Here is a 288358-nt window from a genome sequence, read left to right as displayed (position 1 = left end):
CTGAGTCTCCTTTATGAGAAGCTGAGTACTGATAAAACTGAAATAGAAAGTGCTACTGATGTTAGAAATCTTTTAGATGTATGTTCTGGTTCTACACAGTTTAAAGAAAATATCCAGCAAGATGCTCAGGAATTCTTAATATTTATTTTGAGTGTACTAGAAGATGAAGGAGTAGAAGTAGAAAACTTATTTGGTGTCTCTTACAAGTGGGAACATTGCTGTGAAAACTGTATGAACACATGTAGTAGTAATGTTGATTCCGAAAGGTTCATATTTTTACCATTACCACAAAGTAAATCAGTGACTTTTAGTAAATTAGTTAAAGATGCCAATCACAACATGGAATGTTCTGAATGTAAATCTGACATGTTTTCTACATTATTTTTACAGAAATATGGTCAGTATGTAATTTTAATGATGCAACGTTGTAGAAGTGATGGTTCAAAATTGGACACTTTAATAAAGAAGTTTACAGGACAGCAATTATCAATTTCTGGAAAAACTTTTGTTACAGTTGCAATAATTTTTCATGAAGGACCTACTGTAACTTCTGGACATTACACAGTTTATCTTAAATGTGAAAAAGGCTGGACACTGTGTAATGATTCCCAATTGATTTTCAAGCAACGTTTGCCTTATGATTTACCCAATTCTTACTTAATTTTTCTGAAACCTAAATTTTGAAAACTAAAAACTGCATCTGAAGAAAGCATTTTTTGTCATTTTAAAGGTTTATAATTGAAGATATCACTTAAAAAGGATTTTGAAATTACTATTTGGCCTAAAGGAAAAGTAATAAAAACAATTGTGGACTCCTTTGACAGAAATTATTTTGGCATGTGTGCTTTTGCAAGAAGGTTTAAAGACGGTTTGTCTAGAAAATTTTTATTCTTCTAGAAAAGTACTTGTATTATATATTTAATTTTTCTAACAAGGTATATTTTAGTGAGGATAGTTTTGGGGCTTTTTTTAAGCAATCTTTTAGATTGTTTTTTTTTTGCCCGCTGTTAAATGATGAATACAATTGTTTTCACTATTTTAAGTGAAAAATAAAAAAATTCTGAAAACAGCAAAAAAAGGGCAAAAAATTGCTTTGTAAAATATGTAAAAACATGTAATGCTTTTTGTAATGTATGATTGAATATTAATACTTTTTTTCTTTTTTTGCAGAACTGGAAACAAAAAATAAAAAAAAAATTCTGTTCCCTTGCAAAATACTTTTTATACTTTTTTTTAGAATTTTTTTTTTTTTTTTTTAAATAAGTGAAAAATATTAGTATTATTCAATCCTCCCTTTTCATGCTTCCATTTCTTCGCCTCTTTTTGTATATTAATTTAAAAAAAAAAAATACATTGGGTGCGCGCAGGGTGCGCGCACCTCAAAAAAATTTCCCCCAAAAATATCTCAAAAAAAAATTTGGGGGGTTTAGTTTATAAGTGGCTCTTAAAAGAGCCCTTGAGTTAATGGAGGGACACAGGAAGAGAAAAACGAAAAAAAAGAAAAAACATCTATGGCCTAGTGCACGGATGCGCATCAAATTTTCTCTGAAGGAGATCAAGACTGGTCTCCCCCACAGAAATAAGAGAACCGCAATCAGTGCACCGTGTAGACAACCTCGCCAAACAAGGTGGACCAACAAGAGGTGTAGAAACAGGTGAAGGCACCATCGCAGCTGAAGTGCTCGCCTGAGCTGCCGAAGATGTGCTCGGCTGAGCTGCTGCAGATGTCGTCGGCTGAGCAGGTGGAGGGTTTGCTCCAGAAGCTCGACGAAAAGTTACTGGATGCATTTTGTTAACATGTCTCAACATAGTGTGAATGCTAAAAGAATATTTCTTGTTAGGATTCCCACGAGATAAGACTTTATCACAAAGTACACATGTAACTTTCGGTGCATTTACCTTTTTCAGACCTTCTGGAAAAGTGAAAAACTGCCATATAAAGCTGTCTTTCTGCTTCCTGTTCCTCTGCCTCTCAAGAGTGTCCTGGTCACTGTCTGAAGTTGGTTGCTGTTCAGCCATTGTCTCTCAACAACAGAATAGCTCCTTCTCCAAAGGAATCAGAACTAATAATGAGGGGAGTAGGTGTGGTTTGGGAAGAATCTGGAACTGAAAGTACTTCAAACCAATCAAAAGTGATGATTCTTGATCACATGACTTGCCATGAGGGGATTGGGTGTGGTATTGAAACAATTAGAAACTGAAAGTAATGATAACCAATAAGAAATATTGTTTTATTATGCATAAACCCGAGGTGCGCGCACTGCGCAAGCTCCAAGCGCGCACCTCGTGATTACGTATGCGCGAACGCGTAAGAGCGCATGTGCATACGTCATATGCGCGTACCTAGCGCGCATACGTTGAACACGCGTATACGCGACCGTTATTGCGCGTAATTTTAGCGTATGCGGAAGTAAACCGCGTAGAGCGCGTAGGACGCATGCACGCATGCGTACGTACGTACGCACACATACGTACTGGGTGCGCGCTCCCAGCGCGCACTATGACGTATATTTGTGTACGTAAATAACGTACGACGGAATTCATAAAAAACTTACGAAATAGTACTAGGAGCGCGCTCAGAGCGCGCACCCCAAGAATTTATATTAAAAAAAAAAGTGGACAAAAAATAATAAAAAAAATTAATAAAAAAAAAAACTTTATCCTAATTGAAATTTTTTTATAACTAAAAAAAAAAAAGATACAGATAATATATAAATGAATATATAGGAATTTAATTTTTAATAAAAAAAAATATCTTTAATTAAATAATACAAAAATTAGCATTTAAAAAAACCGTACAAATTCACTGAAAAAACCAAAGGTTTCAAAAACGTTATAGTTAGGAATTAGCATTTAAAAAACCTTGCAAATTCACTGAAAAAACCAAAGGTTTCAAAAACGTTATAGTTAGGAATTAGCATTTAAAAAACCTTGCAAATTCACTGAAAAAACCATAGGTTTCACACATGTTATAGTTAGCTGGACATTTCACTCGTGAAAAACCAATGAAATTCCCCCGTTATAGTTAGTTCAGCTAACTATAACTCGCGCACCCGCAATCCACTGCTGATGACGTCACATATTACATCACTCATGACATGGTCAGTGACATCACTCATGACATCACTGATGACATCTCAAATGACATCACTGATGACATCATCCTTGTGATTGAGTAGCAGACCTCCTCTCACCCTAATATAACCTTTGATACACACATTCAAAAATAGAAACTACAATGTTCAAAATAATGGACATACCAATACCAGTTACAACAACCAATTCAATAATTCAAAGATCCACATACAAATCCACTCATTCACCAACAGTCCTATACAGTCACTCATACATGTACTCACTCATCATATGTACTCATACACCTATACATCCTGTTACATAATGTCACTCATCCATAGAGTTAATCACACACATAGTCACTCATGCTAATAAAGATTAAAACATACAATTATATGCATATACAGTTATACACACACCACCACACTTACTTATACGGAAACTTACACATACTTAGTCTTTTAAACAGTCACTTATAGAAAAACATACTTATTCATACAGGAACTCTTTCAATCTCTTACTCTTACATATACTCAATTAAAAACACCAATAGTCACATATACTAGTATAAAACATATGAAGTTACTCATAGAGACACTATTGACACAGTCATTCACTCACTAACACACCCATACACACACTCATCCACCCATACAGTCCTGCACACATGCTGTCTTCAACACATACAAACAGTGAGTCACATATTCATTCACCTATGCACTACGTAATACCCCCCACCGAACCATGCAGACACTCAGACTGATACTCAAAAAACCAACTAATAACCTATATAGACACCCATGTAGCTACTCACCAACTCATGCAGCCACCTATACACAAAGTGAGAGACTGATATAGATATTTACATACTTAAACATTACTCACAAAGCCATGTATTCACTATGATACACTGAATCAGTCACATATTCAATTTTTCATAAAAAAATCATCCATTTAGACATTTATATACCCATTTATTCTTCCATCGACCTTGAGATATACATATATAAAACATATTTAATTTGAAGAAAAACACACATTCACTGGATGATGTCATCAGTGATGTCATCAGTGATGTCATTTGAGATGTCATCAGTGATGTCATGAGTGATGTCACTGACCATGTCATGAGTGATGTAATATGTGACGTCATCAGCAGTGGATTGCGGGTGCGCGAGTTATAGTTAGCTGAACTAACTATAACGGGGGAATTTCATTGGTTTTTCACGAGGGAAATGTCCAGCTAACTATAACATGTGTGAAACCTATTGTTTTTTCAGTGAATATATATATATATATATATATATATATATATATATATATATATATATATATTACTGCTCCCTTCGCACCTCGTTTTCCGAGTCACTCACGGTCGGGTGCTGTAAATGCGGCGGTGCCAGCCGCATAACATTGTCGCTTCAAAATTCTCTAGTCGTAAAGAATTAAGCACTCACGGGTAGCGTGTCAACGAGATTTATTCCCAGAACAGACGCGTTTCGGCGATCTGCCTTCCTCGGTGTTCACAGCACACCGTAAAGCGCCATTATTTAAATCTTTCAATGCATCATGGATTTTGACATAGAAAGAGGACAGCGTAAAGTGCACAGATAATACAGCGCCATTTTGAAATGTGTTCAAAATCAAGTATATGAATAAATAAACATATACACATGCATACTGGGTACATGCAAATTAATCCAAATTGCAGAATCGTCAAAATTATCAAACATAATAAGGGCATATTGTCTCAAATACCAGCACATCAATATTTTGAACATATTAATTCATAAAGCCGTGTATCGGCTTACGCTTTCTGGCATCTGCTCTACTGCACAAAATCAAGCCGTGTATCGGCATTGCCATCGATCAAACCGGGAATCGGCTTTACTGCCCAACTAATTTTCTACAAAAGCAGAAAAAATAACTAAAAAAGGCAACGTCAATAGCTCACCATAGTGGTCATTGCCCCACCATATCCCACACACTTACGATGATGTTACTGTTACCATAATCAACCCTTTACTAGGATCCCAGGTGTACCGATAGTTCCTCATTACTGTTCAAGCCACGAGGGAATTTGGTTTGTAAGTCTATAATATAGCGTGATTCTAACCTGCATAGCTTTTTAAGACGATCCCCTCCTCTGATGTTATCTGGAATATAGTCAAGGCCAAAAAACTGTAAAAAGTTTCTACTGTTGGGGTGTTTGTCATCATAATGCCTTGCTACTGGATATGAGGCGTCACTCTTCAATATTGCTCTCCTGTGCTCTAAAATACGAATCTTTAATGCATGAATGGTACTGCCTATGTACAGCAGTCCACACGGACAGACAAGGCAATAAACTGCATAGGATGTGCTACAGGTTAGAAACTTGAGGATAGGTTTTTTAAGATTCACATCAGGCACTGTGTATGTCAAAACCCTCTTGCTATTTGAGCAGGCCTTGCACTTACCGCAGGGAAAGAAACCCTGCATGTCTTTCAGAGTGCCCTGTATAGTAGGTTGTTTCACTAGATGACTACTGACTAGCCTATCCTTAAGTGATCTCGCCTTTTTGAAAGTTATCATAGGGTAATCTGGAATATCTTCCCCCATGATATTGTCACTTTTGAGAATATGCCAATTTTTCTTTAACATTCGTTTCAAAAAATTGGCTTCTGCAGAGTATGTGGTGATAATTCTGAACTTGGTTTCTGGGGAGTCAACTGACCTTACTTTTTTGCTGGTTCCACTCTTTTCCTCCAGTAACTGCTGTCTAGGGATCCCCCTGACCTTGGCTAATGTCTTTTCCAAATGTGTCTTATCATAGCCCCTTATACAAAATCTGGATATACAGTCTTTTGCAGCAGCCTCGAAATCACAGGGTCTGGAGCTATTCCGTTTTAATCTCAAGAGCTCTCCATATGGTATGCTCTGGATTAATTTCGACGGATGATTACTGGTTGCGAAAAGAATGGAATTGCCCGCTGTACTTTTGCGGTAAAGAGCAGTTTCCAGCTTGCCTGAGGAAACAAACACTTTCAGGTCCAGATAGTCCACTGCCACTGGACTCACTGTACCCGAAAAATGTAAGTTGAGATCATTGTTGTTCAAAATTTCTATATAATCTCTAGCCGATTTTACTGTGCCATCCCAGACAATAAACAGGTCATCGATATAACGATACCATGCTTTGACCTCACCCTTGATGTTTCCTCTCTCATAGGTTCTCGGCACCTGCTCCTCCCACCAGCCTACAAACAAGTTGGCATAGCTGGGGGCGAAACAGGTGCCCATCGCCGTACCTGAGACCTGTTTGAAAAATTGATCCCCAAAAACAAAAATATTGTTCGAGAGGCAGAAGTTTGTAAATTCTATCAGCATGGAATTATGTGATGCGAATCTCAATGATCTTTTGTTAAGAAAGAATTGGACAGCTTTTATACCATCTTCATGTTGTATACATGTGTATAAACTGGTAATGTCCAATACCATGAGTTTATAATTAGCATCCCAGATTAAGGTGTTAAGCTTACTCAGGAAGTCTTTAGTGTCTTTCACATAAGAATCAAGATGAGACACAAATGAGAACAGAAAATAGTCAATGAACATGGACATGTGCTCTGTGAGACTTCCTTGGGAAGACACGATAGGTCTACCTGGTGGTTTCACATTGTCTTTGTGAATTTTTGGTATGTGATAAAAGGTTGCCACCACAGGAGTAGTGTTTCTTAAAAATAGATATTCATCGGTCTCCAACATCTGTCCATCATACCATTTTCTGATCAAGGTCTCATAACTCTTCACACTTTCTTGATAGATTTCCCGAGTAGATTTTACATAGTTTTTGATGTCTGACAGCTGTCTCAAGGCTTCACTGCAGTAGTAGTCTTTGGTTTGCAACACTATGTTTCCGCCTTTATCGGAAGGCTTTATAATGATAGATGTGTCTATTTGCCTGGTGCTTTGCATTATGCTGGTGCGCCACGCTGGCTTGGTGCTCCAACCCTCATGAGTCCATAGTCTCCTGCAGGAGCTAATGATTTTCCTTCTCATGATCTTAAGCAGACAGTGCATATGCATTGCTTGCCTATATGCTCGCACCATACCTGACTCCAAGAGCAAGATGTGAAAGGCAGTGCAACGGGGCACACAAGACAGCACGCTACATCATTGAAAGGACTTTTGGGATACTAAAGTCCAGGTTTTGCTGCCTCCACAAGACCAGTGGAGCATTGCTGTTCAGACTTGAGACAGTGTGCTGTAAGATCACAACCATATGTCCCATAATACACAATATCTCCATGAGGAAGGGTCTGTATGACATTACCATTAAGGACGAATCTGACTCAGAGGATGAATTGCCACCACTACAGGTGCACCAGGACGGGACACAAAAAGCAAAGGGTTGTGCATGATGCACATAGATCAACAACAACTATTTTGAGGTAAGAGTGATTACAACATCTAAGAAATGGACATCCCACATGATGGTAATACATGGTGCCTAACAGAAAGATCATCTGTTATTCAGGTTGTGCCAATCATGAATCTCTCCGAAATCAACAGTATCCATTGTAGATGTAACATTGTGTCAACTAGGCAACAATGTATATAATTGCAAACAAAAAAACAATAAACTCATGACTCAGAGTCCAGGATTCTCAAAAAAAATCAAGGAACGCAGAGCAGCAGCCAAAAATGCTACATTGCGTTCCGTGACAGGGAGGGAGCAGGAGAGCACCATATCTGCAAAGATATGGCTCTCTCTTCCTCTTTTCCTAGAACCAGCACTAATTTCAGCTGCTTTGTGCAAGGCATACACCTTAGCTCCATAGTGCTAGGGTGCATGCCTGAGTTTACCATACATTTTGTACAGGAAGGACTACATTCCTCTACAAAATACTATTGTTAAACAAGTTTAAAACCTTTTCCTACTTTGTAGTGTGCTGTACAGTGTGTCACACATGCAAAGGCGGAAAGCAAGGAGAAATGAAAACATTTCTCCTTTTAATGACTGGTTTTTAGCAGCATTAATTTTTGGTGCTCAGCCATGTCCAATAATGGTAGTAGATAGGATTTAGCATCAAAAAGTATGGGTGGTTGCATGGGAACACCCTTGTACCACCCATTTAATGCCCCTTGATGCAGAGTAATGCAAAGCAGTGTTTCACATTGCGTTGCCCTACTTTTCCATACAAACCAACGGAAAAAACAATCTGCGTCAGTTTGTTGATACCCAAAAAGGTTTAGCGTCAGTTTAGCATTAAAAATGTAACACTAACCAGCTGGAAAACGTTTGTGAATCTTCGTCTGAGTGTTCAATGGATTCACTTCTTCCGGCCGCTGGGGTTGGGTGCCTTGTCAGCAATACATGTCATGTCAGACTCAAAACTGTTTCAGTGTGGACACCAGGTACTGCATGCCTCCGGCATATATGTGGCACTGAGGCTAGGGCCCTCTCAAGTGGGGTCAGAATGCTGGGGACACAGAGGTTGTGTGTACTTTGAAGTACTGTGGTCACTTGAACTAGCCCACGTGAAACATCCTGACAGCAGTACCCAATCTCGTCTGCATTTTTACATTTCTCGTCACTAAAGTTGTTGTGGCTACTGCAAATCAGTTTATGGAATGGGTAAAGGCATCAAAGTGTTCCTGCTACTGCTTGTTCCTCAGCCTCTTTGCATGGTGCTCCTTCTCCATGTCAGCAATCCACTGTTGTGTAATTCCTAGGATTCCCCATGACATGTGCATTTTGGATGACCTAAACTGAGGACTTTGTGTCCAAATGGATTCTGGACGTCCCCACAGGATACGTCAGTCGTTAGACCAGCTAGCTCTACATTGTCTCTACCACCCTCCCTGTGTCTTACAGTGGTGTAGGTAGTTTCTGGCAACCACTGACTATGGCAACCCCGATTCCTCAGGGATCGTGGAAAACAGTACAGTACTTTTCACTCAGTCACTCATGCTTGCATATTCTCAGAAAATACACAGGATGGCGGTTAGGATGTTTCAATAAGTAGTTATTGGTCCAGCGTCAGTCTTGTGTAAAAAATATTTGCTGTGACAATCAGGAGACAGAAGCATATGGAATATATCACAAGTACCAATATAATAAACAGTAGATACATTTCTACCATAGTGCTAAGAAGATAAACATATGCAGTTCTGATAAGAAAGAATCACTTGAATACTCCTATAATGTGCTCCCTACCTAATTTCCCTAAATGTACCCAGCCTAGATATGTAGGTGTGGCATGTATATGTGTATAGATATATATAGCCAAGAATCCCCTAGGGAGGAACCAGCCCCCTCACCTGATGGTAGAGAATGAAGGACCCCGTCTCTGCTCCGAGAATGACACCCGGAAGGGTTGTCAGGCTGCTGTGTGTCAAAGATTCAGCATTGCATTACCCTGTACCAGCGTGGAAGGAATTCTCCTCCATTTTGTTGGAGGGAATAAGGGTCTTATATACTAGAGTGGTCACTCCAGGGTTTCTTCTAGAATCAATATGTTTTGAGAACAATTATAAATGTTTTGAAAACAATCATAAATGCTTTTCTAAACAATACGATCATCCACAGTGGGCCCGGTGGCCAAGGATGAAAGAAGTGGTGACCTTTATACAGTATAATTATGCAGTGCCTGCTGACATGTTTATGTACGTCAGGTAAAGGGATTATGATAAAATACTAAGAGCCTGGTGTCCAAGAGACAGGAGCAAACTATTAGGTAAAAGGCCACCTATTCAGCACGGCTATTGTTGTGTGGAGAGGACAATGTATGCCAAAAGGGGGCAAACATAACAGGACCAGCCTAAAGGACATGACACCCCCTCCTCATCAAAAGGTCAACAGGGTCAGCTCGGTAATAATAAAGCTAAGGCCATACAAAGCATAAAAATCATTTATAATTAAAATACCAAAAGCACTTTAAAGGTCTGTAAAAAAAGGCCATAAAAAGCAATTTTCAAAAAAAGCATTCAAAATGTGCTCTAAACTTGTATATGCGGTTATTATTACACTGAGCATCTTGAAAGCCATTATGCTCATTAGGAGCAGAGAAGGAGAAAAATAAAACAAAGTCAGTTTCGACCTTCAATTTGGTAAATGTTTAAAATATTGCTAAATAGTTCCCAGCACAAGGAAGGCCAGATTGTTTATGAATCCTGTGTTGAAAACTCACCATCACTGAACATTGCATCCACAGGTGGCAATCCCTCCAGCATTTCCGATACCATGTCGAGTGAGCAAAGACGGTCATTCCTGGAACCTACAGAAGCCACCTGGGAAGAATTAGATGCCTGGACGCCTGGAACTGATGCCAGTACCTCTGGAGCAGAGCCGGTTTCCCTTCCAACAGAATCGGAAGCATCCCTTAGAGGCTCTAAAATGCCGTCATCATCATGGGAATACACTGTAGACAACTGTACATGTGGGCCTGCAAGGGCTCCAGGAGCACATCTATGTCCGGTGGCGCAACCGATGGAAGTGTCAGACACAGGTCCAACACCCATCCAAATCTGCAAAAGAGGCAGCGGAACACCGGCAGGACACTGTCTAGTCAGACGGGTCTAAAAGACAGGAACCAATGCTCACTCAGCTCTTGAAGCCAAGGCGTACCCAGGTGGAACACCATACGCTCACGACAACGTTGTTCCAGCAGTGTTCTCTCCATGTCTTGAGGGGTTGCGAATCTAAAGGAGTAAAATCAAGATACCCGCCACTGATAGCAGGACCAAAGAAAGCCCTCCAAAAATGCTTCAAAGTATGGCTTGTATGAAGGCTGGAATTACTCCAAAGATGGTCTGAAATGTAGTTAATAGACCTGATCCAATACGCTTAAATAAGTATAAGATCCCTTTCTTATGAGACACGTTAAAGACACGATGAACCATTTCTCTGATATGGATATGGAAGTTCGCATGGACCAGGGCCTGTATCTCTACCGAACACCTTGGAATCTGGAGATCAAAATTCTCTCGGGCTGAAGTTAAGGCCACATTTCTTTGAAATAACATGTCTACTCATTGAATCAAACCTTCTACTGTAAACATTCAATGAAGGCCACAGTGGTGCCTCCCTAACTACGCAAGCTGGGGGAAACAATACTTGTTTACAACAAATAACACTGGAGTTTGCTGTGACAAGATATGCAATGCCTGGCACCATCCCGCAACAGCCTTGATCATTCAGCATTAAATAACTCCCATTCGAGAAGTTTTCAAATACCAAGATAAGTTTGCTATTGAAGCATTACACACTCCATGAAGAGAGACCTCCTTACACACTAAACACTTATTTAAAGCCTTCTCACAATCTGTACCACTCAAGAAAACGTCAGTGTCCTTATCTCTACACCTATACCTGTACAGTAACTCTCAGGTTTCCTGTATGTACCCTTCACCCATCGCTTCCTATCTGCCGACCTGGTGGTATCTAAGGCAGTATTGGAACTGGGATGTCGTGATTGGCAGCATGATATAGCCATGAATTAACAATTCCGTAGATGGTGATTCTGCTACTGTAAAAGATAAATTCTCTAATTGTTCAATGAACCGCATGGTGTACTTTGCATCTCTGATTGCTATGGTCATGCATAAGCCGAAAACAGACTTGTGCTGTTAATGTATTGCCATGGCACGTGGTCAGAACGCAATGATTGTAGCATCCAGCTACTGTTGCAGGGATTCTGCTTATGCGCAGAACTATGCGCAAGAACCCAGGCCCTCAGTAAATTGCGGTGTACCAAAAACTCACCTCAGAACCCAGAACCCCCTATCCGGCCAGCATCAGTGTCCCATTCGTTATCCGAGGTTTAGCTCGGCGGTCCCAATGTATAGACAACCCAGAACAAGCGACTTAGTATATTTCTCAGGAATGGTGGGAATCAGATACACCTTTTCGTAATTATTCTCGTACCAGTCCACAACAGAATAAACAGAGACACAGGAAAAGTTTATAGAGTTTATTTTATAAACCTTGTGTCCTAATATGCAGCAGTTTGGCTAACATTAGCAGACAAACAATTAAAATCAAAACCATCAGCATAGTTACAATACCATAGAAAATGAAAGGAGCAATCATACTAAAATGACAGTGGCTCTAGGCCACCTTCCTTTCTCTAGCACACTAATAGTATTATTAGACTAATAAAAGGTCTCTAGGCTTGAATGGGGAACCCCATACCGTATAGATCAGCTCAGAGAGTTCACATCACAGGATCAGCTCTGCTCTGCTCCTAGGAACGCTCTTCTTCTGAATGTGTTGAAAACATGCAGCACTGCAATATTAAAAGCATTTGACTTTCAGGTATTTGCAGCTGCATGCGTGTTATGGCTAAACTAGTGGGCCGATCAACCTGAACTCAACAACATGCACCGTCTAGCGATCCAGACTGTTTCTGTTACACTGTGTACAGACCAAGGTCGCTATTCATTGTTCGAAATGTTTACAACAGACAGTTCTCATGTGAAGCAAAGTCGAGTAAGCATTTCTCAATTCTAATAACATGTGACTACAGTGTCGTTTGTAAAAGCATCAAAAGCGGCAAGATGGCTTTCTAACATTAAACGCGGTTATGCTAACTTAGCGTTGTACATAGGTAGACAACAATCATCACTACACTACAAAGCATAATGGAGCACAATTGAGAGTGTCCATGTTGTAGAATAAACAAATCATGTTCCATTATGTCAATTGCTGAGGACATATGTTGCCCAGTAAATAAATAACGTGAAGAAAGTGTGGTCATTCCATTGTCTACCACAGCTATGTCCTTTCTAGGTTAAATCTATCAATCTCACGTAATCTCTCAGCAGCTTCCTGTTGGGAGACTTTCCACAGTTCTTTGTAATTGGCATATAAGAAGCGTTTTTTTATGCAGTTTCTTGGGACCTAGCGAGAAATTCCTTAGATCCATGTTATCAGACAGAAGGGACAAGCGTTGTTTCAACTGTAATAGTGATGAGGTTTTTAGCCAGTCTAGGCATAACTTCCCAACACTATAAGAAGTCACTACCCCTGGGTTGTCTGTGTGTACATAGCATGCGTCAGTTCTATGGATACTAAACCCTCTGGTGGTACCCTAGAATATTGATTGACACCTATTTGAGTAGAAAGGCCAAACCAACCATCCCTTCCCATTAGTAGCTGAGGAATTGTATGTACCATTCTGTATCATTGTACCCAGTACCTCCTCAATTGTCCGTATATCATTAATATACCTTCAGTAGGTGTGGGAAAGGGGATAGGTGGTGTTTTCAGGTCTTTTATTTTTGCAAACCCGTAGCAGGCAGTCTGTTGCACTGTTGTTTTCAGGAAGATTATCTGTAATGTATGGGGCAATCTCCAAATAAAGCCTCTCTTCCCTGAACCTGCCAATCTTTCGTCCTCCAGATAGATTTTGTGTCTATTGTGTCCCTCCAATAGTAGAAACATTGTATAGACAGTTGGGAGATAAAAGGTGCTGAATATATAAGCTTGGTGTTTGTCAGCATCATTTTCTTCACAGTTGCATTAGTTTGCACAAGCTTATAATAGTATAAAGCTGGATCTGATGTATTGAACCCTGAAAAGTATACAGATTTCTGTGCAAATATGGCAGAACTACTTTTCGGTGGTGTCAGGCAATTTTCTCATTGATGGTAAGTGTTAACAGTGCGTGGGACACTAGCTTTGTGCAAAAAGTGATGACCAGAATGCTGGTAACAATACATGATATCAAAACCTGTAAGAAAATGCAGCAGATTGTTCTCAATCTGAAAGCAAATAATTTACAGTTTCAATGTCCCAATAATCAGAGAGTGTACTCGGGGTAATTAAATAATTCAATGAAATTTTAAACACATGAGGAATTTTCAAATGTTCAGTAGTATCAAATATATCATATGAAACCCTATCCCAAATTATACCAACAGGTACTGGAACTGCTGTAATGTTCACTAGGGACCGGTCTCTGTTCATGGTGTGATGACTTATATGGTTTCAGGACCAAGTTCACAGATTGTACTGCAGAGCGTTGTGGGAGGTAATGTCCATTCAGGAGTAGGAAAAAGACAATCACTATACCAATCCAAATGATCAGGAACACAATCCTTAATTTAAACCAAAGACGCAACCAAGGGTACACACAGTAGGTATTTTTCCGCCAGTAATAGAATTGTCAAAATTTATCTTTTTTGGAAATGGGTGGAATTTACTCAGGTTCACTTGGATCTGAAGAAAAGTCATCGAAGTGGATGAAGTAGCCAGATGCAGTTCGATTTATCTTTGGTAGCTCTGCAGGGTTTGTAGAAATGGCAGGTTCTCTTGTGAAGGCACATTGATGTAAATGTAATTATTGGGCCGAATTGCAATTTGCCTTTCACTTGTATTTGGATTTTGGTCATTTTCAACTTTTGAAATTCGTACTCCGTTATTTGATATTCCTGCATTTTGCGCAGGGGATTCTTGAAACATTATAAGTCTTTCCATCAGAACTCCCTTTATAGTAGCAGGAGAAGTTCTTCAGCTACTCAGGATTCTACGCGACCTACTGTTGAGAATTGGTCACATAGTGTGGTTTGATCAGATCAATGGAGACTAATCTTCTTATTTGCTGGCAAGAGGCCGAAGAAGTACTGTTCTTGTTCCTTCAACTGCCAGGACGAGTACCGGTGCTCTGTAGGATGGCCCAAACTCCATCTTGTCCACAAGCTTTTCTCTGACCAGGTCCCCAATCTTCGGGAACCAGGCAGGTCTTGCTGGAACCGGTTTCACTTCCTCAGTGGTGGTGTGTTTCACTTGGACGTTGCTTTGTAATGCCTGGAATTCATTGAGTTCCTGTAAAAAAGCCAAACAATCATTCAAATCAAATGGTTTTACATCTGCCACCGTGCTGGCAAAATCAGGGTCATGTACCCACATTCTTGTCCCAAACAGGATCTCATAGGGGTTCGTCCTCCGAAGGATTTTCTTGGCATGTTGTTAAGTGCCCTCTGGACCCCATACAGGCGATTGGCCCAACTAACACCCGCATCTAATACTATTGCTGTTAAGGATTTTTTAAGGTCCTGTTTTTTCCTCTCCACAACCGAATTTCCCTGGGGATGGTAGGAAGAGGAGTACCACATGGCCACGCCCATACTTCCCTTGGCTTCCTTGTAAGCCCATGAGCTAAACGCAGGGTCACAGTCGGAGTGTAACTTGCCAGTTGTGTACTTGAAGACTTGCAAATCTTTTATAACAATTTGGGCGTCAGCCAAGCGCTAAGGCAAAACCCATAGGAATCTAGAACATGAATCCACTGCTGCCAAAATGTACTTGTAGGCCCCATCTGAATTTAGGGAACCACAGTGGTCAAAAAAGACACATGCGAGAGGTTTGTCTGAAATGAGTACTGGTGTTTGCGCTGGTCATGTGACGGGGGAACCTTTCATCTGCTGACAGATGTCACACTTTAGGACATAACCTTTGGTTTGCTTAGACAATTCTGACCACCAGTATCGCTACTTCAACAACTAAATTGTAGTAGTGACTCCTGCACATGCTGAGCCCAGACCCTCATGTGCAGCTAGAATCAAACCTAATCTGAAATCCATGTTTGGTATACCTCTATCCCCCACTTCTGGAATTTGAGCATACAGTGTATTTTGCAGTTCTAATTTATAGGAGTACTTGAGTAGAAAGCCCTTTGGCATGGCAGAAAAGTTTTTCGAGGTGTTGGCAGCTTTCAGTATGTCTCCATCTATCCTCATGCTAGAATGAGTGATTGCAGCAACGGCAGCCTCAGGGGCTTCATCAGCCAGTGAATTCCCTTCAACATGTCTGCCAACATGCTGATGACTCAAGGTGTGCAATCTCCTAGAGAATGTGTAGTTGCATTGCTGGGATGATACTTACTCACCCGCATATGTCCTTTCACTATAACACATGCTGCACTATACTGATGTTTACATCCAATGGCAGGCTGAGCAGAACCATCAGTGTAAATGATGTCTTCATATTTTTTTGGAGGCAAGATTACATTTAGGAATTTAGAAATCCTAAAATGGATTAACCCCTTCAGAGTCTTCGGAGGTTGGAGCAGTGCGCTCTTTTCCAAAAAGCTGGCTGCCAAGCTCCTGCCTTAACATGATATCTCATATCCCAAAAATAGGACATTGAGATGGGTATTTTTTGATTTCTTGAAATTAAATTTGATGCTTAAGGTGGCGAACCCCACAATTATGTTGGTTACCTTGCACAAGTGTACAAGTAATTCATCGTCCGTCAGATTGAGGTCATCTACATAGGACACTGCATCCTCGTTTGTAATAATTCTGAAACTCTTGCCGAGAATAGCCCCGGGCTGTTCTTATACCCCTGGGGCAAATGACAGAAGTGACACTGAGTCCAGAGGGCCGAAAATACTATAAATATCTGCTTTCTGGAGCCATATTTTGGCAGAAGAATCCATTCGAGATATCTAAAGGTGAATTGTATTTCTTCTGCATATTGTTATCATTAATGCTGAACTTTGAGCATTTTTAACTGCATATGTTCATGTGCAGTTGTTTAAATGATTGTGATCCAAAACTAGACGATATGAGTTGTCATGTTTTATTACGGGAAACAAAGGATTGTTCATTGGGAAGGTGCCATTCTCAATCACAGCTTGGTATTCAAGTTGGTCTAAGATTTCTTTGACCTCTGTTTTTCCATAGTTTTTAATAGGGTACTGTCTCTGTGGATTTGGAGTAGATTTTAATGGGATTTCATTGTGAGTAGACTCCACGTCCCACCCTACATGGTTGTGCTATAATTAGGCCTGGGCGGTGAACTCCACTCCATTCGCAGAGTTTGCGGAGTTTTTTGCATGCCGCACTCCATGGAGCTCACGGAGTTCAGAAAACTCTGCTTCGCTTAATGCAGCGGAGTTTTTTCTCCGCTCGCACTCGCGAATGGTAAGTTCGCAAGCGCGAGCTGCCTCTCGGGTTGAATTTCTACCCAAGCGACAGAAAGACCAGCCCAAACAGCTATTCGTACTACACTCCGCCACTTGTGGAACTTCACTGAGTTTTTTTTAATGTCTCCACGAACTACGCCCAGGCTTAGCTGTAATTCTGAAGCTAGCACTAGCGCCCACTCCTGCGCGTATGAATGTTTTAAAGATTTTGGAACGAGGTCGGAGAAAGCAGGCAAAATAATGCTTTCCCCTTTTCAGCAATCCATCACAAATTCTGGTGGCCAATCTTTTTCTGCTAACCGGATGTCATATCAAAATGTTAAGTTCTACAAAAAGAGACCTTTAACGTTTCTTGAGATGTCCCCCTCTATTTGGAGTGTAACCCATTCCCGTTCAGAAGCTGAGTCCTCAGTAACCTGGGCATATCTAATTTTCAAGCCAGCTACTTTCTTCTTTTTTAATTGAGGCTTTACTTTAAGCTGTTCTTCCTGCTTGATAATGTAATCTTAATTACAATGTGTTTCCCTTTTTGTCTTTGGTCTGTCTCCTGTCTTTTGTTTTGATCGGCCATCCCTCTCCAAGTTTTTTGATGAGCCCTGAAAGGAACAAAAGGAACGTGTATCAGTGTACTGATACCTGTCGGGTTTCCTAAAGTTATCCAAAGGTTATACCTCTTTTCAGAGGATTCCTTTTGGGGAGAACCACCCCTTGATCATGAACTCTTTTCTGTATTGTTATTTTTAAATTGTTTGTTATTCCATTTCTTTTTAGAAGAAGAGGGTGCTTGCTTCGAGTTATCCTTGTCGGGAGTACCCTCCATTTGTGGTTTCCTTGGTTTGGCTCCCAAACTATCTCTACCTAATGCAGCATAGCTTCTTCGAAAATGTTTGGCAGCTTTCGCTCCTTATTTATAGGAGCTTTTTACCTTAGGCGTCGGTGTATAGCCACTACTGCTGCCTCCCCTATTATGCTGATCAGCATGATTACAGAGACTTGGGCAAAATCACCCATCAGTTTCATCCCCAAGTTCAGTGCAGGTCCTGCTCTGTACTAATTCTGTATCTGTTTCAATACCTCTGGAATGACTGCTATGAATGGGGTACTGTGTATTCTGATGTAAATGGCAGCAAAGATTGTTCCCCAAGTGGTACAATCCTTAATCAAGGGAACCATCTCCATTGGCAAGCAAATGGTTAGCAGTCTATGTATTTCCTTCAAACACGTAGGGGGAAATACTGCTTTCAGCTGTGTAATTTTTTGTGATGTCCAGAACGGAATTTGCTCCCATTTGGAGAGGATTGACCCCATTACTGATTTTAGTGCCTGTGGACTAATTGTAGGTGTGGTCTGATGTGGACCAACTGGAGCATTTCTCGCCGGTTGGACTGTTAATGTTCGCATGACTGAACAATGTGTCTGTATAGCATGACTATGTCTTTGTATATTGTATGGACTTGATCACTGGTAGTGTATCTATCTCAGGATGTGGATGTCTGTCGCTAAAACCGGCCAGGTCATTCCTTCTATGTTGAGTGAACCGAGTCTTATGACAGATGGTGTGTGTGGGAGGGTGCCTTTAAACCAGTTTCTGTGTTGCTGGTAAGTTAACAGGACTTCAATGTCTTTGAATGGAATGTATTCTTCTGGTGTTTCAACTACAATGTATGTGTGAAACAATTTAGTCTGTGGATCTCCAGGTGGGAACTGAACCCAGAATAGAATACCTCTGAAGGCATCATAGCCACCTGTTGCGGGTAGGCCATGTTCTAAAAATTTTATAGTTACTTCATGTCTGCAGTTTTCTGTAATGATGAGAGCGTTTGCAAATTTATCTTTCCCAAACCTGAACCATCACTGGCATTATCAGGGATTCTCAAAAGGAGAAGAATAAAAGTGTTAGTAATTAGGGGCTTTGCACAATGTGGGAACATATTATCCTTACAAGCTTGTGTAAACCTTCAGCCAATACACAGGGTATATCTGCCCTCCTAGCAGTTGGAGTTGAAGTGATGGGCATTGGAGTTGGTAATGTTCTGTCTCCCATTTCCACATGTGCGTCAGTAGCTACTTCTTCCTCAATTGTTTCTTTCATGTCCAGGGTTTGATCTGTGGAAATGCATGTATATAGTTAGTGCAAAATAAATGGTTAATGTCTGTTCACTACATTGATGAAACTGTGCATTGTATGTTTGTGACATGTTCTTGATGTACAGATATGTGTGTTGTAGTCATCAACAAACAGTACACCATACAACTTCGGTCTACTACAACTCTCATAATGCATTGCCAAAATAGGGCACGCATCTCAATTAAGTTATTTATACTGTGATGATTTATTTGAGGAATTGCTTACATTATGTTAAGTTAAGTAAGTAAAGGGGAGTGACTTCCCTGACTGATGTCTGCAGGATTGGAGGTGTCAATGTCTGAAACTTCAACCATACTTCCTGGTTCTAGTGTGCCCTCGATGAGTGTCTCCATTGGAAAGCGAGGGGTGGTTTGAGGTCCCCCACCTCTGCCACGGCCCTGAGACATATAGCTGGCCAACTTTTCTTTGTGCTAGATCTCCGATCATACCAGTGTTCGCGTATCTCTGGCATGGGCTTCTGTGTGACACCTAGGGAGTTCACCTTTTCCAAGATGCTGTTCCATATATAGTTTTTGTATCTTTCTGGAACAGTGAAAGAAGCCTTCCCAAATAACAGGCCTATATGTGCCACACATTGTACTATCAGGAGCTCCAGATCCTTTTAAAACAACTTGACCTTCCTCTTCCTCTTCCTGCTCCCAGAATCCTTGTCCCTATCTTCCTTGGACATGGTGTTGAACAGGAATTATCAGAAAACACTCCAGCATGTTGCTAGGCTTCAGGGTTCTGGCAACACTCTGTTTTTGAAAACTTCCTGGTCAAACATCTTCATTCTGCATCCGAATTGTGCTTTTCCTAAGTTGCTATTTCTTATTAGCAAATCTCACTTTTGCGATTTCCTAAATAGCGATTTCCTATCTGCCAATACAAATCTCTAGAAATCGCTATTTGAGGAATGCACTGTTAAATAGATCTCATTTTGCAATTTCCTAATGGTCCTTTCTACAGCTTTGCTGTTTGGAAATATCAAAATATATTTTTGTACATATGGAATTGCGAGTGGGTGTGTGAGTGCTTTTGTGAGTCTGTGAGTGGGTGTGTGAGTGGCTGTATGGGTGTGTGAGTGGGTGTGTGAGATGTTGTATGGGTGTGTGTGTAAGTGGTTATGTGGGTATATAAGTAGGTGTATGAGTGGGTTTGTCAGTGGGTATGTGAGTGGATATGTGAGGGGCTGTGACGGTCTGTGAGTAGGTACATGAATGGTTTTGTGGGTGTGTAAGCGGATGTGTGAGTGTGTGAATGGGTATGTGAGTGGCTACTGGGTCTTTGAGTAGGTGTGTGAGTAGCTGCATGAGTGCGTGAGTGGGTGTGTGAGTGGTTGTGTAGGTGTTTAAGTAGCTATGTGAGTGGGTGTTTGAGTATGTGTGAGAGTGGCCGTGTGGGTCTGAGCATGGGTGGGTGGGTGGCTTTGTAGGTCTGTGAGTATGTGTGTGAGTGCATGTATGGATGACTGGATGTGAGTGGTTGTGTGTAAGTGTATAAGTGTGTATGTGAGTGGCTGTGCAAGTCTGTGAGTGAGGGTGTGAGTGGTTTTGTGGGTCTTTTAGTGGGTGTGTGAGTGGCTGTATAGGTGTGTGATTGGGTATGTGGGTAGAAGTTTGAGTGGTTGTGTGAGTGGGTGTATGAGTGGCTTTATGGGTTTGTGAGTGGGTTTGTGAATGTTTGTGTGGGTGTGTAAGTGGGTGTGTTAGTGAGTATATGAGTAGGTGTGTGGGTCTGTGAGTGGGTTAATGTGTTTTAATTGTGGTCTGGGTCCACAGATACACTGCAGAGCCCACAGTGGGTCACGCTGAGCATAGTGGTGGATCAGTGAACTCTTGCTCGCTAAAGAAAAACATTTTTGTATAATTTCATGCCTATGGGGGGGTCCCTCACAGACACTTGCATCAATCCCATTTGGTCAGGGTACCTCTACCCTGACCCCTTCTCTTACTTTTAAATTGTATTTATACCCTGGAATCCGATTCCCGATGGCAACCGTCACTTTCCTCTCAGACTGCGGTCTTCCTATAGAAACTAGGTCCTAACTACAACTGCCTACAGGCAACTGGCAGTAGGTAATATATATATAGTCCAGTTCACAATTTCTTTCAGCCTCTGTCTACGACTGACCATGGTACAGGTGTGATCCCGACATGTCAAACCAGTACAAAGTGCTTTTGGCAAAAAGCAAACATTCCACAGTCCTTCAAAGTCAGTGATGATTCTTTTAATGGCAACAGCAATAACGCCTGACACATTTCAGAGACAAAGTTTTCCTTGGTCACGGGTCGAGGAGCAATGTGGTGCAAGAGCCACGCAAGCCTTACATGTGATTTATGAAGCCACGCAAGGCCACTTTGCCTGCCCTGAGTGGCTTCATAAATCCGGATTAAGGCAATGCAGTGCATGTTCCATGAGTGCTGAGCTACCACGCAGCTGCCATGGCTTTTGATGCATTTCCAGATTTCCTTATTACTTCTTCTTTCAATGCAATTTGCCTGTCAGGATTGTTTTGTACAGGAAGGTATTCCTTCCTGCACAAAAACAATTCTGCATGCAATGCAGCCACGCTAGCACCATGGTGCAAGGATGTCTGCATTGGTGCTAGGCTGCCAAAAGGGGAAAAGGCAGGAATGTATTGTCTTAAATATAGTACATTCCTGACCTTTCCCTGGCAGATAGTGCTGCACTGGGTGACATTCTCATAAATGCACCCTTAAGTCAGCTAACATAGGAAAAACATGAAGTTGGAACAAATCCCAAACCTCAAGCCTGCTGAAATTATGCAACCCCAGTAGGCTAGTTTTTTGTAGTAAATAATAGAAGTGTACAATGCAACATACTTTAACCAAAGGTCCTCTGTTTAGATCTCTAACTGGCCTCTTGGCGGGCTTGTGTAATATATCCCGTTGACAAGCATGGGCTATTATGGTCCTATCAATATATGCTAAAAGAAAGAATATTCTGTCATATCTGACTTCGAGACACTTGGATGTGATGTTATTACAAGAGGCACATTTTTCATACTCAGATTGGAGGCGCTAGGTGGTGCATGACCTAGATGGCCGCACGCCCGTGAGTCTCTGGACACTTGGCTACTTGATTTGCCTTTTATTCTGATCGAATGACCGCAGCTTTCTACCGCGGAATGGGAATAGCCTGCTGATGTCGCCAGCTACCTGTTGCTCTAAACTCAACTCCTGAGAGCGTTCACCGGCACTGATATCGACTAGGGCAGCCTGCCCGGGATGGTGGTGAGCCCCCTGCAGCGATCCACAGACGGTTGTGCCAGCTACGAGAGGGTCAGGGCTTCACACGTGGTGACTTAGCCGCACAGCCTGAGATATTGCCTCCCCCTTCGCTGCAGACGATCGCCAGAGCTGCTGGCAACCCCACCTGACATAACAATCTTTGTGGCTGTGACATCCAGCTTCTTGGTACCAGGACGAGAAATCACACATGGGGAGGTGGCTTGGGCTCGCAGACTCTCCCTGGTGCGATGCCCCCTTTTCCAGCTGACTTGGAGCTCACCTCGGCTGCTCTCTGACTCCTCAGCTTCCCCATTGTGCTCCTGACATCTGGCTCCCTCCCCGCTCTGTGCGGTTGCTGTGTCGCCCCCGCTGGAGTCGTCCCGGACGATTGAAGTGAGCACGGGACACCTCCACCCACAATACGGGGCGGCGCGTCTGCCGTTGTTAACTTCGGCTGCTCCGGCCGGCGCCATTGTCTGTGATTGGCGCCGGGCACTTCCATTCTGGCGGGCACACAGATCTCGCACATTAACGCCTTTGCTGGGAGCTTGCAGGGACCATTTGATGCCAGCGGGCTGCGCCACCACAATGGCGCAGACCCTACGGATACTCCTGCCTGAGCCTCAGCTTTTTGCCAACCTGTGCCCTATACCTTGGTGAGAGGAACCTGAGCTGGCTTTGCGCATGGGTCTGTACGAGGGTGGAATGCGCCACTCCCCCCCTATCCTTCTTCTGCGGAGTGCTGCCTGCCTGATCCACTGAGGTTGCTATCTGGGCACTGCCCTAGATACACTACACTTTGAAACTGCTCCAGAGACTGGTCGGTTGGCACTTCACGGTTGAGCTCCCTTGCTCCTTCCAACCTGCGGACTCCATTATAATGGAACCTTCCGCCTCTGCCACCTTGTGCCGTGCTGCTGACCCTTTGCTTCTCTCTGCCTGGATTTGGCTTGACTTCGCTCACCTTTATCACCACACCGCCCTCCACCCTGCACCAGGTCACTCTATCCGATGCGCAGTCAGCATGGGGAAACCTGAGGGCCGACAGACCAAACTCCCCTTCGATACCAACAGATCTGTCTTGTGCTGAGGATGCAGACCAGTTGGCTAACACGTCTGCCTCTGTCTCTCCACCGGCTCCGGAAGACGAGGTCAAATTCCTAATATTGGTCATGTGACGCAGCCTGACCGACCTCTCCATCAAAATGGAATTAATGAACACGTGCATAGACTACATAGTCCAAAAGGTGGAGAAGCATGATGAATGGATCAAAGAGGCAGAGAAGCGCATTACAGATACTTCGCAGATGACCCACCAAATGGCTCAGATGGATAAGCTCTTAAAAGTGATCACTGCCAAGAACGAGGAGTTGGATGCTAGGAGCCAGCGCAACAACATCCGCGTTACCGGAATTCCTGAGAGCACGCATACTGGCAGGACTTCCTCGAATGACTTCTGAGCACCACCTTCGGAGCAGACGCCTTCTCCTCTCAGTTCATAGTGGAGCGGGAGCATTGATCCCTTGGCCTGCGCCCGGCTCCGGGAGCCACCCCGAGGCCGATAATTGCCTCCTACATTACAGAGATCAGGATGCTGCACTGAGGCTGGCAAGAGACCACCAGAACTTACAATTTGAGGGCACCAGCTTCTCAATATACCCTGATTTCACAAAGGCGGTGCAGGAGGCCCGCCGTAAATTTCTCCCGGCTAAGCAAAAACTCCGCAAACTCCAGATTGAGTATGCTCTACTATATCCAGCTTGTTTGAGAGTCACCTACAGGGACAAACACCACTTCTTTACAACTGAACAGCAGGTGGATATCTTCTTCGTACCGTCAAAAACAGCACCCAGACAAGAGAGTCTCCGGATCGCCTGTCCCAATCGCCATCATTGAGTGCTGACTGAACTTCACCGTTTTGTCTTTCTGGCCGTACATTGACTCCCTTTTCCTCTCCCACGAAGAGCCTTGTAACCCAGTTGCAGTCTGTCCTCATACTTCTGAGACATACCCGATCTGTCGCCATCCCGGTCCTGCTGCTGGGAGCTCTGGAGGCGATGTGAGGCTGTATGCACTCTCACAATACACTGCTGGTTTTGGACTAAACCGCCCTACGCTCTTCTCTCAAGCCACATATAAGTGCTGATGCTGAATACGTAATGACTGTATCATCTCACTGTTGCATGTTATCACCTTTATAATGCTTATGTTGGCACAAACTGCTTCCCAACTGCTGATCCCCCTTTTTTTTGTTATGTGGTTGTGGCTATCGGTTGTTTGATCATCCCACCATGCTCGCCAAGTACCCCCCCTTGACCAACAACATTGGGGGAGGCACTCGTTGCTCACTGGCGTACCCCCACATGGGAGATCCCCTTAGATCACTCTTTTTGCATGATGACTCTTCCCTTATTGCACTGTTGCAATGTGTTAGATGTGTTGGGTGCTGGTAATACTGCTGGTACATTTGGGGTGCCGCTGTGGGTGGGGGGAGGGAGAGGGGATTTTGCTCATTGTTTGCATTGTTTTTTACACCAATCGACAGGCACAGACTCTGTATGACAATACGCATGGTATTATACTTCCCGCAGGTCACTTCTAAACCTTAATAATGTAGTCCTTCCTGTTACAACTCGCTGAGCCCTTACGTCTTAATCTATTCTCCTGGAATGTTAGGGGGATTCGGGATCCTTAGAAATGCAGGCAGATCCTCTCCTACCTGGACAGACATCATGTACACATAGGGGTCCTGCAGAAAACCCACCTCGACCCCTCCCGCTCTCCAACGTTTGCTTGTAAGTGGGCCATGATGCAGGTTTTTTCCTCTTACTCCACATACTCCAGGGTGGTGGCAACCCTGGTTAAGCGCAACTCAGCCTTCATCCTGGAGGGCACACAGCAAGACCACATGGGGCACAGTTGTATACTCTGGGGCACGCTCGGGACTCAATCAGTCACGATAGTGTGTAGCTATGTCCCATACACAGATGACCCGGATTTTTATACCACATTATGGGGTTGAATTCTGCAAGTTGGCTCTACTCAAATTATTTGGGGGGTAGATTTGAACACTGCTTTTAATCCGGAAATGGACAGATCTAATCCCCTCCCCATTCATTACACCAAAACACAGGCAACTATACAGGGAATTCTCTCTGTCCATGAGCTCACTGATGCTTGGCGCCACCTCCATCCCAGAGATAGGGAGGGTACCCATTACACCACTCTCCATGCCTTATGGGCCAGACTGGACTACTGGGTTGTTTCCCGAGGCACTGTTTCCTGAACTGAACGTGCCACCCACCTTGCCAGGACATATTCAGATCACGCGCCAGTACTCATAACTATTGCCCCACCTGATATACGATCCACATCCCCGACTGTGGCGGCTTGCTCCGGAGGCCCTGCTTGACACAGTGTTCAGAGCAGAGATTGGAGAGGAAATCACCTCCTTCTTCCAGACCAATATTGACTCTGTCTCTTTGGTGGGGGTAGTGTGGCAAGCTTTTAAGGTCACAATACGCGGGGCTTGTATGGCCAAAAGCTTTGGGGTTTTGCGTGATTTGCACCATACCCTTCATAACCTAGAGAACAAACTCAAACAGCTAGAGGCTGAACTCTGGGGACCTAACTCGGGCCAGAACCTTTCCATATTTAGAGATAAACTCACGGAATATAACGAAACGGCTGCATCTGAGGCATGCTTTTGTGGGAAACACTGTGTGCAGATACGGTGAGAGTGAACTCCCCAGCAGGCAGTTAGCACAATTGATACGGTGCCCTAGATTTGCCAATTATGTCCTTGAGATAAAAGACTCGGAGGGAATACAGCACAGAGACAGCCAGGACATTCTGCGCACCTTTACTGACTTTTATGCCACATTATACAGCACCTGCAGAACCGAACCCCCTAACTTTACCCCCTTCCTGCAAGATATCACCCTGGGCTGGTTGGGCGATACACAGCGGGAGTTCCTTGTAGCTCCCTTTGAAAATGATGAAATACACAAGGCAATAATGCAAATGAAGTCTGGAAAGGCCCCAGACTCTGATGGCCTTTCTGTTGATTTTTAGAAAGCTTATATAGCCCAGTTGCTTCCCATTCTTAGAATTGTCTTTAATGAAGCACTGGAAATTGGCTGCCTGCCCCCCTCCATGAGGTTAGCATTGATTTCGTCCCTTCTCAAGCCTGGCAAAGTGGCAGACTGCTGCGACTCTTATAGACCCTTATCCGTACTCAATACGGACATCAAAATCCTTGCACAACTTCTAGCTAATCACCTCAGCCTACTAATGGACAAGCTGGCTTCGTCCCTGGCCGGGTGACCTCACATAATCTCTGCATGCTCTTCTCCACTCTTCATACGATAGACCCAAAGATACCCCTAGCTGCTGTATTCCTCGACGCCACAAAAGCGTTTGACTCGGTGGAATGAGACTACCTCTTTGTGATTTTACAAAACATGGGTTTCCCGTGGGGGTTTATATCCTACGTTCGCCTCCTCTACACCAAGCCCGTAGCCAGGGTCCTTATCAATGGCCATTCCTCATTTTCCATCCCAATATCTCATGGGACCTGGCAGGGGTTCCCGCTTTCGCCACTCCTGTTTGCCTTGGTCGATCGAACCCCTTGCAGCTAAAGTCAGACAATACCATCAAGATAAGGCCATCCGCTGCCCACTCCGACATATCCTGATCTCTCTTTATGCGGATGATATCACGTCATACATCAGAGAACCCCAGGCGAACCTCAATCGAATGCTCTGAGAATTCGTGAGATTTGGGGGTCTATCTGAGATCCATATAAACTGGTCCAAATCTCAACTCTTTCCCCCTCACCTCACCTTCTCAGTCAAGGAATTTGCCCCGGACTTCCCAATTGAGTGGTGCCCTGACGAGGTTAAATACCTCGGTATCTGGATATCCGCTAATATCGACGAATTGATGCTCCTTAACTACAGCCGTACCCTAGATGGGATAAGGGACAATGTTACGCATTGGATCACTCTCCCACTATCCATTGCAGGCCGCATATCCTCAATTAAAATGGTTAACCTTCCTAAACTCCTTTATCTATTCACAAACGTACCTTATAACACAGATAGAGTTTTTTTCTCGATGCTCCGGACGGTGCCTAAGGGCCTCACTTGGGGTGGTAGGCAGCCCAGAGTACAGTGGGCCATCCTCACCCACCCCTACACACAAGGGGGGTTCGATATTCCCAATTTCGATCTCTATTATATCTGCGCGCAGGCCCATTATACACATTTCTGGTTTCACCCCCCCCAGATACATGCCTCAAGTTGCGGCCGAACAATGGCTATCAGATCCTATTCCGTTAGACGGCACTATCTGGTCTGCCCGTGCGGATGCTCAGACCCCGATCACTACCACTGTTAAGGCGTGGCAACATATTGTCAAAAGAACACGGCCCCCTATGCTGTACTCGCCCCTGCTTCCCTTGTCATACCACCCGAAGATGCCAGTCCTACAGGAGGGAGTATTTCAGAAAACCCTCGCTAAATATGGGATTAAAACTTGGTGGAACCTCTACTTCCAGGGCAAATTCCAAACCTCGCAACAGCTCTTCGCCGCGCTATCCCCCTCCCCCAAGGACCTTTTTTATATATCCGTTTGCAGCAGGGACTCAAGGAACATACTCCTTCTTTCCCCCGTGAGCCACCAGAAGTCGCCAGGCTTTGCCTTATACTGGCTGGGGATGCAGCACCTCATCTAGTTTCATCCCTCTATCACTCTCTGTACACCACTCAGTGCACTTCACAAAACACCTCCAAGGATAAATGGTCTGTAGAATTGGAGCAGGCTATAACTGAGGAGCAGTGGACCTATTGCTGCGGGCAAACGGAGCACAGCATATCCAGTAGCCACCTCCGGATCCTCCACTATAAATACCTACACCGTACATATTATACACCAGCTAAACTCTATAGCTTTCAGCTGGGTGATGATGATAAGTGCGATCGATGTGGGGCTGCAAGGGCGGACTTCCTTCACCTGGCATGGGACTGCGCTGCTGTACAGGGGTATTGGCTCCAGCTCTTGGAAGCCCTGGAACAGATGACATTGCTACACCTCCCACCTACTCCCCTTTTCACTCTCCTTGGTTACACCGCCACCATGACAGTGACATACAGAAAATTTGTTTCATTTAGCCTCCTCCTCGCCAAATGGCGTATTGCATGCCGATGGGGTCGGGCACCTAAATTTAAGGAATATGAGATATGGTGTTCTGGCAGGACCGAATGTGCACGTTTGCTGAACAACTCCCACTGTCCTCCCGCCCCCGAGACAATTGGGGACCCTTCGCAACATATCTGCTCACACATCCTGTTGCGGATTTTGATGACACACAGCCTCACACTGTGGCAACCACATGAGTCCCCCAGATCCTTGACAGGTTGATACGCGATCCCCAATCCCCCCACCCCTCCTCTCCTGAACTCGTCCTATGACTGAATGCTGCTATTATGTGTATTATTTGGTTTCTCTCATTATGTTGCCTCTAATGCCATACTGTATAGATCATTCATTCACCGTATTTCCCTGGCCCTCAGCTCAACTTTGCTGGATTATTGTACCTGTTTCATCTGTACACCTGCAATGATACCCTGTCTGTACTTTTGTCTGCCTGCTTTGTATTTTTTTGAGAAAGTGTAAACAAAATTTAAAAAAAAAGAAATCTTTCATACTCAGATTCAGAAGAAAATGAAAAGGGATTGCTTAGTGAAGATGATGTCCTCTGATTCAGTGATGCATCCAAAAGAACCAACAGCCAACTCTTCAGTATATAAAATGGAAAATGGCTATTTTACTTCAAAAATAGAAGACATGGATCAATGTGAATGCCACATGTGTGTTCTCAAAATTCAGACTGAAACATGCTAAGCTGGTTATTGCCTTTACTCCCAACTGTTGTCTAAAAAGAATTCTTCACTACGCTTCAGTGACTTTTTGTATTTTGATCAATGAAAGTAATTGTCAGGGCTGAATGTAATTTAGTTCCAGACACATTTCTTTCCTATACAAGCCTTTTCTATGAGAACAAATCAGGTAACCGGGACTTACTTCTGGATTTGATGTCAGACCACGCATTAGTAGACCCCTGGAGACTACTACATTCAACCAGCAAGTAATGTACGTTCATGTCTGTTGTACACAGAAATACATCTAGAATACTACTTTCTGTTCATCTTATCCCTGATGCTGCAGGTATCTATGTGTAAAATATTGAATCAAGACTTTTGACCACGGACCAAACAAAATTTAACTTGATTGAGCATTTGTGGCCCTACACTGTGGCTTAAACAGTTAGCGGAAACCCCAATACTGGCATTGCATCAACTTTCAACTTACCTCAAATCTCAGAGTAATTTACTTATTTTTTTCTAGAAATTTATATTCTGCCAATGGTGTCTTTTCCTGGGATTGAGAAGCTCATTTCTTAGGCATGCTCAAACTGCCCTCACTCACTGAGGAGCAGCGAGATATGTTGGAAGAAGACATAATGTCTGAAATTATTCTGGAAGCCATTAAATCAATACGCACTGGGTAGTCCTTAAAAAGTATAGACTGATGATTGATTTCTTTATGGTATTGGCATATATTGGTTCCTCACTAATGTGTGAGGTGGTCAAGCAGACTTTGGAAGGAGACGGGCTTGTTGCAGAGTTTAACAAGGCCAATATATGGCTTATTCCTAAACCGGACAATAGTTCTTTGAACTGCACAGAATGTAGTTAACTCTTACATTAAAATATTAGCACAAGTCTTGGTAAGATGTTTACAGAAGGGTATCCCCACACTGCAGCAAAGAAATCAAGTAATTCTTGTTTCTAAAAGGAGCCTTAGACACCATTTGAGAATGTTGCTACATTTAAAGTGTCATGACAGGAAAGATCAAGGTGAGAAATTGCCATTCTCTGTAAATCAGAGTGCTGGACAGGGCAAGATTGAACCTGAACTTTATTCAAAAAATTAAATTACTCTACTATCTACACCTTCTATACTGTAATGGCATGACATCGGCCCTATTTTGGTTTAGCAGATCCTCGGACACTGGATGCATTCTCTCCCACTGCTGTTTCTGCCATCATGGGCACAATAGAAATATGGGGCAAAGTCACACATATTGATAAAAATAGGCTGATGCTCAATTCAGATGGTATTCTGCTCACATTGTCTGATCCTTTGAAATTGATTCCTGTGCTTTTAGGTCTTATATACAAATTCCCAGTTTTTCAGAATAGAGGCATAGAGCCTGAAAACTGGCTCTATGTCCCTAGTGGCCCTTATCATAGAATGTAATCTTGGTGTGTCTCAGTTCATGTGGCTTCCTATAAGGATGAAACACCAGTGCATTTTCTTGTGTCAGTTTTTGTCAGACATGATACATGACATTGTTAGCATCCTACTGGAGCAGCGTATTAGAAACTTTGCCAAATGGGGGAACCAGCAAATTATGTGACAGGATTTAAATGATCAAGATGGTGGTGGCACCTCAACTCAATTATGTGTTGAGTATGCTACCTACCTGTGTGCCATGGGTGTTGCTGCTGAAAACTGATTCAGAAGGGAAAAAATAAGCTTGGGGCACAAAATGACCAAGACTGAAGATGGCCACATTTTAAACTGCTACAACATTGCACTGCCTCTGGGCCCGCATATTACTTTTTATTATACTCACATCAACCACCTCCGCTGGTTTCCCATTTCTCAATAAGACATCTGATTGGATGTCCAGGGAAAAGTGCCTAATGGACAAACACAGTTTTGTGGCAGTCCTGTAAGGAGAAAGGAGCCTGTCCAATGATTCAGGCAACCCTACTATCGGTGAAACTATGAGGAAATAGGATTGTGTTGTGTGGTGTCAGCATGCCCAGAGCCATGGACTTTCAGTGTCTGATCCTATATCCTCCACAGGGTCCACAGAGGTTGTCAAAGCCCACTTTCAGGGGTCTAGGGTTGGGGTGGCACCGCTTTGTGGGGTAGACTCACAGATGACGAATCCATGTGCTGAGTTCATGGTTCTTGGAGCCTTCTGTCTTTGAGGCTCAAGTCAGGAAGCTAGCCAACTAGCCCTGTGAGTCACTCTGTGGTCCTACATTCAACAGATGCAGGTCCCTTCCTTCTCATGGAGGCAAGGGGGCAACAGGGCAGCAGTCATGCAGCGAAGCAGCCCTTTCAGCAGCACAGCAGTCCCTCTTCCTGGCAGAGTATCCACAGGTCTAGAAGTGTAATGAAGAGTTGGTGTCTGAGGTCCAATATTTATACCCTGCACCATTCCTCTAGAAGATGTGAGAAGCTTCTAGAAATTCCATTTGAAGTCCCCAGGCATCCTTTCCTGTCCTAACTTCAGACTAGCTACAGTGGGTATGCAGCACTTTGTGTGGTGGCAGGAGAAAGCCTGTTCAAGTGTAAGTAGGACTGTGTATAGCTCCGTCCTCCCATCCTGCAGTGATGGCCCATCAAGGCACACCTAAGCTCTCTATTGCATGTGGCTGTATAGGAGGAATACACAAAGCCCGACTGGCAAATACACCTAGTCATCTCACCCAGAGAAAGGCTACGGGCAATAAATGGCCAAGGCAGGAAAATGGCAACTTTCTAAAAGTGCCATTTTCAAAATTGTAATTTAAAACCCGACTTCACTAGGAGAGAGGATTTTTCATTACGATTCCAAACATAAACTGGCTTCCTATTCCCATTTAGAAATTACAGCTTATTAAATGTAATAAGGTAACACCAATGTTATCCTATGGGAGAGGTAGGACTTGCAGTAGGGAAAAAATAACTTTAGATTTTTTCACTACCAGGGCATGTGAAGCTTCATATTACATGCCCTGCTTTTAAAAAACATTGCACTTTAACATTGCACCTGTGGGCTGTTTAAGGCCCAACCTGGGAGTGAGTTACATAAATTAAAAAGGAAGGTTTGGGTCTGGCAAAAGGTTTATTTTGCTATATCAAAATGGTAGTTTAAAACTGCAGACACAGGATGCAACAGAAGGCCTGATACATGTTTAAAGAGATAGTTAAGTTGGTTGTACAATAACTGCTGCAAGACCACGAGTACCATTTAATTTTCAAGCCCTGAGCATGATCCAGCGGTGTACCAACAATGGATACTCTGCTACCATATACTCACCTGGGCCCATAAACACACACACAATTTGAGTAAACCGCTGGACTGGTTTGTAATGTTTAGGATTAGTCTAAAATACCTCTATTCACCTTTAACTAACCCTTCACAGATCAAAAAGTTGTTTCCTCTGGTCGATAGACCATGAATTGAACTAGTTGATGGTGATAATTAACTCTAACTCTAACTTATTCATTTAAAGTAAATAACCACAGACTCAGGAAAGTTTTAAACCTTTATCTAAATTAAATGTATGTGAACCACTAAAAATACAGTATTGTCACCATCATTCATAGGAGAGAAAACTCAATTGATTAAACATTGAACATGTACTTCGGACTCATACAATGATCAATACTCAGAAAGGGAGATGACAGAGAGAAAAGAACATCTGCAAATAACGTGACATTAAATTAAGATAGAAGGTTCTGCTTCAGGTTCTGCATTCGGCTCTTCATCAGCATCTTACAGCGTCTCTCCCAGCACCAGCATCTCCCTCTTCATCTATGCCATGCACAGCATCTCCATCTCCAACAGCATTCAGCAAATGTTCACCTGACTAACAAACTAAAGCTATCTTAATTTTACCTTTTGTTTTGCATGTTCCACCCACTTAAGCTTCAATATCGTAAAAATACGAACTATGATTGGTCAGGCAAGGGGGGAAGCTCCATCACACCATGCTTACATGTGAACAAATTCTATTTAACTATTGTTCACAAACCCACCCCTAAATTTGTATTCATAATTTTTGTTCCCATATGCATTCATGTTTCTCTTGTAACACTTTAGTAACATTCTGTATGGAAGTCCTCATTGTAGAACTCTTCAATGTCCGTTCCCACGGAGTAACACTTTTACTTCTGGCTTGCATTCAAAGTTGCAGTCATCGTCCCAGGCTCCCTTTCAGTGGACATGCGCAGTCTTTTCCCTACTCAGCTTCATTCAGTTATACATGGGAGGCCCAAATGCGCACTAGTGATAAAGTCAGAAAGACAAATATTACTTTCACAAATAAAGTGGTCGCACTGTATACCACCCACCTCTACTCTATTCCCGTTTACTTATTAATACTTTCCTAGCATTCAAGTTAGTAAAATAGCTTGTTTTTGTTTCAGCTAAGCAGATGCCATGCGTTAAGACTCCATTGGTGCCTTCTGCTCATGCACAAGAATTTCCCTCCAAGCGACAGCTCGTCATACTACGTAGTTGTAGTTGCCGATGCGCAGTAAAGATTTGCCGTTTTAAGCGGTTTTAGTCCTTTGTTCATGTTATTCATGTTAGTAAACACATAAGCAAGCTTCACTAACCCACGTGTTCATGTGGTGCGCATTAGTTTTACACAAACCCTTTTTAGTAACTTGTTAGTGAGTTAAAGGAGCGGACTACTTCGGAGCAAGTCTCTTTTCTATGAGTCCTTGCTCCATCAATCCCCTCTCTGATGACATTTTGAGCCATGACAAAATTACCCATCCCTTCTCACATGCCAACTTGCAGCATTTCTCATTCTCATTCTCTTTCTTTCTCATTTTCATCTTAGTTTTCTAAATCTTTCATCTTTTTGTATATCCTCCCTTTCATTTCCTTCATTTCTATCTCCTCGTATTCCCTCTTGCTTTTCTTTCCTTTCGCATTCACTTTATATTTTCTCCCCTTTCCTTTGTTTCCGCAACATTTACACCAAATCATTACAGTTAGAACTATTATTGTTATACCATCTACTGGAAGAATTATTTTCCCTAAATCAGAAAACCAAGTCCCTAATGAAGAAATACTTTTTGTTAGTCTTTCCCATACACTGTCAACCTCCAGTGGTTTCAAATCTTCATGAAGTTTTGTAATATTCTCAATATACCCTCTGATTTCCTTACTTTTTCAGGTATTTAAGTGCAACACAGTTGAACTTTCAACATTCTCCAGACTCCGCCCTCTTTTGCTAATAAAATATCAAGCGCAAGTCGATTTTGTAAAACCATAGACCTAATTGCAACTATTTCTGTATTTATCACCAAGAAACCCCCAGCAGTATCAGTCGAGAGACAATCAACTACTGTCGACAATTTACAAATTCTGTGTGAATTCAGAATGACTCCCACTGAAGGTATTAATGCACCAAATATATCACCTACTATTTCTGAAAAACTAGCTCTCTTTTTTCGTGTTAGTCCGTTCGTTTTTTCATTGCTTCCATTGATTCCTTTTACATGATACATTTTCAGAAATACTATCCCAAAGTAGCAGCTTCTGAACCACGGTGCAGGCAACTTATAATGAGCATTATTCCCACACACGTAGTAAACCCCAGGAAATACCGGATCAGTTCCCTCTTTTAGTCCCCAACCTACCAAAATTAGGAAGTTATGTCCACATTCACTGGAACCAATAAATATGTTATTATAATCTGTCTTTAACCTATGGAGGCAGGTTTTCCCTTTCTTCAGAAAGTCCAGGGACATTGCAGCATGAAGCTTGCCAGTTGTATAAATTCTCTCTTTCCCAGCCCATGGTGGTACATGAGTTTTCTGTTCAGCAGCTTTCTTTTTGTAATCCTGTCTCCTTTCCTTAACTAAATAAAAAAAAACACTTTCTCTTCATCATGTAATATACATGTTAAATTATTCTTGTGTGCCTTTACTATATCTATTGATTTCATTGTTAAGAAGAATTCACCAATGAATTGTGCATCTTGGCTAGTAGGTACTGGATTAATATTCTTTCGAATAGGAAGTTCTGGAAATACTACATCTAAGTTTGAATAGTAATACTGAAGTTTTCTGGTTCTAATAAACAGACTTGCTAGAAAACTACAGAATCTGGTAACCACCACGAGATTCAAGAAGACTAGGACGGGTGGCAGAGCATTTGGTGTAGCAGCCTCATGACTCTGGAATGATCTCCCCTTAAATATCAGACAAATCCAACCTCTGCTCCCATTCAGGAAGAGTTTAAAGACATGGCTTTTCCCGAGAGAAGAGTAATACGAGCTACTCAATACTTGTGGGCAGGTCATCTATATGTACACTGACAACAGGGTAAGTCTCAGCACCAGGATACCCGTGGGGTGACAGTTTGCTCTATATAAGTTCAAGTTACATTACATTACACCTTGATATATCATATGTTAAAGGTAAATGGTGGTATGTAACTCCCTCTGATACTGATGTTGGTAATTTCATACAGACATAACAATCACTAATCTCCATTGTATCTAAATATTGAAATAACAATTTTGTAAAAATATTTGAAGACGTATCATTATCTAAGACTGTTTGATGAAAATCTGTCTCATTCGTTGCTTCTAATTCTACCCTATCTCCCTTTATAGTAGCTGCCTTTTCATTAGTAACTGTATCATTCTTTTTAATTGTTATCATAATATAAGGTACCTCCAGTGTTAAAAATAACCATACTCACTAATACAATACTACATATGCAAGCTCTACAACATATCTGTTTTAAACTTCGTCTCGGTTGCTCAGTGACTTTATTTTTCACCAGTTTATTCTTAAGAAGATATTTCTTCTTTTTCTTTCTTCACTTGGAAATTCAAACTTTTGTTTTAAGGTGGCCTCAATTTTTTTCATCAATATGTGCAGCATCTACTTCTTCTGATTCCTTATTCAAGTCTAAATTCTCACATTCTTCTAATATTACATAGGTCCACTCAGGGGCCTTGTATTTGTTGTTCAAAATTCTCAGTCTTGGGCTTCTTCGTGTGTTTCTCACAATTGACTGTTAAGACTGAGTTTGACTAGTAATCTCATTCACTTGTTCTGGTCTTTCTCTTTTTTTTCTCAGATAGTATCTCAATATTGTCACTCCACCTGGCCAGTTATCACTCTTTCTGACCCTTTTAACCTGAACTGCACTTTCACCCTCTCCATCTTTTTCTAAAGTTATTTTATTTTCAGGGTGTCTAGGCACAATCTGTTCCTCTTCTGAATCACTCTCTACCGGTTCCTGTTCAGGTTTTCATTCATCGGACTGAATCTGTTGTTCTTCCTCTATCTGGTCCTGTTCGGGTCTTATTTCATATTAATCTTCTTCTTCTGCCCAAACTTGTTCTTCTTCTCCTAACTAGTCCTGTTCAGGTCTTACTACAATTTGTTCTTCTGCTGCCTGAACGTGTTCTTCTTTTCCTGTCTGTCCCAGCTCAGGTCTTTGAATAGTTCTGTTCTCCTTTGCCTGAGTATATTCTGGTCCTGCTCAGAGTTTCGAGTAACTTTATTCACTTCTTCCTGAGCATGTTCTTCTACATCTAGCTGATCCTTACTACTTTCCTGTCTCTCTAATCTTGGTTTTCTTCTTGTTTGAATAACAACTTCAGGTACGTCAATCACTGGTATCCATTCCTCCCGACTAGTGCTCGGTTGTTCCTCGTCTATTACTTCAGAATCTATCACTCTAGATTCTCCAACTTCACAACCTTCAGCTTTCTCAACTGGTTCAATCAGTTGCTGTTCTTCTTCAGTGGGGCCTGGTACTCTCTTGGCATGAACCCAATTGGGTAAACCTGCACACTTCACTGCTGGGGTAGTGACCAGTATGACTTGACGTGGTTTATTGCACCTGGGTGCTAGGCGCGACTTTCTGTCGTGTTTCTTCAATATCACCCAGTGTCCAGGATTCAAATCATGCGCCTGCGTTGGCTGCCTGGCAACTGCGTCTTCTCCAACCTGGTGAGAGACAGAAAGCACTAGGTCAGCCAATACTTGGCAATAGTCCATTACCAGATCATCATTTATATTCATCAATTTATGTCCAGAAATAAATGCTTGTCTCATTGCCCTTCCCATGAGTATCTCATGTGGACCCAATCCTGTTTTCCTATCAGGAATACTACGGAGTCCCATCAACACAAGAGGCAATGCATCTGGCCATTTCAGTGATGTGGATGCACACACATTTCCTAACCTTGACTTGATTGTGCCATTTAGTTGCTCAACCACTCCAGACGCCTCTGGATGGTATGCATAGTGCAGTTTTTGTTCAATTTTGAATGCTTCACAGATTAATCGAATTATTGCATTTTCAAAATGAGGTCCTCTATCTGATTCCAAAGGGACTGGAAAGCCAAAATGAGTTATCATCTCCCTCAACAGTAATTTAGAAACTGTGAGACTGTCTTTTCTTCTTGTGGTGTATACCTCTACCCATCTCGAGAACAGGCAACTATGACAAGTACATATTTCAATCCCTTGCACGGAGGCAACTCAATGAAATATAACTTCAATCTTGTGAATGGTCCTACTGCCTTTCCAAGTTTCCCCCAACCACTGTCATTCTGCCTGGATTTAACTGCTGATAAATTAAGCATATTTGGCATAGGCTCTCTGCGACCACCCTAAACTTTGGATTATACCAACTCTGTCTGAATAATCTGATCATTGAATCTCTGCCAATATGTGTTGTCCCATGGTATACCCTTGCCATTTGAGAGAGTAGGCAGTCTGGCATGACTGGTCTGCCATCGGTGTATACCCATACATCATCTTGTGACCTTCTTTCACAGCCTTACTTTATCCAGATTTCTTTTTCTTTCGCCTCAACTTCATCATGCAACTGTCTCACCTCATCCCATGTTTCTAGAGCAGAGAAAAACATACGTTGGCAGCTGATTTTACTTGTTTCAATCTTTTTATGTTATTTCTTTTCAAGTTATTTCTTGCACTATTTTGAGCAATTTGGTCTGCATATCTGTTACCTGCCGCCACTTTTTACCATTTCTTATAGGAGATCCTGAAGAAGTCAGAAATCCCCTCTGCATCCAGAGCTGGTCGAAGTCATGCACAACCCCGAAAGCATATTGTCTATCCGTAAATGTGGTTATTCTCCAATGTTTCCCAATTTTGCATGCCTTTGTTAAGGCCACCAATTCAGCTACTTGTGCAGACTCGGTCCCGGTAAACAGAATGCACTTCTTTTATGTCGGAACGGGGCTTGGTACACATTTCAGTCACATCCAGACCATCATGATCCACTTCATCTTTCACTTCTTCACAACATGGGTCTGGCAATAATGTGGCAAGATTCATTATTGTACATCTTATTACTGTCACATTTTCCGCTCCCAAAATCACTCTTTCGTACTTAGTCATCCGACCAGGGGTAAGGTGCTGTGTTCAAGTTCTTGTCAAAAGAATCTCAACTGAATGTGCAACATAGACTTTAACTGGATGTCCCATCACAATTGACTCACTTTGCTCTAGACTCACATATGTAGCAGCTACTGCTTTTAAGCAGCCGGGTAAAGCTTAAGCCACAGGATCCAGAGTAGCAGAAAAATATGCTACTGGACATTGACTTAATCCATGCCTTTGAGTCAAGACTGAAAGTGCACAACTTTCTCTCTCACAATAGAACAGTGCAAATTCTTTCGTATAATCAGGCATGCCTAAGGCAGGGACCTCACACAGACAATTTCACAAATCCTTCTACGCACTCATCATTCTAGACAATCGGATCTTTTGCTCTTTTCTGAGTCAACTGAATCAATGGTTTTGCCAGTAGGGAATACCCTATAATCCACTGCCTACAGTACCCAACTACTCCGAGAAACATTCTCATCTCCTTTTGTGTATGAAGTAACTGCATTTGCTTGATTATATTTATTCTCTCTGGGGTCACTTTTCTAACTCCTCTTTCTATTTTGTGGACTGAATATTTAACTTCTTGCTGACAAAACTGCAATTTCTCTGGAGACACCTTGTGTCCTCCTTCGTCCAAATTGTTCAGTAATGCAATTGTGTCAGTTTCAGTGATGCAATCTTTTCGGGTCTTTTATGCCACCGGTAGGTCATCAATGTACTGAAGCAAAACTATATTTCTGGGCATGACCAATGTTTCTAGACACTTTTTCAGGGTTTGATTAAAAATTGAGGGACTCTCTGTATACTCTTGAGGAACTCGGCACCTTGCCAAGACACGGTCTTCGAACTTAAAGGCGAATAAATATTGGCTGTCTGGGTGCAAAGGAATAGAAAAGAAGGCTTGGCATAAATCAATTACTGTAAACCAGCCTGCATTCCAGGGTATCTGATAAAGGATCACTGCTGTATTTGGCACTTCTGGGCAACAAGGTACTACAATTTTGTTGATCTTTCTCAAATCCTGCACTATCCTGTATTTTCCGCTAGCCTTTTTAAGTCCTATTATTGGCGAATTACAAAGACTACTCTTTATTTCTTTTAAAATACCTTGCTTAATCATTCGCTCAATTTCTGGAGCAACTCCTGCTTTCACTTCTGGACTCATTTTGTGTTGTCGTGTGTTTGGATAAACTGCACCTTCTTTCACTGTTACTTTCACTGGATCTACATTTGACATCAGCCCAATAGCTTTTCCTGTAAAATCCCACACTTCTGGATTTACTGTGATTCTCAACTTTTCTGGCAATTCACTTTCAGTTATCAATGAAAACTTCTCATCTACCTCAGTACATTGCTTAGCTAACATCATTTTGTATGCAACGTCTTCATCAGGGGTTTGGAAAGCAACACCATCTGGTGTAAAGTAGATTCTGCAGTTCATTTTGCACAATAGATCTCTTTCCAACAGACTTACTGGACTGGAATCGCAAACTACAAACCAATGCATGTCTTTAATTTTTCCAAAATGTACTTCCATTGATTGTGTGATTGGGGTTCTAATCTGTTGATTCGACACTCCTACAACTTGGATACATTCTCCTGAGAGGGGTGGGTTTGGTATGTCTGCTGTTCTCACAGTAGACCAGGTAGCACCTTTATCCAATAGAAAAGTGATACCACTACCTTCCACTTTCCCATCAATTAATGGACCTGACTGATCTACTGGCAAAGATGCGCCAAGCATGCACTCCTCTTCCTCCTCCCTCAGGCACCGTCATTGCACATAGTCCGCTTCGTCATTATCATTCTGTAAAAATTATTGTGTAACCACAGAATTTTACCACTTCCTCCATGAAATCCGGCGTCCGCACTGTATTTTTGAGTGTTCACAAGGTTTGGCATAGGATCTGGTGGCACCTGATACTGTGCAGTAATTACCTGCTGTGGCTGATTCATAATCACTTCATTCGGCGTCTGTGGATTTAAATTTTGGTTTGGCCCATTATTATTCTGAATATTCTTACACTCGTTCTTCCAATGTCCAAGCTTTCCGCACGCAGGACAAGGAAACTTCTTCTTTGCTTCGTCTCTATCCATTCGTCCTCTTACTTTACCACCATTCGCCTCTTGATCATTCTGATTCTGCCCTTTCACCTGATCATCAGTCTGGGTATTTAATTTATTTCCCTGCTGTTCTGTCAATTTTACTTGTGCCCACATCATTTTCTCTTTTAGCTTTCTACGCCTTGCCTCAATGTCATCTCCACAATACTTGGCATACTTTAAATTCTCGTCGATCGTCTTGCTCTGCCAACACAACATGTGCTGCTGAATCATCTGACTAATCTCCGGTTTCAAACCATACACAAACCGATACACAAAATGTCCCATATCCTTCTCACCAATGTTCTCAAAGCCACCATACTGCTTAAACACTTGCAGTAACCGCTCATAATATGCATGTACAGACTCATTTGGCTCTTGAGTTGTTCTATCTATCTTAACCCAATCTGTTTATTTAGGAGGGATTTTCCCTTTCAGAAAAGTAATTACTTGGTGATATTTCTTCATCACCTCCTCTGAGGGTGCTCCTGTTTTCGCATCTCTAGCATACTCCTCACTTGGCCAATCAACTGTGATCTTACACTCTGTGGACAAGTAAGCATGTAGCACAATATCAAACAGACCATCAAGATCCTTCAACAGAACCTTTGAAACTTTCACAAATATTTCAACCTGTTTGTACCATTCCATGGGCTTCTCTCTTAACTTAGGGAAATTGTTTGTAAATGACAAAATATCCTGTCTGCTCCACGGAACATGAACATATCCACCACCAGGAACCTCTCTCATGGGACACAATCTCTCTGCTTTTTCTGACTCTTTTAGTAAGAATGCAATGATGCTTATTTTGCTTTTGCTTCCTCTTTCTTTCTTGTCCAGCTAGTCCTCCACTTCTGCAAAATGCTCATTAACTCTTTTATCTGTAGTCTTTTACCAGACACATTCATATTCTCCAAATCCTTATCAATAAAATCTACTCTATTTGGTTTCTGTAATAATTTTGATCTCCCTATGTCTACTCCAATCTCTGAAGCAACCTCTGTCAATTTTGAATTTCTGGTTATACTCCTACATATAAACAACAACTCCTCAACATTATAAAAGTTCAACCTTTCTATTCCCACATTTCCAGTTATCATCTCTTCCAACTCCACTTTCAATCTGCAAATATCCAAGGGGCATATTTACAAGCTGGCAATAAAAAATCATCGCCGCTATTGCGGCCGTTTTCCGACGAAACGCGTGAAACCTTGCTTTAGCGTGGGGATTCCTAACGCCCAACTTTGCATCTCTAATGAGATGCAAAGTGGGCATTCCTCACCTAATATGACAGGAGAAATGTCGCTAAGCGACATTTCTCCTATCATCAAGCTCCACGCTATGAAGCATAGTGTCAGGAAAAGTAGCAATAACCCATGTTATCGCTACTTTCCTTATGCCTGCTTCAGGACTAACTTAGCCATGATATCCTATGGAAGGTGGATATCATGGCTAAGTTTGTGAGTCCCTATCAACTAGCTAACGCCACATTGCGTGAGATTATCGCTGAGTTTCCAGCAATAATCTCACGTTAGGCAGTTAGCGTGAGGATTTTTATCGCTGAGGAGATAAGCATTGCTAATAGCATGCTATCTCAGCAATAAAAATCCATGTTACCCGGCGATATTTATCCTCACGCTAAGAGCGCTGAGCGATAATTATCGCCGGGTGTTGCTGATATGCTCCCAAGATCTTCAATGTTGAGCTTTTTTTTCTATTCCCTGTGCCCATCTGTCCAAATTTTCTGGAGTGACCGCCATCGAGCCTCTAGTTCCTAAAGGTACCATAGACCCTCTTTCTTTCAAATTTCCGGATGTGACTCTTTTTTCGGTTCCCTTATTGGAAGGTCCTTTGATGAAATTACTGAATCGCACTCACTAGTCTAATCATCAGATATTACTACCTCTTTTCTGGGATTACTCAAAGGAATTGTTACAGCTTGAGGTTTTGGGCAACTCATTTTATCTCCATTAGGCCTGGGAGGTAAATTCCGTTCCAATCGCGGAATTTTCGGAATTTGGGTAATTTCGCGTTCCGCGGAGAATGTGGAATTGCCAAAAATTCTGTGATCTGCGGCTTCGTGGAATTTTTTGATTGTTCACACTTTCAAAATGCCAACTTATGGTGAACAAAGCGGTACAAAAGGGGGTGGTGGTTGGCAGGGTATGCTCAGACGTGAGTCCCTTGCTCACTTTGCCACTGGATTCAAGCAAGCCTGGCTGAAGACGGCTGAAATGCCAGAAACCGGTCCTAGGAAGCTTGTTTCCGCTCCAGGGCAGGCATGGCTTGGCAGTTCAGGCTGGACTGTTCCCATGAGGCACAGGGTCAGACTGTTTTGCATATGGCCATGTCTGAACTGGGGTGGCAGAGTGGGCTAAAGAACGGTGATGGATCAAACCCAGATCTGTTGACTGGGTGTGAGTGTTTGATTGGTTCTGATGCTCCGTCCATCACCACCCCCTTTTTTACCGATATACTCTGTAGATATGGCCTAAACTGCTAGTAAATGTGAAGAAATGTTTTTAACCATCTGAGGTTTTGTACAGATCCTGAGCTGATTTATTTGTTTGTGCTGTCAAATCGCTTGGTTAAAAAAAATGATACATAGTGAAGTAAAGTGATTGTCCTTGGCTCACACAATTTTGTCAAGTGGGGAGGATTGACTGGTGTCCTGAGTGCACTTTTTGCAAATCAGCCACTGTAAGGTCACAGAATTCTATAATCTCTTTAGTAACAAAGGTCAATGCAGTGCGCTTAATTATTTCACAAATCCGTGTTAATACATGGAGTCCAATAAATACAGTTATCAGAATAAATGCACTTATCATATCTTGAATCAAAACTGCCACTATACTCATAGATATGTGTGTACATAATTTAAAGGAGTTCTTTTCTGCAAACTAGAGCTCAGACACTCTCAAATGTCTGAATCCATGCTGGACATGAATGCATCGTCTTCAAGATCTGGAACTCGAGGAGCAAACTCTGTGGGGGTCCAACATCTCTTTATTTTGTTAATTATCTCATTACACTTATTAATGTGTCGAGGTGTTGTGGGTCTTCTAAAAACACTGGCAGGCAAGCCAGCAGACATTAACATAGAAATATAATCTCCTGCCTTTCATTTATTTGTATTTAATCTTTCTATGACATTATCATTAATGCTGAGCCTATACAGTTGGTGCAACCTGTTTGACCCTGTAAATTCTATGTAAATGAGTAGTAGCAAATATGGAAATGCAGCATTCCTCTAGTTCTGGAGTCTTTGGTCTGTACTTCTGAGAATGTTTTACATTTTTTCCAGTCTCTTTCAAGTAGAAAATTGAGCATATACAATGAAGAGGCAGAATTGAAGAGTGAAGTATAGAATGATGCCATACACATTTTGTAAAATGATGGTCTATTTAACATTGCACAAACAGATTTCCACATACACATAGTTCCTTAAAACTGTTTTAGAGAAACTGATTTCTAATATTTATTCAAGGTTTTATTGGTTGAGCCCAAACACCGCTGTTGATTTATGGGGCATGCTCTGCACACCTGTGATTGTATTACACATTGTGCCCCGGAGGTGCAGCGTGCATGTGCACCTACTTTGTGTGCCCCTGGGGCACAATGGTATTATAGAATCAGCCACAGATGCTTTTTACATTCCTCCTGTAAAACCAATAGCTGGCAGACATGTAGCACCAGCACTATCTTCAAAGTTAATTTCGTCATTTGCATTGGGGGTCACTCAGTGCACCTGCCTGCATGGTGAGCTCTACCCCCTCTCCAAATTGCAGACAGGTGGCGCCTTAACAGTCAAACAGAGAGCTGTTCCATATTTCACTGAATTTGCTGCCCTCAGGACAGCCCTGATTTCACGGTTGCCCTCAGGACATCGCATTCATTGTAGTGGGACACGCTGTTCATGTTTGCTCCTGGCACACCAGTTTAAAGGTGCACCATGGCCCATACATAAACAGTGTGCCAAATCCGTAATACAACCCCAGAAGTATTATAATAGTACAATGAGAAACTCTAGATTGTTTTGCTAATTTATATGACAAATGTTGGGCCCGGTGCCACTGCAACTGCTGCACCATTTAGTTTATGACCCTGTAGTCTGCAAGGTAACTGCAATTGTGACTGCCTGTTTAGTAGCAACATATAGCAATATTAGGTGTTTAGTGGGGGGCCTAGAGCTTTTGGTCCTAGTGCTACTGCACCTGCTGCAACATTCAAATCATGACCCTATTACCTGCTAGATAAATGCACTTGTGACTGTCCTGTTAAGTAGTGCACTTTTGCAATAATCAGCTGCACCATTCAAATTAAGTCCCTTTTATCTGCAAGGTACCTGCAATTGTGACTGTCTGTTTAGTAGTAAAATATAGCAATATTAGGTGTTTAGAGGGACGCCTAGAGCTTTTGCTGCTGGTGATACTGAACCTGCTGCACCATTTAAATCACACACCTTTTGCCTGCTAGATAAATGCACTTGTGACTGTCTTGTTGAGTAGTCAAATTTAGCTACAATCTGGGTTTAGTGGGGTTCCTAGAGCTTTTGGCACCAGTGCCATTACACCTGCTGCACCATTCAAATGAAGTCCCTTTTAACTACAAGGTAAGTGCAATTGTGACTGCCTGATTAGTAGTCAAATATAGCAATGTTATGTGTTTAAAGAAGTTCGGGCCCGGTGCTTCTGCACTTGCTGCACCATTCAAATCATGACACTGTTGCTGCAAGGTAACTGCACTTGTGGGTGCCTGTTTAGGATTAAATATAGCAATATCAGGTGTTTAGTTTTAGTGGGGTGCCTGGAGCTTTTGGTCCCAGTACCACTGCATCTTCTGCACTATTTAAATCATGACCATAGTGCTTGCTAGATATCTGTGCCTATGACTGCCTGTTTAGTTGTAAAATATAGCACTATTAAGTGTTTAGAAGAGTTCTGACAATGTTTCGGCCTGGGGCCACTGCACCTGCCGCACTATTCAAATAATGACCCTGTTGCCTGCAAGGTAACTGCAAGTGTGACTGCCTGTTTAGTAGTACAATATACCAATATTAGATATTTAGTGGGATCTCTAAAGCTTTTGGTCCTGGTGCTACTGCACCTGCTGCACCATTCAAATCATGACCCTATTGCTGCTAGATAAATGAATGTGTGACTGTCTTGTTAAATAGGACAATTTTGCAATAATCTGGTTTAGTGGAGTCCCTAGATCTTTTGGCCCCAGTGCTACTGCACTTTCTGGAATATTGAAATCATAACCATAGTGCGAGCTAGATAACTGCACTTATGACTGCCTGTTCGGAGGTGAAATATAGCAATATTATGTGTTTAGAGAAGTTCTGACAGCTTTTGGGCCCGGTCCCACTCCACCTGCTGCACCATTCACATAAGGACCGTGTTGCCTGCAAGATAACTGCACTTGTGACTGACTGTATGTTTAGTACTAAAAAATAGCAACATTTGCTGTTTAGTGGAGTTATGACAGCGTTTTTTGCCCCAGTTTCACTGCACGTGCTGCACTATTTCATTCAAACCACTTTGAACTGCAAGGTAACTGCCATTGTGACTGCCTGTTTAGTAGTAAAAATATAGCAGTATTAGGTGTTTAGAAGAGTTCTAACAGCTTTTTGGCCCGGTGCCACTGCAGCTGCTGCACCATTCAAATCATGATCCTAGTGCCTGAAAGATAACTGCACTTGTGAATACTTGTTTAGTTGTAAAATAAAGCAATAATCAGTGTTTACCGGAGTGCCTGTAGCTTCAGGTCCCGGCGCCCCTGCACCTGCTGCACCATTAAAATAATGACCCTGTTGCCTGCAAAATAACTGCACTTGTGACTACCTGTTTAGCAGTAAAATATTGCAATATTTGTTGTTTAGTGGAGTTATGACAACTTTTGGCACCAGTGCCACTGCACCTGCTCACCATTAAAATCAAGTCCCTTTCAACTGCAAGGTAAATGCAATCGTGACTGTGTGTATAGTAATAAAATATAGCAATATTAGGTGTTTAGTGGAGTTCTGACACCGGTGCGGCCCGGTGCCACTGCACCTGCTGCACCATTGAAATTATGACCCTGTTGCCTGAAAGGTAAATGCAATTGTGACTGTGTGTATAGTAATAAAATATAGCAATATTAGCTGTTTAGTGGAGTTCTGACACTGGTGTGACCCGGTGCCACTGCACCTGCTGCACTATTGAAATTATGACCCTGTTGTCTGAAAGGGAACTACACTTCCCACTGCCTGTTTAGTAGTAAAAAGTTGCAATTTAAGGTGTTTAGTGGGGTTCCTAGAGCTGCTGGTCCTGGTGTCACTGCACCTGCTTAACCAATGAAATCATGACCCTGTTGCCAGCGAAATAACTGCACTTGTGACTACCTGTTTAGCAGTAAAATATTGCAATATTTGTTGTTTAGTGGAGTTATGACAACTTTTGGCACCAGTGCCAATGCACCTGCTCACCATTAAAATCAAGTCCCTTTCAACTGCAAGGTAAATGCAATCGTGACTGTATGTATAGTAATAAAATATAGCAATATTAGGTGTTTAGTGGAGTTCTGACACCGGTGCGGCCCGGTGCCACTGCACCTGCTGCACCATTGAAATTATGACCCTGTTGCCTGAAAGGTAAATGCAATTGTGACTGTGTGTAGAGTAATAAAATATAGCAATATTAGCTGTTTAGTGGAGTTCTGACACTGGTGTGACCCGGTGCCACTGCACCTGCTGCACTATTGAAATTTTGACCCTGTTATCTGAAAGGGAACTACACTTCCCACTGCCTGTTTAGTAGTAAAAAGTAGCAATTTAAGGTGTTTAGTGGGGTTCCTAGAGCTGCTGGTCCTGGTGTCACTGCACCTGCTTAACCAATGAAATCATGACCCTGTTGCCTGCAAAATAACTGCACTTGTGACTACCTGTTTAGCAGTAAAATATTGCAATATTTGTTGTTTAGTGGAGTTATGACAACTTTTGGCACCAGTGCCAATGCACCTGCTCACCATTAAAATCAAGTCCCTTTCAACTGCAAGGTAAATGCAATCGTGACTGTATGTGTAGTAATAAAATATAGCAATATTAGGTGTTTAGTGGAGTTCTGACACCGGTGCGGCCCAGTGCCACTGCACCTGCTGCACCATTGAAATTATGACCCTGTTGCCTGAAAGGTAAATGCAATTGTGACTGTGTGTATAGTAATAAAATATAGCAATATAAGCTGTTTAGTGGAGTTCTGACACTGGTGTGACCCGGTGCCACTGCACCTGCTGCACTATTGAAATTTTGACCCTGTTGTCTGAAAGGGAACTACACTTCCCACTGCCTGTTTAGTAGTAAAAAGTAGCAATTTAAGATGTTTAGTGGGGTTCCTAGAGCTGCTGGTCCTGGTGTCACTGCACCTGCTTAAACAATGAAATCATGACCCTGTTGTCTGCAAGGTAACTGCACTTGTGACTGTTTTTTTAGTTTAAACTTTAGCAATAATCTGGGTTTAGTGGCGTCCCAAGAGATTTTGGCCACAGTGCCATTGTGCCTGCTGCACCATTCAAATTAAGTCCCTTTTAACTGCAACGTAACTGCAATTGTGACTGCCTGTTTAGTAGTCAAATTTAGCAATATGAAGTGTTTAGAGGAGTTCTGACAACTTTTTGGTCCGATGCTACTGCACCTGCTGCACCATTTGAATCATGACCCAGTTGTCTGCAAGGTAACTGCACTTGTGTCTGCCTGTTTAGTAGCAAAATATAGCATAGCTCTTGTATATTAACTTTATTTTGAATGTGCAATGTTTATTATAACATTTAGAATTTAATCATAGTGACCAAATAGATTTAGTTGAAAAATCAATTGGATAATGCCTACAAAGTGCAAAGAAAAGTTGAGCCATGAATAGGAAATGCCACAAACGTTCAAAGGCTAAAGCATCGGCTTTACACAACTAAGTAATAAAAAGCAAGCATTTCAGCATACTGTTAGAAACTGTCTACCTTTTCTGTGGGAAGAGAGCTTACCTTGGCATTGAATGGGGCTTAAATAGTGTGAACAGCTTTAGTAGAAGTATCGTAATTGCGTGCAGCCTGGGGAAGTGAAGAAAAGAAAGAACTCCACACAGAAGAAAATGAACACAGTAATTTGGAAATGGGAACTGATGGGAGACCCGTTGTAAGATATATAAAATACAAGAGATTGCATGCGAAACCTAAAAATGCACACAAAGGCAGAATGGAATAGAAAATTAATGACTTTCATTTAACAGAAACTATTTGACTTAGCATACCACACTGATAAACTGGAGCTTATCCAAAGTGATGTCAAATGCTGAAAAAATGTTTAACATATAATTGAACAGCCCATCGCACCAACCCTCTTTTTCCCCATTCGGGGATGTGGCCTAACGACCTGAGCTGCTACTATTAAAATGGGGGGGAAAAGATTTGAGTCTCAGACATCGGCTCGACTGGTGTTTCTGGGCAAATCACTTAATCTCCCCGTGCCTACAAAAAACAGAACGTGTCCTTGTGTAATGTAACTGGTGCTCCCGAAAAGCATTCCAGTGCATGCAATTCAGATACGCGCTATATAAAACTGCAACAAAAAGAAATGCATTTTGGACGGAGGCTGTGGGTATATTACTCAAAGACCCTTATTACAATGTCGGGGAAAGGAACTGCCCGACCATAGTTCGGCGGTCTCGACCCTCTAATGCATTTTCCAATGGGAGCTTGTGATACGGGCTGGAAACCTGCACCTCATGGTGCCTGCCACACGGTGCAGGGATGTTGAGGAGGGCACCATGGCTGCCCTCCAGACCCATATGCCAGGGGGCGAGGGGGCCCTGTTAGGGGCCCCCAAAGTCAGTTTTTGACAGCTAATTCATGTCGAAAAGATTGACATGGATTGGCTGTTGTAAACAGACATCGTAATCCCGATGGCAGAGCTGAGCCTGGCTCCATCGTCATTGAATGGATAACTATTCGTTGTGGTTTTCCCTCTCACCACCGTAATCAAGATAAGGCAGTCGTAGGGAAACGTCAGCATGTGGCACCCTAAGTGTACATGAACACTTCAAATACTAGCTACAATGATTCGCAGATGCTGTGGGCGTAAACTTTCTGTAATAGGTATTTGCGCACCTCAGAACGGGGGTAACACTTGAAGTCAATGGGGTATCAACCAAGTTGGGGCTCAAAATTCACTACGTTAATGGAAAGCTGGTATGGGAATTAGCAAGAAGAGCGACTATTTGCGACCGTATTTGCACGTGGCTCAGTCCCATTGCGGTCTGCATGCCTTTTTCCACCAATGTCCAGCCTCAAAACTGTTTGAAGAAACAGCTCAAATGGAGTACAAAAAAAAAGCAATACTGCAGCGTGGCAGATGGAGTCCACACTTAAGAAAAGTACTTAGTGGGAAATGCCAAACAGCATAAAAGGTGACTAATGTTTGTACATCGTGCGAATGAGGAGCACTCGAGACGAGCATAGATGGTTCGTGTCTTGCGTCTGTGAGAAGCACCTTGACATTTTAATAGTTGAGTCATCAAGGCGCTATGAAACCACAAATCAGATTGTGAACTGGTTTAAAAACACAAAAGATCACTATTTGCGCAGTTAATAGAGTCCATCTTCATGATGCATGTGGTTACGGTTTTGTATGTTTATATTAATTCTGCATGGGTGCTGGAGTTTTTTTCTAGTTGTGACTGAACAATCCGAGTGAGTCATGTCCCTTGAAGCTCTATGAAAGGAAATGGAGTTGTCGTTGCATGCAATACACCTGTATGCCAAGGATGCAGAAATGATTATAACCGTATGTTCCCAATTCTATATAATTTGCAACCTAATGTGGAAACTTCAAAGTAAGGCCTCGGTGTGCTGAATGGGAAATGCCAGCTGCGTCGAGAGCTTTATGACACGTCAGCCGTATAAAGCAGTCTGCAATATTTTACCAGCGTTCTTGGCATTTAGGAGCCTTACCTAAGAAAAATGGGTGGCGATATTGCATTAACATTTGAAAGTAAGCTTTGGGATTTTTTTTTTCTTTTGCCTAAAGTTGTGGGAAAGCGATCTTTAACTTTCACTCCATCTGCGCTGCACAAATATAACCACAGTCTCAGTTTTAATTAGAGGCATAAAGCATTACAACAGAAATGCATTTGCAAAGCCGATATTCTAACACATGCCTCTGCTGTTCTTGTTGAACAGGGCTTCAATAGGTCAAGCAAATGTTAGCTGTCCAGCAGCACACATTTATACATTTCACACTATGTGCTCATTTGTTTTAAGTATGTTAGGTACTAGGGCTTCTGTTAGCGCAGAGAAAGGTCAGTAATTAGCACAGTGCTCTCTCAGCCCTTAATATTTCCTTACACAGCTCGGAAACAGAATTCGGTTCTCGTATAAGACTCAAAATGATACCAGAACACTGTAATTTCCACTCTCTCTCTTCTCAAGTAGCTGGTGGGCTTGACTTGTTATTTTCCACAGCAGAGTTCCTGGCTTCACACTGCTCTTAGTCGGAGTGTAAAAGCTGGGGTGCTCGCCAGAATCGGTCATTAAAGTTGCAAGGACAAGTTGACTTAAAAAAAAAAAGTTGAAACCAACCTGAGGCAAATGAACAGTCTATTCTGCATTCTGCATTGGGCTGCAAGTGTAGCTTTCAGAAAAGTTCCTTGACTGGTCTCAAATTTGGAAGGTCCGAGCTGTCCAAGTTTATTTTTTAAGGGGTGGTACCTTCTTTTGCCACTGGTGTTTCAGCCCTCAGGAACACTAATCGTATTGGACAACTACATTATATAATATTGATTTCAGTGAATGAATGGCTGACAATTACTTATAGATCATCCTGTTCAGTGGTGGCCAGCATGGATCTGGGGTGGTGTGGCAGGGAGTGAGGGCGTGTAAAAAAAGAAAAAGAGACCTACCTCCTTGCTACTCTGTTCCACTTTGCTCTCCTCCGCCGAACAGGAAGCAGCCAGGCTCGCTTGAGCAACCCACAACGCTGTATGCATTTTGGTGCTCAGATGAGGTCATGCCAGGGCATATTCTCCACCCAGTCTGTAATGCAGCCTGGGTGGAGAACATGCTAAGTGAGCATTACTGTTCGGACGGCCCAAGACGGCCAGCCAAAGCGTCATACGCACTCCAGTGTGCCCATCGCTCCTCCCCTGACGTGCTCTGTGAGCAGAGCAGCCCCGCCCCCATGCTGCCACTGCAGGAAACAATAAAATGACAATAACACCAAGATATTATCATTTTATTTTTCCTTCATTTCACTGCTGCAAAGCAGTGAGTTGGGTGATGCTCCTCCCCCTTAGCGGAGGAGCCACCACGGATCCTGGGGCAGATTTATGTTTCCTGGTGCATCCCTGCAAATCAGCAGGGATGCGCCAGGAAAGATGCGTCACGCAAGTTTACCCTTGCGCCACCACAGATGCGCCGCATTTACAATGCAGCGCATCGTGGCGCAAGGATAAACAGATGCGTGACGCATCTGATGGCGTAAGGGCGGCGCATTGCTGGAGTCGTGTCGCAAGCACGACGCAACTCCAGCAATGTTTAGGGGCTGCTCATACCTTACATGCTGCATCATGCCTTACGCCTGCTTCAAGCAGGCGCAAGGTTTTGACGCAGCAGCGTCGGAAAAGTGACTGGGTGAAATCTTGTAGATTTCACTGCGTCACTTTTCCAAGGCTTTTTCAGCTGGAACGCCCACCCTGCATACATTAAACCTGACGCAGGTTTAATGTGGCGCAGGGCTTTACACCGTGACGCATTTCCTTTAGGTTTAACGTGTATCTGTATGTTGATGTCCCTCAACCGCTTTTCAGGCTCACAAACTCATCCAATTACAGTTCTCCTGTTAGTGATTGACATAAAGCTGTGTATATGTGGTTGGGCAGCATTTGTTTTTAAACTTAATATTGATAAACTAGAAGGTTTGCTTGAATTTTTGGAATGGTGCACCATGAAGCTTCTTATCCAGAGTCAATAAGGAAATGTGTATGGACAGGTATTCCTTTTAATCATCTCTTTTATTAAATCAATTCAAGTTCTTTGCATCAACGCACAACATCCAGCCAACGAGTTTCGTTCAGTTTGCACTTGAACTTCGTCAGGGCTCTTACAATATAAATTTGATTGAATGTTCAATTTAATCCCAGGCCTCTTCATGTGAAGAGTATGACATGTGTATTGTCGCAATATGTTTCTCCGTCATGCAGAGAACTTGCAGATTTTAAAATAGGACGGCCTCATATCAAGGCCACAGGTTTGCTAGCCCGTAAAATATGCCGTACAGAAGCGGCAACCCGTCACATCTCCAACTGGGTCAGATTGACTCTAATTGACTCTGGATAAGAAGCTCTATGGTGCACCATTCCGAAAATTCAAAATTTCTGTTCTGCATTTGCATTTGCACCAAACAACAGCAAGTGCAGGAATTGTTGGGCACATTTATATAAAATACAGATAAAATTAAACAGAACAGTGAAGTGCGGCTGTGAGAATCCCCCGTTGTTGTGCTTGAAGTCGTTGTGACACTGTTGCACCGCCGTCGTGTCACTTTTTGTGATGCAGCGGCAGTGTAATAATGAGCCACGTTGCGCCATATTTACAAAGTGATGCATCAAGGCAGATGCTTCACTTTGTAAACTCCTGGGCCACATTATATCGGCATCAAGTATAATGTATGGAGTGTGGGCGTCCCCCTGCAGAAAGCCTCATACAAGTGTTGCAGTGAAATCAATGAGATTTCACTGCGACACTTCTAGGACGCCAATACGCCAAAACCTTACACTTGCCTCATGGAAGGCATAAGGGTGATGCAGTGCCATAGGTACAGGCCTCCCCCATGCATTGCTGGAGTTGCATCATGCTTGCGATACAACTCCAGCAATCCATGACTTTTGCGCCGACAGATACGTCAGGATTCCTGATGTATCTGTCTTTCCTTGTGACATGGGGCACTGTCATTAAATATGGCTCATCCATCGTGTCTCTAGGAGGGCACAGTGAAAACAGTCACATCGCTGCTTTGTTGCATTGATGCAACAGTTTTCATGAATGAGGCCCGAAGGTCTTATAACTAGACTCAATCCCAATCTCTGGTACTCCTCTTTCTGGTTTAATAATTCAGGCCTCATCTACAGCCTGCCAAACATATCATATGGTGTCTTCCCCATGACTTCACCTGCTGCCATTTGAGAGCAGACTGATCAGTGTGGCGACCATGATTAGATCTAAAATCGTCCACTGTATTAGCCTTTACATTGGCTTCAAATGGTCACTTTTAGTTTGACTTCTAACAGTTTAAATCCAGGCCGCTCACCTAGTTATTGGTTCCCCAGGCTAAAGCTCCTGTAAATCTTCCTCGAAGGCCTTCTATTGCTACTTATTTGTCAATGCAATATTTTTAATAAATTCCACACTGTCCATCTATCACGTCATTTATGCAAATTCCTAAATATATTGCCATATAATTCTTAAAGTATAGTTAGATAAATTACTCGTTTCCCCCACTTCTCTGTGCATACATACCCCCCCACTTTTATGAAGACAGCTAGCTGACTTTCCGACTAAGAACACTTCGCCAAAGCACCTGCAAGGTTTGTGTTAGGTCTTATGACTCTAATTTAGCAAATCTTCTTAGAATTATTGGATATAGAATTAAGAAAGTAGACCATGTGCAGCACTGGTAGAACAGAGAATATAGAATGCAGTGTGGGGCCAATGGAGCATTCGTTTTTGATCTCAGCCGCAGTCCATGCAGGTAACAGCGATGGGGCGGTGGGCCGTGTAAGAGGGGGTTCCGAAGGACGATGAAGAGGGGAAATTAAATAAATAATACATTTTCCCTCAGCAGTGTCCCTTGGAATCTCCTCTTACACTGCCCCACCGCCCCACTTTTGTTTGATCTGTGATTCACTGGCGTCTTCCTCCTGAGCCTCATCCTGTTCCTGCATTTGGAAATAAAGACTGTCAATCATACAGAGTACCTGAATCATTTTTCAATATGCTAAATCATTTCACAATAGGAAGGCTCTTAAATCATAGCTATCCTTAATAAGATGCTTCTCAGCTTGCATTCTCAAATGCTCTAGCAGGAAGAGACTTACCGGTGACAGTGCACTTAATAGAGCAAACTACAAACATGTAGATTCCGGGAACTTGGCGATGAGTCCTCACCTTCGGTCATTTGTTGCTTTTTAGCGCTCAGAATACTCTCTTTCACAAAGTCTAATAATAAGCAAAGCGTGAAGAATACTGTCATGCTGTACTTGTCTGGTGTAACAGATGAAATCTGGGGAAGAATAATAATGCTACTAGACTCGTTCTCTTTGTTCCTTGACAAAATTGTTAGTAAATATATTAGTAGGACAATTATCAAATGCAAATGTAGGTGGGTGGTTATGTTTGTATTCTTCTTTATATATTTTTTTTATTTTATGCAATATGCTTTTTTCTAATGCTTTCACCAGGACCTTAGTTATACAAATGGAATCTTTGAAACTGATGCGCATGGCCATGTACAGAAACATAGACAAGCTAGAAGAGAAACAAAAGAAACAACACATTCATGCCTAGAAGTGGCCCCACGGAGCAATGTCCCATCAGAGGAAACCCCAAAGCTTTGGCAACAAACTGATGCAATGGGTAGCAAAATTGGAAATCTGTTTTCTGAGTACCAAAAAGAATGATGGTGCTGTGATAAGCAACTCAAAGTCATTGGACGATATTTGTGAGGCCCTGCGTATCTTCTTCGACAATCTTGGTGCATCATTGTGCATATCCATGGTCATCTATGGAACTCCTTTATCTCCCTTCGCCCCCTCTCCATTGGATCCAGGACGCTTTGGGTATGGCACCCTCAGTTGGAATCAAGGGCTTCCTGCCCAGTGACACGCTACTCCCACTGCTTTGGAGGGGGCTGATCTGATGAGCAGACATTGGACGCGTTTCAAAGCATATGGGAAAAGGAAGAGGCAGAATGTCCTGCTTACAATGAGAGTCAGGTGTGTGGCTGGGACTTGTCGTACTGTGAGTAATGAATTGAAATGGCTTCTTGTGCGGGTGAATTTCCCTAATGACTTAGGGCCAAATTTGTTCATGGACTATGGAGCTCTATAGGTTATCTCTACACCCCAAGTGCACAGAAAACCTAGCTTCCAGCACCTGAGTGTCCTCTCATTTTGGAACTAAAAAAGTGGGCCTCCATTTTGTGGGGTTGGTGAGACTTGCATTGCTGTACCTGGGTGTCGGTTTTATACACCAGTTGGGGGCTGCCCTGCTACCTTGTCAGACTGTCTTTTCTGGTAGTAATATAATATGTGAGCCTATATTTCCTGCCATGGTTTGATGTCCTCTCCTACTACGCCATCTAATTCCGTCTGTATCTCAGCAGGCAGTCCATTTTGAGGATGTTGTAGAAGAATGCAATCTGGGGACCCATGTCAGTACAGGACTATCCTGTCTCTTGTCCTCAACATTCCCTCATTCTATCTAGTAAGTCAGTCATGGTCTCTCCAGGCTTCTTACTTTCTGCCATCAACCCACCTACCTCAGGAGTCGAGGAATATCTCCCTCTGGGACGTCCATATCTGGTGTCTAAATTAGTTGAATGTGGCATGTCATGCTTGGTGCTGATCAGTGTGACTGTGGGGATGTGGGTTTGGGAAAACACCAAGACACTGTAAATATGGATATATCTGGTCTATATTCCCCTGCTTTCCTGCCTGCGTATTTTCCTCCCAGGGGCCCTCTCTCTTTTGTGGAAAAACACTGTGTCAGTCTGCTTCCTGATGAGACCGCTGAACAGACTTTTAATGTCACATGTAGCTAAGTTGATTCCTGCAGTCTTTTCTCAAAACAAGAGATTCACTCTCCTACACCGTTGATCAATGGGGGCAGTTTGTTTGCGAGCCCTTCTTTGTCCATCTATTCCCATGGCAAATAGATGGTCCCTGACACATAGTTTTGTGGTAGGAGACATATTTTGCATTCCTGAATATAGGGGTAGAGTCATGAAGTAACTCCCCCTCAATGCCGGATGCAGGCATGTCCTCTGGTTCGAAGGATCCCTCCTCTGGCCAAGGTCTGTCATACTTGGACTTTCTTTCAGTCCAGTGAGCCAGCAGATGGCAAAATGGTAGCACAAAGGCCTCCCCTTCTCTGTACACTATCTCTCTAGGGTTCTGCTTGCCTGATTGACACCTTCGGGGGGAGAGGCGGACGTCCTTGTTGTCGCTCTCCTCATGCGTTCATAAGAGTGCCATTCTGTCACTCCTATGTTGTCATTGTATTTCAGTGAGCCTCTCCTGATTGATTATATCTGAGTCAGCCCCTCTCCTATGCAGGTGGCTGGCAGGAGTGTGGGTTTCTGCAAGGGGTCTCTTTTCTGACTCTTCCCCAGGCTCATCCTCAATGGGAGCCCAGGGCCTATCTCTGGCGTCCTCCACGTTGAGGGTGTATTGTTCTCCCTTCCTGTTGGGCTTCCCAGGTGAAATCTCCTTCTCTTTCTTACCTCTGCTCACACCTTTCTCTAACTCCCACATGTGCTGCCATTTTCTGTCAGTGCTCCGTGTTGTTCTTCTGGATAGTGTTTTGGCCTCAAGCTTACTCCCAAAGTATTCCTCTGCAACCTGAGCATACCCTGGGGTTGCGCACCCTATGGCTCCCACCTCAGCGATGGACATTGAAGGGCTGGGGCCCCTATCTTTCCCTCCACTGGTGGTATCCCTGTCCAGAACTGCTATGAACCTCCCTCTGACTCTGGGGCATTCGGAGGTGCCATTAGGAGCATGTGCTTCTTGTCCTACTGGGGCTTGATGAGCCACGGCAGACGGGTGGGGTTTTAACTTCAAAGGAGCCTGGCACCATGTAGTGTAGTTCCTATTTCCCTTATAGGCTCTGCGCATTGCAATAATATACACTACAGTTTTTGCATAGGACTAAGGTCAGTATGCTCCTATCGAGTACATTAAACTTAATTACTTATGTGTGCCAGCTAACTCAGCGGTCACTAGAAACTTCTCGAATGAACAAGAAGAAGTTTCTGACAACCGCATAAACATGACAACTTTGTTTCCCTGAGAATCGGAACGCGTCTCAGAATCGTGGAAACAATAGATAACAGTTTCACTCAGTCAATCGTGCATGCCTAGTTTCTCCAGAGTTACACAGAAATAGATAGACTGGCTTTTCAATAAAAGGTTTTACTGAACTGTCTTGTTTCTCGTGTAAGAGATATGAGCTGTTACAATTGCGATTCTCCTATTAACATGACTAGAGAATCTGGATTTCATTAAAGACACAGAGGCTATCATTATGCATTAATCCTTTAATGCAGTCACAAGCAGCCGCACTACATCATAAAGAAAGAAACAGTTCTAGAATGTAGTGAGCAGGGTACAAATGGCATGAGGCACAAACAGACTGCCTCTTTTAAATGCAATGAAGTAGATAAAGTTCAGAGGGGAGGTCCAACTTGATCCTGAAACTGAAGGTAGTGAGAAGTCCGAAGAGAGGTAAGCTGAAAGTAGGTGATTATGCAGAATTATCTGAAAGAAAGAGGAGAATGATAATATGATAATAGAAAAGATAATAGGATAATAAAGTCATGAGTTGATATATAATGCAAAATACAAACCATAAAAATACATAGTTCAAGAATTAAACCAACCAAGGGAGTGGAAAAAAGGGTGGTATAATGATAGCCTCCGTGTCTTTAATGAAATCCAGATTCTCTAGTCATGTTAATAGGGGAATCGCAATTTCATTACAAGACCGGAGGCTACATTATGCATGTTGGTAGCCATGAAGTACAATATCAGACATATGTTCAATAGGTTTACAGTAATGGTGAGCAAAGGTTGAAGCATTAGACCAATCGGCCGCTTTAAGAATATCATCCAACTTACCTCCACACCAAAAGGATTTGCTTGCCATAGCACCTCTGAGAGAATGAGCTTGGAATTTAGAAAGATAAATTCCAGCTAGATTCATTACTGACTTGACCCATCTAGCGATGGAGGAGGAAGCAACTGGTTTAAAGGGTTTAACAAATGAGATAAGGAGTTGTTTGGCATCTAAAGGACGAAGGTCTTTCATTCTCAAGTCATATTCTCTCATGCAGTCTATGACACACAATTTCTTGCAAAGATCAAAATGAGGATAAAAAATAGAGTCCAACATGGTTTTAGTCCTTCTGAATATATCAAATTTAACTCCAAACATATCATATGATCTTTAAGAAATATCCAGACATTTCACATCTGAAACTCTACGACTAGAGATTAGACGCAAAAGAGTAGCAAGTTTAAGCAAGAGGTATTTTCTGTTAAGGTAAGCATTGTCTGGCCAAGAAGAGAAAAGGTCTAAGATAGCTTTAACATCCCACATGGATTGGTACTTGGGTCTGGGAGGTCTTTTTAGTCTGATACTTTTCATAACTCTACAAATAATATTGTTCTTACCTACCGTCTTACCATTGACGAGGGAGTGTCCAGCAGAGATTGCTGATCTATAGCAATTAATAGATCCATAAGATAATCCCCTGTCAAATTGTTCGACAAGGAAATTAACTATATTGATGATAGGAGCTTCCAAGGGATCCAAGTCCCTCTCCATGCACCAACAAACCCATTTTTTCCAAATGTTATTGTATCTATAGTGTGTTCCGGGTGCCCATGATTCTCCGAGGAGAGAGAGAGCTGATGACGAAAGACCACAGTTCGTCGGATTGCCTGACACTCTCCAAGCAAGAAGGTTAAAATTCCCTGTGATTAGGTGGTGATCTTCTCTGTCTGCGTTGGTGACCAGACCCTTGCTCGCTGGAATGAGGAAAGGAATGTCGCAGGGAAGTTCGAGAGTGGTCAGGAACCATGCCTGAGAGGGCCAGAATGGGGTTATCAGAACCAAGGAGCATTGGTCTATTCTGACCTTCTGTATGACCCTTTCTATCATAGCAAAGGGAGGGAAGGCGTAACCCTGCAGGTTTGACCAGCATTGTAGAAAGGCATTCACCGCTAGAGCTCCCTGGTCTGGCATCCAGCTGAAATATTTTGGGAGTTGGAATGACAGTCTGCTGGCGAACAAATCCACATCCAAAAAAGAGAGAGAGTATTGAAAATGTTCACATTGAGTTTCCAATCGGTACGGTCTGAGAGGAATCATGAGTTCCAATCTGCAGAGAGGTTTGACTTCCCGGGAAGGTATTCCGCCTTCAGAGAAATATTTTGTTCCAGACAGAACATCCAGAGTTTCTTCTCTAGAGCAGATAAGTTTGCTGATTTGGTACTGCCAAGGCGGTTGATATATGATACTGCAGAGATGGTGTCCATCTTGAGAAGAACAGAGATCCCTTGAAGAGAGTGTTTGAACCTCATTAGGGCATATAAACCGGCTGTAAGTTCTAAGAAATTTATGTGGTGGGAAGATTCCGCAAGTGACCATGCGCCACCAGTGTTTTGATCGAGGAAGCGAGCGCCCCAACCGTGGAGGCTGGCGTCTGATTCAAGAACGAATTCCGGGACAGAGCCAAAAATTGCTTTGCCATTCCAGGCATCCAGGTTCTCCAGCCACCAGGAAAGTTCCAATTTGCCCTCCTGATCTAGAGTCACAGAGTCTTCGTACCAGAGACCAGACTTGAGAACTTTCCCTTTTACTCTCTGAAGGGCACGGTAATTCAGTGGGCCCGGGAAGATAGCTTGGATGCTGGAGGAAAGGAGACCTATAAGTCGTGCTAATTCTCGTAGGGTTATGGAATCTTGTTTTAGAACGTACCTGATCTCTTTCCGAATTTTTGCGATTTTCTTGGTAGGGAGAAGGAGGAGACAGCTCGAGGTATCTACAGTGAATCCTAGAATTTCTAGAGATTTGAAGAGTGTAAGGATAGATTTCTCTCTGTTTATAATGAAGCCAAGACTTTCGATAAGGTGGATGGTGGTATTGAGGTCTTTCTGAATTTGGGAGTAGAGTTGAGACATGATGAGAATGTCGTCCAGGTAAATAATGAGGCGAATACCCCTCTCTCTCAGGATAGAGACAATAGTTCTCATCATCTTGGTAAAGCACCAGGGGGCGGAGGAAAGGCCGAAGGGAAGAGCTTGAAATTGGTACAGAAGTTTTTTCCATGTGAATTGGAGAAAACGCTGGTGTTCTTGTGCCATAGGAATGGTAAAGTAGGCGTCCTTTAGGTCTAATTTTACTAACCAGTCTCCTTTCAAAAGAAAGTCCCTCAGAATGTGAATACCTTCCATTTTGAAATGTCTGTAAACTAAGTATTTGTTGATTTCTCGAAGGTTTATCACTGGTCTCCATCCTTTGTCCTTTTATTGAACTAAGAAAAGAGTGCTGATAAAAGTTTTTAAGGACCAGGGTACTTGTATGATAGCTCCCTTTTTGAGCATTGAAGAGATTTCCTCTTCGACGATCTTCTGATGTTCGGCTGAAAGAGTTAAAGGATTTGGGGGGTGAGATTGAAAGGGAATCTCTATAAAGTCTATTTTGAAACCCTGGACGGTCTCTAGAACCCAGGGGTCTTGAGTTAGTGACTCCCATATATGGTAGAAGAGTTTTAGTCTGCCCCCTACTTGGGAAGAAGAGGAAAGAGGAGGAAGACTTACTTGGAAGGTTGGAGATGTTTGGATTTCCGCGGGATCTGTAGCCTCTGTTGCGTGGTCCTCTGGCTCGATGAGGGTAGAATTGTTGATTTGAAGGGTAGAAACCTCTACCAGAACCTCTGAAGGACGAGAAGGGCCGTTGGGTACTGCGGCCGGAAGAACAGCCCCTTCTTCCAGCCTGTCCAAAAAGGTTGGAGTTGAAGACATGCTTCATATTGGTTTGAGCCCTATCAAGGGTGGTAAAGGTGGCTATGTATTTGCCGATTGATTTGATCATGTCTTCTCCGAAGAGAAGACCCTTAGGGTTGTCAGATGGTTCTTTTTCTGCTAGGTCACTGAGTTTGGGGTTGATCCTAGTAAGGATAGTTCTCCTTCTTTCGATGTTTAGACTCGAATTCGCATTTCCAAGGAGGACAATAGCTCTTTGGCTCCATCCGCGAATAAGGTTGGTATCGAGAGGTGTATTTGAGATATGTGATTCCTCAGCTATGTCTAGGATCCTGGTGAGGGGGTCCAAGGACGTCAAGAAGGCGGCCCTGGCAGCCCTTGAGTGCTCTCTCCAGACCTCTTCTAGGGTCTTTCCCTAGTTTGAATAAGAATTTTATTAGGTCGGGGTCGAGGTTAGGGGTTTGAGACACCTTATCGTGAATGGTGGGTCTAGGGCACTCTGATTTTATAGTATTCCTTGTTTCTCTTTCGAGAGAGTTTCTTAGCCATCTCCTAATGAATTTAGAAACGTGTTCCTGAGGGAACCATTTTGAACTTATGGGATGGAAGATACGTAGGGGGGAGAACATTTCTTCCCCTAAGGGATTGAGTATAATATTATCAGAAGAGGAGGGGGATTCTCCTTCGCCAGGATTATTAAGGTCTAGGTCTTGGTTTGGGTCGTAAAGGTCCAGGACAAATTCGTCATAAGAGTTGTGAAAATGTTCTTCCTCTGAATCAGAGTCTGCGTCATCCTTGGCACCATAACGGGTTGTACCACGAGGGGCACTGGTCATATTTGTGCCGCTAGGGACACCCATCAAATTTATGTCGCGAGGGGCAACGTTCTCATTTGAGGCGCGAGGGCCTCCCAACATAGATGAGGTGCTAGGACCTCCAAGATCAACTGAGGTGCTACGACCTCCCATAATGTAATCAAAAGTATGTTCAATCAATCAAAAATAATCTTTATTTCGGTCATAGACCATAAAAGATAAGCAATCCACAAAGACATACAATCATAAAAAAACAAAAAAATTGTTACAGTACATAGAGAGTAAGTACAATAAAGATTAGATTGGTTGCCAATTAATTCATTAAAACAGTAGGTAAAAGTTTAAAAGATTAAAATGTCATAAAAACAGTACATTATACCGACAAGTTCGAGGCTAAAAGGGAACTTCTCCTTCGCCACACAGCATACCAGAAGCGTGATAGCGAAAAGACTATAGGTAATGCTGTGTCTGTCTTCAAGATTCTGTAGGCAACTTTACAATGTATGGTCCCCAAATTCCTACAGAGATGACAAAGCCAACGTTTTCTGATGGATTTGTATGTTGGGCAAAAAAAGAGAACGTGTAGTTCAGTTTCGCTAGGGGCTCCGCAGGTTGGACAGTCAGGGAGATTATTTATCGACCACTTCCCTGTGAAGGCTCTCAGAGGCAATGTTCCATACCTGAATTGCATATATAGTTTTCTGGAGGCATTAGGCTCCATCAGGTCAAGAACTGGCTCTATTTTGAAATCTTCTTTAATATTAAAGAAGTCCGTGGTCAAAGAGCCTAATTTATTATTGGTTAGCATCATATTTTTTTTATTTAACCAAAATGCATTTACCAATTCAGCTCTAGAGAGTGTAGGAGCGTGGGTTTCAGGATGGTGCCATAGTGCGGGAAAGCCTAATCTAATAAGCTCCCTTTTGATGTAAAGAAGCCACGGTATATTATCTATACCACGGGGGGTCATTAACGATTTTAAATCGTTTTGATAATCCACTAGCTCTGGAGTTGCCCACAGCCTGCGCCAATACAGTAGTGGCCTTAAAGCAATTTCATCTTGGATAGACCTTACTCCCAGGTCCATTCTAAGTGGAATAAGGGGGGTGCTGGGTGGTAAGGACAGTAACGACCTTAAAAACGAGTTCTCTGATCTCCCAATGTCTCCAGTTATGCAGTGCCCCCATAGTTCAACCCCATAGAGAGATGCAGCCCGTGCTTGTACTTTGTATATCTCAATGGTGGGTGCTATCGGTTTTAAGATGGAAGCTCTATATATTTTAAGGATCCCACCGCAAGTCTGCGTGGGTCGTAATTTAGCTTTTGCTAGCTGGGGACCCCATTCCATGCTATCCGAAAGTATGACACCAAGATATTCAAAGACTGAGACCCTATCCAGTGTAACACCATTGAGAGAAGGGTTTGGACCATTGTTTTTGGGCGGGTTGCATAGCATAAATTTTGTTTTTTAGGAATTAACCTCAAGGCCTCTCTGGGAACAAAAATCAGAGAAACTATCAAGGGCACGTTGAATCCCCATAGGGGATTTAGACACCAGGAGGGTATCATCAGCAAACATTAGTGCGACCACCTGCTTGTTGTTAAGTTTGGGGGCATCGATGTCCTTAACTCCCCTCAGGTGGGGCACTAATGCATTAGTATAGAGAGAAAATAGGGTTGGGGCCAGGACGCATCCCTGTCTTACTCCACGATTAACTGGAAACTTTGGGGTCAAATTACCCCCCTTACCACACCTGACTTGGGTGAAATTGTCATTATGGAGCCGTTTTATAATCCCCAAAAGGCATGCAGGCATCCCCATCTCAGCCAGGACCGCCCATAAAGTTTGCCGAGGGACTAGGTCAAAAGCTGCTTTGAGATCGACGAAGATAAGGTAAAGGCTGCCACCCTCTACCCTCACGGTTTTCCAATAAAGAAGTTGTAGTCGTAAAAGTTGGTCCACCGTGGATGTCTTCTCTCTAAAGCCAGCCTGGTAAGGGGTTAGTATTCGTTTTTCGTCCATCCAGGCTTGCACTCGATCTAGAATAATACGTGCAAAGAGCTTCTGGCTGACGTCAATTAGGCTGATCGGGCGGTAATTGAGGGGGGAGCCCTTCTTGAAAACCGGGACTATCTCTGCGCCTGCCCAGGTATTCGGAATGGGAGCACCGTGAAGAATGGCGTTATAAAGTAAGCAAAGGTATGGTATCCACACCTCGGGTTTATGCTTGTAAAGGTCCCCAGGAATCTTGTCAAGGCCTGGAGCCTTTCCTACTGAAAGTCTGTTTACGGCCTTTTCTACCTCCCTGGGAGTTATACTATCAAAGACTTCGTTAATCGCATCAGGGGGGGATGGAGCCTCAGTAGTGGGGGCCAACGGAGCATACAAACTCTGAAAGTGATCAACCCATTGACTCAATGCAATATTGGGATCATCGGCTATACAGCCTTCCTTTGATTCTGATCTCACAATTGCCCAGAATTCTCTCATGTCTTTTTTAATAAGAGCTCTTTTAATGTCCTCCCATTTATCGTATTCCCAATTCTGCTTTGCCACTTTTATGGTTTGCTTATATTCAATTCTACTCATAGCGACCGCTTTCCTATCGCCAGATTTTAATGTGGCCAATAGGGCTAATTTTGCCTTTCTGCATTCATGGTTAAACCAGGAGAGTGCCATTGCGGTTCTCTTTTTCCTGGAAATCAAGGGATTTAAGTAATTTCCCAACATGTTAACTAGCCCAGTATGGATTTCGGACACATGATTTTTCCTGGTATCACTGTCCTGGTCTAAGGTTTGGCACATTTGTGCAAGGGCATTACATGTGGCCGAGTAGATAAGGCTGATTTTATCAGGGGATTTAAGAATCAGCGTCCACTTAAGGCGTCTTCTGTCGCCAGAAAGAAGTAAGGGTCGGGGCGTACCGCTATTTTGCGTGGGACTATTTTCCCTCACTACAGTCAGATCAAGGGTCAGCGCATTGTGGTCACTGTCATGGCGAGGGTGGATCATAAAATCCATAACCCTCGTCCACATTTTGGCCTCAACCATAATATAATCAATACGCGAAGTATGGCCTGGACGATTAAAAGTATGTTTACCCTCAAGATCCGACAAAGAGCGCCCATTGCAGGCTCTAAGTGAGTTAGATAATGTTAGGGAGTTAATTTGCAGGGCTAGTGATGTCCAAGCCTTGACAGGTGGGATTTGGAGGGCTGGTATGGACCATTGTTCATCTTCCTCCCTAGTAATTGGGTCAATGAGCCCCGGTAGGGGCTCAAATTGGCAATTGAAATCGCCCGCAACAATCAAAGTGCCCTTATCTTTTACTGATTGGATAAATTTGTCCAATAAATCTAATGTAGGCGATTCACTGCCAGACTTAGTAGGACGGGAATAAACATTAACCAAGATAATGACCGACCCTGAGGGAAACGTAAGCTGGAGACATTGGAGATCAAGTGATTGCGTGGCAATTTCAAAGGTTACACAACCCAAATGCGACCCTATAAGAATGGACAACCCACCAGATGGTCTTCCTCTCGGACCCGAAAGTGCTAGAATATTAGTTGTAAAAAAGCCCTTTATTCTAAGTTCTTCTTTTGCCCAGGTCTCCTGCAGCAGACAAACGTCATGCTGGTTAATGAAAGAATTCCAGTCGGGGCAGAGAAGTTTATTTACAGTGCCCGCGACGTTCCAAGATAGTACTTTTAATTGGTTATTTAAATGGGAATTATTTCTTTCAGGTCGTGAGACAATAGGCGAGGAAAGAGAGGAGTGGGTTGTCTCTTCACTTAATGTGGGTCTAGAGGGGATATATTCAATAGAAGCAATACTATTTAGAAGGGTGGGATGAGCGTTAATGTCACTTATAGAAGGGCTGGAGGAACCCCTGTTAATTATATCAGTATCGGTTGAATCTTCCAGTCAATCGACGTCCTCTAACGGAGCAAATCGATTGTATACAGGGACTCCAAATTGTTGATTATTCAGGTTACTGCTATATGGTACATTTTGGCGAAACCCAATATCTGGAAAAGTAGAGTCAATTCGATAGGAGGCTAGATTCCTGGGAGCCTGAGGATAGAAAGATTCGAGGGGGGATGCATTAATTGAAGTGTGGTGTCCAAATGATAGTGTTGGGTGGTCAAGGATCTTTTGATTGGTCTGCGGGCATCTAAAATTAATGACAACGCAATCCCCCCTAAGATTTTTTTCCGTTGGTCCTATCCATGCAACCCTTCTCACCATCAGTATCTCATTAGCCATTTTGTAAGGAAACTGTTTGTATCTTGCCAGCCAGAAAAGGACTTTATTACGCAAATCAAGATGGTTTTCTTTGGTACCTTCTCTTAATTCGGGGACACCAGTCAATACGGTCACATAAGGGGATGCGGCTGGAGGAAGATTGATCGTTAGGGGGTTAATAGCAATAGTTCCAGTCTTGTTTACCTCGAGTTTTTTGCGAATTATAGTAGGAGTGGCTAAAGGCTCATTGATATTAGTAGTCTGAATTAAAAGATTTTGGTTATTGGAAAGGGAAGGAGATTTTCTAGTACCAGTAAATGTGGGGGGTCCTTCTGTTGATGAGCGGAGTTGGGTTACCGTTAATTGCCCAATCTTGCGTTGATCGGCCACTGGGACTAGTGATAGAGGCTGGGGTGTTAGTAGACCAGTGTTTTGTACAGTGGATGTACTTGGCTTGGGATTACAGAGAGGTTCGATATGTACTTTCGAAAGACTTTGTACTAGTTTTAAGATAGGGGTCATCTCTTCCTTTATAATAGTCCTACATTGATCAATAATGTTAGTCACCACTAGATGCACCCAAGCAGGGTATAATATATCCTGGGAGAGTGGTGATGCAGTGGTAGTGGCAGGAATTTGGGTGGTGGAACATGTTGTTTCCTTACAGGAGCTTCCCTTGGTCTTCCTAGGCTTTTTTCCAGTATTAATAGCTTTCCTTTTTCCTTTGGTCTTCGGAGGTATAGATATAGAGCCCTCATTAACCATAGGTGAAATTATTTGGTCTTGTACAGTTACAATCAATGGGGAACAAGCCTGGGCAATATATGTATCAGTCAAATCTTGAGCAGTATGGTGAACAGGCGACCCCAGAACTGAAAGGTCAGGTGTTAGTGAAAGGCGACGCTCAGTTAATTCAATTTCCGAGGTAACAACGCCAATTGCTTTCTGGAGCATTAAGTCAATTGCAGTTGGAAGTTTAGCCCCATAGTCTCTTGGAGTGACTTGTTGTTTAGGAGCACATGCACGTGCCCCTTGAACACGCTTTTGTAGTGTAGGTTTAGGTGGCATTATGTATCGTATAGCACCCAAGCCCCCCAATCACTTGGACAACACAATAATAATTCCCCACAGTACCTTGTAACCTTCGTATGGGACGGTTAAAAGCTGGATGTAAGAAGTATGGCCCGACCCGGCCTCCTCTGGCCCCGGACGGCCACAGATGGCCCGCCCTCTGCCCGGGCTCAGCCCGGCGACGGTCCGATTCTGTTCAAATAGCGCCTCCGGGCGCGGTGTCCGCCGGAAGTGGGCGGTTCGCTGGGTGTATGCTGGGGGCTGTAGTCCCCCCCAAACTGCGGCCTCGGTGTAACAGGAGGCGGCAGGGGAGAACAACAGCAAGGAGGCAGAGGGATCCGAGAGAGTCTGCCCAGCCCTGCAGTCCCGAAATCAGGTAGGTGGTTGTGCGTGGCGCTACGAGCTTTGGCGCTCAGGAGTAAAATGCGGTCCCCCCGCTCCCCCGGTGGAGCCTCTGTTCAAATAGCGCCTCCGGGCGCGGTGTCCGCCGGAAGTGGGCGGTTCGCTGGGTGTATGCTGGGGGCTGTAGTCCCCCCCCAACTGCGGCCTCGGTGTAACAGGAGGCGGCAGGGGAGAACAACAGCAAGGAGGCAGAGGGATCCGAGAGAGTCTGCCCAGCCCTGCAGTCCCGAAATCAGGTAGGTGGTTGTGCGTGGCGCTACGAGCTTTGGCGCTCAGGAGTAAAATGCGGTCCCCCCGCTCCCCCGGTGGAGCCTCTGTTCAAATAGCGCCTCCGGGCACGGTGTCCGCCGGAAGTGGGCGGTTCGCAGGTTGTATGCTGGGGGCTGTAGTCCCCCCCCAACTGCGGCCTCGGTGTAACAGGAGGCGGCAGGGGAGAACAACAGCAAGGAGGCAGAGGGATCCGAGAGAGTCTGCCCAGCCCTGCAGTCCCGAAATCAGGTAGGTGGTTGTGCGTGGCGCTACGAGCTTTGGCGCTCAGGAGTAAAATGCGGTCCCCCCGCTCCCCCGGTGGAGCCTCTGTTCAAATAGCGCCTCCGGGCGCGGTGTCCGCCGGAAGTGGACGGTTCGCTGGGTGTATGCTGGGGGCTGTAGTCCCCCCCCAACTGCGGCCTCAGTGTAACAGGAGGCGGCAGGGGAGAACAACAGCAAGGAGGCAGAGGGATCCGAGAGAGTCTGCCCAGCCCTGCAGTCCCGAAATCAGGTAGGTGGTTGTGCGTGGCGCTACGAGCTTTGGCGCTCAGGAGTAAAATGCAGTTTTTTGATTTTTTTATTCTTTTTGCCAGGAATTGTGATGTCATATATAGGGTCAACTTGATCATGGGGAAGAGATCTTTTAGTAGACATTACTTCTTTTAGTTTAGATAACATGCAGAATCGCATTTTTTTCTGCAAGAATTGTTTAAAGGAGTCATTGTTGTGAAGGGGAGAACTAGCAGTGGCATCATCAGAGTCAAGGTCTGACATTTTGGCGGTACGTGGAAACAGAATAAGCTCTGAAGATTATTTATATTAATTATGGTAATTAAAATGTTTTTTTTATGCAATATTAAAATGTCCCCCTTTTTCTTTTTTTTTATACTAAGAAGGTGACAAATGTAATATAAATAAATCAAGTAACTTAGAAAATACTAGGTAGCAATGAGATGGCAAGAGGCTGATTAATAAACTATTTAGAGCGTATATTGGGAGGACTAGGGTGTTTCAGGCTCTAGGATCCTGTTTTGTAGTATTAAACTATCTTTCTCCGTTGAAATCCGTTCAAATCCGGCAGCAGCTGATCGGAGCGGAGTAACTGAAGCTCTCGCTCGAGCTCAGCTGCTGTCGGAGAAGTCGTCTGTGTTAGAGGAAAGTTCCTTGCGGGTAGGCCTACGAGCGTGCACCGTTGCTAGGGTGCATTTCTTTAATGCTTGTTGTGACGCGTTCGCCCGGTCTACGCGAGCGCGTCGAAGAGGTCCGATAGGAATGCCAAAATGGGGCGAGGAATAAGCTCTCTAGTATGAGAGAGGGGAGAAGGTAACTGAATTATAAATAATATGTGGGAAATTTGGTAATTTATTTTTAGGAAAAGAAAGATTTTATACGCGAGCACTGTAAAAGGATCACTTCAAAAGGATCGACAACCTTAATAGGAAGTCGATGGGAAGGGGGTTAGGGGGTGGGGGGTAATAGCCCATAGTCACCCACACGATGGCAGAGAGCTGTAGATTAAAACGCGTTAGAGAAGAAATAATATCGGCATAACATTTAAGCATCATAAAAATCGTTATAGATAGCAAAGATGATAACAGTAGATCGTTTTTTTTTTTTTTTTTAAAAATTAAGTAAGCAAAGTTCTTAAAAGACAATTTCTAATGAGAGAAGAGAATTGTTACTTATCTGCCTGTGAGCCGCATTTAAAAGAGGCAGTCGGTTTGTGCCTCATGCCATTTATGATGTAGTGCGGCTGCTTGTGACTGCATTAAAGGATTAATGCATAATGTAGCCTCCGGTCTTGTAATGAAATCATTAGACAGTAAGCAAGATATAATACGCACAGCGTAAGCAGTAAGACGAAATAATACTGCAATAGCATTGTCTTTTAGCTATGACATATATTCATATATACATACATAAATAACACAGGCTAAAAAGTGACTACTCGTCTCATGCTTCTAAATAGTCCTACCCTCTTGTACCTAACCCAAGTGTAGTGTGAGGTAAGAATTATTTATTTATTTATTTATTTTTCAGATTTATAGGGCGCATAGCTGCCCCAGCAATGGGGCGTCCCAGCGCGATCAGAGAAACGAGAGAGTGACGGGACAAGAAGGAGATTATACAACGGCAGGGAAGAGCCAGGTCTTGATCGCCTTGCGGAAGGAGATATGAGTCTGTATCTGTCTGATGGAAAGAGGGAGTCGATTCCACAGTAACACTGCAAGACAGCGGAAAGACCGCCCCCCAGCTTTTGCTCTCACCGTCCGGGGTACGATAGCCAGCAGCTGGTTGGATGATCTAAGAGATCGTTGAGGTGTATACGGTTGATGTAGCTTAGATAGACCCAATGGAGCCTGTTGAGAGAGAATTCTATGAGCAACACATAAGGTTTTAAATTGAATTCTTTTCTCCACAGGCAACCAATGCAGCTTGGGAAGGATAAGTGCAACCGATGCAGATCTCGGGAGTGCCACTAGCATACGTGCTGCGGCATTCTGAGCTCTCTGTAAACGCATGATACAGGATTTATTCGCCCCAAGATACAATCCATTCCCATAGTCCAGTCTCAATAGTATAGTCGCCTGGATGATGGTCTGATGATCTCTAGGGGGAAAAAAGCCCAGTACTGGCTTCAAACCACATAGTAGGCCAAAACACGACCCAGCCACGGCCTTGGCTTGTAAGTCAAAAGTCAGACCGCTATCGATCCAGAAACCCAAGTTTTTGACCGCTTCTTTGGGCACCGGGGCTGGCTTAAGGTTGTCAGGCCAGCAATGATCAGACCATAGGTCCCGATCTTTTCCAAATACTAACACCTCAGATTTACTGGGGTTAAGTTGGAGATAATTGCTGGCCATCCAGTCTGCCACCTCAGCAAGATCTTCCCTAAATCTACTTAGATTTGCGGTGTTCTTTTTGGAGTAGGTAATCACTAGTTGGGTGTCGTCAGCGTATGACACTATTGACAGACCCCTCTTCCGAGCCACCTGGGCCAGCGGTTGCATGTAGATATTAAACAAGAGGGGGCTCAGGATAGACCCCTGAGGCACTCCTCGTTGTAAGGCATACCTCCGGGATTGAAATGGTGGCATCCATATCTGAAAAGATCTTCCAGTTAGAAAGGCTCGGCACCAGTCGAGAGCCAGATCCCTCACTCCAATATCAGATAGCCGCCTTAGTAGGATTTCATGGGAGACAGTGTCAAAAGCGGCACTTAGGTCGAGAAGAACTAAGGCCGCCGAGTCCCCTACATCCAGTATCCCTCGGATTTCCTCCGTCACTGTCAACAAGGCAGACTCAGTGCCATGCCGGGCTCTAAAACAGTTCTGCGACGGGTCAAGGATAGCATTTAGTTCAATGAACTCCGTCAAAATAGTCTGGACATGTAGTTCTACCATTTTCGCTAAAAAAGGAAGTTGCGAAATTGGACGATAGTTACCCGGGTCGACTGGGTCCAGCGACGGTTTTTTCAGCAGAGGGATAACTTTTGCGTGTTTCCATGTTGCAGGTACTATAGCTGACTCTAGAGAGAGATTCATCAATTCAAGATACACTGGTAGAATGGATGGCATGACTTGGGAAAGATTTTTTGGGGCCAGGGGATCAATAGGTAAACCTGATTTAATTTTTTTGAACAGGGCCTCCACACTTGTTAGAGATAGCGCTGGAAATGATAGCAAGCTATTTAGGCCCGGGGAGGTCGGGACAATGGGCCCAATCTTCGTAACCGGATCAGTGGCTACCGGTAGGTTTTGATATATTTTATCCACTTTGTTAATAAAGTAGTTGGCCAACTCATCACATTGGTTATTTGAAGAAATTGGAGAACTTTTAGCCATATCACCGGTCTTCATAATCTTAAGCAGGGAGAAAATTGTTTTAGATGGATTCGAGCTAGTTAGGATAGTATTTCCTATATACTCAGCCCTGGCTCTCCGAATTTGCTTATGATAAATATTGTTGGCTTTCCGATAGTTGGATTTCCCCACTGCATCGTAAGAACGTCTCCATGTACGTTCCAACTGTTTACAATGCTTCTTTGCCTTAGCTAGCGACTCGTTGAACCAAGGTTTAGTTTGGTCCCGTTTTACCCTCGTCAGCTTAGCTGGGATGCAATTGTCCAGACCAGCTGTTACCTAGTCATGGACTAACAAATCCGCTACCTCCAGATCTTGTGGTAGTTGAGGCCTATGGCTCGACCAGTACGCCGACAGCTTACTGCTGTCTAGCTTATGCCATGGTCGTTTAAAGGTGGAGGTTGGGCAATGTTCTCTCAGCTGGCCCTGCCATCTTAGTGTAAAGGTCACCAAAAAATGATCTGTCCAGCACGGCAGGAGGATCCGTCAATAGCCAGGTAAGATTCGAGAATAGAGGATCCAGTAGGTGTCCAGCATCATGTGTGTGCTCTTGAACCCACTGAACCAATTGGAGTGCTTCTAGATCGGCCAAAAAGCTTGAAATTTTGGTCTTTTCAACAGCATCACACTGGAGATTCAAGTCTCCAATAATGCTGAAATTTGCCGCTTGGCAGGCATACAGCGCGGTCTTATTTACCAAATCCTCCCGGAAAGCCCCCGAAGGTCCGGGCGGGCGGTAAATAAGAAAGCCGGAAATGGTGAGGTTGGGGTTCATCCTGATTTTAAACAGAGCGCTTTCGCAATCCACCACATTCTCTCTATTGAGAGCACAGGAATAGATATTCTTAGTCATGATTGCAATACCGCCTCCTCGTTTCCCCAATCTGTTTAGGTTCTGCATGTTAAAACCTGGGGGGAGAGCCAACCAGGATTCCGTAGTGGAGTCTTGGGTGAGCCAGGTTTCGGTTAGGAAGAGGACGTCGGGGGATTCATCTTCCAGGAGATCAAAAAGTTCAGCATGATGTTTTGATAATGACCTACAGTTTATACTCATGAACTTAAAATCCGTGTAACCAAGGGGGTCAGGGTCTTGAGGCACCCCCGGCAGTAGGTAAGCACAACCACTACATTTGAGAGGACAAGGGGATTATATGTGTAAGAAGAACATTTAAGCTGTAAACTCAACAGCTCATTGAGTGAGTAACTACGGGGTATAACAGGGGACCGGACAAGGGGCCTGGCATCTGGCGGCGATCTGGCGCGGACGGGCGCAGACGGGCTTGCCTTTGGTGCACCTTGGGCGCGCCGCTGGCGCGCCCGCTGCGCAGGGCGCGTCAGTGCCCCCTGAAATAGCATTCCCTCCCGGGCCACTAGAGCGTTGCCTGCTGTTTCCCCCAAGATGGCGGATGCAATTCCACCTCCCTGTTCCTCCGGGCAGCTTCTATCCTGCCAGCACCCCAGCGCCAGCGGAAGCAGCCCCTCGGCACCTCAGGACAGATCACGGGGAGATTTACCGGTAAAAAGAATGCAACATTTAAAATGCTTTTGGAATTATTCCTCTGATGTGACACGAGTAATAAAACTTTCAGCAGTAGTTTACGGCGCAATTTAAAAATACAGCTCGAAATACACAAGTCTTTCAGTGTAAGACGTTCCAGGCAGACACACTACCTGACTCCCGGCTCACACCTCAGGAGTCTCTAACTGCGCGGTCACGTCAGTGCCCCCTGAAATAGCATTCCCTCCCGGGCCACTAGAGCGTTGCCTGCTGTTTCCCCCAAGATGGCGGATGCAATTCCACCTCCCGGTTCCTCAGGGCAGCTTCTATCCTGCCAGCACCCCAGCGCCAGCGGAAGCAGCCCCTCGGCACCTCAGAACAGATCACGGGGAGATTTACCGGTAAAAAGAATGCAACATTTAAAATGCTTTTGGAATTATTCCTTAGATGTGACACAAGTAATAAAACTTTCAGCAGTAGTTTACGGCGCAATTTTAAAATACAGCTCGAAATACACAAGTCTTTCAGTGTAACACGTTCCAGGCAGACACACTACCTGACTCCCGGCTCACACCTCAGGAGAAGTAGGTGCTGTTTTCTATAGTATGGTAAATACTAAGTTTAGTATGCCAAGAGTCCCTCTAGGTTCTAGTCGGCTCCATACCTTTAGAATGAGTGAGCTAGGAATCATTATCCGGGTCTCAAACTCAAACACCCTGCGAAGGGAGTCAGAACACTGGAAGCTGGATTCTCTGCGAGCAGGGATGACAGCGTCTGGTCAGAGCGTCAGGCCGGGATATGGTCTCTTCCGAACTTGCCGTGGTGAACCGTGCAGTCAAGTCGTGCTGAGTCATGCCGTGGTTTGCCATGGTAAGGGAAGGCATATTTATAGTTGGAAGGTGCTTAGGAATGCTAGTATTGACGTAAAGTCGGGCAGAGGAAGACATCATGGATGAACCCAGAAGTAATAGTAGTTGATGCATAATAGATGAGTTTTTGGAGAAATCAATAATCCTAGCTAGGGAAAGTCCTGTTCGGCTTAAGGATCTGGTTTCTAAGATCTCGTTGTGATGTGGGATGGACGGATGTAGGTGACCATGCCTGTATTTGGTTAGCATGGCTAATTCCTAAATAAGGGCTGGGATTCTATGCCTAAATAAGGGCAAAGCGAGTTGTGCCTATATAAGGACAGGATTCAGAGAAACCTATATAAGGGTATCTAAATCGAAACACAACACCCACTCCAATGACTACTGATCGATATTACTAAATTGTAAACATGCTAAACACAAAAAAAATTGAGTATCACATGTTCACTAAAAACATTTGTAAAAGCATACTAAAAAGTCTTTGTTAAAAGTTCGCTACACATGAAATGCAGGTGCTGTACATATTAAAGCAATGTTGCATTCTAAGCATATATTTACAGTGAATGCTAAGAGAATGAACAGAAATATATACACATATGTAATGAAATGGTCCATTTGTACAGAAAGGAAAAAGGTTCAGAGCCATTTCATGTCAGGATTACATAAATGTGAAAAAAAGGCGACAATGTGTCCCTGGAAGTGTTTCAAAGAAGTCTGTTCTCTATGAATATTTCTACTGTAAGCAAAGCCTTTAACCATTAAAAAAAGTCAATATGGAAAAAATCCGATCTTAGGAAAGTTACAAATTTTGTCTTTTTGTTTAGAAAAATGAAGGCCGAATTCATAGATTACATGGTACACTGTGAGCTAAATCAAAAGTTATTTGAAGATGCTGGGGAAAACATGAAATCCTCTAATCCTGTAGACAAAAAGTCGTCTATTGTTTTCGGTGATAGGTCGATGACCTCGTTTAGAAGACTAACTGCACATAGATGTGATGCATCGTCAGTAGCAGTGTTTGATGATACCTGTGTGCCTGTTGATCGATCTCGTACCTCAGCAGTAGCATGTTGCGTCTATGAGATCTCAATGAATGCTGTCATCAGGATCAGTAGCCGCTGGGGACAACACAGAGCATGGGCCGTTATCGTGTGCAGCAGAGTATCGATATCCATTGGCATGACTGATGGGAGTGTGAGACAGATGTCTAGCACACATTCTTCACCGCAAAGCAGGCAGCGTAGAACAGGTAAGATGCAACTTGCCAGATTGGTCTGAACGACAGAAACCATGTGGTATTTAGTTCTTATAGACGAGGTAAACCCAATAGTTGCACTATGCAGTCACGACACTTCCTTTCTAGGAGAGCAAGCTCCAAGGTACTGGGAGTGATGCTGGTGGATTGGCTTGCCATAGCGCAGCAGTAGGAATATAAATAGGATTCCTGCGACAATTGCTAGAATTAGTGGCAGATCACCAAACACCAAGTGCATGAAGTTTGGAATGATTCCGAGGACTGCTTGAAAAGGTGTTAACAGTCCCGAACATATGGTCTTGAATACATGCACAATACCACTCGTATCAGACATGTTTAAGATACGTCCCAACATTTCTGTGAAATGTGTAGGGCAATTTGTCCTTAACAGAGCCTGTATCTCAGCCGAAGTCCTTGCGACTTGTAGATCATAGGTTTCTTTGGCCGAGGTCAAAGGCACGGTTTGTTGTAAAAGAATGGCTTTCATTCTGCTTAATGTATCACTTCCTATACAAGAGATGTTCAGTGAGGGCCATAAAGGCGACTCCCTGACTGTGTCTATTTGGGGGAACAAGACTTGCATACAGCAAGTGACCCTGGAAGTAACCGTTACTAGATATGGGATACCTGGCAACATACCACAACAGCTCTGATCATTCAACATGAGGTAACTCCCATTTGAAAGTTGTCCAAACGTTGGATTAATCACAGCGGCTGATGAACCTTGCAGGTGGCAGGATAAATTTGCAGTGGAACTGCTACAGGCCCCGTGTAAACTAATATCCCAACATATGAGTGAACCGCCCAGTGCATTTTCACAGTGTGTACCGCTAATAAACACTTCACGCCCCCCACTCCAACATCTGTGTGTGTAAGGTAAATCACAGAATGTCCTGATGTATTTCTTTACCCAACCTTTCATATTTGCCTACTGGCCTGTGTTTAAGGCATTACTGAAAAAGGAAAGTCGTAACAGGCAGAGTTATTTTGCCATGTATGATTCATTCACTAGCTGGTTTTTCTGCTACTGTAAATGTCAATTTTTCCTGTCTTTCAATGCTCAGCACTGTATACTTCGCTCCCCTTTGTGCCAGTTCGATCTGTTTATCCGTGAGATTATAATCAGAAAACAGAGAAGACGAGTTGATGAAACGCCAAATCACATAGCCTGCACGCAGGTTTTATAGTGTCCAGCCTAATGACAGAATAGAATGTAATTGAGACTGGCCTTGATGCAGCAGGACCAAATCTTGTTACACAATGTTTATAGCAGAGGCTACAATGTTGCCCAATGAATATATCCTGGATGACAGAGTCGTTAACCCATTGTCGACCACAGCGAGCGATTTCTCTAAATTAATACGATCAATTTCTCGTATTCTTTCTGCGGCGTCTGCTTGTGTCACCTTCCATATTTCATTATAAGCCACATAGATGCCGGCATATATGAAACGTTTTTGACGCGGTTTTCTTGGACCTAGCAAGAATTCCCTAAGGTTTGCGTCTTCTTTAAGTAAAGATAAGTGATGTTACACATCCTCTAGTGTAGATGTCTGTAGCCAATCAAGGCATAGTTTTCCTACACTGTATGTTGTTACTACCCCGGGGTGCTGTCTTTGAACATAGCGTGGGTCTGGCCTATTGATCGTTAGACCTTGTGTCTTGTTCAGGAATCTTTCTTGACAGATGTTTGTGCCTGTGTGCCAGAGCAACCATTCTTTCCATTTGGATTCTGACCTGTTGTTTTGTAAAATAGTATGTACGTCGACCACCTCATGTGTAGTGCTATTACTTGCAGGTGTAGGTATGGACAGTGTGTTCATGTCTTTGATCTTGGCTAACCCAAGGCAAGACGTCTGTTGGACAGTGTCATTCAAAAACATTATCTGCTGTGGGATGATGCAGGCTCTAAACATTGCTTCTATGCCCTGCACTTGCCAATCTTTTGAACCCCAGACAGATTTTGTGTCAATTGTGTCTTTCCAAAAGTCAAAACCCTGTCTAGACAGTAGGGCATTAAAGGCTGCAGAATAAATCTGTTTTGTATTCATTAACATATTTTTCTTTCCTGTTTTTTTCACATTCTTAAAGTAAAACGCTTCTGGCTTGAATATATTGTACCCTGAAAAATATGGAAACTTAATTGCAAATGTTTTTGAGCTACCCCTTGGTGGAGTAGAACAATGTTCTCATTGGCTATACATAAATAAAGTTCTAGGTGTTGCAGTTTTATGCAAGAGATGATGACCATAGTAGTTGTAACAAAAAAGCTGTTCATAGTCTGTTGAACCCTCTAAGTATTTATGTTTAGAGAATGCAGCAGATCTTTCTAGATCAGACATCATATTATTAACAGTCTCATAGTCCCAATCAGCAGAATAGGTACTAGAGGGAATAAAGTCACTTAATGAAATTTTAAATAAGTGTGGAATCTTCAGAAGTTCAGACGGACCGAATATATAATAATTCGTTTTGTCTAAGCCTGGGCAAAGCACTATGCTACGCTCACGTAGTTTGCGAAGTTTGCGCTACTTCGCACTACGCGAATTGCACGTAGCACAGTGCAAACATGCGTATCGTAGAATTGCATAGTGCAGCTGTCATTTTTTGCTTGCTCGCGGTCCTCAACATCAAGTTGGCGACCGCGAGCAAGCAAAATGACATCCCAGCGAGACTTTTTCCTTGTTCGCGATCAGCAACATCAAGTTGCCGATCGCGAGCATGGAAAATGAACATACCGGTGAGATTCTCAACGTGAGGAGGTCAGGTTTCTCATTGCGAGTGGTCACATACACTCGCGACCGCTCGCGATGAGAAACTACCAGTCCGCATTGAGAAATCTGCCGCTCGAGTAAAAATCTACTCGAGCAGCAGAAAACTACAGCTCGCACTGTGCAAGATGCCGTTTTCAATGATTGCACAGTGCCGGATGCTTGTCCGCACTGTGCAATCATTGAAAACAACATCTTGCACAGTGCGAACAGGGTACTACGCAGTTCGCGAAGTGCTACGCGTAGCTCGCGTAGTGCAAAGTGCACTTTGAGTAGCTTCGCGTAGTGCAACTTCACGAACTACGCCCAGGGTTAGTTTTCACCCAAACTATACCATCTTGTATAGGAACGGCTGTGATGTTCACTGCTGACAAGTCTCTTGCTTCACGATGGGATGATTTTTGTGGTTTCAAAAGTAAGTTCACATTTTTACTTCCTGTGTCCAAATGAATATATCTTCCATCTATCAACATGCTCAGAGTTGTTATTGAAGCTATCCAAAGCAGAAAGAAACAAAATTCCAGAAATAATCCATAGTTCAATCCATGGTGAAACCAGATTAGTCTTTTTCACGTGTTGGAAAAATTATTGTGCTTGTTCTTTGAAAGTTCTTTTGGCTGGCGTCGTTTTAGGCTCGCTGGGATCCTCAGAAAACTTATCAAAGTTAATGAAATAGCCAGAAGCAGTTTTGTCAATGGTCGAAATTGCATCAGCATTTGTTGAAATTGCTGGAACCAGTGGATCACTTGCTATGTTGATGTAGACCGGTGTATCAGAACAAACTGTTATCTGGGTTTCAAGAGGAATGAGTTCCATAGCATTGTTGCTTAGTCCTTCATTTCTTACTGATGGATTCTCAATGGTGATGAGTCTTTCAGTTTGAACCTCTTGGATAGTAGCTAGAGGAGTGCGTCTGCTACTTGGTCGGAGTTCACATGGCCTACTGTTTAGTATGGGCCACATAGTGTGGTTTGATGAGGTCGATGGACACAAATATTTTCTCCTTTTTACCAGCAAGGGGCGGCTGAAGTACTGTTCTTGATCCGTGGATTGCTAGGACAGGTACCGGTTGTCTGTAAGAAGGCCCAAATTCCTTCTTGTCCACGATCTTTTCTCTGACTAGATCCCCAAGCTTAGGGATCCAGACAGGCCTTGCTGGGACGGCTGCATTATCTCCAGTGGTGGTTGGCTTCAGGAACACGTTGCAACAGCCAAACGATCTTTGATATCAAATGGTTTATTTTCCACCACTGTGCCTTTACATTCGAGATCAGGAACCCACATTCCTGTCCCAAATAGGACCTCATATGGATTGATCCCCCCAGAGAACTTCTTGGTAAATTGTTTAATGAGCGTTGGACCCCATAAAAATGTTTGACCCACCCATCACCCGAACCTAATACCCTAGCAGTTATAGACCGCTTTATGTCCCTGTTTTTCCTTTCCACAACCGAATTTCCCTCAGGATGGAATGGAGAGGAGTACCGCAATGCAACGCACAAACTGGCCATAGCTTCATTGTAAGTCCGAGAGTTAAATGCAGGGCCCTGGTCAGAATGTAGTGTGCCAATTGCGTATGTGCCGATAAAGACTCGCAAATCTTTTATAACAGTTCGAGCGTCAGCCAAACGCTGAGGCGATATCCATAGTAACCTTGAACACGAATCCACTGTGACCATGATATATTTATAGTTACCATCCCTCTGCAAGGGACCGCAATGATCCAGGTAAACACACGCTAATGGTTTATTTGAGATTAACAGGGGTGTCTGCGCAGGACGTTTCACTGTCAAGACTTTCATCTTCTGGCATATTTCACATTCCAAAACATAGTTTTTGGTCTGTTTCCTAATGCCAGGCCACCAATATCTCTGTTTTAATAATGATACTGTGGCGGAAACACCTGCATTGGCAGAGGCTATCCCCTCATGTACTGCTAGGATTAGTCCTAACCTAAGTTCCATTGTTTGGAATTACCGTATCCCCTCCTCTAGGGATTCGAGCAAACGGAACGTTGTTCGCATCAATTATATACTAGAATTGGAGTGGAAACTTTTCAGGTAATGCTGCACCACTGCCTTTGATTGAAGCATTGACAGCCAACAATATCTCACTGTCTATTCTCGTTTTTGAACGAGTGATCACAGCTACAGAATTCGTTGGCACAGCCCTCTTTGCGGCTTCCTCAGCGAATGAATTCCCTGCAACGTGAATACCATCACGTTGATGACTCAGCGTGTGTATCACGTGAGTGTTTTGTAGTCCGTTTCGCAACTGAACTGCTTGTTCCCAAAGCGTTTTATGCTTGATTGTGCCACCTTTTGCATCTTTGAAACCATTTTGAAGCCAATTCTGTAAATATTCATTATATGATTGAACACAGTAAAAAGAATCACACACTATAAATGTGGGGAATTTGCGATCCGTATTTTAAAGTGCCAATTTGAGATTGAGTTTTAGTGACCATCGGTCGGAATTTACCATTGTGCATACGACCGTTAATGATCGCACAGGCTGCACTGTAAGCTTGCTTACTCTCTGCACTGTAAGCTTGCTTACTCTCCGTAGCGGGTTGTGCTGATCCATCAGTATAAATTATGAATTCATACTGGTCAAGAGGGAGAATCTCAATAGGCAGAGGACATTCATGTTCGTATTGCAGGAATGCTTGTGTTTTTAAATAAGGATCAAAAACATATACAACATCTGTTACAGCAAGAGAATTAACCCATTGGATTCATCTTGGATGTAAAGCTTTTGAATTCGGAATTCTCGCTTTTGTAACTGCCTCTAAGGCCGGTACAGGAGTCACGACAATAATGTGTTTCCCCTGAGCTAGAGCTTTCTTTTGCTACAGCGGTTTGAACTGCTGTCAGAATTGTTTCTGTCGAAGTGAATTGCATTTCCGCTTGTATTTACAAATGTGATTTGTATGCAATTGGTACTTTTTCACCTTCATTAAAAGTTAAGAAGGTGAATCCGCATTGACACGAAATTATTCGGATCATTAAATTGCGTGTATTTACGCATGTTTGTAAGTGATTTGTTGCTAACAAGTCAGTTTGTAGTGAATGCAGGATTTCTGTGTGTTCCTGTGTCAAATTTTTGATTTTGAATCAGGTTTGATTAGTTCGTAGAGAGGTTTAACCCTTTCTGCATAATTTAGAATGTAAGTTCTTCCAAAAATCAGGAAACCTAGAATCGACTGTAAATTTTTCAGCGTTTTTGGATGTTGGACATTTTTCTAAAACATTTGCTGCCAGGCTTTTGCCTTCACTTGAAAGTTCATATCCTAGGAAAAGGACATTGAGATGGGCAATTCTTGAAATTAAATTTGTAGCCTTCAGAGGCGAAGCCCAGTAAAATGGTGTTCACCCTGTTCAAGTGCCTTTCCAGGTCATCGCCTGTCAGATAGATATCATCAACATATGACAATGCCTCATCATCATACATTTGTAGTAACTCTGTTACTCTTGCTGAGAATAACCCCGGGCTGTTCTTGAACCCTTGTGGGAGTCGACACAAATGATGCTGAGTCCCTATTATTGAGAAAGCTGTCAAGTACCTACTTTCAGGTGCTATGTATTGACAAAAGAAACCATTTGAAATATCCAGTGTGGTTTTATATTTTTTACGCTCAATGTTATTCATTAATGCTGGGCTGTGTGCATTTTGCACTGCAAATGTCTTAGAACAAGTGTTCAGGTGTTGGTAATCCAAAACTAGATAATATGTGTTGTCAGGTTTGGAAACAGGAGACAAAGGATTGTTCATTGATGAGGTGCATGTTTCAATCACCCCTTGGTATTCAAGTTGATCTAAGATCTCCCTGACCTGTTTTTTAGCTTCTTGCTTAATTGGGTAATGCCTTTGTGCAGTAGGTTGATTTTTTAACTGTGTCTTGTGGTGAGGTGAGTCATCATCCCATCCTACATGATTTTTGTATAATGCAGGGGCCTGGGATACTGCCCATTTCCTGGCATATGTATATTTTAGGTGTATTGGAACATGGTTGGAGGAGGCTGGCATAATTATGTCTTTACCATGTGGGCACTCCCTGACAAATTTTGGTGGCCAGTCTTTTTCTGCTAGAAGTATGTCATAACTCCTTGAAAGTCTTTCCCAAAAGAGGGCTTTCACTTTTCTTGGTATGTCTCTCTCCATCTGGAGTGCTATTTCATATAACTTTTGTGGAGAACTAACCCTGGTGTCTACAGCCTCAACTGTGATACACTCATTCAAGTCCACTGTCTCCAGAAGTTTCTTCAGGTTCTGGCGAGCTATTGTTACTTCTGCTGCACTGTCCAGCATTGTCTGAGCCCATTCTCCATTCTTGAGTTGTATCCTCAGGATTTTCGGCATGTCTGATCTTCAGACCTGCTACCTTTTTCTTGGTGAATTGAGGTTTTGGTTTGTTTTTCTGAACTTGTTGATCGTCTCTAGACTTCACGCGTTCTTCTTTGTCATCTGACCGTCCTCTTCTTTCGGATGTCTGTGAAGATGTCTGAAAGGTACGAGAGGAACATGTATCAGTATCTTGATACCTGTCAGGTTTTTTCAAATTATCCCTATTCCTGAGGTTATACCTCGTTTCAGAGGGTTCCTTTTGAGGAGACTTACCTCGGGATTGAGAACGTTTCTCTTGTGAATGTTGTTTGTTGTTTTTCCACTTCTTTTTAGAAGATGTAGGGTTGTGTTTAATTGAGATCTTTTCAGGACCTTAAGTAGTTCCTTATCTGACATTGCCTCAATGTCAGGATGAGGTATGTAGCCGGCTAAAATCGGCCATGTTACTCCTGGCCTACCTAGTGGACCGAGCCTGGTTATATGATTGTAATGTTTTACGGCACCTTTAAACCAGAGTTGATGCTCCTGGTATGTGAGTGGAATTTCAATATCCTCATAGGGAATGTATTCTTCAGGTGGTTCATCTTCTTTGAAGAAGTGAAACACGTTTTACTGGATTTGATTCTGGGAATGTAATCCATGAATAGAATACCTCTGTCTAAAAAGATTCATGTGCTTCTATCACAAAAACTGCTCTACCACCTGTTGGTGTTAGGCCATGTTTTATATGTTTTAGCGTGATGGCTCTCCTTAAATTTGGATGGATGTTTATAACACCCTCATCGGTTTCATTTAAACCTGTAGTATTAAAGGCTGCTACGACTTCGTCAGCCGCAGCCTCTGTATTATACCTGTTTTGGGACATTGTTTTAAAAAAAAATACAGAACAAGGTTCAAGGAAACAAAGATAAGGTGCACAATATTTTGGAACACGGTATCCTTCAACGTTGAACAAACCAAACAGCTAATACATAGGATTCTCGTCCTACTCAGTTATGGCGAATATTATCCCTACCAACTCCAGACGTCTTATGGAGTATTATGAGTAGGGGTCTCTCAGAAAAGCACAACTGAGTTACTTCAGTACCTAGCATTAAATTAGTGCCTTACCAAACGTTGGATGCCATGTAGTGTGGTTCCTATTTCCCTTATAGGCTCTGCGCATTGGAATAATATACACAATAATTTTTGCATAGGACTAGGGTCAGTATGCTCCTATCGAGTACATTAAACTTAATTACTTGTGGGTGCCAGCTAACTCAGAGGTCAGTAGAAACTTCTCGAATGAACAAGAAGGGATTCGTTTCTGACAACCGCATAAACATGACAACTTTGTTTCCCTTAGAATCGTAACACGTCTCAGAATCGTGGAAACAATAGATAACAGTTTCACTCAGTCAATAGTGCATGCTTAGTTTCTCCAGAGTTACACAGAAATAGATAGACGGGTGTTTTAATAAAAGGTTTTATTGAACAGTCTTGTTTTTTGCGTAAGAGATATGAGCTGTTATAATCATTAGACAGTAAGCAAGATATAATACGCACATCGTAAGCAGTAAGAAGAAATAATACTGCAATAGCATTGTCTTTTAGCTATGACATATATTCATATATACATACATAAATAACACAGGCTAAAAAGTGAATACTCGTCTGATGCTTCTAAATAGTCCAACCTTTGTGTACCTAACCCAAGTGAAGTGTGGGGTAAGAAGTAGGTGCTATTCTCTATACTATGGTATATACTACTAAGTTTAGTATGCCAAGAGTCCCTCTAGGTTCTAGTCGGCACCATACCTTTAGAATGAGCGAGGTAGGAATCTCTATCAGGGTCTCAAACTCTAACACCCCGCGAAGGGAGTCAGAACACTGAAAGCTGGATTCTCTGCGAGTAGGGATTACAGCGTCTGGTCAGTGCGTCAGGCCGGTATATGGACTCTTCCGAACTTGCTGTGGTGTACCGTGCAGTCAAGTCGTGCTGAGTCGTGCCGTGGTTTGCCATGGAATGGGAAGGCATATTTATATTTGGAAGGTGCTTAGGAATGCTAGCATTGATGTAAAGTCAGGCAGAGGAAGACGTCATCGATGAACCTCTAAGGAATAGTAGTTCATGGAGAAATCAATAATTCTAGCTAGGGAAAGTATCGTTCGGCTTAAGGATCTGGTTTCTAAGAACTCGTTGTGACGTGGGATGGATGGATGTAGGTGACCATGCCTGTCTTTGGTCAGCATGGGTAATGCCTAAATTAGGGCTGGTATTCTATGCCTAAATAAGGGCAAAGCGAGTCGTGCCTATATAAGGACATGATTCAGGGAAACCTATATATGGGTATCTAAATCGAAACACAACAACCGGACAGGAGGGGGGATAAATTCACCAGGGCTGGTTGGTCTGGTGGACTTCCTACACTGGGGCTGGTGGTTTGCTGCTCTGTGGGGGTCCCACTGGCCCCCTCAACCAATGGATTGGTGTAACCCAGTGCAAGGGCATGTGGAATGACAGGTAGGAAAGAATGCACTTCCCCGCCAGTGTATGGTGGGAGAGGAGCAGCTGTCTCATGTTCTTGTTCCAGGATAGTCTAGCAGGAAAGAGCACTTTGAAGATGGCCGATAATTCTAGTAGGACCTCTCGTTTAGCCTGCTTCTGACCTGCACACCTGGTCTATGTGTGTGTCCTTGTGTGTTCTATGATGTTGGCACCAAACGTTCCTCAGGCTAAGGAAATGATTTGCCTTGGTTTGGGCATGCTACTCACTGCAATGTTTCTCTAGTTTCCGAGCCTGTGGGGAGAACCTAGTTGCATGTGCTCTAGTGGTGTCTCCATGATGTATTAGGAAACTTGTTAGGGAGTTTGTAAACTTTTGACTGTTTCAAGGTTTTAAATAATTACAAATTCTACTCTGATCTTGGTGAAATTGTGTACACAGGGCTGTCCCAGCAACAATCTACAGGTTACGAGCTCCATAAAGATGATGCATCACAAAAAGTACTTGAAAAAAGACAAAGACAAATGCAATGAAATAGTAGCAACCTATAACAAAGTACAGTGGTTAGTTCAGAACATTACAAGCTGATTTTTTAGCAGCGAAATAGAAACTGTAGAAGTCTGACTTGTGGGAAACAATAGCTATTATTTCATAAAAGCATAAACGTACTAACATGTCATAACATTTAAACATAAAGCACAATTGCAAAATGTATAAATGGAAAACCTAAAAAAAACTAGAAATTAAAAGATCAACAGACAAAAAAATTATCACTTTGTTCCAAAATATTATCGTAGCTCCCTCTTAGGGCCTACAACTTAAGGAGAGGGGATACTCTGTGTGGTACAAGGAGCTAATGAGCCCGATAGTCTGTCAGGATCGGCTCAGGGACCTAAATAGCAATGATTTGTGCAGAGAAAAAGGAACAACCTGACAACTATCAGCCCTCTGTTGCAAGATACAAGCTACTCTTTATTCACCAAGGTCCGAATTTTTCCCTAACTTCGGTATTGCATCCTATATCACACCCAGGGGTTGTGCGTACCTTCTGTTGTAAGGCCCAGTGGTACAAGTGAAAAAATCCACCTGTTGACTTCTTTCAGACACAGTCAGTGTTAAGAAACTGACAGTCCCTAAGAAAACGCCTTTAACTAAAAAATAAGATCAAGGTGGTGGCCCTATTTGACACGCCAAGGGACTAGATATACCAGTTGTGTAGCGCTCAATGATTCAAGCAAAATAGATAAGACAGTCTGTGTAACGCTCAGTGGCCCAAGCCAGAATAAATAAGTGGTTTTATATAACACACTAAGGGTCCAAGTCTTGCCTGTGTAACACTCAGCGGTTCCAGAAAATAACCTGCAAACTAACTTCACCTTCTCTAGTGTACTGACTAGGGAAAAAGTGATCTATGCGCTAGTTTGCCACATGCCACATGCTGGGATTAAGGGTCAGATGTAGGGCCCGATTTTCTAAAAAGGCATGCGGCACAGTGCAGCCCCAAAGAGCAGTGCTGCCTTGTGTGACAGGGAGGAAGCAGAAGAGCGCCATATCTACAGAGATATGTCTCTCTACTTTCCTTTCCCTAGCCAAGCGCTGATTTCATCTGCCGTGCACCAGGCACGCACCTTAGCACAATAGTGCTAGGGTACGTGCATGAGACTAGCATAGAAAATGTTATACCTAGGAAAGTTGAAAAACCTTTTCCACTTTGTATGTGTACTGCACAGTGCAGTGCAAATGCAAAGTCAGAAGAGAAAGGAGAAATCAAAACACTTCTCCTGTTAATACCGCCTTTGAAGTGGTGTTAACTTTTGACGCTAAGCCCTGTCTACAATTGTTTGTGGATAGTGTTTTGCATGAAAAGGCATGGGTGGTAGCATGAGAACTACCATGTCCCACCCATGTAGTGCCCCCTTAGCGCAAGTAATGCAAAGCGTTACTTTCAGGCTACTTTCCAGTGTAAAACAAGTTTTGCACTGGAAAGTTAATTAGGAAAAAAGCATTTTGTGCTGGTTAACCCAGCGCAAAACATTTGTAAATCAACTTGTTAATCTCTTACCTTTGTGACGGCGGCTTCCGGTCAGACCTCTGCCCCTTGGATTCAGAGGAAATATACTTTCCTGCTAAAAATCTCCCCCCTGAGAAAGGCCGGCAAGCTTCAGACCCCTTTAACATCCCCTCCTTACCATTTGCTTGATGTTGCAAAAGCATGTCACGCTCCTGCTACCACATCCATTAAGTACAATGGTCTTCATGTCTGACTCCTGTTGAGCCCTGAGCCACCTTGCGACACCACTGCTTGCTTCCCAGTGTCACAGCCATCAAAACTGAAGCCCTCCAAAGTGCTCTGCGCACCTTCTCCTCTAGGTCCCCGCCATCGAAAGGTGGAGTTCAAGCACTGCCGGTAATTCTTCTACAAGCTGAACCAGCAGCTCACACCGCCGCCCGCCATGACACCTTCACCTACCCCGGAAGCAATCCTTGTCAGCGGAGCATAACTGCAGCTCCTCGAGGCCAAGCTACCTAATAAACATTTTTAAAAAGCTATCTTTCTGCCTAAATTCTCAAAAATCTGATTTCACTGTTGAATCAGATTTTAAAAACGAATCAGGAAATAGAAATGTTCCTAAATGGAGTTAGGGAATTTATATTTTAATCCCTTCTAAGATTGCTTGGGAAATGTCTCTAAAGCTTACAAATTCAAATAGCTTTTGGCTTTTATTTCACCGTAGGAGCCCATTTAACCTATAGCTATTTTTAGGTCTCGCCATGCTATCGCGTAAGCGATTGCATGGCGAGACTATAGCATACGGGTTTCAAAAGTGCTCCCAAAAAGCGGATTGCATGGCTAGCACGCGCACAATCACGCGCATCGTGCCGCCATGCAATCCGCCTTTTGGGAGCACTTCAAAGGGTCCACTCCCCCGCCCCCAAGCGCGCGCGCCACGCTCCGCCGGGCTTTTTAAACTTCAAGCGTGAGGCGCGCGTGCGGCCAATCTTTTCACACCTGCTCCACTCGGGCCGAGCAATACACACCTTACGAAAACTCCCCTAATGCGGAACTCACTTCCTTGTAGCATTTACCTTTTCACGCCGGTAGAGCAAGTTTTGTTTGCACGAGCCCTCAGGCCCTCAGGCATCAGGTGCCCATGCTTAACATTTAAGACCTGTATCCGAATTGCCACAGACATGGCTTTGCTTCACTTTCTTGTTTTTGTGGAACCGAATCCAGCTCACCGGTTGGTTGAGTCCTTCTCCGCGGTTTGCGACAAGTGGGGAAACACATCGCCTCAGGCTGCGGCTCGACCCGGATTTGCAGGGGCCAGGGCAGGCACTGCTCACAACCGGTTCCATAGCGCCTTCTAGCTGCTCTTCGAAGTAGGTAACGGTAAAGCCGTAGAGCCCGTTCCACCAGTTGCAGTATATTCCACGTTCCAGGGCCTGGTGGTAAAAGCCACATCTTTCTCCCCGCCCTCTGCCTACTGCTGCCTATAATGCTTTTTATCTCTTGTTTCTTTTTTGAACTTGTTTTGTATTGTTTCCGTGTTGCTACTTCAACCCTCCTACCCATCCCTTCACTGCTGCCCCTGTACTCCCTGCTGTCTCTACACCACATCCCACATCCTCCCCGCACTTCCTTGTTATTACCATGTCGCCCGCTTCACGGGCCACAATGCGTGCAATGTTTGAGTATGGGAGCCATGCTTTCTTTCACTTTGAGCAGTTACGTACACCCGAAACCTCAGGCACAGTTCTCACACGATTGATGATCTTTTCGGCACAATCACGTTCCCACACCAAACCAGAACAAACTCTGAAGCTTGTTTTTACACAACCAAATGTGACTTATGTGCCTCGGGACTTTGTCTGCAATGTCACCTCAGGCGGGTGCCATGCTATACGTTTCAAAAATCCACGCATACCGATCTTTTATGTCCTCCCAAAGGTGCATAAAAATCAGAGTAGCCCCCCGGGACGCCCAATCGTCTCGGGTTGCGAGTCATTGAACGAATCAATATCCAAATTCGTTGATTTCTTCCTAAAACCATTCATGCCAGCGGTGAAATCATATATACAAGATACTACGGATTTTTTAAATAAACTCAACACAATGGAATTTGAAGAAGATACACATTTTCTTGTAACATTGGACGTCACTTCCCTCTATACAGAGATCCCACAGGATGAAGGGTTGGCGGTGTTGGAGTCTTTTTTGAACAGTAGACCCAAACCAGAAAAGGTTCCCACGGATTTTATCCTGGAACTAGCGACATTTGCCTTGAAAAATAATTACTTTTGCTTTAAAGACGACTTTTTTCTGCAAATAAAAGGCGTCGCGATGGGGTGTCCATTCGCCCCAGAGTTGGCAGTGCTATTCATGTCCAAATATGAGGACCGCTTTGTATATAACAACAACCCCTTTGCAGTTTACATCACTAATTGGGTTCGATACATCGATGATGTCTTCCTGACTTGGACCGGTGAAGAAAATCAACTACAGGAGTTCGTTCAGTGGCTTAATAATAGAACGCCAGACATAAAATTCAGTCTGAACTCTTCGAAGTACAAAATGCCATTTTTAGATGTCGAGATCTATCCCAGCAATGGCGGTTTAGTCACCACTCTATACAAGAAAAAGACGGACAGAAACAAAGCACTCCTTTACTCAAGTAATCATCCGCGCAGCTTAAGAGACAACTTGCCTTACGGCCAATTCTTGCGAATTCGCCGTAATTGCACATTCAAAGATGAATATCTGTGCCATGCTGAAAAATTGAAAAACAACTTACAATCCAGGGGTTACCCCAAGAAACTATTGAAGAAAGCGATGAAACGGGCATGGTGGACCCCTCGCGAAGTACTTCTGGAGAGAAAAGAGAAACCCCAAACCTCGAGGATTGTGTGTGTTTCTACTTTCAGTCCTACATCGAATTGGCTGAAAAAGACCATCTCTCAAAATTGGCATCTGATTAAAAACCTTGATGCCTCTTTTGAAGAACCACCGCTCTTTGCTTTTAGAAAAGACAAAAGCATAGCCAATCAGCTAGTAAGAGCTGCACTCCCTAAAACCAAAAGCCCTGATATTAGGAGCCTTCTCAATCTGTCTCCTATACAAGGACACCGAAAATGTGGCACTTGTGTGTGTTGCGAATCTACAATGGAAGGCAACCATTTCTCTCACAAGGAAATTCACTGGAAACATAACCTTTTCTCCAATTGTAAAACAAAATACGTTGTATATGGGATTTTATGCCCATGCAACAAGCTTTACATCGGGAAAACAAATCAGGAGATCAGGCTAAGAATTCAACAGCACAAATCAAGGATACGCAGGAATGTGCCTAATGCCCCGCTGGTCCATCACTGGCATCTCAACAATCACACAGAAAAGGATATGAGATGGACTGTGATTTCCAAAATCACGCAAGACAACAGAGGAGGAGACCTGGACGCCAAATTGGTCAAAAGAGAGGCGATGCTCATTATCAAATTTAATACATCAGTTGACGGTCTAAACGAGCTATCTGAGATTTATAATTTGTAAAAACTTGTTTTGCTCTCTCAATTAATTGAGACCTGCTGGCACGGACATCATACTTAGATGACCTACATTGACTACCACATTCCAACTCTGTAATATCTATTGGTCCAGACAACTTGTCGATACGCAATCCTGCTCGCACATAGGAGACGACAAGCAGCCTTTCACCATCATGAATGACGCCCAGTTACATCGTGTCTCCAGTGAGAACACATTATAGGTGTCTTCACACACACACTGTTCAATAAAGTTTTTTCTGTCAATAACAAAAATAATTTTAGTTCAATTCCACATGAACCCGGCTTTTTCTTTTAAATTATGGTTCTTTCACGGACATACGATTGAGCCAGAAGGGCCCTCACGCATCAAATATCTTGCACAGCTGGCTGTGGAGCTACGACTTTTCTCTTCAAAACACCTAAAAATCGGACTTTAACTACATCTCCCAGAATGCCTGAGAAGCACCGCCCCATGCAGGCAAGCCGATACGTACTTAACAAGTATCCACCCCCTTCCTGCAGAATCAGTCGTTCGTTTGGTGAGCACAGCGCGATGGTGACAGCAGCTTTTGAAATTACTGGACAATAGGTAATCAGGAGCTTTACTTTTAAACGCTACAATGCGAAACTAATTAAAAGACCTGTGGCCTGAAAATCCTGCTTCGCTTTTTACCCCTAGACCCTAGCTGGCGACAAAAAATCTTCCAACTGATAGCGGACAAACATCCACTTAACAGCCATCGCTCCCATTCAGACTTAGTCTCCGGTGCGGCGAGCACGGCGCGCAATGGCGGCATTGGACTAACGGAATAAAGGTAAACAGAATACTAAAAACGTGATGTGGTTATAAATGATGATCGACCAGGATGGGATTGAAAAAATGTAAACAGGATATGAAGAGCGGTTAAATAACCATAACGTGATTTTTTAAAAAAACCGCTTATCGACCAGTATTCTTTACTTGCCTCACCATTCGCTTCTTTAAAACGTGATGTTGATGATACTGGTTACCGACCAGCACTCTCAAAACTTGTTTCATTACTTGCCTCCAGGCCTCAGCTGGTGATTCAATTTCCAACACGCCTTTATGCACGATAATACAATCACGCCTATGAGTTACCATTCACCTGAACAAGTAAGATTCTTCATTTATACCTTGACATTTTTGGGGCCACTAGTTGCCCGCTCCTACGCCTAAAGACCTCCCCTGCTCTTGTCCTTGATTATCTTCTGATAAACTTCACCCTACTATTCACAGATTGTGGATGTCGGACTGTTATGTCGTTTCATTTCTATACCCTGAGTAACACACTTTGAAGCTTTAGATAAGTCTATTGGCTACGTGTGTTTGGCTAATAATTGTTTTGAGAAGTAAGGGAACACTGGTCTAACTAAGTGTTGTGTTCGTTTTTGTTCCTAGAAAATATTGGTCCTGAAGAGAGTCCCCGGTGAAGGGATTCGAAACGCGTAGACCCCCCTTTCTTGACTTGTCTTCGCCCTTGGCCAATCATCTGTCTGAACAATTAAAAATATATGTTTAGAAATACTGTAAATGTTAGTTGTTGATGGCCTTATACATTTTGTACATACAACTGTATATTGTGAGCTTTATAATGTTTATTGAACACTTTCTTGTACATATTTGTGGTGTTTTGAGTGTTGTTGTTCGTCGAGTGATTGTGGTACGCTAGAGGTGACGTCATTTATATGTGTTAATGTAATGTAATGTATATATTTGTAAAAATCTGTGGTTTTTTGAATTTTTTGATTATCGAATTGCTTTAATCACTTCTCTACTTTACCGTGCAAAATAATAAGAAAATTTGCAAAAAAATATATTTTTGATTAAAATCAACCTAATCAATGGGAGCAATGGACGTGTTTAATTCAGTTCTTGCTTAAAGTTTTTCTTGTAGTTTCAATGCAGCATTGGCACTCCTTTTGTTCTTTCCAGTTTATATGACTTGGCCTTGCTGCCATCGAGTCAAAACCCAAGTGTGTTTTGCTAGCTATGCTATACGTTTCAGCACAGCGCCCGTAAAGGGTCTTATTTATTTTATTTATTTAATGCGTTTTTATATAGCGCGGACTTTACCCGAAGGTGTCAGAGCGCTTCACAATAGGAGCAGTAATGATACATAAGGAGAAAAATTACAAGTGAGCATGTTACAAAATCAAACGTTACGTTACATAAGGCAATAGGGTCCTCATTTCTAAATGCTGTGGCGATGGGTGGGTGTATTATTACCACTAAGAATATGTCGTAACAACCAGAGTTACCGACTTTGGCACTGGAGTACTAGGTTTGAGTCTGGGCGTCGGCTCCACATAATGTTATTTTAAAAAAAAAAAAATGTTATTTACTCGTGCCTACAAAAACATGAATGTTTCCATTGTGTACTAAAGCTGGTACTCACCTAAAGCGCTCCGATATCTTTAGGTCTAATTCGCACTATATAAAACTGCAAAATGTATGGCGTCATTAACAAGCTGCCTGACTTCAATGGGGGAGGTGGGCTGTTTTGCCTTGCATATGCGCAGTCTAAACTTCACCTTTGACGTCGCCTAGTGTTTCCTGTGTGTTACAGCTGGAGGCGGGGTCGGAAATGTTGCTAGGGCTGGCATGTTCTATGCTTTTGTAGTCATTGGTACACAAGGATCTCCTGATTGAAAAATAAGTGACAGGCTGGGCTGGCAGTAGGAGTACAGTGGGGAGGCAAGATCGGAACAAAAGGCAAAGCTCAATATTAACACTAATATCAAAGAACATAAGCAATGCCCTGCATCATCTGATATACCAAACTAAACAGTAAAAGCATCGCACTCAGCGTTTTTTTTTATTTTGATAAAAACCATGTTATGTGCCTTAAATGTTGTGCATTGAATCAACAATATCAAAAACACACAATGCACAAATGTAGTCTTAACCCCAGTGTACACAATCTAAATCCCGTTACAAAACTGGAGGATCGCTTTGAGCCACAATTGTTTTTTTAATTGGTCAGTGAATATTTAGCTCAAGGGTCTGTCAGTTCGCAATGACGATCACCTCACACTCAATGCTGGTCCACTAGCGGTATCTGTGAAATGCACTGAACTGCATAAAACATTTTGAATTGTGACACGAAGAAAGTAGTTGAAGAATAATCCGCAAGCCTTCAAAATAAATGTCAACTGAGAACTATGTTGTCAGTAAGATAATCTGGAAAATACAAGTTTAAAAAAAAGGAAAAAAAACACGTTTCTTTACCCTTCAGCAGTAAAAGTTGACAACACATTAAGGGATCTTGACAATGTTGCATGTGTTTTATTTTGAACTGTTTTGGGTGATTAGTCTGCATATTACAAAGAAGCTAGCGAAGGCAACTATAATGCCTCCAACAGCTGCAGAGCTGCAATTTTGTTTATCTTCCTTCTGTAACCCCCCCTCCCCTAACCTACCAGAGCAATATCAAAAACAGGAGGAAGTAGCCATAAACTTTATAAAATGTTTATTTATAATGCATCTGACTTTGAAACCAGTTCCAAATTCAGGCCTGTAGTAGTGGGTTACAAATGCAGTGAGCCCCAGATCAGGGTTTGCTCTTCACCCACTGGTACCTTTATTCCCAGCCCTTTGCAAGCCAATGTCTCCCATCACCCTGACTGTGTTCTTGGAGTGAGGCAGCAAGAAGCAAGGACATCCAGTAAACAAAAATACTTATTAAAAGGCATTTGCAATGCAATAGGTCTCGCATTTGCGAGAGTTTGGGCTATTGGCATTGTAAATGACAATTCCTTTTATTTATGTGTTGGTTTTTTAAAAGAGATAAATAAAAGGCATTGTTTTTTGCAATGCTAATTGCTTAAACTCTCGCAAATGCAAGACCTATTGCATTGCAAGCATTGGCATAGCCAATAGGTCTCGCCTTTGGGACCTTATAAGTGTTTAGCCATGCAACAGTTGATGTTGTTGCATCAAGGATATTGTGCTGCATAACTAAATACTTATAAGGTCCCAAAAGCGATACCTATTGGCTATGCCAATGCTTGTTTAGATATATATATTAGCACTAGTATCTTTGGGTTTACAAGCCACGCTTTGGGGGACACATAGCAATGTAACAAAATAGGCTTTTTCTGCAAAGCAGAAGCATTTTTCCCTGCCATATGTCGCTACAGTGCATCTAAATTGCAACTCAGCATAGTGGTGCTGCCGGTAGACATACATGTCATATGTGCGTTGCATAAATACTTATTGCAACCCAACTATGACATTAAACTTCCTGTGCTATAGGTGCACTTTAGCAACCCTTTATAATAGACGTATGGGAAAGTTAAATATGCCAAAATGGAAGTTCCAATGCATACCACATAGTTTAGAAGGAAAGCACATTCACTTTACCACTGATTAGCAGCTGTAAAGTGAACAGAGTCCTAAAGTCAGTAACAATGGAGTCCTGAAAAATCCCCAAAATCTGATGTGACCATAAAAAAAAGGGGGATTTGCTACACATATACGTGAAACCTTTTCATAAATAAATAACGTACCATACTAGCTAGATATTGCCTTTGTAATGTTGTGGGCTGTTGTATAACTGGCAATGTTTGATCTTCATGGAGTTTGCTCTGGGTGTTGGTCACTAAGCGGGTGGTAGCATCTTTTTAGGTGCAGTAGGAAACTCACACTGATCTGTCCTAGCTTTAAATGTAAGATATGGGAAGCTTAACGAACCCTTCTTCAAAATCAATGATGAAAAACACTTCACCAAAAATGTTATCAATCTTAGACATCTCTCTCCAGTGCGACTATTGTAATTAAACATCATTTGGAGGTTCAACCTGAAATACACTATTTTGTGACATCCTCCTCCCAAATTCTCGAGGATACAATAAGACCACAATCAAAAAATATTCAAAATAAAAGGACTTGCGGACTTTGAAGTCTCACTGATATTGCAGCAAAAAACGTTTTTTCAAAGAAGCTTATGATGAGCTAGAACTCAGTGCACTGTTCGGGCCATAAATGAGGCCCACGCTGCCCAAAGTAAATACCCTTACGGGCCTGACCCCATCCATTTGGTGGCTGACTCCTAAAGGCTAAATGATCCCCTTAAATGTCTTCTTATAGATCCTCTTAAACATCCCTATGTCTTCAGTGCTAGTTTAGTTTTAAAGGAGTCTGCAATCAACAAGTCAATTTTCACGTTTAAATGCAGCACTCAGATGCACTGTCTAGCAACAATTTGGCTTTTTGTTCTGATCAATGCATGCGACGTTCTAGATTCTTTCGAAGTTAGCAAAAGCGATTATAAAGAATGCTAATTCCATCAGAACATGTGTTTTTTTAAACTGTTTACAGTGACCATTTAGGTCTGCATTTGTAGAGCATTTTTTGATTTCAAAACGGATTTTAATTTACCAAATACATATGCGAGTTTGTTTTGGTGGGCATATGCTGTAAACAGATACTTGCTATTAGAAATTATTAAGAAAGCTATGCTTTAAAATAAACAGGTGCCAACATTATTGAAAACTCAGATACCAACTTTGAGAGCTACAGAAGAGACGGTGCAAAAAAAGGATGCAGGCAGGCACTGGCTGGTGTTGACTCTCCTCTTCAAACAATGAGCTGCAGTTTCTTACTCACAGATTTGATGCACTTCATCAAAGGCCGAATAAATATGAACTCTATCTATATACCGAGGAGAACAGCAAACAAATTGGACAATGGATTTATGGAAGCTCTAAAGAAGCAGAAAGCTACAGCACTACAGAGAAAAATGGAGTGTTGAGATGAATTAAGAGTGAAATGATGGTCAGTCCTTGAACATCATTCTTCGTGTGTGTGAGTCACTGATAGGCCCCGCATGGAGTACTGTACTCTGCTTACATGTTGCTTTCGCTTTTGACAATAGAAACGAGTTGCAAATGTCACTGAAAAAGTAAAGTTATGGATAATAAAAAGTTTATGTTTGTAACTTGTAAAGTAGCATCTGGGAGAATTGATTGCCTGTGCTAAACAGGTCCCATCCGGAGCTCTGGTGCAAATTCCTTATACAATATTTCAAAAGAGATGAACACATTGATAATTAGAGGGTGCTATGCAGATATATGTACGGAGAACGTGGGCGCTTAGTAAAGACGAAACATGATTTAATTACTCAGAGTCTTGGAGTAGTGATATATGTACACCTCTTAAAGAGACACTGCCCAGACTACAACCACTCGCACTCTCTGTACCTTGCCTTGCACCTTCCTTGAGTCCGCATAGCTGACTAAGCGGTTATTGAAACTGGGGAATTGTTGGGGGAACGATTGATAGAATTGCTTTTTATTCTTTTAATTACACTCACAATTCTGCCAAACTGCACCCTCTACTTCCTGAAAAGAAAAGAAATTTGTATTAGCTTTCCCATACGTTGTTCTTTTCGTGTGGCTGTTCATACTTCCTGACTCTCGAGGTCTCTCACGCTGATTGGTAGGCTCTTAGCCAATCAGCTCACAGCACAGGCGGAGCCTGTTGAGCTCCCGAGACTTTAAATGCATGCTGCCGCAAGGACGCGTGCAGTGGGCGCACCGCTGGCTCACCGAAGGCGCACCTAAGGCAAGCCCGTCTGTGCCCGTCCGCGCCGGATCGTCGCCAGGGTCTCTGCCCCACCCAAAACCCAAAGACTCAGTTACTCTGGCGAAGAATTACGGGCCCTATACAGTGAAGAAACCTGCGGGACTCATAGCTGAGCCCCAGATGAGTGCCCTTCCATTTGTGAGCACTGCACTTTTAGTTTGTCTCCCTTGAAGCACTCTACATCATGTGGCCCTAGGACGTCGACATACACTCTTCTGAGCATTAACTGCCGCCCTTTGCCTAAACACCATGCTGAAGTGCTAGATCTCCTCCAGGAACATTGACCCGAGATTCTTTTTTTAACGGAAACGTGGCTTTGCGCGTCTTCTGTGGCCATACCAGCTCTTGCTCTTCCGACAGGATATGCTATACGTAGTCTAGGCAGAACTGGAGGGAGAGGGGGTGGTATCGCGATTATTTACAAATCAGTCCACTCCCGTAGTCTGTGCCCCCTAGATCTCCGCGATTGTGAGAGTGCACTCTTTCAAATCACATTGAGTGCAAACTTCACCTTTTCTGGCCTCATCATCTATCGACCCCCCGGCCCATCAAAACGCTTTAGAGAAGCCCTGACAACAGTCCCGGCTTTAGGGCAGTGCGGCTGGTGCGGCCGCACTGGGCGCTGAACTGTGGAGGGGGGCGCTGTGACCTCAGGGGGGTGCTGTGTTTAGCAATATCTTATAATAGGAGAGATGATGGGCACTTTTGCAGGTGGTAGGGAGAGAATCCGAGGTGCCGGTCATGGGACGTGGGGACGCCAAAAGAGAATGTCGCACTGGGCGCCACCAGCGCTAAAGCCAGCCCTGCTGACAAACATGGTTACAGCTCTAGCTCTGCAGACCGCCAACTTTAACATTATAGGCGATCTGAACCTCCACCTAGAACTGCATGAATCCCCGGAGATTCTCAATTTTTTAGGGGACCTGGCAGCTTGTCAGTTGTCTCAATTGGCCCCTAGTGCTATGCACAGAGCGGGACATCTTCTTGACCCTATATTTTCTAACCTAGAGTCACTGGAAGTTCTATCACCGCTTCCTATGATTTGGACAGATCATTTCCTCATTCCTATGCCGTTAATGACAGCTGGCTCTAAGCCCCTGTCTAACCAGCAGCCCTCACTAAAACAGCCCTGTCATAAATTGAATTAAGCAGACCTTCTTGCAGCATTGCACGCAAAGCCTCTGTTAAAATACAACAACATGGAAGAGGCTGATGCGCTCTTTCAAAGGTGGATAACTCTAGCCCTAGACATTTGCATTTCCCTCAAACTCACTCACTCCAAAAGTACCCGGGTTAACGCCTGGTTTAATGAAGATCTAACCCTTGCCAGGAAAAATTGTAAAATTTGGGAAAGATCCTGGAGAAAATCATATGACCCCCAGGCCAAAGTACTATATAGAGTGGCTATTAAATCCTACCAAAAGCTGGTGCGTAAAACTAGAGCAGCTCATTACTCTAGCTTGATCACCACTAGCACCAACCGTAGTAAAACTATATTCTCGCTACTAAAGGATTTGATCACCCCCCCCAGCGGAATTAGGCAATACTATTTCCTCTAACCAACACTGTGAGGAGCTGGCGACCTTCTTTCTGAAGAAGGTCGAAGATATCAATCTAAAGTTCGGTCATGGTACATCCCCCAGTGGCTGTGGGAAGAATGCCCATATTGGCCCTGAGACTGCCCCTCTCGCATCACTCCCCTCTATCTCCCTAAATGAACTAGAGAGACTAGTGGTCAAAATCAAATCTGGATCTCCAGCTGACCCCCTTAAACCAGATGCTTTCAAGAAAATTCAACATGGTCTTCTACCTGTATGTCTGGAGCTACTTAATCTACCCCTTTCCACAGCGGTAGTGCCTAAGTCATGGAAGCATGCTAAAGTGGTACCCTTACTCAAAAAACCAACACTTGACAGTTCTAAATCGGAAAACTACCGCCCGATCACACTGCTCCCTTTCCTCTCTAAGATCCTGGAAGCACAAGTGAACTCTACGTTAACGCACTTCCTAGAAACCAATCATATACTTGACAGTTCACAAAACGGTTTCCGCCCACGGTATAGTACCGAGTCGGCTCTATTAACTGTGGTAAAACAACTCAAGTCCGCGCTGGATGCCGGCAGTACATCAGCCATGGTGCTGCTGGATGTAAGCGCGGCATTTGACACAGTCTCCCACAAAATCCTGATTTTGGAGGAGATAGGAATTAGAAATAAAGCGTTATCGTGGTTCCCCTCTTTCTTGGCCGACCGGACTTTCCAAGTGACATCTCCCCCTTTCTCCTCTCATGTCCACCCTCTTCGTTGTGGGGTTCCCCAGGGCTCTTCATTGAGCCCTACACTCTCCAATATATATATGAGCCCTTTGGGACGGATGGCCAAAGCACGAGGAATTTCCCTAGTGTCATATGCCGACGACACCCAAATGGTGATCGCCTTATCCAAAAATCCCAACCATGACAAAATAAAATTTAAAGAAGATATCTCTGCCATTGCAGAATGGATGACAGCTAATTGTCTGCAACTGGATTCCACCAAATCAGAAATTCTTCTGGTTGGCAGAGATTCCCATCTTTGGACGAACGAATGATGGCCTCTGGCACAAGGTGACCCCCTCTGACCCTAAAACTGCGGTAAAAAATTTGAGTTTCATACTGGATAAAGATCTTAATCTTGAAACACATGCCAAATCAGTGGCCGTGAAATCTTTTGGTTTACTGCGCGACCTCAGACCGATTCTGGGTCTTTTTGATGCCCAAACACGCCAGTTGGTTATTCAAGCCTCTATCCTGGCCCGCCTGAACTACTGCAATGTGCTTCTTCTCGGATCTAATAAATCCATGCTTAATAGATTGCAGCGGGTCCAGAACGCGGCAGCACACTCCATCTTAGCCCTCCCTAAATTCAGCCATGCATCCAACCTCCTCTATCGACTTCACTGGCTGCCCATCAAACAGCGTGTTTGCTTTAAGACGCTCTGCATCACGCACAAGATACTGATAGGAATCACCCCAGACATTCTAGAAGATCTGTGCACTCTGTAGACCCCATCGCGTGCACTGCGATCGGCGAACCAGTGTCTTGCACGCATTCCTCGTATACGTAGAACCAGATCTGGCGGCCGCTTTTTTAGACGCCTGGCACCCGCTCTTTGGAACTCTCTTCCCCTACACATCCACACAAACCCTGATCATCTGGCCTTCAGACGTCTCGTGAAAACCTGGCTCTTCTCCTAGGTTTAACCCCTGGTTGTGTCACCGCCTAGTCTTGCTCCAGCGCTGGGACGCCTTTTTGCCGAGGCAGCCATGCGCTCTACAAGTATTTTAATCTAATCTAATCTCTCCCTCCCATGGCGTCCATACCCATCTCTCATAATAGAATGCAGAAGTGACAGTAAGACACCTATAACACAGAGTCTCAAGGCTGGGCACCCTGGCTCCATTGGGGACACTTCTATTAAGGTTCCGCAGCAGATGGACAGTTAGAAGGAAGAGATGTTACAGACACTCATTTAACCTTTGTGTTAGGGGTAAAGTCATCATTTGCCACAGCTGAGCATCTTCAGATGTTCTTCAAACTAAGACTAGAAACACCTAAAGAGTAGCACAATGAATAGACCAGGTTTATCAGAGTCTTCTTACTCTATGCTTACCAAGGCCCAATGGAGGAGAGACCAAGACAAAACTGCCACAATGAGGCCGGTACCTTGGAGCTGTCCCAGTCACCATCTTCACGCCACTACTACCCATCCACTAACAAGCGAGGCTGCATTATGAGGAGGGAGACTCAAGTTTGCTGCAGTTCCTGGCTTATTGAGCTTTGACATTGTAGACTCAAATTTCGTTTAACTCTGTTGGTCTATTGTGAATGTAGGTGCTGAAAGAAGCCGCATGAACTTACAGAGTCAAGATTGTAATTCTGTTTGTTCGGTACCTCAAAAGCCCTCATTCAGATTGTGGCAATAACCACTATTCATGTACGTCATATAGGGGTCACCAGGAAGCACAGTTTCAACCGATTCCTACTGCCCCTTGCATCCGAGGTGGAATAATCAATGCCAGGAACACAGGGAAAGCTCACCCTTATGGGTTGTTGGGCCCATTGTTTATTATACTAATAATGAATTGTCTATTATTCACTGTTAGTAGGGAAAGACTCAGAGCTGTGGAGAGAGCGCTGGTGGCTGGCGTCCCTGGGAAGTTCCCAGGCCCCCAAACAGGTGGTTGAAAATCTGGGTGTATGGGTAGACTCGGCCCTCAGTTTCCAGGTCCAAACCAAAAACGTTGCGGGGGCCTGCTTTGTACTCTTGCGTGGACTCAAACCTTTGCTAGGTTTCTTCGATCCCCCCACTCATCAAGTCATCATCCAGGCCACCATCATGTCTAGGTTGGACTATGCCAGCTCTCTTTACCTGGGGGTTAAGACGGCTGAAATTCTACAACTGCAGAGGGTGTAAAATGCGGCTGCTAGAACTCTCCTTGGCCTTCCTAGGACTTTTCCTATGACCAACACCATCCGCCGACTCCATTGGTTGCCGGTGGCTAGGCACGTTGAGTTCAAGTCCCTCTGCATTGCCTTCAAAATTATGAATCTCTCCTCCCCTAGCATTCTGGCAAACTTGCTCCTACCGTATACACCCACTGCCCACTTCGATCTATGGGCCAGCATCTGGTGGTTGTCCCTCGAGTGAGGAAGGTGCGTGCAGGAGGATGTTCCTTCTGCACTTTGGAGACTAAACTCTGGAACTCTCTTTCGGTCCACATCCGCAGCATGGACAACGGCCTGCCTCACCTTTTCCCTCTGACTTAGGATCTGCCCTCTTTCTACAGCCTCCCAATTTCTCTGCTGGTCAGCGCTGGGACTCCCCTTTGCTGGGGCAGCTATGCCTTATATAAAACCCCGTAACATAACATAACATAACATAAAAAATGGAGCACCAGGAGCTGGAATGGGACCTTTGCTGGCAGCTGAGGTAATGCTTTTGAAATGTATGTGTGCATGCCTGCCGGTGAGAGTAAGCATGTATGCATGTGAGTGTCTGGATTTGTAAGCATTTGTGTGTGTGAATAGAACTGAGTGAATGATGGTGAGTGAGTGAGAATAAGGGAAAATGGGTGAGGCTGTTTGGCAGTAACCGAGCAAGAGTGGGTGAGAATGAGTGGGAGCAAGAGTAATACTCACTGCAAATGAGTTAGAATGAATAAGTGTGAGGGAGTGTTACAGAGTGTAATGAATAGTGAGGGAGAATGAATGTGAGCAAGAATGAGTGAGTTGGAGTAAATCAGAATGAATTATTCTTAGTGAGTTTTACTAAGTAATACTAAGTAATATGCACTTCTCCCCCTGCTGCTGCTGCCTCAGCCATCTAGTTCTATGAGACCGTACTTTGTTCACAGCCCTCGAAGCCCTCCTGTTGCATCCTGTTATCGGGTGACTGCTTGCCTGATATGCTTCTACATTGCATGCTGCTACTTGTATTGGACATGATTAACTGTTAATTTTAATTTGGAGTCTATTTTAGCTTCTTTTGTATTATTTGATGTCTTTTGTTTTAATTGGTATTTACTGCTGTTAGCCGGTATCCCTGATTTGGCTGCTAACCCTCTCTGACCCTCGCCCACTATTACCCCGCTCCCTTGGGTTCTTGCACCCTGCCCCTCTCTCCCAGCCCTCACACCTCACAGGACAACTTTTTGAGGCAAGTGAGTGGCCACTCAGGAGGTGGGCACAGCCAAAGGCACACCAAAAGCAAGCCCGTTTGTGCCTGGACTGAGCCCAGTGCCAGGAACCTGGTTTTCCTGACATTCACCACTACTCCAGAACAGAGCTCACCGCTCTCAACGTCAGAACCTGCAACAAGAACTGATGGAGCACCTCTCCTTGCCCCACAGCAGGTCACTTCACCTGCCGCCACTGCCACTTTAACTGCAACAACACACCAACACACCCAACCTCCGCCACACCTCTAGCAATGACTACTCCCCACCAACTTGACTGCATCCTCCTCAATGTCTGCTGCCTCTGCAAGCACGCAATCGATATATGGGACACCATCACCATCTTCGCCCCCGACATCATCTTCCTCACAGAGACCTAGCTCAATGCAGCCTCGACACCCGACATCGCTGCAGCCATGCCCAGCGGATACAAGATAATCCACTGCAACCCCATTACCAAAGTCAGAGATGGAATTGGCATAATACACACGGAATCCATCCACTGCACCACCACGACAGACGACTACACATTGATCATGGAACATCTCAACTTCCAGCTCAGTGAAGCCCACCATTAAAGGCACCCTCGCATACAGACCCCCAGGAGAACCCCCCCAATGTCTGGGATGCTATCCATGAATTCATCACCCCCAAGCCATCGACACCAAGCAATACATCTTCCTTAGGGAACTCAATTTCAACCTCAACAATGCAAACACCACCAACCTTCTAGACAGCATGAACATCATTGGCCTAACTCAGATAGTCACTGACCTAACGCACATCGCAAGACACATGCTACAGCATACATGCTTCACAGCCAGCAACAGAGTCAAATACCGCCAAACAACCGAGCTCAACTTTCAGATCGCTGCATCATCCACTTCATCTACACTATGGCACCAAGCCATGCCACCAGACTGCTAAGCACCTCTCATTACAGCTGGAGCAATATATCCAAGAGCTAGTGGACAGACGCACTCAGCTTCCCCATTGACCAAGCCGGCAAAAACGTCACTACCTGGATCTCCGACAGGGTTAACAAAGCCGCCCCCAGCAAAACCTCCAAACCCAACAGACCCTCCTAACAAGCCAACTGGCACACCCTGACACTTAGAACCATGAAACACAACTGCAAACAACTGGAAAAGACATGACATACCACCAAGGATCACACTGACTGAACCCCCTTCAAGAACCCACTCAGCGAGTACCCCAAATGCCTGAAAGACACCAGAAGGCACGCCTTAGCCACCCACACCCAAGACAGCTCTAACCACAGCAAAGAACACTTCAGCATCATTAAGGAGTACTCCAACCCATCAGCAGCTGAAAACAGCACCTCCCCCTCCTAAGACCTGTGCGACTCCCTTGCCGACTAATTCCACAAAAACAATCCACCATCTACAGAAACTTGGTGCCCCAACCCACCACCGCCAACAAAGTCCCTAGAAGGAACCAGCTCACCACTCAAAATATCACTGACATCATGGGCTCCATCCACTCAGGATCACCCACAGCCCCTTGTCCACACCACATGTTCAACCTCTGCAGAAGCACCATCAGCAGCACATTTACTGACATCCACAACATTTCCATCACCTCAGTAACCTACCAGGACAATTTGGAACAGACCACAATCAAACCTGTCCTCAGGAAAACCTGCACCAATGCCAACAGACTTAAAAATCACTGTCCGAACTCCCTGCTTCCCTTCCCAGCCAAAGTACTTGAGAAAGCCATTAACCAACAACTCACAGCATACCTAGAGGACAACTGTCTTATGGACACAACCTAATCTGGATTCTGCTCCAACCACAGCTCCAAAACCGCCTTTATCACTGCCACAGATGACATCAGAAGCCTCCTGGACCAGGGAGACTTGGCTGCCCTGATCATCCTCGATCTTTCAGCAGCTTTTGGCACCATCTTCCACCACATTCTTCTATAGAGGCCATGCCAGATTGGCATCTGGAACAACTCCCTGAAATGGATCGCATCCTTCCTCTCCAGCAGAACTCAGAAAGTCCTCCTCCCTCCTTTCACCTTGAAGCCCAAATACATCATCTGCAGCATCCCCTAAGGATCACCCCTCAGCCCCACCCTCTTCTACACCTTTATGACCCCCCTTGGCTAACATCGTCAGAAACCATTGACGTGACATCATCTCCTTTCCAGACGACATCCAGCTCATCCTCTCGTTATCAAAAGACCCTGTCACCATGAATGCGAACTTCCACCTCTGCAGGACCATCATCACCGACTGTATGAAGGACAACTGCCTCAGACTCAACACAGACAAAACAGAGGTTCTGATTGTTAGGAATACTGCCTTCCAGTGGGATGACTCATGGTGACCCGCAGACCTGGGACCCCCGACCCTCATGGACCAAACCCAAAACCTCAGTATCATCCTTGACAACAAACTCAATGTGAAGAACCAGACCAACGCAGTCTCCTCTACTTGCTTCATCACCCTCTGCAAGCTCCATAAGATTTTCAAGTGGCTTCCAATCTCCACTAGACGAACCATCAAGCAAGCCCTGGTCACCAGCAGCCTTGACTATGGCAATGCTCTATACGCTGGACTTACAGCACACATCACACAAAACTTCCAATCATACAGATCTCAGCAGCCAGACTCATCCTGATTTTCCCAAGATGGTCCCACATCACCCTCCACCTAGGAACCTCCACTAGCTCACTGTTCTCAAACAATGCCAATTCAAGCTATTGATGCACACCTATAAAGCTCTTCAGAACCAAGGACCTGCATACCTCAACCACCGCCTGAGCTTCCACTGCCTTGCCAGACCCCTATGCTCTACCTCTCTCTCCCTCACTCAAGCCCCCTGCATCCACCACAGCAATGGTGGAGGCCAGTTCTTCTCCTACCTTACCAAAAAATCCTTGATCGGCCTCCCCATTCACCTCACGATATCCCCCATCCACAAATTCAGAAGGCGACCTGGCTCTTTGACTGAAGCCATGCAGCTGATCCCAGCACAGATACCCTCCCTGATGATAAGTGCACTCTACAAATCCTGATTGATTGATTGAATGCAGAATGCTCAATGGATGCCCACAATTAGCCTCAAACTCAATGCCAGTAAGACAGAAGTGTTGTTGTTTGAGGCTCAGACTTCTTTTTTGTCTCCCCTTTGGTGGCCGGCAGAACTTGGTTCACTCCTTTCCGCAGTCAAGTTGAGAAAGAATTTGGGAGCAATTCTAAACGATAAGTTATCATATGTCAACCAGGTTAATGCAGTCACTTCTTCCACATTTGTTGCCTTGAATATGATCAGGAGAGAGTTGCCGTTTCTACCTAGTCATCTGCAGAAGACCGTGATCTGTCCAAGATTGATTATTGTAATGGTTTATATTTGCATGCACATAAGCATGTTCTGAATAAACTTCAGACCTTGCTGAATGCAGCAACTCATGCTCTTTGTAGAATCCCCAAGTAACAGGCCAGTTTTGAAGGTAATCAGAAAGTTACATTGGCTGCCACAGGATTAATTTTGAAGCACTCTGTACAGTGCATAAGGACGAGCAAGGACCTATCTTTCTGAGAAACAGTTTTGCCTGGTATACACCAGGCATGTCTCTATTCTCTGCCTCTGCCAAGTGGGTAGCAGACCCCAAATGTAAGCACGCAAACTGGGGCGGCAGAGGTTTTGTGCTCGGAGCCTCAAAGGTCTGACATTCTCTGCCCTTGCATCTCAGAGCCATGTCTAATCTTACAGCCTTTAGGAAATCTTTAAAGACATGGATTTTTCAGCTGGTTAAAGATATTGTCTGGGTTTGGTACTGTTCAATGAGCTCAGCTAGTGCCAATATGTATCTTTTGGTATTCAAGCACTTCAAAAGCATATACAACATAAAATAATAATGTATAACTGAAAGCAAGAGTACAAGTGAGTGTGAGTGAGGGAGTGTGAGTGAGAGTGAGTGAGTGAATGTAAATGAGCATAAGTGAGAATGTGGTGCTATATTTGTGAGTCTGCAATTGGCCTTTAAATACTGAAGTAAAGTCTTGGATTATAAAGGCACACAGGGCAAAATGCTGGCATTTTGTACAAAAGTCTTAGCATTATAGGTATACTAGAGGTCAAAATTTGAATATGGCAATCCCATGGAACAATGCTGGTGCTGGCATACTGGGGGAATTCTTGGCATGGTGTACCATAAACACATGGGGGTGGGTCAACAATGAAAAAATGCTGGCCCTGACATACCAGTGCTAATTTCTGAAATATGGTCATCCATGGTACATATATATTTTGGAACTGGCATACTGTATAAAATGTGTGTCTTAAATGGGGACCATTTCAATGTAAGCGGCAGTAATGGCAAACTACTGGCTCTGACAAAATTGGAGGTCTTGTTTTAAATATGGTAGCATACTTTGCAAATTTTTGCAAAAAATAGAGTCAACTCCTGGAGAGCATCAGGTTTCATTGACTTGGCACACCATGAAAAGATTTGAATATTTAATGAGTGCCTATTAAAACCTAATTGCTCGCAAATGCATGTGAAAATGGTGCTCTAAAATGCAGTATTTAACTTTCTTAAAAAATATTCTCTGGGGGAAACTTTACAAACTACAAAGTTGGGCTCTTGCTTCTACTTATAAAAAAAAACGTTTTACTCACGTTATATGTTGTCTGTGTCCACTTCAGGATATTAGTGATGAAGATGGGACTAAAATCATCATTAATTATTCACTTATACTGTTCTTTATCAGTAATCATATTAATTGTGTTGCCTGTGCTAGCCTTACAATTTCATCCAAAATTCCCTTTTTGCCTATAACCTTTATCCATCCTATCCACTACCAGGCATCCTTAAAACTTTCCATGATGGTAATGTAGGTTACAATAAAATCATGTTTTTTCTCACTCCATAGACTCTCAATCTGTTTTTTTGTCTTTGCTGTAAACATAACCAAAAAATACATTGACTACAAATAAAATATCCGTTCTCTTACTTGCTTTTACATTTAGGCCATTTTTCCCACTGATTTAATAAACGAATATCACTGATTGCTCAATACTTTTAGCTATATTAACAGCAGTACTTATTGTCATCTCAATGCTTACCTACTGTCTTTCCTGAACTTCTCTTCTTTTGGTCCTCATCATCACTTGATCTCTGAATACCTAGTCAAAACTTATTGCTTCAAATTCACTAGTGAGCGGATGCCTGATCGATATTCTTCCATAGATTTGGCTACTTAATGTGGACTAAAATAAAATGTATACCTTTCCATTACCACGTTCACCTTATAATTATGTTATGTGCTTTTTGAAAGCACACTATCACCTGTGAGGGTATCCTGGTGCTGAGTAGGGGTTTGCCTAGCCGTACCTATAGCACATCTTCTTGCTGAATCTTTAGGACACTTGTTTTGGTGCATACTCAAATAAATCGATATTACCAGGTTGTTCAAGGAGTAGGAGAATAATACATTCTTTTGACAAATACTTCCAAGGCAATTTTTCAATAGGATTTATTTCAATTGTGGTGTACACTCATCCTCCTGAAGCACTTCCACACAGAAACTGGAAAGTAGAGGCGCAATTCCAAGTCGATTGGTGGATCTCCAGCCATTTGAAGGAAGAAAAGAGGTGTTGGTTTGCTAGCCATATTTAATGGATATAAGTAAAATAATAAAATTGGAAGATACCATCCAACCTCTTTGTAAAGAAAACAGTGAAAAAGACACTTTGGACCCGGTTCACAAAGGTAAAGTTAGACCAAAACATAGAACAGAAGTCTAACTGCACTACTTTTCAGTATTCACAAAGGCAAGATACTATTAGTAATTTTTCTAGTAGCAATTTTACTAGTAGCAACTTTACTACTAGTAAGTTTACTAGAAGTAAAGTTACTGATAGTAACTTACATTTGTGAATACCGAAAAGTAGTAAAGTTAGACTTTTGGTCTAAGTTAGACTACTGGGCTAACTTTACTTTTGTGAATCGGGCCATTAGACTTTAGGTCTAAACTTAGATCTCTGTTGTAAAGTTAGACTTCAGTTGTAAAGTTAAACTTTAGGTCTAAACTTAGGGCCCGATTCACAAAGGTAAACTTACATGATTGGTCTGAACTTAGATTTAACGTCTACATTTCCAATTTTGGGACATCACAAAGGGCATTTACGAGTAATATCTTTAAGCCCCTACAAAGGCCAGGTCTCTGCCCGGAGTTCAGACATGAAGATAGTACTGGTAAATGCCCTTTGGGAATTCCCAATGTCGTAAACTTAGACATGTGGTCTAAGTTTAGATCAAACGTCTAGGTTTCTGTTGTGAATCAGGCCCCTCATCTTCCACTTAAATGTAAGTGTACCTTTGACTGAAGAAATATGATGCTCTCTTTCGCAACTTTAATGAAAAGGGAGCATGATTATAAGGAATATTCAACTCCCTAGGGAACAGCACCTGAAGAATAAACACAGTGTTGCTGTTGCACGTGGATTCCTCCATGTAGTTTTCCCAGAGTATTTTAGCTTTTTTGATCACCTGGTTTTTGCATTTTTTACTGTGGGTGAGTCTCACTACTTGTGACTCACCCACAGTAATCACATGGTAAATTGACTGCTGGTGTTTACCAGCAGTGTCTGCCTTTTAAGATGAGGCTTCTGCAACACAGCTAGGGTAAGTGGTACTTGGCTGGTTACATGTGAACAATTGTGCATGCTGCATGTGTGAGACTACTGTAATGCGCAGCCCACTAACTGCACATAAGTTGCCTGGGCAGAGGGGAACCTGACAGGTTAGATGTTGACCTTGGATTAGGCCTGGACAAAGTGACCAAAAAACTCTGCCGCGCTACGCAGAGTTCCACAAGCGATGGAGTGTGTTAGGTTGCGCCATTCGCAGTTTGCCCCGTGCTGGAAAATCAGCGTGAATGGAACTATGCGCAGCACTAGAGGGCACTGCTTATTTCTCCCACTCAAGCAGATTTTCTACTTAAGCAGCAGTTTCCCGAACGTGAACGGATAGTTTCTCTACGTGATCGGTCATGACCATCCACAAACACCGGCTTGGAAAAATCTCACTGGGAGGTGGTCCAGCATTGGATTTCCTCACTTGGGCTCACCAACTTAACGTAGGCAAGCAAGGAAAAAACTCTGTTCCCCTGCATAGAATGGATTTTTTTTTTAACTCCATGCGCTCCACGGTGGGCAGAATGTGCAGACAGAGTGGAATTCACTGTCCAGGCCTACCTAGGATAGGCCATATAATATTAGTGGGCACTTACTGGTAAATGCAGTATGGTTTGCTGTTTTATATGCAGTGTTAATGTGTTATACACAAAGGTGTTAATCTGCCTTAGTTTGCAGCTTCACTCCCCTTAGACCTACAGAGTCCAGCAAGGTGTCAAATTGAGGTGAAGCATGTATGCCAAGTTTGAAAACGTAAGTCCCAAAAGTCTACATGTAACCCTTATAGGTCATCCAGAATTTTCATATTTCCCTGTCTCATCAAATGATCAGAGTCCAGGCCTTTATCCATTCTGCTGGACCTAGATAGTTACGTTGCTCCCCGGTAGAGGGTACAAAAGCCTCCCCACACAAAAGGACTTCACTCAGCTGCTGAGGAGGAAGCGGTGGGGAAGACAATCTGCATCTGTTAATTTGCTGTCTTACTAAACCAGGGTTGGGACAGCCTAGACCCACTAAACAAAAGAGGAAGCCCAGACCTCTGGAGTCAACAAAGAATGGGGACCCCCTTTAAAGATTTGGTGGGAAAGTCCCTAGCAGTGATGTCAGCTGGGGGCAGAGCTGAGGCCCCCAGAGGAGATGTGAACCGGGAAGAATTGTCTGGCTTCTAGAACTTTCCACCCCTAATTTAAAACTCTTGCCCTTGGGACCCTAGAATTGGAAGATCGCAACACAATGGAAAGCGAAAAATACAAGCCCACTTTTGCCCTAATCGAATAAGTACTCTGCCCACAGATGACTCCAGGACTAGTAAGGCTGGTTCTTTTACACCAGCCTAGGAACCAACTGGGGGAAGACGTGGCCACCACTGACCCCTAGGTGCTCTGCAAGGTGGCCAGGAGGCTGTGGGGTCTGTAGAGGACCCAGCAGAGGAGAAGTTGTGTGCGGACAACTAGCGCCCCACAGAGTACACCAGGAGGCTTCCTGAAACTGCTCTTGGTGGCTAGAGCTTATCACCAGGGTCACCAAGATTACAATGACCCCATGATTGTCTCAATAAAAACAATTGGACCCAACATATGCCAAAAATGTCACCTTTGACCGCCTCGTTGAAAACATGGCATGTCAGACTCTGCTGCAATTCTGAATCTTATCTTTGGGGTGGGCAAGTGCCGGTGCTGGAATCACTGTTAATCTTCTAGGGGGGAGCAGGCATACGTGTGGCCCCCTCCCTTGCTCAGATTTCCCCCAGAGGCCCATCTCCCCGGGGGAACAATGCATTACTGGGGGTCCCAGGATGGCATGCCCCGTGCCCTGAGTCACAAGTGTCAGGCCATGTGGACACAACTCAGCAAATGCTTAAATGCAGCCCAGGACCATATCTCTGGACCCCCACACTCAGGAGTGAAAATGGGGGAGTGCTACTACACCTCCCCAACAAAGCCAGTGGGTGAATCCACCCCCGTGCCCATGTCTGGTGAGGGAGCAGATGGCTGCAACAACTGACCTTTGGGAGATTTTTGTTTACATTTCAAAACATTCCTCAAGCTGGAACTTTTGTTGCAGAGCCTGGAAATACAGCAATCTTTAGAGGTTGGTTCTATGGCTGCAGTTTGTGTGGCCCAAAGGTGTGTAAGAAAGACACAAACATATTTTAGGTTCATTTGTAATGCTTTATGAACAATATTAATTTCTATGATTTCTGTTATTAATATTGAAATGCATGATTGGTAATAATGAGTGGCTTTAAACATTGTAATTGATTATCGTGACATTATGATGGATTTTAACATGTGGGTTATTTGTCTTTTAATGTGGTGAATCTTTGCAGCAGCCAAAAAGCTGGCTTAATATATTAATATGCTGACACTTTGACAAACCTTATAGGACCGCCATAATTAAAGTGACATCCACCTATATGGTTATGATCTATCTGGTATAGACAAGGAGTACTTAGTTGGGGTTTCTGATCCATTAGGGTTCGAATATGATGTCATCACATGTATTTCTATCTGCCACTTGTAAATATTTGTAAATTATTTTGTATTATTTACTAGTGTGTGTGTGTAGTAAATGTACTTTTCCATTTTTAAAGAAAAGGCACTGATTGAATAATCATTTATTGAGTGTTAGCATTGCGTGACAGAGAACGATGATTACTAGCCCACAACACCTCCCCTGAGTAGGCCTTGGACTGCTCTGCTTCTCTACCCTGAGAGAGTCAAGTGCTACAATCATGGGATGCTTGGTTTCCAATAATGGTAAATTGTGGACCTATTTCTTGTGGCTCCTCACAACCTGCACAATAACCCAATTTCTTACAGTTGCTAAGGAAGCAACAGTCCCCTTTCAATGGTAAGGCTTCATGGTCATGTGATGATGGAGACTAATATGCAGCCTGTACTTCAAGAGCTCTTAGATATCACTCGGCTCATCCAATCCACAAGCAAATGCTCATGTGCATTCTGACTTGCACTGCCTGAAAACATCAAGTACAGCTACACTACCCCCCTGTACCTGAGGACGGGACCAAAGCAACTCCTGTAGAGTTTCCTAGTATTTTTCTCCCTAGTAATACCTGCAACCTTATGTGTCATTGTGGAAGGTCAGCTGCATTCCTTTCCCAGTAAATGGGATAACCAGCTCCTACTCCTCCCGCTCATCCAAAATACGCTGAAATGGATGTGGGCAACTGTTAACGTGATGTTTGAAAGTGGTTTGTTAGTAGAGAGAAGTAGGGACCTACCACTAGCAATAAGGCCACAATCACAATAAAATGTCCAGTCCAGGTCTTAATAAATTATTCACTTGTTAAACCCTTGGTAGCTGACAATGAGCAGGCAGGCTTAACTTAGGAGACAGGTGTGTAAAGCATTAAAAAACACCAATACATAATTAAGACACAATACACAATAAAAAGCCAGCACCACTTTATTCAAATAGGGTATGTTGTTATCAACAAATAGACATCAAACTGACAACAATCCAATGTAGGGAACCAAAGATATGAATTTTTAAAGAATAAACACTTTCTAGTACTTAAAAGACCAAAGCGCCACTTTGGGACATCTGATCGACCACAATGGAGCACTGGTCAAATACACTAAGCAGGAGGCCTCAATAAAAATGATACCTTTGCACTTAAAAACATTACTGTAGCTTTTTCTGTCGACGTCAAGCGAGGCTCCTCATCAGGCGGGGTTTCAAGTCGATGATGGCAGGTTGGGTCAGCGCGAAGACCTGGCTGAAATCCTGGAAGTCTTGAGCTCCGGAGCTTTCAGCTAGATAAACCTGAAATCCAGGCCAAGATGCAGTAGGACGACAGCGGCGTGACTCTCATCGACTGGTCGATCCCCTTTGCAGCTTTTTACCAAAAAATTATCCAATCTTCTCCAAACTCCTGGATCTTTTTCCAGAAGGTCTCCTTGAGGGTTCAAAGTGTCCACAATGTCAACCCAGGGGTCTAGAGTCTTTCAGCTGGTCCTTGGGACGTTGGGACTAAAATTCCCACAATGCACTTTGCCAACTCCTTAAAAGTCCACTGGACGCACTCCAGGCTGGGGACTTCTTGGTGGAGATGGTGCAGGTGAGCTCTTTTAACCTGTTACTTTCAGGGAGTTCACTCCTTCTACTTTCTAAAGCAAGGCAAAGTCCTTAGGGCTGTAGTTCCAACTGTGCAGTAGGTGCAGTCCTCATGAGTGAAACTATTTTGGTGGAGGCCAGAGTTCTAACTGGGCAGTCCTTCTTCTCTTTGTAGTTTGAAGCAGGGGTCTAAGTTGCTAGGCAGCTCCTCCATTTTTATCCAGTATTCCTGGGCAACAAGCAAGTGGGCACCCTTGACTAATGGGGTGCAAGGTGCCACCCTCAGGTATGACAACTTCCTTCAAAGTGTGGCATATTCTTGTCCCAAAAAGCACTGTTCTTACAAAATGGAGAAACATTCCTGGAGGTTAAGATCTGGCTAAGACATTCCACTGGCATAGCTAAGCTTCCCTAACACACCCTATTCCAACCTGTGCTGCCCTAAACTGTCTTCCCTATTTGAGGACCAGTTTGGCCACTCCACCACGTCCTGATTTTTTCTCTGCAGCTTGCACAAATCATTTTTCTCTGTTCAGGACACTTCACAACTCATTGAGAAAGCTTGGCTCAGACTGGCAGAGGCTGACTAATCAGAACCAGACTGTTGGAAGGCTGGATTGTGTCTCACATAAAAGAAAGTTCTATATCTTCTTTTCTGTGATAGGTATACCAAATCTAACAACGGCAAGTTTTTGGATTCATTTTAACTATCATTGTAATACTTTGATTATAGTTTGAGCTCCTTTCAATAGTTATACTTTAAGAAAGTATTCCCATGTTAGCCTATTGAGCCATTGAGCTATCATGGGGAAAACAGAATTGGCAGTTTTTATCTCACCAGGGCCAATAAAACATATTTTACAATGTCCCGGTTTATTGTTATAAGGCTTCTTTCACCTGTGGAATCTATGGGAGACCACAGGGGTGACATGTGTAAGAATAAGGTAGTTTGATATGTTGGAATTACCTTTAATTCCAAAGTCGAATTTGCATATATTTTAAGTGCAAAAGTAGACTGCAAGTCTGGATTGGCTTTTAAATTGACAGCAGGCACGACAGTAGTACACAATTAAGTATATTACATCTACTCGCCCTTCTGACCTACATGCCCTACCATATAATATGGACTTACAAATAGGTTATCAATACCAATTGTATTCATCCCTAAATACCACAGACTTTTCATCAGAGCAGAGGCCCAGGGTCTGGTTAGCAGAGACCAGGGCCCAATCAGAGTAAGATAACCACAATCTATTTGTCAATATGGGGCATAAGGTGGGGGGACATTGCAAACAGGTACTGGTTTCTCACACATCCCACCTCCCCCTACCAGTCAGAAGCCCAGGAGGCACAGCCTAACCCGAAGTGAGTATCCCTGCTCTGTCAGGTGAAGAAGAAATTAAAGAAACCAGGCTGTAAAATTACTGGGTTTACTCTGCCTTACATCCTCCTGCAAAGGTCACTTCCTCTGGGAAACTGACCCATTTCTACAGTAACAGGACCCATTTTAAACTGAAACTTCATCACAGCTGTTTTATTTTCTTCATCCCTTTTTAGTTTGAGAAGTGAGGTGCCTACCTCCTATACCCCTAACTTTGCTAGGGCAACACCTAGGTAACCCACAGTGGTTACCCAATACTTGAGCAACCCCACCATGACCAGCAGGGTCAGGGGGCCTAAATAATTTGTGTCCCTGGGTCTAATAACAAGTGTAATTCATGCCAAGTTCAGTGATGCCATGAAGGTCTGCAACCAGCAGAAGCTGACAGCTGTCAGAATCCAGAACCACCGCCTAAACTCTCAACTAACAGGTGGCAGAGCTGCTTTAGGAGCAACTTTGGTTTTCTGGAACCTCTCTTGCTGTTTCAAGTGGGGGGCTGCCACATCCGGTGGTAGATACCCTTCTTAGATTCTCCCCTCTGTCCATGCAGGGACAATATCTGGCTGCTTGACAGCTGCCTGACTGCTGAAGACTTCCTTGTGGTCAGGTTAAGCATCACCAGTGCCAACTTGGGGTTTCTCCCTTATTTGGACAGAAGACCCTTGACTCACTGGAAGTCTCTTTAAGAGTGGCTTTCCTTTTCTCTTCTTTTTCACTTTCCTTTGTGTCTTTGGTTTCCTAACTGTAGGGACTGACTCCCCAGGATCTTTGGGTTGGGGGCACCCTGGGCAACTGCCCTATTTGGGATCAGACCATCCTCTGGGAGATCATTGACAAGGAAAAACTCTAAAGGGAGATCTGCACTGACTACCACCTAATACCACCTAACAGTACCCTCCCGTTCTAGTGGCACTATGGCTAGAGGTTTGGTGGTGACCTCACCTGGGGCTACCGTTACACTTCTATTGTTCTTACGTCTGGCACACAACCTGTCACTTACTATAGTGTAACAGGCACATGTGTCTTGCAGGCCAATTCACCTCAATGGTGCTCAAGTGTCTACTCCCATCCTCAGGGATCACCAACTTACCATCTGCATCTGTCTCCCAACAAAATGCTAAAAAGACCTCCTCATCTGAGGAGACCTCCTCTATAGCTGCGCAGGATACCCTAGTGCTAACCACCTCCTTGAAACAGGTGTGGTCACCCCTGAAGTGCTGATAGTCAAAGCACACCCTGTTCTCCAAGTACTTTTTCAGCCCTGGGTCCCCCTGCAACGGCTTATCAGAGTGGGGCTGCGATCTACTCTCCTCCTTTCTTGTGTTCTGGGCCACTGAGGAAGTCTCTGTGGTGGGCTTAACACCTCCCTCCTTTGACTTTTGTTGGCCTAATGCCCCTTCCTGGAGTCTCCCCCAGGGCTGATTGAAAACCCGGGTTATGTCAAGGTTGCCACTTCCTCTGGGTCTGTACGAAGCTCTATAGGCCCACCCCCAGGCACTTCTAATTCACAATGCTATAATAGCGCTGAGGGTTAAAGTGGCCATGTAGGGGGAAGGGTTTGGGAAGAGAACAGCGGAGAAGGAGACCTGTAAAACAAAAGATTTCACACATACAATAATATAGCAGCAATAAGGCAGACTTTTTCAAAACTCAGTTGAACCAAGCCATTAACCGCCCCAAGAAACTATTTGAAATAGTCAAACAACAAGCGCGCAATATGCCTAAATCTGTGGAACTAAACAATCCAGCTACTCCTAACTGCGATCAGCTTACCAATTTCTTCCTTGAAATAACAAAATCCATTGAACTCGACATCCAATCCAAGAAGGTCCTTCCACAAGCTATTGCTCAGGCCTCTAAATTTTACACTCAAATTGTGGTTCATTCTAGTACTCTGACGGAAACCCCCAAAAACAATGCCTCTTGGCGCACCTTCTTGCCCATCCCTGAACAAGAAATCTACAACACTCTTCTAGAGATTAACCCCTCCAATCACTTCTCTAACCCCCTAACTCCTTCCCTATTTAATAATGATCAAAACCTCTATCATAACCCTATGGTCGAAGATTGTAAACTCCTCTCTGAGACAAGGCTCCATACCGGACTGTCTTAAAGTAGGGTAGGTCGCACATATGCTAAAGAAATCTGCCCCCCTCCCCTCAGATCTAAACAACTACCGCCCGATAACCAACATCCTCACTCTAGCGAAATTGCTGGAAAAATGTGTACAACTACAACTCTGTAATCATATAGAGAATTTCAACCTCCTATACAAACACCAATCCGGCTTCCGGCAAGGTCATAGCACGGAATCCTCTCTCACCCATATATTGGATGACATACTAAAAATGCTAGACCACAACGAATCATGCCTATTGATACTTCTTGACTTATCCTCCGCTTTCGATACGGTTAAGCATGACAACCTACTGTCCCTACTGGAATGAAGGATGGGCATTCCTCAACCAGTGTTACAATGGTTCACCTCCTTCTTTAATAACAGAACACAAAGAATCAAGATGAAGCATTCACTTTCTCAACCCTCCTTGGTCATCATAGGGGTCCCACAGGGCTCAGCACTCTCTCCCATTCTCTTTAATCTATTTAAGGAGCCCCTGGCAAACGCATTGAACTCTGCGGACATCCAATATCACCTGTACTCTGATGACACCCAACTGTATATGAAAATCTCCTCATCAGAAGACTTCATCTCTCTCAACACTATTCTACAGAACACTCAAAGTTGTCTCACTGGCAACCACCTTATGCTTAACACCAAAAAAACTGAATTCCTTCTCATCTCCCCACCCAAACACACACCCAAGATAGACCTTTGCTTGAGACATCTAACCTTCTTTGACTATGCTCCCCACATCATTGATTCTGCGAAATCCTTGGAATTCACCATAGACAAACACCTGAACATGCAAGCGCAAATCAGTAATACCACCAAGGGAGCCAATCACCAGTTGAGTATACTAAGGAAACTTAAACCCTTCCTCCCACAGACTGACTTAAAAATGGCGGTACAAGCCCTGGTGTTACCAAGATTGGATTACGGAAGCACCACTCTATGCTGCCTCCCCAAATACAAGCTGGCCCCGCTAAGGGCTTCGCTCAAGGCTGCTGCCAGACTGGTCTCAGAGATTAAAAGAGATAACCACATCTCTCCAACCTTGAAAGCTCTGAACTGGTTGCCCTACGAGGCAAGAATACACCGAAAGGTTACCTGCATGACCCACAAAGCCCTGCATAACAAAACCCCCACTTACTTAGCACTAAAGTTAGAGCGATCAGGAGGATGCAGACAATTACGAAGTGCAAGGTCACTACTACTGAAACCACAATCCTTCCATAAAAAAAGAAGCTTGTTGCAGAGCTTTTTCAGGGATCGCACTGAAGAATTGGAACTCCCTGCCTCCACTGGTACGTGGAATATCATCCTTTATCTCCTTCAAAAAAGAAGTAAAAATGCTTCTAATTAACAAATTTACATCCTAAGGTTTTAATTCGAGGTTGATTAATAGTTACCTGTGATATCCAGATATTTCTGTCTACCTCTTTTGGATTGTATGGAAACTACTGAATGTATCTATTCTACCTCAACCTCCTAATGTCTAATAACTGTGTACTGTGAAGTACTCTGATGCCCTCGTGGATCATTCTTTGTTGTCTACTAGTCACCTATGCTATCCACATAATACTATATACCTCTTGCAAATGCCATATATTTGTATACTACATCAACCATCTATTGTTTAATAATTGTATATTGTAAAGTGCTCTGATACCCTTGTGGGTCACGGTCGCGCTATATAAAACTTTATAAATAAATAAATAGCAAGCTTGCAATTATATAGCTCTTACACGTCAGAGTTGTGATGAGAGATGTTCTCAATGTGTTTCTATCTCTGTAAACACTGTTAAACAGCACTGTAAATCATTGGATCATATAGCACATACAAGCTGTGCCCTAAATAGTTAAATCACTATAGCGTACTAAAGATACATTATCTATTTAATCACAATCCTGTGATGATAAACTGAACACTTCTGAAAGGAAACACCAAAGAAATGCTTAATCACCATCCGATGATTTTTCTCAAAATGCTAATAACAACGACGTTTAACTACAGTCCTGTGAATACATGTCACTCTTTCATGGCAAAATCCAAGAAAATGCTCAGCACTGGTCTTTAACAGTGTAACTGATAAGGAAATAACACTTCACTATATAATATGCAGTAAATCGACAATCACTTTCTAACTGAAATTAGAAACAGTCCTACTCTAAATATGTGCAAGTGAAGACTCACCACACTATCCACGAGTCAAGAATGGAATGCAGGAGCAGGAATGCTAAATGTTTGATCGAAGAACAGTGGCTGTAAAAGCATGCCTCGTAACCAGGAAATGGATCATCGCCACAGGGGATACCCACGTTTCTCAGCAATGCGGTGGCTGGCAGATTCTTACCTGACAAGCGCTGCCACCTCCAATAGTGAGAATCAAGCTCACACGATGGGCTGGAGAAAAGGAGCTTCTGCCCCTAACAAGAATCCTGAATAGTGAGCAATGCAGATAGGGCAGGGGCCCTTCTTATGGACTAAGCCAAACCCAAGATGGCCACCCTCCAAGGCCTCTGAGAATTGTACTCCTCAATGGAGATACACTGCTAAGAATAAAAAATTGTAGGACAGTGTAACCACCATAGAGCAGCACTAGAAAAATGCTTTTTGCCACATTGCTCTTTCTCAATACAACAATACATAGGACTTCCCACTGAGGCTAATACGAGCACCTGGGTGTGATTTGGGAGGGCCCTAGAATGCATGCCACTGCAACTCTGACAGGTTCTCACCCACTCATCAGTTGCCTCCCCCAGTTCTCTGGGACCAGTAAGCTTAGAGTCAACTAGACACCGGCGTAACTCCTCTACACAGTGAGTCAGGATGTGCTCCTTAAGAATTAAGTTCTACAGCCCTTCATACATACTCACCTGGTACCCTTGAATCATGCTCTTTAGTGCTGTCAATGAGATGTTCACAAAGGCCACCCAGGGCTCTGTGTGTGCCTGTTAAGTGTCTTTGAACTTCACCCTGTACTACTCTGGGGTCAGACCAAATTTCCTGACTAGGCATTTCTTCATGTGTGGATAGGATTCAACCTCATCCCCTTCTAGGGTCCAGAGCCTATCCCTCACAGCTAACGGGATCAACTCCCACAGGAGTAAATCCCAATGTTTAGAGTTTAGCCACCTTATCTTGAGGACCCTTCTAAATGCAGCCAGCCATTTATAAATGTCATCTCCCTATACATACATGGGAACTATTCCCTAGGAAAGTCTGGAAGCAAACCCACCACCGATGGACATCTCAACATCTTCATTTTCGCTGCCACCATTTCTTCTTGCTTACTCTATTTCCAACTTCATCTTCTCTAGTACCAGTTTTTCCATCTCTAAAACTATGAGCGCTAACTGAGCATCATCTTTTCTCTCTGCAAGTGACAGCTCTGGTTTCTGTGCGTGGGATACCCCTCCCTCCACCAGCTGATGTATGAACCAGCAGTATGTACATGAAATCCAGGCCAGGTCGCGGTTCAACAACGGCGGCTTGACTCTCATCGACGGGTCAGTCACCTTATGGAGCTTTTTACCAAAATTGTCCAATTTACTCCAAACCTTTGGATCTTCTTCCAGAAGGTCTCCTTGAGGGTTCAAAGTGTTCACAAAACCAACCCTGGGGTCTAGAATCTCTGAGATGGTCCTTAAGATGTTGGTACCAAAATTCCCACAAAGCACATGGCCAACTCCTTAACCCCTTCGCTGCCAGGCCTTTTCCCCCACCTGTGCCAAGCCTTTTTTTTGGCTATTTGGGGTAGTGCGCGCTTAGGCCCCTGTAACTTTTTCACCACATTAGGTATCCACGCCAAATTTGCGTCCTTTTCTTCCAACATCATGGGGATTCTAAAGGTACTCAGGGTTTGTGGATTCTCCTGGAGGGGTCACAGAAATGAGCCAAAATACAGCAAAATGTTGTTTTTTTTGGGAAAAATTGGAAAAACGGGCTGCAAATGAAAGCATCTGGGTTTTTCCCTGCAAATGTTATCAAAAAAGGGTTTGTGGGGTTGAAATCACAATTTTCCCAACTTTTCGGGGATACCAAACTTTTGTCAGAAACCCAACATTTTTTACACAGTTTTGGCCTTTTTCTGGGACATAGCCTATTTTTGCTATTTTTTGTGCTTTTGACCTCCTTGCAGTTAATGGCAGAAATGGGTACAAAAGCAATAATGGATCCTGGAAAGCTATACATTTTCGAGAAGAAGATAAAATTCTGAATACAGCAAGGGGTCATTTGTGTAGATCCATCAAGGTTTTTTTATAGAAACAAACAGTTAAATATAGGATAAATTGAAAATTAGTTGAAAAAAACAGCCTTTTGTGTCAATGTTTTCACCTGTAACTTCTTCTAATTATGACAGATCGTTGAAAGCAATATACCGTTGCATCCGCTGGACATTACTGGTTGTGGGGATATATAGGACTTGTAGGTTTACCAAGAACCCGATGAGCCCAGAGCCAAAAACTGAGCAGCAACTTGCAATGGTTTTTTATTATGTACCGGGTATATAGCAATTATTCTGTAAAAATGTGTACATTGAAAAATCGGTATGAAAGACACCTATGTATTTCTGAAATGGGAACAAAATATAGAGTTTAGAAACAGTAGATATTTGCACATTTCTGAAATTGGGAATACTCATACTAGCATGAGAATTATCAGTCATTTTTTAGAATGACTTATTTTTTACACAATGTCTTTCATTTGGAAGGCAGAAATGCATCAAAAGTCAATAGATAATAACAGTTCCTTTACAAATCTGAATTACGCTAGGTCTCCCGATAAAAATGGTGCCTCACTTGTGTGGGTAGGCATAGTGCCCGCGACAGGAAACGGCGCAAAACGCAACGTGATCACAACTCAATATCGCAGTGAAAATGTACCCTTTTTTGGCAAAGTGCCTAGCTCTAGTTTTTTAACCCTAGCTCTGCGGGCACCTTGGGAAACCTAGCAAACCTATACATTTTTGAAAACTAGACACGCAGGGGAATCCAGGATGGGGTGACTTGACTGCCTCCCACCAGGGTCTGTTACCCAGAATCCCTTGCAAACCTAAAAAATTGTCAAAAAAAACACATTTTCCCCACATTTCTGTCGTGGAAAGTTCCGGAATCTGCATGGATCCACAAATTTCCACCCACCCCGCGTCCCCCAAAGTCTTACGAGAAAAACGGTACCTCACTTGTGTGGGTCGGCCTAGTGCCCGCGACAGGAAACGGCGCAAAACGCAACGTGGTCACATCTCAATTTCGCAGTGAAAAATGACCATTTTTGGCAAAATGACTAGCTGTAGTTTTTGAACCCTAGCTCTGCGGGCACCTCGGGAAAGCTAGCAAACCTATACATTTTTTAAAACTAGACACCCAGGGGAATCCAGGATGGGGTGACTTGACTGCCTCCCACCAGGGTCTGTTACCCAGAATCCCTTGCAAACCTAAAAAATTGTCAAAAAAAACACATTTTCCCCACATTTCTGTAGTGGAAAGTTCCGGAATCTGCGTGGATCCACAAATTTCCATCCACCCCGCGTTCCCCAAAGTCTTACGAGAAAAACAGTACCTCACTTGTGTGGGTCGGCCTAGTGCCCGCGACAGGAAACGGCGCAAAACGCATCTTGGTCACACCTCAATTTCGCAGTGAAAAATGACCCTTTTTTGGCAAAATGACTAGCTGTAGTTTTTGAACCCTAGCTCTGCGGGCACCTTGGGAAACCTAGCAAACCTATACATTTTTTAAAACTAGACACCCAGGGGAATCCAGGATGGGGTGACTTGACTGCCTCCCACCAGGGTCTGTTACCCAGAATCCCTTGCAAACCTAAAAAATTGTCCAAAAAAACACATTTTCCCCACATTTCTGTGGTGGAAAGTTCCGGAATCTGCGTGGATCCACAAATTTCCACCCACCCCGCATTCCCCAAAGTCTTACGAGAAAAACAGTACCTCACTTGTGTGGGTAGGCCTAGTGGCCGCATCAGAAAACGTCGCAAAACGCAACGTGGTCACATCTCAATTTCGCAGTGAAAAATGACCCTTTTTTGGCAAAATGACTAGCTGTAGTTTTTGAACCCTAGCTCTGCGGGCACCTTGGGAAAGCTAGCAAACCTATACATTTTTTTAAACTAGACACCCAGGGGAATCCAGGATGGGGTGACTTGACTGCCTCCCAACAGGGTCTGTTACCCAGAATCCCTTGCAAACCTAAAAAATTGTCAAAAAAAACACATTTTACCCACATTTCTGTAGTGGAAAGTTCCGGAATCTGCGTGGATCCACAAATTTCCATCCACCCCGCGTTCCCCAAAGTCTTAAGAGAAAAACAGTACCTCACTTGTGTGGGTCGGCCTAGTGCCCGGGACAGGAATCGGCGCAAAACGCAACGTGGTCACACCTCAATTTCGCAGTGAAAAATGACCCTTTTTTGGCAAAATGACTAGCTGTAGTTTTTGAACCCTAGCTCTGCGGGCACTGTGGGAAACCTAGCAAACCTATACATTTTTTAAAACTAGACACCCAGGGGAATCCAGGATGGGGTGACTTGACTGCCTCCCACCCGGGTCTGTTACCCAGAATCCCTTGCAAACCTAAAAAATTGTCAAAAAAACCACATTTTCCCCACATTTCTGTGGTGGAAAGTTCCGGAATCTGCGTGGATCCACAAATTTCCACCCACCCCGCGTTCCCCAAAGTCTTACGAGAAAAACAGTACCTCACTTGTGTGGGTAGGCCTAGTGGCCGCGACAGAAAACGTCGCAAAACGCAACGTGGTCACATCTCAATTTCGCAGTGAAAAATGACCCTTTTTTGGCAAAATGACTAGATGTAGTTTTTGAACCCTATTTCTGCGGGCACCTTGGGAAAGCTAGCAAACCTATACATTTTTTAAAACTAGACACACAGGGGAATCCAGGATGCGGTGACTTGACTGCATCCCACCAGGGTCTGTTACCCAGAATCCCTTGCAAACCTAAAAAATTGTCCAAAAAAACACATTTTTCCCACATTTCTGTAGTGGAAAGTTCCGGAATCTGCGTGGATCCACAAATTTCCATCCACCCCGCGTTCCCCAAAGTCTTACAAGAAAAACAGTACCTCACTTGTGTGGGTCGGCCTAGTGCCCGCGACAGGAAACGGCGCAAAACGCAACGTGGTCACACCTCAATTTCGCAGTGAAAAATGACCCTTTTTTGCAAAATGACTAGCTGCAGTTTTTGAACCCTAGCTCTGCGGGCACCTTGGGAAGCCTAGCAGACCTATACATTTTTGAAAACTAGACACCCAGGGGAATCCAGGATGGGGTGACTTGACTGCCTCCCACCAGGGTCTGTTACCCAGAATCCCTTGCAAACCTAAAACATTGTAAAAAAAAACACATTTTCCCCACATTTCTGTGGTGGAAAGTTCCGGAATCTGTGTGGATCCACAAATTTCCACCCACCCCATGTCCCCCAATGTCTTACGAGAAAAACGGTATCTCACTTGTGTGGTTCGGCCTAGTGCCCTCGACAGGAAACGTCGCAAAACGCATTGTGGTCACACCTCAATTTCGCAGTGAAAAATGACCCTTTTTTGGCAAAATGACTAGCTGTAGTTTTTGAACCCTAGCTCTTCGGGCACCTTGGGAAACCTAGCACACCTATACATTTTTGAAAACTAGACACCAAGGGGAATCCAGGATTGGGGGACTTGACTGCCTCCCACCAGGGTCTGTTACCCAGAATCCCTTGCAAACCTAAAAAATTGTCCAAAAAACCACATTTTCCCCACATTTCTGTGGTGGAAAGTTCCGGAATCTGCGTGGATCCACAAATTTCCACCCACCCCACGTCCCTCAAAGTCTTACGAGAAAAACGGTATCTCACTTGTGTGGTTCGGCCTAGTGCCCGCGACAGGAAACGTTGCAAAACGCATCGTGGTCACACCACAATTTCGCAGTGAAAAATTACCCTTTTTTGGCAAAATGACTAGCTGTAGTTTTTGAACCCTAGCTCTGCGGGCACCTTGGGAAACCTACCAAACCTATACATTTTTGAAAACTAGACACCCATGGGAATCCAGGATGGGGTGACTTGACTGCCTCCCACGAGGGTCTGTTACCCAGAATCCCTTGCAAACCTAAAGAATTGTCAAAAAAAACACATTTTCCCCACATTTCTGTGGTGAAAAGTTCCGGAATCTGCGTGGATCCACAAATTTCCACCCACCCCGCGTTCCCCAAAGTCTTACGAGAAAAACTGTACCTCACTTGTGTCCGTCGGCCTAGTGCCCGCGACAGGAAACGGCGCAAAACGTAGTGAGGTGACATCAAAATTGCCTATCACAAAACCACCTGGTTTTGCAAGGGGGGTCACTTGGGTTTTTGGCCCGGTGCTCGGCGGCCATCTAGGGAAACCTACCAAACCCATACATTTCTGAAAACTGGACACCCGGGGGCTTCCAGGGAGGTATGGCTTGCATGGATCCCCCAACGTTTCCTTACCCAGAATCCCCTGCAAACCTCAATTTTAGCTGAAAAATCACTTTTTTCACACATTTTTGTGTGGGAAAGTTGTGGCATCACCGGGCTCACTCAAATTTCCCACCTCCCAGCGTTCCCCTGGGTCTCTCGGTAAAAATGGTGCCTCAAATGAGATTCAGAAATTAATCTCTCAAGTCACCTCAGAAGCCTTAGAAATAGGCTTTCTATCAAAAAAGGAACACAAATTCCTCAACACAAAGTCCCCACGCATACCAGTGATCTATTGTCTTCCTAAGATTCATAAGAATGCAGAGTCTCCACCCGGCCGTCCCATCGTCTCGGGCTGTGGTTCCATTTTGGAACCCCTTGGACATTATAGAGATTACTTCATAAAACAGTTTGTCCCGGGTATTATCTGTTACATAAAAGACAGTATGGACATGATTAATCTCATTGAGGAGCTACCATTTGACCCCACATCCAGCACCATGTGTACGCTGGATGTGGAATCACTGTATACTAATATTCCCCAGTATGAGTCCCTTCATGTCATCGAAAAAGTGCTAGAAACACGTCCACGCCCACACAATGTTCCTACCGTGTTTATTCTTCAGCTGCTCGAGATTTGCTTAACCAAAAACTTTTTTGTCTTTGAAGGACAGTTCTACGGCCAAGTACATGGCACATCTATGGGAGCAATTTTCGCCCCCAACCTGGCCATACTCTATATGGACCACCTTGAGACATCAGGTATCCTAGACACGTCTAACCCCTTCCACACAGGAATCACATTGTGGAAACGGTACATAGACGACATTTTTTTACTGTGGAGTGACTCCCTAGAGAGCCTTACACAATTCCATCATTGGCTAAATAAAGACAGCGGAGGCCTGAACTACACACTCAGTACTAGTAAAGAATCACTTCCCTTCTTGGACTTAGTGATAAAACACACAGAGGGCCGCTTGACCACGAGTCTCCATCGCAAACCCACTGAGCGGAACACCTTATTGAACTACAACAGCCGCACTCAAAGATTCACTCCGTTTCTCCCAGTTCCAGCGTTTAAGGCGGAATTGCTATTTTAAGGAAGACTATTTCAGTGAGGCCAATACACTAAGCCATAAGCTTAGAGCCAGAGGTTATCCACGTACATTAGTGCGCCATTCCCTCAAACGCGTCTGGTATTGCCCTAGGGAAACCCTCCTAGAACCTAAACCTAAGAAAATGCAGGAACACTTAATTTGTGTCACCACTTTTTCACCAGCATCACATGCAATCAAAAAGAGTATAGTCAAGCACTGGCTTGTGTTAAATGCCGGCCAACTAAACCTTGAACGTCCCTTGTTCGCCTTTAAATGGGCAAAAAACATTAAAGATCATCTAGTCCGGGCAGCCCTGCCAAAACCCCCCCAAAAAACATCTATCAACGATGCATGGGGGTTACCGACTCTTACAGGTCATGTAAAATGTGGAAGCTGCATATGTTGTGATTACACTGTTGAAGGCAAAACCTTTGAGCACGGAACAATCAAATATGAGAGAAAATATTTTTCTAACTGTAATTCAACAAATGTTGTGTATGCAATTTTCTGTCCCTGCCAAATGATCTACGTAGGCCAGACATGCCAGAAAATCAAGCTTAGGATCGGACAGCATCGCAGTAGAATCCGGTGTAAAACGGCTAATGCACCCCTAGTGGAGCACTTTATGGACAATGGAAATACGGAGAATGATCTCAAATGGACAATTATCACAGTGATCAAACCACCCTCAAGAGGGGCAGACATTTCTCAGATTCTCAACAAGGAAGAGCTCCACTGGATTCTGAGAACCAATAGCATCCACAGTGGCCTCAATCGCCTTGAAGACTGGACCTCCCTTTTATAAAGATGTCCCCGTTTTTCTAAAAAGATGTCTCTTTCAATATGTATTCAAGTCACAAACACTGCCACTCTGTATGCACGTGCTCGTGTAATCACACTATGAATCACTTACTCTGCACCTTTCCTGGGCAACCCACACCACCTTAAATTGGCCTCCTTTTCATCATTTTAGTCCTTCTTCACTTTCGGCCGATTGTGTGCCTTAACCAGTGCTTCCCACACCACCTTAAAATGTCCGCCTCCTTTCCATCATTTTAGTCCTTCTTCGCTTTCGGCCGATAGTGTGCTTTAACCAGTCCTTCCTCACTTTTTGCCGATAGTATGCCTTAACTAGCTCTGCCTCGGCAAACCGGCAGTCTCCATTGAAACTCCGAAGCAGATGCGGCGATACTGCCCACGCTCACTGAAGTAAGTAGCACGGCTAGATCCCTTGGACACCACCTCTTTAACATGGCGGGTTCACGCCTAACCCATTCTTACTCCTCTCTGCTTCCAGGTAATGCGATCGTGCATTTTCCAACAGCTGGCACACAGCACCCAACAGGACTTTCTGCCATAAAGCAAACAGAATTGGTAACTAAATTATTCTGTTTTACACTCAATTTCCGTGTCAACTCCACCCCTTCTTAAACTTAGACACCTCCACCTCTGCCCTTTGTTCATTCAGATCCCGCCGGTGTCAGCAACCCCCAAAGTCCAGATATTGAGCGCTCCTGCACCTATAATGAACCGTCGACTCTCTGCCACCTTAGGTAAAGTCCCCACTGCCTTCTGGGTTCACCCATAAAAATATTTCATTCACCATCGCACCGCGCCGTTTTTTGTTCCTCCTGAATCACTGGAAACACCTTGCTCATGATCAGGCACTGTGCCGGTTTGTCGTCCTTTAATATGCAGACTTGTTTATATCATACTCACTTGTTTCTTCTCCGTTGAATCACTGCAATAATTCACCATTTCATGACGAAGCTGTACTAGGCACCATAAATCAGCATCAATTCAACCAACTCCTTTTTAACGTCATCACTGTGACACGAATCTCAATCCTCACTCAGCATCAACTAGAGAAATGTCACCACCTCTGCATGAAATTCAATCCACATTGTTCACGCAACTCCAAGCACCTAAGTCACAAACGTTATGCTGAAAACATGCCTAGTATTGTGTCAAATGTGGTTAACATTCTTCCTTTCCATTTTTATTCCCCTTTTTCTCCCCTTGCTCCTTTTTTGTATGTAAAGAATTGTAAAAAAAAGATGTGATATATTATCAAGACAGCAGTGCATTATTTGTTTGTCCTGAAGATGATGCCCTATACTCAATGTGGCATCGAAACGTCGTCGACACCCAAACACCCTATGCACTAGACTCAAGCTATAACACATTGTGCAACGGTGTTAAATGATTAATTTGTGTCTGTCTATACTGAGAACAACTGTACAGACCCATTTTGGCTTGCCCTTTGGCCAATTCTGTGTTCATTGTTCTGTCTTGTGTTCTGTTGGTCACGACTGTGCCCACTTGTCATTTGAATGTTTTATTTGATACTACTTTTGAAAAATACTATGAAAATAAATTCTTGTCCGGCTGGACAAAAGACATACATTCTATTCTAAGTGTATGGTTATCTATCACACTGTATTCCTCCTGAATAGGGACCACTGTTCTCTATAACATGAAATTGCCCAAGGTCCCTGTCTTAATTCCTTTGGGATCCCTTGTTCTGTAAAATAGTATTTCACTTGTGTGGGAGGCCCAAGTACCCGTGACAGGCAATGGCCCAAAATTTTTTTGGGATAGGCAATGTTGATGTTGCATCACTATGTTTTGGGCCCTTGCCTGTCGCGGGTACTTGGGCCTCCCACACAAGTGAGGCACCATTTTTACCGGGAGATCCAGAGGAATGCTGGGAGGTGGGAAATTTGAGTGAGCCCGGTGATGCCACAACTTTCCCACACAAAAGTGTGTGAAAATAGTGATTTTTTTCAACTAAAATTGATGCTTGCAGGGGATTCTGGCTAAGGAAACGTTGGGGGATCCACGCAAGCCATACCTCCCTGGAAGACCCCGGGTGTCTAGTTTTCAGAAATGTATGGGTTTGGTAGGTTTCCCTAGATGGCCGCAGAGCACCGGGCCAAAAACCCAGGTGACCCCCCTTGCAAAACCAGGTGGTTTTGAGATAGGCAAACGTGAAGTCACCTCACTATGTTTTGGGCCCTTGCCTGTCGCGGGAACTTGGGCCTCCCACACAAGTGAGGCACCATTTTTACCAGGAGACCCAGGGGAACGCTGGGAGGTGGGAAATTTGAGTGAGCCCGCTGACGCCACAACTTTCCCACACAAAAATGTGTGAAAATAGTGATTTTTTCAACTAAAATTGATGTTTGCAGTGGATTCTGGCTAAGGAAACGTAGGGGGATCCACGCAAGCCATACCTCCCTGGATGACCCCGGGTGTCTAGTTTTCAGAAATGTATGGGTTTGGTAGATTTCCCTAGATGGCCGCAGAGCACCGGGCCAAAAACCCAGGTGACCCCCTTGCAAAACCAGGTGGTTTTGAGATAGGCAAATTTGAAGTCACCTCACTACGTTTTGGGCCCTTGCCTGTCGCGGGAACTTGGGCCTCCCACACAAGTGAGGCACCATTTTAACCGGGAGACCCAGGGGAATGCTGGGAGGTGGAAAATTTGAGTGAGCCCGGTGATGCCACAACTTTCCCGCACAAAAATGTGTGAAAAAAGTGATTTTTTCAGCTAAAGGTTAGCAGGGGATTCTGGGTAAGGAAACGTTGGGGGATCCACGCAAGCCATACCTCCCTGGAAGCCCCCGGGTGTCTAGTTTTCAGAAATGTATGAGTTTGGTAGGTTTCCCTAGATGGCCGCAGAGCACCGGGCCAAAAACCCAGGTGACCCCCCTTGCAAAACCAGGTGGTTTTGAGATAGGCAAATTTGAAGTCACCTCACTAAGTTTTGGGCCCTTGCCTGTCACGGGAACTTGGGCCTCCCACACAAGTGAGGCACCATTTTTAGCGGGAGACCCAGAGTAACACTGGGAGGTGGGAAATTTGAGTGAGCCCGGTGATGCCACAATTTTCCCACTCAAAAATGTGTGAAAAAAGTGATTTTTTCAGCTAAAATTGAGGTTTGCAGGGGATTCTGGGTAAGGAAACCTTGGGGGATCCACGCAAGCCATACCTCCCTGGAAGCCCCCGGGTGTCTAGTTTTCAGAAATGTATGGGTTTGGTAGGTTTCCCTAGATGGCCGCAGAGCACCGGGCCAAAAACCCAGGTGACCCCCCTTGCAAAACCAGGTGGTTTTGAGATGGGCAAATTTGAAGTGACCTCACTACGTTTGGGCCCTTGCCTGTCGTGGGAACTTGGGCCTCCCACACAAGTGAGGCACCTTTTTTACCGGGAGACCCAGGGGAACGCTGGGAGGTGGGAAATTTGAATGAGCCCGGTGATGCCACAACTTTCCCACACAAAAATGTGTGAAAAAAGTGATTTTTTCAACTAAAATTGATGTTTGCAGGGGATTCTGGCTAAGGAAATGTTGGGGGATCCACGCAAGCCATACCTCCCTGGAAGACCCCGGGTGTCTAGTTTTCAGAAATGTATGGGTTTGGTAGGTTTCCCTAGATGGCCGCAGAGCACCGGGCCAAAAACCCAGGTGACCCCCTTGCAAAACCAGGTGGTTTTGAGATAGGCAAATTTGAAGTCACCTCACTACGTTTTGGGCCCTTGCCTGTCACGGGAACTTGGGCCTCCCACACAAGTGAGGCACCATTTTTACCGGGAGACCCAGGGGAATGCTGGGAGGTGGAAAATTTGAGTGAGCCCAGTGATGCCACAACTTTCCCACACAAAAATGTGTGAAAAAAGTGATTTTTTCAGCTAAAATTGAGGTTTACAGGGGATTCTGGGTAAGGAAACTCTGGGGGATCCACGCAAGCCATACCTCCCTGGAAGCCCCCGGGTGTCTAGTTTTCAGAAATGTATGGGTTTGGTAGGTTTCCCTAGATGGCCGCAGAGTACCGGGCCAAAAACCCAGGTGACCCCCCTTGCAAAACCAGGTGGTTTTGAGATAGGCAAATTTGAAGTCACCTCACTACGTTTTGGGCCCTTGCCTGTCACGGGAACTTGGGCCTCCCACACAAGTGAGGCACCATTTTTAGCGGGAGACCCAGAGGAACGCTGGGAGGTGGGAAATTTGAGTGAGCTCAGTGATGCCACAACTTTCCCACACAAAAATGTGTGAAAAAAGTGATTTTTTCAGCTAAAATTAAGGTTTGCAGGGGATTCTGGGTAAGGAAACATTGGGGGATCCACGCAAGCCATACCTCCATGGAAGCCCCCGGGTGTCTAGTTTTCAGAAATGTATGGGTTTGGTAGGTTTCCCTAGATGGCCGCAGAGCACCGGGCCAAAAACCCAGGTGACCCCCCTTGCAAAACCAGGTGTTTTTGGGATAGGCAAATTTGAAGTCACCTCACTACGTTTTGGGCCCTTGCCTGTCACGAGAACTTGGGCCTCCCACACAAGTGAGGCACCATTTTTACCGGGAGACCCAGAGGAACGCTGGGAGGTGGGAAATTTGAGTGAGCCCGATGATGCCACAACTTTCCCACACAAAAATGTGTGAAAAAAGTGATTTTTTCAGCTAAAATTAAGGTGTGCAGGGGATTCTGGGTAAGGAAACATTGGGGGATCCACACAAGCCATACCTCCCTGGAAGCCCCCGGGTGTCTAGTTTTCAGAAATGTATGGGTTTGGTAGGTTTCCCTAGATGGCCGCCGAGCACAGGCCAAAAAGACAGTTGACCCCCTTGAAAAACCAGATCGTTTTGACATTGTTTGTTTCTACAGCGTGAGAATTTCGGCACAATATTGCAAGGAAAATGTGACAGACATTTTGAGGTTTGCAGGACATTGTGGATAAAATAACTTTTTGGAATTCATAAGAGAGACATCACCATGAACTCCCGTGGGTTTACGACAATATCTAAAGATGGTTGGTTATTCTTACATGGAACATACACCTTGGCAGAGAAACTAAAAAGACAAAGATTCCTGCACAGCCATCTATTCCACAAACGCACACACATACTGGTTGGATTTGGCACGAGAGCGAGTGATGGTTCAGTATATTAAATTTTATTAACAAGAGATTTCACAAAAATGAAATGCACTGTCAATAATTAAATGGAGAAAAAACTGAACCAATGACTCGCAGCTCGTGAGCTGTAAAGCCACGGGAAGGCACCAACCGCTTTACAGGCCATTCACACACCTTTCATACATGATACACACAAGACCATTCGCACCACCAGGCACAAAAACAACACATTACAAAATTCACAAAAGGGACAAGGTACACCCTGCTTCAGAAAGGCAAATATTACTGCACAGCCATCTATTCCTCAAACGCACACACATACTGGTTGGATTTGGCACGAGGGTGAGTGATGGTTCAGTATATACAATTGTATTAGCAAGTGATTTCACAAAAATGAAATGCACTGTTAATAATTGAAAGGACGAGAAACTGAACCATTGACTCACAGCTCGTGAGCTGTAAAGCCACGACAAGGCACCAACCTCTTTACAGACCATTCATACACCTTTCATACGTGTGAGACATACAAAACCATTCACACCGCCAGCCGCGGGCCCATCACATAACAAAACTCACACCAGCACACAGCGCCATTCAAGGGCCCATCACTTTCACACACCCACATTCCTGACACAGCAACTACACAAGCTGAGCTCAGCTAGCAGTGTGTGAAGTGACCAGCAGCAAGTCACTACTCACACACTGCCAGCCAAGCACCATTCCACGCACACCGCCAACCAAGTTCCAGTCCACACACACCGCCAACACATTTAGGATTTTTTTTAGACAAAAATAAAAACACAAACAAATCGCAAATCGATACAAATCTACAAACACAAAATCAGAAACTAAATACATTGCACTCACGCCAACCTTGAAACAGAATCAAATTTTTCAAAGAATACAGACCAGGCAGTTCACTTTACCACTCATGAATGCTCCCAAAAATTATTTTGTGTGTGGTACGCTCTAAAACAAGCAGGGACACACAGCCCAGGTTTAGAAGGACAGTCGGGCAGTACATACAAATCTCCTTCCGCGTACCTCATCACCAACAGACTCTGCATCTCCTAGTGGGAAAATCTTTTGCCGGTGTGGGAGGGATGAAATCAGGAAATTGGCGATCTTTCAATCGAACCACATCCTCCACCACTCCAAATCTAGGAACACTTGCATGTTCCACAACAACAAGGCTAGCTATCAAAGAGTGCTGAAACTGAAGAAATGTTAAGTTTGACGCAGGAGAACACTCCTTGAACACAATAAAAGCATTGAAATTTGCTAATTCGAAGAAATGGATGGCCAACTTCTTATACCAAACATAAGCCTTCCGAATAGCAGAGTAAGGTTCCAACCTTTGATCTACTCTGTCAACACCACCCATGTGCTTATTGTAGTCTAGAATGCACACAGGTTTGCGCACTTCAGCAACCTGACCCCAAACAGCCACAGGTGAAGTACTCTCATCATGGATGGTACTCAGCATGTACACATCCCTCCTGTCCACAAATTTTACAGCTAGTAGTTCATCACTACGCAAGGAACTGCACTGCCCCCTCTGAAGTTTTTTGCAAACAAGCTCTTTCGGATAACCTTTACGGTTAGAGCGGATTGTGCCACATGCAAAAGTGTCCACTTTATACAATTCCTTAAATAATTGCACAGCAGTATAGAAGTTATCAAGGTACAAATAGTGGCCTCTGTTAAACAGTCTTCTAGCAAGATCCCACACAATTTTCTCTGAAACTCCAAAAGTGGACGGACAACCTGGGGGGTCAATAGTAGAATCTCTACCAGTGTACACACGAAAATTAAAAACACATCCTGTCCTACTCTCAGACAACATATACAGCTTAATTCCATAGCGTGCCCTCTTTCTAGGGATGTACTGCCTAAAAACCAAACGGCCCATGAACAAGACCAAAGACTCATCAATAGATATTTCTTTCCCTGGAGTATAGATCTCAGAAAATCGATCTACAAAGTGATCAAGAACGGGCCGAATCTTAAAAAGACGGTCACAGTCAGGGTGATCTCGTGGCAACGCCATAGAATTATCAAAAAAATGCAGCATACGTAGCAAAAGTAAATACCGATTATGAGTCATAACTGCAGGAAATATGGCAGTTGCCAACAAGGGGCTAGTAGACCAATATGAAGCCAAGGTTGGCTTCCTTACCACACCCATCAATAAAGTGAAACCCCAAAAATGTCTTAATCTCTTCCAGATATGTGGGAGTCCACCGGGTAGCTCTAGACTGGGGCCTAATTTTGTCGCTGTTGTCCCTCAAAAACTGTTCAGCATACAAATTCGACTGCTCAACAATCTCACCCAAAAATACATCATCCATAAACAACTGAAAAAACTGTATAGGCAAAAAGTGTTTACAATCCACTGTACACCCTGCATCACGGCTAAAGGCAGGCAACACCGGCTGCACCATGTTTGGATCAACCGAAAGTCCAGCACTTCCAGTAGGAAGCCTAGCAGCCTCAGACTGCAATCCAGATGCCTCTTGCACCATCGCCACAGCAGTTTCCTCCTCTAAGACAGGCACTTCATCCGCACTGAGAGTTGCTTCATCCACACCAAGAGTACCTTCATCTGCACTGAGAGTACCTTCATCATCTGATGATTCCATGTTGAGAGAAAACTCACTGCCAGAATCTTCTCCTCCCTCCTCTCCCTCAGACGCACTGTCAGTCTCATAATCATGCTCAGAGGAAGATTCAAGAAGCATACCAACCACCTGTTGAGCCGTCATTCTACGGCTAGCCATAATGCTTACTAATAAAGGTAACTTGTCAAACAAGTCAACAATAACAAACACTTTGTAAAATAACTAATAAACAAAAAGCACCTTTATCAAAAACTCATATATACTCCAAAACAATACCACTCACTTTCCAGAGGCAGCTAAACTGCTCACCACCACCTTCTCTGTACACAGTATGGATCAACAATATCCCACTAAAAAAGAAAGAGAAAAGCAATTACACATAAGACTATGCAAAACACATTGCAAAGAATTTCATGCTCAAACCACTAACTAAATATGCCGCCATTATGACATCACTTACAAAAAAATTCATTCAGACATTACAATATTACTCATTTGGAGTATAAAAAGGAGAAAAAAACGTTATTGTCACATATGCATATAATGCTCTAGACCATCACGTACTGCGCAAAATGTATTACTTGAACCTCCCACTTTCAAGAAGGAAAGATCGATGGCCCAATCCTTTACAAGCAACGCGGCGAGAATCTGGAACTCAGCCTCAGCTCCGGACCACCCCCTCCCTCTTCCCAGTCCTTCAAAACGGTCCTCAAAGTTCTCCTCCTGCAAAGACACTTCCAAACTTAATTCACACCCTCTCTATTGTCTGAAGGAAGTCTTTACATTATAGGAAATTCTGTTCTCCATGCCAGTAGAAGTGCCTTCCCAGTGTGTTCCTGTGTTTTGAGTGTCTGCCATTTATTGCACTTTTATACCTCTACTTGTACTTTGTACTCTTTTATAACTTGCACACATGTCACATTTCCTCTTGTAACGTATTGTTTGCTACCTCTTGTATTTTGTTTGCTTTTGATACATGCACAATTACCACCATTGCCTCATGTAACATAACGTTTGCTCTTGTTTTCAGAGTGTCTGCCATTTATTGCAGTATTTTACCTCATGTGAGCTGCGTGAGTAATTACCTGGTAATCCCCTCAGCACAATGCAAACACCCACCCGAAATAGGTACCCAATGAGGTCGCACCGTTCGCATCGCCCTAACCTGCTCAAGGTTCATGTGACCTCAGTGACAGTCACAGCGACTGGATCACTGTTGCTCTAGGGTGTGCTGCTTCGTAGGCCTGCCCGCAAGACTGGAGATGAACTTCAGTATGGATTGTGGTGGACAGGCCTTCAAGGTTAACCCACAATTGACACCACTAGGGTACACCTGCTTGTGCTAAGACATCAAACCTTCTACGGTCTAGTGGGGCCTTCTACGGTCTAGCATGGGAATGGGCTCCCTCAGTACAGTGGTGTGGTGGAAATTCCACAGCTCTGGCCATAGTGCCACATCCCCACTGAACACCATACTTGCCCACTGAGAGAAACTCGCACTGCCTTCAGCTATAACCTAATTGTGCCCGCTATAAACACTTGGATGTGGCTCAATTCAAATTTTGCACTTGATAAGAGTAATATGCTGCCTAAAAAAAAAAAAAAAAAGCAACCACTCATAGGGAATGCAAAGCATGTGAAATGTAAGCAGAAACAACATGGTTACCTAAACGATCTCTCACTAACTATTCAGAAATCAGCGAGTGGTTTCACCTGAAAAGTTATGGACATGACTAGAGGGCCCTGAAGGGAACCGTTTCACTGTCCATTGCTTACATGCTTACAAAACGTAATCAGTATGGTATAAAAAGACCACAAGATGGACCAGTCAGCAAAAAGACTGGTCCATCTTGGGAGTACCTATAGTGACTTAGGGCCATATGTAGGTAAATTACATTTACCGATTCTTAAATACCGAATTTTACCGATTTGGTATTTATGAATCGGTAAATGTAATGTAGGTAAAAAAATACCGATTCGGTAAGTGTCGGTATTTTAGAAATCGGTATTTACCGATTCAGTAATGGTAACCTGTATCTCATTGATTCCTATGGGCCAGGAGGCCCATAGGAATCAATGGGAAGCCAGTTACCATTACCGAATCGGTAAATACCGAATCGGTAATGGGGGGAGCTCAATCAAGGGTGGCAGGGTGTCACATTGACACCCTGTTGCACCCCTGATTCCTGCATGTGTGCACATGTGGCACACATACATGCCCTGAGGGCATGTGTGTCTGCCACATTGCACTTCTGTATTTGCATTTGCATTTCTGTATTCGGTATTTACCGAATCGGTAAAATTACCGATTCGGTAATTTTACCGATTCGGTAAATTACCGAATACAGAAATGATCCCCCTACATATCAAAAGCCTAAATACTGGTCGGTAACGGTATATTTACCGAAATTCGGCCGTTACCGACCGGTATTGGGCTACCTACATATGGCCCTTAGTGTTAAACCACTGGAGGGTGTACTCCCTCATTGAGTTCCTCTCGGCCCCTTAACCTAACTAGGGACCCGTCCCAATATAGGTTTGTGTATTGTGTATAAAAAGACCACATCCATAAACACAGAGCCATGGTACACATTGTGTTATCCAATGCACCCATCAACCAGGTATTGCAGTACCTCCAGGAATGGTACACTCTCCCAACCTGGAAACAACAATGCTCTTCAAAGAAAGACGAGAAAATGAAAGTAGCACTTCACTGGCAAACTCTGTAAAGTGATGCTGGTGTATTTGGATGTAAAAAAGTGGCCACTTTGCAACCCCTCTGTCTTGCTATTAGTTAGGTATTTAATTCTCATATAAGAAATTCTATTTCTCTACATGCTGCTGCACTTTGGATTTGAAAAATTAAAAAGAAGGGCATTTCTCTGCATTTTTGGATCCATTTCACAGGGAAGCAACTAGAAAGACGAGCGTTTTTCAAATTTGGATCCATTTCACAGGGAAGCAACAACAGGCACACATGAACGAAGCCGAGCCTCGTGGCATGCCTGGGCATACCAAAGTGCCCCCACCCTAACCCAAACCCACCGATGCAAAAATCATGCTGCTACACTTTGGATTTGTAAAATTAAAAAGAAGGGCATTTCTCGGCATTTTTAGATCCATTTCACAGGGAAGCAACTAGAAAGACGAGCGTTTTTCAAATTTGAATCCATTTCACAGGGAAGCAACAACAGGCACACACGAACGAAGCTGAGCCTCTGGCATGCCTGGGCCTTCCATAGTGCTCCCACCCTAACACAAACCCACCGATGCAAAAATCCCCCCTCCCCAGCCCCAAAACTCACCTTTACTCTCCGTCGCGCAGGAAGCAAATGGTTTCCTGCGCCTCGAAGAGCAAAGGGGAAACCTCCAATGACGTCAGCGCGGCTCACGCGCTGACGTCATTGATGACGCGGGGGGGGCGGGGGGAGGCAGGGGAAGGTCTTCCCCTGCCTTCCCAGTAAAAAAAAAAAGATCGACCACTCACGGGGGGAGCGCCAGCGCTTCCCCCGTGGGTGGGTGCCATGATGAGCTGGACTCGTCATGGGCACAGCGCGACTGTGCTCCATAACGAGTCCAGCTCGTCATGGGCACAGAAGGGGTTAAAAGTCTACTGGACCCACTCAAAGCTGAAAACCTCTCAGTGGAGAGGGTGCAGGTGAGCTCTTTCAACCTTTTGCTTTCAGGAAGTCTACTTCTTCCACTGTTTGAAGTAAGGCAAAGTCCTTAGGCCTGTAGTCCCAATTGTGCAACAGCTACAGTCTTTATGAGTCCAATCCTTTGGGTGCAGGCCAGGGTTCCAGCAGGGCAGACCTTCTTCTCTATGTAGTTTCCGGCAGGAATCTAGGTTGCTAGGCACTCTTCCCATTTTTATCTGATGTTCCTGGGTGACAAGTAAAGGGGTGCCCCTATCAAATGGGGTGCAGGGTGCTACTCTCTGGTATGACAACTTCCTCCAAAGTGTAGCATATTCTTGTCCCAGAAAGCACTATTATCCTAAAATCCAAAATGGAGAAATGTTCAACTGAAGATTAGGATCTGGCTAAGCCATCTTTAATGGCATGGCTAAGTTTCCCTAACACTCCCCTTCCAACCCATCTGTTAATCTTATTACAGTGGCTCCTGTATGGCTAGGGTGTGCAGGATGTGGGGTTGAGAGTGTGCTACCCTAAGCTGTCATTCCCTCTTTGAAGATTACTTTGGCTACTCCACCTCCATCCTGTCTTTTGCTCTGCAGCTTGCAGTTCTCCTCCCACAGGAAAGCCTTTGTCTCTAGTCAGGCCTCTTCACCCCTCAATAAGACAGCTTAGCTCAGTTGGCAGTGGCTGTCCAATCAGAGCCAGGCTGCTGGAAGGCTGAATTTTGGTTTATAGAAAAGAAAGTTCTATAGTTGTTTCTGGCATGGTTGGTGTGAATGGAGGAAATAAAAGTTACTTAAAGGAGGTGTTAGGTTAGGTGAGTTAAGTGAAATGAATGATGACTCTATGTCCAAAAGTAAGATTTTGTAACATGTAACCTTGTGTCCAGCTGTTGATAGGAATCATATAAATCCTAGTATGCAAGGACGCGGAGATTCAAGTATGTTGATGTCTCTTTGGATCAATCTTCATTGAATATTAATTTTAGCATAGACGAGAAGTTGTAGTGGGATGCAGTTCACAAGCTCAGTGTTCTCCAGAGAAATTGCAAGGATATTTACAATAGTCATTACTAGTACAAAAGATAACCTGTGAGGGTGTTTGCAGTTTTGATTATTATTCTACATTTTGTTTTTGGTGTTTTTTAGAGTGGTTTCAATGTTATGCTATGTAAACCTAGTATTGCATATTTTCTTGATATTGTGATCATTATTGTAACTTTTCACATTTATTATCTTATGGTCATTTTATCTCTTTGTATTTTATGACACTACTATGTTACTTTTGCATTTGTTATGGGGAATATACGCTGTGTTTCATTGCTCCTTTTTGGAGCTTGGTATATTGCAGGAGTTTGAGGCTAATGGTTAACACTGGAGTTATCTGGAGAGTGGACCTCTTGAAGCATTGCTTCTGCTTGTTGCTTTAAAAATAAACCTCTAACTCACCATATCTGTTGTCAGCATCCACTTTGGTGTATGGCTCACTCACTTTGCTTGCTCACTACAATTCAGGCCAAGCATTACACCCTATCGAGTTCAAGCATCACTTATCAGCACTACATGAACATAGATAAACAGTGTCTTCATGAGCACTGGTTATGCGCTGCAGCCTAAAACAACTCATTCATCAGTGCAATGGGCACTCTTTTTAATAAATAAAAAATTAACTACAAAGAAACCATTTTTGAACAAGTTCTTGCCATGTTTTATTACTGCAAATGTATGTAAAAATGATGTGTTTCAATAAAACCTTCACCTACCTTTGTGCTTCACGCAAGTTATATAGTACCTTGCAAATGATCATAAATCAAAATGTATTAACAAAAAGGAATATTAGAAGTCAATAATATAGTTCATATGCAATATGTTCTGTATTAAAGAAAACATGAACATAACTACCATTGTTTTTTAAATCAATTTTTCTCCTTTCCTTGTGATTTAGCAATACATTTCTCTCATGCAATTTATACTAGTGGAATGCATCCATCATGACAATGTGTGGTATAAATAATTTAGGTACCCAGAGCTGTTCTGTATTTTGGAGAACTATAGCCTCTTTGAAACATAGAGGCCAATTACGATGTCGGTCGGAAAGCCTCCAACCGCTAATCGGAAGGTTTCCAACTGTGGTCAGAGGCTTTTCCGACTGACATGGTCGGTTTGCAGTCCGACTGCCAGATTACAATGTCGATGATCACAACATAAACCTGTCATTCATTCCGACTCGCTTCCGACCGGCACCTCAATCCCCTATGGACGGCGTTTCTGCCATCGGGATTACGTTTTCGGCTTCCCACAGCCTTTCTGTGCAGGCATTTCTTACATGGATAGGCTGTCAAAAAGTGACTCTGAGGCCCCCTTGCCTCCACGGACTACAGTTGGTGGTCAAGGGGGTACCTAGGGTACTCCCGGAGTGTGTGGTAGCCGCCATTCGCTGCTTGCTACAGGGTGCAGGGTTTTACACACGCCCCCATTTCTCTATAGAAGCCTGTATTATGGCCGGTTTACAGCCGTGGCACAAGCTCCCATTGAGAAAAGTGAGTATGCGATGGAATAATGTTCTTCTGTGCTGACCCGCTGCATGCTGCCATCTTGCTTGGGTGAGAAGGACGTGACCTGCACCTCTTGAATCCAGAGTGACTCCAAGGGCTATTTGGCTGGCCTCCTGATTTGAAGCCTCAGGGACAATACAGGCTTCTAACAACCTTGCACCTGCACCTGGACTCTGCCCTCTGTGAGTCTACTTTGCCACTAGGTGCTCCCCAGTCCAGGACACTTGTAAGCGGGTTTAAAGTGTTCTGTCAACCTCTGTGGATACACTGGAAGTGACTCATCTCATCTGCTGCTCAGTGCAAACACTGAGCAGAATTGATGCTGTGGCATTATTTTGACCTGTTGCCAAGACCCACATTGCAGCTCTTTGGAGCCGCTGCAGCACCCCAACTCCGCGATGCATCCTTGGTGCAGTCCCTGGCAGCCCTTGTTAATGGCAGCCTCGATGTCAACACTAGACTCCACATCATAGACTCTCAGCTCCGGGAGTCTTTGGAAAACTTTAAAAACCGACTAGCTCCTACTTGTATTTTTGTAGTTTTAGTCCTTTTATTTATTAAAGAATGTTCTATTTTTCTAACTAGATGTGGGATTTTTTGTGTGGCGTGCTTATTACTTATTACTGCTTAAAGTGTCGCACAACTATTTTACACATTGCATCTAAGTTAAGCTTGACTATTTTGTGCCAAGCTACCAGAGGCTTGGCACACAGTTTCACTACCTCTGCCGCTAAGGCTTGGAACAGCCTACCATTTCACCTTAGAAATGTTACTGAGCTCCTCTTCTTCAGACGAGAGCTGAAAATCTGGTTATTCACATTATAGCTGTCTCACTACACAGGAACCTATTAGGCAGGGCTCAGTGCCAGGACACCTTAGGGTAGCGCTTTAGAAATTTTATTAACATAACATAACATTAATTTAGGGTTGGCTTATGCCTCACCGTCACAAGGATTCTGGTGGCTCCTTGACCAGGGTATACACCCCATTCATCCAAATTATTCACATAAGTGAAATATAAAATGGACATTTGTTTGTGTCTGATGTCACTTCCGCTACCCTTAGCATTTCAGTAAATCTACATCCTTGCAACTACTGGCAGTCTGCATCCTTATGTAAACCAAATAAAATACCAATATACATTGTAAACAAGATCAAAACCAATCATAACCATTGCCTTAAGTGTAATGTATGTGCATCTTCATGGCTGGGGAAGAGATGGCAGGTTTCACTAGAGGTAAGTAGGGTATGAGGTATAAAGGTTGTCACTGGGTCACTTTATTGCTGTGTTTAAGGGTAAGTATTTAGAAATGTAGATTGTAATAGGGCTGACATATTTTGCAGAATTTGTAGCTTTTATATGGCATATTTCAAGTACAAGTTTTTGCAATTCAGTCTAGTGCAAAATATTTTGGGGAATAAGGCTAATGGTTGCTTTTGAAGCATTTAGATACATATCCATTACAAAATAGGTTCCTATTCAATAGTTTTTAATGAACAGAAATAATAGAGTAATTTCTATAGTGTCCTACTGTAGGATTAAATAATTGAATTGATGTATCTCTATAGCAGAAACATGGCGTACAATGGAAGCAACAAACTCTACAAATATGTAAACGTGAACATCATAAATACAGTAGCATTTTAGGTTTAGATTGAAACCCAAGTCACCAAGCAGCCTGTGTATCTTTGTCGGAATAATTCCATTATGTACCAGGATCTGATACTGTATATGAAAACCTTACAGTATGTACTTCCACTGGAATAACATAATGCTATGTGAGATACCGAAAATATTGTTTGAAATTGAATTCCAAGGGAATACATCGAGATTGCACAACTCTTTGAAAAAACAGGATTAACTAGTAGGATAGAGGATTACACAGAAGGCAGGGAGAATGATCACATCTGAGAGAGAGATTCAGCATAGTGTATAAAAAGTTCCAACACGAAGAGAACTGTAGTGACGTGAAGTGAATTGTAATTATCTGTTTAAAACTATTGAAGGCAAGTATGCGGACCAATAAGACATAAACAGCAGGACAACATTAAAAAACACATAAAAAGTCATATGATTTGAATTTAAAAAAATAGATAAATGTCAGTATCACATTGAGTTCAAGACACCTCCTTTCCTACGTTTCACAGTCTTTGACTTTAATCCTTCAAATTGTAACAATCAAATGCAAAAGCATGGGTACATTTGCTTGGCAGCAACCCATCACACCCTGGCAGCCGACCAACAATGTTTGATAAGCCAGTGTAGTTGCAGTCAGTATATAGTGTATTCTACCATAATATTTTGTTTTCAATATCATCCTACAAAAATATTGTATCAAAAATATCAACTTCTGTGATATTGTGAAAGTGTATGTAGGTGAATGTAGATAAGTATAACTTTACTATTTTGCTTGTCTTTTCACAATCAACATGCCTTCTCATGCATGAATTATGATTAAAGATTAGTTAAGGCTTTGGCCTGAGTTAATGAACAAGAAATCTGGAGAAGTGGAAAACTGGCAAACAGCATGAGAGTAAATTATTTGGAAGAGGATTTATTTTTCATTTCACCCAATGTGTGTATGTATATAAACAAGATGTAAGGGGAAGTTATAGTTAGGTGTAAATGTCAGATACAACATAGCATCATAAATGAATAAAAACAACTGAAATATACCAGTTATGGTAACAAAATACCTATTACTCATGCCATAAAGGAATTTTAACTTGCCGCCCCCGCCATGCACAGTATTTTGACCAATGATGTCATTTCAGATGTTGCAGTGATGTTATCAAAGTGGTCATAGAACATGTCATGAGTAATGTAATATGTTTATATGATGTATTTGTTCAACTTTTTGCAGGACTGGGGACTGAGTCCCCAAGTTCTAAAAGGGCTGCTGTCTCATCGTTGTTGATGTGGTGGCAGTCAGAACATACCACTTGATCTGTTGGATGGACAGATCCTCCGGGGCATGTTATATACATACATTTTGAATTTCAATTTCTCAAAAACTGCAGAACAAATTTAAACAAAATCCCAACAAAGCACACTTTCAGGACAAGATCTAGCTTTCTGCCAAATTTGTTGTAATTCCATTCAGCTGTGTTTGCAGTATCGCTATTTCATTTTGCTATGGAAAATTGTATAGGGAAAGGAGATTTGGAGCCCTTTTTTCTCAGCTCCTGCTTGATGGATCACCTTAAACTTTCCAGGAAGGATTTGAGGTGGATGAGACTTTTTTTGTAAAGATTTGTGAAGACAACAAAAAGTAGGTGTTAGGTGGCTAGTTGGCCTTCAGGGACCCTCAGGATTGAAGAGGAATTATTTCCCCAACTTATAACGTGCCACAGGGGGTGTTTGCGCATATGTCACCTCAGGCCCCGCCCCCTTCCTTCACCACTGTGCAAATGCGCCCCCTGGTGAGTTGCAAGTTGGGGAATGAATTCCCCTTGAATACCGAGGGTCCCTGGGGGCCAACTAGCCTACCAGGTACCTCCAGTATGCACCAGGGAGCTGAGTTGCAGAGAGGTGTTCAGAGGCCACGCCCCTTTTTACACCTCTCTGTAACACAGCTCTGTGGCGCTTTCTGGAGGTACCTGGTGAGCTACTTGGATTCCAGGGACCGTCAGGATTCAAGGGGACTTTATCCCCCAACTCAAAACGCGTCACGGGGTGCATTTTTGCTCAGTGGTGAAGGGAGGGGGCGGGGCCTGAGGTGACATGTGTGCAAACACACCCTGTGGCGCGTTTTAAGTTGGGGAATTAATTCCTCTTCAATCCTGAGGGTCCCTGGGTGCCAACTAGCCCACCACTTACCTCCAGTAAGCGCCACTGTGCTGCGTTGCAGAGAGGTGGCCCAGGCCATGCCCCTTTTTACACCACTCTGCAACGTAGCTCTATGGCGCTTACTGGAGGTAAGTGGTGGGCTAGTTGTTCCCCAGGGACCCTCAGGACTCAAGGGGACTTAATCCCCAATTTACAATGCACCAAGGGGTGCGTTTGCGCAGTGGTGCAGGGAGGCGGCGTGGCCTGATGTCACAAGTGTGCTAACTCACCCTGTGGCGAGGTTTAAGTTGGGGAATTAAGTCCCCTTGAATCCTGAGGGTCCCTGGGGGCCAACTAACCCACCAGGTACGTCCAGTAAGTGCCCCAGAGTTGCATTGCAGAGAGGTGTAGAATGGGGCATGGCCTTGGACCACCTCTCTGCAAAGCAGCTTTGTGGTGCTTAATGAAGGTACGTGGTGGGCTAGTTGGACCCAGGGACTCTCAGGATTCAAGGGGACTTAATCCCCAACCTAAAACATGCCACAGGGCACCTTTGCACAGTGGTAAAGGGAGGGGGAGCAGAGGTGACATGTGCAAACACGCCCTGTGGCGCGTTTTAAGTTGGGGAATTAAGTCCCCTTCAATCCTGAGGGCCCCTGGGGGTCGACTAGGCCACCAGGTAACTCCAATAAGCACCACAGGCCTGCATTGCAGAGGTGGTCCAGGCCATGCCTCTTTTTACACCTCAGTGCAATGCAGCTCTGTGGCGCTTACTGGAGGTACTTAGTGGGCTAGTTGGACCCCAGGGACCCTCAGGATTCAAGGGGTCTTAATCTCCCAACTTAAAACAGCCACAGGGCATGTTTGCACACATGTCACCTCATGCCCCCCCCCCCCTCACCACTGTGCAAACGCACTCTGTGGCACGTTTTAAGAGGTAGTATTAATCCCCCTATTATGTACTAGGGACTTACAGAGGAGGTCATGCTAATCACAGGGGTACCCCAATGCATAGTGTTCCCTAGTGTATGCAGGTGTTTTCACTGTATTCTAATTGTCTTATAGCATAGCACTGGCTCTAGGCCTGGTTAGTCAGAGTCAGTTACCACCAGTACCCGTCTGAAAAAGTTGTGGGCACAGGATGATTTTGCAACAAGGACTCTTTCTGCTCCTCTGTTGGTTCTTTCTGCACATGTCTTGCTTCTTCCTGCATTTTTCTTCGTCTTTGTGGACTTCTGTTGTTTCTTTCTACATTTCTTTTGCTTCTTTCTGTGTGTTTTTTCTTCTTTCTTCACGTCATACTTCTGTAGGCATTGTTAGAAGCGAGCATTTAAAAAACCTTAGAAATTCACTTTAAAAAAACATAGGTTTCAGGCACGTTATTGTTAGAAATTAGCATTTAAAAAACCTTTGAAATTCACTGAAAAAACCATAGCTTTCAGGGGCGTTATAGTTAGTTGGACATTTCACTCGTACAAAACCTGTGAAATTCCCCTGTTATAGTTAGTTCAGCTAACTATAACTCGCACCCCCACAATGCACTGCTGATGACGTCACATATTACATCATTCATGACATGGTCAGTGACATCACGGATGACATCTCAAATGACATCACTGATGACATCACTGACGACATCATCCATGTGATCAGTTCATGCATCTTATCACACCCTAATATAACTTTTGATACACCCACTCTAAATTACAGACTGCCATTCTCAAAACCATAGACACTCCAACATCAATAACTACATACCCGCTCACTGATTCTTAGGTCTACACACACATCCACTCACTCACCCGTACAGTCACTCATGCTTACGGTCACTCAGTACAGGACTATCATATGCACTCATACACCTAGATAGACACTCACACACCGCCACTCATCAATAGAGGTACTCACACACCTAGTCACTCATGCAAATAACTAATCACACTCTCATTTACTCACCTATACAGTTATACACACACCAGCTCACTTACTCATACAAATTCTAGCACATTCTTATACAATCACTGATACAAGCACACACTCATCCATACAGCCACTCTCACAATCACACACTCTCACTTATAGCCATTTAAATACTCTAACACACATATATACTACCTTTCACATATGTAGTTACTCACACATGTACCACTGAGATATACATTCACTCACTAACACACCCATACACACACTCACCCACCCATACAGTCCATCACTGTTAGAATCCGGGTTCTCTGGTTGGCACAGGTAGGTACTTGTGTCAAGCAGGGAACCTTTCCTCTAGTCAGGGTAAGGGGTACACTCTAACAATAACCCCTGCTCACCCTCTAGGTAGCTTGGCGCGAGCAGACATGGCGTTATCTCAGGCGTAATGGTTAAGCACTTGTGATCATATACAGTAACTCAATGATTCCCCCACAAATGGACTCCACACTGGGTTTATAAAAATATACTTCTTTTATAGCATCAGACTTATCACAAGACCCAATAATGTTCAAACGGGCCCACAATACTGTTTAGCAAAAGAGTTCTTGGCTTAACGTAGGTTTAAAAGTTCTGCGCTTTTCGTTCCTGGCCGTACACTTTGTACGTGGTAAGAACTGCTTGGGAGCGGGTTTCAAACGCACGGTAGGCGCTCCAAGAGGGAGCGTACACCCTACAGGGTGATATGGCACAGTACCTTTGGCTTTAATGAATTCGTCACAAAGGCTGCGCGGGCATCCAGCGTGATGTACGATGTGGGGTCTTCCTGGCGTTGCGTACTACGGTACGTGGGAACTTGGGTGTGCAGGCTCAGGGGACGGTGCGTACGTACTGCACTTTCCAGCTCGTTGCGGCATTCGCGCCATACTGTAAGATCGGCAGTCCTGGGTTCGAAGCGCTGGGTACAAACACTCGTACGCTCCGCACAGGGGAGACGTACGTGACCACCACATGCGCCACAGCCTTCCCGAAAGCAGGGGGAGGAGCGTATGCTGGCAGTACGGTTCGTAGGGGGGCAGAAGCAAGTACGGGTCACAGTCCTTCCATTACGGTGCGAGCTACGGCTCATAAGGACCAGATAGTCGCGTTGCTCAGGCCGGACGATACCTTCCTTTGTGATGCGAGCTACGGCTCGTAGAGGGGCCTCAGTCACTTTGTTCGGGCCGGACAGCCGGTGCAAGCTTCCAGGGGGGGTACGCTTCGATCGGAAAACGCACACAGCAGTTCTATTCCAGATTACAGGGAAAACGGTCCGTTTTCCAGCTCTCTCCCTTACGGCGGTGAAGTCCACTGGTCCTGGGACTTCGTTCAGGGGGCAAGCTCGCTCACAAGCCCTTGGAGATCTTCAGCACAAGTCAAATAAAATTTCCTTTGGTCTTTTCTTCCTCTTCTTCAGCAGCAAGGCAACCACTGCAGGCCAATCCCCCAGGTCAGGGACAGTACTCCTCCATGCAGTTTTCCTGGTTCCTCCTCGTCGGACAGAGGTTTCTTCTTGGCAGGACAGGATCTAGTTTCTTAGGAGCAGGGCTCCTACATTTATACAAATCTTTTGTTCTCCCAGGCCAGGGGGGCCCTTGCCTAATTCAGTCCAGTTCTGGAGCACTTTGTTGATGCAATGCAGGCTTCTTCTTTCAGGGTGCAGGGCAGAGCCATCAGACGCTCCAGAGGGGGCGGAGCCAGCATTGTGGTGGCAGCGCACAGCCCTATTCAGAGTCCAGGTGTACTCCTCCCACCCATCTATATGTCAATCTTTCTATTCACCACCAGGCGACCTAGCCCTGCCCCTCTGGGTTTCCCCAGCCCTGTCACTCACACAAGCCAGACAGCAGATACACATCAGCACAGATGCGGCTGAAATGGTTAGGCAAGCAAATGCCAACTTTCTAAAAGTGGCATTTGCAAATGCAGAATATTAAAATATTAAAACTCGATTTTCTACCATGTTCCCTGGGCCTGTTAGGATCATAGGATGTAACATCCTTAACAGCCCATTCTGGCCTATGAGAACAGGTATCCTAACAATAGTGAAATACGAAAATGACTGTAAATCACTATTAGGACATGCCACACACATAAGGCTTGTCCTACCTTATGCTACAATGCACCTTGCCCTTGGGACTACCATAGGGGTGACTCACATGAGTAAAGGGAGGGTTTAGGGACTGGCAAGTATGTGCACTTGCCCAGTCAGCATGTCAATACCAGACTGCACGCAGGTTCTGCAATGGCAGACCTTAGACATATTTTACCAGGCCGCGTCTGTGGGTGGCACAACCAGTGCTGCAAGCCCACCAGCGGCATTTGCATTTACAAGCCCTGGGCACTCCTGGTGCATTTTACTGGGGTCTGACAGTAAACCAAATAAGCCAATCATGGAATCCAACCAACATATACATTTTAAATAGGGAGCACTTGCACTGTGGCACTTGTTGGCAGTTGCACGGTGCTCTGAGCAGCCAACACCAGCAAAACACATGAGGCACAGCGACAAAAAGTGGAAGGGAGACTCACACCAAGGTGCCAGGTCTAACAATCAAATATGCAGTCTTAAAACCATGCACCCAGTGAATCACCCACTCACACATCTATGCACAGAGTCACACATACCCCACCCACAGAAACACTCAGGCACCCATACACATACTCAGACACAAATCAATAACTCATATATACACTCATGTAGTTATTTACAAACCAATGCAGTCGCGTACACACCAACAGACAGATGGATAGAGACATTCACACAGTTTAGTCACTAACCCATGCATTCAGTAAGATACGTTTAATCACTCACTTATAGAGTCACTCATGAACCTACTAAATCACCCATTCAGACACTTATACACCCACTCATTCTTCAATACGCCTTTCCCTATATATATTAAAATATTTAAACTTTACAGAAACACACAGTCACTGGATGATGTCATCAGTGATGTCAGTTGAGATGTCATCAGTGATGTCTTCAGTGATGTCACTGACCATGTCATGAGTGATGAAATATGTGACGTCATCAGCAGTGCATTACAGGGGCGCGAGTTATAGTTAGCTGAACTAACTATAACGGGGGAATTTCACGGGTTTTGTACGAGTGAACTGTCCAACTAACTATAACGCCCCTGAAACCTATGGTTTTTTCAGTGAATTTCAAAGGTTTTTTAAATGCTAATTTCTAACAATAACGTGCCTGAAACCTATGGTTTTTTTAAGTGAATTTCTAAGGTTTTTTAAATGCTCGCTTCTAACAATGCCTACAGAAGTATGACGTGTAAATCACTATTAGGACATGCCACACACATAAGGCTTGTCCTACCTTATGCTACAATGCACCTTGCCCTTGGGACTACCATAGGGGTGACTCACATGAGTAAAGGGAGGGTTTAGGGACTGGCAAGTATGTGCACTTGCCCAGTCAGCATGTCAATACCAGACTGCACGCAGGTTCTGCAATGGCAGACCTTAGACATATTTTACCAGGCCGCGTCTGTGGGTGGCACAACCAGTGCTGCAAGCCCACCAGCGGCATTTGCATTTACAAGCCCTGGGCACTCCTGGTGCATTTTACTGGGGTCTGACAGTAAACCAAATAAGCCAATCATGGAATCCAACCAACATATACATTTTAAATAGGGAGCACTTGCACTGTGGCACTTGTTGGCAGTTGCACAGTGCTCTGAGCAGCCAACACCAGCAAAACACATGAGGCACAGCGACAAAAAGTGGAAGGGAGACTCACACCAAGGTGCCAGGTCTAACAATCAAATATGCAGTCTTAAAACCATGCACCCAGTGAATCACACATCTATGCACAGAGTCACACATACCCCACCCACAGAAACACTCAGGCACCCATACACATACTCAGACACAAATCAATAACTCATATATACACTCATGTAGTTATTTACAAACCAATGCAGTCGCGTACACAGCAACAGACAGATGGATAGAGACATTCACACAGTTTAGTCACTAACCCATGCATTCAGTAAGATACGTTTAATCACTCACTTATAGTCACTCACGAACCTACTAAATCACCCATTCAGACACTTATACACCCACTCATTCTTCAATACGCCTTTCCCTATATATATTAAAATATTATTATTATTATTATTAGAAATTTTTATAGTGCGCGTAGTCACCCTGAGGTATCCCAGCGCTAAGGATCCCTACACCTGTGGGGTCGGGGGTGAGAAAAAAAGGGGGGGACATCAATTTTAAACAGATGTGGTTAAAAAAAAAAATTAAGGGAACAAGTGTGTTTTGAGTCGTTTCCTGAATCGCAGGTAGTTAGGTTCTTTCCTCAGGTCTCGGGGGAGAGCGTTCCATAGGCGAGCTGTGTGGATCGAAAAGCGCCTTCCACCCGTGCGGGCTTTCTTGAATCTCGGCAAGATGATGAGGGACTCCTTGTCCGATCGGAGGGATCTAGGGGCTTTATACGGTTGTATAAATTTCCTCAAAATGGGGGGGCCCTGATTCTGCAGTAGTCTATGGGCCAGGCTTAAGGCTTTGAATATTACTCGTTCCCTTACTGGAAGCCAGTGAAGGAGCTTCAGAGGAGGTTTGGCTGAAGCTCTGGCAGGGGTGTGCGTGAGGATCCGGGCGGCAGCATTTTGGATTTTCTGTAGTTTGTTTAGGGTTGCTTCGGGTGCGCCCAGGTATATAGCGTTGCTATAGTCAAGCCTGGACAGTATGAGGCCTTGGATGAGAAGTCTTTGCGATGTGGGTGGAAGAAGGGGCAGGATCTTTCTCATCGATTTGAGTAGCCCGAAGCAGGTGCCTGCTACTTTTTTGGCCTGCGTGGAGAATGAAAGGTCTGTTTCAATCCATACTCCCAGGCTTTTTACTTCCTGTTTGGGGGCAGGGGGGGGTCCCAAACAGGGTGGCCAGATGTTCAAAGGGAAGGTGAGTCCTTTCTGACCCAAAAGGAGAGTGTCAGTTTTAGAACCATTCAGCTTTAAGGCTGAGTTATTCATCCACCCTTGGATCTGCGTCAAGCAGTTAAATAGGTCCGCAGGCTGTTGACTTGGGTGGGAAAGGGAGACAACTAGTTGTGTGTCATCCGCATAACTGACAATGCTCACTCCGAACGGGGTGACAACCTCCTCCAATGGGGACATATAGATGTTAAACAATGTGGGGCTCAGGGAGGAGCCCTGAGGCACGCCACATTGGAGGGGTGTGTCGGAGGAGCGGGTGTTATTCTCCCATATCTGGAAGGAACGTTGGGCCAGAAAGGAGGAAAGCCAGGATAGAGCGGTGCCTTCTACTCCTACCTTCTTGAGCCGTTTGACCAGGAGTTGGTGGTTGACGGTGTCGAAGGCCGCGCTCAGGTCGAGGAGGATCACTGCCACTGATCCTCGCTCGTCCAAGAGCGCTCTGGCCTCCTCCACTGCTGCCAGGAGGGCGATGTCGGTGCCCTGTCCTGGGCGGAAGCCTGTCTGCGAATTTTTTTGCAGATTATTGGATTCAAGAAACTGGGAGAGTTTCTTATTCACCAGTTTCTCGGCGACTTTGCTGGTCCCGGGGAGGAGGGATATTGGTCGGTAGTTGGCCAGTTCAGCTGGGTCCAAGGAGGGTTTTTTTAGCAACGCCTTAACGACTGCCGCTTTCCAACTAGGGGGGACGACTCCCTGTTGAAAAGAAGCGTTAATCAGATGGGTGAGGGGGGGAATGATGATGGGAGCGACTTCTTTGAGGGTTCGTAGCGGTGTGGGGTCCCTAGGGGATCCGCTTTTGATGGATTTGAGCGTGTTCTCCACTTCTTCGTTGGTTATTTGTCCCCAGGAGGTTAGGCGCGGACCGATCCCAGTGTCGGGGGGATCATCAGTGTCGCTCGGATTAGTCGGAAGGATGGAGTCAAGAATTTTTGGGATTTTTTCTTGAAAGAAGCTGGCTAGCTGGTGACATTTTTCCTGGTCTGCCTTTGGATCTGGGGGATTTCTAGGTGCGGGGTCGGGGACCTTAAGAAGTTCTTTCAGGATGGTATAGGTTTCTTTGCCTGAACAGGCTGCTTTTTCGATTCGTTCCTGAAAGAATCGACTTTTTGTCTTGTCGATCAAAGATTTGTAAGCTGATAAGGAGGTGGAGTAAGCGTCCTTATTAGTGTTGGATTTTTCCTTCCTCCATGATCGTTCAGCTCTTTTACAGTCCTGCCGTAGCGACTTGAGCTCTGGAGTATACCATGGGGCTGAGGGTATGCGTTTGTTGTGTCTGAGGGTGGCGGTTTTGGGGATAAGGGTGTCCAGAGAGGAAGTGATCCAGGAGCGAAACTGTTCATCGGCCTTTATGGCGTCGGAGGAAAGCGCCGGGATAGTGTTGGAGAGGATGTCCGACCATTCTGATGGTATGAGTTTATGCCATCGTCTGTCAGTGACATTGATTTTCGTAGGCTGGGTGGTAACAGTGGGGGCCTCCCATGAAATGGGGACTAAAAGGAGATCCGTCCATGGCAGTGGCAAAGGTGGACTGGTAGTGATGTTGGCATTAGTGAAGACGGGATCTAGCAGGTGTCCTTTAACGTGGGTGGGCTCGTTATTGACCAGCCTGATATTAAGTGACAAAAGGTCCGCTAGAAGGTCAGAGGCAGACCGGTCAGTGGGATCTGTAAAGTGGAGGTTCAGGTCGCCAACGATGAGAAAGTTGGAAACGGAGGCGACTAGTTGAGAAGCCGTTTCGGTGACTGCATTGAGAAATTTCCCAAGAGTACCTGGGGGCCGGTAGATTAGGAGTCCCGAAAGGGAATGCGTCGGGGAGGATTGAAGGGAAAATTGACAGCTTTCGGAGTCATCAATTTGGGCGTCACCGGTTCTGCAGGTGAGATGTTCCCGGTAGATTATGGCCAACCCACCTCCTCTTCCTCTTGGTCTATGGAGGGTTTGGATGAGGTAGCCTGGGTGGAGGGCGGAGACAGCATCCGCATCGGTGCTGTCAGAAAGCCAGGTTTCTGTTAGAAATAATGCATCCAAGCCTTGGTCTTGGATCATCTCATTGATTTCAAGAGCATGCTTGGGGAGGGAACAGCAGTTGAGGAGACCAAGCTGTAGCCTGGGGTTGGCTGTGGTCTGAGTGGATGGATAGCAACGCTTGCAGCTTATAAAGGGTTTACCTGCATCGTGAATATATCGACAGCCGAGGTTTTTTTCGGGTCGGAGCTCCAGTAGCGTGTCTGCTAGGTACATCAGACGACTGGGAGGTGGATCTGGCAGAGTCCCTGAGCCTGGGTCCGTCCGGGCCCGGACGGGCCCAGACGGGCTTGCCTTTGGCGCGCCTTCGGCGCGCTGACGGCGCGCCCGCTGCGCCCGTCCGCTGCGCGTACGTGAGATGCACATGTTTAAGTAGGCAAAGAGGGCGTGGCCTCGAGCGAGTGGGCGTGGCCACAAGACCGGCTCACTGGCTGTTGGCGGCGAATCTGGGCGTTCCCGCTGCAGCGATTAGCTCTGCTGCTTGGGGCAAAGAGAGGCGATCAGCCCAACAAAGGCACGATCAAGTGAAGGAAGGGGGGGGGCAGTGACACAGTATACACCACACAAGTTTTTAAAATCAACAAGTTACAAGTTCTAAAAAGCGCTCCCGGCTGTGCCTCAGGAGTAGTGATCTGACCAGAGCTCGTGATCATCTCTGTTTAAGTAGGCAAAGAGGGCGTGGCCTCGAGCGAGTGGGCGTGGCCACAAGACCGGCTCACTGGCTGTTGGCGGCGAATCTGGGCGTTCCCGCTGCAGCAATTAGCTCTGCTGCTTGGGGCAAAGAGAGGCGATCAGCCCAACAAAGGCACGATCAAGTGAAGGAAGGGGGGGGGCAGTGACACAGTACACACCACACAAGTTTTTAAAATCAACAAGTTACAAGTTCTAAAAAGCGCTCCCGGCTGTGCCTCAGGAGTAGTGATCTGACCAGAGCTCGTGATCAGCTCTGTTTAAGTAGGCAAAGAGGGCGTGGCCTCGAGCGAGTGGGCGTGGCCACAAGACCGGCTCACTGGCTGTTGGCGGCGAATCTGGGCATTCCCGCTGCAGCGATTAGCTCTGCTGCTTGGGGCAAAGAGAGGCGATCAGCCCAACAAAGGCACGATCAAGTGAAGGAAGGGGGGGGGGCAGTGACACAGTATACACCACACAAGTTTTTAAAATCAACAAGTTACAAGTTCTAAAAAGCGCTCCCGGCTGTGCCTCAGGAGTGGTGATCATATTTAAACTTTACAGAAACACACAGTCACTGGATGATGTCATCAGTGATGTCAGTTGAGATGTCATCAGTGATGTCTTCAGTGATGTCACTGACCATGTCATGAGTGATGAAATATGTGACGTCATCAGCAGTGCATTACAGGGGCGCGAGTTATAGTTAGCTGAACTAACTATAACGGGGGAATTTCACGGGTTTTGTACGAGTGAAATGTCCAACTAACTATAACGCCCATGAAACATATGGTTTTTTCTGTGAATTTCTAAGTTTTTTTAAATGCTAATTTCTAACTATAACGTGCCTGAAACCTATGTTTTTTCAATGAATATATATACACACACATATATATATATATATATATTCACTGAGAAAACATAGGTTTCAGGCACTCCACTCACTCACTTACAGTCACACTGTGCATTTATACACCTATATAGACACTCACACACCGCCAATCATCTGTTGAGGTACTGACACATCTAGTCAGTCATGCAAATAATTAATCACAGTCCAATTTACTCACCTATACAGTTATACACACTCAAGGTCACTTACTCATAAAAATACTAACAAATTCTGTGTCTTCCTGCAGAAAAACAAACAACACATGACACAGATATCCTTGCACTATGACGCATACAGCCACTCCCAAAATCACACACTCTCACATATAGTTATATACTCTTACACACATATACACTGCGTTTCACATATGTCGTTACTGACACATGTACAACTGAGATATACATTCAATCACTAACACACCCACACATACACTCACCCAACCATCCAGTCCATCACAGATGCACTCTTAAAACCATGCACCCACTGAATCACCCACTCACACATCTAGTCACAGAGTCACACACACCCTACTCACACAAACACTCAGGCACCCACACAGATACTCAGACAACCAATCAATAACCCGAATAGACACTCATATAGCTATTCACAAAACCATGCAGCCACTTATACACCAACACACAGACATATACAGACATTCACACAGTTTAGTCACTAGTCTGCAGTAAGATACATTTAATGACTCACTTATAGAGTCAGTTACGCACCTAGAAAATCATCCATTCACACACTTGTACACCCACTGATTTTTCAACAGGCCTTTCCCTATATATATTAAACATATTAAAACTGTTCAGAAACACATACTCAATGGATGATGTCATCAGTGATGTCATCAGTGATGTCATTTGAGATGTCATCAGTGATGTCATCAGTGATGTCACTGACTATGTCATGAGTGATGTAATATGTGACGTCATCAGCAGTGCATTGCGGGGGCGTGAGTTATAGTTAGCTGAACTAACTATAACAGGGGAATTTCTAGGGTTTTGTACGAGGGAAATGTCCAGCTAACTATAACACCCCTGAAACCTATGGTTTTTCCAGTTAATTTCTAAGGTTTTTTAAATGCCAATTCCTAACTATAACGTGCATGAAACCTATGTTTTTTTCAGTGAATTTCAAAGGTTTTTGAAATGCTAATTCCTATCTATAACTTATCTATAAAGATATCATGAAAAGCATTCTTTTTTAAAAGTAGGGTGCACATTAGTTTTGTGGAAAAGCATCTTTGTGATTGGTTAAGAAAAAGCTGTTTCAAGGTGGAGTACATATCATAGGATAACATTTGCTCAGCTCAACCACACCTGCTACTTGCATTTGGAAGGCACTGTTCAAACTTAAAACAATCGTCAACTTTTAACCTGCATGTGTCGTTAAATGTTCAAGAAAATGTTACAAAAAAATATCTTAAAGTTTTAAAAAATTGATGAACTTTTAACCTGCACGTATTGTAGAATGTTCTAGAAAGTGTGTTGATAGAATACGTTGCACTTCTGACTTCTATGTGTTGTTGAATATTAAAAAAAACGGTTCATATGGAAAATTAAAAAGAAACCAATAGAGAAGTTTTGAAACCTAAAAGAATCAAGGAACTATTCTAATTTATTCTTTAAATGTATTTATGTGTGCAGCAACAAAATTATAGACACAACAGCACTAGGAAGAGGAAGAAGAAGGGAGTGGGGGGACGGGGGAGATTGGCAGAATGACACACATGCAAAATTAAGTACAGCACAAGTATAGACAAACAATGGCCAAAATGAAACACACTAACAAGGAGCACAAGTCACACAACCCGCCAACATCACACCACTGAACGAGCATAGAAGTGAAAACCACGCTGTATTCATACAGGATGTGTACAAAGGCCAGTCGTTGGTGTTGTGGGATGTCTGCGACTGTGGTCATCATGGATGAGATGCCCAGCATGTGGCACATGGTCGAGTTCACTGTGTGTTATGCTGCCAAACGGCTGCTCCTCCCTCCCACGAGCCCCCACACTTTTGTACAGTGCGCTGTTGTATCTCGTGCACTCGTACAGCACACCATTGTAATGCCTATTTGCGCATGTCCTGCTACATTCCAACTACAACATCACAGTGCCGTTTGGAGGTGGTGCATGCCACTTTACAACATCGACTGCTGCGGCTCTTGTAACAGGCCACACCAGAACACAGAGACACACTTACCGCACTTCCTGTACACGGACATTACCGAGACACCCCGTTCCCCTTGCCGGATAGGCACACCCCTCCACAGACTTGTGAATCCCAGACCAGCACACGCCAGTTGTGAATGCAGGAGGATGCGTGCATAGCTACACATCCAGGCTCACTGCCAACGCTGAGGTGACAGCACACTGTGATGTTGCAGGGCTCATGCCTATCATGCTAAGGCAATGACCACAGGGACACACTTACTAAGATGTGAGTTTGGGGGGCATTGGCGGTCCTGGAGTTGTTGAGATAAGTCTTCTGGCACTCATGGGTATCCCTGTATCATGCTCATTGACTCTATGGCACCTGTGGGTGTTCTGGTGTGGCTCTTGGCTGTGTTCCCTTTCATGGTGCAGGTAGTTGTCCTGCTTAACACCATCAGAAAGCAGGTGTAAAATCCCTGGTGCTAACGTGTCTTATCGCCGGAAATTGTTTCGCATTGCAATTGGTGTGAAAGTTGTGATGTGATTTTTTTCGTGTGCACAACAATATATGAACTGAGCAATGTATCTCGTCAAGATCCAGCACCTGACGCACTATTCCCAATCAATATAAATACAATGAGATTTCTTAATAGATTTTGTGTGTACACTGTAAGTGCAGCCAATACCTCAGTGCAATACAATACAGGATTTTAGTATTTAAAATAAATCGGAAAGGTGCACCTTGTGTATTTTTGCACGGGAACGGCTACTCTCCATTTCATTAGCAGCACTTTATCGGAAGTAAAGTTGAGATAAATCTAACACACTATTCAGAAGTTGGTGCAAACTGCAGATATCACCAGTATTCCAGCGATAAGTACCCCAAAATTTAACACCATGGTGGACTCCATCAAATAACAGTAATAAGAACAAGAAAGAGTCACACATCAGTTAAGAGAACAACCAAAAACATTATTCATTTTTTTTTCAAACTTTATTTTTTATAATAATAAATATATAAACGATAAACTATTTTCAAACTTTCTTTTTTTATTAACAGAAATATAAACAATAAACTAATAAACAAAATGTAACAACAATAATAGAAAACAACAAGGCGGAACACTCCCGTGGGAACCACGGATGTCGACGACAGACCTGGAAAATCAGAAAGATTGTTAAAAAAAAAAAAACATGGTATTCTCAACAAAATACCACAAGAAACAAATCACAGATATATACAATGCATACAGCTAACAACATTTTATCAGTTTAACTTACAAAAACTGTAAATGTTGCCGCTTTAAAATATTTACCGAATCTGAGGAAATTTTTTTGCAGAAGGCACCATGCCCACAACGTTTTTCTTCAGTGGTGAGGAATTTTTTTACTTTTTCCAAGGGGCAAACAAAGACCAATGCCACCTTCGTCACTCGCAAGATTTGCCAAAGAGTTCTGTTACGAGGGGATCCTAACAAAAAATACTCGTGTGGCACAGCAAGTATGATGAAACACCTAAGGACCCTTCATCCAAACAATCTTGCACGAGAAGAGTGCAAACAGATGAAAAACACTCCTGTTCTGTATCTGTAAAAAAGAATCACAAATAAATGTATATTAATAACTTTCAAATTTAAACTATTCCATTACTGTGCAAACACATTTTATATAAAAACTGACTAAGAAACTATAGCCCTGAACCACAAGTGTGACGATCGTTAAAACACTACATGCATAGTGCATACTACTTTGAAGCAGTTTATGCCCTAAAGCCTACCTCACTAAAAGACTACATGCTAACTGACTAAATGATTACAGTACTATAAGGAGACACACTGGGTGAGTGACAGGGTGTTTGCTAGAAGAGTAGGAATACTAACTAGGGAATTGAAGGTGTGAAACACAACTGTGTAGGTGATTAGAGGACTGCATCCATACGGCATAGGCATTTAAAGCAGTCCATGTGCTAAGGCCTGGCTCACTGCATGACTACTTGGGTACTGACTGAATGATTAGAGTACAGCAAGGAGAGCGCCTAGGTGAATTTATAAGTGCTAGGCTTTTCGCACAGGGAATGGATTAGTACATGGTGCTGAATGGGTCACTAGAGGACTGCAAAGGGAGTGACAGGGTATTTCCTGAAAGTGTATGGATACTGACTAGGGAATTGAAGGTGAGAAAGATAATTGTGTAGGTGGTTAGAGGACTGCATGCATAGTGGATAATGGTTTGAAGCAGTCCATATACTAAGGCCTGGGTCACTGGATGAGTACTTGGGTACTGACTAAATGATTAGAGTACTGCAAGGAGAGTGCCTGGGTGAATGTATTAGGGTTTGGCGCAGTGAATGGATTAGTACATGATGCTGAATGGGTCACTAGAGGAGTGCAAGGGGAGTGACAGGGTGTTTGCTGGAAGTGAACGGATACTGACTGGGGAATTGAAGGTGTGAAAGACAAGTGTGTAGATGGTTAGAGGACTGCATGCATAGTGGATAGGGGTTTGAAGAAGTCCATGTGCTAAGAGCTGGCTCAGTGCATGAATACTTAGGCAGTGACTGAATCATTAGAGTACTAGAAAGAGAGTGTCTTGGTGAATTTATAAGTGTATGGCTTTTAGCACAGTGAATGGATTAGTACATGCTGTTGAATGGGTCTGTAGAGAACTGCAAAGGAAGTGACAGGATGTTTCCTGGAAGTGTATGGATACTGACTAGGGAATTGAAGGTGTAAAAGACAAGTGTATAGTATGTTAGAACACTACATGCATACTGCATAGATATTTGAAGCAATCTATTTGGTACTTAGAAACTGACTAAATAATCAGACTACTTCTAGGACAGTGATTAGGTAAAACTTTTACATTTTCAGTTCTGCCACAGTGAACAGAATAGTACATGGTACTGCACCTTAGTGTCAAACCCTGACTCATTTTATCAATGCATAAGCAAAGACTAGCTTCCAATGCTACTAAAACTTGACAACATGAGAGGTTTTAAAATAGTTATCTGTCAGCAAATACACGATGTTACCAAATGCTTCTCTCACAGTGGTTCTCAAATGCCCACAGACTCACAGTGTGATTCTAGACAACAACCACTATACCTAGGAGTTTACCAAAAATCATTCACTACTGTGGAAGTGGTAAGGGAACTGCACACAATCTTCATCTTTCAGGACTGCACTTTTATGTCAAAGCCTGACTCATATAATCAAAGCATAAGCAAAGACTGGCTTCTAATGCTACTAAAACTTCACAACATGACCGGTTTTAAAACAGGTATCTGTCAGCAAATACACGATGTTACCAAATGCTTCTCTCACAATCCTTACCCAAATGCACACAGACTCACGGTGTGATTTTAGACAAGCAACACTATCCTAGGAGTTTACCAAAACTCATTCACTAGGCTGGAAGAGTTAATGGTAGTGCACACAATCTACATATTTAAGTACACCACATCAGTGTCAAAGCATGACTCATTTAATCAACGCATAAGCAAAGACTGGATTCTAATCCTACTAAAACTTTACAACATGACAGGTTTTAAAACAGTTATCTGTCAGCAAATACATGATGTTACCAAATGCTTCTCTCACAGTGATCCGAAATACACACTAACTCACAGTGTGATTCTAGACAAGCACCACTATCCCTATGAGTTTACCAAAACTAATTCACTACAGTGCAAGTGGTAAGGGAACTGCACACAACCTACATATTTCACAACTGCAATTTACTGTCAATGCCTGACTCATATAATGAAAGCGTAAGCCATAACTGTCTTCTAATGCTACTAAAACTTGACAACATGACATGTTTTACAACACTTATCTGTCAGCAAATGCACGATGTTACCAAACACTTCTTTCACAGTGGTTCCCAAATGCACATAGACTCACAGTGTGATTCTAGACAAACAACACTATCCCTAGGAGTTTACCAAAACTCATTCACTACAGTGGAAGTGGTAAAGGAACTGCACACGATCTACATATTTCACGACTACACTTTAATGTCAATGCCTGACTAATTTAATCAACGCATAAGCAAAGACTGGCTTCTAATGCTACTAAAACTTGACAGCATGACAGGTTTTAAAACAGTTATCTGTCAGTAAATACACGATGTTACCAAATGCTTCTCTCACAATCCTTACCCAAATGCACACAGACTCACAGTGTGATTTTAGACAATCAACACTATCCTAGGACTTTACCAAAACTCATTCACTACTGTGGAAGGGGTAAGGGGACTGCACACAATCTACATATTTAAGTACAGCACATCAGTGTCAAAGCATGACTCATTTAATCAACATATAAGCAAAGACTGGATTCTAATGCTACTAAAACTTCACAACATGACAGGTTTTAAAACTGTTATCTGTCAGCAAATACATGATGTTACCAAATGATTCTCTCACACTGATCCCAAATACACACTAACTCACAGTGTGATTCTAGACAAGCACCACTATCCCGATGAGTTTACCAAAACTCATTCACTACAGTGCAAGTGGTAAGGGAAATGCACACAATCTACATATTTCACGACTGCAAATTACTGTCAATGCCTGACTCATTTAATGAAAGCATAAGCCATAACTGTCCTCTAATACTACTAAAACTTGACAACATGACTGGTTTTAAAACAGTTATCTGTCAGCAAATACACAATGTTACCAAATGCTTCTCTCACAATCCTTACCCAAATGCACACAGACTCACAGTGTGATTTTAGACAATCAACACTATCCTAGGAGTTTACCAAAACTCATTCACTAGTCTGGAAGAGTTAATGGTACTGAACACAATCTACATATTTAAGTACAGCACATCAGTGTCAAAGCATGACTCATTTAATCAACGCACAAGCAAAGACTGGATTCTAATGCTACTAAAACTTCACAACATGACAGGTTTTAAAAAAGTTATCTGTAAGCAAATACACGATATCACCAAATGCTTCTCTCACACTGATCCCAAATACACACTAACTCACACTGTGATTCTAGACATGCACCACTATCCCTAGGAGTTTACCAAAACTCATTCACTACAGTGCAACTGGTAAGGACACTGCACACAATCTACATATTTCAGGACTGCACTTTTCTGTCAAAGCCTGACTCATTTAATCAAATCATAAGCCATAACTGTCTTCTAATGCTACTAAAACTTCACAACATGACAAGTTAACCCCTTGAGTGCCCATGACGAGATAGTCTCGTCATGGGCCGCGGTTGCGCTGTGCCCATGACGAGACTATCTCGTCATGAACCCCGCCCGCTAATTCAACGCCCGGCACAGGGCGGGGAAAGGGCGGGGCACACAAGGGGTTAAAACAGTTATCTGTCAGCAAATACACGATGTTACCAAATGCTTCTCTCACAGTGGTTTCCAAAAGCACACAGACTCACTGTGTGATTCTAGACAAACAACACTATCCCTTGCACTATACCAAAAGACATTTTTTCTTCTAGAAGTAGTACTACATTTTAGTATAGAAACATAACATAACTCATTTCACAAATTCATAAACAATGACTGGTTTCTAATTCTACCAAAATATAAAAACAGCACAGTTATCTGTCTACAAAAACATGAAAAACACAAATGCTTATCACAGAATGGTTTCTACATGCACACACATTGTAGAGAAAAAAAGTACTCCCTACACTTTAGCAGGAAAAATACATTAGTCTGATTAAAATCAAAATTGTCTCCATACATCCCCTCACAATTAAATAACTCATCTTTCAAGTTCTTTTGTAGATTAAGAAGTATATCAATCACTCACCATATTTTCTTTTACAGAATCTCTGCACTGTGCACCTCTCAGCAAAAGCACAGAATGGAAAAGTTTCCCTTTCATTTTCCACACATATACATGTTAATATCAAATCACAATCCTTCGCACATAAACTCAAAAGCAAACACACATTTCTATTGGTTAAACATTTCAACCCTTTCCAACTGAAATACATTTCAACCCTTCCCCCAAACTGCCTTCTGCCTGTTACCATAGAAACAGGTCATGGAACATTGCACTGAGCTCACAGGTCACAAGTTCAGCACACAATGTTCCTACACAAGACAGGAAGTGTGCTTGACTTTTCAACATATCAGCTTATCATATATAATGTTCCTTACAATCTGTTTTTGTTAACCAATAACAATCATACCTTTCATTGAAGAAAGTTGTCATACAGCCAATAATTTCTTGTCGTTTTTCAAAAAACGTTGGCGTGGATCCACGCACCCACAGCAAGAGAATCCGTGCATCCAACGCGGTAGGATGCGTGCACCGTGCGTGCATTTCCCAGGTTTTATTTTTTTTAAAAGGGGGCCCCAGGAGGTCCTTCTGGGACCCCCTAAGCACCTCTAGAGGGTCAGAGTATTTCCACTCTGCCCCCCTTTATATGTTTTACACACTTATTCCCCTTGCATCTTCAGCCTCGCTTCTACCGAGGCAGAAAATGGCCGCCAACAGTTCCTGGTTTCGAATGTAGAGAGACACTCGACAGCCAATTAGCATTCAGCGCGCGATCGGGAGGGTGCGCGCTCGGTTCGGGGAGGGTGCGCATACGGTGCGTGTAGGATGCGCGGATCCTCCGCGGCCATAGATATCACTAACTATTTACCCTAATTTTCTCAGGAACTACTGAACAGATTCACACCATATATGCAAAAGGCACGAGTCCGAACTGAGGACTACCTCTTTGCCAAATTTTGTGTCATTCCGTTCAGCGGTTCGGGCTGTAGCTGTGACAACAGATCCTATGGGAAATTGCAAGGGGAAAATGCGTTTTGGGACCCCCCTTTTTTCTCGACCCCTGCGTGACGGATCACCGCAAAACTTTCAGGGTAGGAGCGGAGCGGAGCTGGCCAAAAGTTTGCAAAATTTTGCGAGGATTCATCAACCGGCGCCAACGTTATTCCAAATAGAATGTTGCGGATTTCCTATGGAAAATAGGTCCTAACTATAACTATCTACTGGCGACCGCCAGTAGATAAAATATATATATATATAGATATATATATATATATGTGTGTGTATATATATATATATACACATACATACATATATATATATCCAAAACAACACGCGCTCCTTCAGCAACGTAATCCGGGCCACACCAACAAATGCTTTTTAAAAAAAGTTTTTTTTATTTTTTATTTTTTTTTCAGACTAATAGGCATGACGCGTTTCGAGTCATCAGACTCTTAATCATATGCCGTGCTGTTGTATCGGTGGGTTCGTTAGCTTATAAATAACGTAGCTCATTAGACATTGAAAAGGGACAAGCGTCCATACTTCCAATCTAATTTTAAAGGGGCAGTCAATTCATGGTTTTACATTCGTGATTTGTGCCAAATATTACCAATGCAGCGAGGGTAAGTACAATTTTATACTTCAGGTTATCCATTTAACCCCCAAATGGTTTCACAATAAATGTTTCCTTCGTTGCACAATTTCGTTCGTTTTTTTGTCTCCTGTTCACAATTATATGGACTGCAACTCCCAAGATACTCCATAACCGCCCTTTACCTTCTTTTTGTTGGTTTTCAATGTCGGTTTTGGCAAGACTCTACTTGCTTCGCTGTTTACCGAGTGCAACACTTGCTTTAAAAGGATAATTCCGTAACTCGGTCACAGTATTTCACAGGACAGTCCCGCTACCACCGAGTACCTCCACAGCTCATTATTCTCTAAGATGGTCATTTCAAGCATGAAGTGCGTTCAGGAAAATTCCATTCGCAAATCCTGGCTGGTGGCAAGTTCATTCCCCAAGTTGAGGTGGGCCTCTTAGTGTGGCCCTTCCGTCAATACTTCGTTTATGTTCCATATACCAGCCGGCGGGCACTCCTTTGCATAAGCTCCAAGCTTCTGAACACCTTCCTGACAGGTAGGAGCGCCTCCGCCTCACGGATCTGGGCCCGTATTCAGGTGTGTCAGACACCTCTTACAATCCAAAACAACACGCGCTCCTTCAGCAACGTAATCCGGGCCACACCAACAAATGCTTTTTAAAAAAAGTTCTTTTATTTTTTTATTTTTTTTTCAGACTAATAGGCATGACGCGTTTCGAGTCATCAGACTCTTAATCATATGCCGTGCTGTTGTATCGGTGGGTTCGTTAGCTTATAAATAACGTAGCTCATTAGACATTGAAAAGGGACAAGCGTCCATACTTCCAATCTAATTTTAAAGGGGCAGTCAATTCATGGTTTTACATTCGTGATTTGTGCCAAATATTACCAATGCAGCGAGGGTAAGTACAATTTTATACTTCAGGTTATCCATTTAACCCCCAAATGGTTTCACAATAAATGTTTCCTTCGTTGCACAATTTCGTTCGTTTTTTTGTCTCCTGTTCACAATTATATGGACTGCAACTCCCAAGATACTCCATAACCGCCCTTTACCTTCTTTTTGTTGGTTTTCAATGTCGGTTTTGGCAAGACTCTACTTGCTTCGCTGTTTACCGAGTGCAACACTTGCTTTAAAAGGATAATTCCGTAACTCGGTCACAGTATTTCACAGGACAGTCCCGCTACCACCGAGTACCTCCACAGCTCATTATTCTCTAAGATGGTCATTTCAAGCATGAAGTGCGTTCAGGAAAATTCCATTCGCAAATCCTGGCTGGTGGCAAGTTCATTCCCCAAGTTGAGGTGGGCCTCTTAGTGTGGCCCTTCCGTCAATACTTCGTTTATGTTCCATATACCAGCCGGCGGGCACTCCTTTGCATAAGCTCCAAGCTTCTGAACACCTTCCTGACAGGTAGGAGCGCCTCCGCCTCACGGATCTGGGCCCGTATTCAGGTGTGTCAGACACCTCTTACAATCCAAAACAACACGCGCTCCTTCAGCAACGTAATCCGGGCCACACCAACAAATGCTTTTTAAAAAAAGTTCTTTTATTTTTTTATTTTTTTTTCAGACTAATAGGCATGACGCGTTTCGAGTCATCAGACTCTTAATCATATGCCGTGCTGTTGTATCGGTGGGTTCGTTAGCTTATAAATAACGTAGCTCATTAGACATTGAAAAGGGACAAGCGTCCATACTTCCAATCTAATTTTAAAGGGGCAGTCAATTCATGGTGTTACATTCGTGATTTGTGCCAAATATTACCAATGCAGCGAGGGTAAGTACAATTTTATACTTCAGGTTATCCATTTAACCCCCAAATGGTTTCACAATAAATGTTTCCTTCGTTGCACAATTTCGTTCGTTTTTTTGTCTCCTGTTCACAATTATATGGACTGCAACTCCCAAGATACTCCATAACCGCCCTTTACCTTCTTTTTGTTGGTTTTCAATGTCGGTTTTGGCAAGACTCTACTTGGCTCGCTGTTTACCGAGTGCAACACTTGCTTTAAAAGGATAATTCCGTAACTCGGTCACAGTATTTCACAGGACAGTCCCGCTACCACCGAGTACCTCCACAGCTCATTATTCTCTAAGATGGTCATTTCAAGCATGAAGTGCGTTCAGGAAAATTCCATTCGCAAATCCTGGCTGGTGGCAAGTTCATTCCCCAAGTTGAGGTGGGCCTCTTAGTGTGGCCCTTCCGTCAATACTTCGTTTATGTTCCATATACCAGCCGGCGGGCACTCCTTTGCATAAGCTCCAAGCTTCTGAACACCTTCCTGACAGGTAGGAGCGCCTCCGCCTCACGGATCTGGGCCCGTATTCAGGTGTGTCAGACACCTCTTACAATCCAAAACAACACACGCTATTTTTTCATTCAATAGGAAAAACAAAGGTTATAGTGATGTTATAGTTAGTTGAATATGTAAAGAAACAAATGGTGAAGTTTTATATACTGCAAACTTGACCTGAAGGTATCAGAGCACATTACATGAGCAGCAGTTGTGTTCCATAAGGGCACATTCATTTTTGTTAGGCTTGGGGAGATTAAGTGATTTGCCCAGAATCACAGGATGCTAAGTTTTGTTGCTGAGACTCGAACTCGGTTCCCCAGATTTGAGGTCAACAGCCCTAGCCGTTAGGCCACATCTTCTCCCCATTGCTAACATAACATTTATAACTAAAGAAAAACACAGAGCTAACTATAACCTGAGCCCCTGCCATGACTGCACATATTACATTACTCATTAAATGTTCTATGACATCTCAAATGACGATATCCAAGCTTCTTTTGTACACATTTCTCTATAAAGGAGTATTGCTTTAGAGGCACGAAAGTAAGTACAAAAAAGCTCAGAATATTATGAAGCATCATTAATGCCATCACACATACAAACCAATTAGTAAGCAAACTTGTGTTATGTACAACATTGATTGTATACCACAAATTTCATGGATAACTAAGTTCATATTAACAATCAACCACATGTAGATGGGTAACCACTACTGCACACGGTGTTCAATCTGTATACAACAATCTGTATACAACTGTTCAGAGTAAAACAAGTTCCTCTAGACACTCAACCTTTTTTATATAACTAATGACCTTCTAAGGACAGCTGTTACATGTATCGAACCCTCCAGGGTCACCAAAAATACAGTGAGAAATGAAGTGAATATGAGAAGAAAAGTGGGTGCTTTCAACAGAGTTCACTATAGATAGAGAGTTTAGTCTGTACCACAATGTGTGCAGAGAGTGAAACTCTCATGATAAATACACCACATAGTATTAAAGTATCTACTCAGATATTGTTCAATCTATGTAAAAATTTGTCCAAAGATAGTCTTTTCCATTAAATTAACCAACATCTGAAGGTGATAAAGGCCATACTACCTGCAGCCTTCTTACTGTTGTGAAAACTTTACAGATGTTCTGAAACTAATCATGCGCAAGGACATAAGTTAGTACCTGGAGCACACAGTATTCTATCTTATGTAAACATTTTCAGGCTGAGATAATTAAATACTCAAGCTGCTTACAATACTTAGTATCCACTATATAAAAACTTTGCCCTTTTGGAAACGTTTTCTGCAGAATCAAAAAACTTGGGTGGAACATACTGGACACAAGTCATCAGCTGTCACCTTCACACAGAGTTACTTTTGAATATAAAGAGTCATAATATGTGTAATACCTCTATACATCTATAATGCATTAGGATCATATGTGTTTTGTAAACACTTATCCCCTTTAGGTGGACACAAGCTGTGCAAAACAAGCTAGAGAAGTAAAATGGGGGTTTCCTGCCACTATGTAAACTATAAAACAAACAAATACACTCATTGGATGAGCTAACCCCATGTTGCACATGGATTTCGGCCATATGCAGTGGGGCGTTGGATCAGGGACCGGCCTGCAGCTTGGCTGTGTGGCCAACGCACCTGCAGGCAGCCAAATTTGGTGTAGTTCTGTTCAGCCATTGTTTTAGGGTAGGGCTGTTAAAAAAAGTCTTTGGAAAATGCTTGGGAGTTAATATTTTGCTACAACAAATTTCTCTCAGCCCCCACTTGACAGATCACCCAAAAGTTTACATTGCACACCGTAGACTTTTTAGAACGTTTGATGAATATTGGTCAAACAGTGCCAACATTGTTAGCAAAACAATACAGACATTTTCTATGGAAATGGTGATCGTTACTGAGTAAATATATATTTTGGAAGGTGGTTTATTGATATTTGTTGGTAGGTACCTACTGTCATACAGCTTGTACCTCTCCAGTAAAACTGTGCGTTTGTTGGACAACATAAACGTCAGGATTGTGCCAGACTGATTCCATGCACACCCTCAGTATATTTTGACCTATATTGCTGCTAGCCGACACCGCACCATCTGGACCCCTAACCTTACAGGATAACAGATGTGTGTGCAACCTTAGAAAATGACAGTGCTGATCCACCAAGAATATTGTGGTAACAGCTCTAGAACACCTTTCATTTAGACTCTCATGCATACCCAAAGAAATACACAAGAAGTGCTCAGCAAGGAGTTTCAATATTTATTGAAACATTATGATTCTTCTATATAAATTGTGTGTGCTATGATAATCAATAAAACGAAACAGACCAACATAATTAGCATTACAAGATTAGTGAAAAAGGTGGACATTTCCACCATTGTGCTAAGGCAATGAATATCTGTGGGCATATGAGTACTATGCTATAGAGCACTCCTACCTACCTCTCCCTTACCTGGTCTTGCCTTGGGTGAGCGATTTGCCAAATCCCTGCCCAGTTGGTCTAACTCCCCATTACCCGAGGTAAGTGTCATCAGGTTGTCTGTCTTGGTGTAGAGCTGGACATCCCTTGTGTTGGTAAGCAGGAATAAGTGGTGCTGGAATTTCGGCATGTAGTTTCCTCGCAGTGTCAGCTGAGTACTCCTGTCCCAAAACTAGGAAGTGGTTCTGTATATATAATAAACAGCAACCCCTGTCAGGACACAGTGTCTTATTCTAGTGTGATTGTACCTTGGCTTCTGGACAATAACAATGATGACATTTGCGCAGGGAACGCTATCCCTCATATTAAATATTCAATGTGTTGTGATGGTGTGCCTATAAAGTGGAAATGTAAGCAATGATGATTTAGAGTGTTATTCTGCATTGTCATGCGTGAAAATGTTTGTCAAAAGTCATTGTGTGTAAAAGAGAAGGCAACTTAACAAACGTGAGTCTGTAAATGATGGTGTTTGTTACCAGGCCTATCCTGACAACGTGACACTACTACTAGTAATAAGGCCATGATCACAACATAAGTTCCAGTCAAGGTCTCAATAAATTATTCCCTTACTTAACCCGTGGTAGCTAGCTGCGAAGAAGTAGGCTTAACTTACAAGACAGGTGTGCAAAGCATTTTAAAACACAAATATGTTAATAATCAACACACAACAAACAATAAAAATCCAGCACCAGTTTATAAAATTGTAGGGAACAGGAGATATGAATTTTTAAAGGTGAAAAGTAAATCTTGAAATTAGAAGCAAATAGTGCTCGAAGTGTTAAAAAAGGTTGAGCGGAAGAGAGAAAAAGTCATGAGTTCAGGCCACCATGATGTTAAACTTTTACACTAACTTCCAGAAGTGTTTCTTGTTGCAGGAAAGTGGCCCACAGCCCTTGCCAAGGGTTCAGAAGGTGTGGTTTACCTCTTGGGGTTTAGGACTATAATTCCCGCAATGCACCTAATCAATCCAACTGAAATCAAGGGGAAGCTTGTGAATTGGAGTTGTCCTAGCTGTTGATGTTGCAGGTTGCTATTCCAACACTTTTCTATCTGTTGCTGATCAGAGAGTCCACTCCTTATCCTTTAAGACAGGCAAAGTCCTTTTGTTGTGTAGCCTTGCAAGTGCAGCAGGTGCATTCCTTCTGAGCGCAGTGGTGTCATGTGCAATTCAATGGTCTCGCAGGGCAGTCCTTCTACTCCTGATGTTTCTTTTGTGTCTTTGAGGGTCCAAAACACCAATCCAAGGTTACAGAATCTCTGAGTTGCTCTTTGTAAAAGGTGGGACTACAAGACTCACAATGCACTTGGCCAAATCCTTAAAACTCCACCGAATGCTGCCCAGCTTGGTTCTTCTTAATGGAGGAGATGCAGGTGGAGCTCCTTTAACCTGTCGCTTTCAGAGCAAGGTAAAGTCCTTTTTAGGCTGAAGACAAAAGTGTGCACAGGTGCAGTTCTTATAAGTGCAGTCCTCTCGTGTGCAGTCCAAGGGCCAGGCTGGGCATTCCTTTTCTTCTAGTAGTTTCAAGGCAGGGATCTGAGTTGCTGGGGCAGCTCTCCCACATTTATCCATGCATCTGGGGTGAGAAGCAGGGGGGCAACCCTGACCAATGGGTTGCAGGGTGATGCACTCATATATGACAACTTACTTCCTCAAAGGTGTGGCAGATTCTTGTCCCGGAGAGCACTGTTCTTTAAATCCAAAATGAAGGACATCTCTTCAGGAGCTTAGGGTCTAGCTAACCAAACCTACTGATGGGGCTAACTTTCTGAAACTCCACTCTTCCAGCCCATGTACTAGTTCAATTACTGGGGCTTTGGTCTGGCTGGGGTATCAGGACATGGGGGTGGGCCTGTTCCTGTCCTAAACTCTCATTCCCTCTTTGGAGACCAGTTTGGCTACCCAGCCCCCATCCTGTCCTGTGCTTGGCAACAGCAGTTCTCCTCCCACCAGATGACTCCTTTGTCTCAATGCCAATTCGCACCTCAACAGAGCAGTTTGGCTCAGGCTGTAAACGACTGGCCAATTAGGAGATGCTGCAAGAAGGCTGGATTTTGGCATAACAGAAAAGCAAGTTCTGTAACTTCTTTTCTGTCAGATTTATAATGAATCTAACCTTCGCAAGTTGCCGAATATATATTATATTATTTAGACACTTTGAAGTACATTTTTAGCTCACACTACTGTCAGAAGTTACACTTTATTAAAATGTAATAAAGCCTGCACATGTTAGCCCATAGAGCTAATGCACTACAATGGGGAAAACAAAATTGACAGTTTTTCCCTTACCAGTCAAACTGGATTTTTCAAATTTATGGGCACAACTACCAACATTCTGGCCATGGCAATGCTCAGAGATGCAGCAAGATGCTCCAAGCATCCTCTCCATCTTTGCTTCATAGATTTCAAAGCAGCATTTCAAAATATAGACCGGGCTAGGCTGTGGAGTAAATTGGCTGAGTGAAACGTCCTCCCATCATGTGAACATGTTAATCCTCCTTCACACAGACATTTGGTTGCAAGTAAATCTGGGGGAGAGCACACACCTCTCGAGGCAAGTTCCAACCACTAAAGGGTTAAAGCAGGGGTGTGTGCTAGCCCCCATGCTATTCAACCTCTACATGGCAGATCTGACACAGATAATCAACTCCTCCAATTCACACCCCCCAGGCTGGGGGCGCAGCGCAATCCAGCTTCCTATATGTGGTACTCGTGAGCATGCAGCACCTGTTCAAAGGAATACAGGCATACGCAGTGGAGAATTTCTTGGAAGTAAATCTTGAGAAAATGAAAACAACGACCATCAATGGTGGCAGGAAAATACCCAGCCTGGTATCTGGGGACTACACTGATCCAAACTATGACAAACTACAAGTACCTAGTCATAGTAATTGACAAGGGTGGTAATTGGCTATGCAGAAGGAAGCAATTAAAAGGAAAGGGCTAGCACCTCAAACTGAATCTGACAGGCTCAAAGCTGTCACCTCCACGTAGCTCAATCAAAAATACTACCAGCAATCACCGATGGGAATGAAGACCTGAGAGGCAGAGACTCTAAGACTCTCGACAGTATTCTAGTCCAGGCTTACAGACTCATCTTTAGCATCCCAAACTGCTCCTCTGTAGCACAGATCCCATTAGAGTTCAGCCTCACAAAACAGTCCCTGTCATGACAAGGTGCATTCATAGACTGCTGGCATAAGATCAGGCGTACTGCTCCTAACACTTTGAATCACCTTCTCTGGCAAGAGTTGAAGCACCGGAGCACATCACCTGCCAGACATTTCCTCCAGGAATCTCTTGCAAACACTGGGCTGTTCCAGATCTGGGACATTCCAACCAGTCAAGCAGCTTTCAAAAACCTAATTTGGAAATCGATTAAAAGCCTCTCTCTGGTAGAAGATAAGGCCATGCACATTCTCAGGCCACAGTCATGCCTGGAGGACAATCAATGGCTACCACTCACTTGCCCCTCAAAAATATTTCAGCCTAGGCTATTCAAGAAATATAAACAAAACGTTCATGAAACTACACCTGGGAGTACTCCCTTTGGCTCCGCACCTTCCAATATGGCAGATGAATCAATCCTCAAACTGCTGTTTACTATGTGGCTAAGCCACTAAAGACCTGCCACACCTGTTCTGCATATGCAATGAACTAAAGGGGGAACATATCCCACTGCTCAATACTCAATTCAACTTAGGAGGAATTCACACGTGGAGGCAGGCAGTTCTGGCCTGCTTAAAGCAAGAGGAGCCATAGCTCAACTGCAGGGTGGTAAAGTTTCTTGCACTGGTAGGAAAGAAAATGCCAAGTGGCGGACAAATTACTCCACCATCAGCACTTGCAACCTCCACGTAGGTGAGCGACCTTTGATCCTAAGCTACAAACTGGATTCATAACAACTGAATTGTGTAGCCCTTGTCCTGTCCCTTAATCATAATCCCCCAACTACTCATTCCGATGTAATACCTGCACTTTTACACCTTTCTTGAAGCAAGTAAGAGCCAGAGAGCTGATAAATCGGTGCCCTGGCTACATAACTGATGCTCAATATGTGTTCTTTTAGGTGTAGTTTTATGTATTTTATTATTTTAAGCTCGGTCATATTGTACTGGTTTTAATTAACTATGCAAATAATAAATTACTTACTTACTGTTAGACTTGGCTTCTTTGTCATGGTTTCCCCTGAATTTTTGCCTCTACCTCCTGTATTTTTGATGCTGTGCTGGAATTAGTTTTTGCTGGCTTCGATGTTTTGGGCACTTTGCCACTGCCAAAGTGCAAGTGCTCTCTGAGTAAATTGTTGTTAAAATTGGTTCTTCATGATAGGCATATTTGATTTACTGGGAAGTCCATAGTAAAGTGCACTGAAGTGTGCCAGGGCCTGTACATTAAATGCTATTAGTGGGCCTTCAGCACTGATTGTGCCACCCACATGAGTAGCCCTGCAAATGTATCTCAGACCTGCCACTGCATTGTCTGTGGGCTGTTTCTTAACAGCCATGTTGACTTTGCAAGTGCACCCACTTGCCAGGCCCTAACCTTCCCTTTTCTAACATGTAAGGTAGCCCTATGGTTGGCCCAAGGAACCCCCTGGGAAGGGTGCAGTGTATGTGAAAAGTAGGACACGTGTGTGTGACATGTCCTGATAGTGAGATACTGCCAATTTTGTTTTTCACTATTGAAAGGCTATATTGGCCCATAGGATAGAATGAGGAATGATTTGTAACATCTTACAAGTATAACCTCCTATTGAGACAAGATAGGGAAATAAAGCGAAGACTCTCTGAACTCAGAATTTAATAACACATCTTTTAGTAAAGACAGTTTTTAAATTGCGTGTTTGAAAATGCCACTTTTACAAAGTAGGAATAATCTTATTTAACCATTCTGTGTGCCTCTGCCTGTTTGTGTATTGACTGTCTGGTTTTGGAGTGACAGGGTCTGGAGATGTGCATTCACTGTAGACTGCCACTGTGGTGGTTGAGGTGTGTCTAGCCTTTACTGGATGACTCAGAGCTGAGCTGAATAGACTGTGGCTGAATTTAGGGTAGTGGGAGGAGATTTCCTTGCACCTGAATAGGGTCTGTCTCCTTTGCACAATGCTGTTTCCATCCCCTGGAGTCATACTGCACCAGTGAGGACAGAACTGGTTTAGAATGGGCTCAGAGACCCTTGAATATAGAGAACAAAGACATTTTGGGAAAGAAGTACTAGACCTAAAACCCCAGAACTTTATATCACTTCTGGACTCAAGGGGAACCTTAGCCAACGAGAAGAGCTGGCGAGCTGTGAAGATAAGTACTGGCCCTTTGCTGTGTGATGTGTGGAGTTGGCTTGCAGTTGCTGTTTCTGCCAAGGTGAGGACAAAGACTGGAACTTTGCTTTGAGCCTGCTTGAAGAAGATCTCCAAGGGCCTGTGTTTGCTGGCCTCCTGTTTGGAATTCTCAGGGGCACAAAGACTGTACCCCCAGCTCCCCAGAACTCTTCTGCTGAGAGTTATGACTTGCGTGGCAGTGCCTGTTCCATTTCTAGGCCTCTGAAGGTTGTGCTTGCTTCTTGGAGCTGGAAGAAACCCAAAGAAATCGACGCATCACTCTTCTTACGGCTGTTTTTCTGGCACAGCATCTATGTGCGAGAAGAATCTCTCCGCATCGCCGCACCGATACTGAAACTGACGAAGCGCCTGTTGCTGCTGCAAGAACCATCGCATCGAGGGGTCAAGGCTGAAGAAACCGACACAGCGCCGCTCAACACCGGATTGCGACAAATTTTCCCGACAAAACACCCGTGGACCAGAACCGTCTCGGAATCGTCGCATCACTTCCCCCTACAGACCGGATTCGATGCATCACTTCTCCTGAGTGTAGCAGAACTTTTGCATTGCCTTCCCATGAACAGGAACTGATGCATCTCTTTATCTATCGATGCTTCCCATCTATGCGGATGTTTGGCCTTATGTATTTTGACACATCTACAGGCACTTTGTGAGCAATCATGCATCTATAGTTTTCTGTGGACCAAGTTGTTTGAAACATTGATGAACTCATATTCTTATTCCATGTATGTTAGATTTTTGTTATGTTGGTCTTGTTGAGTTTAGATAAAGATACTTAATTTTTTAAACTGGTGTAGTTTCCCTTTGTGGTGTTAACACTGTATTACTGTGTTTTGAGTACAAATACTTTACACATTGCCTTTGGAATAAGTCTCTCTGCTTGTGCCAAGCTACCCAGGGGGTGAGCAGGGGTTATCTAAATTGTATATTCCCCTTACCCTAACTAGAAGTAAGGGTCTCTATTTGGACAAAGGTACCTAACCCTGCCAACCAGAGAATCCCATTTCTAACACTTACCCTCACCAGGGCTTATAAAACATTGTTTAAAATGTTCCTGCTTATAGTTACAAACCAGCCTACTTCTGGGGCACCTTGGGCAGACTTTAGGAATCACATATATGTAAAAATAAGGTAGCTCAAGACTTGGGAGTTACCTTTGATTCCAAAGTTGATAAGTAATAGTACTAGTACCTTTTACATAGAGCACAGGCCCTGGGTCTGTTTAGCAAAGTCCTGGGCATACTCAGTGTCAAACAACCAGCATAAAGAAGTAATATAAAAAATAATAATAATAATAAAAAAAAATATATATACATATGTATATATATATATATATATATATATATATATATATATATATATATATATTACCTACTGGCGGTCGCCAGTAGGTAGTTATAGTTAGGACCACGTTTCCATAGGAAATCCGCAACATTCTATTTTGAATAACTTTGGCGCCGGTTGACGAATCCTCGCAAATTTTTCAAAATAGGTGGGGCGCTACGCTCCGCTCCTACCCTGAAAGTCTCGGGGGGATTCGTCAAGCGGGGGCTGAGATAAAAGGGGGGTCCCAAAACGCGTTTTTCCCATGCATTTTTCCATAGGACCTTTAGACACAGCTACAGCCCGAACGGCTGAACAGAATTACTTGAAATTTGGCAGAGAGGTAGTCCTCAGGTCAAGGAAGTGCCTTTTGTAGGTTTGGTGTAAATCTGTTCAGTAGATTCTGAGAAAATAGCCTTTAAATCAATATATATATCTGAGCCAGCTTACGGTGCGCTTACGGTGCGCTTACCGTACACGTACGGTGGCGTGCGCGAGCGCGATTCTGATTGGCCCTTAGATCTTAGTAAACATTTGAATCGGTCGAAACCAGGAAGCGGTGGCCGCCATTTTCTCTCTCGCACTCTGACAGGGGGTTTGATCAACCAAGTGCAAAAACACGTAAGGGGGCTGTTTACACAGCTCCCAAGCACCTTGCCATGTCGAGGGAGTCCCCAACGACCCCCCAAGTGAAAAAAGGCCATTTTAATTTTTTCGGAAATTTCGCCGATTACGCTTACCGTACACGTACGGTAAGAAATAATAAAAAAATAAAAAAATATCCACATTCTCCCCACCCCGTGTGCAAAAGGTGCCCGGAGGTGCACCTTTTGTGCATGGCTTATTAAAGATAATCAAAACATATATTTTACCTGTCACAATGATGTTCATCATATGTCCTCCATGTGCGCACGGTGCGCGAAGCGCATCGTGCGTTCATGGCCCATCTAGCGTAACGTGGGCACGCGGTGCGCGAAGCGCACGGAACGAACTGCGTTAAGTGGGCGCGCACACCACAAATGGCGTAAAGTAACTTAGCATTTAAAAAACCGTACAAATTCACTGAAAAAACCATAGGTTTCACACACGTTATAGTTAGGAATTAGCATTTAAAAAACCTTGCAAATTCACTGAAAAAACCATAGGTTTCACACATGTTATAGTTAGCTGGACATTTTACTGATAAAAAACCAATGAAATTCCCCCGTTATAGTTACTGTAGGCAACTATAACTCACGCGACCGTAATCCTCTGCTGATGACATATGTGTCTTTATGAAAAAAAAATATTTGTAATATATGTATAGCTAAAATTTAATGGAAGAAGACATGGGCAAATAAGTGTCTAAATACAGTATTAGCATCAGCAGAGGATTACGGTCGCGTGAGTTATAGTTGCCTACAGTAACTATAACGGGGGAATTTCATTGGTTTTTTATCAGTAAAATGTCCAGCTAACTATAACATGTGTGAAACCTATGGTTTTTTCAGTGAATATATATATATATATATATATAGAGAGAGAGAGAGAGAGAGAGAGAGATATGTTTGAGGTGGAAGCACACTAACCCGATCGAACTGGACTAATCCGAGTGAGGGGAATAGCGGGAGCCGGGCTGTGCAGCCTTAATTAGGTCACAGCAGGTACAGTTGCCTTTTGCATCGGGAGCAATGGCGGAGTCAGATGAGATGGCAGCTAGGGAAAAGGCAGCAGAGACACTGTTTCGCCCAATACCGAGTTGAACAATGAACCAAGCACTAGGGGAGACAACAGAGTGCAAGGGGGATCACTGTACAGTAAATTGAAAGAATTGGAAAAATTAACAAGGGCCGAAATCTCAAAATGGTGGGATGCGGTGGCCCTCAAGAAGTATATCAAAGTTGGCAGGATCCCGCGAGGGTTAAGAATAACGATCACCTCCAGCTACGACAACACGCACCCTGATCTTATTAAGGAATGGGTTGAATACAGCACCAAAAGCTCAGTAAAAATTATGGTGATTCTAATCAAGTATGCTGGATTGGAACGGGGTAATCTATTGGAGCAAATTTAATTAATCAATGAAGAAATCAATAAAGACGACAATAAAGAAAAAACAGCCCAATTCAAGAAAGAAACAGAGGATGTCCAAGCATGAGGAAGGGGTGAAGCAAAGGAAAGCCCACAAATTACAGAGGGATAAAATTGATTATTCCAGGGGCAGATCTTCACCTTTGCGGGGAGATTTGAAACCATGCACAGACAAAGGCAGAATCAAGTCAACCAATTGAGAAAGGAGGTGTCACTCAGCGATTTCAGTTCTGTAACTGGAAGTGAGTCAGAGGGAGAAAGACCAGGTTGGAACCAAGGAGAGAAAACAAGCACAACACTACATGAGGAATTCCGTTTTTTATGTTCAGACCAAAGAACACACCACAGGCCAAAAAGACAACAACATCCAAGAGGAGGTGCAAACAAAGGAGAGGCGGACAAGGGAAGCGTGCAAGATCCGAAGGGAAGGGTGACACGCAGCAACAACAAATTATCCCAGGACCGAAAACGGTAATAAACTTAACTAACATTGAATTAGACAAGAATGATGTGAGAATTCTTTCCCTGGGTCTCTGCTTCTGCCCTGTCTCATGTTTCAACTATGCACAGATGAGGGTTGACCTCTACAAGTTTATTCGTAAATTGAGACTGAAGAAATCCTTTAGAATGAAACCTGAAACGAGACAATACAGACCAGCAGAGGAAGACTCTACAGAAGGCCTCTCTGTGACATATGCTCTTGGTTTAGGGGCACTTCTTTCCCCAGGGGACACAGATACAGATGAGGGAAACAATGCATTACATGTAAAAACGACTCTGGAAACTGCTGGAATCAATATCAGTGTAGGTGGTAATACTGACTTTAGAGTGCAATCGAGATTTATTCCACCTTTTTTGAATGATGGCATTGATGTATTTTCTGGTCTGTGGGCAAAAGAAATTAAAAGAATACAAAGGAAGGTACATGTGAAAACAAGAGCAGCTGAACGACAAGACAAAATATTTGGACAAGTCATAAAAAAAATTGAGCAATATTGACAATTGTGTAGTTAGACTCTCTGACAAAGGTGGCAATGTTGTCTTTTAGGACAAGAACATGTATATGCAAGAGGCTTACTTGCAATTGAATGACAGACAACGCTACACATGGGTGTGTAGAACAGAGTATGAGAAACTGAAGGAGATGTTCTTTAAACAACTGCTTGAATGGAGGAATGGAAATCTGCTGAATTGGGATGAATGGAAGTTTTTTAGTTAGTAGTCACCTGTAATTCCAGTGTTCTACCTTATTCCTAAAATCCACAAAGACGATACTAAACCTCCTAGGAGACCCATAGTAGCAGCGATTGATAGTCTCTGTGAGAACACCTCTATATACATTGATCGGTTTTTACAACCCATTGTCCGTAATCTGCCATCATCATGGAAGACCCATAGCAGCAGCCATTGATAGTCTCTTTGAGAACACCTCTATATACATTGATCGTTTTTTACCACCTGTTGTCCGTAATCTGCCATCATTTATAAAGGACAACATGGAGTTCCTTAGGATCATCTTTGATGTGGTATGGGGGGATGTCATGTTGATGATGGCTTTAGACGTGACCTTTCTCTATACCAGCATCAGGCAGAAAGGCTCCCTATGGGACATGCAACATTTCGTGAGATCTAGAGCTATGAAGTTCTATAAACACAACAAGATGATACTTAAAATGATGGAGTGGTGCCTGCAATACAATATTTTCTGGTTTAACAGTGAACTTTTTCAGCTGCTGCAGGGAACTTCAATGGGCACCTGCTTCGCCCCCACCTTTGCTAATTTGCACATGGGCTGGTAGGAGGAGCAGGTGCTACAGGGTCCCGAGCTCAATGATTGTGTGGAGCCCATAATTTTATGGATAAGGTACATAGACGGCATCTTTGCACTGAGGAAGGGTAGTGAAACTACAACCAGAACCTTTGTTAAGAGGATTAATGACAACTCCTTGAATCTTAATTTTACTTGTGAGATCAGTAACAAAGAAATTAGCTTTTTGGATGTGCACTTGGAAGCCTAGGGCTCTAAGTTGATTACCACTCTGTATAGGAAACCCACTGTGGACAACAATATTTGCCCGCTAATAACTTCCACCCACACACTTAAAACAGAACATCCCATACAGTGAATTGCTAAGAGCGAGGCAGATTTGCTGCACTGAGGAAAATTACCAACAAACTGAGACAGAGATGTTAGCAAGACTGCAACAAAGAGGGTGTACACAAGAGACATTAGAACGAGCATAGAACAAAGCCACTACACAGAGAAGGGAAGACGTTTTGTTCTCAGATGTAAACAAGAGAAAAAAAGACAAATCTATCAAGGGGGTAAGATTCATCACCACATATAATGAGAAGCACATGCTGTTAAGGAAAGCCCTTACTAAACATTGGCACTTGATCCTTAAAGATCCTGTGGTAGGTAAGGAATTCCCTGAAAGACCACGGATTACATGCAGAAAAGCAAGGTCAACGAGAGACCTGCTAGTTAAGAATGAAGTGGTGACATCAGTCTCGACATGGCTGAAGCCACAACTGGGGTTCAAGAAGTGCAATAAATGCAAAGCGTGTGAAAATGGGAAGAATCTTATAGAAGTAAAAACTCCATTGGACAAAACATTGAGCATAAAACAAAATCTGACTTGCAAAACAGAATTTGTGGTTTATACCCTATGTTGCCCGTCTACTAAATACTATGTTGTGAGTAGGCCTGGGCCAAATTTCCGTTCCGTACGCGGAATTTGCGATAATTTGGCATTTCCGCGTTCCGCGGAGAGCGCGGAAATGTCAAAATTTCCGCATTCCGCAACTTTGCGATAATTTGGTTCTTGCTCGCGCTGTAAAATAATACATTCTCGCGGGCGCGCGATCGCCTTACCTGAATCCCCGCGTTCGCCGACAAGTTTTCCAGATCCGGTCGCGTTCTCCATGAGATGTTGTATTGTTTTAGCCATTTGCGCTGTCTCGCGACAGTTCGCGTCCGTAGTGACGTCATGCGTCGCGCGATCACGTCTTTCTTCTCACGATCATGCACCGCGAGACAACTGAAAACAAGATGGCCGCGCCCGCGAGCAACCGCAGGGGTAAGTTAGCGACCCGCAACCATGCAGAAAATATCGCGAACGGGCGGGAAAAAAACGTCCGCATCTTCGCGATATTTCCGCTTGTTTGCGGAGATTTTTAACATTTTCGCGATAATTTGCGAAAGTCGCTTTCGCAAATTCCGCCCACCCCTAGTTGTGAGTACCATCCTTCTGGTGCATAAACACATACTACAACACCCAAGAGCTATCAAGAATAATGACTCGAGCTACCCAGTGGCTCGTCATTTTCATAAGAAGCATGGGGGTGACCACAGAATGATTTAATACAGTGTTATTGACAGTGTACCGAAGAGAAAGAGAGATGGTGATAGGGAAAATGAGCTCAGAAGATTAGGGTCTTTGTACATCCTAGAAATGGACAGTAAGAAGCCACAGGGCTTAAACATGGATGAAGAACTTTTCATAAATATCTAGCCTAGACTGCTGCCAGCTCAGTGATCATGTTTGATTGTTTTTAAAATTATAGTATAGATCAGTGTTTTTATAATAGGTCTGTGATCTAGTGATTGAATATATGAAAGATATGAGTTAATCAGATCTTTGTTCTTTGTTCATTTACAGGAGGACTTCTACCTAATGGAGCAGAAAGATAACATCTAATAGCTGAATGCAGCCTAGTGGAGAGTAGCTTTATCTCTAATTAGATCAATAGTATTGAGCAATGACAAAAAAGAGAAGCACAAAGTATTAATTGCGGTTGAGCGGTAATCTCTTAATCTGATCACTTTAATATCTAAGCCCACCGGGGCTGTACAGAGCATTATAACCCTTAGCAAAATGGATGCCCACTTGGGTGGAATTATGACACAATTGTGAAACCACACAATAAGTATTTAAATATTTAGATGTGTATTATAATTTTAATATTAATTTTGATTTATCAATGGTGCGCCGAGCGAATTGGCGGTAAAACTCTATAATGTTCGGCAAATTTGCTTGACAAAGGTACTGTAGGTGCCATGTATAATGCCATAATGGAACTAGTGGAGTGGTGTGTAAAAAGATAAGCAATAGGTGTAGGGCATCAAGAATATTGAATTTAAACTTGATACTCTGCATTTGTATGTCATGGATATATTTTGTTAATTGCCACAATTGACCTAAGCTATCATAGTATAATACATTTGTTATGTTTTCTCACTAGTGCAAAACTGTTCCAATATGTCTGCCAAGTGTAGATAGTAGGTTGAAACCCTTTATCTCTGTTTATGTTTATTGAACTCACTCACTGCCAAAAAAGAGTAAGAATTTTTTTTATAAAACTGGTTGTAGTTAATGTGATCAGCGTCGTGACAAAGGTGAGAGTTAGCACCAAAACGAGCTGGCGTATTTAGACTCTGCAATGAGAATAAAATGATTTGGCAACTAACACTGGAGTGCTGAGGCTTCTGTTGATCGTGACAGGAAGCATTTGTGTAATATATATATATATATATTACTGCAAACGCCTCATACATATAAGACCCAAAGTTTACTATTTCAAAATATATCATTACATCTAGCAATATACTGTCACAGACATATTCCTAAAATGCATGCTACCCAGAGCTTATAATGATTTTTCAGTGTATGCTGACCATGCAGCAATTCCTACGGCAACATCAAATAAGTTAAAAATAGGTGTAGAAAGAATGCAATATTTTTATGAAATTCTGCACAAGATGCTGGGTTAAGAAACAGGGGTTATTTGTACATGTCTGTTTTTTGGGTAACCCATACTATCAAGTGATTTTGAGGGCAGTTTGCTAAATATGTTTTTTTTGCACACTTTTGTGGTTAACATTATCTCCTCAAGGGCAGGGGAAGTCAACTGCAATTTCAAGGCATTATGGCTTCCTGTCCCCCATTTCTGATGGGGCCAAATTTTGAGAGGACACATTGCTTTCTACTCTGGGCAGCAAAGGGGATGCCTCAACTTCATATTCATTCTCCTCCTCAATTTTATCCTCATATTCTTCCAAGGAAATCTGTAGTTGACTTACCTCTTTACAGGCTCTGACAGCAAAGTTGAAATCTTACTTCTTCAATTTGCTGCTCAACTTAAACCTTCTCTATTTTCCCATTTCCAATTTATCCATATCTATTTTCCCATTCTGCAAAAACGTACAAAATCTGAGTGCATAAGATAAATTAAAAAAAATCAAAAAGACCCAACTAGCCAAAAGACAATAAAAAATCCAAAAAAGTAAATTTTTGCTGTCAATTTAGAATAAGTTTTAATTTTAACTTGAATCACTGTGCAATACTGCAAAACACAAGCCGTTAAGCCCTTCGCTGAACACCAGTTTAAATGTAAATGTCCAGTATTTGTAAAGCGTGAACAATTGCCCGAGGGTGTCAAGGAGCTGGGGGCCGCCGGGAAGATTAAGCGAGCTATCACCCAGAGTCACATGGTGCTGGGCTGATCTGCCACCGGCGATCAAACCATGAGCCCCCAGGTTCCGGAGTCAGTTGCCCTGGCCGCTGCGCCACACCTTCCCTTTTAAGAAAGTGGATTATTGATTTGGGTCAGTCACTAACCTCAAGGAATACTAATACTATCCCCTCAAGGTAAACTCCAACAGATAAACCTAACCTGAACTCAATCCACATGGTAAGAGTGGAACAGAGGAGACAGGCTTAAAGCATTGTAAGTAAAGTTCTTATTTGGTACTAAAACGATAATGAAGTCTTAAAACATTAACTAATAAAACATTAGAAAATAGAGTAAACTTTGATAAACAAAATGACACCAAAACGATAAATGTCCAGAAATTGGAACCAGAGATTTTAGGGGTTTAAATGAAAATAGCAGCGAAAAGTGCTAAACATTAATGAGAGTCTGAAGACCAGGACCTAGAAGCACTTTGAGACTGACTGTGATGGATCCAGAAGTTGGATGCATTAAGCAGAATGGCCCAGGCATTTTACCTTCGGACTTAGTCTCAAAATAGAAGTCCCTTCTCTCGGCGAGGCAAGGCAGCAGGCTGTATCGAAGAAGGTCTCACCAAAGTCAAATAGGCATTGAGAAAGGTAAAGTTGAAGCCATTGGTTTTGGTGAGAAAAGCTGTAAGCATGTAAAGTTAAATTTCACACGCAGGGCCATTGCCTCTGTGTCGGTTGCTTTCAGCAACTTACCCAGTCAAGATTTCTACCTCAGGACTCTGAAATTAAGTTTGGATTCCTCTAGAGGGACAAGGAGGGAGAATGTATCTGAAGAGGGCTCTATGGGGTCGAATACATTCTCAGCGAGTGTCCAACAAACTTCATTTGATCCAAGAATATGCACCTTTTGCTGAATTGGTTCTGGTGGTTTTTGCCAGTTCTTTGGCGGCTGGAAGTTCAAATTTTTCAAAGTCACAAAACATTGCAGTGGGAAGGTGTTTTTTTCCTCAGCTCATCACATAAGGCTCCCAGGCTCCACTAGGGCTCCAGGACTTGGTTCACTAAACAGCATGTGCAGGATCCTGTTTTGATTGGACAAATGATCATTCAGGAAATTGTAGTTCTTCTACTTGTTCTGGTCCTGTATCTACAAAATCTCACTAACCCTTGGAATCCACATGTTTCTCCTGGGTACAGGAGTGAACAGATTTGGCCCTTCAAAGCTCTTATCAGGTTACAGCAAGTAGGGTTCAGCCCTCTTCTGCAGGTGCAGAAGGAGTTCTGAGGAATGTGCCTTGGGGTGACCCGTTTATGGATGGAACTAGCTAGGTTCTCCATCTTCAGGTCTCACCTTACATTTACTTGTTAAAAGGCACACCCTTTACAAGTAAATGCATTTCATGGGTTCACCTTAAATGGTCTTCCTGCAAGGTGAAGAAAACAAAACCCCATACTCAGGCCATTACTTTTCCTGTAGAAGCAGTTTTCACACCTCAATAAGGTCAATCACTGACAAACAAGCTGTCAGTAGGGTAATGTTTATTAGCCCTAGCCTACACAAGAAGTTCAGGTAGGTAACAGGCAACTTCATAAATGCTATTTTTCCTAAATATGTATTTAAATTACATTTATAATAAACATTAAACAAACTCTTTGTATGACATTTCCTGAGCTGTCCTGTCAAATGTTACAGGTTAACATGTATAATATAAACTTTGGCATTGTCTGGGATTTAACTACATCCCCACCAGTGAAAAAACACGTTTGGAGGCGACTAACTTGGAGACAAGGCAAGTTTCATTTCGCCCATATTCCACTTTTAGCATTTTTTAAATTGATTTTACAGAACAGTGCAGTACAGGTTGAACTACAAATACATATATGTTTGCAGAAGAAATGGTGGATTTGCTACAATCAGTATTGTCTTCATTAATATCATTTAACATGTTACTAGTAATGTAATTTGTGTGGCCATAAACCGAGCATGATAGGGACACAAGTTATAGGTAGTCTCATAAACTTTCTTTTCCATTCCCACAAGTATTAGCCTCTAATTATGTATGCATTTCTGTACCAAGGTATATTCAACACTGCATTCAAACTTTGTCAGTTCTGCTTTAATGTTAAATCTTTTTTCGAATAGTTTTATGACTGGATATTTTTATGTAACATTTGATTTGTTCTACATGGATTGAACTGTTAAGACTACAAATGGGTAACATATTAGGATATTTGTGTTATAAAAGCTATACTTTGATGCATTTCACCATTTAGTGGTACTATTACTGTGCTTGGTCTTTCAGATAGCACTGTAGATGTCATAAGAGAGGAAAAAGGACAATAAATCTAATTCAACAGCTTGTGGATTGGATTCATGACTATTAACTAAACCATAGCCATGTCAGTGCAGATACATAATGAAAGTATGAACAGATTGTCAGATATACAAAGGGCTGTAGCATTTGAAAACCCTCTGAATTTGGTATGCTAAAACCTTTTTTCTTATGCACTAAATGCATTTAGCAATTTGGTAAAGCACATTTCTGAATCCCTAAATGTGTTCAGAATGGATTCAGATTTGGTATATGGAAGGGGCATGTTGTAGGCCTCCATTACAAACACTGAATTGGCATGCTTTGGAACGATTTTCCCTTTGTAAATGTAAAAAAAGCAACCCCTTCTCTTAAAAAAACACAAAATAAATAACTTTTTCTTTTGAAACGTATTCCTATTTCCTTAAAAAAAATTGATGCACTTTAAAAAAGAGCTTGCTTTATTGAAAGGCAATCACAGATATGGTGGTTTGCTGACTGACGCTAGCACGTCATCATCCCGCTGACAGCAATAAATTGTATGAGTCTAAATTTACTGCTTCTTTCATTAATATTCATGAGCTGGGTTGAATTATGACCATCTACATTTCATTTTTTCTGAACCAACCTATTAGTACATAGGTCGGTTCACACAATACTATACAGGTCACAAAAATACTTGCCAGTAATTGTGATGAGTATTTTGTGACCAGTGTTTGCAGCAAACATTTTTAAATCCTCGCATGCCTCTACTTGGTCAAATTTGCCCTGTTATTCTTTGTTGTTTAAGTGATATCCACCCAGGCCTCCATGTCGGTTGAGATGCCCTAGAGTATCTCTAAATTGTATCATATTTTGCCAAGCCTTCAAATCTAACTATCACAATATGGCTCTCTCATGTTGGTTTAAACAGATTATTCCACTCAATTTAAAGTGCCAATTAATCTAGGTGGCAAGACTACCCTGACTCCAGTGCTCAGCATCCATACAAATGTTTCAGAGGGCCAATCCAAAATATGACGCCTGCTCTCATTGTACACTTTTTTTAAACTTTAAGGAAATGTGGCCTATATTATGCAGGACAGTGATCACCATTCAACTGGCCATCTCTGATGGCACTTCCAAAATGATGGTGCTCTTCTTTCTTAGGGCCTCAATCTTGATATGTTTAACTGTGCCTACATAAACAACTTCCTCGAGAGCCATTCATACCAGCCTCTGGGAGTAACAATATCTTCCTGTTCTAGAGCTCAGCCTTACCATTCTCTGGAAGAGTTCACTGCATCTCATCTATACACTGTTTCTACCATTCTGGCCTTTTGGTAAGATGCATCCGGAAGAGTTCACACTACTGGCCTTGGATGAGATATTTGCTACAACAATTTTATCTTGGCGACAGATTATTTACAATTTGAAGAATCCCTTCTCCCAAAACTTACCTCTGCCCTCTTGCATTTTTAAGGGATATCCTTAGATTTGAGAACTATTCTTTTATCCTAGTCTGTTTGTTTTAGAACCCTGTGGGAGAGTTATTTCTCTGTCTTTCTACAACTATAGCATAGCTGGGACCCTGCCTATAGAAACCATCCACAAGATTCTCTATTTTAGTGGAAACTAACAGGTGATAATTAAATTTTCTTCAAACTTGATTTCATTGTTGCAAGGGCAAAGTAAGAATTAAACATTGTACAACTAAGCAGCCACTAGCTAAGAGTCTGGTGGCAACTACTCTTAGCAAGGCAGAGGGGAAGGAATTGTTATATCCTTCCTTCTGTCCATTACCTAAGTTCCAACCACCCACCTGCCAGAAAGGTACCTGTTCAAAGTACCATTGGTCCAAATGTGGGCTGCGATTAACCCACATTTCAGAGATGTGTTATGGAGCGGCCTCACCCTTAATGAAAAAAAATGTAATTACCAATTTTATAAATCATTTTATAGGATCTGATCTTGGGAATACATGTCCCATTATTTTTAGGTTTACTTATGCACTGTTGTTTAATTATCTTTTGCTAGTATGTGTTTTATTTATTGGTATAAATATTCTGAGGTCATAAGCATTGCATTGGGTGTGCAAGTTGTGATTTGCCTGGCTGCCGCACAAGTTATGGATTGTGCTCCTAACCATACCTTGTGAATTTCAGTGGTTTTTCAATTTTAATCTGTAGCCATAACTGTAATTTAACTGCGTTCTTTAGGTACATTTCTGGGGCTTCTTTAAATATACATTGAGGTGTTACACTTAAACCTATACATAACTTCACTCGACCCTTAATTTATTTCAGTAATTGTTTAGGTTTTTTAATCAGCGACCCCGACACATTGAGATATCTTCAATCTTTCTCAATAATAGCGCTCCAGGCTATCCCGGGATTCAGTCATGCTTTTATCCCAGCCATAAGGGAAGCAAAATTCGGATGATGGTGAGGTGGCCTGAGAGTATACATATCAACAGCACTCACAATGAGTTTCAATGCTCAAACAACCGAACATAACAGACTCCAGATAATCCATTTAAACTTTAGAATCAAAGGGAAAGACCAGTGCCTCATGATGATAAGTATCTACATACCACCAACACGGAAAGATTATACAGAAATGTCAAAACAGCCAATATATCACATCCATATATCTCACTAATAGCGACAGGTGACTTCAACATGACAATATTAGGCCACATCAAAAGCGAAGTTACTGTGGCCCAGGAAAAGGAGTGGGACATTCTTAAACAAATCCAACTAGGCACAGTAAGGAATAAAAAACTGAGTATAGCCCTAGTCGGGAAATTAGAGCATCTAGGTCTAAATTCTAAATGCCCGCGTCAATGGAGATATTCCCCCAGCCTTCTCGTTCCATTCTCAATCCAGCTGCTCACTAATAGACCACGCTGTGGTGTCTCTTCCCCTACTACACTTAGCTCTTTCATATAAAATGGGCTCAAGACCAGAAAGCGACCACTTACCTCAGGGGCTGACACTGGCCATGTCACCAACAGAGAATATGTTTTCAGCAGATGTAGCCAGAAACATATACTCAATCAACTTAAAAAGAGTTAAGTGGTCCTCAAACTGTTGTGTAAAATTCTCCCTCTTCTACCTTTTTCTGCCAGAAAACTTATGGTCCAGGCATTGATTCTTTCTCGCCTTGACTACGCGAATGCTCTCTATTTAGGAGCACCATGTGCCACCATTACTAAACTACAGACTGTACAAAATTATGCAGCGCGTATGATCCTGCGGATTTCGAATCGCCAATCACTGAAGCCAACTTTTGCCTCCCTCCACTGGCACCCCATACAAGAGAGAATTAAGTTTAAGGCTCTCTGTATTGTACACAAGACATTAGCAGGGATGGGATTGCCTATCAATCGGTCCATCATTTTGCCCTACTGTTCGAACAGGGGCCTGCGCTCGGACAATCACCGTCTCGCCGTAGTTCCCAAAATAAGAAAGGCAAGAAGCGGGCAGTTTATTTTCCTCTTATGCCTCCAGGTTATGGAATACCCTCCCTCTCCATATCCGGCTTGAAACTAACCATCTGACTTTTCGGAAATCTCTTAAAACATGGCTCTTTCCCTAATGCTGTTTTTGGTTCTCTCTGTATGTGCTGTTTCTAGCGCTGGGATGCCTTCGGGTAGCTATGCGCTTCAGAAATGCTATATTCATTCATTCATTGAAACTCAATCGAAAGACTGGAACATGAAGCAACCCACCACTTGGAAAAATCCCAATAATTCAATGGCACAATTACAGACAAATAGGTTGAATTTAACACCACCTATGCCGAACAGTTCTCAACCAAAGTAAATCCTGAGACTGCGCAGCTCAGACAATCCTCCTTAACCAGCCATAATTTATATAAGTCGGCTAAACTTAAACATCTAAAGTAGGAAGTCAATAAGGCTTTGAGAGCAGTTCAACACAGCCCCTTCAAATGAACTAAACAAAACAGTGCCACCCTGAAAGGAGAAAAGTGGAATCTTAGGTGTGCAATATGGAAAATCAAAAGAGAAAACATCAACACCTTTTGGGCTAAACTTATTTTGGGCCTTAGGCACAATAATGTGAGTCATTTTTGGTACACAGTGAACTCCTTGAAAAACCCCACCCACGGAAAGCTAGGTTCAAATGCTGCAGAACCCGATTGCACCACGGGCCCTATTAGCCCACTTTAATCTTCAAGTAGACCCAAAGCCAACCCTGCACAAGAACGGATCAGACAACTTAGGGTCGGACCGCAGGTTGGCCCCAATGCGGGGGTCTGGCATGCTAGGCACCATCAAAATCCAGCTCTAGGAAGTGCAGTGACAGATCACCAAGGGGAAGGACATCGGGGCTCTAGGACCAAACGGGATCACCCAAGCAATACATAAAACCAACCAATCTAAATGTGCCATATCGATGAGGTCACTCTTCAATTGCAACTTAACTTGGGTATCAATCCCACCATCATCTCTCCAATCGTTAAAGGAGGGAATAAACTCGACCCAGTAAACTACAGGCTGATAGCTTTGATTGAAAATGAGGCCAAATACAATGCTGGAGTCCTACTTGAACACCTCAGGGACTGGGCCGACTAAAACTCTTTAATCCCTCATAAACAAACAGGGTTCACAAGGAACATAGGGACCACAACAAACATAATGGCCCTATTGCTCATACCTGACTACTCTTCTGCCTCACAACTTCCTCTCTACCTCTGCGACATCGATTTTCAGGCTGCCTTTGATCGCGTGGACCTGAACAGGCTATGGGAAAAATTGAAGATCTGGCAAATTCCACCTTATCTCCTGAGAGCTATAGAAACCCTATATTGTAACACTTGGGTCAGGATCAAACTGGGGAACTGAGACAATCTCTCAAAGGACCGTCCCAACAACCAGAGGGCTCAAACAAGGGTGCGTAATAGCACCGCTGCTATTCGATTTATTTCTCGCTGCCCTTCTGCCAACACTCTCTTTCATCAACTCGAACGCCCTGAAACTAGGGTCTGCTCAGCTATCTAACTGACTGTATGCCGACGACCTGGTGATATTAAGTAGAACATGAGTCAGGGTGCAGGGTCTCATGAAAGCGAGGGGTTTACTGAGATCAACGGGATAAAAATAAATGGTAAAAACCCCAAATAAAGATTTCTGGCAGAAAGGCTCTTAAAGGGAAGACCATCTGGCACCTTGAGGGGAGCAGGATAGAAGAAACACTCAGCTATAAAAACCTCGGCCTCATACTTGACAGTGATGGCTCCATCAAGTCTCACAAGGAGGAGATCAAAAAGAAAGGGATGGCTCTCACTGCAGGCCTGGCAGGAATGTTTAGACACCTAAACAGGCCCTTCTACACACTAAAGCAAAAATAGTACCTACCCTAGACCTATGGTTGTGAAGCGCTGGGAGGTAAAGATACTCTGGTCCTGGAAAAAACATTGGTTCGCATATATAGGTGAATCTTTCATCTGCCCCAAAGCACCTCACCAGCACAAATCAGGCTCGAGTTTGGGCTAATGAAGCAGTCCCAAGCAAGAGAAGTAGCCTTTCTCACCTTCTGTTATAAGCTAAAAAACTCAAAGCATAATTCCATCAATTACTGTGCCTGGGAGGAGATGACAAAAAAGCCATGTTCGCCCTTTCACAAACATCTTAATGACACTATCGAATTGCTAGGTCTGGCGGAATTGTGGTCAAACTCTGTAAGCCTAGACCACTTCAAAAAGGAGGTATCAAAATCATCTAAAATTTCAGCATCGCTAGAAGACACAGCAGTCCTAGCAAAACTCTCACATGCTTGGGTTGTATTGAATAGCTACACATCCCTGAGACCACAGCAGTACCTTGGGGAACCCCAAAATAAAAAAGCCATGTCTGTCCTCCCCACTGGGTGGCTTCCCATCGCTACCATTCAACAAGCCCTGGTTGAGGACAGCAAAAGACACGGCCTGTAGGGTATGTGTAGGGTATGTGGCATGGCAGTCGAAAACCTGGTCCACACCATCTGCCTCTGCATAGACACCCTAGAAATTTGTCAGCAATTCCTACGCCCACAATGGACACAGCAAGGGGTGCGCACCTGTAGGGAAGCTATTCTGACCTGCTTCAATTCATCAGATTAATGTTCCATTGCCAGAACAGTCAAGTATATTCTAGGTGTGGAGACTGCACTCATAAAGGCAGCAAAAGAACGCCAAGGGCTAATACACCGACTTACCCCAAGAATAGATTTATCATCACCCTCTGACTGAGGAAATAGTCCTCTCCTTGGTCAGCGCCAATAAACATCCTATATTTTACTTGCCTCGCCCCTTCCCAAGGACTCTTGAATAATTAACCTTATTTTTTACTTACTTACTGATGTACAAAAACTTTTCAATTTCTTTTGATTGTATACGTTTCTCTTGATATTTTAAATGATCACTACCAGTGCTGCACTTTTTATTGCTTCTTATTGTAAAGATTTTAAATATTCAAACAAATTACATCTTCTTATTATTATTAACATTATTAATCATATATTACATCTAAAAGGTCCCTGACCCAAGCAGCTGTGCAAGGACAAACCCACTGCACATGGTCGGGACTATTACCATGCCCTGCACCAAATCCTTTGCCCCCTATCCTCATGTTGGTCCGGGGTAAGGGTGTACTTACTCTGCACCCTTATGTGGGCTTTCTGTTTTTTTTAAGATGCTGGGACTAGGTACCTGTTAGTTTAGGTTTTGCAGATCCATCTCAGGATCTGCCAGCTAGAAATTGTGAACAGGAGAAAAAGATCCATTAGCCAATCAACTTTGAGTAGTTTTCAAATGTTTAGATTTGTGGGCCTCCATGAATCCAGAGTCGCAGAAGATGATGAATTGATGATCCAATAATCTCTAAAATGTAGCCTCTTCATGCCGAAAGACATCTTTTTAAAATGCAAATTTCTCCCAAACTATTGAACAGATTTACACCAAATCAAACAAAAGCACTTCCTAAAAAGTTCTACTTCTGTGTCAAATTTGGTGTAATTCCATTCAGTCATTTTTTTCCTGTATCAGAGAGCAAAGAATCATATGGGAACCAAAATGGGGAAAAAAAACCTTTGGGATACCACATCCCTATTTTTTTCCTAGCCCCATTTACCCAATTTGGACAACACATGCCTTGAAGATTCCAAAGTGGATGCACTTTTTTAAAGGAAAGTTTCATTGAGCTTTGTTGACTAGCATAACATTTATTTTTCAGCATGAAAAACGCATTTTTCAATGGAAAGTGTGACTTACCCATAGCTGTAGAAGCACTATCAGTAGGCCCTTCCTAGGGTAATGGCAGTGAAAATAAATGTGGTCCAATATCATGTTATCGGGAGAAATCATACCAATACACACATATTCCCACACTTATTACAACAGTATGAAGGTCGAATTCCAGTTTTTTTTCCACAATGGCAAAAATTGACATGACAAAGAGTGTATACTGCCTTGCAGATTGCATGAAAAAAATTACTTTACAGAGGGAACCAACTCTCCTAATTATCATGAAGTGACTTTTTAAAAAAACAATTACACTTGAAAATATGTCATGTCATAAAAAATATCTGCAGATGTGCTATTTGTTACAATTGTTGAGGGAGGAGTGGGTCATCATGGCCTACTTGAGACTTTGACTCTCATGAGTCATGGAGTATCGCAACACTCAACAATGGAACTAAATAGCATATTACATTCTTGGAGTCTGGATATATACTATATATGTCATGACAGTGAATATAATGGCACCCAAAAAGCATGACATTTAGAACAAGTGTACAAATGTATACACATTCACTCATTTATTAATGCAGGGCAAATGTCAAATTCCAGTTTATTATCCCACTGTAGCAATATTAACATGCAGAAAAGACTGCTTTTTCCCTCACATATTGCATGTTGCAATGTATTACACAGCGAAACTATCCTAGTAGTCACAAGGCCTCTATAGTGTGATTTTACCCTACTGCACAAATGTAGCTTATTGCATCCTGGTTTAGAATAAACAATGTTTTTTATAACGACTACAATCGAAAACAATACCATGGCATAAACCATTTTTTACAGATGTGCAAAGTGTGCTATGCTATTTACACTAGTTAGCACAATTGCTGAGTGAACACGGGGGCCAGAGTGCTCAAGAGGTGAAGCCTCGACTGAGTTATACTCCCCTTTTCCTAGCTCGCAAAAGGGTGATGAAAGCTTGAATGATTTATGTCCTGCTGGTCTGAGTATTGGGATCTTGGAGAGACCCTCTGATCTTCTCAGTGAGCCATCACTAATTGATTGAGACTACAGCTCTCACCTCAGCCTCACTACATGCCAGAGCTGTCTCCTCCATCAGTTGCATGTCATCCACATCCCAGCTGAGACATGGAGCATCCCAGCCATGGAGATGCAACCAGGACCTGTGCAGGCTCGCTGACTGACCCTTGGCTCCCAGACACAAGCTCACCTGTCACTTAACATTCCCTTGTGACTCTCCAGGAACCAAACCCACAGACTCAAGGAGGGGCTGGCAAGAAGAAGGTGCAAAAGGAAGGTGACATAGCCCCCCAGAACACAGTGGAGGCACCAGGGATGATGGATCTGTGGCTGTCTTCCAGCAGCTATGAAAGATTCCTGTATTGCAAATTAGGACTGTGATGAGAAAAATGTACCTGAAGGTGATGTCAAATTATTAGAATGCTCAAAGTTAACAATTTTAAAGCAGTAAGTTAGCATGTAGTTTTCTACAAAAGAATTCCACGTTCTCTTTCACAAAAGGTATAATATGCATCTTCACAAAAGTCAAAAAGGAAATGAAATGGGTTTGTTATGGTATAGATGTAAAACACGAAATTATATACGTCTGGGATGAATAACATTGCATGAAAACTACCAGGGCACTGCTTCAAAACGCTGCAAAGGAGAACATCTTGTTCTTTTGAAAGGTTAGTTTCAAAGGCTGTGAACCTGCCTAAGCTACAGCTCCCGGGGGAACAGCTTTGATTTCTTCGGTGCTTTTGTGAGCGCACAGCAGGTTGCCAGAATGAAATTGTTCAGTTCTCCCGCCGTCTAATATGGGATGTATAGTTTAGGAGGGGAAATTCTGTCAAAAAAGGGTGACTGCATATAAATGTTATTCTTTGTAGTCTCCCTATTAATATACAAGGCATGTTTAGAATACCGATTATGCAGCTCAAATTAGCCATTAAAGGCATAATTTCTTTTCACAGATTTGCGACTAATTTTATGCAAAATACACCCTGGGAGTGACATAAGGGCAATAAAAATTGTACAGAGAAAGCAGTAGCATTGTAATTGCTAAACATATGGCTGGCAGGCCTGAATGGGGCATGCAAGATATTAACTGTTGGCTAAGCTAGAGTGCTCTGCAGTTTTGATAATGAGTACGACATGGTTCTCACCCGTGCACTCTTTCACTCTCTTTCCTGCAAAATTAATTAGTGTCTCTGTTGCTAAAAGGTTCATATATTAATGAGAACGTTTTTTGCTCAACTTTAGTTTAGACCATAGGTATGCTGTCTAAACATTGTTTACTTTTCGAACTTTTTACACAATTACTTTCTGGTGATTAAAATATGTCTCGGTTCAGAACCGTCGCTTCTAATGGTCCAATCTGTTGAGAGACAGTGCAACAAGTAAAAAGAATAATGAAAGGCAATGTTGAAACAAAATTCTGCCAAAAAGACACCGCTCCAACAACTAAAGCGAAAATATAAAGGTTGGTATGCCATGTCTGCAGCATTTAAATATGCCTCCCTATTTTGAGGAGTAATCAATGGAAACATTGATTCTGCAAGACACATCTGTGACAATTACTGACAGCGAGCAATATTACCGGGCACCTCCTGGTTTCAGTGCGAAAGCTCTGTGGGGCATATTATCAAGACAGGCGATAAAATTATCGCCGCATTAGCTCTATGGAATTCTCTATGGAATTCCAATTGAAGCCAATGTTAGATGTGAAGGACATCTAACATGGGCTTCAATTGGAATTCCATGGAGCATATTATCAAGCCCATTATCGCCGTTTTAGCTAAAGCGGCGATAATTTTATCGCCTTTATTGATAATATGCCCCAAAGTACCTTACTAGAATGTTTTTAATGTTTGGGTGTCAATACATGTTCGGTAATCCAATTACAGGATGGATTAAAGTGACCCTCTACTCCAGCTGATAAGGCGAGGCACAAATAGATTTTTTGACACTGGGTTGTAGCAAAAACTTAGTTGATGCCCTAACTGATTGAGGTCAATAGCTTTAAACTCCGCCTTAATCACTACACAGTCAGGGTGTCGATCTGCAAAGACAAACCTACACTTTTGTGTCGCTTTACAATTTTGTTCTATTCACAAACACAGTTGACGAGTAGTACATGTACAGTTGTGGAGTCTTGTTATGTGAGGACAATTCTGCACTCCTATCTTGCTATGTGTGTAGTCTCCTCCACAAGTGTGGAGACTCCACCTTTGTAAAGATAGTACTTGTAAAATGTGTTTGTGAAATGCAAAAAAATAGCAAAGGTACACAAAGGTGTACGCTTACCGTTTGACCCAGGCCCTCAGCACTGTACGGTGCCGGTGCATTGCATGTTCGCATCTGTTTCTAGATGCTGCGGCCAGCACACACGATGGACAGCAGTGGCATCCATTTAGCATCCTGGATTACCAATATTACCATTGAGTGGATCTCAAGAACAGCTGTTGTACAAGCCCCCACTACATGAAAACATGCATTCCACCTGCGTATGCATCTGGAAATGTTCATGCTGACATCTAAACTTACCAACATTGGCTTTTCTAATGCCAAAATGGGGTTATTGAATCATGTTCGCTTAGACTGCAACTAGAGATTGCAGATTAATGCACATAAATGTAGGAACTCACTGACCACATAGTGGAGTGAGAACTAAAGAAAGTAACAGTGCAGTATGTGAGTGGATAACATACGCCAAATAGCTTGCAGAGTAACAAAACACCCATGCATCACCTAAGCAAACTGAGAGAAAACAAAGTATGTGCATTCTACAAGCGATCCTCAACAAATTATTGGGGAGAGGATGTAGCATAAGTGCTTGGGCAGTCGATCTCAAATCTAGGGAACCGTGTCCGAATCTCGGCAATGACGATCAACATCCTGTGATCTGGACAAAACACTTAGGGCCATATCATCAAGAATGGCGATAACATTATCGCCGCTTTAGCGGCAGGAAACTTCCGCTAAAGCGGCGATAAGGGGCTTGATAATATGCCCTTGAGAATTCCCATAGAAGCCCAGGTTTGATGTCCTTCACACCAGAACCTGGGCTTCTATGGGAATTCACAAGGGCATATTATCAAGCCCCTTAGCGCCGCTTTAGCAGCAGTTTCCTGCAGCTAAAGCGGCGATCATGTTATCGCCGTTCTTGATAATATGGCCCTTAATCTCCCCATGCCTAACAAAAATGAATGTGTCCTTGTGTAAGCTGGTGCTCATGTAAACGCACTCTGATACTCGATACCTTTGGGTCAAGTTCACACTATGTAGAACTCCGATTCTTTTTTTTAAAAAATGAAATCTGATTAAGAACAGCTCAGCCGCTGTAACCCAGTAAATAACGTGTGTGCAACCGCAGATGGAAAGAAATCACACTAAGTAAGAGGAAAGACTTGGCAGAGCACTTGGCACAGCCTGGGAACTGTCATTGCAAAAAAACGGTTTACCAATTAAAATGCCAAAGCACCAGTCTGTGGGATGGCACATGCTTATTGTATTGTAGACATTTTTGTATAGCGCAACTGCCACCCTACGGGTATCCTGGCGCTGAGAGACCGTAATAGCATAAAGCAAGCAGAGGGGAACAGCCAGTATACATGATCGATGCTACCTATTCCTGGCGAAAAAGCCAGGTCTTAAGATCTTTCCTGAAGCCCAGAAGCGTTTTGGCCTGGCGCAGATCTTGAGGAATCTTGTTCCAGAGGCGGGCTGCTGCCGTACTAAAAGCCCTGCCTCCCATCCTAGCAAGTTTTACTCGGGCAACAGATGCCAGGCTTTGGCTAGTGGGCCGGAGAAGTCTTTTTGGTTTATACCAGGAAAATCGTTCGCGTAATGGTAACGGGCCTATACAGTGTAGGGCTTTGTAGACCATGACCAGCGACTTAAAACTGATTCTTTCTCTGACAGGCAACCAGTGGAGGTCCCTCAGTGCCAATGTTACAGATGAATCGCGCTGTCTCCTGAGGGCCAGTTTGGCTGCCATGGACTGTATTCTTTGTAATCCCTGTACAATATATTGGGGAGCACCCAAGTACAGGGAATTACAGTAGTCCAGTCTGCTCAGGATCAAACTCAGGACCACCAGAGACCTGGCCTCATTAGGGAGTAGTGGGAGAATTTGGCGAAGAGCTCTCATCAGGGCGATACAAGTACCGATTGTTTCGTTAGCCTGAGATTGCAGCTGAAGATCTTCGTCCATCATAACCATTATAAAGCAAGGATGATCGGGCATAATCAGTAAAGTGGAAGCCACTTCTTAACCAGGTACCTGCTTGATTATCAGCATGCACTAAGTCTAATAACTGCACACTCACCCCACCCCAGATAGTGAACAGCAGGATTGACATGAATGACACCAGAGGTTGACAAGAAGGTTGATATTCTTGCCATGTACTTGGTTTTGAAAAGTGCTGTGGGAGGCCACAAATGAAATGGTTGGACGTTTATTAGGAGTTCTGTCCTACTATATGCAACAGTTGTGTTGAGTTGAATGAGTGTGCAGTGTTCTGTCTCGCATTAAGTTTTGGTTGTAATGCGCATGATTTGTAGTTAGAGATGTATTCTGCTGTGAGTATGGTGAGGGGAGCAAATGTTGTGCCCACAGGGACAAGAGTGGCACTTGACAGAGAGGTTGTGGTGGTTGGAATCGATTACAGAACCATGATACCAGCAGAAGGTAGAGACCTGGGAATAGTGACAGAACAGATGAGTTTTCAGTAATCATTTAAATAACGCAGATTTTTTTTTAAAAGTCTAGATGAAAGCAGTTCGCAGGTCGGATACACACATCGGATTAGTCCCAGTTGGAATTTTGAGCTTCTGAATTTGGGTCTGACTTAGATCTCGGTGAACGGGTTACTCCGTCACAAAGGTGACGGATATCCCGTTCCCCAAAATATAAATCCTATAGGATAATTTTTGGCTTTATATTTCAGCGGATGGGATATCTGTCATTGTTGTGATGGAGTAACCCATCTGCTGAGATCTAAATCAGGCCCTAAGCCTTTCAAATGGAATTCCAAAATTCTCAGCAGGATAAGGCAGCGGCCTGTAGTTGAAAAGGGTTTCATGAGGCCAGATAGCTGTCAGATGAAGTTCAGTTGAATCCATTGACTTTTTGCAGAAAAGCTCTGAGCAAGACAGATTCAAAATTCGTGCCCAAGGAAGGTCCATTCCTGGCTGGATACTTTTGGCCTTTTTGCCCAGTGAAGCTCGATTTCTACATTGGGACTCAGTCACTGTTTTGAGGCACAGATTCCTCCGGTGGGGAAAGACTGCAAGAGACATTAGCTGAACAGGGCTTCATGAGGCTGAATAGCCTATCCAAGATGTCTCACTGAAATGGGTTTGCCGCTGGAGAAAGGTGCTGAGCAGGGGAACCCTAAATCTCTGTCCCAACTACACTGCACCTTTGTCTGATTGACTTGGCAGGTTTGTCCCGGGCTTCTAGAGGTCTTTGGTCCAAAACAAATTCTAAATCACTGGTTCTTCAGAATGTTCCGAGAAGTGCACTTTAAAACTACAAAGGGTCCCAGGACCTCAGAAACAGCAATTAGGGATCAAGACTCACTTCAGCGGAAGCCACCAGCAATGTCTAGGGCATGTGCAGTTGGAACTGGTAAGCTGGGCTCTTCAGAAAATGGGCTTCAAGCAGCTTGTGGTGCCCCTGCCTCTTAACAGGAGGTCAGATAACTGACTCTTGGAGTCTACTTCTTTTTTTTCAGTCCAACTGGGAGCAAGTATCCTCACAGGTCTCAACAGCAGGGGCATTCCTTCTTTTGTCCACTACAGTTCCAGTATGGCTATGACAAGGGCCCGCAGAGGTGCCACATTTATGCCTGGCACTAGCTGGTGGGGATGACTGCTGGTCTATTGCCAACCTATAGGGAAATCATTACCAGCAAACAATCCCACAATGTCCCTCTCTCCCTAAAATCAAGATGGTAGGCCCTTTCTTCTCCCCAGGGACGTAACACAGGCCCCTGAAGCCCCCACGGTGCGGGGGGCCCCAAGCTCCAGGGGGTCCCCTCAGCATAGCACTCTTACCGGAGAGCTCTTGATTGAGCCTGGAGGGGGCCCCCTCAGGTCCCTTGCATGGAGGCCCCATCAATTTTCGTTACACCAGTGCTTCTCCCATCCCAAGCTCCTGTGCCCAAGGACATGAGCAACCCCTCCTCTGTCACTAAAAAACGGTTCTAGGGGCTGCCTGGATTAGTACTTGACTGACTAGAAGGACAAAAGGACAAAGGAGGGGACAGCACCAGGTTATGGCTACATCTGCCTATGGCAGAGTAGACCTTGTTGAAGTTCATTAGATTTCTGGTCACAGCCAAGATTGTCTTCCTGTCATAGGGACAGAACACACCTTTGTTGCCAAGGCTTTAGCAACTTGGGCAACAGTTAGGAGCTCATGCAAATGAGCTTCTAGAGGCAGGGAAGAGGTGCCTTTCTAAAAGTACCTCCTGCAAAACATTTATTACAAATCCGAGTTTACGAGGGAATGAGTTTGTAATACATCTTTTTAAAAGTCCACAAATGAACTTTGTAGCTGTTTCCTAGGCGGATAAAGCATTCCATTTTATAATGTATCCCAATGTGTTCCTATGTAAAAGATAACTACAGTGAAAATAGCTTTTGGGGCCTTATCACAGTAGTCACATGTTTGACATAAAACTTTTGCATGTCCTACTTTTAAATACTATGCACCTTGCCTTATGGACATCATGCCCTACTTAGGGATAACTTATACAAGGGATTATTTGGACAGGTTGAAATTGCAGTATTAAAACAGCACAGACAGGTTACAGTAGTAGGCATACACTCATGTTTGGATTTTCACAGTAGTGGGTGGCACAAAGGGTGCTACAGTCCACTGGTGGCATGTAACTTACTGGCCCTACGTACACTTTGTACCACATACCAGAAATTTATAGGGATGTTAAATATGTCAATGAGGAGTATATCCAATTTTGACATGTTTAAAGCTCCAAACAGTATGTCAAACCATCTTGTCTGTTTATATATACACACTCTAAGTGTTGTGGTTTATGTTTTTGTAAAAATGTCAAATGTAGTGTACATATCTTGTCACTATCTAACCTAAATAATTTCACGTTGGTAACTATACCCTTGGCTTGCAAATTCAACGTTTATTTCAGCGATAAGTAAACAAATAGGGACATGTTGAAAAAGGTCTGCATGCTGGAAACAAATCAAATTAAATAATTCATGGTAAATGGGGATCACTTCCTGTCCTGCTGATCGCAAGTCAAATAAAAGCAGAGCTCCAACAGCACCATACTAAACTGTCAATCTTAGGTCATGCTGGATGGCATTTTATTGCCATGATTCAGGGACATTGTAAGGATTTTGGTGGCCCTGGGCAAAACATATTTCAGGGGGCCCTTTTTGGAAAAGCTTTTAATTTATGATCCAATTTACCCTCTTTCACACCCTATTTGGCCGGGGCACTGACACTATACAGGCACACTAGTCCAAATGTAAAATATGTTTACATCTACTATTCAGGGATAGTGAGGTGTGTTTTCAATATTGCAACACAGCATCAGCTCTTTAATATTACTGCAAATAATCTCTGTGGCGCCCTCCTATTTCTCATAAATCATGTCCTGTTTTGAGTTTATGGATGTTGCATGAAACATGAACACAACATTTCTCAGCAAAATGCCTGTAATAGAATCTCACAGATCACCCATATTAAAAATAAATTAAAGGAAAACGGTATTTAAAACGATCTGTTTAAGAATTGTTCAATGTCATCAGGGCAAGACTCTGCAGAACAGAGCTGGCTCTATCGGGGGCCCTGAAAGGCTGGGGCCCTGAGCCAGAGGACACTTTTGTCATGCCTTAAAATGTCTCTGGCGTGATCTGAACGAGAACTAGCCCAGTAGCCTGCAACGTCTGACCTACAATAACCTCCTTACCTTGAGCTCTTGCCATCTGCTCTAACAGCTTGGAAGGGTAAGTCAAGCTACAAACAGACCTAAAACTAGCCACGCTTGTAGGCGCTGCTTGAATGATTTAGTAATTGCTGAACCATGGCACGCAAGGGATCAGGGTGAACTCTACCACGATTTGAAGCCTGATAAGTGGCTGCGGTCAGAACCGCGCTGGTATCTAAACTTTATTTAAGCATTGGTGCTAGGCGGATATTCGGAAGCGAGCCTGGCATTTTACAGATTTTAATTAAAACATTCATTTCTGTATTTTAAATCTGATCGAAAAATGAAAAAAGATTCCTATTTAACAGCTGCGATAAGACATCATGCTTTCACAGGGAGATGTTTTCTGGCTTTTAATCAACCTGCCTCACACTAAGATGAGCATTACTTTTAGCATTTTCAGAATTAAAGTATCAGATTTGGAAAGTGTGTGGGAGGGTTTCGTTAACTTTCCAAGCTCTCTTGTAGGCTCGAGCCTCTGCTCGTGCCATGTCATGGGATTTTCTGAACTTCTGAATTCGATTTCGGATGCTGCTGGTATATCACGCACCTGTCCTGGCCCCGACGATGTGAAGGTGTATTGGTGTTGAGATGTGTTCATGCAGTGAATATTGTTTTAATTGATATTTTTTTTGTGCAGTGCATGGCTAGAAAAGTTAGCGTTTGCATTAACCTGCTGTGATTTTGTGACTGTTTGTGGGTATGACAGTTTTCCAGTCATGGTTTGGAAAGCTTACCACCTGCTGTCAGCAGGATGAGCAGGAAGGAGATATTTTCTCATGTCCTTCTGGTTTCCACACATCTTCTAACAGCATGTAGTGTCATTTTCGCATGTGATTTTACAGCACTTAGGGAAGCACATGGGTTTGCAACACAGCAGCTTCACGCCCTGGAAATACCTGTTGGAAAGTTGTATCTGGAAAAATTGCATGCTGCAAAACTTGGAGGTGCAAAAACAACAGTTGATGGACAGAATGCAGAACAATGTCATACATTCACCCCAGTACAGAGATCTGGGCCTAAATCCATCGTTTTTTTGCTCACCATGCAATTCCAGTTTGAACCCAGCCATATGCAAATCAGTCTTGACCCTGTGCCTCATGGGAACAGTCCAGCCCGAACTGCCAAGCCAGGTCCTCCCTGGACTGGAAACAAGCATTCTAGGACCGGTTTCGTAGTTTCACCCCTCTTCAGCCAGGATAGCTTGATTCCAGTGGCATGGAGAGCACAGGACTCACGTCTGAGCATACCCGTCCCACTCGGGGTGACAAATGCAAAAACAACAGTTGATGGACAGAATGCAGAAAATTGTCATACATTCACCCCAGTACAGAGATCTGGGCCTAAATCCATCGTTTTTTTGGTCACCATGCCATTCCAGTTTGAACCCAGCCATATACAAATCAGTCTTGACCCTGTGCCTCATGGGAACAGTCCAGCCCGAACTGTCAAGCCAGGTCCTCTCTGGACCCGAAACAAGCATCCTTTTGTACCGCTTTGTAAAACTTGGAGGGGCAGATTTACAAGCCCCTTGCACCACTTTTACGCCACCATTGCGTCACTTCTGTGACGCAGCGGTGGCGTAAAGCTAGCACCATGCTGCGACGGAATTACAACATGACGCAACTAGGGAGATGCGTCACGTAGTAAAGCCCTGCGCCACATGAAACCTGCATCAGGTTTCATGTGGGCATTCCGGCGCAGGGTGGGCGTTCCATCGCAGGAACGCCTCGGAAAAGTGCCTGAGTGAAATCTACAAGACCTGCTTGAAGCAGGCGTAAGGCTTGACGCACCATGTTGCAGATTGACTGGGTTGGAACAGTGCTGGAGTTGCGTCACGCCCGTGACATGACTCCAGCACTGCGCCAACTTTAAGCCGGCAAATGCGACACACATCTGCATTTCCTTGCGCCATGGCATGCCGCATTGTAAATGCGGCGCATCCGGGGTGGCGCAAGGATTGTAATGCATGTCGCAAGTTTCCTGGTGCATCCCTGCTGATTTGCAGGGATGCGCCAGGAATTGTAAATCTGCCCCGGAGAGTGGACTTAACGCCTGGAATGATGGACTGAGTGCCCCCGCCTCGCACGGAATAGAGGCCTCTGTGCTCTTGCTGGCTGTGTGTGCTCTCCTCTATCTAACACGTCCTGTTGATTGTTTATCGGTGCATTTTCTTAATGTGAATTGTATATTGGCTTCCACCTAAATGGCATATCTGTGCTGCATAGAATGTGTGGGCAGTGCTCTGTCTATCATGAGTACATTGTTTATTGTTCATCATGAGTGCTACTGGGAGACCACGCATAGTTAACTATAAGCATATCAGCATAGTTTTGGGTAATTGTGTATGTTTTGGTTAAGGGAGACTGTTGCATTTGTGGACATCCGTTGTAGATGATGTAGTCTGTAGTGAGACATATTGGGATTCATTAAACGATTGGCATGCAGCTTTCAAAACCTTTTGGTGACTGAAGTGTATGGCTATCGCTCCCTCATTTTGAGCTCCCCTCCTGAGACTGAAGATCTCTAAGCTTACAAGAGAGCCCAAAACCCAGTGGCGGCTTCTCCGCCTGGCTCAGAGCCAGAAAATGTAACTTAAAACAAAGTTCTTGCATCGTTTTAATTTACATTTGCCGGCTCTTAGCCTGTGCTGTTGGAAAGGGCAGGGCCAAGGAATGGGAGGGGGAGGAGGGGTGCTAGTTCACTCCACTCCCTAAGTGCACATATGTGTTTTGGCTGCCAGTCTCAGGCCGACCAAAACACATATGCACACTTAGGTTTTCTCCAGCCCAGCTGCATTGAGCAGCTAGGTGGGAGAAACCTCACAGACTCCCTGGTCTGAGCAGGGCCTCTTTTGTGTCTGTAAGTTTTATTTATTTATAATAAATCTACCCCCCTGCAAGACCCCCCACCCCACCACCCTTTGTTTATGGTGGCCGCCGATGCCAACTCCTCCATTGTGGAGTCAGTGAAATGCCATGTTGTTTTTAAGCAATGCTTAGCATTTGTTTGTTTTTAAAAAATACACACCCAAAGTGGGAGCTTATGAAAAACAAAATCAACAGCCTTACACTCGTGGAGATGTCTTCCCAGCATGCCAGGGCCATTGATTCATTTCCCTGCCATGATTGTGCATTCAGAGGGAAAAGCTTGCTCTAATGGGATAGGAGGACTGCCACTATTACCCAGCAGCCTGGGGTGGATTGACTTCAAGGTCAATTGTTTACTATGGTTTGCACCATAAAAGCCAACCGATGATATACTTGTGTGAACCAATGGTTCCCCCACTTCTAAATCGGACAGGGAACTGCAATGGGGGTGGATAAATCTCTATGGTGGTTCACAAGCTCTGCTACTAAATTGCTGTGGTTGGAAACTCAGATGTAGACACTGCTGAAGTGGTAATCGAAATAACTATATGGGTTCCACATTTGCTTGATGAATCATGAACCACCCACTGGCCCTATCATCAACTACAAATTAATGTGCATTCAATCCATGACCATGGATCTACTTTTCACATATATACTCACTTTCCTCTCCTCCCTGTCATCACCTGCATTTCCTCCAGTGTTGTGATCCCCTTCCACTGCCACTCCTTGCACTAACCTGTTTAGAATATACATAGCATATACTAATTCATCTACTTCAAACGAAAAACAGATTAAAAAGAATATTGCAAGCCAGTTTCCTTTTTTAATATATGTATGAATGTATTTTTTATTAAAATCTGACCTAAGGAGGTATGGTCGGATGCTTAGATTCTTGACTTCTGAAGACATGGTTCTTATACTGGTTTCCATTTGAGTGAAATAGGTGATAGATAGATCGGTTTATCTACTACTACTGTATATCTCTATAAAAAATGTGCACATGGAGCCCATGGCGTGGGATTGTCTTTTGGAAATCATTCCAGTTACATGTGTTAATCATTAGTGGTCCAGTTTGGTAAAGTGAACATTACCTTTAAGTCCCAGCATACAACAAAAAACCAGAATCGGATGATGTGTTTTTTTCTGAAGCCCTCCTCCATCTTCGCTTCTTCAAGTTAAACTCCCCATATTATTCTTTAATAATTCTATAGGCACCTATAGGTTTAATAAATTCATACATTGTTTCTATTTTAGCTTCTTTTTAGTGCTTAAAATAACATCTTCTTCGATGTAAGAGAGATCCATCTCAAGCTATAGTTGTTTGTAAAACACTCATACAAGCTTTGGTGAGCTGCTCTATGGAAAAACGAAAAATAAGATTACAAGAAACATGCTGTCCTCCTAACATAGAGCACTAAATGGAACTCTTTTATCGGCCTGTGTACTTATTTGAAAACACAATATAACATGTTAAGAAGCAAGAGTAGTCACAGGAATGAAAAAACAAAATGGATTTGAGATTAACACAAGTTTATTCAACAATGAAATCAAATTTATATAAACTCCCCTTAACTGCTTTCTTATTGCTATGTGTTCTAATGTGTTGTTAATAAGATTACTTTTAAAAATAGATCATTAGGTAGATATTATGTCAAGTGTGTATTGTATATTTAAAAAAATACCTTTATCTTTATAGATATACATTCGAAATACAAAACAATACCCTTGCACATAAATAGCCCTGTATCTTAAAAAACTAGCAAATAGGACTCTCCCCTTGATGGGCCCCAAGAACATTTGCATCTCATCCCTAAAACAGAACATGTAACACGTTTTTTTTTTTAATTTCAAAAGAATTTTATTATTTTAAAAGCGCAAATATGACACATAAGATATAAACCAAAGTGATACAATTGATATCAGACAATAAGATAATAAATACATTAATATACAATTAATTGGTAGGAGAGCAATTCATTGTCATTCATTAATCTGCAGACATCAGATAAATAAATACTTAAGGAGGGAAGACCCAAAATGATGTCTGGCAAAGATATATATCAAAAGTATCACCTACAGATGGCAAATTAGGGAGAAGAGGGAAGAGAAGAAAGGAAGAAAGAAAAGACGGAAAGAATAGGAAAGAGAAGAGGAAAGAAAAAGAGAGACAAAGAGAAGAAAAGGAAGAGGAGAGGATTTCCAGAGGAATCACCCAACACACAAGACAACACTAACCAGACAAATCAAAGGGATATTGTTCCACCACCCCTTCAGAGGCCAACTTCATGTATGAATCTAGGGCTTCCCATACACCAGAGGAAATAGAAGGAGAAAGATGAGCATGATCCACTGACGTATGAGCACTTCGTAGAAAGGAAACCCAGGCCCACCAAGTATGGTAAGAGACAGACGAAAAGGATTTCCACTCCATGAGAATTACTTTGACTGCAATAGTTAACAAGAGGTCCAACAACTGGAGCTCCATGGGATCTAAAGGCAGAGGGACTGGGGCCGCCAACGGACCCAAAAGAATTAATGGAAGAGACAGTTGGAATTTGATGTTAAAGATGAGCATAAGGTGTTTGTGAACTAAATCCCAAAAGGGTTGGAGAAGGGAACAATCAAGGAACATATGTTGAAAATCGCCTGGTAGAAGCCCACAACTCCAGCATAAATTGTCTTCTTTGAGATTGAGTGAATACAGACGACTGGGAGTCCAATGAAGAAGATTAATAGAGAAAAACTTAGACTGCGTTAGAGAAGGGGCAATTTTGTTACGAAGAGAAAATTTACCAATATCTTGCCAGGTATCAGAAGAGATATGAGCAGTGACAGTATGATCAAAATGATGTAACCATTTTTGCTGTGTGACAGTATGGGAAGGGAGTGTAGAGGACGATAAAAATTTATAAATCCGAGACGCAACATGACCAGTCCTGATCCAAAGCTGAAAGAGCGTAATCAGCGGGGAAGAAGGATGAAGGTGTACTTTAGCAAGTGCAACCTTAATCTTAAGAAAAGTATAAAAATCTAAATTAGATAAAGAAAAATGTTGAGCAAGGGATGAGAAAGGGGAAGGATCATTGTTGGAATCATAGAGATGTTTAACAAGTGAGACACCTTTCCCAGCCCAGTAAGACATCAACTCAGGGTCAATATTAATTTTGATTTTAGAATTGCGCCAAATAGATGACCATCTAGTTTTATGTATTGGAACTGCTACCCTCTTATCAACCTTACGAACCGCAGCAATAGTGTCTAAAATAATAGAGCGAGAAAATGGAATAGAAAGGGTGTTTGTGGTCAAAAAAGATGCAGTCGGAAGAGGGGAGGCCAGTTCCTGTTCTATTGTCAACCAAGCTGGAGCATGAATAGATGGGGAAGAAAACCAAAGGGCACCCTGGGACGCCAGAAAAGCAGTTTGATATTTCCCCCAATCAGGAAAATTACAGCCCCCCATATCATAAGATTTCCGTAAAAATTTATAAGCAATCCTAGCCCTTCTATCATTCCATAAAAATTTAGAAGTAAGCAGATCAAGTTCATGGAAGAAGGAATCAGAAAGCCTTACTGGAAGCATAGAGGAAACAAAATTAATAATAGGAGTGATCATCATTTTTAGAGTCTGCATACGGCCCCACCAAGAAATATGCTTCGGAGACCAATTTTCTAAAAGACGTCTCACCTTAAGAATAGTTTGGGATTCATTATAAGAAGCCGTAGCATATAGGGTGGAACAAAAATAGATACCCAGATACTTTAAGTGTTGGGATTGCCATTTAAAGCCCGCCGAGCCCATATGAGAGGAGAAGCAGTAAGCATTTAAAGGAAACATCTCTGTCTTATCTTTGTTCAGAGTGTATCCTGAAACTTTTGAAAAAAGAGCAATCGTATCCGAAATAGCAGGGATGGCCAGAGCAATATCATCAGAAAAAATGAGAACATCATCTGCATATGCCGCAGTTTTTATCTGATGAGACCCAAAAGAGAACCCTTTAATATCTGGATGCGAGTCAATCATTCTGAGGAGAGGATCAATGGACAACAAAAATAGGAGAGGGGACAAAGGGCATCCTTGTCTAGTGCCCTGACAAAGGTTAAAAAAGGAAGACGTAGCACCATTCACCCGTATATTAGCTCTAGGTCGGGAGTAAAGAGACATAACCATACGAATAAAGGAGTCACCAAGATTGTGTGCACGTAGGACCGCTCGTAGAAAAGGCCAAGAGACCTTATCAAAGGCCTTTTCAGCGTCAAGGGCCAAGGCTGCCGCCGGAAGATTAGATCGTTTAGCGGCGCCAAGAATATGACAAAAAGTATGAATATTATCCCGTGCAAGACGCCCCTTTACGAAACCTGTTTGGGAGGGATGAACCAAATGAGGAATAAAGGACTCTAATCGTTTAGCTAAAATTTTAGCAAAGATCTTGGCTTCCATGTTAAGGAGGGATATGGGACGAAAATTTTTGGGATCTGCGTGATCCTTCCCGTCTTTGGGGATAACTACAATAGTAGCATCCGCCGCAGAACCAGACACAGAGCCATCCTTAATAAACGCATCAAAAACGGATTGGAGTTTCGGGACAATCACAGGAATAAAGGTTTTATAAAACGCAATAGGATATCCATCGGTACCAGGAGCTTTACCAGACCGAGTAGCTTTAATCGCGGAAATGATTTCATCAGCAGTAATCGGGCAGTTTAATGATTGATTATCTTCCTCCGAAACAACTTTCAAAGAAACCGACTTCAAGAACTCCTGACATTGTTCAAAAGAAGCTTGAGCCGACGGGGTATACAAATTGTTATAAAAATCGCGGAACACCTCAAGGATTTCTGCAGTTTGAAATTTTTTCCTACCAAGCTGGTCAGTAATAGAAGGAATTTGGAAAGTGTTACAAGAAGATTCCTGGAACTTTAAAGTGGCAGCAAGAATCTTGCCCGCACGATTTCTTAACAGCAATCTCTTAGATTTCTGAGCCTGCAGGCCAAAATGAGCTCTCTTAGTGACTATAGAATTGTATGAATATTTTAGATTTTTAATAGATTGGAGGCAGGTCTTGTTCTGAGAGTGGCGGAAAAGGGATTCCTGACGTTTGATCTCATCTGCTAAGTCCGTGAGTTCCTTTTTAATGGCTGCGTTTCTCTTCGACATACATTTAATGACCTGACCACGAAAAGTACATTTAAAAGAGTCCCAGAGAACAACAGGGGAGCTGACTGACCCAACATTCTCAATAAAAAAAGTCTCAATGTCATTGGAAAACTCTCGCACCAAGGACTCATCATGTAAAATTTCTGTGTTGAGTCTCCACGATCGAGCTCGTGCCCTAGGGACAAAGGAGGTAAGAGTAAATGTGACTGCGGCGTGGTCAGAAACTAAAATAGGATGAATAAGCGGAGAAGAAGAAAATTGAACCAGAGAAGAGTGAACCAAAAGATAGTCAATGCGTGAAAAGGACGAATGAGGGGAAGAAAAAAAGGAAAAGTCACTACCAGTGGGATTATAAAGACGCCATACATCCTGAAGATGGGTAAGAGAGCACATATTAATCATTTGTTTGTGTGCTTTAGGGGGACGAAAGTTAAAGGCAGAATTCCTATCCAAGATAGGGTCCATTGGCAAGTTAAAGTCACCACCTACAATAAGATTACCAGAGTGAGGAGTATCCTCGAGCTTTTTGGTAATCGCATTCCAAAAGGCCGGGTCATCCTTATTGGGGGCATAAATATTCATGACAAATAAGTCAGCATTACCATCGGACAACTTAGATAGTAACCAACGCCCCTCCGTATCCTGTTCAGAGGAAACGATAGATAAGCCAGAGTGTCTAGAAACTAAGGTAATTACTCCATTCCTTTTACCACAAGCATCTGAACAAGCAACATCAAAGACCCACTCTTTCTTCAGAAACAACGCCTCCTTGGCAGAGAGCTTTGTCTCCTGAAAAAGGACGAGATCCGAAGAAAGAGATTTACAGTAATCCAAAATCTTTGACCTTTTGACTGGATGATTTAGCCCTTTAACATTAAGGGAAAGTATATTTAGTCCAGACATAGAACCATTATCAGGAAAAAAAGATATTCCATATGTGGCAAATGAAGCGCAACAACCAGGAGGGCTAACCAGCAGACATCAACAGCCAGCACAACACAGGGTGAGACCAGAGAGGAAATCCGAAGAGAAGAAAGGAAAGAAGAGGAAAAAGAAAGCAGGAGAGTACAGAGAAAGAGAGAGAGAAGAGCCAATCCGGCAGGTCTGAAAAAGACCAAATTCATACAAGGGGGGACATGGAAGAAAGAGCGAGGGGCCAACAGGAGAAATAACAACAACAGCATAAAAAGCCCCAGAGCAGTGCATAACCGGATATACATTTAAAAGGAAGGCACTATCTAAAAGCTAAGATCCGGAGATAAGTATCACTTATTAGAAGACAAAGCGAAATGAGAGACTGTAAAGGCAACACATTTGACCAAATTAATGTAAATATAACAACTAAAATAAATCATAGAGAACGGTAGGAGCAGAAAAGAGAGAAAAAGAAAGCACGATCAGGCATTAAGAGCTGGTGAAAAGAGAACTAAGAGAGAACAATAGTATTAGGTAGAACCAGACCAAAGCGGACTCCAACAAAAGAAAAAGGACCATAATGAAGAGAAAAGAAGAAATACACTCTAAAGCATACTGTATGATATAATATGGGAAAAATACGTGAAATATAATAAAAAACGGTATATAGCATCTTATCAATATAGCAATCAGTGAATCCCTATGGCAGTTAAATAAGAGGCCTAATACTAAATATAAATATGTAAAGTCTATATACAAACTCATAGATGACTTGGCATGAATAAATAAGGCCATATACACGCAAACTGGTAGAATAAATATGCTTGGCTAAATAAGTAAACATGTAGATAAGAGAGGCATAAATCTATCAAGAACAAAGCATCTCTAAAACAAACTAACCTACTCGAAAAAAACAGTTAATGACACAATGTAATCAAATCACGCAATGAGAAAGTCAATAAAGTAGATATCTATATGAAACAATATGGGAAAAATAAGTGAAACATAATAAAAAACGGTAGGTAGCATCTTATCATATAACAGGCAGAGAAACCCTTATGGCAGCTAGATAAGAGACCTAATACTATATATAAATATGAAAAATCTATATACAAACTTAAAGATAACTGGCCATGAATAAATAAAGCCATATACACACAAACTGGCAAGATAAATATGCATGCCTAAGAAAGTGAACATGTAGGTAAGAGGGGCATATGTCTGCCAAGTACAAAGCATCTATAAAAAACTAACCTACTCGAAAAAAACAAATAGTAACACAATGTAAACAAATCACTCAATGAAAAAAACAATAAAGTAGGTATAACTAGCAACTATATGAACGACCAATACTGACTCTAAGTATAGCCATAAATAAACACTTAATAAACATATATGAATAAAACACCTAGACAAACCAAACAACAACACAATGAGAAAGCAAAGGAACAAGCAATGACCTACTCCATAAAGTACGAAGTAACAAAAAACAAACATGAAGCAAAAGGAACGACCACAACAGAACAAGATAAACCAAAATTTACCACAAAAATCGACGCACATACCGAAGACACACCCCTGGAAGGAAAAGGACCGTGACCTAATACGTCGAAAGACAAACTGGGGAGGCAATGAATAACAGGACGCTACGCGGACAAAAGTGAAGTCACGCCAACAAGAGAAGTTACCACAAAAAATTGAAAGGTTTATACACTGAAACTAACAACACTAAAGACCAAAACACCATAACGATACTAAGGGAGCACCAATAGACGACAAAAATACGTCAAGACCAATGGACATAAAGACCACTGCGCAGATCTAAAAGCAGCTAGACCTAATAGATCTGACAAAGACTAAAGACAATGCATTATGTATAGCCGCCTCAGGTGCCAGAAGAACCAGGAGCATGTGAAGCCCCCGTTTGAAGATCCATCTGTAGCTCCATTTGATTATCCAGAAACGAGGCCAAATCCGCAGGTTCGTCAAAAATTCTGACACGACCCTTGAAAGTAATGCGGAATTTTGAGGGACCAGCAAAGGAGAAGGGAATATTCATTTCAGACAAACGCTTCCGGAGATTAAGAAAGCCTTTCCTCCTCATCACCGTGTCTCTGGCAAAGTCTTGAGAAATTGAAATACGATGGCCATTCCAAGAGACAGCTCTAACCTTCCGCATATGCGCCAAAATCTGCTCAGTATGTTGATGACGCAGCGGCTTAAAAATTATCGCTCTTGGTTGCGTAGCAGACTTGGGGCGAAAGGAGGGGACACGGTGTGCCCGTTCCAGTTCAAAATCTTTGTGGAAAGAAATTTGTAGTGTTGACCGAATCCATTGATAAAGAAACTCAATCATGGAAGATGCATCTTTCTCAACATCTTCAGGAAGACCAAAAATACGCAGATTGGATCTACGATTACGATCCTCTTGTTCAGTGAGGTCTCTCCTCAATGCTGCCATAGAACGCTCTATCTGCGTGAGAGATCTAGAGTGCTTTTGCATGGTATCCTCTGCGCCACTAATCCGTGCTTCTGTACCTGAGACACGAAGGGAAAGGGCCTTGAAATCATTCCTGATGGCTAACACCTCCACTTGCAGTAAATCTGTATTGGTCTTAGTAGACTGCGCAATCTCATAAACCTCATTAAGGCACGCCAGAATGGACTCAAGAGTCGAATTAGTGTCTTTAGGAGCGGACTCAGGTGTTGGGGATACCTGTTTGGACCTCTTAAGAGATGCTTTAGATTCCTTAACGTCTTTGGAATTCGGTGAAGGGGCCATATTTTCAGCCATAGGGCAGACCACCTCAGCAGAAACAAAATACACCTCCTCAGATAGAGTGAGACAAGGAATGCCAGGGGTTGTAAAACCCTCAATGTGTGAGAGGAAAAATGGGCAGGAAGGAATCATGCACTTGCATCAGAAAGAGCCGGGCATAAAATATCGCAGGCGATCCCAGTCAGAAAGAACATCTCACGAAAAGAACTACAGGCGCCAGTAGTCAAGCACCGACTACGAAAACCACCAGGATCAAGCCAAGAGCAAAAAAGCCTCACATAAGGAAGTGGCAGTGCGTTTGACGACGAGGAAAAAACCAGAAACCTCAAAAGGTTCACACAGTGGGTCTCTCAGCAATAGGGGATAGAAAAAAAGAACAAAATAAGCTTAAGAAAAGTGAAATAACGTCACCAGCTCCTGAATGCCTCCATTCCTGACAGGATAGACCAGTAGCGTCGTCTTGTAGAAGCGAGAGAAAAACTCCCTCACAGCAGAAACAAAATGGCGGCCGCTCGTGAAAGCCTGAAGCGTCACTTAAAAATGCCGATAAATGAACTCTGGCCGCTCTTCACCACCAGAGACCTCCCTCGTAGCATGCACGGCAGTTTCCCATGTAAGACAACATCTTCTGCGCAGAGCGGGGCAATATTCAGCGTCAGCAATGCCTCCGTCGGCCCTCTCTCTTTACGGAGCTCAAGCGCGATCCGCCATCTCGCAGCGGCGCGCAAGCCACGCCCCCAACATGTAACACGTTTTAAATTAAAAGTTTTAAATTAAACAAAACTAAAAGCCTATTTCGATGTCAGGGGGCCCGCCACCAACAGGTCGTCAGTGGTGAGCCCACCGACATCCAGCATAGCTGTCTGACCACCACATTACGATGTCGTCCGTTAGACCGCAGCTGACAGAGGGACTGACCGGCACCTCCGACAGGCTGAAGGAACCTGTCGGAGCGCTGGTCCAATCATAACCACTACAGTGTACATAAAAATCCATGGCAGTTTGCTGGTTTTTTCCTGGCCTTAATTTTGGCTCTGCCTCCTATGTATGCTGCCCTCGTACATAGGGTCAGCATCAAAATCAATGGGTGTCGCGGTGGAACCCCCACCGTAGCACCCACTGTCCACCCCTTTCATGCTAACAGAGGCGTAATACAGGCCCCCGCAGCCCCTGCGGAGCGTGGGGGCCCCCAAGCTCCAGGGCTCCTGATTGAGCCCAGAGGGGGCCCCTCCAGGTGCCTGGCAGGGAGGCCGCCTCGAGTTTCGTTACGCCAGTGCATGCTAACCATAGCATGAAAGGAGGCCTTATTTACAAGGCAGCGTTAAGACATGTTAAGTGGCTTAACGCTGCCTTGTAAATAAGGCGAAGGCCCTACCATTTGAAGTGCCTACGTTTTTCTTAATGGAAACTGTGCTCTTATTAGTAAAAACCTCAATGACGGGTTGTTTAAAGACTTGTCTATCTCGAACAAGAACATAATATCGCTGCTGTAGCACATAATCAGCTTTCTCGTACATTGGCTTGACCTCAAGCAGCAGGATGAGAGGCCAATCGACATCACCGTGTGCAGTATTCAGATTAGAATAAAGTAACTGCGATCAGCAGGGCCACAATATCTTCTCGTTGCAAACCCATTTTCAAACTTTCCAGTCATAACAATTTATTTTAATTCTGACGGCAGAAGATAAAACAGCGTCATAAATATATGTGTGTGTGTTTATATGTATGCATGTATATATATGTGTGTGTATTTATATATAGGTATGTGTGTATATATATATGTATGTATATATCTATAAATATATATATAGTTTTTATTTTAAGAGCAGCCATCAAAGCTCTTTTCAGACATACCTGTCCTTCCTTCTGATGAAGTTCTAGTTGTTTAGATCTTAGTCTGACTTTCAGAATGTCAGAGGGGAGCCATATACAAAGCGTGTGATTTGGTTCCAATTCCCAAAGCACTTTGGAACAATTGGAGCATATCATGTGAGAGGATTTATGAGCGAGATTAACTAAAATGTGTCTAAAAAGCCATCATATCACTGGGCCTAAACTTCCTGCCTGACCTATTTATGTTCCGAGTCACCTACGCTGTCAGTTTCAACAGAGGTCATCTGCCTTGCTTTACTTGTCTGACCACTCACAACCTTCTTGAAAAATTATATCTAAATGTGTTACACATTTTGTGGATCGTGTGTGCTTCCAAGGCACGCAGTGCTACAGCACAATGGGTTTTTAATAGGAACCCCTGGAAATCCATTAGGCTGAGTTCATATGGAAATCCTTCAAACTGTATTAGAGACACTGTCCCATTGCACCTGATAAATGACAGAGGAGCGTGTTTACTGGGGCTATTAATATCCACTTATTGCACCTCCTTGTATACATTAAGCAAGGTCAACAGATTATAAAATGGGGTGAACAGGGAGCTTTGCTCTCTCTTACATAGATAGCATGGAACAGGTCACTGACAAAGCACATTGTACAGAGGACATCACCAACTTTCCTGCACCAACTTAACCTGCTACACGTAAAAAGCAGCCTCTTCCATTTCATTCTTTTAGAGGGGGATTCAGAACACATTCCCACGGAAAGGTGTCAGTTAAGGCTATAAAGGTTACATCTGTGTATGGATTCCGAGATCCTGAAAAGCAAAGTTGTGTATGCAGATGTGTGAGACACATCTCAACTCTGTGAAATTTCCTTCTCGTGTGCATATAACCAGCAGCCATAAATAGCGCCTAGTGGGTATTCAAGGCCTTAAATGGAAGTGAAAAACGCTATGAACACACAGAGAGCATCTTGTCAGTATGCAGGAACTTCTTCTATGCCTTTCACAGTCTTTTCTACATTGTTATGTTATGAATTTTTCTAAAGCGCTCAAATACCTAGAGGTTTCTTGGTGCAGGCTTAAAAACTATCAGTGTATCTGGTGGACCTGGATGAAGAGAAGCTACAGAGACTTAAATAACCAAGTCTTTAACAATTTCCAAAAGACTAGTATATTGGAAGCCTCCTTGATAGAATTCCAGGCTTTTGTGGCTCCCAGTACAACACTTTTTCCTTCCCAGGTTGGCCGCTTGAACCTGGTAGGCGCCGCCAGTGTATCTGAGGTTGAGTGTAAGGACCTACCTGGAATGTACCATATGAATCTTTGTTGAAAAAAGAGTGGGCCTAGTCCATACAGTGCTTTATAGATGATGCTGAGGAGTTTGAAAGTTATTCTGTGTCTCACGGGGAACCAGTGCAATTGTCTTATGGCAATTGAGGGCAAATGATGTTTGGGTATCTTAAAAAGAAGCCTGGCAGCTGCATTTTGTAGGGTTTGCCATTTGTTTATAACACATTGGTTGGCAGAGAAGAGTAGTTTATTCCATTAGTCCAGTTTAGTAATAATCAAAGATGTCACAAGAATTGTTTGGAGATGAATTGGAATAAAAGGTTGACTCTTTTTAATGGCCCCCAAAGTCAAAAAAGCAAAAGAGATCACTGAATTAATGTGATCTGAAAAAGACAGCCTATCATCCATCAAGACGCCCAGGTTACAAACCTCTTTACGGGGGATGAAAGGGGGCCCAACTCCTGTGGTCTACAGGAGGGGGTCCAAAAGGAGGTATGAACTCCAAACAGTAGGACTTCCATCTTAACAGAGTTGAGCTTTAGACAATTTCTGTCCCTCCAGAGTTTAATGGCCTGCATACAACTGCCAAACCTGAGGCCCTGTTGTTATCATCATTTGCTACAAAAACAACAATCTGGGTGTATTCTTCATATGAGAAAGTTATTAGTTGCTGTCTAATGTTTTGGAGATGTTTAGTATAGCAAGTTTTCTCACCGCAGCAACTAGGATTAAGAAGAAAAAAATGATTTTAACTGTGTAGATTATGAATTTGGGCGAAAAAACGAGACTGATTTTATGCTACAGTTTAAATCGTTTATCTGTGATCATTTCATGTTATGTTTGGTGTAAAAAACTCTTGCTGCTAAATAGAATTTTTTTAACAATGTTTAACCTCATGTATAGCATGCTTTTATGGTTTTAAATAACCGAATAAAGTACTTTGACTGACTGACATATGAGGTTAGGCACAATCCAAATTTTTTATGAGGTCGGCCAGTGGGGGGATACAGATATTTAAAAGGGTTGAACTAAGTGACCCTTGACCCTGTTTTTTGGCAGGTTGCTCCCCTCGCCGCACAGCTCCACCTGACTGTGCGCGTGTCCCGCTCCCGTTCCTGCCACGAGTGTGTGCCTCCTGTGCCTGCTCTCTTTGTTTTTCCCTAAATTGCCCGCTCTTCTTGTCTGCTGCTTATTGCTACTCTATCTGCCTTTTTCTGCACTTCTTTCTTCCCTGTCTCTCACTGGTTGCATTTTTTGACATTTTACCTCCTCCCCTACCTGCTGCTGCATCCCCTGTGGTCCCGCCCCCCTCGCTCACCCATTCGTCCTCCCACCCGCCTCCCAACTGCTCCTCCCTCTCACCTACCCTTCTTAATGGCGGCCTCTGCGCGGCTGCACCGCTAGTGCGCAGAAGGCGTGCCTAAGGCAAGCCCGTCTGTGCCTGTCCGCGCCTGGACCGTGTCCAGCACCAGACCCCCTGGCCCCCGCGAGCGCCCCGAAGCCCGACACGCTATGATGCCAGCATCCTCCACAAACTCAACACCGGCCGATCATCCACCTGCTTCCAGGCCACCCCGAAGCACACCCACGGACCCTTCTCCTGCCGGAGCTGCAGCTTCACCAGCCACTGAACACCTGCACGTCCTGCCCCCCCACCAGGGCAGGTCGCAACCATCTCAGATGCATACTACTCAACACGCGCTCCGTCCACAAGCACACCATAGAACTCTGGGACCTACTCAAGTCATCCTCCCCAGACGTCGCCATCCTGACGGAGACCTGGTTGAACCCCTCCTTGGCGCCCGACATTGCCATAGCCATCCCGAACGATTACACGATCACCCCCGGGGGCCGCACCAACAGACCGGGAGGAGGAATCGCCATCGTCCACAGGAATTCCCTCATAATTTCAACCAGCACCGAGGATACCCTCAGCGCCACCGAACACCTGCACTTCCAGATCCACATCGATCCCATCACCACGCTCAGAGGAACCCTCATCTGCAGACCCCCCAGACTCCAGCAACAGTCCAACAACGCCATCACCGATGTCGTCAGCACGCACGCCCTTGCATCCACAGACTACATCCTCCTCGGAGACCTGAATTTCCACCTCGAGAATGTTAATGACAGCAACTCCACCACCCTGCTCGACAACCTCGCCATCCTCGGACTCAAACAGCTCATCACGACACCCACCCACTCCGCCGGACACACGTTCGACCCCATCTTTTCCACCAGCAACCGCGTCACCTTCAGCCACACCACCAAACTCCACTGGACCGACCACCGCTGCATCACTTCTCCTTCGAGAAACACACCACGCCCAATCACCCGCAACAAATCCTCAACTGCAGCTAAAACAAGGTCACCGAAGACCAGCTAATCACCACCCTCGCCCTAAGCCCACATACCGACCCCACCGACACTGCCGCCTGCAACATCACGCAATGGATTGACGACTGCGCCAACACTCTTGCCCCGATCAAAAACCCTCAAATAGACGCACCAACAGAAGGGCCAGCTGGTTCACCACCCACATCCAGGCATCCAAGCAGACCTGCCAAAAGACTCGAGAAGAAGTGGCGCCGCGAACAGACACCGGACAACTACGAAGCCCTCACGAATGCCAGCCGCAAGTACCACCAGCTCATTCGAACCGACAAAAGGACCTCCTTCAAGAAACACATCAACAACAACGCGTACAACAGCAAAGAGCTCTTCAACATTGTAAAGGAACTCGCCAACCCCAGCTCCAGCTCCAATAACATCCCGCCATCACAATACCTCTGCGACTCCCTAGCCAACTTCTTTCACCGCAAGATCACAGACATCCACGACAGCTTCAACACCCATATCCCCCCGACAGCCACCGACACCGCTGCTCACCGCCCCCCAGCCACACCGGCCTCCTGCTCTCCTGAAGCCATGATGACACCATCAAAATCATGACACCTTCCGCTTCGACTCACCATCTAACCCCTGCCCTTACCTCATCTTCAATAAAGCGGGCTCCATCATCGCACCCCAACTCCGAAGATCCACAACAACTCCTTTGAGATGCCACCTTCCCGGAGAGCTGGAAATACGCCGAGATCAACGCCCTACTCAGGAAAGGCAGACCCAAAGGACCTCAAGAACCTCCGGCCAATCTCCCTGCTCCCGTTCCCGGCAAAAGTCATCGAGCAGATTGTCAACAGGCAACTGACCCGCTTCCTCGAGGAGAACAACACCCTAGACTCGTCCCAATCAGGATTCCGAATCTACCACAGCACCGAAACTGCCCTCATCGCCGCGACCGACGACATCAGGACCCTTCTGGACAAAGGCGAAACCGCAGCCCTCATCCTGCTGGACCTCTCGGCAGCCTTCGACACCGTCTGCCACCACACCCTACGCACACGCATCCATGATGCAGGGATCCGCGACTAAGCCCTGGACTGGATCACCTCCTTCCTCACCAGCAGTACCCCAGAGAGTCCGCCTCCCCCTTTCCGATCCTAAGCCACCAAGATCACCTGCGGCGTACCCTAAGGATCATCTATCAGCCCAACCCTTTTCAACATCTACATGGCACCGCTCGCCAACGTCGTCCGAGCGCACAACATCTTCTCATACGCCGACGACACCCAGCTGATCCTCTCCATCACTAAGGACCCCGCCACCGCCAAAACCATCCTCCAAGAAGGAATGAAGGCAGTTGCGAATGGACGAACAACAGTCGCCTGAAACTGAACTCAGACAAGACGGAGGTCCTCATCCTCGGCTCCACCCCCTCTGCCTGGGACAACTCCTGGTGGCCGGCCACGCTGGGAGCTGCACCAACACCCACTGACCACACACACAAATTGGGGTTCATCCTGGACTCATCACTATCAATGACCCAGCAAGTCAATGCCATCTCCTCCTCCTGCTTCAACACCCTCTGATGTTTCGCAAGATCTACAGATGCATCCCCACTGGAATCAGAAGGACAGTCACCCAGGCCCTCGTCAGTAGCAGGCTGGACTACGGTAGCCCCCTACACAGGAACCACGGGCAAACTCCAGAAAAGACTTCAATGCATACAAAACGCCTCTGCATGCCTCATCCTCGACATCCCCCGACACAGTCGCATCACTGCTCACCTAAGAGATCTGCACTGGCTCTCCATCAACAAGAGGATCACCTTCAAGCGCCTCACCCACTCTCAAAAAGCACTCCACAACGCTGGACCATCATACCTCAACAAACGACTCACATTCTACACCCCAAACCGCCAGTTTTTTTCTGCTGACCTCGCCCTCGCCACCGTCCCATGCATCCACCAAACAACTGCAGGCGGCAGATCATTCTTCTACCTCGCCGCCAAAACACGTAAAACCCTCCACATCCACCTGCGACAGACCCAGGACCTGCTGACCTTCTGGAGACTTCTCAAGACCTGGCTGTTCGAGCAGTAGCAGCACCCCCACTCCGTCCCCCGCTTAGCGCCTTGAGACCCTCACGGGTGAGTAGTGCGCTCTACAAATGCTCTGATTGATTGAGCACAGATCACTGTGGGACCCTGTACGGAAGCACAGAAGAGTTTGAGGTAAAGGGGTCCATGCTGTCCCACTGCTCACGGTCCTGAAAAAATGATTTCAGTAGTGTCCAGGCCTTGCCAGTAATCCCTAAATTAGTGAGGCGGTCCATCATCAACCAGTGATTAATGGTGTCAAAGTCTGTCGAGAGATCGAGCAGGACCAGGGATGCCCCCTTTCCCTGGTCGATGCTATTCTGATCTCTTTGATGACCTTGATCAACGCCAACTGTGTGCTGTGACCAGCACAGAAACCAAATTTAGTAGGGTTAAGAAGATTATACCGTTGGATGGGCTGAGAATTCATTAGTTTTTCAATTATATTGTCTGGAAGGTGAAGAAGCGAAATTGGAAGGTAGATATTATTGTCTTTAGGCTCCAGTGTGGCTTTTTTTGAAAAGTGGGAATATCAGTGCTTTTTTCCATGAGACAGAAAAAATGCCAGAACTGAACATGTGTCGGAAAATAGGAGTGAGTGCTGAGGCAATAATAGCTACTCTAGGCAGACACAGATCGTGAGGGGATTTAGAGTTAGAGGAGTGAAGGATGCTGGCGCCCTTCTTCTTACAAGGTGGGGTAAACTCATGGAGCTTTCAGGTCTGCTGGTAGAGATGGAGAAATAGACTCAGTGAAGGGGAGAGACGTAGCTGTGGTAAACCTATTGTATATTGCTTCTACTTTGTGTAGAAAGAAGTTGGCCAGCGTGTCGCAGAGAGACTGACTGGTCTCAATCTGTATGTTTTATGACGGTTGTTAGTTTAGTATCAGTCTTAAACAGTTCTTTAGTAAAATGTTTGGCTTCAGCTATTTTCCTTGTGTAGTGCGGTGCCTTTTCCTTAACAATTAGAGCCTTGTAGTCTACTAGGCAGTTTTTGTCTTTGATTTTCCTTCCTCGTTGTACGGCGCTCTCTATTTTTTTCTCCAGTCTCTTACAACATTGTTTTATTCACCCTAAGCTCAGTGGTGAACAAGAGAACCGACATTTTGGATCATTTGGTTTCTAAACTCCTTGGCATTTCGTCTAAGCTGAAGTATCACAATGACACCCACAATATAGAAGGAGAACAACATAAACATGTTCACAAATTTATATAACGGACTACATGTATGACAAAATACAAAATAAGTGTCAAGAAGGTTGTGCAGATTTTAACCTCTTCAGTGCCCATGACGAGATAGTCTCGTCATGGAGCACGGTTGCGCTGTGCCCATGACGAGACTATCTCGTCATGAACCCCACCCACTAGTGCAACGCCCGGCACAGGAGGGGGAAAGGGCGTGGCACTGAAGGGGTTAAAAGATAAGAAAGAATGAAGATCTCAACTTATACCATGTCATGCATAATCAGTTCATTCAATCCGGGTTTCTGAGACTTGTAGCACCATATTTATACTGGTGAAACAAGAGGTACCAGAAACAAAATGGAAAAAAAAAAAAGGTTTTTGATTGGTAAATAATATTTAAATTAGTTATTTTTAATTTTTTTTCCCATTCCTTTGCTTAGATAAAATTGTTTAGTTATAACAACTTCTGTATTTAAAAAAATAATTTCATTAGATTTTTCAAATCATTTGAAATGTTCTGGATATGTTTTAATTGGTACTATTACTTTTCCACAGGAGAGGCGGTGAAGCAATGTCCATGATAAATATTTGCATAGCCCCCTTTCAGATATGGTTTATACAGAACTGCTCCAACCTCTTTCGTATGAAATACAGCAGGAGAAAGTACCTGCCCCGTCCCCATGCCTTGATAATTCCCCAAGATAGACTTAGCCTTGGTTGATTGACTCCTAAATCATCCCTCATTAATACTGCTGTGCTGCATGAATGAGGCAAGGTAGTGTAGCAGTCAATACTGTAATGTATTTGAGTGGTTTGTCCCAGGTGTGACAATAGGCTGAAGCCTGAACTACACTATAAAGGCTCGTGAGCATTCATGCAAACAAATTGTATTTTATATATACTCCAAGAGGTTTTTTACTTTTTAGCCTCCTCCTACCACTGATTCTTTAGTGAAGGAACATTAACCCATTCGCTTGAGACATTGATTTGTAAGTGGATAATTATGTTATTATTTATATAAATTATATCATTGCTTTAATTAATTACATTCTTCATTTTAATGCGTTATGCTTTGTAATTTTAAAGATTTAATTTTTTGTATTTTATGTAAAGTGTTGAGATTTAATTCAGCGTATTGGTTGTTTATGGAAATTACTGTCTTTAAAACAATATTTTGTTTTTTAAATTCATTAGTAACTTTGTGTCTCTTTATAGATATTATAGATTAATTGTTAAACATATTTTCCAAAACAGACTCTTTGGTTGTTTAGGTTGGTATAGGGATAGTTAATCTGACCACCCCCCAGCCAAAGTCTAACACGTTACTTACTGTTGCTTTGTTTGGAGTAGAAATAGTAAATCTGACCCAGCCAAAGTCAAATGGTTTCCATATTGTTGCTTAGATTGGAGTGGCAATAGTAAATATAACCCTTCCAAAGTATTGTATTTTCTCTATGGTTGCTTAGGTTGAAGTGGCAGTAGTAAATGTAACCCCTGCAAAGTCCAATGTTTACTGACTGTTGTTTCGATTACAGTTGGAATAGCAAGTTTCATTCCTACTGGGTCCAGCACTTTTCCTATTGTTGCTTAGGTGGAATTGGAAATAATAAATATCCCCCTCCAAAGTCCAAGACTTTCATCAATGTTGCTTAGGTTGTGGTGGGAATTGTAAACCTGTCTACCCACCTAGAGTCAAGTGCTTTCCAAAATGTTGTTAGGATTGGAGTGGGAATAGTAAATCTGACCTCTTCAATGTCCTCTGCTTTTATTCTTCTGCTGCATATGTTGGAGCTGAGATAGTAAATGTGACCCCTTCTGCTGCTCACATTGGAGGGAGAACAGTCAACCTGACCCATCAATGGCCAACTCTTTTCCTACTGTTATTTAGTTTGGAGTCGGAATAGTAAATCTGACCTACCCCCAAAAAATCTGGAGCCTTCCCTACTGTTGTTTACATTGATAAGAAAAGAGTAATATGACCTCTCCAAAGTTCAACATTGTAGGTTCAATTGTTTAGTTTGGAGTTCACCAATGTTGCCTGAGTTGGACATGGAATAGGAAATTTGACTTCTCCAAAATCCACCACCTTCTCTACTGTTACTTAGATGTGAGTCAGGCACTTTCTGTATTGTTGCTTATTTTAGAGTGGGTACAGAAAATCTCTTCCTTTCAAAGTCCAATACTTTCATCTATGTTACTTAGGTTGGAGTGGGAATACTAAATCTGACTTACTTAAACTAAAGCACTTTCCCTAATGTTGCTTAGATTGGAGTGGCAATAGTAAATCTGACCTCCTTAAAATCCAATGATTTCCCAAATGATGCTTGGATTGGAATGGAAATAAAAATTCAGACTACCTTAAAGTCAACCACTTTCCCCAAACTGCTCAGTCTGGTGTGGGAATAGTAAATCTGACCCCTCCACAGTCCAATACCTTCACCAGAGTTGCTTAGATTGCAGTGGAAATAGTAAATCTGACCATCCAAAAACACTTTCCATGGTGTGGCTTAGACTGAAGTTGGGTTAGTAAATATGAACTCTCCAAACTTTATTCTTCTGTTGTTTATGTTGGAGTAGGAATAGTGAATGTGATTTCAAGAAAGCCAAACACTTTTTTGTACCATAATATTTTTGTCATTGATATTATGTCATAAACACAATGTATTTTCCTCCACCCCAAACCCTACCTTTTGACCTTTCTATCTCAATCATCCTTCAAATAGTAGTTCATTATTTATATCAATTCCCTTAACTCTGCAAACATCTTTACATTGTTGTTATGGTTTGACACTGTCTGCCACATAGTCCCTCTCTCTATGTAAAGAAACTCCTTGCAAAAAAAAGATTTTGACTAGATGAATAGAGCTTAAATGTATAGCCTAGAGCAGAAGGGCAGGGGCCGTGAACAATCTCATGCACTGTGACAGCGGCAGCTTAGCTCAGCACTATGTGACTCTGGGCAATAGCTCACTTAATTTCCGCAACGGCCCCCAGCGCCTTGAGACCTGTAGGGGTGAGTAGTTTGCGCTCTACAAAATACAAATACTGAAGGCCGCCGTCCTTCAGTCTGGTCCACTTCAGTGAATTATCAATGGTATTAAAGGCCACAGACGGGTCTGAGAGGACTAGGACTCTTCTTCCGCCCTGTGCTCTACTGTGGCTTGATCTGAAGATCGCACCTAGGTGGTGAAACATTTGGTTTGTGTCCGTAAAAACTTGTATTTCGGTAGATACCCACATATACAACAGTTCCCCTTGAAAGCATTGCTACGATATTGGGCGGACATTGTTTGGATCATCTGTGAAAAGGGAGGCCTTTTTCCAAATTTGTCCAATTATATCAAACTTTCAGTGGACCGGAAGTATGCTTTGATTGAGCCAATGTTTTGCAGAGATTGGCTATGCCAGAGATGAGTAGAGGTCCTCGTTGCTTCATGATGTCTGCTAGATAGATATCAGCAAAAGAGATTGCTGGTCTATTGTTAACAATCAGCTCTAGTGCTCCCACAGTGAAGATCTCCCGAGAGCAGATGCACGTATGTTGATTTGATCCTAATCTTGGGCCTAGGGTATCCTGCTCTGTCCAAATTGAGAGCCTCAATTATAGTTTGACCAATGGGTGTCTTATCGAAGGGGCAGTGGAGGCTCCAGACCTCTTAGCCCCATGTACTACCATGTGGCCCAGACAGCATTCTTTTTCTTCTTCAGAAACAAACCCCTGGAGAGAGGGTTTCTTTCTAAAAAAAAGTCCCTGACACTGGGAATTTTTCTCCCGGTGTGAGATTCTTTTCTGCTGTTTTCATGATGGTGACAATCATTCTATCAATGGTAGACATCGACAGCAAAATCGGTATATCTTGTGATCAATGACCTCAAAGGAGTGGAACAGGTCTGGCAGGACCAGGGATCCTCACCTCGCCTGATCTGCAGTGGTCCCTCCGGCGCACTCCACCTGACCTCCTGGGCGGGCTGAACCAATGCCAGGGGTTTCTGATGGCAAAGGCAGCTGAAACACTGCCAGCAGAACCCAATGGCTTTCCCGACTCTAAATGGGTCGGGGTAACCTAGAGTTTGGCCGCAGAGACTCTTTTTTGTAGGATGTTTTGTTAAAAACAGACTTTTAATGAGATCCTACATTGTCTTCATTTTGAGGAGGGTGCAACCTCAATGAAAATGACTGTCACTGGGAATGGTCGGGCATGGATTAATGGAGATCACTTGTTGGTATGCAGAACATTCCTCAATGTATTTGGAAGATCACAGGCTGGACCATGGAGTAGAGCCATGGCTGCGCAGTGTCGCTCACACAGATGTGTATTATCTCTGGTCTTCTTATGCAAAAGTGAGGAAAAACACTATCGCATCTCCAAGAGTCTTAATTATTGGAACTTTTGCAATAATGTGCATTACACAGAACAACTTCACATGCCAGTTAAACGTCTCAATCTTACCTGACTGACAAGTCCGCTCCGCGCATCTTTTAATGAGTCTGTTTTCATCTGGAACGTGATTTTATGAGGCTACAGTTTCTCGATGTAGAAAGATAATGATGCAATTATTTTTGTTTTTACAAGAGGAAAATCCACATTTGAACAGACGGCAGATAAAGTAATTGGCCATCGCTTATGTGGGCTTCGAGCCGCGCAGACCCTTTCTTGTCTTTTTTGAGTGATCAATGCCTCTTTAATAAGGTCACATTTTTCCGATCTTGCTTGTGTGTCACTGAGGCACACCTCAATTGCTAATTTACAGGTCTGCTACTTCGTAGTTTGAAAAACAGATCTTTCTGTTCTGTTTTGACTTTCTTCTTTGTTTTCCATCACCCGAAATCTTCTTTACAAGCGTCAACGGATAAAACATAAGCCCCGCAGTTTTATTGGAGTACTTTAGATACGAATGTATTCTACAATAAAAGTGTTTTGCTATGCATCAATTGAAACATTCTCCGATTAACCCCGTTCTCCAGTGACCCTGTCAATTGAACAAACACATTTTAGATCGTCATTAACTGTTTTAATAGGCATTCAATTTCATATAAATATGTTTAATATCTTTAAATTAAAAGAAACAAACACAATTTGCGTTAATACCCCAAGATAAGGCTGAAGAAAATGTCAAACCTCGATTTTACCATAAAGTGGTCTATAAAATCTAACACTGCGTTTTTCTAAAACACAAAAAAAACATGGTTCAAAATGTGACACATGAGCTCTTCAAAATGCTGAGCATTGACCTCAGCAGTTTATTTAATGAATATTTATAGCTTATAGATTTTATGACGTAGAAGGTGCTGTTGTAATTAACTGCTTGGGAAATGCAAAAAAGAGTTCGAAAGATAATACAAACTGTAACAGCCGTGACTCCTCTGCGGTGGCATGCTCCCCCCCCCCCGCCCCCCCCCCCCACCTGCTGGCTGCCTCAAAACAGCAGGAAAGGAAAAATAAGATGATAATAAACACGTTTTATTATAGTTTTGTTTTTACTTTCCTGCCGAGTATATGAGGCAGGGGCCACGGGGAAAGAAAGGTGCAAGCGGAATGGTAGTGCACTGTGATCAGAGCAAATGAATATGGTTGTTTCAGGACGGCCAAACCGTCATGCGCACTGAAGCTGTCTTGAACCCGAGCTTTGTTGTTGGGTTGGAGAGTGCAGGCCCAGGCTCAGTCCCCCTAGGAGTGCAAATCCAGCGCTCTCAGGCCAACGCTGGTTTCATGACATGAGAGCTGCGTCTGGATTGGCCGCTGTGAAGTCTGGGAGCCTGTGCCTGAGAGAAGAGGGGCAGAGGAGCGAGATGCAGCCAGCTACAGGTACTTTCTTTTCGCCGCCAGACACCTTCCCACGCCCCGCCTCGCCACTCTTCCACAGCACCAGCCGCTAATGACATTAGAACTCTGAAGAGAGAGAGAGTAGCCACGATGAAAAATAAATAAAATGACGAAAGCATTGTCATTTAAACTCAAGAATCATGTAAAAAGTAAATGACCAAAACGTCTTACCCTTTCTTGAAAACAATGTCAAAGTGATGGAGGGAATAAAGGTAACAGGGTCAGACACGACGTCAATAGGCCAGGCCAATCTGTCAGCCAGTCTCTGGTAGCAGGAACATCATGTCAACAGCAGAATTCACTCAACCTTGTTGCAATTCATAAAAGACCTGAAGTGTCCCCATTTCAGACAACTCGGGGGGCCTGATTCACAAGGGTAACCATTCCCTTTTGGGTACGTTTATTATTTTTCAGGTCCGGGCAGTGAACCCCACAAATTAAAAGATGGAAGGGTCTATCTTTTTGTGTGCAGAGTTCCCTGTCCCACTGAGGAGTCTACCTTTGTGAACCAGGCTCTAAACCTATAGGAGTCATCTCCCATGACACTGTGCCTCACAATAAAAATCCTCAATCTTATCCCTGATTGCCTGCAAATGTTTAGTGCTCAGCTGCTAACTAACTAGGCTTGGGGCCAAACAATACACATAAATGCATGGGAGCTGGCAGCACAGGAGTGCCAAATAATAGATATACAAGTGTAGTAGGTGAATGCATCTATTTCATTTCGATCCTCACCTTCTCTGGCCAAATATTAGTGTGCTTCCTGATCAATAATTATCATATTATATGCAGGCCTTTAAAAAGGGTAGATTTGCTAACAATTTGCCCAGGGTTTGCAACAGAAAAGTGATGCAACCTGTTGCAAACTGTTGATTTGGGATTTACTTTTCAGAGTGAAATGTTATTGGCACCTGAAAGTAGCCCTAAAGGAATGCAAAGTAACCCTAGCGCTGCTTTGCATCAAAGGCGCGGATCACGGGTGGTACATGGGTGTCCCCATGCAACCACTCATGGGTTTTGATGACAAGACCTTTCTACTAAGATTGATAGACAAAATACCCTCTTTGAGATTGGCTTTAACTTGAAGAAATGTTTTTATTTCTCCAAAAGGCACAAACAGAAGGTGCGCACTCAGTATTGTCAGGTTGACAATGTGAACGATCAGTAATTGGTGCAAACAAATAGATCCCCCTGAGTAGGGATTTATTATTTCTCCAAACCTTTCCAGCTGTGAATTTGTGAAGCATTGTACAGCACATATCCAAAGTGGGGAAAGTGTTAAACTTTTTATAAGCAAAAGCAACGCTTGACATCATGCACAATGGACGTGCACAATTGAATAAAATGCTTGTGTCATCGATTTTTGACACAGCGAAACTGCAGAGAATAACACCTACACCAGTATTTTGTATGCTCACATCTGAAAACAGTCAGCATGTAGGTGATTTAATTATCTGTACCTTTCAACATTTCAACATATAATGAACAAAATTACATGGTCCTCATCTTAAGTAATTTTATTTTCACATAAACACACTTTTAGATCTTTATTTTAGAGAGAGCTATGATCTAGACATGTAAGGTGTACATCTGCCTCGTGCCCATGTGAGGTGGATTAACAGTTTTTTGGGTGTCATTTACAGGCTATTATTCTCATAAATCTAAGCAGTAAACCAGCACCTCGCTCAAAATTCCACGAAGTTCCGAGAGTGACGGAGTGCAGTGCAAACTGCAGTTTGTGCTGGTATTCCTGCTGCTCGGGTAGGATGCAGCTTGTGCTCGCGAACTTACCATTCTCGATCGCGAGCGTAGAAAAAACTCCGCTGCACATCGCAAAGCGGAGTTTTCTGCACTCTGCGAGCTCTGCAGAGTGCGGAGTGCAGAAAACTCCGCAAAGTCTACAAACGGAGCGAAGTTAACCGCCCGGGCCTAATTAGGATGCGACCAAACACTGTCCGGTTGCACTCCTATTCCTTACAATGGGAGCATGCATTCCAACAGGTGCAGTTCATTTGTGCGCCCCATGGCAGGCAGCTCAAGGTGCTACCGCAAGGTGCAGAGATCAACAGGGGGGCACCATAGATGCCCCCTCGGCCTTCAACCGGGGGCTGTGCACTCATACAGGCTCTACTGGGTGACCCCAAAGTCAACTTCTGACAGCCTTTCTGTGGTGAAAAGGCCGGCGCAGAAAGGCTGTTGGAATCCGACATTGTAATCCCTCAGGTGGAAAGAGTCGCCCTTGGGATTACTGAAATCATTCCAACTGGTGGATGGGCTCTCCAAGCCCGTCGAAAGCCAGTCAGAAGGACAGGTAAGATTCCTTACTGACTGACACCATCATAATGGGTCAGTCCGAAAGGAATCCATCCGCCTGATTATGATGTGTTAGGAATGGTTCCGACCAACAGTCGGAGCTGTTTCCTAACGCATCGTAATCAGTTCCTTAGTCGTTTTTCTGGAGCTTTTTTCCTTGAAGTCGAGCAAAACAATTAGGCCGAATTTGGCGCGGGTTTGCCAGCTTGACTTTCTGTGAGGCCCGGTCAAATCCTAGCATTTTAGAGCTCTAGAGATTTTAGTGGAACGAACCTGAAATCCAGGCCGGATCGCAGTTGGGGGTAGGTGGCAGGACTCTCGACTTTGGGTCGGCCACTTTATGGAGTTTTTCCCAAAGTTGCTCCAAACTTCTCCACAACTCTGGAGTTACTTCCTGAAATACCTCTTGAGGGTTCGAAGTGTCTAAAACACAAATCCGAGGGTCTGTAATCTCCTAGATGGTCCTTGGGATGTCTGCACTACAGTTCCCACAATGCACCTAGCCAATCCCTTAAAAGTCCCCTAGACTCACTCCAGGATGCTCTCTTAACCTGTAGCTTGAAGGATGTCCACTCCTTACACTCTCAGAGTCAGCAAAGTCCTTCTGGTGCAGACCAATGTGATGCAGGGTGCCACCCTGGTGTATGGCCACTTCCTCCAAAGTGTGACATATTTTTGTACCAGAAAGCACCATTCCCACAAAATCCAACATGGAGAAAGATTCTCCAGAAGAGCTGTATCACGCTAACCCAATCTACTGGTGTGACTAATTTTTCTAAACACTCCCTTTCCAACCCTCTCCCTAATCTAATTACTGGGGCTCCTGTGTGGTTAAGTTTTCAGGATGTGGGAGTGGTACTGTGATGTCCTAAAGTGTCATCATCCCCAGGAAGACCAGTTTGGCCACACCACCCCTCTATGTGCCATCTGCTATGCAGCTTGTACATCTCCTCTCCACCCACAGGAAACCATTGTCTCTCTAGCAGGGCTTTTCACACCTCATTAGAGAAGCCTGGAAAGGCTGTCAGAAGCTGGCCAATCAGGAGAGAGGAGCTGAATGGATGGATTTTGGCTCACAGAAAAGAAAGTTTAATAACTTTTTAGGCAAGTTGTTGGATTGATCTTAACTATAATAGGATACTTTGAAGTATATTTTTTACGTGGCTCCTATATTCATTTTTAATTAAAATATTACCATGTTAGCCCATGGAGCAATTCACTACAATGAGGAAACATGCAATTGGCAGTTTTTACACCACCAGGGCATATTACACATCTTTATAATGTCCCTGCTTATAGTTACAAGACACCCTACCCCTGGGGTGCCTAGTGGAGAACTAAAGGGTGACTTATATGTACCAATAAGGTAGATTAATAATTTGGAAGTACCTTTGAATCGAAGGTCAAATTTGCATATAATTTAAATTTAAAAGCAGCTTGCAAGGCAGGGTTGGCTTTCAAAATGACAGCAGGCACCACAATCGGGAAAACTCCGAGCAGGAAATCTGCAGGTCCTCTAAATCTTACTGCCCCATTAAACACTAGGAACTTAGAGCTTGTTTGAATCCCCCTTGCCTTATTATATGTTAGGGGTCTGTCATTGTCAATTGCAATTATACCAAATGACCATATACTTTTTACAAAGAGGACACGTCCTGGGTCTGGTTAGCAGAACCCAGGGCACAGTCAGAGTCAGAAAACCAGCATCTGGTGCTCATAATGGGGGTACAGAGTGGGAGGACACTACAAACAGGTTCTAATTTCTCACATGGAGCATTATTGAAGTCTCCATTTCAGGGCTGTATATGAGGTGTAAAAAATTGTTGATTTTCCTCAGCTTGGTGGGCAGAAAATCAGGATTTTAATTAACGCATGGAGGCTAATATTAAGAGCAACATTACAATAGAGGGAAGGTAGTTTTCCATCCTCACTGCTACAGTGGCGCTAAAGGGAACATTTAAGAAGGTGATAGGTGGTGGTGGTAGAGGGTTTGAGGCCAGGGACCAGCTCTGACCTATTCTGGTGGGTATTGGCTTGACAGAGGGAATAGCAGTGGTTAACCGATGACTACAGGTCAAACACTCAACACCATTATTGTCACTGTGTTTTTGTATTTCTCTTGTTGTAGGTAAACCACTTGCTCTAGGCCAGAAGAGATCGAATGTGGATGGTAAGCACAGTCACCTGTACAACTATCTCGAGCACACATTTCGCTCTATCCATCAATTGCTAAGCCGTTGTGTTTATTTATTTATTGAGTGTTTAATAGAGTGCAAATGTGTCCCCTTAAGGTATCAAAGCACTTTAAAGGGATAAAACGTTGTATACAAGTATGAAATAGTCAAAGAAAAAAAAACGTAAGTATGTGTAGAAGGAAGTGAAACATTTGGGGAATAACAGGGTGTATACAATGTTCAGATCATAATTCAGAGAAATCCAGCAATTACATTTGTGGGAGTACAAGGTCGGTATAAGATGGATAGCAGCCAGTCAGTCCAAACTTTAACGGCAACAAAAATAAGCAAAGCCACTGAGCAGTGTGTGCAATTCATGATTTATGGGAGAAATATTCCCATTAGGAAGATTTTGGCTTCCTTTGTAAATATTGACAGCGAGGGAATTCTTCTGATAAAAGACGGCAGCGAGTTCCAGATTCTCGGTGCGGCCCGAGAGAAAGCATGATTGTACTTTCGGAAGCAGGGTGGCTGGAGCACACAGTCTCTAGCAGACCGGAGGTTTCTGGCTCCTCCAGAAACCATGATTTTCTGGGTGAGATATGCAGGGGATTTCATGTGTAGCGCTTTGTGGGTGATACATAGCAGTTTGAGTTGGATTCCAGCTTCAAGAGGAAGCCAGTTCGGAGCCTTCAGATGCAGTGAGATGTGATTGAATTTGTTTAAGACTGTTAAGAGTCTGGTGGTGGCGTTGAGGCAAGCTTTTAGGGGGGCCATGGAGATCTTGGGCAAGCCTGGAAGGGTTGAGCATCTGTATTCGATTCTGGAGATAACTAATGCCTGGACTGCCATTTTTAGGTCCGAGACATCAAGGACAGGTTTTAGTTTCCTCAGGTAGCTCAGGTGAAACCTGGCATTTTGAGCCATCGAGTTGATGTGGTCTCGCATATTCAGGTTGCTGTCTAGGATTATTCCGAGAGTTTTGGCAGATTCCACTATGGCTGGTGTGCAGTTCAGTGCTGTGATCTACTTGGTCCATTCCCGGATGTCAGTGTTACTTTTAGGGGGGAAGATTAGAATGAACTCCATTTTTTGTGCATTTAGTTAGAGCTGGTTGCAGGCGAGCCATTGAACAGTCAGCTTTAGGGCCTCATTCAAAGAGTTGATCTCCTCTAGAGATGAGATTTTGATGTAGATTTGGGTATCATTGGCATACATGTGGAAGAAGATGTTGGCGGTACGTAGTAATTCAGCTAACGGTTCAAGGTAGAGATTGAAGAGGGTTGAGGAAAGAGTTGATCCTTGGGGACTCCGATCGTAATTGGGGAAGGAGCAGATAGATTACTGTTGACTAAGAATCTCTGGGTGCGGTTCCGGAGGAAGGATCTAAACCATTCTAGAACGGTTCCCCTTACTCCCATCCTGAATTCGAGGTGTTCAAGTAGTTTCTCGTGGTTGACTGTGTCGAATGCCGAGGATCAATCCAATAGAATTAGGTGACAAGTTTTGCCTTGGTCAAGGGCTTGAACAGCATCATCCACAATATGGATAACAGTAATTTCCGTGCTGTGCCCAGGCCTGAAACCGGATTTGGAATTCGTCTAGCAGATTAAAGTTGGTGATATGTTGGCTCAGTTGAAGTTGCACACATCTCTCCAGAGGTTTCGCTAGAAGTGGGATATTGGATATTGATCTGAAATTGTCTGGAGTAGCAGGATTCAAGGTGGGTCTTTTTAAGATGGGGACGACTTGACCGGCTTTTAGAGAGTCAGGTATGGAACCTTGCAGTAGGGAAGCATTGATTATTGTAGTCCAAATGGGAATGATAAATTGGGAGGTCGCGGCCATGCAGCTGGAGGTGGGTCATTAAAGTGGTTATTCAGATTTAAGGAGGATAGAATTTACAAGATGGAATGGTCATCATATAACTTAAAGTTGGACCAGTGCGCTTAGTTCTTGGGTGTTGTCTGGGGGGGAAGAGAGGAGAGATGGTACCCGGCAGGAGGAGGTCGTATGTTGGTGGCGGAAACAAGTTCTTTTCCTAGGGAGGTAATTTTGGCTATAAAAAAGGAGGAGAACTCCTCACAGGTTATTAGGGATTTTGAGGTTTCTTTGGAAGTTTGGTAGACCATTTCAAAGAGCTTACGAGGTCAAGTTTAGCGTTTTCCAGTTCCGATCTAAAGAACTCTTTTTTAGATTTCAGGATGTTCCTGTTGTAAGCATTTCTGGTCTGTCGGAGAATTTTAGTTGGGAGGCTGAGGGGTGCTGTCTCCAGGTTCTTTCTGTTAGCCGGAGGGTTCTCCTTTCATTGTTGAGGTATCCGTTGAACCAGGGTTTTTTGTCTTTGACTCTGGATGTTTTTAGGTTTAGCGGGGTAAGATCATCAATTATGTCAGACATAGTCGAGTTGTAGTGCTCTGTAAGGTCGTTGACCTTCGAGAAATTTTGGGGGGAGGAGGCCATTCATGCAATGTGCAGCCAGCTTCTCATGATCTAGGCTCTTTGTTTCCCTGAGCCAGAGTTTCTGTTTAATAGGTTGTGCTGGCCTTGTCTTGTGAGTGCCAGGCAATAGGAATATAATAGCATGGTGGTTAGACCAGTCGCATGGATCTATTGAGTTAAGCCTGACCTTCATTGCCTTAGCAATGATCGTATCCAGCGGGGAGCCTTTCGTGTGAGTTGGTAATGTGCAAGCTTGAGTAAGTGATTGGCCAAGCCTTTGAGGGCATTAACCTGAGGGTCATTCCAGTGCAGATTAAAGTCTCAGAGGAAAATGTAATTGGAGTGGGGGTATGGCTTAGCTGTCATGATTTCCATGAGGTGGTTGCCTGAGGGGCGGTAGCAGATGTGTAGTTTGCACAACTGGGTAGCGTCGCTACATATGGAGAGGGCTAGATATTCACAGGAGTCGGTGAGGTCAGCGTGAAGTTCAGTGATGAGGAGGTCTGAGCGGTAAATGCAAGCATTGCCTTCCCCTGTTTTTAATTGCCTGTCAAGCCTTACGATGTTATAAAATGAAGGGACCAATACATCTAGGTAAGGTGATGATGATTCATTGAGCCATGACTCGGTAAGAAGTGCTGCATCAGATTTTTGGCTCAGTATGAGAGCGGCAATTTTGGAGGCATGCTTTGCTGCTGATTTGCAATTAATTAGGAGGCCAGAGAGAGGAGGGTCGGTGCATGTCTTTTGAGTTAGGGAGAATAAGGGTACTTGCGCTAAGTCATTGCTGTTTACTCCTCTGTTACGAAGAGTTGATGGTCTATTAGAGTTGATTGCAACCGTGTGAATTAAGTATTCATCTTTCTTGTCTGGAGGACTGCGGGCATCAGGAGAGGACTTATAGGATATGAGGAGGGCTTGACTTTCATCCTCCGTGAGGTAGTTGGGATGCTTGCGAGGGCAAGGGTGTTAGACCTGGTACCATTGGCGTGAGTCTCCCTTCCATTTTTTACTGATTGCCTCCTCTGTTTGTGATCTGTTTGCTGCTTTAGATGCTTTGGGCACTGTGCCAGTGCTATTCAGTGTCACAGTGCAAGTGCTCCCTATGTTAAATTGATGTATTGATCTGTGACTCCATGATTGGTTTATTTGATTTACTTGTCAGACCCTAGTACAGTGCACCAGGTGTGCCCAGGGCCTGTAAATCAAATGCCGCTGTTGAGCTTGCAGCAATGGTTGTGCCACCCACCGAAGCAGCCTGTAAAGTGTTTCTCAGGACCGCCATTGCAGAGCCTGTGTGCAGTCTAGTACTGCCATGTTGACTTGGTAAGTGCACCCACTTACCAGTCCCTAAACCTTCCCTTTTCTATATATCAGACACCCCTAAGGTAGGCCCAAGGGCAGGGTGTATTGTATGTAAGATGTAGGACATGCTTGCAAGGGGATATAAAGGCTAGCGGCAAGGGTAGAATGAAGGGTGTTAGACCTGGTACCATTGGCGTGAGTCTCCCTTCCATTTTCTACTGATTTCCTCCTCTGTTTTTGATCTGTTTGCTGGTTTAGATGCTTTGGGCACTGTGCCACTGCTATTCAGTGCCACAGTGCAATTGCTCCCTATGTTAAATTGATTAGTGACTCCATGATTGGGTTATTTGATTTACTTGTCAGACCCTAGTATAGTGCACCAGGTGTGCTCAAGGCCTGTAAATCAAATGCCACTGGTGGGCTTGAAGCACTGGTTGTGCCACCCACCGAAGCAGCCTGTAAAGTGTGTATCAGGCCTGCCATTGCAGAGCCTGTGTGCAGTCTAGTACTGCCATGTTGACTTGGTAAGTGCACCCACTTACCAGTCCCTAAACCTTCCCTTTTCTACATATCCGACACCCCTAAGGTAGGCCCAAGGGCAGGGTGCATTTTATGTAAGATGTAGGACATGCCCTGATGTGTGTGGCTTGTCCTGATAGTGAATTACAGCCAATTTTATTTTTCACTATTGCAAGGCTACCTGTCCCCATAGGCCAGAATGGACAGTTTGATTATAGCACCTTATAATCTTTTAGTGAAGTTGGTTTTAAGATTCTGTGTTTGAAAAGACCACTTTTAGAAAGTAGGAATTTTCTTATCTAACCATCCAGCCTGCTTCGGCTAGCTTGTGTATTGCATGTCTGGTTTGTGAGTGACAGGGGCTGGGGAGGCTCCATGAGACAGGGTGAGTTAGCACAGGGCTGAATAGACCTATCTGCATGTAGAGTGGTGGGAGGAGTAGCACCTGGCTCTGAATAGGGCTGTGCCTGCCTTCAGTAATGCTAGCTCCACCTCCTGTGGTGTGTCTGAAGACCCTGGCCCACACTGACAAAGGCAGAATGTGTGCACTGGCAGAATGCACCCAGAACTGGTTTGAACTAGGTACAGGACCTTCTGCCTTCAGAGGACCAAGGATTTGCTAGTATAAATATTGGGGCCCAGAACCCAGGACTTTAGATCACTTCTGGGAAAACAAGATGAACCTTTGTCAAGGAGAAGGAAGCTGCAGGAGTTTGGACTGCCCCCTTGCCAGTGTGCTGTGTTGCTTGCTTGGCCTGCAGTGGTTTATTTATTGCCAATGAAAGGAGAAGGAACTTTTAAGGAACTTTCATCATCTTGCAGAATATTTCTCCAAGGCCTTGAGCTTGTGCTTGCCTGCTGCTGAAGTCTCAGGGACAAAAGACTTCACCACCAGCTCCCCTCTGAATTTCCTTGCTGGGAATTCTGTCAGCAGAAGCATGCGTGATGCTGGGAGCTGGAAGCGTGACTCAACGAAAAGAAGCCTGTCACAGTCGCAGCTCTCGCCGTCGCATTGCCTGAGAAGCATGTCGCACCCACAGAGGTTGCCACTGTATCACCAGAGAAGCGTGCCTTCATCGCAGCTGTTTACCGACGCATCACCGGAGAAGCGTGTCGCAGGGCCTGTTGCGGCTGCAAAGTTACAGAGTTCGCCTCATGGCCGTCGGGCATGCACGTATCATCTTCACGTCATCTCATCGCATCAAGTGCTCCATCTTATCGCATTGCACCGGATTGTCGCATCGCATCGAAGGGCCATCTTGCCGCATCGCATTCAGAACACAGTACGAGTATCAACTCATCACCTCCTCTCCGGTAAGGAACAAGACACATCCCCAACTCTGAGCAAGCATTGTGGAGCGACGCATCGCCTCCCCTGAAGCAAGGAACCGACGCATCACACTTCCTGTGAACCTTTTGGTTTTTTTGCGTTACGCAACCAAGGTACTTTTGTGAGAAACGTGTCACATTTATCCTCAACTTGAACTAAATGACTTCTACCATCTTTAAGTCTATTTTAAGTACAGTATTGTGGATTTTTGTCATTTGTGGTCTTGTGTTCAGTCTATATAAAGAATGCTTATTTTTATAAAACCTGTGTGGTGTCCATCTGTGGTGTTTTCACTGTATTACTGTATGTGTTCACAAATGCTTAACACAGTGCCTCTGAGAAAATCCTGTCTGCTCGTGCCAAGCTACCAAGGGGGTGAGCAGGGGCTATCCAGGAGTGTAATCCCCTTTCCTTGACTTAGAAGCAAGGTTCCCTATTTGATCAAAGGTACCTACCTCTGCCAACTAGAGACCCCCAGTTCTAACAAAGGGCTTGGTGAGAGGGGGAAGAACTAAGTTCTGTGAGAGCTTGATGTTCAAGATAGATTGTCCTGTGAAGTTAAGGATGCTTTCAAGAACGGAGTTATAGATGCTCTGAGCTATGTTGGCTGCTCTGAGGTTCATAGTTTCAAGGACCTCGTATCTGGACCGCTGCTCTTGAAGCTTCCAGACCTTCTAGACCAGCTAATATTGACGGCCTGGATCTGGCCATTGATAATTTTAATCACTGGATCGCAAGTACACTGGATTCAGTCATCCCCAACAGACACGTCTACAGGGAATGCAAACCAAGGGAGGCGCCCTGGTTCTCTGCTAAATTAAGAGAATTAAAACAAATGTGTGGAAGATCAGAGAGAAGATGGAGGCAAAACTATTCCGAATCCAGGAAACTAGATTATAGGAAATTAATTAGAGTGTATAAGACTGAAATTAAAATTGCCCAAGCCATTTTTTATGAGGAGAAAATTATCTCAGCCTCAAACTCTCCTAAGGAGATCTTTAAAATTGCTAAAACCTTAGTAACCTTACCTAAAAAAGTCCAAATTCTAGAGGGGGCTCTAACCCGCTGTAACGATCTTGCGGAATTTTTCCATCGAAAAATCCTGAATATCTACCTATCTTTTTCAGTTTCCCATAATGACTCAAATGCGTGTCAAATGACAGAATCGATCGAGGAACCTCAGTTTTCATTAGAGTAAATTTCCTCTCCTAGATTCCACCTCACTTGACCTGATCATGTCTAAGGTAACTTCAGGCTCTCCCATTGATCCTGCGCGTCCCCAGTCACTTGCCCTGGTCACTAATACAATTTGTCCCGTCATTCTTGATATATTAAATGTATCCATTTCTTCTGGTGTGGTCCCTCCTACTTGGAAATGCGCCCGGGTGAAGGCGCTCTTAAAAAAACCCTGCTCTTGATCAGTCCAACCTGACTAATTATCGTCCCATATCTTTCCTCCCTTGGTTGAGCAAATTGCTTGAGAAACATGTGTACACCATGTTAGTAGAGTACTTGGAGTCCAATCATCTTCTTCTCTGCTCTCAAACTGGCTTTCGCCCTCAGTTGGGGACGGAGACTGCCCTTTTAGCTGTAACCGAGGAGGCGAGGAAGATTGTAGATCGGGGCGGCACGGCGGCAATAATTCTTCTTGATCTCAGTGCCGCATTCGACACTGTCAATCATGACACTCTGATGTGTCGCCTTAAACACCTTGGTGTTTCCGGCTTAGCCTTAGTTTGGTTTCGATCTTTTCTTACTGATCGTTTTTCCCAGGTGTTTGAAGGGGATGTGGTGTCTAACCAGCTGCCGTTAAGCTGTGGGGTACCTCAGGGCTCGTCCCTGAGCCCCACATTTTTTAATGTCTATATGAGCCCCCTAGCTGAGATTGTCCATCCTTTCGGCATAAAAATTGTCACCTATGCAGATGACACTCAGCTCGTGGTGGCATTAAACCATCCCGAGAGGTCATCTGGCTCTCTGGGTCCTTGAATAGAAGCAGTTGCCAGATGGATGGAACTTTCTTGCCTCAAGCTTAACGGGGATAAGACCGAGCTCATGTTTCTCGGCAACTCCCTCCCCATCAACCCTGTTTCTTTCTGGCCTGACTGTCTTGGTCCCGCCCCAGTTCCTAAACCCCAGATTAAGAGTCTGGGGTTATGGCTTGATAGTGCTCTTAGTTTTAATTTCCAGGCCACTAAGCTTTCAGCCACCTGCTTTGGCCTCATGAGGCCATTACGTAAAATCCTTCCTCTTCTTCCCTTCCACGCAAGGAGGATTATGGTCCAGGCCCTGATTCTTTCTCGCCTGGACTATGGTAACGCCCTTTACCTGGGATCCCCTCATTTTACCTCTCATAAGCTTCAGGTGATCCAGAACTGTGTGGCTCGCCTGCTTCTTCAGATCCCTCGCAGGCAATCGACTGAACCCGCATTGAGGAGCCTTCATTGGCTCCCTGTTAGAGCACGAATACAATTCAAGGCTATGTGCTTGGCACACAAAGCCTTTTGGCGTAAGGGCCCAGCCATCGTTCATTCTCTCATCACTCCTTACCATCCGTTGCGTAATCTTCGTTCTAGTTCCTCTTTGCTGGCTGTTACGGTCAAAATACAAAGATCTAGATGGGGTGGTCGCTCTTTCTCTTTCAATGCTTCTAAACTTTGGAATGCTCTTCCGCACAATCTTCGGACGGAACCAAGTCTATCGACTTTTCGGATACTTCTGAAAACCTACCTTTTCAAGGATTCCCCTCAAGCTCTCTAACCACTATCCTTATCTCACGTCGGTAGCGCTGGGAGGCCTCAGGGTAGCCATGCGCTATATAAGTGTATATCATTCATTCATTCAAGGTTGAACTTGTGGAAAGGCGACCAGGGGGTCAGGACTTGTTCTTCTGGCATGTTCGGGTAGCCTGGTAGTGGACTTTGACCACCCTGTGTCTAGGTTTCTGAGGAGGGGTGTGCGAAGGGCTAGGGGCGCTCAGCAGGGTGGACATAGGTCTATTGGGGTGGGTGTCCCCTGCGCTGTGAGTGACTAGTGTGTTAGTCACTTTGAGTGATGGAGATAATGTGTCTGCCATTCGGTCCGACGGCACCTTTAATTCCCTTAGAGGCAACACAGACCATACATTGAACAAGCAAAATAATTACTTAACGATCATTTCTTGGAATGTGGCTGGCCTTCAGAAACTGATTAAAAACGACTCGGCCCTAGATTATCTTAAAAAGCAGTGATATAATCTGTCTCCAGGAGACATGGGCAACGTCTACTACAGCTCTTTCCGGGTACTTTGAAGTCAATGTCCCGGCTTCAAGACGCAACATTTTTGGGCGGCCAATGGGCGGCCTCTCTGTTTACATCAAGCATTCCCGAAGGTTAGAAGTACTCACACTTGCACCTCTCTCACCTGGAATCCAAGTATTACTTATAAGTGGAATAAAAAATCACTATAAAACTTTTCGATTGATATTATTCAATTGTTATGGCAATCCAGTTTTGCATCAGAGAAACCAAGCACTTGATGATCAGGCAGCCATCATTGGAGATCTCCTCATCAAATATCCTTCTCATAATCCACTTATAGTTGGGGCTTTAATAATAGATCGCTTGACAAGACAGGAAAGGAAAATAAACAACCTACAGAGGTCACTGTACTACAAACCTTATTTGACGCCTGTTCTATATCATCCGCTCATAATCTCAAGAAAGCAAAGGATCAGACATGGACCCACTTCCAACATACAGGAATATCTCTACAATCGATTATCTATTTATCGGCAGTACACTAGCTTTACATCTGAATGACTTTGAAATTGACAATCGAGTAGAGTGAACACAGGCCCCTTAAAGCATCTTTAAGTCTTTCCACTGCAGTATCTTGCAAATTCATACCCGTAGGCGAATCTACGGGTGAAGAATGCGATAAAGGCCCATGCAGGATAAAATGGATCACTAATCCTGGTACAAAATTGTCCGCATGGACAATTAAAAATGAACAATTAGAAACTGCTTTTGGTTCACAAGCCCTCTTAGACTACTGGCCCACTCTTCTCATGGACCTGCATCGGGCGCTGGGGGGAACATTGGACGCTCAACAAAAACAGGGGTCAAACGATTTAAACCAGCACCCAAATAAAGAAAAACCGGAAAGCACATGGAAGCGTCAAAATCCCCTAAATGCAAGACGAGGGGAAAAAGCGTTGCAGGGCACAGCAATTGGATCACTTCGAGCTGCTTACATGAAACGTGCATGGGAGCAACGCACAAAACGAATAGAGGATGCCTGGCTAAAAATGTTCTCTCTTCTTAGAGAAAAAATCCAGCTCCATTTTGGAAATACATTAACCAAGTCAGCAATAGTGGTCAGTCCAAGGAGAATAGGGTACCAGAGAATGTCTGGGTGAATCATATCAATCAGCTTTACAGCAGTGAGACAGGGGAGCTGTCAGCCCTCTGCTCGCCTCAAGCACCAAATCATGAAAACATCCAGGGTCCAGGCATCTCCGAAGCTGAAGTGATCAAGATCATTAGTCGCATGAGGAACGATGGCATGCCAGGGCCAAATGGAATACCAGCTACATTTTGTCAATCAAATCTATCCTTCTGGGCAGAGCTCCTTACACTGCTCTTTAAACAAGCCTTTCTTACAGCAACAATTCCATCCACCTGGCAGGGCTCAATATTACACCCACTTTACTAAAAGGGCAACCGCTCAAATCCGGCCAATTATAGGCTAATAGCTTTATTGGACATCAAAGTTAAGGTCTATGCTCATGTCTTGTTGGCAGAACTCGAAAACTGGGTTACAGAAAACAGCATCCTCTCCTGTACTCAGTCAGGCTTCAGATCAGGCTGCTCCACGGCAGATAATATAATAGCACTCTCCTACCGTTCATGGAGAGTCTCTTTAGCCAATCGTCTACCTCTATTCTGCTGTTTTGTGGACTACAGTGCAGCATTCGATAGAGTTAATCGAGGGACGTTATGGAACAAATTAAACTCCTGGGGGATACCATCCACACTCCTCTCTGCACTGATGTCACTGCATCAGAAAACTTGGGTGAGGATTAAAACAAGTGCCACAAAAATTGCAACAAACAATGGTCTAAAGCAAGGCTGCGTATTAGCCCCATTACTATTTAATCTTTATACTGCCGACTTGCCTAAAGAATTGGCAGGTGCAACTGTGGTAGCTCCAAAATTGGGTGACATTCGACTACAGATTATGCAATATGCTGACAACATTATTATTATGGACCATACAAAAACAGGTCTACAAAGAGCGCTCACTGCCCTTAATACATACAACATAAAAAACAATCTTTTGATGAATGAGTCAAAAACTAAAGTCATGGTTTGTGAGAAACGTCAAAAAAAGAAAATCCTGTCTTGGCGAGCAGGTGGTCTACATATAGCGACCTGCACTAGCTATAATTATCTAGGAGTTTGGTTCAATGAAAGTGGAAATCAAGTAACCCATCTCAAACATCTTCGGCCCAAGGGAACAGGGGTTATACATAGTCTGAGGCGCTTGAATCGGCATTTGCACAGCCCCACAGCCGAGTCAATCTTGAGGGTCCTATGCGCCAAACTACTACCCGCAGTGTCCTATGGTCACCTAGCTTTCCCTGGTAAAATGGATTCATTTCTAGTGAATGATCAAATAATGACCTGAAAGGAAAATATTTTTGGCTCCCCAGCATGCTAGGAGGGCGAGGCTGAGACTTGAGCTGGGCCTGGCAAGTGCAGATCTTCACTGTCTAGGAGACTTAATTAAATTCTATATCTACACTCTGCGTGCACCAGCCCAATCCATGAAAGAACAATTGCAATCAGTGTTCACGGACGAACTCTCTCCCTGGTATAGACAGCTGCATCTGGACATATCCACATTGAAGATTGAAACCATAAACTTCCCTAACCCAATCATTCCCTTGTCAACATGGAAAAAAACGATAAAAAGCCAAATTACTCTAGCGTCATTCGAGAGAGACATTGCTCGGCTTCCCAAAAAACCACTCCTTACAGCTCCTTTAGCCCTTCCAATTGATGATTTGAACCCGCTGTGGGCTCGGAGGAATGGTCAGCTAACATGTAGGCTCTGCAATGATCTGCATGAGTCCTGGTTACATCTGCTATGTTGTTGCCCTCATCTTGCCAACGATCGTCGACGTCTACTGGTCCCAGTTTATCGGGAAAAATTATTGAGACATTGCAGGGATGCAGCTGATTTGTGGTTCAGCAATAATTCAGCCCAAGTTCTATCAAGGGCTGGGAAGTTTGTTAACATTATTTTAACTGCACTGCATATTGTCCAGCACTAAGAAATAGCCAGGTTCTATTCTTATTGCACAAACGAACGTTGATGAAAGTTAACTATCAGTAATAAGCATTGTGACATTTTGTATTGTCTTTCACACCACACACTCCCCTTTTGGACTAATCGGCTAATTGTGAGATATTGCCATCAACCTGAAATTCTCCTTTTGGAACTGACATTTATTTTAGTTGCCAGATTTTTTAAATGTGTATACAATTTTTAATTCTTGAAATTTTATTAAGTATCAATATGATGTTTGTATGTTGCGGTTTTAATTAACTGTATAATAAAGAGAGTGATGGAAAGGAGCAAGAGTTGGAAGAGGGCGGCGGCGGCGTTGTCTTATTGTGAGATGATGGGGGTTGGAGGGGAGTAGAGGGAGGTTTACTAGTAGATATAGGAGAGATGCTGCCCAGAGTGTTGTCTTGCGTGGGGAACACCATGGGTTGAGTCGGGTCATTCTGAACATTTGGAGAGGGATGCAAGTGGGAGTGGCTGTAGCGTTGGTGGACATTAACGGGAAATCCTTAGCCTTGTCCTTAGAGCTGCATTGACTGGAGCTATGAGAAGAGTCAGATGGCGACAGCAGGCACTGGGGGAGCTTAGAGGGATAGGAGTCATGCACACGTTTTGTAAGGAAGGTGAAAAACTAATCACATTTGTTGAGATCTGTGTTTGGCGCTTGTATCAGAACTGTGCCATTTTTGTATAGTTTAATAGTAAGGTCAGCTCTTAGGTTATGGGAGGGCACGATCGTGAGTTTGGCACCATACGGAATGTTCCTGGATTCATGTACGTTATGTAGGTTAGATATGGCTGCGCGTCGTAGTGCTGTTTTTCTTGAATAGAAACTAAGGTCATTGATGATTGTGCCTTTGTTGGCGATAAAGTACAGGTCGGAGATCAGAGTCTCAGGGTTTCTTCTCAGGGGGGAATGTTTGAAGGTTTTAGCAGTGGTCCTTGAGAGGTTAGGAGGGTATACAATGGTGTATGAGTTGCCCCCTGTTGCATTCAGGCAAGAACCTGCCATACTGGTGAGAGAAGGGGATTGGTGAGGCCAGGAGGGAGAACCTTAATAGGCTGCAGGAGTGGTTCAAGTATTAATTTGGAGAGATTCCCACTTTGGGGCACTGTCACGGATGGCCGCAGAGTTGCAGGGCATCAGGAAGAGGGAGAACCTACATTAGATTCTGAGCCCATGTAGCATGGATGATACCCAGTCATGGTACTGGTAGATCATGAGGAGGGGCAGGGTTCAGTCAGTGAACAGCCCCTTGTAATCCAGTAGTTAAACAAAAAGGCTGACCTTGTGGGGCTGACCCTGGCTAAGGCAGTCCATGGGTCGTCACCAAAGGAGGGCGGGGAGGGGCCCAAGAGCTCATTGGCCCAAAAGTTTATGGCCGGGCTGCTGGCAGTCCGGTCTGTCCAGGAACTCCAGCTAGCAGGGAGATCCCAGTGAGTAGGACAGTGTGATCTGGCTATGGGCAGATGAGTTAAATACAGTATATAGATTAAGAAGTGTTCAGACAGTAAATCAGTAGGGAAAGCGGATATTAGACATTCCTCCCGGTCTCCCAAGGAAGGTTCCCGCAATGCCCCAAATGCAACTATGCTCCTGGGGTTATATACAGCAGAGGCAGGCAGGAGCCAAAAATTAATCAGCAGCTGGCAGAGGCAGGAAGGAGCATTAGAATTGGCTGCTGGGCTCCTCTCATAGATTTGGTAGGATTTGGGCTACCTCAGTGGCAACAGATGCTCCAGCACCTTTTCCCCTAGTTATTTTACCAGGTGGAAAGAGGGGCAAGTAAGGGGGTAGAAGTTCCTCCTGGCCGCTCCAGGAAGGCTAATGCACTGTTTTGGCCAAAAAGACTGCAACGGCAAGCAGGGAGAGATCCTAGTCAGATGTTGGGCTACTTCTAGTATCTCTATAAGAATTTTGGCAATATCGGCGGTAATGGAGGCCTGTTCCTCAAGCTGTACTCCCAGTGAAAGAGGGGTCAAAAGGAGGGTAGGCACTCCTTCCAGGTCAAGTAGGGGGTAGAAGCTCCTCCTGGCCACCCAAGGAAGGCTAATGCACTGTTTTGGCAAAAAAGACGGCAAGTCAGATGTTGGGCTACTCAGAGTATCCCTAGTGGGATTTGGGATATATCGGCGGTAACAGAGGCCCCAGCATCTGTTTCTCCAGCTGTTCTCCTGGTGAAAAAGGGGGTCAAAAGGAGGGTAGGCACTCTTCCAGCCTCCCCAGGAGGGCTCAAGAGCAGCAGCAGTTGTACTTCAATGTCGAAGCCCCCTACTCCTCACGTCTGATCCGAAGTATGCTGCACCAGCACTAGATCTGGCTCTGGTGCCTTGCAGTTATGGACACATCATCTCCTCCCAGGGGCTGCAAAATATTGTAGAATGCTGATCAACCGGAACCTGGATGTCAGATGGGTAAATAGAATCTTTCTCACTGCGGTTGCTCACCAGGGGCTGACTAATACAGGGATTTCCACAGAAAGTGATCTCAAGCTCAGGAGCCTCTCACAAGCTCGACCTCGCCGCGGCCAGCTTGAGTTTTGTCAGTCATCTCTTTTCCTTCATGGCACAACAAGGTCCAGCAACAAACATGATAAGAGCATGGCTCTGGTCCTCACACACAACATCAACATTATGCTCCCAAAAACCATATTGTAAAAAAACACACACTCCTGCCTCTAAGCCCTCACATAGAGAAACATACTGTCCGATCTCAAATGGACTTCAGTGCATCATCAGGGGCATAAAGTACTATGTAATGCAAATACAATAAAATACAAATTTTGGCAAGGCTGCCCCCTCCTCAGATGAACTGAGCCACCATCACAGAAAGCTTCCATATGTTTATGTTCTCTCAATGGCTGCCTTCTAATCAGTTCTGTTTTTAGTTCTGTCAATTGTGCTTTGTTCAAGAGCTGCAAACTACCCCTTCCCCTTGTCCTCCCTGCTCTATCTCCTTACTTTCAACTATTCTGGCACACATATGCCTGTCTCCTCGGCACTCTCTGATACATTCAATGTTACATGTGATCTCTCCACCATGTGTCTACTGATACATCACGTCCCACTTCCATATTAAAAATTACATTATCTCCCTATGTGAGGTTCTGTAGCGATCCGAACCCGTGAATTCGGTATCGTAGTACTGACACGATTTTGGTACCAATGAACCGCAAATGATCCATTATATACATGACAGTGTTTTCGCTGCGCAACGAGCATGAATTCACTGGAAAATAGGGCATTCTGTCATAAAGTCATGGCATCCATTTTAGTTACGGCATCCATTTTGTTTCTTGCCCTCACATAGTCAATGAACGGACGATGACCTCGGCAGAGTCACCTTGTTAAGGACACGTAAGCTCGAGCCCCGAGAAAGGCTGACGCTGCATGACTAGGCAGAATCAAGCTGCCTCCCTTGTCTAAGGCCAGTCCTGCTATACTGGTTCTCGTGTCCGTTGTCCTGACTGAAAGGCCGAAGACGGTAGCCATGCCCGTTTATGATCCATACACACCTCTTATCCTACATTTCAATCCTTTGCACCTGGCTCTGCTCCTTACCTTCTGGGCTTTTACAATGGGGAGGTTACGATTTTTATGATGGGGAGGATCAGGCAACGAATGGAAAACTGTCGAGAGGACTTGATCGAATACCGAAAACCTACGACTAATTATTGTTTGATGTCAAATTTACTGTTTGTTTGGGATACCGGGTTAGGCATGAGAAATATTTGTGTAATGTAGCCCAAAGACATTTTGCGTGTATTTAAAGAGTAACCTACTTAATACAAATCGAACAGTCTCGTAGATTCTGCCTCTGTGTGGTTCCTATGATTTCTGTGTCCCTGCAGTAAATAAACCTTGGTCTTTGACGCCGCCATCGAGAAGCCCGTGTCTCTGTTTATTTGTGCACCGGGACAGGGGAACTCAGGGGTCTTCGGGTGTTGTTTCCCTGACACCTCTGGACTCTTAAAAGTCCAGAACCTCAAATTGGCGCCCAACGTGGGGCTCGACGTCATCCGGTACCGGTCCAAAGCCTGAAAAGTTCGAGAAGTTTCGTGTGAAGATTCCGGAGGGAGGTACCCCGCTTCATCGATCTCTGCATGTCGTAAAAGTGGCCCGACAATCTCTTCCACGAGGGTTCCCGTTCCCAGACGGCTACAGAGGACCGCTGCCTTGACTGTCGCCCTGTCTTGGACCCGAGGTGCAGACCTTAGTACGGCGAGACGTAGACGGGTTCTCCTTGGTGACGTCTTCCACATTTCAGTTAAGTATTAAGTGGGCTACGCTCAGTTTGGTTGTTCCTTGTTGCTTTGGTTTAATTCGTAGATTATCGTTGGTTGCTCTTGTTTAGATAATCTTTGTTTTGGTATTGGTTCATTTTGGTAGGCCTAAGTTCTCTGCGTGTTTTGGTTAGAATTTGTCTTTGTTGCCATGACTACCAGTAGTAACTGTTTTTTGTCCTGGTTACGTTGCAACGGGGATTCCCGGTTGGAGGATTCGTGTTTGGTTCCTCCGATTGGAACTCCTACATATGAGCTCTATTGTAAACATGGTGTTGGTCCTATTGCGTATAATGAAGTATGGGTCCGTTATACCAGAAAAGATGGTGTCCTTAGTTGGCCACCGCATGGTAGTTTCGAAACGGAAATACTAGACAATCTAGAAATGAAGTTGTTCAAGAAAAAAGCCCGGCCGGCAATGTTTGATTCTTTTCGCGTATGGCGCAAAGAAGCCAAACAGAGAGAAATTAGGAAAACGAAGAAAGAACAGAAAGAGAAAGGGTTGACTTTAATGGAGTCTGCTAGGCAGCTGCATGTCAATGAGACTGAGAAAGCAATGGAGATGGAGAATAGAAAATATAATTTGGCAATTGATAAATGTTACCCTGTATTGCCATCATGTCCTACTAAGCCGATGGAGGATCATGAAAAGGATCCTCTGTTGTCTTACCTGTTGAATTCACCCCCACCGTATGCATAGGGTATTACAGTACCACAGTTACCACCTGTTGTACAGCCAGCTGCTGGTCAGCCTGAAATAGTTGCTCCACTTCCTTTGATTCCAGCTCCTATCCTTCCCGTGGTTAATGTTCCTTCGGCACCCCCTCTTCCTGGGGCGCCCGTTCCGCCTTTGCCTGTCGTTTCGCAAACTGCTTTACCTGCTACTCCTACCGTTACTATTTCATCTGCTTCAGCTGTTCTGTCTCCGAACTCTGTGAACATTCTGACTCCGCTTTCCGTTCGTCGGAAAATAACCGACTCTGTAACTAATATCTTAACTCCTCTCTACAGGTCTTTAATTGGGACCCCCGTTTCTGACTCTATACAGAGACGTAGCCAGTTTCCTGGTCCCCAGGAACGAGACACGTTAGATTCGACAGCTCTTAGGTGGATGTCGAAAGCTGCGAAGTATGATGCACAAAGAGTGTTAGATACCTTTATGCAATGGAATGAACCAACCCAACGTTATGTTTTTGACGTGATGTGTTCTCTTGTGCGTGAAGAATGGGAAGATGATGATTTAGACTCCGTCCCCTCTGACCTGATAAATATTCAACAGAAATTTGCCGCAGGAATGGTGATAGGTCCAGAAGTAAGGGGAGCGATAGAACTGATTTTAGCTTATAGGTATGAGTCCCCTCTTCGAGCGACAAGAGACCCTGATGGTTCACCGATTACTACTAGGAAAAAACGAGGTCAATATCCGATGAGGGAAGTTCCACCGATATGGCGTGATGCAGTTGCAGCTGATGGGAACTTGGGTATTGCAGCTGCTCCGGCACATTTCCAGAGAGTGTGGATACACATCCCTTGGAAACGGGCCGAAGTATTAGCCGTAAAACAAGCATTACCAGACCCACGTAAAAATCCTGCTGGTTATTACAAAGAGTTAACGCAAACAGTTCAAGCGTGTGTCATGAATTTAGCAGACATTGAAATGCTATTTGGTAATGTGGTACCACAGCCTATATGGGCCAAAATTCGGCAAGAGAACCACCCAGTCGCCTTAGGAGGTGATTGGGCAGCTATTATAGCGGCAGATGCGCAACAAATTGGCGGTGCTAAACCTGAACCTCTGATTGCTGCTTTACCTGGCAGAATAATTACTCTGATGAAAACGCTGATGCCAGCGTTACGAGTCAATTGGGATAAATTATCGGCATGCAAGCAAAAGAAGGACGAAAGCGTCTCTGACTTCTTCACTAGATTTGAAGAGACCTTCGTAGACCACAGTGGGCAAGATATGAGTACTGAGGGAGGCCAGAGATTGTTTGTCGACAAATTCGTGTTTAATTTACTACCTGAGCTTAGTAACAAGTTAAAGGATTCTGAAAGTGCATGGGCAGTGTCGACAACAGCACAGATACTTGCAACTGCTCAGTATTACGAGAACAGAGAGAAAGAAGAGAAGGAAAAGTCAGAAAAGAAAACAAAAGATTTAAAAACTAAAGTTCTTCTGCAACAGGCGTATCCGCCTCGTTCGAATCAGTCAGATTTACGACAGCAACCCCAGTTTCAGCCACAACCACAATTCCAGCAAGGGACGGACCAAGGATTTAATTATAGTTTTCCGCGACAACAGTTAGCATGGAATCAGTGTGCTTATTGTAAAAAGGAGGGTCATTATAAGAATGAATGTCCAGTACTGCACCCACAAACTAGTGGTGTCCCAGCCCAGAGAGGTAATGTAGGGTTTATGCAAGCTCCTAGAGGTAGAGGACGTGGTACGATGACACCACAGGCTGATCGCCAATCGAATTATTTCGATCAGCGAAATGCACAATCTGCGCAAACAGGTAGATCTCCACAGTACCACGTTGAAGATTACTATGATCATAATGAGGAGACTCAAAGAAGCGAGCACTAGGACAGCCGCAGGCAAAGAGAGGGAGTAGTATCAGTTCCAGTTGATCAGAGTGGACCTTATGTCGCAGTAGTTACCTCAGGCGTGGTCGAACCGTTTCTGTTGGATACTGGTGCGGCAAAAAGTTCAATTATGCATGCAAAACTTCCTGGCGCACCTTTGTCTGGCTTAACGAACACTTCAGTAGGTTTCTCAGGCGCCCCTGTTCACAATCCTGTTTCTAGTCCTTTGTCAATATCTGTTGGGCCATGCGAACTAGAAGCACCCCTTATTCTAACAACCGACTTGTAATGAGAATCTGCTTGGTTTAGATCTGTTGAAACGCCTGCACGCGACACTATACTGTTCTCCTTCAGGAGTACAGCTCACATTAGGCAAAAGAGTCATCTCTCCAATGTATATGTCGATGGATAAGCTCCCACCGGAGCTGCGTTCTCTCCCTGATACTCTTTGGGCGACTGGTCCTAACGATGTAGGCCTCTTGGAAATTCCCCCTTATGTGGTAAGTCTGAAAGCTAATGTTAAATTCCCACGAATCCCACAGTATCGGATTTCGAATGAAGGGGAACAAGCACTCTTATTGATTGTGAAAGACTTGATACAGAAAGATGTGATTGAGGAAACTAGAGGGAAACTCTGCAATAGTCCTGTTCTGCCGATTTTGAAACGTACTGACCCTTCCAAACCTCCAATTTACAGATTTGTGATTGACCTCAGAGAAGTTAACAAAATAGTGATTCCACAGTTTCCTGTAGTCCCAGATATCACTGCATTACTGACGTTGATTCCTGCCTCAGCTTCATGGTTTACAGTGATCGACTTGAAAAATGCCTTTTTCAGCATTCCCATAGCCGAGGAAAGTAGAGACATTTTTGGTTTCTCCTTAGGAGGTCGCAGCTTCAGGTTCAAACGCGCTCCACAAGGTTATTGTGAGAGCCCTTCAATTTACAGCCAAGCATTGAAGAGTCAATTAGATACCCTTGTACTACCTCATGGTGTTGCTCTGATCCAATACGTAGACGATCTTTTACTGGCTGCTGATGACAAGGAAACTTGCAAAGCAGCTACAATTTCTTTATTACGTCATTTGTCAGACTTACATCACAAGGTGTCACCTTCTAAACTGCAATATTGTTGCCAAGAAGTGACCTACTTAGGTCATCTTTTGTCAAAGGAGGGAAGAAGGTTGACCCCAGAGAGAATCAAAGCAATTTCGCAGATGACTGTACCAAGCACACAAAGAGAAGTGCGTGCGTTTTTGGGTATTACGTCATACTGCAGGCAATGGATCCCAAATTTTTCTCTCATGGCGAAACCATTGGTAGCCCTGACTGGAAAAGGTGTTCCGAGCCCTTTGCCATGGTCTGATGAATGTCAGCAGAGCTTCTCTGACTTACGTGATGCGCTGTGTTCAGCTCCTGTGTTGGGTACTCCTGACTACAGTAAGCCGTTTACTCTATATGTTCATGAAAGAGAAGGTTGTGCATTGAGTGTATTAACGCAACAATTTGGTGACAAACAGCGGCCTTGTGCATATTTCTCATCCACATTAGACCCGGTAGCCAGAGCGTTGCCAAGTTGTTTGAGAGCTACAGCAGCAGCTGCAGTGTCTATTCGACAGTCTGCTGGACTAGTCATGAACAACATGTTAGTAGTCATGGTTCCACATGCTGTGGATACACTCATGAATCGAACGAAAACTCAGCACCTCACCAGTGCTAGACTATCAGGCTATGAGCTGACGCTTTTGGCAAGTCATATTCAGATCAAGCGATGCAACATATTGAATCCAGCAACACTGTTGCCGACTACTCAGGAGTCGAGTGATTCAGAGCCCCATGACTGTTGTTTCAGAACTGAGGAAGAAACAAAAGGTAGGATTGATTTAAAAGACACTCCGTTACTAGATCCAGACGGCACTTTATATGTCGATGGGTCTTGTTTCAAATTACAGAATGGTGATGTGACGGCCGCGTATGCAGTTACGACTTTGAGTACGATTGTTGAGACTGCAAGAATAAGTCAGAATTCTGCCCAAGCTGCAGAATTAATTGCACTAACAAGAGCGTGTGTTTTAGCTGAGGGAAAGAGAGTGAATGTGTTTACTGATAGCCAGTACGCCTTCGGCGTTGCACACAATTTTGGGCGTCTCTGGAGAGAAAGAGGTTTTCTCACGTCCCATGGGACTAAGATCCAACATGGACAGTTAGTCAGCGATCTATTGGAATCCCTGACTCTACCGAATGAAGTTGCAATTGTGAAGTGCAGTGCACATCGGAAGATTACGGATGATGTTGGCCGTGGAAATGCGTTTGCTGATGAGGTCGCCAAAGAGACGGCCAAGAACATGATGAGCCGAATGTATGTTGCAACGTCTGCAAGATGGATTGTGGAATCAGGAATGTGTGAGAATACGATTGAAAGTGTGAAAACAATCCAGAATGAAGCAACTGAAAATGAGAAGAATGAATGGAAGGAGAAAACGGGTAAAATGGATTCAAGTGGATGTTGGGTCGATTTGTCTGAGCAGCAGCGTTGGATGTTACCTGATGCGTATGTACTTGCAGTAGTCACGATGGCGCATGGACCGGCGCACATCAGTTCGAAAGGGATCTGTAAAATGTTAGCTCCAGTATGGAAGAACGATGGAATTACTAAGTGTGCAGAAAGAGTGGTGAAAAATTGTATGGTATGCCTGATGCATAATCCTGGCAAGGGAACCCCAACCCCAACTGGCCATTTTGCTCCCCCTTCTTGTCCCTTTGAAGTGATTCAGTTGGACTATATCCACATGGATAGATGTAACAATCTCAAATACGTCCTAGTGGTAGTCTGTGCCTTCTCAAGATGGATTGAGGCATATCCGTTAAAGGACAACACTGCTATGTCCACTGCCAAAATCCTCCTAAAAGAATACTTCCCCAGGTATGGTATGCCACGGATTGTTTGGTCGGACAATGGAAGTGAGTTCGTAGGGAAAGTTATGAAGAGTGTGTGTGCGGGTCTGGGTATTTCCCAAAAATATCACAGTGCGAATCACCCACAATCAGCGGGTTTGGTCGAAGGGTACAATGGCACCCTGAAGCTGAAACTTGCGAAAATTCAAGCTTCCACTGGTCTCTCTTGGCCAGACGCACTGCCTTTAGCTTTACTGTCCACCAGAGCGACTGTACACTCTCGAGTAGGGCTTAGCCCATATGAGATTGTGTTCGGCCGCCCTGCTAATGTTTGGGGAGTCCCTAGGCCAAAGGAATTCAAACAGATTGAACACCCAATGTTGATTGATTACCTTCATGATCTGACTGCTAAATTGAGCCTTATTCATCAACAGGTATTCGAATCCTTGCCTAAACTGCCGGAGAGTCCAGGCCTCACGTTGAAACCAGGCGACCAAGTGGTGGTTCGGAACTTTGAACGTACCCGGAACCTCCAGCCAAGATTCGTTGGTCCGTTCCAGGTCCTCCTCACAACAAGAACTGCAGTCCGCCTAGCTGGAAGGAAAAACTGGGTGCACGCCAGCCTTACGAAGCGTGTCCCTCTTCCACTCCCCTATGATAACTGGGTTAGACAGGGAATTGGTATATCTGAGACAGAACCTGTTCCTAGGCACATCCCTTTCAGTGATGCAGAGTACATAACGGACCACCCACGAACGGAAACACAGAACTTTGACACCCCAGCAGCAACCACTCCTTTGAATCCTGAACCAAGTACTGTACAAAGTGAACATTTGTCACCTGTGGAGTCGAACATTTCCGCACCTGTAGACCAGCTATTTCAAGACCAGACAAGACCCGGAAAGTACAGATATAATCTACGTTCTCATGTTATGAACTAATGACATTGCATAATTACCCTTCTGTTTGAAAACTGTTTTGATCTTACTGCATTCCATTCAGTCAGGAAGTTTGCTCAAAATTTTTATCTTTTTGTTTTTTTTATTATTTCTCTCACCTTGCCATCTGGGTTACCGTAGGGTCGTAACGTGTGCCTTGTTTTAATTTGCAGGGAATCAGACACTAGGTCGGTTTCTTCTGTTTGTCTTGGGAACTCCCAGGATAAACAGAGGCAAGTTTTTAACAGGTACAAACCATCCGTTGCGAACGGTTGTAGAAGATGGAGCTTCCTGAATTACGACGGGTTAATGTCATAAATGTGCACAAGACAAAGCTATATGACATATTGTATAGCAAATGTTTTCTAATGCAATGTACTCTGACACTTCTAATTGTTTTAATAACTTTGGCAGGCGGAATTATTTTTGGTATTCAGTTGATCTTTACACCTGTTGCATCTACAGTATCTCCCCATGCTCCTGTTTCTCCGACTGTTGTTTCTCTTCATTCTTTCCATCCTTTTCCTGCCCACGAGCAAGCTCGACGCTCTGAGTTTATAAATAACACTTTCATTCAACTCTTGCACCAACATCAGCTAGTGGTTAATACAACAAACTGCTGGGTGTGTGGTTTGATACCACATACCATGGACAAAGGCATCCCCTATCTGGTCCTGCCTTTTAGTTATAATGGATCATTCTGGGCATTTCAGACCATGTTCGCTTATGCCCTAGAGACCTATCCTCCACGACCTCCGCGTTCCACCCGGTATAACTCTGCTAATAGAGCCTTGGTAAAAGGAATCACTGACATGGTGAGAGATGTCAATAATACTCCGTTCATTCCCAAGGATGAATTGTGAGTTTACATGGGTTGGAATGTTACGGAATATGGCATTACTCTGGGTGAGAACAAACGTAAGAGCTCAACTCCGATCTGGGTCGTACCCCACCAAGGTCAAGTCTGTTTGCAAGGTAATGGGAGGAATCCGAAAGCTCGACTAGGGAAGAGTGACTGTATCGAAACATATGTTTTTCCGTCACAGTCTTCCCCGGCATTCTTAGCTGCTAAGGGTACCTATTTTGTTTGCCAAGACAGAGCATACACATGGCTGCCTGCTGACTTCTCAGGCTCATGTTACATCGCTCAACTGTTACCTCCGACATACACTGCTGCACCGAACTATCACAAAACTAGAGTTGTGAGAGGTGTTTTCAGTAAAGAAGATACTGCTGGCCAAGAAGCAGGAGACTTTTTCAAGGGTTTCCTCCCATTCTGGGGGCCTATGGCCAACAGTAGAAACTTACGTCAACTAACACGGGTAGTTGAATCCGCTATCACTGAAACGGCGGGTGCTCTTAGTAACCTGACAGCTGAGCTTCAAGCGGATCGCCTCATGACGTTACAGAACCGTATGGTCCTTGACGTGTTACTTGCAGATCGAGGTGGAGTATGTAAGATGATCCAATCAAGTTGCTGCATTTTTATTCCAGATAATGCGCCAACGGTGTACAAGGCCATCTCTAAGTTACATAAGATTTCTGACTCTATTCATGTAGAGGAAGGTGACTGGTCATTAATGGGATGGTTCTGGAGCCTGTTGTCTGCATGGGGATGGAAGGTTCTGATAGTCACTGGTGTTGCGTTAGTATTTTTATTTTCGTGCTGTCTCATTGTTCAGTGTGGTCCTGACTTATGTAATCTCTGCATTTCTACATGTGTAAGAAGACCACCTGTTTTTAGAGATACGCCACGGGATAGAGTAATGCTCCAACAACACATCAGTGACCTGATGAACATAGAGATGGACTCTGACATAGAGTGAGTTATTGCCTATGTAAGGGCAAAAGGACGGTCTGAGGTTCTGTAGCGATCCGAACCCGTGAATTCGGTATCGTAGTACTGACACGATTTTGGTACTAATGAACCGCAAATGATCCATTATATACATGACAGTGTTTTCGCTGCGCAACGAGCATGAATTCACTGGAAAATAGGGCATTCTGTCATAAAGTCATGGCATCCATTTTAGTTACGGCATCCATTTTGTTTCTTGCCCTCACATAGTCAATGAACGGACGATGACCTCGGCAGAGTCACCTTGTTAAGGACACGTAAGCTCGAGCCCCGAGAAAGGCTGACGCTGCATGACTAGGCAGAATCAAGCTGCCTCCCTTGACTAAGGCCAGTCCTGCTATACTGGTTCTCGTGTCCGTTGTCCTGACTGAAAGGCCGAAGACGGTAGCCATGCCCGTTTATGATCCATACACACCTCTTATCCTACATTTCAATCCTTTGCACCTGGCTCTGCTCCTTACCTTCTGGGCTTTTACAATGGGGAGGTTACGATTTTTATGATGGGGAGGATCAGGCAACGAATGGAAAACTGTCGAGAGGACTTGATCGAATACCGAAAACCTACGACTAATTATTGTTTGATGTCAAATTTACTGTTTGTTTGGGATACCGGGTTAGGCATGAGAAATATTCGTGTAATGTAGCCCAAAGACATTTTGCGTGTATTTAAAGAGTAACCCACTTAATACAAATCGAACAGTCTCGTAGATTCTGCCTCTGTGTGGTTCCTATGATTTCTGTGTCCCTGCTGTAAATAAACCTTGGTCTTTGACGCCGCCATCGAGAAGCCCGTGTCTCTGTTTATTTGTGCACCGGGACAGGGGAACTCAGGGGTCTTCGGGTGTTGTTTCCCTGACACCTCTGGACTCTTAAAAGTCCAGAACCTCATATGTCTTACCTGCTTTCGTACCCATTGCTTACTGGTTACATTCACTGTTAAATCCTCTGGCTCTTCAATACATTCATTGTCATATCCTGTGATTTCACTGTCTCCATATCTCCGCATCCCAGCTAAAATTATAGTTGCATATTCTGTTGCAGACTATGACGGGCCTCTGTGCACTGCAGCCAAGGCTATATGCACTGAAGCCTAGTGAAGATTCACTAGGCAACTGATCATGTGCATGAGTTCCTAAAATTAGTAGGGACCTCACACATCACTGAAACAACCATGTTAAGATTTTGGGTTAACTACCTAGAAGATAATGGAAATAACCACTTGACAGATTGGGAAGAGGTTTAAATTGTTATTCTTACTCAGCTCCATTGGACTAGGAGTATCTTTTGAGTGCCCAGGCTAATTTATGTATTATTTTATACATTTTGGGATTTCTAGGATTGGCACACAATATTTCAACAGTTATTGTTTGAGAATTGAGGATCTTGTGGATTTGAAGGTTTTGAACACCCTGTATTATCAATTTAAAAGTAAGGATGAGCCAGGAAAGGGTGCAGTCAGAGGAACAAGCCTTGCTCGAGGATAGGTTAAAGGGCATAGTTGAGAAAATGTCAACCAAAATTAGCAGTACGATGGAGAAGAAATGAGAGTGTATGAACTTGGCAAAAGGGCCTGGGTCAGAGAAAGAGAAATTCTAGTCAGCAGGAGAGACTACCTCGCAGAATGAAAGGAAGGGTAAAGTCTCAAGGAAATGAAAGCATATTGAGGTCTGTGAGTGTTTCTCAATGTAAAAGAAGGAAATTTCGAGGACACACATGGTGAGCAGATTACAGGTCCAGGATAGGATTCTAGATTGATAATGAAGGAACGTAAGCATTCAGTTGTGTATTGTGACGATTGCCCTGGAAGTGCGAAAATGGAGCTGAGTTGCTCTTCAGAGTTTTATTCAGATGAACCACGATGGTTAGAGTATTACAAGGAAATAGATTCAGTAAGATGCTATGAGTAACAATACCAAGCTCCGAACTGATTCATTAGGAGATCTCTTGTTTGATCCATTTTTGATTAAACATCCTATTTCTTCAGAAGGGACTCCTGTGGAACATGTTGCTGACTATGTGCAGACTTGGCTAAGGAAAATTATTCATTATGAAGTAAGGATAAGGCTAAGGTCTGAATGTCCTAGACGTACACTAGAAAATAGAATAAGGGTGACTCTAGAAATGGATGTCAAGGTTTTGGCCTTAATTGGTAAAAGTGAGTGTGATCCCCATAAAAGTTTAAACGAAGGTTTGAGGATGCACCAAGATAGGCTGTTAGATAAAATTGGACCTTTGACAAAGATGTTTGAAATGGTGGAGGAGGTTAATGTGAATAAACATGTTAGATGTCGAAGAGTTGAGACGGTGGGTTCAGCACACAGTTTACCTGTTAGAAAATACAAAATCAGTAGAATGCAGAAAAAGTATTCTGTTATAAATGTACCCAAAATTGGTTTATTTGGCTAATAATGAGGCTGGTATGGCAACAAATGGTCGTTTATCTTGATACAATTTCATTAGGAAGATATCAAAGTTTGTGGTGGAATATTCTTCGATTCAGAAGTCCCAACAAGATATTAAGAGGGTTTTCAATGACCTTGTCTTTGGTTAGGCCGCGGAAACAAGGGGTTGTTTTCGGGGATGAGGGCTGGGTAGTATGAGAAGTTATTTTTACCATGGATGTGGACCCTTACAGAATCAGGGATCATGGAAATTGTCCGGTTTCTATCCTCAAAGGCAGAGACCAAGAGGAAGAGGAAGCCATGGAGAACAATGGAACCAAGGTTCAGATAAGACTAGACCCTACTGCTATCCAGTTGAAATGGACGGCAGACTTGCTCAATTTTATCACAAGTGGATACAGATTACAAAGGATCCTTGGGTTCTGAAAATGATGCAAGGTTATCGCATCAATTTTATAGAGGAACCAGTTCACCCTGAGTTCTTAAAAGTGTAAGGTTCAGTGGAGATCTGTCAAAATTGGTAGACAAGGAAGTTCAAGAATTGTGGGGAAAAGGAGTGTGATAAAGTCATACCTTTTGCCCCGATCACCCCCATTATTTGACTGGTACTGGTAGTTTTTGGTTGTGCCCTGGACTTCGCTAACCAGACCCAGGGCAAGTGCTCTGTTTAAAAGGTATAGGGTAATTAGGTGTAATCACAATTGGTATGACAACCTACCTGTAAGCCCCTAGTATATGGTAGGGTGTGTAGGTTTGGAGGTCCGGTAGATTTAATAAACTTAAGTATGCACTGGTTGTGTTGGCTCCTGTTATTTCAAAGGCAGCCCTGTTTTGCAGGTTGCTTTTCAAATAAAATTATATGCGAATTCGACTTTGTAATTGAACGTAAGTCAAAGTCTTAAACTACATTATTTTTACATATACGCCACTCCTAAGGTCTTCCCTAGATGCTCCAGGTGTAGGGTGCCTTGTAACTAAAAGCAGGGGCATTATTAAAGATGGTTATATGCACTGCTTAGGGAAAATTTCCAATTTCATTGTTCCCTATTGTAGTACATTAGCTCCATAGACTCTCATGGGGAGGCTTTATTACATTTTAATAAAGTCTAACTACTAACAGGAATTAGCTACAAAGGTACTTCAAAGTGTCTACATAATAGTTAGAATAAATCCAACAACTTACCAAGGTTACATTTATTATAACTATGGCAGAAAATAGTTTTCTAATATGTCTAAATCCAGCTCTAGGATGGCATCTCCTGATTGGTCAGCCTTTGACAGGCTCAGCCAAGCTGCCCTGATAAAGAGTGTAGAGATCGGAAAGGAAACAAAGAGACATCTGGTGGGAGGATATCTGCAGTGGAATCGATCAGGGTTTTCCCTGGTTGCGCATTTGTCTTTAGGTTAAGAGAGACCCCACCTGTGACCTGGTATTCAATAGGCGTGGGTGTGGGTCGTAGGACTTGTATGACCACATATTTCTGACTCGAGGTTGATTGGGAGGTCACCTTGGGTGAATCCAACAGTAGTGCCACAAGTTTATTGGTACTCCTAAAAATAATTTGGTATTCACTGGTATCATTCCTATCGACATCCTTAATGCTGTGTATACAGTTTTCATAGCATACAATGACATTGTTCTTACTGGTATTGGCACGGTTACGTTTGCTTAAGTCATAACGTACATCAACAATGTTTTTACTATCAACAATATCCTAATTTCTGGAGGGATTATGCCATTCACTGGTTTCGTTATTGCCGATGTCGGCGCTAATGTGCGAGTATAGGATATAACATACATTGAAATTGTATTGACAAGTATTGGCATTGTCCATCCATCCCAGTTTAAGGCATAAACTGATATTGCCATTATTGGTATTGCTGTTGTTGGGCCTGCATATATCATGGTATTCATCTGTGTATCTTCCTCATATGTTATGACAGTTATGTTATTAGAAAGTGTGTGTGTGGGTGTGTAGTGTCTGTTATATTTTCCCTAGCTATGTGCATACTACGTAATTCGAGGATGGCATTTTTATAGCAGGAAAAACCCAACTGTAGGAAACCACATAACAGTAGTACAGCAATGAGAATAGCGGTAAATGACTGGAAAAATGTGGATACTCATAAGGGGATCAATGAAAAGATACTTTGTAACCAGTCCTACTCCTTTTTCATGTCAGTTTCCAGATATGCAGTTCTTCGATACCATGGACTAATGTCCCGTTGTCCAGGTCATTTCATGGAATAAAAGTACAGCAGGAAGCAATAATCTTGCACACACCCCACCCTCCATAGCAGTCATCAAGTCTAACATGTATAGATGTTGCATCACAATTCTCTCAATTATTACTTAAGAGCATTTAGACAGAGATTAATATTTTGAAACCAGTGGGCGTTCACTTTTGTTTGCATGATGTAAAAGGGTATTGACCCTTCGTGTTTACTTGAGATTCTGTGAGCAGTCTAAATTCTTCTGTAATGTATTTCAACTAAGCCCAGACAAAATACCCAGCAACTTTTCTCCTTCGAGACTGATGCAACAGAGTTGTTTTCTTCTGTAATGGACTTTGAGACAAAATCAGACAGATCTTCTCCAGGTGATAACCAGGGTTGGAGTGTTCATGGTCATGAGGGTGCAGAGGCTATGTCAACCTGGGAGGAGCTGGGTGTAGGCAAGGTCCCCACATTGATAATATAGATACATCAACGTGGAGGAACCCAGTAGCAGGACCATTATGTGCATTATCGTGCTGCAATTCTCAGTGCTGCCCATTGGTAGGGTTCCTTTGCCTCCGAAACATATAGACTACAAAGTAAGTTTCTGTAAAATTAAAGGCTGCTCCTTCCCCTCCAACCATGTTTACCTATCCATCTAGCTATCTTAGATTTCCTGGCATGGATTATCTATGCTGGCGTTTGACCCCCTCCAATGGGACTCATTCCCTCCTGTGTGATTGAGATGAGCATTCCTGCACTGGAATTCCAGGCCTAGGGTCCATTGGTTGTTAACTAAGGTAGCCCCAATTTTGTTAAGGGTTGCCCTGGGATCGCAGACAGAGGCTGAAGTGGACGTGTTTGTGCATTGGTTCAGTGGTCTTGCTACCTCTAGGAACTTATATTCTACAAAGTTCCAGGGCCAAACAGTGTCCTCCAATATGGTGTCCTTCCTGCACATCCTCTCTACTTCGGATTGAATAGCACTTGGTTTGGTGAAGAGATATAGTGCAGTGGGGTTTGTTTTATATCAGGTGATGTTTATTAGTGTCCTACGAGGTTCGACTCTATTGGGTATTTTTGCCCTGATTCTGACAGATTGACGAGGCATTTTGCTTTTTCAGGGGCAATCTCCTGTGATAAGCAAAGCCTGTCTGCAACTACAGCGTGAATTATCAGTGAACAGATATAACATGACACATTCGTAGTTTGGGTGCCTATATAATTTGTGTGCTGATACCAGGCACTGTGTAGGAGGGTGCTGTGCTGTGCTTGAGGAATACTAGCATTTTGTTCAGTGTAGGTGTAGGTGAGGTGAGAGAGGTCTCTGTGCATGCTTTGCAAAAAGTAAAGCTCATGAGATTAGGCATACTTTTGACTCCGAAGAACCACAGCTAGAGAGTGCATGTACACAAATACATAAACAAGTAACTTAGGAATTAATTCTCAAGTATAGGGTCTTCTTCAAGGTAGTTGTCTGTAGTACAGGTCTGCCATCTTTTGTTTGTTGTTTAGTGTCTCGGCTCCCAGTGGTGTCTTGTCCTGGTGCAGTGCACAAAAATGTATTTTCTTTTAAGATGAGGCTACAAAGGTCAGTTCAGAGTTTGCGTTACTTGAGGAATTGGCCTTGTAAAATAGTCTTTGATCCAAGAAATGGTGGACTGCACTTGCATTGGTGCACTTGTAGCTCGATCGAAGACCTACAGAATAAGAGCTGTGGGTTGTAGGATAGCTCGGAAAAAATAAATTATTAGGCAGCTTTAAGGCAGTTTTGGAATATTCCTGTGTTTATTTGTAAATGGTAGGCTCTGGTTTTACTGGGGGCGAATTTTTCTAGAACTGGACGGAGATTATCAAATTTTAGTGGAATGATGGGGTTTTAACCTAATTTTAGTAGGTGCTAGAATTTTGGGGAAAATTGGTGACTTTCCAACCTTTTCCATTCTGTTCACTCTATGGGGTTTTTACCCCCTCGTCTGGCCACAGAAGGGACGGTATTCCTCCCTGTGGGCTTCGCTTAAAGGTGTGATGGTTTAACCTGTGCAGTGGTGTTATTTTGACCTGCATGAGCAGTGTGCAATTGTGAGGAGATTTAGCTAAAGTTTCTGTCCTTCTGGTCTCTGCACATGGCGTGAAATGATGTTTCTTTCCATTTTGGCTAAGTTACTGGGTTGTGCCCATCTTCTGGAAGGGTCGAGATTTCTTGGGCTGTTGTGGATTTTGCTTATTTGTACTCTGCAGAACTCCATGGTGCACGTTGTCAGAGGACTCTGTTGTGCACATGGAGGATAAATGTCTGAATAGAGACTAGCCTGGGCCGAGGACCTTTTGAAGTGTAGTGCCCTGAAGTGTGCTTGCCAAAGGCCCGACTGCGGGTCTCCTGTTCTCCCAGAGACCAAAAGCATATCAAAGATCTCCCCCAGGGACCTACACCATTTTCTTGTGACATCTGGAAAGCAGTGCCCTCTCAAGTGCCCACCTCCGCTACTAAATCTAAACTGGTAGCATGGTGTGAACATGGACATAAGACTTCTGTGTGAAGACTGAATTTCCTAGTGCAAAGCCCTAGAATTCTTGCCCGCAACTAAGTTGTGCGGTTCCCATACTGCAGGGACCACTGCACTCATAATCATCTAGTGTTGGAGAGCAGATTCACCAGTTGTGGAACCCCACTTGGCCCGTTTCTTCAACCGTGCTGTATTTCCCTCCTGCGACACGCCAACTGCCTACTTATTGCGTGTCGTGTCCGATTCACAGGGTTCAACCCTTGGAGGTGGAGGTGTACCTGGAGTAATGCCTCATTCTACCTAATGTGGCTCTGCTAAACTTGCACCTGGTTGCGTGTGTCCAGACTGGTCTGGTGCAACCTGTATAATTGTGCACTAGACATTGTGCCTCATTTCCAGAGAGGTCTGGAATTGCCACTATTTGATGTGAGTGACCAAAAGTGCCCAGTGCAACCCAACTCGACATGCACCACTCATTGTGTCTCCTTACCAAGAAAGTGCTGAACTTAGGATGGTCTGGCAGGGTATTACCTAATGAACAAATGTGAGATATGGTTAATAATCAATTGCACCGCTGTAGAGATACTCCTTGATGCCTATGTTTGTAATAATATTGTTAAGTGTAAAGTGGTCATCAAGAAAAAGAAATAAAAAAAAAGAAAAGAAAGTGCTGAACTTGCAGCTCATTGTGTTTGAAACCTGAAGTGCCTGGTGCGACTCACCCTTACGCACACCAATCACTGTGCCCCGCGCCTGGGCATAACTTAGATCATCGTGTACCGATTGGGCGCCTTATGCTACTGAGGAACTCCTGTGTGTTACTGTTACTCTCCATTAATTGGTTGATCTCTTGTTGACTCTCATTGCGGTGGACCTACTGCCCTTTGCTCACCTGGCCCCTCCTGAAGACATCTGGGCACCAGGTAGTAGGGTAAGAGATTCACTGGGTTGAAGAAATGATTCTGAGACATTCAGAAGAAGATCAAGAGGCTGCATGACTCCTTTATGTTTTCAGACCTGTGGGTGAACTCCCTGCTGACCTCTCCCTTGTTCAAGTCTACCTATTTTTAGTGTTATCAAGACTAGATTACTGTAATGCCTTATATTTGGGCATGTAGCGAGACTTACTAAAAGAACTCCAGAGGCTGCAGCTTCCATCAGTCCGTCATCGTAAAAACATTCATAAAAATGAACCAGCCTCTCAGGAGTTGGAGGAGCTACATTTGCCCCCGATAAAAAACAATGCCTTTTAAAACATTCTGTATAGCATATAAGGCCCTGTCAAAAATGCTCCGAATATCTGAAGAAAAAAATTTGCGACCCGTTTGCGCATACAAGATGTCAAAGGGCCATGTAAAATTCCTAAATAGCGAGTCACAATTTATTCGCGAATCGCTATTATTAAGGGGCGTTCCCTTCCCAATAGCGACCCCAAAGCCATGTGTGAATGTTTTGCAACCGTAATTGCGGTTGCAAAACACTCACAAATTACCACGCTCTTCAAGAGGTTGGTAATGCACTCACAAAAGGGAAGGGGACCCCTTTCCCTTTTCAAATGTAGGGGGAAATATTTTTTAGGGGCTGGCAGTGGTTCCATAGACCACTGCCTGCTCTTAAAAAATAAAACTCAAAGATTACATTTTTTTTCTTAAATGCATCCCGTTTTCCTTCAAGGAAAACAGGCTGCGTTGTTAATTAAAAAACCTGCTTTATTGAAAAGCAGTCCCAGACATGGTGGTCTGCAGGGCCCAGCAGGCCAACATCCCTGGGAGGGACAGCCATTTCCAATGAGGTTGCAAATTGTGAGTGGCTCATCAATATTCATGAGCCTCACTTTGCGACCCCATTGGGAATCGCAATCAGTGTCTCTGACAGTGTAGTACATTGTAAATTGCATCTCGAAATTTGCGACTTTCAATCGAGCACAAATTGCATGGCGCAATTTACAAGGGTCCTCCATTTGGCCCAAATGCCTCTTCCCCTGAGATGTCAACCTAATTTTTTTACCTTCAGAAAGTATTTAAAAACATATCTCTTCTTCCTATCCTTGTAATGTTTATACCTTTGTCCATCTCAGCAGTATTTTCCGGGTAGACAATAGCGCCAAGACGCCTTCGGGCACTCATCACACTATACAAATAAAGATCAAATCAGATCAAATTAAAGCTGTTATATATTCCCACCTGCTCCCTGAGATCCCGAATAAGGGGCCGATTACGATCTCGTACGGAAAGCATTCCGACCAAATCAGTTCCGGAAAGCTTGCCAAACGACTCGGATCGCAGGAGTCTGAACAAGCGATTTAAATGCATCCGGATGCTTCCGGATACGGTTCAGTCGTGCTTCCATTGACTTCAACCGGAGCATGTGTTCCGAACGAGGACACAGGCTCCCATTGACAAAAGGGGTGGGTGGGGAAAACCTTGCACCCTGTGGCGGGCACCCCATGGTGCCTGCCACACTCTGTATGGTTGGAAAGGGGGGACTCATGGGTACCCCCATGGGCCCGATTTGGAGGGCCCCAGGTGAAGGAGGACCTGATATGGGCCCCAAAGGACAGATTCCGACAGCTGTTTCATTTCAGGCAGACCGATTTGGCACGGGTGTCTGAATTGGTCATCTTAATCAATGAAGCTGAGCCCATAGAGCTGCACGACCGGGATTCGAAAGACTTGACCTGTCCAAATGCTTTTCGGAACTGATTCGGACAGCCCTAACTGTTTCCGGGCATCGAAATTGGTCGTTGGGAACTGTGTACGATTTGGTCATAAACAAGAGTTCGGATTCAGCAAACCTAAATCTGATTCGGGGCCCTTCCAAACGGCATCATAATCGACTCCTAAGTGTGATTTCAGCTGAGTGTGGCCTAGTGTCTGGAAGGTGGGGCTGGTTATCTTCCATCTAGGGGTATGGGACTATAGGGGTGAACATTAGTGTGAAGGGAGGCGTGGGCTACGGAGTTTACAGAGGGGGAACATTTACCAATGGCACTGCATTAGGGTGCTGAGTGTGTATGTGTGTGTAAGAGCATGCCGTACAGACCGACTGATACCTGTTGCACTGCATAGGGGTGCGGAGTGAGTGTGTATGTGAGTGAGAGTGATAGTGTGTGGACTGCCTGTGATCCATGATGCTGGCCGGCAGTTCTGCATTATAAATTGATTGTTGCCAGAAGCACAATACATTTTGACATCTCCTGCGTGACTTCGGCACTCAGTGCTGCTAAAACGTGTTCTATTTTTGTGTCTCTGCACAAAGGTGCTCTCTCTCAATTGAGGGGTTAGACTAGTCATCAGTGTTAATACTAGTGAAATCATAACAATACGAGTGGGCCTAGTACTGCTGGTAATGTTTCTGATTGTGTTTTATGCCCAAAAGTATATGATGCTCATGTTATAATGAATGAATATGTGTGTCGTATATATACATTTTTACATACATCCTGTGTTAATTCTCTTTTGTGATACTCAGTGCATTTATTAAGAGTGGCTCTGTGTCTTTGCTTTACACATTGTCTCTGTAGTGAGCCTGACTGCTCAGTACCAAGCTACCCAAGGGTGAGCATGGGTTATACAGTGAGTGTAATCACTTTCCCTTGACAGGAGCCAAACAGACACTGCCAGGTCTAACACCCACTTTGCAAAAATTTGATGTATCCCTGTTGTGTTTTGGTCATTCCTGTTGTGGGCACTAAGCCTACCCACACAAGAGAGGTACAATGTTTTCCAGAAGAGTTAGGGGAATGCAGGGTGGAAGGACGTTTGTGGCTTCATACAGATACCAGAACTTTCCATAACAGAAATGTGAGTAAAATGTGTTTTCTTTACTCAATGTTTGAGGTTTGCAATTGATTTTGGAAAAAACACCCTGGGGAGAGTCAAGCAAGTTACCTCATCCTGGATTCCCCTAAGTGTCCAGTTTTCAAAAACATACAGATTTTCTAGATGGCAGCTGAGCTAAGGCCCAAATTTCACACCTAGTCACTTTGCAAAAAAGGGGTCAGTTTTGAGTGGAAAAATGTGATTATTATTATTATTATTCGCATTATTATTATTATTAAGCGTATTTTTTTGAAGCACATTGTTACCTACGTAAGCTTTTCCTGCGAGAGTCTTATACGGCAAGGAATTTACTCTAGTAAGTAATCATCCAAAAGGAGAGTTTAAAAGTGGTTGGCGGATGGGAACAGCCAGGTTTTAATCACTGCCACCCTCAGTTGGCTTGAGTGTAAGGATTGTGCGAGGAACTACTAAGTCACCAACAATCTCAGATACAGATGTCTGGAATTAGCTAAGCATTTGTGCATATAACACAATACTTTAAATTGCACATATTGCTATATGGGTAATAAATGAAGAGTCCTTAGCATACTGGCTGTAGAGCAAAACTTGGGAGTGTAATAAAAGGTGTGCTGCAGCATTTGGAACAATCTGGAGGCACTTAAGTAGATATTTTGCAACCCCTAGAACCTCCAGATCAACGCCGTTTCCTTATCCTGCTTCCACATGCTCTGCCTGCTTCAAAAGACATTCAGATGGATCCCCACAGAATCCAGAAAAACAGTCACTCAGGCACTCATCACCAGTATACTCAACTATGGCAATGCACTGTACGCTGGTGTCACCCAGATACAGCTTAGAAATCAGGATCAGCAACCCGCCCCACCTCAGCGTCTTGAAACCTTCACGGGTGAGTAGCTGCCCTGTACAAACTCCTGATTGATTGATTTATCAAGTGTTCTGTATTCCCATGCCCTCTAATCTTTGTATGAGCATGGATTGGTTGACAGTATCAAATGCTGCACCAGATCAAATAAAATCAGTGCAGCAGCCCTGCCTTTATCTAATTGGTGCTTCAAGAACTGTGTAACATCAAGAAGTGCTGATTCGGTATTTTGGCCTGTACGAAACCCAGACTGTAAGGGATGTAGTAAGTTGTTGAGTTCTAGATGACTAGTAAGTTTTATCCATGTTGGGTTTGGGCCATTTCCTGTCCCAGCCACTAGGCCTACCCTCACAAATGAGGTAGCATTTTTATCAGAAGATATGTGGCAGCGTAGAATAGTAGGATATTTGTTATTATTAGTTGGATTTTGCTGTATTTTGTGCCTTCCAACTGCAAGTCAGCGTGTAGGAAAGAAGACATTTAAAAAAACACTCTCTAATTCATATGCCAGGACGGGTACCCACAAATTCAGAGATGTACAAATAACCACTCCATATTCTGTGCCCATTTCAGAATACATAGGTTTCCTTGATACTTATTGTTCACTCTACATATTTTTCCATATGAATTGGTCTATGCTTGGTACACAATGAGAAACCATAGTATGGTGCAGCTTGGTTGTTGGCTCTGGGTTGGGTTCTCAGAAAATCTAAAAACTCTATATATCCCCACAACCAGAAGGGTCTACCGTGCATAATCGTATATTGCTTTTGTAAATCAGCCATTGTGAGAAAAAGTTACAGATGAAACTGTTGTCAGAAATCGCAGTTTTTTCTTACTCACTTTCAGTATTTCTTTATTTCAATATTAGTTTATTTGAAAAAACGCTGAGGGATCTACACATATGACCCCTTGCTGAATTCTGAATGTTGTCTACTTTTCAGAAATCTACAGCTTTTCTGGATCACCCTGGGGTTTCATACTGGTTTTCACCACAAACTGAAAGTAGGTTGAGAGCACCAAGAAATAGGTAAAATGAAAAATGGCGAAACCGAGGTAAAAAAAAAGTTTTATATTCAGCTCTGGATTTTCCTGCAAGCTGGGAAGACGATGACTTTAGCACAGCAAACCACTCACCCGATGTCATTTTTAGAGGAAAAAAAGAGACTTTTATCCTAAGCACTTTTTTCCAATTTATCCCCAAAAACTCAAAATGTTGCTATATTTTTCATATTTAGTCCATCCCCTCCAGGAGAATCCACAAACCGTGAGTACCTTTAGAATTTTCAGATTGGTGGTAAAAGACCACAAATTTGGCATGGATACCTCTTGTGGAAAAAAAAGTTATGGATCCTTAAGCCTGAACTATACCAAAAGGCAAAAAAAGGCACAGCACTTGGCAGCGGTTAAGGGGTTAATTGTTATTTTGGTATTATATGTTGTTAGTATTATAAAGATATTTGTTTTTATTTTGTTTTATTATTGTCCATACGTGTGTATACAAATATATATGTTTAAAGTGCTAATTCAGTAGTGGGTCCTTGGGTTTTTAAGCAATTAGGGTGAAAAGTTTTTAATTTATAATTATTTTGTAATTTAGTTGCTTAATTGATAATTGATGATTAATTAGTTGATCCATTTATTTAACTGCTACATTATGTCAATTGATTTTATATTATTGATGGTAATAATAAATGTTTTATTTAATAGTTAATGTAACTCATTTTTTAAAAATATATTATTAATTCATTTTATTATTTGAATTATGTGTCACTGTTAATTTCTTAGGGTGGTAGCGACGAAAGAGTTCAAATGTAAAACATTTTTTATATTTTCAATTGTTTTAATTGTAATCTAAAAATGATATTTTTAAAATGTATTTGTGTTTAATATTTTTTGAATACGTGTAGCATTTTTATTACGTTTCGCAACATAATTTGCATCTAAAGTATTTACTTAAAATAATAGCAATGGGAATAGTAAATCTGACCCTTCCTAAGTCCAACACTTCCATGTTGTTGCTCAAACTGAAGTGAGAATAATAAATCTAATGCCTTCAAAGTCCAACACGTTTCCTACTTATACGTTGGAGTGAGAATAGTAAATCTGTCTGGGACAGAAAATACATTTCACAGCAATACACCGGAAAGTGTAAGGGTGGAATTGTGTTTGAGATTTGTTTAGAACCATGCATCAATATCACAGTACATCTCTTTTTAAAAAAATGGATGGTTGTCCCATTGTTGCTTGAGAATGTGGATGGAAGAAGAAGGAGGAGGAACATTTCCTTGTTTGTTGCACTACATGAATTCTTGTCTGCCTTCAATAGACCCTCCACTTCCTTTGTAGTTATTTGCTACCGATTAGTCCTAGTACTTTCTGGCTATTATTAGCAACTGGTCCATTTTCCCTTTTCTATCTCTACATTGTTGTGGAACATTCTAGGCTTGTTCCAGCTGAATATATATAGAGTTATTTGAAGGTGGCTAGGCTGTGTTCTATGTTTGCATGAAAAGAAGGATGCAAGTAGGAGTTGCATTACCACCACACTTGTTCTAGGGACAATAAATATTTTACACTGTTAGTGCAAGTAGACAGTAAATATTTTTAGCAGTTGATTAGGTCCACTTTCTTATGAGATCCCTTGAAAACATCATGCTATATCCTCCAGCAATTAATAATCAGACAACAAGAAGAAACATAAAGGCTATTTTGCCTGCTATACTCAAATAATGTTCTTGCCTGAGGACTTCTGAAGTGCTGCCCCTGACTTTACCAGAATCTTTGTCAAGAACTAGGAGAAGCAGTATCCTGAACTGCTCCACACAGCTATTTGAGATGGCTGCTGAAGAAGGCTGGATCCCTGATGGAAGAAATTGCCTCTTGAGATCCTGCAGTGTATAAGGTTGAAGGGGATGATGGAGGATGATTTTTCCTGATAAAATCCTGCTCAGTATTGTGTAAAAATGACTAACGTATCCAAAAGAAAACATGAATAACATTGTGTCTCATTGAACACTGAGAGTTCTAAAACTACATCGTAAAAGCATGCAGAAGGGTCACAAACTGGTGATGCTGAGAGATTTTGAGAAAGAAAGAAAAACTGTATAAATGTTATTGGAAAATAATGTGAAAAGATAATAATGCAGTGATCAATTACTAGTAGAACATGTCTTGAAAAGATTTCTTTTAAAATGTCGTTTTCTATGTTACTTTCAGACTGTAAAAAACTAAAACGGCAAAGAAAATTGTTTTGATAAGTGATAAAATATGATTAGACTGTGTGTGAAGTTAGTACAAGGGTAGTTATATCAGATTCCTTATGCATTTACGTTTTCGTGAATATTTTTTAACGTTAATGTTCCTTTGATTTTCTACATAGGTCTAAAAAAATTGTACCATGATTTTCTCCTGCTGGCTTTGAGGAATGTATTTTGTCCTCCTTTATTTCCTTTGAAACAGAGTAAAATTATGAATTAGCTTGCTTTAGCTACAAATATAATCGCTAAAGTGCCTTCCTTCAGTTTGAATATTCACTCTTTATGAGTAATTGTGTCAAAAAATGTTTCAAGTCAGTTCAGAAGCGAAAACATGGACTTGTCCGATTGTAGAGGTTTTTCCTAATTCCGAGGTGAAATATATATTGTGTTGTTCTTAGAAAATAAGATACCGTGATTGTGTGTATTATGTGTAATTTCCGGATGACTATGGCTGGTGAATGAACATTCCACAATCACACCATGGATTCCAACCAATAGAATATTGAAACCGGTGTAAAAGGCTACGATTGTGGGCTGGAGTTGTGATCATTTCGAGGTATGAAAACTTTGTGGGGAAAAAGTAAGTGGGGCAGTTATTATCCTTGCAATTCTTGGGTGTGATATGCTGCTGGTCCAAATTCTGACTATCCTGAACTGAACTCTCCTGATTATCCCTGCACTTCCTTTGTTGGTAAAGTTGAGCAGGTTGAACCTTTTGGCTGAAGGGTTAATTATTCCATGCTATTGCATGATGTGCATTAGTTTATCTTGCATCTCAGTTCTGATCATCTACATCTGAACTTTGGTTTGTATTATTTCTGAGACTGCATACAAAATTTCAAAGCATGTTTATTTCTCTTTTCTCTCCTCACGCCAGTTATTTGATTTGTTGGATTCGACTTTGAACTGTGATTATATTGTGTATTTACCTGTATTACAATTACATTTATATACTAAAAGTTCTAATGTATAGTTGCGTTTGACCATTCATATTTGAAGTTTAGGTAAAGGTGCCTTGATAAATCTACTGAGTTTGTTTGCTTATTGATGATATTATTGACAATATACAACTATTTGTTATTGTTGATAGATAGGCATTTCTTCATTTCAGGTCCCCATGAAGGAATGGCCTCCGTCTCTTATTATCTGAGTCCCTATTAGCTCATACAAATATCTATCGGAGGATCTCATGATTTGTAAGTGGTTGTAGAGTTTCAATGAGCCCGAACTCTGTGTCTGTGCCCACACAAAAAAGTACAATGTTTCCGCTGAATCAGGGACAAAATGCAAATGACCCTGCTATTCAATTTATAGGACACTATTTAACTTTGGAGAGTCTGCATCAGTTCTGGGAAGGCCCCTATAACTAATTTCAAGAAGGACACATCAGAAAAACACTTTGAATCTTTAAAATTAATTGGTGAGTTTCTTTTTTTGCCATATAAACTGTTTTAGGACAAACATTTCACAATTTAGAGTTTCAGGAGACAAAACTGAAGGAAGAACTTTTCTTTGGGGCACAACATGCCTTAATTTTACAATCGCACCACGTTTTTCTGCTTTGAAATTTTTATGATATGCAGGTGTTTCTCAACAATCCGATAGAACTTCATGGAACTCCGTCAAATGGCACATTTGAGCTTGCGGAACATTTTCAAGCTTCAGAAAATGTAGTTGACTATAAATAAAAATCAGAAAATGTAATTGATTATAATTAAAAAGGGGTCTAGGTAACTAATGGATTAATCATTCCCAGCTGGCCTCCTTTGTTCTCTTTTGTGACATTTAGCTATTCCCAATCAATGACCAACATTCACTGAAAGAACACAGTTTGCAAATCTGATATATCCAAAGCCTTGACCAGGTACAGACTCAAGGTTGGCCATGTTGAATTTTTGTGTTACAAAATGTTGTATTAGTACAAAAGGTAGACATCTTGGCTGATTTCAGCCACCACATTTAATGTGACTGTGTGCATTTTTGTGTCAGTCACTTGATGAGCTTCGGTACTGTTTGGACTGCCATAAGACATTTAGACTTTTTTTTTACTTCATAAAATTTGAAGTAATGGTTTGTTCTGTGCGTTTAAATGCTCTTTAATTCTTTTCTGCATAACCTTTGAAACACCTATCTAAGTTCCTTTATTTTAATTAAAAATAGTTTTTCTTTCATGCAACTTGGTAAACACTATTAAATTCCTTCATTATAATATCACTGCTATTTTTCCTCCTATAGAGAGAGATCAGCAGAATGCAACCGAGTTGCTATTGTTGCTTTTTGTATTTAAAGAGACTCTGGTATTTCTTTGTTACGGAATTTATATTCCTGAAACAGGAGCTGTGTCTTTTTACTGAAAGTCTTAGGTGTACAATACATGGAGAACTTCTTTCTACATAGGAGGCATCATGAGGAAATAGATTCTGCTCTCTAAGTTGCTTACTTGATCCACTCTTAAAGGAGATCAATAGAACCAAGAGGAAAATGACACTTTCCTGATACATACTTGAATGTCTCATATCAGTGGAGAACATAATGTCTCCAGCTTCAATATTTTATAGACTGAATGCCTGCTCTGTTGGCAGGTAAATCTAGGTTCTTGCTGACTACCAGTAGAGCTTGCTTTCCCTGTGAAACATTCCTTGTCAAGTGCAAGACTGGAGAAGAGGCTGGGATCTCAGGAAGCTGGTGCTGCCTGTATGTGTGAAGCTTCTTTCCCTAGACTTTAAGTGGAGCATTGGAAAGTTCCCTATAACACATGGAAAAGAGTGAAAGGAACGTTTTTGAATTTTTGAGGACATTTTCACAATTATGAAAGAACAATGAATGAAATGCACCTACATTAGGATAGTTGTCATATAAGAGCAGCGGAACACCACACTAAAGCATTATCAGCAATGCTAGAGAGCATTTTAAAATATGCCAGCTCAGTTTTAGACATCTCAAGAGTTATCCCGTAGACCTTCAGCAAGAATAGTAGACATCTGCTAATGATACCTGCAATTCCATTACATTTCACATCACTTATCTTATAATGAGTGTAATGCTAGATTTCCTCATATCATATATCTTGATTTTGGGTTACAGTACGCTGGGGATTAGTCCCTTATCAGACACAATGACGTGAGTTAGCCCATGTTAGTGTTTAACAATTAATGGAGGGGTAAAGTCTAAGTAGAATTCCAGGACATTATTTTCATCTTCCCATGCACCCAAATAAAGTGGGACGAGAGAACCCTCATAATTCATCTCTTTGTTTTGATGGTCTGCTTGGTGGGAGATCAGACTGGGACCTTCCCTAAGTTTGCTTCGGAACTCCTATTGGGTGATAAACCTACCTGATACTTTCCATCTTTAAGAGATAAGTCCCACCTCCTCACCAAGTTCTCTCAATCATAGGACTGATGGCATTGTCTAGGGAAAAGTTCCCTTCTCTGCACTGCTGATTTTTCAGGTTGCTGATACTTAGTCTTAACTTTAACCTCAGAAGCTGGCACTTGTCTCTCATTCTATGGGAGGAAATATTTACTCCCTTGGGACATGAACTGATTTGGGGTACAGACATGCAAGTTGTTGCAGTGTTCGAGTGGTAACCATCTTTCCACCTGAAAGGGACCACCCTACTAAATCTGCAGGTTGCCCCACCAGAAGAACATAACACATGTCCCTGTGGTAGGAGTGGCCAAATTCCTTCATGCACTATGGACTACCAAATGATTGTTTTACTGTGGAAAAGCTAGTAGCTCCATTGATTAGTACAGAGTTACAGGCTGACTCCTCAGCACTGAGTGAGACTACTGAAATGTGTATTTACAGGCATCAAATTAATCATAGTAATAAACCACACTTGATGCCAAAGTCAAAAATCTAAGTTACTTTTAAGAAAAAGTAACTTTTAGAAAATTGCACTCTGTTGTCCCGTTTATCTGGTGACCATTCACAGTTGCTGGCCATTGGACTGTATTTTGCCCTCCTGGGGAGTGGTGAGAAAGTCTCCCAGGCTCAGACAATAGAGGCGTGCCACAGAGGGAGGAGTTACCTCCCCATTGCAGGAAGCCTAACGGGTGTTGGCCCAAAAGGCGAGCATCAAAGAAGAAGCCGCCTTTGGTGGGAAAAATGCAATTCCACTAGAGGAATGCTGCCCCTTTGTTTAGGTAGACAGGATGTTGGTTAGAACAGAGAGGGTGGGACCTTTAACTTTCTTTTTTATTAACTTCAGTGTAATAATCCGTTAGTTCTTTGAGATTTCTAACCTGAAAAACAAAAATGTTCACTTTAGTCGTTTTATCCAGGGTGGGTACTTAGTAGAAGGATACTGTTAGCCTTTGTGTCTTTAATAAAATCCAGATCTTCTGCCCATCAAGATGTGAAAAATCTACATTTTATGGCACAACACAGAGGCTCACATTATGCAAGTTCAAAGTGTATTCAACACATTATCAATTGTGCTTGTTACAGATTTAAAATAACAGCTTTTGAAGATACTTTCATTGGACCATTCCATAGCTCTAAGGATGTCTTGTAGACCTCCACCCAAAATAAAGGCTTTTAAAGCTGAGGCCCCTCTAAGAGAATGTGCGCCAAATCTGGATATATCTAGTCCTGCTTCTTTCATGACATCTTTCACACATCTTGCAAAGGTGGAAACTGCTCCATGAGGGGACCTATGAGATATTAATACTTGCTCAACATTTCCTCTGAACCTTGCAGTTTTTCTTTCGTACTCCAACAGGCCTTTCACCACAAACAATCTTGAATTCTGTGAAAAAAAAGGATCGATAACCGAGGTTAACATGGTTTTAGTTAGTTTTTTAAGCAAAAGCAGACCCCTTCTGGTTGGTAGGCTCTACTGGTAATATCTAGGGTGTTCAAGTCTGATGTGCGCCTGAATGATACTTGGCACAGTAAACGGTGAATTTGTAAGAAATCTGCTTTAGCGATAGTCCAGAGTTCTCATCCAGGATGTAATCACTCTAAGGACATCCCTAACGTCTCATAAAGCAGTGTATTTAGCAGAAGGTTGGTTTAAAACATGAATACTTCTTATAAGTTTCTCATTTAGTAGGTTTTGACCCATGGAGGTCCTATCTGCAAGGCAATGACATGCTGCAATGGCTGATCTGTAGACATTAACTATCCAGTAGAGCAGACCCAATGTACAAATCTCAGATAGATAGTTAACTACTGCACTGGATCAGCTGAAACGGGATTGTAATCCCATCGAAGATACCAACAAAACCATTTCTTCCACGTAACTCTATGTGCTTTTCTTGTGCCAGGTTCCCCCCAACTCTGATATGAGTCTGAAAGCATTTGTCGACAGTCCTGGCATCTGCCACTGTCTCCTGAAATCCTCCATCCCATCAATGACAGAAGGCCCTGCTGTAGAAGGAGGTGACATTCTCACTGAGGACCTGTAATTATTTATTTGAACGTTTGCATTAAGATTGGTAGATCTACACTCATTTGCATCAGGATTGAAAATCATGCCAGAGACCTCCAGAGGTGCGTTATTACTACTGTTACCTCCTTGTTCCTGCAAACATGTAATAGTAGGCTTAGTAGCATGACAAATGGAGGGAAGACATAAGGTGCTAATCCTTGCCAATTCTGAAGGAAGGCATCCATCCCCAAGGCCTGAGGGTCCGGCCTCCAGCTGAAAACTTTCGGTAATTGAGTGGTCAGCCTGTGTGCAAAGAGATCTATCCCAAAGGTTGCCCATATCATCTGAAGGGTCAAGAAGATTTCCCTGTCTAGCCTCCAGTTGCTGGAGTCTCTAAAATTCCTGGAAAACCAGTCTGCAACCCTGTTGTTCAGACCGGGGATATGTTTGGCAGTCACTGAGATGCCCTTGTTGAGGCAGTAGGCCCAGAAATTCTTGGCTAGGTCCAATAGCTCTTTGGAGTGGGGTCCCCCCATTTGGTTCACGTATTTGAATGCAGATACATTGTCCATGTGAAGCATGACTGAACACTTCATTATGTCCCTGGTAAAGCTGTGAATTGCAAAGGAGCATGCCAATAGATCCAGGTAGCTGATATGTAACTCCTTCTACTGTTCTGTCCATCGTCCCCTTGTTGATCATCCCACTAAGCTTCCATCCGACTGTATTATTATCTCTGGTTCTTCCACAAAAATTGCTCTGCAGTTCCATGCCTCTGCATTCTTCAACCACCAGAGTAGTTCTTTCCTGGACTCCGAGTCCAGGGATATTGTCTGGAAATAGGATTGATTCGATTTCAATGCTTTGGCTTTGAGTTTCTGGAGGGCTCAGTAGTGCAGGGGGCCTGGATATATGGCCTGAATCATCGAGGACAAGAGGCCCAGTACCCTTGCTAACATTCTCAGGGAGAATCCCTCTTTCTTTAGTGTTTCCTTAACACTTTTTTGAACTTTTCTTAATTTTTCCCTAGGTAGTTTTAACACTGCTTGAACTGTATTAATGATAAAACACAGGAATTGAGTGTCTTGGCTTGGAGTTATGGATGATGTTTTCCATGAAACACCAGGGGCTGATGAAAGGCTGAAGGGGAGGCTGCAAAACTACCAGAGTCTGTCCTCCCACGTGAACTGGAGACATTTTTGATGTGAGGGCCAGAAAGGGATAATGAGATTTGCATCTTTCTGGTCTAAGAGAGTTAACTAGTCTACTTTCCTCATTACATCCCTGAGAATGTGGATTACTTCCATTAGAAGTGTTGGTAAAGCAGCCATTTTTTCAAACCTGTTGGGTTTATAACAGGCCTCATTCCTTTATCTTTCTTCTCCACTAGGAAAACATTGCTGACGAAACCTTACCAGTCTTCCAGCTGGTCATTAAGTGCCAAAAATGCACATTAATAGATGGTGTGAAGCCCCCTGAAACAGAAAATTACAGTAGTCCAGTCTGCTGAACATACTTGAAAAAACAAATGTAGTGCAGCCCACACTACGTTCCTGTTTAGTGCGGGGATCCCTTTTAAAATAGTCCTTGAGCCTCCATTAAACACCTCAATTATAACTACACCAGAATATTTCGTTATATTTGTACAATTCAGATTCAACATTGCACAGGCTCTTTGGTTTGATATAGACACTTTTATATTTTAAATAATTAATACTGAACTGCAAGTTGGACAGACTCAGAGCAACCTGATAGATACCATGGTGGAGTAACGCTTCAATTTTTCATGATGGAGCCCGATTGTAGGGTTGACCTATAAATGATGCATGTGCCCCATGCCGTTCTCTTGACCAATGAGTGATTGAATTACCATTTTAGTCACCAGTTTCTTTCATTGTTTCTGCATGCAACTTTAGTTGGACTGGAGACACATCCATTCAATCGCTGTGCTGTCAAGGATTGTTTGAGGTATATAGCTACACACAAGGCTTCCACCATGTTAATTTGTTTGCCAGTTTTGTTGTTTCTGTTTCTCAAAGTGTGAGTTGTACCCTGATGACGTAAGGTAGTGGTTGAAACCCTTTTCTGAATCAGATAATTTGTATCTACTGGTAAGTGTAACACATGCACAGATGACTATGTAAGCCCATCCACCCTTATTTTCTTAGTGGCCCATTCAACAAAGAAATTGTGTTCTTCTTTATCACTGTAGGTGCTCCCTTTTTGCCCTGATGAAGATCCCGATTAAATATGATACATAAGGGGTCAAAAAAGTAACACTACAGCACGTAGATTTAAAATAGTGATATCTGCCGAAATTGCTGTAAATTTGAGTGTAAAATTTGGCTAAACATAGTGTGGACCTATCTACACCTGTGGTTATCCATTTGAGTTCTACTATCACTTATTGCACACGACAATTTTCTTATGTCATGATTCATTACGCCGTTCACTGCAGCACCTGCTATTAAAAAATTAACCGATTTTAGTACTGCTGTGTTCTATGCATATGTGTAATTTTATTAAACGACGTATTAGAGATTGCCACTATATTTAATATTTTGTTTTACCTAGTGAGCTACGGCTACGGCTGGTTTGGTTTTCACCGCAGGAACCACTGTTGCCAGATGTAATATGTTAAAACAAAAAGGCATAATTAGACAAAATATCAGTGGAGCAAGTGACATTAGTAAATATGCGCTCTTTACTTTAAATAAATTACAATATTGGTAATACATTCTTCCAGTATGATTTTATAGATTAAGAACTAGCATGGAAGAGCACACAGAATTATTAAGAATAAGTAAAACAATGATATGTATGAATCCACACAAAATAATACACACTCTTAGATTGGGTCAAGCTTTGTCAAAAAAAATAAAGGTTGAGAAAAGGGTTTTTTGAATACCCAATATTACAGCAAAAGCAACATAATTGGAAGACATGGAAAAGAATATTACAACTTAGTAGTGTGAATTGGTAAATTGCATTCTGTTACGTTAGGGAAAGAAGTAGAGTAGCATAGGAGAAGTACATTTTTGAAATTTGATTTGTAAAGAGGTTTTTGAGGCCTTTCTCGAAAGAAGAGTGTGATGAGCCTTAATTCTTAAAGCAAACACAAGGAGACATCAAAATCTATGTCTAAGACCCAGCCACCCAACTGAGAATATGACAAGAACAGAAACTACTGCAAAATATCAACACACAGTTAAATTGGCAATCCGTGTAGAATTGATGCTTAAGTTTGAGCGAACAAGTCGGCAAACAGGTTGTTGGAACATTAGCGAGCAGTTGATAACGGATACACCCAGTCGGCTGTCAGGGCTTTGGAGTTAGGCTTTGCTTGAGCGGTGAGCTGCATGCACTCTTCCATGATGGTGCTGCTAATGGAAGGGTTCCACTTTAGCTGCTTTATATTGTCAGAATGGACACCACAGTGGCATGGTGGCTTAAGGGCGAAATTAATTATCTGAGGGCAAAGATCATTCCCTGTGCAGGCTGTGATGTTGTAAATTTCTATGTGTAAAAAGATTTCTGTGTTACGGATGGTGTAGCCTAAATTGGGCGAACAGCAAAACACACAAGGTGATGGACGGAATGTTGCACATTGGCAAACCATTCACCCCAGTCACAGATCTGGGTTTAATCCATCGTTATTTTGCTCACCACGCCACCCCAGTTCAAGCATGGCCATATGCAAATCAGTCTTGACCCTGTGCCTCATGGGAACAGTCCAGCCCAAACTGCCAAGCCAGGTCTTCCCTGAACCGGAAACAAGCATCCTGGAACCGGTTTCTGGGTATCAACCTTCATCAGCCAGGCTAGCTTGAATCCAGTAGCAAACTGAGCAAGGAACCCATGTCTGTGCGTACCCTGCCAACTTAGGGCGGACAAATCAAACACAAGAAAATAATGGACGGAGGGCTGAACATTTTCAGACACTCACACTCAGTCACAGTGTAGTGTAGTTCCTATATCCCTGATAGGCTCTGTGCTTTGGAATAACATACACTATAGATTTGACATAGGACTAAGGTCAGTATGTCTCTATCGAGTATATTAAACTTAATTACTTGTGTGTGCCAGCTAACTTAGAGGTCACTAGAAACTTCTCGAATATACAAGAAGGGATTAGTCTCTGACAACCGCATAAACATGACAACTTTGTTTCCCTTTAGAATCGGAACAGTCTCAGAATCGTGAAAACAATAGATAACAGTTTCACTCAGTCGATCGTGCATGCTTTGTTTCTACAGAGTCGCACAGAAATAGAGAGACAGGCGTTTTCAATAAAAAGGGTTTATTGAACAGTCTTATTTCTCATGCAAGAGATATGAATTGCTACAATCGTAAGACAGACTGCGAAGCACAATATGTATGAGGTTAGCAGTATGATAAAATAATATTGCAACAGCATGGTTTGTAGCTATGACATATATTATTCAAAATACATACATAAATAACATAATGCTAAGATACTCATCTGATGCTTCTAAATTGGTCTACCCCAGTGTACCTAACCTAAGTGCAGTGCGAGGTTTGAAGTAGGTGCTATTTCTAAAGTATAGCTAGCTATATTTTAGTTTAGCCAAGATTTGCCAAAAGTTTCTCTAAGTTCCAGTCAGCTCCATACCGGAGAATGAGAGAGGGTGGAATCTCTTTTCTGGACTCGATAGTCTAACCCCCCGCAAGGAAAGTCAGAGAGCACTGGAGCTGGATTCTCTGCGAGGAGAATGACAGTGTCAGGTCAGTGCATCAGGCTGGAACTCGATCTCCTTCTGAACTTGCCGTGGCAAACCGCGTAGTCTAGGTTGGATCGAATCCTTCGGGAACCGCAATTTGCCAAGGCAAGTGCTTGAAGGTGTCTAGGAATGCTAGTATTGACGTAAAAGTCAGGCAGAGGAACGTCATGAATGAACCCCTACGGAATAGATGTTCATGCACACTTAATGAGTTCTTGGAGAAATCAATATTAAAGCTGGGGGAAAATTCTTAAGGCTTAAGGGTCTGGTTTTCCAAGAAATCGTGGTGACGTGGATGGACGGATGTAGGTAGCCATGCCTGTATTTGGTTTGTACGGACAATGTCTAAATAAGGGCCGGATTTCTATTTCCAAATAAGGGCAATGTGAATTGTACCTATATAAGGGCATACATCGGGATACCTATAAACGGAATCTAAATCTACACACAACAACAGATCTGGGTTGAATCCATTATCATTCTTTAGCTCTCTTCGCCACCTCAGTTCAGACCAAGCTATGTGCAAATCAGTCATGACCCTGCGCCTCATGGGAACAGTCCAGCCCGAACTGCCAAGCCGGATCCTCCCTGAACAGGAAACAAGCATCCTGGGACCGGTTCCTGGGTATTAACCTTCATCAGCCAGGCTAGTTTGAATCCAGTGGCAAAGTGAGCAAGGGACCCACGTCTGGGCATAGCCTGCCAACTTAGGGCGAACAAAGCAAACACAAGGAGATGATGGATGGAGCGCTGAAACTTTTCAGATACTCACCTCAAGTCCCAGATCTGGGTCGAATCCATTATCATTCTTTAGCTCACCTCTCCACCTCAGTTCCGACCCAGCTATATGCAAATCAGTCTTGACCCTGTGCCTCATGGGAGCAGTCCATCCCGAACTGCCAAGCCTGGTCTTCCTTGAACCATAAACAAGCATCCTGGGATCGGTATCTGGGTAGCACCCTTCATCAGCCAAGCTAACCTGAATCCAGTAGCAAAGTGAGCAAGGGACCCACGTCTGGGCATACCCTGCCAACTTAGGGCAAATAAAGCAAACACAAGGAGATGATGGATGGAGCTCTGAATCTTTTCTGACACTCACCCCCAGTCACAGATCTGGGTTGAATCCATTATCATTCTTTAGCTCACTTCGCCACCTCATTGCAGACCCAGCTATATGCAAATCTGTGACCCTGTGCCTCATGGGAACAGTGCAGCCTGAACTGCCAAGCCAGGTCTTTACTGATTTGGAAATAAGCATCTTTGGACCGGTTTATGGGTAGCACCCTTCATCAGCCAGGCTAGCTTGAACCCGTAGCAAAGTGAGCAAGGGACCCACGTCTGGGCATTTGCTGCCAACTTGGGGTGAACAAAGCAAACACAAGGCTAGCTTGAATCGATTGGCAAAGTGAGCAAGGTTAACTTGCCCTGGCAACATGGCAGTTTAATGTTCATGTCTCAGGAAGGCCTGAGATGTGTTTGACAGGCTACTGTGGGAGGCACAATCAGTGCTGCATGCCAACTAGTAGCATTTCATTTACAGTTTACTAGGTACTTATAGGTCAATTAAATATGCAAATTATGGATAAGACAAAGTTACCATCTTTAAAGCACATAAAACATGCACCTTAAAACTGGTTAGCAGTGGTAAAGTGCCCAGAATCCTAAAGCAAATAAAAATAAAGTCAGCAAAACAGAAGGTCAGAAGGCAAGAAGTCAGGGGAACCCCACCAATGATTCCAGGTCTATCACACCACAAAAGGAAATAGGCATGAATGTGGTTACTAATTTGGGGTGATGGCCATTGCTAACAACTCTATGAACACACTCTAGTTAGGTCATCATACAGTTCTGAGATAAACTATACTCAGCTATGGCACAAGCAGCAGGCAATGCTCACAGAAGTGTGTGATAAGTACAGTCAAGCAGCATTACCGACTTTAAAGTAAAGAACACAAAACAATACAATTTCCAAACCAATTTAAACAATTGTAGAAATGTTTAATAAACAAACAGACACCACAATCATCAAAACAGGATAGGGGTTACTTGAGATACACTTTTTTAAATTGTTAGAGCAAAAATAAAATAAATATCTTATCAGAAGTCACTGTTCACAGTATCTCTGAGCAATATCAGGATTTATAGAACAAAATGGATGTCAGATACACCAAGCAGTGTTTAATTAACAAGGGAACCCAATTGTAATGGTCAGGGACCTTGGGTAGTAGTGAGTTACAATTACAATATAGTCCCTGACAGGGGAGATTCACACAGAAAACAATTAATATAGGCCTGTAATCAGTGCTATATAAAAGCTGTCCATCTGGACAGAAAATGTAATAATATATCAAATCACATAAAAGACAAGAATAAAATTGGACCCTATCCCGTGTCCAACGAAACATATATAACAGACACAAATGAACAGAAATTCACAAATTCAGAGAAAGGCTCAGGCAGGACAAAAATGCTTGTAACTTGTATTAAGAAATGCAACAAGCAAACAATATGTAGAGACACCGTTACACATCAATAATTAATTCAATTATATGTACGGTGCACATAAGGTCGACTTTGTTTATATCCCGTTCACAATAATCTTGTAACTATGGTGCAGCGTATCTGAGGTGACAAGGCGTGTCGTTAGCCTTCTTGGTTGTAAATTTGCAGCATATTTTCTAGTTTGCTGGTATAAACCCTGCCACTAATGATGTTGATTTAGGATTTAGGAGCAAAATAGTGGCAGCCACTCCCATGTGAGCGGAAGCTCCACCTTCATGGGCAGCGACAATGAAATCATGTCTGTGGTCAGTGTTAGGTACTACATGATTGGCAACACCTGGAATGGTCACAAAAGTAACATTCTTGTCATTTAAATGATAAGAATATTTAGAAGGAAAGTCCTTTGGTAAAGGGGTGCTGTTCTAAGCATGCACGGCAGCTAAGATATCATTGTTTATATGCATTTTAGAGTGTGTTACCACTGCAATTTTAACTGTGGTTACTGCAGATTTGGCAGCTTCATCAGCCAGAGAATTTCCTATGCCGTGAGCTCTCGCATGTCGATGAGTCATTGTATGTATATCATGAGTATGTGGCAAACTATCTTTTAGATCTGCCACTTTAACCCAAAGAAATGTGTGCTTGATTATGCTACCTTTGTATAATTGTGAAAGTTATAATAATAACAATAATGTAAATTATCATTAAAAGATGGTACCCAATATTATTAATCACACAATATGAGTGTAGGGAATTTAGGATCTGTATTTTCAAGTGCAAGAAGTAAAGCCTTCAGTTCAGCCAACTATGCAGTGCAGTCTCCTGGAGCCTGTGTTTCAGTTGTTTGAGGCTGAAAAACACCATCTAACATGATGCCAATCATGATAGCACATGCAGCAAAATACTTCTCCTTAGACCCTATAGCAGGCTTTGCAGAACCATCAGTGATTATGGTACATTTTTATTGATCAAAAGGCAGAACCAAAGTTAAAGGATAAATATGTTCATATTGCAAACATTCTTGCATCTGTAAGTAAGAGTCAAAGACAGTCTACATCTACAGCTGTTAAGGACATAGCCCATTGTATCAATCTAGGATGAATGGCTTTTAAATTAGGAATACTAACTTTAGTGACAGCCTCTAAGGCTGGCACCAATGTAACAATAATAATGCATTTTCTCTGAGCAAGTGGCCGTTCTTTAAGGATGGCCATCTTCACAGCAGGCAGTATTGTCTCAGTCAAAGCAAAACGCATTTCTAAAGCAGAATATAAATGCCATTTATATGCTATAGTTACTGTTTCACCTTCATTAAAGGTGACATACATAAATCCAATTGCACCCTGAAAAACATGGATGACTAAATTAATGTTATTGACATGTGTTTAAGTGTGGTGTTTCAAGTAAGTCAGAATGAAAAGATCTAAGAGTGTCAGTGTTGTCTGACATCCAGCAGGCAGAAGAAAAATAAGCACGTACCAAGGCATAACGTGGTTTAATATATTGTGCAAAATCAGGTATATAAGTCCTGCCAACAGAAAGTGAGGAGCAAGAACAAATGAGTTCATAACCCAAAAAAAGTACACTAAAAAAAAGCTATGTTTGATTTCTTGAAATTAAAATTGTATCCAAGATCAGCAAATTACAGTGTAATGCGATCAACTCTTGTCAGATGACTTCAATTCATTGTCCGTCAGGTAGATGTCATCCACGTACGACAGAGCATCAGTGTCAATTGTGTGAAGAATCATCACAATGAATGCCCTAAAAACTCCTGGGCTGTTCCTATAGCCCATAGGAAGTCAGGCATACCGCATTTGAAACTCCAATGCACTGAAGGCGGACCATTCATGGCTCTCCGGAGCCAAATTGTGACTGCAAAAGACATTGGAAATATTCAGAGTGGTCTTGTATTTATTAAGGATAACATTATTAATGAATACAGTACAATGAGGTTTATGTATCACAAATGTATGTGTATGATTGTCCAAATGTCTATAATCCAACACAACGCGATATGAATGATACGGTTTCAGAATAGGAAAAAGAGGATCATTCATCAGAGATAAACAGGGTTCAAATACTCCCTTGTACTACAATTGGAAGGAATTTCTTTAAATGGTGCTATTGCATCCCTTTTAATTAGGGGTGGGCGGAATTTGCGTAATCGCGTTACGCAAATCTCCGCGAAACGGTAAAAAATCTCCGCGAACACGCAGAAATTCCGCAAACACGCGGAATTGCTTGTTCGCGATACTTTTTTCCTGTTCGCGATCGCTGTTTGCGTGC

Source organism: Triturus cristatus, chromosome 2_2, assembly GCF_964204655.1.
Source record: "Triturus cristatus chromosome 2_2, aTriCri1.1, whole genome shotgun sequence".
Lineage (NCBI taxonomy): Eukaryota > Metazoa > Chordata > Amphibia > Caudata > Salamandridae > Triturus > Triturus cristatus.
Note: the sequence above shows the minus strand (reverse complement) of the source record.